This window comes from Rhinoderma darwinii, chromosome 2, assembly GCF_050947455.1.
Source record: "Rhinoderma darwinii isolate aRhiDar2 chromosome 2, aRhiDar2.hap1, whole genome shotgun sequence".
Taxonomy (NCBI): Eukaryota; Metazoa; Chordata; class Amphibia; order Anura; family Rhinodermatidae; genus Rhinoderma; species Rhinoderma darwinii.
In genome coordinates, this window is record NC_134688.1 from 99,261,633 (window position 1) to 99,549,990 (window position 288,358).

At 43.2% G+C, this 288,358-nt stretch overlaps 3 protein-coding genes across 8 annotated transcripts in view; 1 reads left to right on the forward strand and 2 right to left on the reverse strand.

Annotated features, from left to right (window-relative positions):
• Nucleotides 1–54,626, forward strand: part of AGAP2 (ArfGAP with GTPase domain, ankyrin repeat and PH domain 2) — a 198,049-nt gene extending 143,423 nt beyond the window's left edge. The window contains exons 10-18 of one of the 2 annotated variants that reach the window (XM_075851961.1): nucleotides 867–971; nucleotides 15,129–15,312; nucleotides 32,109–32,252; nucleotides 33,533–33,592; nucleotides 37,661–37,809; nucleotides 46,087–46,177; nucleotides 46,889–47,111; nucleotides 49,233–49,488; nucleotides 49,783–54,626. In XM_075851961.1, the coding sequence (XP_075708076.1) occupies nucleotides 867–971; nucleotides 15,129–15,312; nucleotides 32,109–32,252; nucleotides 33,533–33,592; nucleotides 37,661–37,809; nucleotides 46,087–46,177; nucleotides 46,889–47,111; nucleotides 49,233–49,488; nucleotides 49,783–49,989 (1,419 nt within the window). In that variant the 3' untranslated portion in view covers nucleotides 49,990–54,626. The remainder of the gene's footprint in view (nucleotides 1–866; nucleotides 972–15,128; nucleotides 15,313–32,108; nucleotides 32,253–33,532; nucleotides 33,593–37,660; nucleotides 37,810–46,086; nucleotides 46,178–46,888; nucleotides 47,112–49,232; nucleotides 49,489–49,782) is intronic. The other variant, XM_075851962.1, reaches the window with a different exon arrangement.
• An 11,743-nt stretch (nucleotides 54,627–66,369) lies between these two features.
• On the reverse strand, nucleotides 66,370–190,979 carry LOC142741737 (glycoprotein-N-acetylgalactosamine 3-beta-galactosyltransferase 1-like). The gene is made up of 7 exons (XM_075851076.1): nucleotides 190,825–190,979; nucleotides 128,930–128,940; nucleotides 113,416–114,071; nucleotides 100,780–101,036; nucleotides 100,175–100,230; nucleotides 78,412–78,517; nucleotides 66,370–66,553 (listed from the first exon to the last, which is right to left on the reverse strand). Exons 1-7 carry the CDS (start codon nucleotides 190,977–190,979, stop codon nucleotides 66,370–66,372), a joined length of 1,425 nt encoding a protein of 474 aa, XP_075707191.1.
• Nucleotides 190,980–280,579: 89,600 nt separating this feature from the next.
• The window catches only part of LOC142740735 (glycoprotein-N-acetylgalactosamine 3-beta-galactosyltransferase 1-like), a 37,128-nt gene continuing 29,349 nt past the window's right edge, over nucleotides 280,580–288,358 (reverse strand). For 3 of the 5 annotated variants that reach the window (XM_075850155.1, XM_075850157.1, XM_075850158.1), the window contains 4 exons: nucleotides 287,888–287,956; nucleotides 286,797–286,991; nucleotides 283,085–283,746; nucleotides 280,580–281,820 (listed from right to left, as the gene is read on the reverse strand). In XM_075850155.1, the coding sequence (XP_075706270.1) occupies nucleotides 281,602–281,820; nucleotides 283,085–283,746; nucleotides 286,797–286,989 (1,074 nt within the window). In that variant the 5' untranslated portion in view covers nucleotides 286,990–286,991; nucleotides 287,888–287,956 and the 3' untranslated portion in view covers nucleotides 280,580–281,601. Of the gene's footprint in view, nucleotides 281,821–283,084; nucleotides 283,747–286,796; nucleotides 287,019–287,887; nucleotides 287,957–288,358 lie in introns of all 5 variants that reach the window. The other 2 variants (XM_075850156.1, XM_075850159.1) reach the window with 1 other exon arrangement.

Genomic DNA, 288,358 nt, shown 5'->3' on the forward strand with positions numbered 1-288,358 from the left:
GAATGCATTGGAGATGTGTTCACGTATGAAAAACCAATAAAGATATAGGGAAAATTTTAATAAGAGGACACACAGAAAGTCAGGCCATGACGGTTAATTGGAACATCACAACCTGTAAGCTGATCTTCTACTATTTATGGTGTTCTGTAGTCAACGGATCTGAAGGGCAATAATAGGTCGTAAAGATTTGTACATTTATTTATCTTGTCAAAGAAAATGTCATTATATTTAATAGAGGAAAAAACACTGCACTTTTCTATCCGTTTCAATGCTTTGCACTTTACCATATTTATTGAGCGGTATATTTATGTGTTGTGTAGTTAAAACTATTTGCAGAGTTGTTTCATTTGTTTATTATAGACGTAATGGAACAGTAAAAGGATTTCAAAAGTATACATAGACTTTATATAAAAACAGATACGAGGAGATTCACCCCCAATTCATTGTCTGACATGTCATCTGCATATATACAAAACCTTAAAGCCTCCAAACCCCTACAATGCCGTACAAAGATTTCCAGTCCTGATACAACAGCTTTTTACTGCTCTGCTTCTTTATAGTCCTACTTCTATACAAAGAGCCAAGTAAATACAATAGTATGGACAATTCTAAATCTCATTATAGTGGAATATATTTTCCAATTCCTTCATCTGTTTCTTCTCCGTGGTGCTCCTATAATAGTGAAATGTATATAGAAAGAACATAAAAGGACTATACAGTTCTTATGCCTTTTTGCGATAAAGCATATACAGGCAGCTGTGTCTAATGCTAAACCTAGGTCAAAGAGTATAACAAATGTTTCATCGGGTAGTGAATGTGTTCTCTTCTTATGTCTTATGTAGTTATTGTTATCCTTTACTTCTCAGAGCTTCCTACTGAAACGTAGCGGCAATTCTCTGAATAAAGAGTGGAAGAAGAAGTACGTAACTCTGACAAGCAATGGAATGCTGCTCTACCATCCTAGCATTAATGTAAGTACTTTCAGCCTCAATGCCCATGGGTGGTATCATTCTGTCATATTTATTGTCTAAGTGCTGGGCATTTAAACACTGGGTAAGCATGTTTAATGTAGGCCCGGGTTGAGTAAGGCCAATGTTTGCAGGGCAGTCATGGCAAGAAGACCAGGAGATAATGGCGGAAACAAAGTCTCTTTAGTTCGGTCGGTGTTACACTCACACATGGCCACAAGCAGACAGCAACACAACACTTCTCAGAATACACGAGAGGTACTGTCTCTTTAAACACATTTCAACTGAACTTGGTTTATCTTGGTTCAGGCAATGATAGCTGGTTCACCGCTCAGTTGTAATACAGAGTCTAGGTCACTCCTCCCTGATACAGGGGTGTCACGAAGGGTCTGTGGACCCACTGGGCCGTACCGCCTTGGAGGGAAAGGCAGCTGGCCAACAGGGAGCAGGTGACTGTCTATAGTTCTATAGGTACCTGTGGTTGCTCAGACAGCAGCATGGCAGGCTTGGCTGGGACTTAGGTAGCAGGCGGACGTCAGGCGAGGTGAAGCAGGTCAGACGTGGATGCAGCACGGCACGACTTTGGCACAGCACAGTGCTAGACCAGGAAGGTATGGATTGCTAGGAACAGGCACTGGAAACAAGTATAGGTACAGGGACAGGAACTGGAAACACACTAGGAGGCCATCACATAGACAAACTATAGAGAACACAACAACGCTCAGGCATAGAACTAGGGGGCTGGACCCCTCTTATAGTCCAGGGTACTCACGGGTCAAAGTTCGTCCATGAGGTCCCTAAGGGATCCGACAGAGGTTAGTGGAAGCGAGCGCTGGCGTCTCCTGAGGAGGATGCTGGGGCCAGCGCTTGCCGACTTGTGGCTGCGACTGTCAGTGGGAGGTTGGAGCTTACAGCCCGCAGCCACGGACATTACAAGGGGTATGTCCTCTTTAAATGCAGGTCCTTGCTTGACCTTCTGGCTTGTGGCCTATCCAAATTTGCTTGCTTGCTCGTGGGGGTACTTAGTTCACCCTCCTTACATAGTGACGACTTTCTGTTTCCTATCTTCTCCTTTGTGCAGAAGAGCTGATGTGTGCTGTTGCTTGCTACTAATAGAGATAAGTGAATTTTTCGAGTTTCCCGTTGTTTTCCATAGACTGGCAAATGTGTAAACTGGTGACTCAATTTCCTCACCTTTACATGACCTGCCTAAGTAGAGTCGTGTGTTAATGAACCTTCCCCTACCCATCCTATCCCTCCACCCCCACCTTTAGGAAAGACACGTGACACCGAGGTTGGATGTGAAATGGCCACAGCAGCCGTTTATTAATTTCACAGTTTTATAAAAACAATTTAAATCCGAAACCTTCGGATAACTAGTTACGAATCCACCAGAGAATTCATTCTAATAATTCACATGACCCAACATGGGTCAGAATCGTAAATAACAATTTAACGTTAACATTAACCCGAGCAGAGGAAGTCCTTGAAGCCCTTTCAGATATTCCTTTTTTAAGAACACACCGAGTTAGCCATCTGCAAACCACCAATTACCTCCAGCCGTAAACCAGCTCGGAAGCACCGTTCACCTCTGCAGATGGCTCCAACCACTAGAAGTCCACTTCAAGGGGATAACACCCGATGAAGCCCTCAAGTGATATACCGACCACTAGAAGTCCACTTCAAAGGGATAACACCCGATGAAGCCTTCAAGTGATATACCTTCCACCAGAAGACCACTTCAAAGGGATAACACCCGATGAAGTCTTCAACCATGTACCTTTTTTGGGGGACGCATACCCCCGATGCGACCCCCCCACCATTTTGTACTGACTGGCCTCAAGGACTCCCCCCGCCACAGCGAAACAGGCCTTGACCACCTTAAGCCTGTGAGTTCCGCCACACCACCACCGCCCTTTCTATTCCTTCTGCTATCGCCAAGCTCCAAAGATCAATGCCAACCTCGGTCAGATGAACCCCATCACTCCTCCAGAAGTTCCCCCCTCCTGACTCCAAATCCCTGTGCCTCACGCAAATGCCCCCGTTTTTTGCCACAAAACGGGACACCGCCCGATTAACTTTAATGCGAGCCTTATTGACTCTCTCCACAGACCTAGCCAACCGCCAATGTTTCCTTGGGACTATGTCCGACCACACTATTACCAACTTGGGATAAGAAACCCACAAACACAACATATCGTGTTTGATATCCCGCACCAACTCACGAAAGGGGCGGACTCCTAAGTCATTCCCACCCACGTGCAACACTAAGACCTCCGGAACCCTATCAAGCCGGGCATATGTCTGGAATTCCGCCAACACCCTGCTCCAAGACATACCTCTAAATCCCAGCCAATGCACAACCGCATCCTGTCGCGGAATGCGCAACTGGCGACCGTCCGGGCGGACGTCCGCCCTCAAAGCCCCCCAGTGCACGTAAGAATGACCCAGCAACCACACCAAACACGGAGGCGAATCTGAAACGGAAAAAACAATTAGACACCACCATATAACATTTCTTAAGCGTTAACAACAAACCTCATAACAAATGGGGGCGGACATAGAACTTAAATCTGTTGGACTCCCAACGACCAATACGCCGCACCCCTTCATCATCCAACCCCCAGCGCCCCGCTTCAGTTGCTGCGCCAATCCTGAAGGAATAAGATGAATATGAGCCCGCCGCGACACCAACCGCCGTCAAACATTTTTTAAATACAGCTCCAAACTGAAACCTGGACAAAAACGACCCGTCCGCATGACGTAACAAAGGCAAATCTGGAGACCCCCCTTGCGGCTTAAAACCCTGCATGCACTCTACTGGGCACATAACCGACCCCGGGAGGGCGAACAAAACTATCAGCTTACCCTTCCCTAATTGGTCAGTTTTTGACCGACGCAACCATACCTCCAGCCGATCTGCGAATAGGCTCACCTCCCCAGATCTCAGCCCCCCTGCCTGTTTGGTACTTGGCGACACCAACTCACCTATTCTAAATGCCCCAAAGAACGCTAACGAAAAAGCTAACCGAAACAAATCCATTTCGTCTGAAGAACGACAGACCGATGCTAATGAACCGCCCAACGAGCTAAGCAAAGCAAACGACACAGGCCTTCTACTATCCGCCTCCACTCTACCTCGGCGCAACCCCTTCAAAGCCTGTAACACCAGAAATTCCTTCGATACATCCTGAAAGCCTCGCAACTTAAAACCAAACGCCACCGCAGATATGAACCGGTTCACCTTTGCCAATGAAAACCCCGCCTCCCAGGCGTCCCCTAACCAGTACAAAAGTGCCACCAACCTGTCTCTATCCGTATTGACGTCACCCAACGCTCTTACCCACTCCTCCCACTGCCTCCAACAAGCAGAATAAGCACTCCACGTCGTGCGCGCCAAAGACCTTTGTACCAGTTGTTCTACGGGACCGAGACCAGATCCCAAAGATGCTCCGGACAAGCCAAACCGAGACGTTCCGCTCCCGGTGCCAATTGCCGAAACCGGTCCCACTGCGAGCGAGAAAGAGCATCAGCGATACAATTCCGTACTCCCGGCACATGCACCGCCACCACCCATGCGTTCAACGACAAACACACCAACACTAAATGTCGCAACAATTGAACTACCGGAGGAGAGGACGCCGTGATGTTATTAATGGCCAGCACCACCCCCATGTTGTCGCAGTAAAAACGAACCTTCTTATCCCTGAGCCTGTCCCCCCAAATGGTCGCCGCCACCACGATGGGGAACAGCTCGAGCAGGGCCAGATTCCGCGTGAGTCCACTGGACACCCAACTAGCCGGCCATTGACCTGCGCATCACGGACCTCCCCCGTAAGCTCCAAAACCGCCCGCCCCAGCCGCATCCGTAAAAATATTCAAATCACTCGTATCCTGCGCTGGGGCCATCCATAGCGAGCGACCATTGTACTGGCCCAAGAAGTCATCCCAAACCCGAAGATCAGCTCGATGCTCCTCCTTGAGCCGCACAAAATGATGCGGCGCACGCACTCCCGCCGTTGCCGCCGCCAACCGTCTACCAAACACCCTCCCCATTGGCATAATCCGGCAGGCGAAATTCAACTTCCCCAGCAGCGACTGAAGCTCCCGCAGCGTCATTTTCTTCAGTCTACAAGCCCGCCGTACCTCCAGCCTCAAAGCACCCAACTTATCCGCAGGGAGACGACACTCCATTGCCACCGAATCTATTTCAATTCCCAAAAAACAAATCGTCGCTACAGGGCCCTCCGTTTTTTCTGGCGCCAAAGGGATCCCAAAATCCCTCGCCACCTTCTGTAATGCATAAAGCAAATTACCGCAAACCGGCGAACCCCCCGGGCCAACGCACAAAAAATCATCTAAGTAATGGATCAACGAGTCGACCCCGGATACTCCCCTCGTTACCCACTCCACGAAGCTACTAAACACCTCGAAGTATGCGCAAGAAAGAGAACACCCCATCGGAAGGCACCGATCCACGTAAAAAGCCCCATTCCAAAAACAACCCAACAGCCGTTGGCTTTCTGGATGAACTGGCAAGAACCTGAATGCCGCCTCGATGTCGGTTTTTGCTAGCAGCGCGCCTGGACCCGCAGCCCGCACTAAACCCACCGCCTTATCGAATGAGGTATAGACTACGGAGCACAACTCGTGATCAATCCCGTCATTTACCGATGAACCCTTGGGATACGATAAGTGTTGAATCAAACGAAATTTTCCGGGCTCGCGCTTAGGAACAATACCCAACGGGGACACAACTAAATCTTTTACAGGCGAATCAACAAAAGGCCCCGACATGCGACCCAACGAAACTTCTTTTAACAATTTTTCCGACACGACCTTGGCATGCAAGTAAGCCGATTTTAAATTCCTCCGCGTAACCGGAACCTCATAAGGAGGCGGAGGAATAACAAAACCAACACAAAACCCTTCGTAAAGCAACTTAGCCGCCGCCCTATCCGGATACTCATTTAGATAAGGGGCCATCTTTTCCACCCTCACTGGTGACACCCCCTTGACCAGCCGCGGAGGACTGGTTCCCTGACCTCTTTTTTCGCAGACATTTTGCCGCCCCGTGCGATGCACCATTACACTCGGAACACACATGCTTGAACTTGCACGTGGCCCCGAACTTACACTGGCCTTCATTAAATTGCCAGCAAAAACCCGCCTTTCCCCCGCCGCCTTGTCCAACCTGACTAGACTGGCCTCCTTGGCCGGCGCTCCCGGGAAAGGACTGCCTAACCGGAGCCGTGACCCGTAACCAGAGAGCAATATCCTTCTGGTCCCACCGAATCGCCGGCCGAACCGCTTTCCGCTGACGGAATTGCTCATCGTATCGCAGCCACGCCTGACCCCCATACGCCCTATGAGCCTCCCCAATGGCATCAAAATAACAAAACAACGCCGAACAATTTTCCGGTGCCTTTTCCCCTATCACACTAGCTAATATGGCGAACGCCTGCGACCAATTAACGAACGTCTGCGGGATAAGCCTATACCGCCGCCGTTCCTCCTCGTCCTTTTTACTCTCGTCCCGCTTGCTCTTATCCAAATTAAATTTAGCGAGCGGCAAGAGAGAAAAAATCTCAACATATTCGTCCTTCCAGATCCGCTCACGCACCTCCTGCTTTAAATGCGCCCCCAACGGACCTTCGAAACAAACATACACCTCCCCGCGAGCACGATCATCAATACGCACCCGATCGCCATCTTTTTGTGCCTCGGTCTGTACCGACACCGCCTCTCTAACCGCCGGCACGGGCCGCGCCTGTAACAATCCCACGTCCCTGGGGCCCTCCCACACTACCGCCGGGGACACTTCCGTGACTACCGGCGCCGCCGCCCTATCTAGGCGCCCGACCAGCTCCCTCAAGCAACCCACTAAATCTGCCAGACCCGCGCCATCGCGCCCGCCCGCGCCACTACCGGCCACCGATGCGACGCTAGCAGCCCCCCCGCCGACACCCGACATAAAAATCGCTGGATATGACAATGATGGAGTTACACACTCACCGGGCCACACAGGCGCTGTGTTCCCGTCAGCCGGACCATCCTGACCTCGACGATACGCGTCCAGTTCACCTTCCTCCAGCTCTTCTCTCGCAGACGACTGGCCATCCCACCGACATCTTCGGATCGGAGATGATGAAGCGCTGACCGATGGGCCGGCAACCTGCCGCCCGACCGTTGGAACCCAGACTTCCGACCGGACCTGTTGCCTCAACGTCGCTGCAGATTTAGGCGTCCGTCTTGATGATCCTGAAGAAGCCTGCCCCCTGGCCGGAACATCACCAGGTGGGGCGGCCGTACCTTGTCCTCCAAATCTTCCATCCGATGGGGGAGGGGTGACAGGGAGCCCGGCCTGCGACTCCCTGCTTACCGCCGGACCCCGTCGCGGCTTGGGATTCCTGCCAGGACGCAGGGCCTGGGAAGGGGCGGTCCTCCCAGCTGCCTGGCCTGCAGCGTCCGTGATCGGGCTCCCTCTGCGACGCCGTGTCCGCGGGACTGCCTCAGGACTGAGGCGCTCTGGAGGTCGGGACCGCCGGGAGGGACGGGTCGACCCGGCCTGAGTCGCCGTCACCCCCGGCAACGCTCTCTGCCTGCTCCGAGCAGGAGCGGTTGTTGCAGACTCCCCCCCCGCCGCCATAGTCATGCTAGGAAGGGGGCCGGGGGAGGGGAGCCTGTCCCCTGCAACAGACCCCGAACGCCGGGCCTGACGTGGCGAAACGGCGTCCGGGATCCTCGCTAATGCAGCCACGGTCTCCTCCAGCCATCCGGGACCGTGGTGCACAGCAGCGGCACGCAGCTGCTCCAATAAAACTGCCTCCGACATGGTTAATAGCGCGGGCAACGGGGAGCTTGTCTTTCCCTGTGCTACTCCTCCCGCTGCTTCCGGCTCAATGCCGAAAACAGCGGGAAGCGCAGCAACGGCCCCCTGACTCCTCCTTGTTCCCCCCTCCAACTCCCTCCAACTCTCCCTTTCTTATTAACCCTTTTCCTACCAGGGAGGTCATGGAGGCTTCCCCTTAAGCCCTGCAGGCTGCGTCCAGCCCCTTCTTTACTACAGTTCAGTTTACTAGAAATAATTCATGACTTTGCTACGGTGCCCTGTGCATTGTAGTTATGCCCCTGCATCTCTATGCCACTGAAAAGTTCTTGGACTTCAGAAAAAAATAATTTTGTTTTAAAACTGCAAGTAGTGAAAAAACGTAGTTCAGATTAAAGTACAGTAAAATGATTCCAAACTTTAATGGAAAACATATCCAGCTTTTCTTTTTATTAATATTGTAAATCAATACAGTTTGCTTCCTTCGCTAAGGGCCAAACTATGGGTAAGGAAATTACATGTTCTGAATTAATGGTTAAGAAAACATTCCCTAAGATTTCTCCATTTTGTTTTAGTCACAAAACAGTACTTTAAAAAAAAATATTTGGGCACATGCCGTTCATAAATAGTGTTGTTTTGCTGTCCCCAATAACGGCACAAAAGCTACTAGACATGCAGCAAACGCACAAAGTCATTAATTGATGTATGAGACTGTATTACAAGTTCTGTATCTTGGAGAAGGCTCAGTAATACCTGAAATACGGCAGAAATACCCAGAATATAGCATCTGCAATATTTTGCGCCTTTTGGTCAAACTTAGCATAGGGTTTCACCATATCAGCTAGGGTAGCTACTTAAAAATTTACTTTTAATCATTACACTTAAAAAAAAGTATAAATAGACCAACAGGACAGACAACACACACAATTATAGCTTGTCAGATATTATCACAACCTAAAAAAGGCCAATCCAACCCACTGACCAAATATCGCAGAAATGATGCAAAAGGGTAAGGGATAAGTGTCTATTCAGTGACCACCACCACAAAAAAACTCAATAATTGCAGCAAACAACAATTAAACCATATAAATAGTAGGGAAATGTCCTCAGTGGTCCTGATATGAGTCCCATGAGGTGCGCCACTGTATCTTTTCTTTCCATGTACTTTTCCATCTGTTGATGACAATTTTGCTTCAGTCTGGCACACATGTGACCCATCTAGTGGCCCTGGTGTGAGTCACGTAAAGTGTGCCCGTGTACCTGGGCATCCTTCACTAATTCCAGGATTATCCCCCGGTTTATGTGATATCTTACCTTTTTGCAACATTTCTGCGATATTTGGTCAGTGGGTTGGATTGGCCTTTTTTAGGTTGTGATAATATCTGACAACCTATAATTGTGTGTGTTGTCTGTCCTGTTGGCCTATTTATACTTTTTTTTTTAAGAGTAATTATTAAAAATAATTTTTTAAGTAGCTACCCTAGTTGATATGGTTATTTTGATTTTTTTGGAGGTGACAATCCATGCGCATAGACATTTAGTGCTTGTTGTTTGGACGTGCTTGTCATAGGGTTTCCAACAAATTAAAAAGACTCAAAATAAGAACCATTGGACATGAGGAAAACAAACAAAGAAAGTCGACCAAATGTTTTATTAATATGGACCCTATATTTGCACCATTTCCAACTCTATATCCACTCTAAATACCAGTTTTACAAATGTGCCCCATAGTGTATGTTGCAATTTTCCAGACATTACAACAACAATAATAATATTAAAAATAATAACAGTAAGAAGCCAATTGTAAATTCTGGTCTCACCTCCATCATCATTTTCTTCCATTTAGATGCTTAAATCGCCTTTCAACTACTTAGAGATTCCATCTTCCCCGTAGACTTCATACCCTAGGAATTTGACAGCACTGCCACCTACTGTCTGTCTGTAGAAATGCACTACCATTGCTGAAAACTGTAAGGTCACCTTCATACAGACAAGTCCCACATTGCAGTGAAAACAAAGAAAGAGGCGGCAGCTCTACACATTGAGTGATCTATTGTAGCTGCCCATATGCTGTTTAATTGACCCCAAGTCCCCAACCCGCAGTGTAAAATTGTTTATTATGAGGAAATTATAGACATTTCTTTTTAGTTCTGCATGCAGTGGCGTAACTATCGCTATAGCAGCCGTAGCGGCTGCTACGGGGCCCGCGGCATGAGGGCGCCCGTGTCGCCCGCCGGCACGGGCCCCCACCATGGCCGGAGGCTCCGCTAGCAGCCGCTATGGCTGCTACAGCGAAACGCCACTGAACACTACGGCAGAGCAGGGAGGTATCTCCCCGCTCTGCCATTAAACAAAAGACATGAATCCCCTATCCACAGGATATCCACAGGATAGGGGATACATGTGTGATCGCTGGCATTGATAGGGAGAACGGGGGACTGAAAGTCCCCTGAAGTTCTCTGTTAAGGATCTGCCAGGCACAGCTTTTGTATCTACGCCCATAGGTAATCAGTCTGCACCTGCTTCTATGTCTGTGAGACTGACTCCATCTTCCACCACTCAGGATGGCAGGCTTAGGAGTGGGAGAGCCTATCACAGCCTGGCTAGACGGAGCTAGCTCCCGCCCTCTGTCTATTTATACCTGCCTTTCCTGTTCCTCCTTGCTTGTGATTCTTCTCGTTTGGTTTCCTGGCCCTGCTGCAGCTTCTTGAACTATTTGACCCTGCTTCATATTGACCCTGGCTTACTGACTACTCTCCTGCTCTGCGTTTGGTACCTCGTACACTCCTGGTTTGACTCGGCTTGTTCACTACTCTCCTGCTCTGCGTTTGGTACCTCGTACACTCCTGGTTTGACTCGGCTCGTTCACCACTCTTGTTGCTCACGGTGTTGCCGTGGGCAACTACCCCTTTTCCCTTGCTTCTGTGTACCCTTGTCTGTTTGTCTGTCGTGCACTTATTGAGCTTAGGGACCGTCGCCCAGTTGTACCCCGTCGCCTAGGGCGGGTCGTTGCAAGTAGGCAGGGACTGAGTGGCGGGTAGATTAGGGCTCACTTGTCTGTTTCCTTACCCCCATCATTACATTCTCCATCACAAACCTCGGACTTCCGGGGTCTGTGTCGGCAGCTCCGTAGAAATGAATGGAGCGCCGGTCGCGCTTCTGCGCATGCGTGGCCAGTGCTCCTTTCATTTTTATTGAGCTGCGCAGACCCCGGAAGTCAGAGGTTAGTCATGGAGAACTTCGGGGGACTTTCAGTCCCCCGTTCTCCCTATCGCTGCCAGCGATCACACATGTATCCCCTATCCTGTGGGACAGAAAACACTTCCCTTTACAGATATTAATGCAAATTTACTTAACCCATTAGTGACCGCCCCATAGTGTTTTTACAGCGGCCACTAATGGGCTTTATTTCAATGCAATAGTCTTTTTACGGCGCTGCATCGGAATAAATAAACAGAGCAGGGAGCTGTTAAATCTCCCTGCTCTCAGCTACCAGATCTTTCACAAAACATACCATAAGTGACCGTCTCCAACCATCTTAAAAGTTGAGAGGTATGGGTTAGACTGGTGTTAACCCTGATCTCCCATTCCACATAGTGGGAAACTGTAATCTACATTGCTGTTCTGCAAGTTCCTCATACTTGAGCTGCTTTAGCTGTCCCTTTGTTTGCAGAATTGACATGAAGGGATTATGGTGGTCAATAATGAAGCTTGTCTCCTGGCAAAAGAATGGCTTTGCAGTTGTACATAATTTTTTTTACAATGCAAAGTCACTATTTTGTTAGGTAAGAAACAAGATTAACGGGTCACCACCTCCATGTCTTCATGTTCTACAGGCCCATGGACATTTATAGAAGCAGAATGTTCAGATGTGTGTGGAGTTGTCCTCTAAAGTATCTTATTTACAGTTTATCATTTTTCCCCGGAGAAGGAACACATTATGTACCGTATATACACCTTTTTTTCTCTACATTGAAAAATATGGCATTTGAGCCAAACACTTTCCGTGCTACACATTCCGATATACCCATATGTGGGAGGAGTTTCAGAGTTTTTCTGCATTTAGGTCTGGCCTGGCATTATTTTTAGTCTGTGCCAGATTTATCAACAATTCTGTTGTTAATAGAGACGAGTGATTTTTTTTAGAAATTTGTTTCAGGTCCGATCTGATGGAATCATTTGTCCCATTCAATTCAGTCCAAATATATTAGTCGCAGATCGCAAGTGCCCCGATTGCCGTGAAAACTTTTGTCTGACTCGCTGAGCATTAGTAGTATCGTCCACCTATACCCCTCAAGATTTGTTGAGCTAGAATGAATTTTGGGAAGGCTGTATGCTAGATATTATCGGGAAGCAAGGGCATGAGATCCTTTTTCTAATATATAAAAGGAAGGCAGGTGGCCACAATTTTCGCTTGATTTGTGTGCTGCGAACCCCAAAAGTTTCGGATTTAGTTGAATCTGAAAAGTTTAGTAAATTCGGACCAAATTCGAAATGTGTTGAATTGATTCGCTCGTCTCTGGTTGTTTACACCTGTACTAACTACCTGTAAGTTGTCATATAAGCCTCGTAAATTCGAGTTGTGCAAGCATTCTATGTGCTTTAATATACAGGGTGGGCCATTTATATGGATACACCTAAATAAAATGGGAATGGTTGGTGATATTAACTTCCTGTTTGTGGCACATTAGTATATGGGAGGGGGGAAACTTTTCAAGCTGGGTGTTGACTATGACGGCCATTTTGAAGTCGGCCATTTTGTATCCAACTTTAGTTTTTTCAATGGGAAGAGGGTCATGTGACACAAACTTATCGAGAATTTCACAAGAAAAACAATGGTGTGCTTGGTTTTAACATTACTTTATTCTTTCATGAGTTATTTACAAGTTTCTGACCACTTATAAAATGTGTTCAAAGTGCTGCCCATTGTGTTGGATTGTCAATGCAACCTTCTTCTCCCACTCTTCACACACTGATAGCAACACCGCAGAAGAAATGCCTCCCGATCTGACCCCCTTAGACTTTTATCTTTGGGGTCATCTGAAGGCAATTGTCTATGCTGTGAAGATACGAGATGTGCAGCAACTGAAACTACAGATACTGGAAGCCTGTGCTAGCATTTCTTCTGCGGTGTTGCTATCAGTGTGTGAAGAGTTGGAGAAGAGGGTTGCATTGACAATCCAACACAATAGGCAGCACTTTGAACACATTTTATAAGTGGTCAGAAACTTGTAAATAACTCATGAAAGAATAAAGTAACGTTAAAACCAAGCACACCATTGTTTTTCTTGTGAAATTCTCGATAAGTTTGATGTGTCACATGACCCTCTTCCCATTGAAAAAACTAAAGTTGGATACAAAATGGCCAACTTCAAAATGGCCGCCATGGTCAACACCCAGCTTGAAAAGTTTCCCCCCTCCCATATACTAATGTGCCACAAACAGGAAGTTAATATCACCAACCATTCCCATTTTATTTAGGTGTATCCATATAAATGGCCCACCCTGTACAACTACGCTACTTTACCTTTGCATGCTATAGGAAGTTATATTCCTTGTACGTATACATGTATTCTTTTTTTTTTACTATTATACAAAATTCCAAAACTATTCAATACATATGCTTCTTGGCACAAATGCCACTTTTAAACCCCTCTCCTGCTAACCAACTTTCCCATAGATACCGAGATGCGGGTGCACGAGGGAAATACTTGTATTCTTTATAAGTGTTATAAAACCCATTTTATAAGATTTAAAAAATATAAAGAAAAAAATATACAAACGATAGGGATGAAAATAGAGCCTTTCAAATGTGCCAATAGATATCTACAAAGCTCATAAATATTTCAGATGTGCTATAGTTTATTTGTCTATGAATGCCTATAAGTCTATAGCTGGAGAATAAAGCAGCATCCTGGAGTCTGGGCCTGATAACCTGTGTCATATACTACAGCTGTTTAAGACGTAAACTCAAGCACTCCTTAGGTCAATATGCAAAAATAGATTTATTTGAATAAGGCAATATGCAGAGATAACTGTAACGTTTCGGCCACAATCCGGCCTTTGTCAAACTCTATTGCCGCTGGTCAATAGAAAAATTGTTACTCGGGAATAACGTTTTCGGTATAGGGTACCTAGTACCATGGGTATGTGTCCTCATACCCATGGTACTAGTTACCCTATACCGAAAGCGTTATTCCTGAGTAACAATTGACCAGCGGCAATAGAGTTTGACAAAGGCCGGATTGTGGCTGAAACGTTACAGTTATCTCTCCATATTGCCTTATTCAAATAAATCAATTTTTTCATATTGACCTAAGGAGTGCTTGAGCTTACCTCTTAAATATTGATGGGGTTGGAACCTTAACCATAGCACCCAGACAACGTGCGGAGTGTCACAGATTTTGATATTGATACACTACAGCTGGGAAGCTTAATGTCGGGTGCTTGGCAGTCAGACGCTGCCAGGGACCCTGGAGAGAAGACCAAAGCGGTTTTCACAGCACCTGTCTTCTCTGTACTGTCCTCAATGAGCACTGTGTATAGAATAGAGGCCGCTGCCTCTATTGGTCTAGGTGATCATTTGACTGGTCACATGATTATTGAGATGCCGGTAGTAGTAGGCTGCTGCTGGGTATAACTAGTCCCTATACAGCCCTTATAGTGATAAAAATTAGACATAAAATACCTCCCGGAAGGTCCTCCCCCACCAATCAATGTTGTAATGCTAACCCTGACCAAATTACCCTAAAACAGACATGTAATATATCAACATTTATGGTAGACAATGACGATCACAAATAAAAAGTCTTTTTTTTTTTGTGTAGTACTAGCTTATTACCAAAAAAGAATAGCTAAAAAGTAAAAAAGCATATTTTTTTTACTATTTATTTCAAACTATAAGCATAAAAATGCGAAAAAAAAACAACAGCATTTGTATAGAAATGATAAGAAAACTAACAAAAAAAAAACGGTGCAAAAATCATGTTGTTAGCCCAACAAATAAAAACATTATAGCAGTTTAACGCTTGCTAAAAATGGCTAAATGGTGCCAGGTCTTGAACTGTTAAACCAACATTATGAGTAAGCCTAGAGAACCACATACAGCAGCTACTTTACATCAATGGAAGTACAAGCTGAAAAGGCAACCTGAAGAAAGTCTATAGTTCTCCTATACAAGGTGTAAATGTAAACTAGTCTAGATTTGTATTTTCTTTCTTATATGTTTTTCAGTTGTTAATTTTTTTTTTTTTCATTTTTATTATACAAAGTTTGTATGAATGAGATGACGATCATAATTCATATATTTTTTATCCCATCTTTACTCAAAGGACTATTTGCATAGCACACATGGGAAGGAGATGGATCTGCTGAGAACAACCGTAAAGGTGCCAGGGAAGAGACCACCAAGAGCTATTTCTGCATGTGGCCAATCCGCCAGCGTCAATGGCTTATTAAAAGATGTGAGCAGCCCACCAGTGGTAGATGTACCCAGTACCAGGCCTCCAGCAACAAGTGAGTGATGGAGATGAACACATTACTGTATGCTGTGTGATGTAGGGTTCTATATAAAATTAGGACCCCAAAACGATGATCTCAGGGACTCTGCCCACGAAAAGTAGGATTGTTTATTTACACGTTGTCAATGCTGGTGGCTTCATGGATGGACTATGTACATAGCTCAAATAGCTTGAATAATATTATGGAGAAAATGTAAATTAAGATTATAAGTGTAATTACGTCATTCTGTGTAATCTGAGCTATTTCTCTATCTATCTGTCTGTCTATTTATACACCGATCAGCCAGTACATTAAAACCACTGACAGGTGAAGTAAATAACATTGATTATTTCGTTACAATGGCACCTGTCAAGGTGTGGGATATATAAGGTGGCAAGTGAACAGTCCGTTCTTGAAGTTGATGTGTTGGAAGCAAGAAAAATGGGCCATCATAAGAATCTGAGATACTTTGACAAGGGCCAAATTGTGATCGCTAGATGACTGGGTCAGAGCATCTCCAAAATGGCAAGTCTTGTGGGGTGTTCCCGGAGAGCAGTAGTTAGTACCTACCAAAAATGGTGCAAGGAAGGACAACTGGTGCACCAACAAAAGGATCTTTGGGGCCCAAGACTCATTGATGCGGGTGGGGAGCAAAGGCTAGCCCTTCTGGATCGATCCTTTAAACTTTGGGTTCTGGCATTGATGTGGATGTTAATTTGAGACGTACCACCTACCTAAACACTGCACCAGACTAGACCTTTAAATTAATTTCAAACTCCAGACCCCCAAATTATCTTCAGATCCTAGACCAGACCCCAAAATATGTTTAGAGGCCAGACTACCAACTTAACTCAGACCCCCAAATTAATTTCAGATCCCAGACCAGGCCCCTACGTTAAGGCTGGTTTTACACAAGCAGATTTCGGCCCATAACTAACAGGTCGATCGGCGCCCGTTTAAAGGCCCCTTACATAGGTCAATGTAAACTGCATGGGGATAAACAATGATTAATATGATCGTTCGGTCTCCATACAGCTTACACATAGTCAGCAGCACATCCCCTGTTTAAAAGGGGGATGTGCTTCCGACAACAATGATTTTTAGGGCTGCATAAAAGATGCGATCAGCCGACAAACGAGCATTTGCTTGTTCGTCGGCTGATCTCTGACCTGTTTACACAGGGCAATGCAATGATCGCTAATGATAGGCCTTTAATTCAGACACCGGATCAGACCAAATGAATGTCAGAAACCAAGACCAGACTATATACTTACCTTCCTTACTCCTGGTTGGTCTTTAGCTTCTGGTGCTGCTGCACTGACTTCTGATGCTGTCCAGCTCCAGGACGTTGTGTGCGCCATCCCACACTATGTCCTGACATTAGACGACATTAGGCCCCAGTGCAGGGTCGCTCGGAGCTGAAAAGGAGCAAGGAGGGTAAGTATACCAGCTGTTATCTATTGATTTAATTCAATAGGCAAAAATTTGGGGAAGTCATGCTGCACCCCCACTTTTTATGCCCAGGGCAAATATGTTTGCATAATAAAAGAATCATATAATCATCTCCACCTTGCTCCCGTGGCTCACACTTGCCAGGAAGTTTTTTGTAAGGAGCCTTTTATCATATTTGGTGTTTCTCCTTTAATTCTTAAAACACAAATTATTCTGATTAGCTTTATTCCCTGATCTACTGAATTGATTCTTCAGTGACAATACATATTCACAACTTTATAAATTCTTAAAATCTTTAATTTCTAATTTTAATATTTAAGGTTAACCAATATAGGTATAATTTCTGTCTCTGTCTTAACACATTAATATCCAACATCTTGCATTTTTACTAACAGATCTCAAAATATTCATTGCTGAAAATTTGGCAGAAGTTGGAAAGCAATGGTCTAGCACCTCGGCTCTCAACCTGTTGTACGTTTACCCCCGGGGCTACATGCCATGTCTCTAGGGGATACTTTCATGTAATTATTTTGAGTAGCGGTACTTGGCTTAGAAATGTTGAGAAATACTGGTCTAGCATCTGCTTTCACTGTACTGTATCATGATTACACAGTGCCACCTAGTGGCCAAAAATATGCACCCATGTGGTTTCAACAGTTGCTCAGTGTATCTACACATTAGATAGAATTTTCCAGAGAATACAATTGTCAGCTGCCATCTGAATATCAAATGGAAGTGTCTCTTAAAGTATGTTATTGCTTGAATGCAGTTTAGCATCTACAATAATTTATGGGTAAATTGCTTCTGAAATGACTGCTTTATCTTACATAGCCTCTTTAGCAAGGTTGCCCCATCTGGATTATAAGCGTATGAAAGGTTATCATCTCCGCTGGAATGCATGTTTTAATTATCTCTTTTCACAACAGTCACAGTAATTGCATTTTATAGCTGAGTTTAATTGTTATGTTCCGTCTCAGCTGAGTAATTTCTTTGTATTCTCTTGTTCCAACTATAATCTTATCGTGTTTTGTTTTTTTTGTGTTTCTTTTTTGTTTATTGGGCTTGCATAAAATCTTTTTTCAAAAAAAGGAGGATAAACAGGGGGGAAGGCAACTGTTGCTTTAAGAGTTAATCCCATCGCAGACATATATAGCATATCCACAGGATATGCTATAAATGTCTGATAGATGCAGGTCCCAGCTCTGGTACCACCACCTATATTACCCAACAACCATCCCCATCTGGTGAGGTGGTCACAGATTCCAGGAGGGGCTGAGTAGAGCGGTGGCTACGCAGGTGCGTGGCTCTCTCCATTTTGTTCTATGGCAGTTGCAGGGACAGCCGAGCAAGGCCCTCTATAAAGTGAGGGGACAATCATGCCAGTCCCAACCAACCTGGATCCAGTGGGACAGTCCTGAAATCCGGGAGATGTCCCGCTGTCCTGAGAGGCCGGCGGCATGTACCAGTTTCAACGGTATCTGGGTCCTCAGGATGCAGATACAGTTGAATACAATGGTGAAGCAAAGAGCCGTCCGCTCCCTGCTCCACAATTCAATAAGTAATGCCTGCCGTGAGTGGATTGGCGCAGACAGGGGCGATGTGAATGACGCCTGCCTGCACCAAACCACACACAGCACAGCCTGGAGGAATCCTGCAGAGGGATCTCCTCCATTCATCATGGTTATGGGGCTAGGTGAGTATTTATTTTATTATTTTTAGGAGGCACTATGGGGCAATATACTGTGTGTGGGGGCATTATAGGGGCATTGTACTGTGTGGGGGAGCACTACGGGGGCATTATGCTGTGTGTGTGGGCGCACTATGGATGCATTATACTATGTGTGTGAGGGGGCACTATGGGGGAATTATACTGTGGGTGTGGCACTAAGGGTGCATTCTACTGTGTGTGGGGCACTATGGAGCATTATACTGTGTGTGGGGCACTATGGGGGAATTATACTGTGTGTGTGTGTGTGTGTGTGTGGGACACTATGGGGGTATTATACTGTGTAGGGACCAGTGGCGGATTAAGTAAACCATGGGCCCTGGGCTGTTCCACAAGCTTGGGCCCCCTTCTCCACCACCGCCCTGCCACGTCATGTCTATATTAAACACCACCTTTCTGTGTGAGCATTGACAAATGAGTGCTACGATTCCCCTTGTCAAAGGGCTGTGTCCCTACACACTGACAGTCTCCAACCATCGCTGACAGTATCACACTGTGTAGGGACACTTCCTCCTGACAAGGGGAATGGTAACATGCATTTGTCTATTAGTCCTGGGTACACAAAGACTTTATGTGGAATACAAGGATTTCCGATAACAGACATGTCAGGAGAGGTGACAGATCTATAAATGCAATGACTCACAGGTGATGTCTTCACTGATGGGTCGTTCTCTTTTCTTCTCCATCTGACACAGACCGCTATGGTGACTTCTCCTGATGACTGCAGAGTTTCCTGATGATACATCTTTTCCCCTTGATTCTGTAGCCATTTTCAGCATCTATAGCAACATAAAAATTCAGAAATAAACACCATAAATTGTCTTATACCCCAGACCCCTAAGCAAATTAAGACCCAGGCCCATACATTAACTCAAACCAATAAATTCAGTCCCCAAGAGGTAACTAAACTTTTAAAAAACATTTGGCGTGTCATAGTGAGAGTGATATGTCAGAAGTTTTGATTGATGGGGGTCCCAGCATTGAGACCACCACCGATCACTAAAACAAAGCAGCGGGAGTGCCCGGGTGAGCGCTGTTCCACTTAATTTCTGACTGTCTTTTCTCGGCGCGGTGTACGGACTCATAGACTTTCTGTTGTGCCCATACACCGCATGCTCGGCTATCAGAGGAAAGACGATCAGAAACAAAGTGGTAAAGCACTCACCTGAGCGCTTCTGCCACTTTGTTTCAGCGATTGGTGGGGTCTCAGTGCCCGGACCCCCACCAATTAGAACATTTGACATGTCACTATGACATGTAATTTTTTAAAATGTTTTCGTTAGTTACCCTTTAAGCAGTCAGACACCCCTCCCCAGTGCATTTGACTGACTGCTGAGTGCCCTATGGGAGGGTCTAAGTGTCTGACACTTAGGGCGGATTTACATGAGCGTGTGCGCTTTGCGCACGCAAAAAATGTGGCGTTTTGCGCGCGCAAAAGGCACTTAACAGCTCCGTGTGTCATCACCATATGATGCGCGGCTGCGTTCCTTTCGCGCAGCCGCCATCATTATGACACTCTGTTTGTATGTTTGTAGCACGTGGTGCTTTTCTGTTTGCAATCATAGTTATACTGCTGTTGAGCAAATCACGCACATCCCACGGAGGTGCCTCCGTGTGGCATGCGTGATTTTCACGCACCCATTAACTTCAATGGGTGCGTGATGCGCAAAAAACGCAGAAATATAGGACATGTCGTCAGTTTTACACAGCGGACTCACGCTGCGCAAAAATCACTGACAGTCTGCACTGCCCCATATACTTGCATAGGTCCGTGCGACGCGCGTGAAAAGCACGCGCGTTGCACGGACGTATTACACGTTCGTGTAAATCCGCCCTTATGGCTCTTGGGGGGGCAGGAGTTATTCCCCTATAGAACCCTGAACAGTCAATCAAACGCTCTGACCCCCCCCCCCCCTGCAGTGTAATAACTACTGAGGGCTCCATGGGGGAGATTATACTGCAGGGGGGGGGGGGGTTCTGAGCATCTGACTATGGGTGGGAAATTATTTTGCACACAAAAAATGTTACATTAAACACCCTATATACAATTCACACTAACACCAAACACTATATATTCAAACCACACACACTATATAGACTTACATTATAGACACTATAAACACAGCACACACTATATACACAGCACACACTATATAGACTTACATTATGACACACACACACAAACACACACTACATAGACTTACATTATAGACACTATATACACAGCACACACTATATAGACTTACATTATGACACACACACACACACACACTACATAGACTTACATTATAGACACTATATACACAGCACACACTATATAGACTTACATTAACACACACACACACACACACACACACACTTACTTACCAGCCTCTTCCTCTGCGGTGCTTGTCTCTGGCAGCCTCCAGGACCTTAATCATGTGACTGTGACGTCACCACAGGTCCTTCACCCTCTAGTTTCAGTTTTGCCGTTATCAGGCAGCTGCTGGAGGTTTAGACAGGAGGGAGAGTGCACAGCAGCACAGAGGAGCAGACTGTCAGGGAGACTCCAGCACCTGCCCATCACAATCTCTGACAGTCTGCTCTCTACAGCTGATGTGCTGTGCCCCTGTTCCCTGGCCGCAATTGACTCCCCCTGCACATTCCCCCCGCCGCAGCAGCAGCCCTGGAGAGTTTTGGTTCACTTGTGTGCGGTGTGGGAAGCTATGGGCCCCCTGCAAGCCTTGGGCCCCGGGCGACCGCCCGAAACGCCCATATGGGGATCCGCTACTGGTAGGGACGCTCTATGGGGACATGAAACTGTTTGGGGTGCCACTATTGGGGCATTATAGTGTGTGTGGACACTGTCGGGACAAAATACTGCGATAGGGGTATGATATTGTGTGAGGGCACTATAAGGCATAATGGTGCTCGAGGGCGCTATGGGGCATAATACTGTGTGGGGGCGCTATGGGTGTGCTTGGAAAAGGATTGGGCGGTGTATGGACAGGGATTGGCACCACATGAGTTGTCTTTCTTTCAATTCCTTTAAAGTTGGGAAGTATGGACAATGGTCAGATTGGTTTCACTCAGGTTCCTCCTCTTCACAAGAAACGCAACATTAGCCAAAGAGGGAGTGAGTAACTGGCATTAGAGCTGCACTAACCTTCTGCTGGGGTGAACAAACACTTGATTTCCCTTTCCTGGAATGGGGGTTGTGGTGGTGTCACTCAGCACTATAAGGGGCCCTGCAAGAAGCCTAATTACGTGATATCCAAAAAAAGTATAAGGGGCAAATTTATCAAGACTGGCATTTCATACGCTGGTCTTACCTTTCCGCTCCGTTGGAGCCTCTTAATAAATCTGTTTCATGTTTCTGCTGGCCGTGCACCACAATTGTGGACTAACAACCGCAGCCGTGTGTCCACCATTTCCCCCTGCATCGGACATAAAATAAAAAAAATGTATACTCACCTCACCCCTTGTCTGCACTTTACTTCTCCGGGTCCCATCATCCTCCTTTAGCATTCTGTGGCTCATACAATGTCCTGATGCTGAGCAGCGTCAGGGCCCTATATGCGATGTGTAAGTACAGCAAAAACGTAAGGGGATGGCGGCGCTCCTCCGAGACTCTGCTGTGTTCACACAGAGTTTTTTGCAGGAGGAAAATTCCTCCTGCAAAACTGCTCCAGTAGGTTTTTGCACAGTGGTTTGACAAAAACTCGTCAAAACACTCGTCGAGGGTTTTTTTTCCTCTTTCTGACTCATTGAAATGGGGTTTTGGAGGAGGAAACCGCCTCAAGATGGGTCATGTTGCTTCTTTTTACCACGACGAGTTTTTTTTACTCGTGGAAAAAAAACTCGTCTGCCTCCCATTGAAATCAATGGGAGGCATTTTCGAGGAGTTTTTTGGTGTGGTTTCTGCCCCAAAAAACTCGTCAAAAAACTCAGTGTGAACAGGGGTGGTGAAGTGTAGATAGCCGGCTGCCACCCACTGCAGTCCCTTGGTGCTAAACCCTTAGTACCTGGGACAAGGTGAGTCAGAGGGTGAAGAGAAAAAAAAATGCAGTGTAATTACGGGTATCGGCGCCAGGCTGAAGTGGATCAGGAACGGAGTCAAGTGCCTAGGATCTAGGAGATCTTTTATTGAGAAGACAACTCGTTTCTGGACCGGACTGGTCCCTTCGTCAGGTCAGTATACAATAGTTGCACGTGTAGTGTGCACATATATATGCAGTAAAAAGACCGAGAACACACCGGTGCGCAACACTTCAATTAACATACAAATTACCAAGAGCCGTTACAGGATGACAGATCCTTCGTGGCTTCAAAGTTTAAAACATCATGGTTTATACAGATAATATATGTTATTCACACATATTCATATGTGTTCTTATACATTTATGCATGATTGTGTACATTCTGTTCTAGCATCATGTTTTTCACATAGATTCTCATGTACCTTTATCTCAAAGCCGTTTTTGAGCTGTTATACAAGTGTTGCCATAGTATCATGATGTTTGTATTCATTCACATATGTGAGCAAAAAGTATTTTAACAAATAAAGACATTTTGTTTATTTGTACGTGATCTGCAGTTTGCAACCTGCTGTTTAGTTGCGGTGCATCTGTGTCTTTCCATAGTGATCCTCTTTTCACCAAGTTATCCCTTGATAGGGGAACATTTTGGGACAGGGATTAAAATTTTCATTATTTGTGATTAGATGGCATAAAAAGATGTCTGTAATACTTTTGAAAAAATGCCTATGTCAAAAGCCGTTTTTTTGGATTACTTGAAGCACTGGTTTTTTGATCAAATCAGAAAAAATGTATAAAAACCTTTGAATTTCTCCATACAAAAAACTCATAAAAAATGGTTGCTATAAGATAAGTTTTAAAATTTCAATAAAAAACTATTAGTTTCATTATATTCGTTTTGTATAGAATTATGAGAATATAAGATTGCACACGGTCAGGTTTTTTATCATGTTTCTACTACATGCACTCCCTGAGTTAATTGTACTCAGATATTTGGGGCTAAAAAGTATAAAAAATATGTATGTAAAGGGGATTTAAATGTAGGATAAATTGTTTAAAAGACCTATATGGGTGATGTCTAGATCAAAAGCTTGTCAAGTGGAGTGTATACCATACGAACTGTTTACATTGAATATTAATATTAATCATAGTACTATATTCATACTTTCCCTACTTACCTATACAGTAAAACCTATGTGTTGTGTTTGAAGGACGCATGTTTCAATGTAGATTTTTAAAAGTCATTAATATTCTCTATAGTTTCATTCAATCCTTCCGGATTTAAACTGTGATATTTATAGATCCAGTATGCCTCCCGGTTTTTTAGGGAGGAGAACCTATTATTGGAGGTATTGGGTATGTGTTCTAGTGGTGTTACTTTTACTGAAAAAACTCCCTCATGTTCTACCTATGTACTGAAGCCCACAGCTGCATTCCAAAAGGTATATTACATAACTAGTGGAACAGTTCATGAAACATTACAAAAGAAATCTTTCCAATTAAAGATTTTATGAACTGTTCCACTAGTTATGTAATATACCTTTTGGAATGCAGCTATGCCCTACAGAGTGAAATCTACGCCAGCTGGGAACTGGCGTAAATGTCCGTTACAATTTAATGCCAGTTTTCTGGCGTAAATTATAATATATTTGTGGGGTTGGAGTGGCCCCACCCCTTTTGATAAAACTACACCTCCTCTTCACAAAAGTGGCGAGAGCGCCCTTTGGCGAGTTTTCTACCCCAGGAAACTGGTGTAGAAAGTTTGATAAATTCCCCCATTAGGGCCAGTTCACACGTTCAGGATTTGATGCTGATTTGTGTTGTAGAATATGCATAGCAAATCCACATCATTTTACTGTACAATGCAAGTAGATGGGTTGTTACAATCCCAAACCACATGCAGCATCCAAACCACATGCAGCATATGTTTACATCGCGGACTTATAGCTACGGATAGAAATTTGAAATCCACAGCATGTCTATTCCCCGCTGGATTCAATGCGTATTAATTGTGGCTATTCATCATAGAAATCAATTGGATTCTGAAATCTGCAATGAAATCTGCACCATAAGGGCATGACCACACGTGGCGGATTTCCTCCGCAACTGTCCGCATCAATGCCGCACCTAATCCGGGTTGCGGATTACGGCTGCGGATCTGCCCAAAATGTGCAGTAAATTGATGCGGACTAGCTGCTGCGGACTGCGGGAAAAGTGCTTCCCTTCTCTCTATCAGTGCAGGATAGAGAGAAGGGACAGCACTTTCGCTAGTGAAAATAAACGAATTTCATACTTACCGGCCGTTGTCTTGGTGAGGCATCCCTCTTTCGGCATCCAGCCCGACCTCCCTGGATGACGCGGCAGTCCATGTGACCGCTGCAGCCTGTGATTGGCTGCAGCCGTCACTTAGACAGAAACGTCATCCTGGGAAGCCGGACTGGAGACAGAAGCAGGGAGTTCTCGGTAAGTATGAACTTCTATTTTTTTTACAGGTAGCTGTATATTGGGATCGGTAGTCACTGTCCAGGGGGCAGAAACAGTTACTGCCAATCGCATAACTCTTTCAGCACCCTGGACAGTGACTATTTACTGACGTCACCTAGCAACGCTCCCGTAATTCCGGGAGCCCCATTGACTTCCTCAGTCTGGCTGTAGACCTAGAAATACATAGGTCCAGCCAGAATGAAGAAATGTCATGGCAAAAAAGCAAGACGCATCCGCAGCACACATAACATGTGCATGACAGCTGCGGACTTCATTGCGGAACTTAGAATCTCCATTGAAGTCAATGGAGAAATTCCGCCATGAGTCCGCAACCAGTCCGCCACTGCTCCGCAACAGACAGAGCATGCTGCGGACACCAAATTCCGCTCCGCAGCCTATGCTCCGCAGCGGAATTTTACGCATCGTCTAAACGAACACTTCTAAATAGAAGTGGAAGTCAATGGAGAAACGGCTCCGCTGCGGATTAACGCTGCGGAGTGTCCGCAGCGGAATTCAAGTGAAATTCCGCCACGTGTGAACCCAGCCTTAGAAATACGCACTTGCGGTTTTCTAAATGCGGATTAATATGCGGATTTGATGTGGATTTCATCTGCATCAAATCCTGAACGTTTGAACTGACCCTTATAGAGGATTGCATTTGCACATTTCACCTATAGTGTCCCCTTTTCACCACAACTTTGGTTAGGGTCTAAGTACTCTGCTGGCCATAGGACTTAAGTGCACGTTGGTCATCTAGTAATTAATCCATTGGTCAACTTAGGTAGAATTTGGTGTATTTAAACCCTTAAGGACCGGCCTATTTTGGACATTCAGGACCGTCTTTTGTAAATTGTAATTTTTTTTGCTACTTTCAAAGGACCATAATTTTTTCATATTTCCGTCTACATAGCTGTACAATGGCTCGTTTTTTGGGACGCGTTGTAGTTTGTTTGTTTTTTAAGGTGGGATTGGAAAGCAAAACAGCAATTCTGCCATTGTTTTTCTAGATTCTTGCATTCTGTTTATCATGTAGTATGAATAACATGTTAACTTTATTCTACGGGTCGTTACAATTCCGGTGATAGTAAATATGTACAGTTGTTTGTTTTTTTTATAGGTTTTAACACTTTTGCACAATAAAAGTATGTGTTATGGGGGAAAAAAACATTTTTTGTAATACTTTTTATTTTTCTGTCGGTTTAGCCGTATGAGGGATTTTTTTTTGCAGGACGATTTGTACTTTTTATTGACCCCTTTTGGGGTTCATAAAATGTATTAAATAACTTTTATTATTTATTTCGGGGGAGATCGGGAAAAAAACAGCAAATCCTCCACAATTTTTGGGGATTTTTATTTACTAAGAAGTTAACTTTATGCTATTCAATTGTTATGCTTGTGGTGATACCATGGATCTATTTTTATACAATAAATTGAGTTTTTTGTTTAGATAAATTTAATACTGTTCTATAATACCTAATCTCCAGTTATATGGTTTCTGTTGGAGAAGGTCCATAATGGTACAACCAGGAAGGTGGGTAACTTATAGGCATCTTGCCACATGTGACCAATTTGTATACTGTTTCCTACTAATAGTAGTTGATGTGTCTGTCCACTAACTTTCAGTATTGTGTTTTATTATGTGCCCAACTCTAGAATCTCAATCTTATTGTTAAAATCAAATAGCCTTTCCATTAGAGTATAATGAATATTACAGTATAATGTTGAGCATGCAAGGATCTTGGACGTGTTCAAGCCAAGAAAGACAGATTTTTGTATATTTACTTGGGTTCGTTTGGTCTAAGTAGCACAATTCCTCTCTAAGGCCCTGTTCACACTGAGTTTTTTGACGTGGAAACCGCGTCAGAAAATGCGCCAAAAAACGTCCAAAAAAGCCTCCCATTGATTTCATTGGGAGGCGGGACGCATTTTTTTACCGCGACAGAAGCGACATGCCCTATCTTTGGGCGTTTACGCCTCTGACCTTCCATTGACATCAATGGGAGGCAGAGAGAGTATTTTGCGGCGTTTTTGCCTGTGGCAGTCAATGGGCGCGAGCGAAAAATGCAGCAGAAAACGCCACGAAAAACGTGGCAAACGGCGTGCAGGCAGATGAAAAATAATTTTCTGCCTGCAAAAAACTCAGTGTGAACTCAGCCTAAAGATTTGGGAGACTTTTTCACCCAGTAAGAGACCGATGGCAGTTCCGTGTTGCGCTAATATAGGTGAATTGTTGCTTTAGCAGCTAGTGCTAATTGTGACCCTAGTACTCTATTAACTTATTAGGACTTGAAGGAAATATATTGGAGTTATAAAAGGGACTCATGGACATATGGAGTCAATGAAATCTTTGACTTTGAACTAAAATAGTTTTATTAATTCACAATCCCACCAAATATGAGTATAGGATTCCTTTTGCTAGAGACATCTCCAGCAAGTTGGAGGTAAAGAACAGTCAATTTTGTTCAATAGGACAGGCTTTTTATACCATTGGATGGTCAGTTTGTAACTAGTTTCTTGAAAAGTTATAGATCTAAAGTGGCCGCAACAATATTTATAAATTTGCATTATTTTTGCATTGGTAAATTCAGTATTCAGATCTTTTTCCCAGGATTTTATATATGGAAATATACTTTCCGAATCTTGCATGACTTGCTTCTTATAAATATGTGACGTAAGTTTTGGGGTTGGGTTTGAGGAGACCATTAGCCGTTCACACCAGTAATGTAGATGGTTGAGAGGAGCTTGCGGACACAGATCACACATTTGTGCGAATGTTGGCAGTGTCCTATCTTCAAGAATATTGCATTTGGCATTTCCTCTCAAATTGGTCTAAAGGGAATTTCCTGGGTGTGTATGAGGATCTCCAAGACTCAACTCTCGTTAGTAGAGAAGGACTAAGGCTGGTATCTTTATTATTTGATATGACTTGCCATACCTCTAAAGGGGTTATAGTTAAGACATTGGCCCCAGTCTAAAAGGTCTTTGGTTGTATTAGAGCCTTGGTTAGAGGTGACCAAAAATGTTCTTCTTCGATGGATATATATAATTTTTTGCTAGGATTCCTATACCAATCAATAATTCTTGCTAGTTGTATGGATTGGTAATATACTCTGTAGTCAGTAAAAATTAATTAATTTCCCCAATACATTTTAGTCTAGTAAAAGTGGAAAAAGCTATTCTATGTCTGACTGACAGATTTTTCACTATCTATGCTCAGTCCTCCTAAACTGAACTGATTATAAGGACATATTATGTTAAGTTTGCAGGGGAAGGGAACTGATGCACAGATCACAGGAGGTGATGTCTTGGGTGAAAGGAATAAAATCATCCACGAAAGAGCTCAGAGATGATGTTGCGGTGCAGGGCCATTACCTTAGATGGAGTTCTACCTGAGTAAGGTGAAGAAAGAACAGATAAGAGTGTGAAAGATGAGTTGTTCTCATTCTCGTCCTCAGAGCAGTGAGATCTAAGAGTCAAGACCATCCCGGCACCAAGAAGATTCATGCCTGGCCAGAAAGGCCTGGGGTCTTTAAAAAGGACCTGCCCACCTCTCCTGACATGTCTATTTTAGTAAATACTTGTATTCCCCATGAAATAACAATTCTGGAACATATTTTCTTAGAACTCTGCATTGTGCCGTTCCTCTGTTATAACTCCTAGAATTTTATGAATAAATTGACAATTGGGTGTTACCATTCCTCTTGTCAAAGGGGCGTGCCCCTACACAGTCTGAGACTGTCAGCAGTGATTGGACATGGTAAGTCTGTTTAGGGACCCCCCCCCCCCAACGGGTAACCCCCATTTGTCAATTTAGTAATACATTTCTAGGAGGAATAACAGAAGAAACACAGAACATAGAGTTCTAAGAAAAAATACTCCAGAATTGTTATTTCATGGGGAATATAATTATTTACTAAAACAGACATGTCAGGAGAGATGACAGGTCCCCTTTAAACCTTTGAACTCTTTGATAATCAGGGAATAAAACGTTTAAGCTTCAGTATCTGATTAATAAAAAAAACATTTGGAAAAGTGGTATACTCCACCCTATGTAGATGTGGCCATTGCCAAATTATCCAGATGTACAGTGGAGCCGTCCGAGATGGTGCTGGTATCAGAGTATTAGATTTTAGATCTTTTTCCCTGGCATCAGACTTGGCATGTTTTAGGTATATCTCTCTGCCATTTTTATGATGTGGCTAAACAGAATGTCAAGCTGGCAGCAAGGTTGATGGAATATGTCTATGATAGTATAATGATTTTCATACTTAAGAGAATCCAGAGACAGAACCAACCGTACAGCACAATTTTACCTATCGGACCCCCCTCTCCCATGACTTTTGTTAGGGTCGAGCTTAGGTACACAGCTGGCCTAAGGACTTGGGTGCCTCTAGCTAGTCCAGTGGTTAATTCTCTGGATAACATTGGCCAAAAATAAAAGGGATAGGATATATAGTTGCTATGAGCAATGGTAAACAATGTCTAATTAAAAGCATTTGGAAAGATATAACATGGGGTATAATGAAGTGAGTTTAGGCAGTTAAGAAGTTGGCAATGGAAGTCAGACAGAGACAGATGCGATACCAGGGATGAGACGTCCAGCAGTAAGTAATGGTGATATAGCAGAGTCATGTATGTTGTACAGATGTGGTAGTTATATATGTCAAGGTCCAGTAATAGTGATATAGCAGACCCAGGTGTGCAATACAGAGGGGTGAAGTTAAATGAGCCGAGTCAAATTGGAGTCCTATTACTATATAGAGAAACACAGTAGAATAGCGCCTATCTACGGATTAAACCTTATAACTGGTACTGAGGCCAGAGTAGCAGGAATTTAAATATAGCGCCCTGCCTCCCTATTATCTGGACGACCACGTGCTCAGCGCTTTCACTATCTGGCATCCCTGCTTGCTTCACAACAAAACTCAATGCGGTGACAGCTGTATGGAAGAAGAGGTCACTGGAGCACGGATGGGTAAGTACATGACGATAGAGGAGGTCCCAACCATAGAAAATGTTGGTTTGTTGTGGAGACAGAAAAGAACAATACAGAGATTTACAAATGTAGCCCAAAAAGATGTGTGAATTGCTTGAGCTCTTACAGATGTGATGTCCCTTTCTAGAAAGTGGTATTCCTTGTAGCCATTATGAAAACCCAAAGCGTCGGTAACATTCAGGCCATAACAATCTTCTAGACCAGGGGTAGGCAACATTTTTTGCATAGCATGCCATAAAAAAAATTAAAAAGCAATGATTAAGTACTTAAGTGCCACGCAAACATGAAAGTCATATAAGATACGTAACATAATCCAATTAATCAGTTAATTCATTCAAAATTTCAATGTGACCCTTGACCCTGACTTTCTTTGCAAAGATGATCCATCTGTGGTGCATATGAGGCTACTGAACACCAGCTGGGGGGGGGGGTGCAAACAGCAGAGACTGTGGCTACTGAACACCAGCTTGGGGGGTGCACTTAAGACAGACCACGGCTACTGAACACCAGCTTTGGGGGGAGGGGGTGCACCTAGGAGAGAGAGCTGTTAACTCACTTGATGATTATTGCCGCCAAGTGCATAATGAAGAGCGTCTCTCTCTCCCTGTGTTTAGTACTGCCAAGCGCACAACGGCGCTGGACACCGGGAGAGGGAAGTGTGCCAGCAAAATACGCCCCCCATGCTGGCTGTGGCACCGGTGCCACAGGTTGCTGACCCCTGTTCTAGACAATGTCAATGTCAGGACATTTTCTCCTAAGATTCCGAGTTTTGACAAGCTGAACCAGTAGATTGTTTTCTCCCTTTTGTTCTATTACTGCCTCAGAAGAGGACAGAAGATTGCATACTTTATACATAGGCAGCTCTTTTCTTAACAAATGTAGGCCAAACAAATAGTCTAAGGCCTCTAAGCATTTGAAAGCTGTGTTGCTCATTGATCACTTATTTGTTATGTGTTGGTAGCTCTCCATTCTGACAAGACACTTCATGCTCAATCCCCAAGGACTATGGAGGCATCATGGGCAGAGAGAGTCCCGATTCATTTGGAAAGACCTGCAGAGCATCCTCTTGGAAGTCTCCACTTATCTTCACTTGGCATTTGACTTGGCTTTGGGGCTTCAGAAGAAGCTGCTTTTCCTACTTAACAACTACAGTCAGTGCTGTCCCATCCGTCATCAGCCATGCTTCAAATGTGTTTGCTGCTCCAAAGACATAGAGACAAATGTTAATTTACTTATAGAGATGTAGCAAACTTTAACTTGCACTGATAACTTGCTGCAGTGTGATAACTTATCACTTAACACATCAAAAGCAATTGAAAAAGTCAAGTGAAAGTTATTTATGCCATGGTGTATGTAATGCGTTAAGTATCAAGTTGAAGATTGCTACATCTGCACAATTCTTCTTTCCTTAAGTCTGAGCTGCAGCATAGGTCGCTCCCATATTGGATGAATGTTTTTAAATGTACGGAAAATAATTATGATTTTCTGGTATCCTGACACTTAAAGGAATGGCGTGGAGTTCAAGATCAAACATAATGTGTCCATTAAAGTGCCTTTCACAGTGCTCCATATCAGTGCTAGCAACAGTGGTCTCATAAAAGTGATATCCACAGTGCTGCCCTCTTGTGCACGCCCATGGAACTAAATGTTCAATATGCAGGTGGGCATATGGGACAACATCAATCTGTTTGGCAATCACAAAATGCGACTTTGGTTTCAATATACGTGTGTCCTTTCTTGCCTTTCCTCCTATCTCAACATATCCTGAGTTGTGTGGTGCCAGATCACCGGCTTTGGAAAAAAACATGATTTTTTGGCAATGTGTGGCCACCCTAGTGGTTGTGATGTGAATTGCAGGTTTTGCCAGCATGTATTAATGAGAAATTGTAGTTCTTAACCAAATTCACACAAAGGTAAATGTGGACACATCTGTAATGGAACACATAGGGTAATAGAGGCTGTTGGCAGTATTAATTATACTATATTGATGCACACAGCTGATATGATTTCTATTACTGTATAAATATATTACAGACACTTTTTGGGTAATTATTAGTTAATGTGTACACTGGTTTTGTCCATTATTAATTAACCTAACCCTGTGTGTTAAATGAAAATCTTATTTTTCTCAAAATAGAGAGCAGTTCTACAGGAGATGTGATTTCATTCCCATCCAGCACCAAGGAGCCCCCACCCTCTCCAATGAGTGATAAAAAGAAGAATAGGAAGAAGAAGAATATTACCCCCTCAAAAACAGAGGGCTCAGCAGGCCAGGCAGATGGTGAGTTCTCTGCAGCCACATGCAACAGTATATTAATAGGTTACAGTCCACAGAAACACATTAAGATTATATTATTGTTTCTTGGAAATATTTAAGGGGTTGTGCCAAGATTAACATTTATCACTTATCCACAGAATAGGCAAAAAATGTCTAATCGCTAGGGGCCCCACCACTAGTACCCCATTGATCACTAGAACTGGGGTCCTGAACCGCCGTTCCTCCTCACTGCAGTGAGAAGGCGCTTGAATGGAGTAGAGGACGAGTTTGTGCCCTGCCGCTCCATTTAAAGTCTATAGGACTGATGGAGACAGCCAAGTACCGCTCGGCTAGGCGATAAAAGTTAATCTTGTGACAACCCCTTTAAGAGTTGACCTTATTACTTATTTCACTTACCTCACACAGTATATATTGTATAATTATTGTATTCAGCTCACAAAGACTAAGCTAAATCCATCCCCCCATTGCCTACAATGTCTGCAATTATCAATTTCCTTTTCTAAAAAATCCTCATTTATCATACACAGTGCTTTGAAAAATCAATTATGTTTCCATATATTCCTTATTATTGCATATTTGACAAAAATAGCCGTTTTTGAACGATTAATATAATATTCCTTATAATAGAACTTTTTTTGTAAAGAGTTAGTTGGTGTTTCCTGTCCACCATTAAAAGATTTTAAATGTCCTCGTCCTACACCTCTTCTTAATGAAAGTAGGAGCACTTCATGTCAGTCAATCGGTGGTTGACACACGAGAAGGAACGTCCTACGAAAATTATTTGTGACAGACACTACTCCTCTCTTCCTGCTGGGGCAGCCAATGTAGCACCACTAATCTCTTTATAATCATCCGATTCTGACATCAGAATGTGATGCATATGCAGATATTAATTACAGACATGTTAATGGACTATTCCCATTGATGTGTATTATATAATTAATACTTAAATTCTAACCAGCTTTGACCTCTCTATTGAGGCATTTTAGACCAGTCTTCCTTGCAGAGCTTTCATTCAGACAAATTGGTAGGTTTACTCAGGACTTTCCTAAGAAAAAAAAAAAGCAGAAAACCAGATGTTCGTATGTCATTTACATCTTTGTGATCATGCATGAGCAGTCATTGTGTTTTTCTATGTCTCATTTTATACTAGCTTCTCTTTATAAGAACTCTGCACCTAGTGTCTAACTTCTTGCTTTCCTGTATGCTTTAATTCTGTCATTTTCTTCTCTTTCCTTCTGCCCTTTGTCCCACCTGCTTCGCTCTCCGGGACCACCCACCAGCCAAGCGCAAAATGTGGAAATTAAAAACATTTGGTAGTTTAAGAAATATTTATAAAACAGGTAAAAGAATGCATAATAGCTATGTCTGTTTCATCCTAAATTATTTGGTGTGATGAGAATATAGTACTATTTAAAAGGGAAATACAGTGAATAAGGTACATGTGAGAATATAATATTGGTGATGTCTGAGATCTCGGACCACCACTGATTGCCAGAATTAAATGGCTCTTTGGAAGTTTAAAGCATACATGTAGCCGTCTTGATCTTGACTTTTAACGCATTAAATACACAGTGGCAAGATCCTTTATCTTGAATTTTTCAATGACTTGTGTGATATCACGCTGCAGCAAGTTATCAGAGTCAAAATAAAGCTAGCTACATCTGTACCTCCATTAAAAAATAAAAAAAACTCTGAGATCCTCATGTACATTACCTCTATGAAGACTTTTCCTTCAAGCTTTGCAGTGTGTTCTGCAGACCTCTTCCTAATTTACTAACAGGAAGTTGTCGTCATTGTCGTCCATGTTACAGATAGAGGAGAGCTGCAGCCCGGTCATGGTCACTCTGTCTACAAGCCTGATAGCTCAAATTACACTTGCCATCCCTCCCCTCATACTGCAGAGAGAGAGAAAGAGAGACTGTCTCCTTGAATCAGTGCTGCGGATGCTACTGTGCTAACAGGACCTTATTAGCCAGCAAGTTCCATCTACAGACAGACAGCTTGTCGTTCCCTGTTTGGGAAAAATATTCACGTTATTTTAGCTGTATCTATCTTTTTTTCAGCAGGGAGGAAGTAAAGGACCGCAGTTTATTAAAGTCTCCTCCTACTGAAATGAATTGAGTGTGCAGCCTGCACGTGAATGAAGCTAATAAACAGCGTTAAGCACTCCGTTTTTAAATCTAGATTAGAATCTTTAATTTATAGATTGACGTTCATATCCTAAGATATTTTTAAGTAGATCACGGTAGTTATGCTTTAAACCTCTTTGCCATTGCTCAGGAATTTCTTGTAATGAATGGCCCTTTGCTTAAAATGTTGTTTCGGATTCGCAATAACAGATATCGCTGAGCTGTGACAAAAGGGTGTAAGCATCCTACTATCATACTGGAAATCAGTGGTGGCCCAAGATCACAGACTGTGATGTATCAGAAGATCGTGTTGATTGGATTTCCCATTGAAGAAATAAAATAATTGTCCAAACTGAAATAAGAAAAAAAAATACTTGCGCATAAAGAGATTTAAATTGTTTCCTGAGCCATTGAAATTCCTATATCATTTATCTGGATATGAGAGGTATTTGTGTTCTTGTCCTGCTTGATCTAACTTGGACATTAGGGGAAGCTAAAATCTGGAGCCCATGTTTTTATTAAAATGTAATTACATCATCCACTGCAATAAGTTGTTAGTAAATTTTGTACATTTTTGTGCCTTGAATATAAAGGAATTTTATCACAATGAAATATTCATTTTTGCTGTTAGGCTCTTTTCGCACTGCGTTTAGTGGTCCCTGTTTGACAGATATATCGGGTAAAGCTTCCAACGTATACGTTAAACGGAAGCTGTGATGGATGCCTAAAAGTGGCATCCCTCACCCCTAGACTATAATGGTATCCATTAAACGAATAGGTCATGAACTTTCCTGACCCTTTTCATGATGTACCCGTTAAAGTCATTCCATTTTAGCCTACGGGTGACGAATTCCACTGTTCGTCATCCGTTTAAAGCATCTGTCACCCGTAGACTATAATGGCATGTGTTTAAGGCTAGCTTCACACTGCGTTTTTGTCCTCTGTTTAACGTAAATTCAGGGAAAAGCTCCCGACGTATACATTAAACGGAGACTGTGACAGATGCCAAACAGTGGCATCCATCACCCATAGTCTAATATGGGATCTGTTTAACAGATAGATTGTGAGCTTTTTCATAACGTATCTGTCAAGCTATTGTTTTTATGCCACAATGTTGGTGCACGTCAGTGTATTTTAAGCCACGTTCCCCTTTTCTGCTTAGTCATGCCCCCTTTTCTAGACTCTTTTGAAAAGTGCCTAGTGAGATGCAAACATATGTTCATATTGGCGCAAATCTATAATAAATGTGTTTAAATTGAATTGCACCAAAAAAGTTGCAACTTAAAGAGGCTCTGTCACCAGATTTTGCAACCCCTATCTGCTATTGCAGCAGATAGGCGCTGCAATGTAGATTACAGTAACGTTTTTATTTTTAAAAAACGAGCATTTTTGGCCAAGTTATGACCATTTTCGTATTTATGCAAATGAGGCTTGCAAAAGTACAACTGGGCGTGTTGAAAAGTAAAAGTACAAGTGGGCGTGTATTATGTGCGTACATCGGGGCGTGTTTACTACTTTTACGAGCTGGGCGTTGTGTATAGAAGTATCATCCACTTCTCTTCACAACGCCCAGCTTCTGGCAGTGCAGATCTGTGACGTCACTCACAGGTCCTGCATCGTGTCGGCCACATCGGCACCAGAGGCTACAGTTGATTCTGCAGCAGCATCAGCGTTTGCAGGTAAGTAGCTACATCGACTTACCTGCAAACGTGGATGCTGCTGCAGAATCAACTGTAGCCTCTGGTGCCGATGTGGCCGACACGATGCAGGACCTGTGAGTGACGTCACAGATCTGCACTGCCAGAAGCTGGGCGTTCTGAAGAGAAGTGGATGATACTTCTCATCAGAACGGCCAGCTAGTAAACGTAGTAAACACGCCCCGATGTACGCACATAATACACGCCCAGTTGTACTTTTACTTTTCAACACGCCCAGTTGTACTTTTGCAAGCCTCATTTGCATAAATACGAAAATGGTCATAACTTGGCCAAAAATGCTCGTTTTTTAAAAAGAAAAACGTTACTGTAATCTACATTGCAGCGCCGATCTGCTGCAATAGCAGATAGGGGTTGCAAAATCTGGTGACAGAGCCTCTTTAAGTCAGAATTCTGGAAAAACAACAATAGTAAATCTGCCCCATTGTGTGTGGATCCTTTCCTTGTTTTAAGGAGACAAAGGGAAAATAGCTCATAAAGTTCAAAGCACAGGCACCATCACAGCACATGAAAAAACTTCCATTAGGTTGCAGCCACACGTGGCGTATTTGTCATATATTTTTGCAGCGGCAAAATAAACTTCAGGACACTTTACAATGTATGCTATGAGAAAAATATTCCGCAATGCAAGAAATTGAGAAATCTGAGTTGCAGAATTTTTTTTCTATTGGACATTGTACGCTGCAAAAATAACAAGACAAATACACCACATGTGACTGCACACTTATGGATTCATGCGAATGCCGGCATCAAAATACATTCCTTAAAGGGTAACTTAACTTTCAGAAAACTCCTGACATGTCATAATGACATGTCAGAAGTTTTGCTTGGTGGGAGTCTGAGCACTGAGACCCCCACCGATAGCTAAAACAAAGCTGCAGAAGCGCTCTGGTGAGTTTGGAGCCACTTTGTTTCTGATCGGCTTTTCTCGGAAGGCTGAGCAGTTGGTGTACGGGCTCATAGACTTTCTATTGAGCCCTTACACCAACTGCTCGGCTATCCGAGAGAAGCCGATCAGAAACCAAGCGGCTACGCGCTCACCGGAGCGCCTTTGCATCTTCATTTTAGCAATCGGTGTGGGTCTCAGTGCTCAGACTCCCACCAATCAAAACTTCTGACATGTCATTATAACATGTTAGAAGTTTTCTGAAAGTTTAGTTACCCTTTAAAGATGTGCAGAATGCACCAATTGAGCTCCATATTACTTGTTGTATTGGTCCCCCATAGACTCTCTGCTGCATATCCCTTCCCCTTGCTGTCCGTATGCATTCTGAAGCCTTCTGTTTTTTCTTTTTTTACACACTGCATATATAAAGAATGCATTATATATTTATGTCAGTATACAAGAGCCTATAGACATTAGATGCACATCGGGACCTTTTCTATAAGGAAACCCATATGAATCTAATATATCCCATTATTGTGCACAACAAAAACTAATTTGTTGTACTGATTTATCTGTGGTTTGAAGGCAAATAGTTAATGTATTATTTATTAATTAAGTACAGTAATAGTGGATTTGTTGTACTGGCTAGCGCCTAATCATTTCCATTTCATCCAGCAGAAGAGAACTTTGAATTCATCATTGTATCTAGTAGCGGTCAAACATGGCACTTCGAGACCAGCAGTTTTGAGGAAAGGGATTCTTGGGTTCAGGCTATAGAAAGCCAGATACTAGCAAGTCTTCAGTGCTGTGAGAGCAGCAAGAATAAGGTAAGCCTTTAGTATTGTAACATGTAGAAACTACTTATCAACTTTACATCAACATATATTTAAAGATGACATCATTTCCAGACAAATCCACTTTTTCAAATCTGACGTGTCATTTTATGTGGCAATAACTGTGGAATGCTTTTGCCTATCAAAGCTATTCAGAGATTGTTTTCTCGGGACATATTGTACTTTATGTTAGTGGAAAAATTTGGTCAATAAATTCATAGCTTATTTGTGAAAAACACCAAAATGTAAAGAAAATGTGCAAAAATTATAATTTTTCTAATTTTAAATGCAATCTACTTGTAAAACAGATAGTAATACCACACAAAATTGTTGCTAATTAACATCCCCCATATGTCTACTTTTATATTTGCATTGTTTTTTGAACATTATTTTATTTTTCTGGGACGTTACAAGGCTTAGAACTTTAGCAGCAATTTCTCACATTTTCACGAAAATGTCAAAAGGCTATTTTGTCAAGGACCAGTTCACTTCTGAAGTGGCTTTGAGGGCCTTATGTACTAGATAGACCACATAAATCACCCCATTTTGAAAACTGCACCCCTCAAAGTATTCAAAACAGTATTGAGAAAGTTTATTAACCCTTTATGCGTTTCACAGGAATTACAGCAAAGTAGAGGTGAAATTTACAAATGTTATTTTTTTTGCCGAAATCCATTTGTAAAAAAAAATCTGTAACACAGAAGGTTTTACCAGAGAAACGCAACTCAATATTTATTGCCCAGATTCTGCAGTTTTTAGAAATATCCCACATGTGGCTCTAGTGTGCTAATGCACTGAAACACAGGCCTCAGAAGCAAAGGAGCACCTAGAGGATTTTGGGGTCTCCTTTTTTTAGAATATATTTTAGGCACCATATCCGGTTTGAAGAGGTCTTGTGGTGCCAAAACAGTGGAATCTCCCCAAAAGTGGTTTTGGAAACTACACACCTCAAGGAATGTATCTAGGGGTATAGTTAGAATCTTGACCCGACAGGCCTTTTGCTATATTTATTGGAATATGTCTGTGAAAATGAAAATCGACTTTTTTTCTGAAAAAATATTAAAAAATTGAATTTTTACAAAGAATAAAAAGCACCACAAAACTTGTAAAGCTATTTCTCAGGATTACGGCAATACCCCATATGTGGTAATAAACTGCTGTTTGGACCCACGGCAGGGCTCAGAAGGGAGGGAGCACCATTTGGCTTTTGGAGCGCAGATTTTGCTTGGTAGTAGTTCTGTTTGGGGTTTTGCTGGTATTTTAGTTTATAATGTGGGGGTACATGTAAGCTGGGCAGAGTACATCAGGGCATAATGAGAGGGTATAATAAGGGGGTAAATAAATAATCCATAGATGTGTGGCCGGTGTCGCACTGATAAATGGCGCCCAATCTTATCCGCTTTTGGACACTCTGCACAATTTCTGTCGCTATATTCAGCACCAGAACTTTTTTAACATTTTTTCCTCCACCGGAGCCGTGCGATGGCTTATTTGTTATGTTACAATCTGTAGTTTTCATTGGTACCGTTTTAGGGTTTATGTGATTATTTTGATCACTTTTTATTTAGTTTTTGGACAAGCAAAGTGACAAAAAAACATACATTTCGACAATGTTTTTTGTCCTTCTTTTTTTTAAAGTAATCACTGTGCGCTATAAATGACATTTTACTTTATTCTGCAGGTCGGTACGATTACGGCAATACCATATGTATATTGTTTTTTTATATTTTCTGGCGTTTGCACAATAAAATCGCTTTTCTATACAATTATTTATTTTTTGTGTTTTTGAGAGTCATAATTTTTTTTTTTTCAGTCAAAAAAGCTGTGTAAGGGCTTGTATTTTTTTGGGGTACATGCAAAATTTTGATCACTTTTTATTCTATATTTTGGGAGGGGTGGTGACTAAAAAAATACTGATGATAGTATTGTTTTTTTAATTATTTTTTGCGGTGTTCACGGTGCGGGAAAAATAATAGTATATTTTTATAGTTGGGGTCGTTACGAATGTGGTGATACCAAATATGTGTACTTTTTTTAAAAAAAAAAAAATTTCCTACAGTAAAAGAATTATAGGAAAAAAAGCATTTTTTGTTTTTGTAACTTATAACTTGTTTTTACACTTTTATAAAACATTTTTATGACCTTTTTTTTTTTTTACTTGTTTTACTTGAAGACTGTCAGCACTGATTTCTGCTATAATACATTACACTACCTAGGTAGTGTAACGTATTATAAACTGTCAGTGTGATGTTGACAGTCACACTGACAGGAAGCCTATGAGGACCAGTTGGTCCTCATAGGCTTCCATGAATGGCAGACCCGGAGGCCGTTGTATGGCCTCCGGTTTTGCCATGCAACCGACGGCAGCACCCGCAATCGGTCCTCGGAAGGTTTGTTGTAGCAACAAACTTTCCAGTTTGTTGTTACAATAAACTTTCCCTGCAATCACATGATCGGGACCTGAACCAATCAGGTCCCGGTCATGTCTCCGGGATCAGAGGCAGGGGATAATAGCACGATCTGGGTGTTAGCACTACTCTAAGACACCCGGATCGCGCTTTTAACACCCACTGTGAATTCACGTGAATTTACTGTGGGCGGTCAGGAAGCAGTTAATAACGGTGATCATATTCTCTGTAGCCGGCTGTCAGAGAACAGGTTGCTGGGGAGCCGCGGACACTGACACAGCCAGCGTCCGGGCGCTTTTCACAGCACTATGCCGGCTGGAACAGAGATCTGTGTATACACGTTCTATCAGCACGGGGTATGTGCGAAAAGGACGTGTATCTACAGATTGTCGGCATGAAAGGGTTAAATTGCTGCAACGCATTTACATTTGAAAATGAAGAAACTTTGCAAACAGTCTTAATTAAAAAAAATCTCCTAATGTTCTTGTCTACAGCTCCTAAGCAGACCTACAGTATATGTTTCCATGGTAACAGACTACATACAGTGGAGGAAATAAGTATTTGATCACTTGCTGATTTTGTAAGTTTGCCCACTGTCAAAGTCATGAACAGTCTAGAATTTTTAGGCTAGGTTAATTTTACCAGTGAGAGATAGATTATATAGAAAAAAAAAACGAAAATCACATAGTCAAAATTATATATATTTATTTGCATTGTGCACAGAGAAATAAGTATTTGATCCCCTACCAACCATTAAGAGTTCAGCCTCCTCCAGACCAGTTACACGCTCCAAATCAACTTGGTGCCTGCATTAAAGACAGCTGTCTTACATGGTCACCTGTATAAAAGACTCCTGTCCACAGACTCAATTAATCAGTCTGACTCTAACGTCTACAACATGGGCAAGACCAAAGAACTTTCAGGGACAAGATCATAGACCTGCACAAGGCTGGAATGGGCTACAAAACCATAAGTAAGACGCTGGGTGAGAAGGAGACAACTGTTGGTGCAATAGTAAGAAAATGGAAGACCTACAAAATGACTGTCAATCGACATCGATCTGGGGCTCCATGCAAAATCTCACCTCGTGGGGTATCCTTGATCCTGAGGAAGGTGAGAGCTCAGCCGAAAACTACACGGGGGGAACTTGTTAATGATCTCAAGGCAGCTGGGACCAGTCACCAAGAAAACCATTGGTAACACATTACGCCGTAATGGATTAAAATCCTGCAGTGCCCGCAAGGTCCCCCTGCTCAAGAAGGCACATGTACAGGCCCGTCTGAAGATTGCAAATGAACATCTGGATGATTCTGAGAGTGATTGGGAGAAGGTGCTGGGGTCAGATGAGACTAAAATTGAGCTCTTTGGCATTAACTCAACTCGCCGTTTTTGGAGGAAGAGAAATGCTGCCTATGACCCAAAGAACACCGTCCCCACTGTCAAGCATGGAGGTGGAAACATTATGTTTTGGGGGTGTTTCTCTGCTAAGGGCACAGGACTACTTCACCGCATCAATGGGAGAATGGATGGAGCCATGTACCGTCAAATCCTGAGTGACAACCTCCTTCCCTCCACCAGGACATTAAAAATGGCTCGTGGCTGGGTCTGCCAGCACGACAATGACCCGAAACATACAGCCAAGGCAACAAAGGAGTGGCTCAAAAAGAAGCACATTAAGGTCATGGAGTGGCCTAGCCAGTCTCCAGACCTTAATCCCATCGAAAACTTATGGAGGGAGCTGAAGATCCGAGTTGCCAAGCGACAGCCTCGAAATCTTAATGATTTACAGATCTGCAAAGAGGAGTGGGCCAAAATTCCATCTAACATGTGTGCAAACCTCATCAACTACTAAAAATGTCTGACTGCTGTGCGTGCCAACAAGGGTTTTGCCACCAAGTATTAAGTCTTGTTTGCCAAAGGGATCAAATACTTATTTCTCTGTGCACAATGCTAATAAATATATATAATTTTGACAATGTAATTTTTTTAATTTTTTTTTATATAATCTATCTCTCACTGGTAAAATTAACCTAGCCTAAAAATTCTAGACTGTTCATTACTTTGACAGTGGGCAAACTAACAAAATCAGCAAGGGATCAAATACTTATTTCCTTCAATGTATGTACCCTTTTTAGTCTGATTCTGCAATCTAATTGCTGTCCATCTGTCCCTTACTTCCTTTTTACCTACAAAATGTATCTCAGTAAGAATAAGGGGATGATTGGAGGGGAGCATGATTGCAGAATCAGACTACACAGATTGTAGTCTGTAACTATGGAAACACATAGTAGATGTACACACAAAATAATAAGATATTTTTAATTAAGACTACTTGCAAATTTACGTCATTTTTCACTTTGGAGACTTTGGAACAATAAAATAATATTGGTTGGGAAGGTGTGCATAGCCTTTAAATGGTATGTGTAGACCTGAGGAAATGCTTTGAATATAAAATGCATTTGTATGATAAAAAGAATAGGAAAACTATTATTTGTAATACAAACTAATATTCCAGAAACATCTGCATTTTGTATGTAATATACTATATATTCAGCAAGTGAACAGTCAGTCCTCGAAGTTGAATTGTTGTGAGCAGGAAAAATGGGCAAGAGTAAGGATCTGAGCAAATTTGACAAAGGCCAAATTGTGATGGCTAGATGACTTCTACAAAATGGCAGATCTTGTGGTGTGTTCCCGATATGCAGTGTTAGTTCCTACCAAAAGTGGGCACCAAAGGATTATTTTTTCTGAATGTGGGGAGCCCATCTGATTCAATCTCACAGAAGAGCTACTGTAGAACAAATTTAAAAAAAAAAGTTATTGCTGGCTATGAGAGAAAGAAGTCCAAACACTCAGTGCATCACATCTTTCTGGGTTTGGGGCTGCGTAGCTGCGGTCTGGTCAGAGTGCCTATGCTGACCCCTGTCCGCCGCCAAAAACACCCACAATGGGCACCTGAGCATCAGAGCTGGACCATGGAGCAATGGAAGAAGGTGGTCTGGTCTGATGAATCACGTTTTCTTTTACATCTGGGTGCGTGTGCGTCAGTAACCTGGGTAAGAAATGGCACCAGGATGCACTATGGGAAGAAGTCAAGCTGGCAGTCAGTGTGATTCTCTAGACAATGTTCTGCTGGGAAACCTTGGGTCCTGGCATCCATGTGGATGTTATTTTGACACGTACCACCTACCTAAACATTGTTAAAGACCAAGTTTACCCATTCATGGCAACAGTATTTTATCATGGCAGTTACCTCTATCAGCAGGATAATGCGACCGGCCACATTACATAGTTACATAGTTCGTACGGTTGAAAAAAGACACATGTCCATCAAGTTCAACCAAGGGATGGGAAAAGGGAAGTAAAAAATTACTACACATAGGAGCTAATATTTTTTTGTTCTAGGAAATTATCTAACCCTTTTTTAAAGCCATCTACTGTCCCTGCTGCGACCGGCTCCTGCGGTGACTATTCCACAGATTCACAGTTCTCACAGTAAAGAAGGCTTGTCGCCTCTGCAGGTTGAACCTTTTTTTTCCAGACGGAGGGAGTGCCCCCTTGTTTTTTGAGGGGGTTTTACATGGAACAGGATTTCACCATATTTTTTGTATGTGCTATTAATATATTTATATAAGTTAATCATGTCCCCCCTTAGTCATATTTTTTCAAGGCTAAATAGGTTTAATTCTTTTAATCTTTCCTCATAACTTAGATTCTCCATGCCCTTTATTAGCTTCTTTGCTCTTCTTTGTATTTTTTCCAACTCCAGGGCATCCTTTCTGTGAACTGGAACCCAGAACTTAACTGCATATTCTAGATGAGGCCTCACTAATACACCACTTATAACCAGGGACCATTCAGAGTAGGAATCATTGACCACAACTCCAGACACGGTCCTTGAGCCAATTCTCAATACAATTGAGAAAAAACTATACTTTCGAAACCTATAGTCCTTAATTTCCCCATTAGACTTCTATGAGGGACAGTGTCAAATGCCTTTGCAAAGTCCAAAAACACCATATCCACAGCGGCCCCTCTGTGTAGGCTTCTGCTCACCTCTTGAGAAAAACAAATTAGGTTGGTTTGACAACTTCTGTCCTTAGTAAAATCGTGCTGGCTATCACTTATAATACTATTATTTGTCACATAATTCTGAATATAGTCCCTCAATAGCCCCTCGAACATTGAAGAAATTGCTTAGGAATGGTTTGAGGAACATGAGACAGAGTTCAAGGTGTTGACATGGCCTCCAAATTCACCAAATCTTAATCCAATCAAGCATCTGTGGGATATGTTGGAAATTAAGTCTGATCCATGGAGGCCCCAATTGCAATTTACAGGATTTACACAATCTGCTAATATGTTCTTCATGCCAGATACCACAGGACACCTTCAGAGGTCTTGTGGAGTCCATGCCTCAATGGGTCAGATCTTGGTTAGCGTTCAGTGGCAGCATGCTTTAAACCATGGCATCAGACACTTGACATTGTGCTTGGTTTTGTAAGGCTTGCATGCAGTTGCTCGGCTATAGAAACCCATACCATGAAGCTCCTGGCTGACAGTTTTTGTGCGGATGTTAATGCCCGGGGAGGTTTGGAACTCTGCAGTTATGGAGTCAGCAGAGCGTTGGCGACTTTTATGCACTATGCGCTTCAGCTTGCGGCGACCCTGCTCTTTAACTTTGTGTGGTCTTCCACTTCATGGCAGAGTTGCTGGGTTTCTTAAACACTTCCACTTTGCAATAATATCACTCACATTTGATCATGGAATACCTAGGAGGGAAGAAATTTTACTAGCTGACTTGTAACGGTGGCGTCCTATTACAGTACCACTCCAATTCCAAAAATATTTGTAAAGGCAGACTGCATGGCTAGTGGCTTAATTTTATACACCTGTGGCAATGGGACTGAATGAAAAATCTGAATTCAAAGAGATGGGTCCCAAAACTATTGTCCATATATCGTACACATCTGAACTAAGCAATTCTTTTTTTATGTTCTGTCATAAGAGCAGGAAAATGGAATTTAATGTTGGTATGTTCACACGCAGTGAGCAAAAACGTCTGAAAATACGGAGTTGTTTTCAGGCAAAAACAGCTCCTGATTTTCAGAAGTTTTTTTAACAACTCGCGTTTTTCGCTGTGTTTTTTATGGCCGTTTTTGGAGTTGTTTTTCAATGGAGTCAATGAAAAACGCCTCCAAAAACATCCCAAGAAGTGTCCTGCACTTCATTTTACGTGCTGTATTTTGACAGCGACGCGTAAAATAAAGGCTCGTGGGAACAGAACATCGTAATTCCCATTGAAAGCAATGGGCAGATGTTTGTAGGCGTAATGGAGACGTTTTTTCAGGCGTAATTCGAGGCGTAAAATGCCCGAATTACGCCTGAAAACACTGCGTGTGAACATACCCTAATACTTTCATTTTGCCTGACAAAATAGCGATTCATGCTGCCCTATTTTGTACGGGATTTTTAATGGAATCTGAAATGGAGGCTGTTAACGGAACCTATGACGCAGATGTGAACAGAGCCTAAGCTGTAAATTGTATTATATATTACCCAGATGTTTGTAAGCAACTGATATCCATTGAATGTGAAAATATGGAATACATTATGTTCCTCTCTTCCCTTTTGCTTCCCGTGGCATCCTATTTTGTTTGTTTTTTTCTTCTTTATTTAAACATTTTGAAAAACAAATAGTTGATAAAAAAAAAAATAGGGTCTCATGGGCTTCCAGTATTTTTAATGGCGTTGCACATTGCCCTATTCTTGCCATCAAAAATACCATTAAGCATGACAGAAACCTTCAAACAACTTGAAATTAAAAATTTCTAACTAACGTATTACTCGTGTGTTATTTCAGGCCCGTATGGACAGCCAAAGTGAAGCTGTAGCTATCCAAGCTATCAGGACTGCTAAAGGGAATAACTTCTGTGTAGATTGTAATGTCCCAAGTAAGTGGCTTTTTTTTTTTTTCCGGTAAAAAGACTACCCAATTTTTGACAACCGTTTTTTCAGAATACAAGGCATGCAAAGAGATGGTGACCCGGTAATCGGCTATTATCACAATGGGAGACACTGTAATTTCTCCATGGTTGACCCCATGAATTTAGCTAATAGTAGGTGACATGTGCTTAACATGCTCTAAAAGATCAAAAATATCATGGGAATTATGATTTTTTGCAATATCTTTGCTTGGAAAGCCCCCAGGAAGGGTACGTTTACAAACAGCAGATTTTTTTTCTGAAATTTCTACGATTTAATCCATTCCATACATCTGAATGGGGTTGTTCTTGCAACATGTGCGAAGACTTCTGCAAGCCCTATTCATGAGATTTCTGGAACAAAGCTGCTGTGTTTTTAGTGTTGCCATCAATAGAAATTTCTCACGGCATGCCAGCGTTAGAAGTACAAGATCATCCGCACCGAGCCTCCCAATCCATATTCACCGTAAACATGACAAATGGCGTCAAAATAGAACATTTTCCTTCTTTAATTTGTTGCATACTATAAGTAAATTAGAAATAAAACAAATATGAATGATAACGATATTGAGATAAAATAATGCCATTAATTTATACGGTTACTAGTAAATGCATGAACACTATTATTGCAATACACAACTATATGACGTATCTTATATTGTACATTTTTGTATCCCCTAGATCCCACCTGGGCTAGCTTGAACCTAGGAGCCCTGATCTGCATTGAATGCTCAGGAATTCATCGGAACCTTGGTACACATTTGTCTCGTGTGCGCTCCCTGGATCTGGATGATTGGCCACTTGAGCTGACACTCGTCCTAACTTCTATTGGCAATGAAATGGCCAACAGCATCTGGGAGATGACAACTCAAGGTCGGACTAAGCCAAACCATGACTCCTCAAGGTAGAATGCTTCTTCTACTAATCAGTGATGTACTGGTATATATTGTTATGTCTCATAGTATAATGAAGATTTCCTTCCCTACTAGATTGTCACACATGTTGGATTATCAAATGGATAAAGGAGTTAGTTGGAGGTATATGCTCCAAGTTTATTAAAAGGAGCACAGCTCTTAATAAATTTGCCGCATTTTAACATGTCAAATTGTCATAAAGTCACATCTATGCCTGCTATTGGCAGGAGTAGATTTGCGTTATTCACATAATAATTTCAACTTACACTACATCTTCTTGGAGATCACTAGCACTTTTCTCCTCAAATTTAAAATTTGTTGAGCAACGAAGAAAGTTGCAAATTTTACTACAAATTTGTCGTACGTCCCATTGGCGTAAACTGCATAGTAAATGTAGGCCAATGTGTATTCCATATTTTAATCAACATCAACAATAAAATATGCTACTATGGCTTTTGTTTCATTATCTTCTATTTGATTATCACAGATCACAGCTGAGAAAATAAATTGGTTTAATGTGGAGCGATTACGCACTAGAGAGCATAGCTTCCCTGGGTACATTACACACTAGAGAGCATAGCTTCCCTGGGTACATTACACACTAGAGAGCATAGCTTCCCTGGGTACATTACACACTAGAGAGCATAGCTTCCCTGGGTACATTACACACTAGAGAGCATAGCTTCCCTGGGTACATTACACACTAGAGAGCATAGCTTCCCTGGGTACATTACACACTAGAGAGCATTGCTTCCCTGGGTACATTACACACTAGAGAGCATAGCTTCCCTGGGTAGGGAATATTTTATGACCAGACTACATTAGGGTGTATTCACACAAGCAGGTTTTGTGGCATGTCTTTGCCTGTTTATCGCAAAATAACAGCAAAAACTTTTATTTTTTATCAAAACCACATAGTTTTTTATTTAGTGTTGTGCCATTTTGCCTTTTTTTGCTGCTAATTTGCAATTATCGTGGCAAAAAGTCACCACATGTAAATATAAACTCAAGACTCATTCATATGGCAGTATTTTGATTAGTATTTTGCATCAGTGTTTGAAAGCCAAAACCAAGAGGGGAACATAAAGAGAGAAAAAATATAATGGAAAGATTTGTACCTCTTCCGTGATTTGAACCCACTCCTGGTTTTGGTTTACAAATTCTGATTCATAATACTGACCAATATACTGCTATGTGAATGTAGGCCAAGGGTTCCCGTACATGATTGAGGCCGAGCCACAGTACAGTTTTGCAATGCGTTTTTTGGACACATGTCTCGTACAGCTGAAAATTGAGTCAAAAGGAGTCAAGAACCTTAGAAGCATCCAATCCAGTTATAGAACAATGGGCCCATATCCCTGCAGATCAATTTCAACACCTAGCTGAGTCTTTCCCACAAGAAATTGCTACGGTTCTGAAGGCCAGGGAGATACAACGTACTACTAGATGGGTGTCTTGAATAAAGTGGCCATTGTATGTATATAATATATATATATATATATATATATATATATATATATATATTCACAGTATATATATTTATGTATGTACGTATGTATATACATCGCTCTTTTTGCTTCTGTAGCCTGTTGTTAAGGAAAGAAAGTACTATGCACACCAAATGGGAGATTTTCCAAATAAATGATTTCTCTTTAGCCAGTAACAGTGCGTGCGACGTTTCGGTCAATACCATGACCTTCCTCTGGCACTATAAAGTTAATAAATGTGTGTGTATATATATATATATATATATATATATATATATATATATATATATTTTTAGATTCCATAACCAATAGTATACAATATAATGTCATTATTTATTGATGACATTATATTGCATAGTGTGTGTGTGTGTGTGTGTGTGTGTGTGTGTGTGTTTTGGAAAATCTCCCTTTTGGTGTGTGTAGTACTTTCTTTCCATTGGATCGGGATGGGCCCCTACGCATGCACCCACGGTTTACCTAGTGCTATCCGAATCTTGCTACAGTAATTTTATGTTAAGTTATGCGAAGCATAAAATACCATAAGCTACATCTTTCTGAAAAAGTGGGCAGTTATACTGTTTACATGTCTTAAATCCTATCTCTATGGTTCTACTTATTATTCAGGGAGGAAAGAGAGTCCTGGATACGAGCAAAGTATGAGCAGCGGTTGTTTTTGGCTCCATTAAAAAGCCCTGGGATTTCATTGGTGAAGCAACTATTCAAAGCAGTTCAAGACAAAAACCTTGCCGGTGTCTTACTCCTACTCGCCCACAGTAACAAGGAGCAGATCAATAGTGCCACCGGAGACCGAGAGAAACGTACTACTCTTCATTTGGCCTGTGAGCTCCCCCATGTGGTCATCACACAACTGCTTGTCTGGGTGAGGCATTATGTTACAGTGGTCATTTCGGGTTCCAAGGGTTTTTAATGCATACAAACAAAGGGGCAGATTGTTTGATATTGCTGCTCAGCCCTATTCACTCCAATGGACCTGAGCTGCAATACCAGACACAACCTATGAAAAGGTGTGGCGCTGTTTTTGGAAGAAAGCAGCCATGTTTTTCTAATCCTGAACAACCGCTTTATGGCTTAATATTTTCATACTACACAAAGATTGTGTTATTGAGTTAGCCACAGAAACATTCAATTCACTAACTGTTTCTTATTCTTACAGTACGGTGTTGACGTGAAGGCCAAAGACATTAATGGCCACACTGCCCTCTTCTATGCTAGAAGAGCTGGAAGTCAAGAGTGTGTGGACATCCTTCTTCAACATGGATGTCCCAATGAGCCCACAAGTTCTATGAGTACCCCTATCCTGAGGAGAAAAAGCAGTTGTACCAGCATTATAAGAACTGATTCCCGGACTGCCCTTGTATAGCCAGCTGTACCATTCGCTGGCATGAGAAGGCTGGCATTAGATCAATGACTGTTGCCAGTGGAAGCTTGTCTGGTTGCTCATCCGTGCTAATGTGTAATTTGTCATATAAAAGAAAAAAAAAAAAAGAGTCCGATGTATATACTGATGGTGTATGTATATTTTGAAAGATGCATTTGGATTAATGCCGTCCATCTTAATATTCTTTCTTGTAATGCTTTCAGCTTACTTCCCCTTGTTGCTGTGATCCAGCATAGTAGTATTTAATGCCTTAATTCTTTCATTACTGAAAGAACAGTAAAACTGAAGAGTCCCCTTCCGTCAGCCCGGGACATACTGTATCCCAATTCTTAAGGTTTGAGCTTTTATAGGAAACAAACAGAAAAAAAAAAATTCAATGGATCTTATAGTGTGAATAGTTATTGAAGTCGTTCATCAAGACCAAACTCAATAATATTGCTCGCTTTTAAGAGGAACTGATCTAGTTCGTAGTAATGGGACAGTTGTACAATAAGGCCCTGTTCACACAGTTTTTTGCAGGCAGAAAATTCTGCCTGCACGCCGTTTGCCGCTTTTTTTGCGGCGTCTTTCACTCGCGGCCATTGAGCGCCACGGGCAAAAATGCCACGAAATACGCTTTCTCTGCCTCCCAGTGATGTCAATGGGAGGTCATTTTCTGACTTTTTTGGCGCGTCTTCCGACGCGGTGTCCTCGTCAAACGTGCCAAAAAACTCTGTGTGAACTGAGCCTAAGGGGGAGTTCACACTGAGTTTTTTTGACGAGTTTTTTTACGCGGAAACCGATCCGTAGAACGCGCCAAAAGACGTCCAAAAATGCCTTCCATTGATTTCAATGGGAGGCGGAGGCGTTTTTTTCCCTCGAGCGGAAAAAAACGCTCGCGGGGAAAAAGAGGCGACATGCCCTATCTTCGGGCGTTTACGTCTCTGACCTCCCATTGACATCAATGGGATGCAGAGAAAGCATATTTCGCAGCGGTTTATGCCCTTAATGGCGTTTAATGGCAGCGGGCAAAAAACGTGCAGGCAGAGGAAAATCTGCCTCAACATTCCAAACAGAATTTTGAGGCAGATTTTCCTCCTGCAAAAAACTTTGTGTGAACCCATCCTTAGGCTATGTTCACACGGAGTATTTTGACAAGTTTTTTGACTCGGAAACCGCGTCGCAAAACTCGGCAATAACGGCCCGAAAATGCCTCCCATTGATTTCAATGGGAGGCGTCGGCGTCTTTTTCCCGCGAGCAGTAAAACTGCCTCGTGGGAAAAAGAAGCGACATGCCCTATCTTCTGGCGTTTCCGCCTCTGACCTCCCATTGACTTCAATGGGAGGCAGAGAAAGCGTATTTCGCAGTGTTTTATGCCCGCGGCGCTCAATGGCCGCAGGTGAAAAACCCCGCAAAAAACTCCGCGAAAATCGGCGTGCAGGGAGAGGAAAATCTGCCTCAAACTTCCAAACGGAATTTTGAGGAAGATTTTCCTCCTACAAAAAACTCTGTGTGAACCCAGCCTTATTAGGAGGGATTCACACGAGCGTGATTTTCGTGCGTGCAGGCCACGTATTTTTCGCGCGCTACGCACAGCCCTATAGAAGTCAATGGGGCAGTTCAAACAATGCGTGATTTGTACGCAGCGTTTGTTCGCTGCGTACAAAACGCGACAGGTTCAATATCTCCGCGTATTTCGCGCATCACGCACCCATTGAAGTCAATGGGTGCGTGAAAACCACGCAGGTCGCACGGAAGCACTTCCGTACGAACCGACTGAAACAGCGCACCAGCTGTCAAAAGGATGAATGTAACCAGAAAAGCACCACGTGCTTTTCTGTTTCCAAACATCCAAATTGAGTGTCTTTGAGATGAGCGAACCCGGACAATCGAACCGAACTTCACCGGGTACGGCCGAACTCGTTTTGGCCGAACCCGGCAAAAAAAATTCCGGTACGCGACGTCAGGAGATAGTCACTGTCCAGGGTGCTGAAAGAGTTAAACTGTTTCAGCACCATGGACAGTGACTACCGATCCCAATAAACATGAACCTGTAAAAAAAACGAAGTTCTGACTTACCGATAACTCCCGGCTTCTTCCTCCAGTCTGACCTCCCGGGATGACAATTCAGTCCAAGTGACAGCTCCAGCCAATCACAGGCCAAGCACAGGCTGCAGCGGTCACATGGACTGCCGTGTCATCCAGGGAGGTGGGGCCCGATATCAAGAGAGGCGCGTCACCAAGGACGCGTCACCAAGCAACGGCCGGGAAGTTCTCGGTAAGTACGAACTTTTTCTTTTTTTTTAACAGGTTGCTGTATATTGTGTTCGGCATTCACTGTCGAGGGTGCTGAAAGAATTACTGCCGATCAGTTAGCTCTTTCAGCACCTTGTACAGTGACGGGCGTCGACTAGCCTCATCTCTATGATGGCGGCTGCGCGAAAATCACGCAGCCGCGCATCATACACGGATGACACACGCAGCTGTCAAATGGTTTTTGCGCGCGCAAAACGCAGCGTTGTTTGCGCGCGCAAAAACGCAACGTTCGTCTGAATCTGCCCTTAATGTGACAGAATGCTACACTCTTTTTCTGTAGTAATGACCCTGTAGATTTCCACTATGTGAATGTCATTTTTATTCCCATGTGCTAGAACAATGTTTGCCCTAAAAGTTTGTAGTACTTGTTATATTTGAAAATTGCAGTGCTAATAGTAATTGCATTGTTTATGAACGTCAAGCACGTTTTGTAGGAGGGCAGCGAGCAAACGTGGTAATTTACAGTAGCAGCAGTGATCACATGTGATGCAATGTCATGAGAGGAGACCGCTCGGACACAGAGCAGCCGGAAGAGCGGGGGCGCGTTGCTATGGAAGGAGAGTTTTTTTTTTCTGGTGGCCATTTTCCACAGGGGACAATCTGGCAGAATATATGCATCACTATTTGGTGCAAATTTTTATCCGGATTTCCCTACGTGTTCTGAGTCTTTTCTGCTGCAGACTTTTCTGCAGCATATACGCCCTGTGTGAACATACCCTAAATGTATTATCCTGCCATGCCGGACACTGAATAGTCCAATGGCACTGCTGAAAGTACACATGTCCAATTTACTAGTATACTACACAAATCAGCTCATCCTTTTTTATGAAATGCACTTGAATCAGTATGGGATCAATCACATGGCAAAGGCGCATACACAAAGTCTGTATTGTGGTACACAGAGTCCCTATGGGTTCGTATTATGGAGCAGAAGGTACTCTGTGTGCCGCCATATTGGGCCACTACACATATGACATGTGATGGAGCATGCCATAGAGGTTTTTCCTCAAGAATTCTTATGGAATCTATTAGAAAAAAAAATGGTGCGCCTCCATATAAAATCAGAGGCACGCGGAGGTAGAGTCAGAACGTGAAAGCTCCTGGGCCCAATATCAAAATCTTCCAAGGGGCCGTTTATATTACTGGTGCCTTCTTAGCCTATTTCACATGTTGTAGATTCTGTCAGGATTTTGGCGTTCATTCCGTGCATAAATCTGAGCAGAACCCGCAACTATTCAGCCGGCAATGAAAGGGAATGGAGTATTTTATGTGCCATTCACCTCCTCCAGAATAATAACCATGGCACAGATTTTATAATACACTGCATGCTCATTGAACTTCAATCATCTGTGTTAGTATTCAGAGTTGTAACTTAAAGCTTCTTGGCCCCAATGCAAAATCTGTCACGAGCCTCTACCTACCATGTGCCATTTATAATACTGGTTCAAAATGTGGCAGAGGGGCCTTTGTGCTACTTCTGCATCCCATATGGCCAAACCTGGGGATACAGTATGAGTCCATAGCAGGCTAAACCCATTTTTAAATTGAAGCCGTCTTTTTTAAGCCCACTGATAAAATGTAGTCACCAGGGGAAGCCGTGTCTTGCGGTACAATGTACACTATACAAGTATTACTTGGCAGCCGTTCAAATGACTGGAAGGGCCGGGTGTACCAGAGCAGGAGCCGCTTTTACAAAGGGCGTATGGACAGGGGATGTCTTGGCGAGACAACCCCTTTAAAACAATTTAACTGTAGCTATTAATTTTGTTAAATTGACTACCGTTAGATCTTTAGTTATGTCCTTTAAGTTGTATTTTTTTTTTATAAAAGTGCCACTACCAAAATTGACATAATTATTTAAATAGGGATATGAATAAGAACTATTTCAATTCAGAGAAAATGAACATATATTTTTAAATCAACCCTCAAGCCTTCATAGCTGTGGGTGCTTTGCACTCGAATGTATGAGTAAAGAGTGTTGTTTTTTTTTTTAATGCAAACCTGTTTCTATGTAAGATTTTTGAAAAAAAAAAAAGTTATATAGTATTTAAAAATAGACAGCTGACACCCAGAAACAGTTGTGAACTTGTTTTTGCCGTGCACATGGTTAACGGTATCTTTTGTGATCTTCTGGCAAGGCTGTTTAATTTATTGGTTTATTAGAACTATAGGGCATTGGTTGGGTGTTTTTACATTTTGCGTACAGTATGGCAGCTTAACAATGCAATCTTTACAAATCGTATATATTGTTCTGTGTAAGGCAGTTATATGTGTTTGAGAAGTGGAGATGACGAATATATTAAACATTGCTATTGTGTTTTTACTTTTTTTTTGTCATTTACCTGTGATAGTCACTATTCATTATGATGTTGTTGTTTAATTTACAATTTTACATTTTTCCTCCCTTTCAGTGACTACATTTCAACATTAATGTGGTCATTTGGTAGATGAAAGAGTAAATGAAACCAGCAAATTCCCCCTATTTAAAGAGAACTCCCCTATATAACAAGGAAGTGAAATTTCACATATCCAATGAGGCATTACAACATTTTTTGGTTAGGTTGTAGCTTATTTTTATTCAAGGTTTTCTAATTTGTTAATACATAATTCTAAAATCTAGAATCTAAAAATGGAACCTTACTGAACCTATTAGAATGTCTTTTATCTTGACCTATAGGCAAGAATCACTCATCTGAACATGGTAGAAGATATTAACCAGCAGTAGATGAAAGCGTAATATTTAATGGTTTGTAATAAATCATTATAATAGTGTGTTTATAAGAAAATTACAAAACCTTAAAGTGAATCTCCACCTTTTATCATTATGGTGTCTTTAGGTCCAAATTTCCGTGCTGATTAATTTCTTAATATATCCTTATAGCAGTTGAATCCTGTAGATTTTTCTCTACAGACGACCAAGCCCCACTGCATAGAAATAGACTTAAAAGATAATATTCTGATTACCTCTAGCTGCCACCAGAGGGAGCGGAGTTCAATTTGTTTAATTCATAACAGTATGCAGCTCCAAAACTTCATCTAGTGGTGGCTGCAGGTAGCTAGACTATATCTTTGTCTATGCAGTGGATTTGGAGCTCTGTTTCAGAAAAAAAGGAGCTCTGACCGCTACAAAGATATATTAAAAAAAAATAATCAGCACAGAATTTGAACCTATATAAAAATAAAAAAAATAAAAAAATTGTACTTAAGGGTGGACTTACTGACATTGTCACAAGGGACTTGTAAAGTGCAGGTGCCATGCTAGTATACTATGTGAACAAGGCCTAAAACTGCAATTCACAATATAAAAGCCACACAGTTCCAGGTTTCCTGATCTGTCTTATACATTCATTCATATTTATTTATAAGAAATGAAAAAATAATTTTTTAAAAAAGTTGTGGATGATATTTTATGTCTACTTACCCCATGTCCACCACCCAAACATGAATTACTGCCTGTTTATGCCATCAAAATGTATAATAATAATTAAAAAAAATATGAAAAAGGAAAGCAAAGACAAAAAACATAAAAACGTACTGAAGAGTCATCATTATTGTACAGTTATCTATAGGTTTGCTGTTCTGGCTTCTTCACTTTCCAGTAGTACCTGTGACATTTGGCTGTGATTGTGACTGAATTCTGACTTCTTGAAATCCATCCCTCAGTGCTGAACATGTACCATAGAAACGTAAACTGCCTGCAGAATAAACCAACACTGCTTGTTGAGAATCACTGGAAGGAATAGGGTGTATAATAAAAGAAAAAGGCATATAATAGCAATACACAGACGGCATATAATATTAAACCTGGAAAAAATGCAGATTATATGCATATTTGTGTCCACTAACAACTGTATGTTCCACTCCTGGTTTTGGTTTACAAATAATGATGCAAAATATTGACCAAAATTTGCCTGTGTGAAAGTGGCCTAAGAGTGAGTTTGTTTCGGTCTTTCTGTGCTTTTCAGGGGAAAATAAATGGTGCAGAAAAGACATGGTTTAACAAAATCGCTTCGTTTTTTTACGTGATTTTCTGAAAGACGACTAGCCTCACTCTAAGGCTGGATTCACACGAGCATGTTCGGTCCGTAAAGGACGGAACGTATTTCGGCCGCAAGTCCCGGACCGAACACACTGCAAGGAGCCGGGAAAACATGATTACAGTACGGGACAGTAGTTCCACGGAGAGGCAGGGACTTCTAGCATCGTACATCACTATGATGCTAGGAGCCCGGCTCCCTGTTGTGTGTTCGGTCCGGGACTTGCGGCCGAAATACGTTCTGTCCTTTACGGACGTAACATGGTCGTGTGAACCCAGCCTAACTCTCACATGCTTTACATAATAGTCTGCATCAAACCGATGCATCTGTTTTCACACTTTCTATCCCTCACAGGCAATTATTATTATTATATATATTATACCATTATTACATATAAACTATACTAACTCTTACACTAGCATTACTTAGTAGTATGTTCCTGAGGACCTTATAATGTATGTACTGTACATGATGATTTCACACAAAACATTTCTATACATGTAGACTTCTTCAACAAAGCTTCAGAAAAGCAGATATAAGCGATAAAAAAAATTGATTGCAAAGGTGGACCTTCCCTTTAAGAATCTGTGCTGTAAGGAACACACGAGCTTTTTATTTACAAAAATATTTTCAAAGATAATTTTACATTTTATTTTAACAATAGCATTGCTGCTATTCTGACCCCCGTGATGGTTAATATATATATATATATATATATATATATATATATATATATATATATATATATATATATATATATATATATAGTAAAACAGTTACATTACCAGGGAGAGGCCATCAAAAAGCAAGTACTGAAGAATTTAAATAATATATAATTACAGTAGAAGGTGGAATAGTAATACAAACAGTGGAGCATATTCAGGGTGACCAGAAAAGTTTTGGTAGAAGAAAACATCTGTGGCCATTGACTTTATCTTCTCACACAAATAAGTATGTTCATGGTATGGTGAAAAGTGACATATGACTGCAAATAGAAGAAACAGCTCGTGTAGCACTGCTCCATGTAAGCATATGCCCTTGTGTATAAAAATCAAAGTATTCACCCTTACTTAATGTAAAGGAAGAAAATAATAAAAAAAACTATAATATACTATGGGCCTCACGTAGAAAAGTGTAGCAGTTACCTATAAGGCCATGTTCACACAGGGTGGATACGCTGCATAAAAGTTCTCCACATATCCGTCCTGGAACCCACAGGGTTGTCATAGCGATGCTTTCTTCTGTTCTCGTCCAGGCCGGCCTCCTGGGATGACGCCAAAGCCCATGTTTCCACTGTAGCCCATGTGACCGCTGCAGCAGTCACATGGGATGAATCATCATCCCAGGAGGTCGGCCTGGAAGGATAACAGAAGAAAGTGTCGCTATGACAACACCCAGGTGGTAAGTATAAACATTTATATTAATTTTAAACCAAAAAAAGCCAACCAAATTTGCTATTTTCTTTTGCGGGTTTTACCTCCCCGTAGAATTCAATGGGGGAAAACCCACAACACAAAAAGCAGCGATTCCGAAGCATAAATTGACATGCTGTGGATTAAAAAAACGCACTGCAGTTCAATTTATGAAAGTTTTTTTTGGCATTGAAAGCCATTGCGGAAAATCTAATGTTTATGCTACATGTGAACATACGGTACCCTAGCAAGATATCAAATCCACGCATTCATTTGGCCAGTGCAAGTTATGAAATAAAAGAAGTGATCTGATCTTGTTATGGGAAACCCCAACTTTTGATCTTTGTTAGTATTCAAAGGTGTAACTTGAAGCTCCAAGGCCCCAATGCAAAATCTGTCAAGGGGCTCCTACCTACCATGGGCCATTTATTATACTGGTGTCTTCTTAGACTATGTTCCCATGTTGTGCATTCTGTAAGGATTTAGGTGCACATTTCATGCCTAACCTGGGCAGACCCCTCAACAATTCAGCCAGCAATGCATGTGAATGGGGTATTTTATACCTCATTCACATGCTCCAGAAAATAATCAGCGCAAAATAATTAACACGGCACATATTTTATAAGCTGCAGAATCTTCTTTGGACTTTAATGGAGCTAATCCGCATACAGATCCACATGCCAATGCGCAGCAGAACTGAGTTTTGAGACCCTTGAGCCCAGATGCAACTGCCACCTCTGCAGCCCCAATAGCTGCGTCCCGTGGGTGTACTGTATATACATAAGTTCTTACTTGGCTTGTATTGCTCTTATATAGATTGTAATACTCTCCAGACAAATACACTCTATTCCTTTAGTAAAAGGTTAACTAGCAGTGTTGGCTTGATGAATTTGCTAGCACAAATCTCCATGAAGTAAACAGAAAAAAAAAATACTAAAAAGTTGTGTCTGTGTTTTATTGCCAGGTTTATTTTGCAAATACAAAAATTATGTAATATAAGATTTTTAAAATAAAGTGTCAAACTGTTTATTGCACTTTCCTAGTTTGAGTTTATTTTATATCCTTGTGAATGATCGAAATCTACTGAAGACTGCAGCCCTAACCTGTGCAGGATTTTACCCTTTGAGACTGAATGATCAGTTCAATTTCCATTAATATAGATGTCAGGATTGGTTTATGGCAAAAGGTGGGAGAACCCACAAAACAGTGTCCTTCTGAATCTGTAATGTTATCCGTACTCTGGCCATCCAATCTGTCACCAGAATAGGTATAGATTTTGCCGTGTTATGAAGAAATACCCTTTAAAGTTTATTTACTTATTATTTAGCCAGAATTAAGAACCAGATGAAAACGGTGTAAGGCCTGATTCAGACGAATGTGTCCGTTTTACGTCCATAAAAAACAGCCTATTTCATTCATTTCAGTTCCGTGTGGTATCACTGTGATTTCTGCGTGGCATCAGTGTTCATGTTTTTTTTTTCTGATCATTTCTTGACGTATAATATGCTTGTCTGAATAAGGCCTATAGCAAATAAAATTGTTTTGGGTCAGTGGCGTAACTGTAGGGGTCGCAGTGGTGGCAATTGCGGCCAGGCCCCGAAGCCAGGGGTGCCCGCGGCCCCCAGAACCTCATCAATTAAAAGTTACTATAGTAATTGAAGCCTATGTAATAAACTAAACGGGCCCCTGTTACTATAGTAACTGACAGTACTTACGCTCCTTCCGGTGCGCAGCGGAGTTCCTGACGTCACAACGCTGTGTGCAGCGCATGACGTCACGACGCTGTGCACTGCGCACATCATCCCGACCCCGGATGGAGTCAGGACCTCAGCTGCGGCCGAAGAGGACGGTAATTTTAATTTCAATGTCTGCTGGAGCTGATAGGTCGGGGTTGGACTCACGGGACCCCCGCCAATCAGCTGTTTTGAAGGGGCCGCAGCGCTCGTACGAGCAATATTTCCCCTTCATTCCAGTCACTTGCTCACACTGTGAGCCACCGACACGGACGTGTCAGTGATTCACAGTGTGAGCAAGTATGGAAATTAAGGGGAAGCCGCGCTTGTACGAGCGATGCACCGCCTTCGAAACAGCTGATTGGCAGGGGTCCCGGTTGTCGGACCCCGAGCCATCAGCTATTGATGCCCTATCCTAAGGATAGGCCATTAATGTTTAGGGACTGGACAACCCCTTTAAGCCTACCATGTGGTAGGCTTAGATAGAGGGCCCATCAGACAGGATCACACATGGGCCAGGTATCTAAGCCATGTATCTAAGTCTCCAGCAGACAGTAATCTTATACTGTATAAGATTACGGTCTGCTGAACCCTGTATCAAAGTCTACCTTGTGGTAGGCTGAGATACAGGGTCCAACAGACAGTATCACACATGCACATGGGCCCTGGATCTAAGCTTATCGCATGTGTTACTAATGCTTTTTTTGTGGTTGTGTTTTCTTACAGGTTGGGTTGTTGGACTACGTCGGATTCGAGGACTACTTCAATGACGGCGTTTTTTTGATTATCAATAAAAGGGTTAATGAGGGTTGTGTGTGGGTTTTTTATTTCAATAAAATATTTCTTCCATGTCTTTGTATTTTCTTTTAAACTTTTTTACTACAGCCTTAGTAATTGCCGTTGGCCGATTGACAGCATCCATTACTAAGGCGGGGCTTAATGTTAGCCGGTGCAGAGGCTAACACTAACCCCAATTATTACCCCGATACTCAGCGCGACCAGGGGAGCCTGGTACGATCCAATACACGACCATCTGTAGTGATGGTCGGGCACTGGGGCGGCCGCAGGTTAGCATTACCAGGATGGGAAGGGCCATGGTTTTTGGCCTATCCCGGTCTAATAACACCAGCCTGCGGCCGCCCCAGTGTCCATCCATCACTACAGATGGTCGGGTACTGGATCTTACCCGGCCCTTCCCGGTACCCCTGGTGGCAGTGGGTACAGGGGTAATAATGGGGGGTTATTGCTAGCCTTTTCACCAGCTAACATTAAGTCCCACCTTAGTAATGCATGCTGTCAATCAGCCAGCCAGCTGCCGTTACTAAGGCGGTAGTAATAAAGTTTTAAAATATACAAGAAAAAATATTTTATTGAAATAAAAAATCCACACACAATCCTCGTTAACCATTTTATTGAGAATAAAAAAACAGCTGTCATCGAAGTAGTCCTTGAAACCGAAACCGAAGTAGTCCAACAACTCAACCTGTAAAAAAACACAAACACACAAAAAAAATTGATAACACCTAAAAAACTATTATTATACTTACCTTTCCTGGTCCAGCGCTGGAGACGCAATGTCGACGAGCTGGCCCTATATCATATGTGATACTGTCTGCTGAGCCACTGTATCTAATCCTATCCATAGCTATAGGGTCGTAGTGCTATAGATATGCTATCTCACATATATATATACACACACACACACACACACACACACACACACACACACACACACACACGTGTGTGTGTATGTATATATATATATATATATATATATATATATATATACAGTCCAGAAATAGATGAACACAGCACTCCAATAATTCCAGAAAATCAGGCCATGTGCTCGTTACCTGGGGGTGAATCAATTCCCCAAAACACAATAGAGAGAAGCATAGAACACAGTAACGGCACCAGGACTTCAGGGCAGATGAAAGCAGGGTTCTCTCTCTCTCTCTCTTTCTCTTTCTCTTTCTCTTTCTCTTTCTCTTTCTCTTTCTCTTTCTCTTTCTCTTTCTCTTTCTCTCAAACCATGCGACTGCTATGGTGCCCTTGGAGAGAGGAGGCCAATTCTGGTTGGTTCTATAGCATTTCTTACTGGGTGGAAAAAACCTGTGCAGGAGTCCTCTGTTCAGACGGGGTAGGGAATTGGCCCAAGGGTCATGAAAAGGGCTTAGAGGCCCTTCTGTCCTGGATGGAAAAAATTGGAACCTAAAAGGCAGGAGGATTTTAATCTTTGCTATGGGGCCCCCACTTTTCTATGTACGCCACGGCCTCAACATTATGCAGTATGGATTAAACATCTTACCTCTTCTCATCTTGTGTTATGTTTTACTAGGTTCTTACTTGTCCAGAAGTAATGGCCTGGGTTGTTGTATTCTTCACCTATAGGATTTAACCTTCTCGATATTAGATTATATTATAGGTACAAATTTGGTCCAAGTAATTTAAACCGAAATGTATTATATCTCATAAAAAAAAAACCTGACAAGCATATGTTATAGATAAATCTGGCACAAAAATATCAAGTTAGACCATGTTAGGCAGAGATATTCTTCAATCCATTTACCCATCATTTAGGCAAAGTAGCAGAAGGAAACAGTGTAAAGCACCTCAATTTAGCCTTTGGTGTCCCCAATATTATGCAGTATGGATTAAACATCTTACCTCTGCTTATGCTATATTAGCGTTTACTAGGTTCTTGATTGTCCAGAAGTAATGGCCTGGATTGTTGTGGTGTTCAACTCTAGGACTCAACCTTCTCTATATAGTTTTACATTACACGTACAAATCTGGTCCAAGAAATATAAACACAAACTATTTAATTTTCATAAAATAAACTTTAGCAACATATTTTATAGAATAATCTGCTACAGAAAAATCAGGCTGTAGCATAGTTGAAATTCAATATGAAACTGGAGACACTTGGCCGGGCAGTTCTCATAAGCGATAACACTTTAATAAACTGACTATGACTATGGCTGTGTTTACACCTGCGTCTGAGGCTCCGTTAAGAGCCCTTGTTGCAGATTCCTAATTACTTATAATTTAGTCAAAGTAGTAGAAAGTGATATTCTAAAGCTTCTTTAACCTATTCTCAACATCTGCCTTATATATACGGTGGAGCCCGGGGGGGAAGTATAGAGCAGGCTCACGGGCAGAGCCCACTCCATAAGTCGAGCGTGTCAGCTGTATCACTTCAGTACAACGCGAATGGGATCCCTTAGATGCTGGTGTCAATAGCAACCGCGGCATCTAAGCCGTATAGAAACAGGATTCCGGCCACCTCTGATGTCCCTTTGCCCCCCCGGGACGTGATCGCATGGTGCCGATGGTTGTTATGGCAGCCTGTGGGCCTAGTAAAGGCTCCGAGGTCTGCTATAATTGTGCTCCTACTAAAGCCCTGCCAGAGAAGGTCTGTAATAGAAGTCGATAAAAATCACGATATACTGCAAAACATTAGTATTGCAGTATATCGTGCAAGCAGTCCAACGATTGCTGGATCAAGTACACTAGGGGGACTAATAAACAAAGTAAAATAGAGTAAAAAAAAAGAATAATTAAAACACCAGAATCGTGGTTTGTTGATCAAAAAAAGTGATAAAAAAATTAGCATGTACCCCAAAATGGTATCAATAAAAACTACAGCTCATGTAAGTAAATAATAGTACACCCCACTGACTTCTGATCCTGCTAAAATAATTAAGAAGGATCTACATTATATTGCTAACACGGCCTTTCAAAAATCACTAGTCAACAAAAATGAAAAAAACTACCTACTCCTACGAAACACCAGCACTTCATTTTTTTATCATTTACTCTAAATCCATAAAACCTTATTAAACCCACCAGGCAGACAGATCATTTCGGCCAATCACTCTCCTACTTGCCGTCTGTCTCACTATTTTGATGTCTTACTACAAGATTACGTACACGATCTACCCAGTTACCTAAAAAAGTCCACCAAACTAATCCCAAAACTTAAAAAAATATCATGGTCCAATGGCATTCTCCTAGCTACCTTGGATGCTGCGGCCCTCTACAGTAACTAAACAGCTTAGCTACAATCCTGGAAAGAGACCCGGCAAAAAGGCAAGAACAAGTCATCCTTCAGGTCATGGATTTCATTGTATTCAGGGTGTGTTCACCTCAACGCCCTATACCTACCTGGTAAAAGGGTGAAGGATTATTGTATTGCACAGAAGCGTTAATGTGCATGGAGTCTTTAGAAATCTGTCGTAGGTGTCTTTGGTCTAGTCCCTGATTATTAGAGAGCTCCAGTTTTATTGTATCAGCATTGTTACGCTCAATGCTTCCCTATACTACTCCCCGGAAAGATAGTATTCATTTGGCTTACTTGGAGTCAGTACCCGTACAGCTCCTGTGCACCCACCGCTATTATCTGCCAACAGCCTGGGTCCTTGGACATGGGGAAAGTAAGATCACTTTCTGTAATTAGTAATCATTGTAAAGAATGTTATGTACTATTGAAGTGATGAAGGAATTAATGGCCTTGGAGCAGGTAGGTTAAGTGAGGGCAGAGTGATTGAAATAGCATTGAACTTGTGTATGTACAAATAGTAATTATACACTTCACCTGCTGCCATGGTTGGTTGTGTTCTAGGCGTGCCTGACTATCATTGCCTGCCGGTGAGAGGGTAACGGAGAAAGGTAGAGGTTAGCGCCGCAAGGACCCGCGGTGGTGCCAGAAGGTTCGGTTAGTCCACTGACTCCCACGACTCAACCAGGGGCCAAGAGCGTGACTCTTACCCTTAGGCAGTAGTGGGTAGCTCCCAGAGACAATGACAAATGGAGGCGTGTCATTGCCCAAAGCCTTGGGCAACATGGAGTCAGGCACAACCTCTCTCAGAGGGATTCCAGCAGGATCGACGTCCCCAACCTCAGTGTGTCATGCCTGCTCCCAGAGAATGTACAGCCCTTATATGTTGTAATCTCAGTAAGAAGTAGCTGTGTCCATTCTTCTACATTTGTAACGGCAACCTACCTATATAATTTGGCATAGTTGGCAGGATTGAAACTCCTCACGGAAGAAATGGACCTGTCCAGCAGCAGTGGCCCACCTGCACCAGCCACAGTCATGATTCCCATGAGGGCTGCATTGATGAGCATATCCAAGTTGGATAGACAGAGTGTCCCTCTTACGAAATGAGTTTGCACTGATGCCCAGTTATTCAAAGTACCAGCGACACATCAAGTGGACTTAGCCCTTAATTCCCTCAAAGGGAATGCAAGGAGAGCTGTGTTAGACTTACCAGCGGTTCAGCGCAACATGTTAGAGTCTATCATCACCCAACTGGACTCACTATATGGGGATGTTACTTCAGCAAATCTGCCCAAGAAGTTCTACACAAATGACCTGGAGTCGTGTACCAAGATTTCGCACAGGATGTCTGGAAAGCTATATGAGAGTTGAAAACAGAAGTAGCCCAACTGGGAATTAGGTTAGCACAGCAACCTCGACTGTCCCGGCCACCACAAGTTGGCCCACGGCGCTTTGATAAACCGGGTCACTTTGCAAGAGAATGCAGAGCGGAATGTTTCCCAAGGCGCGAGCAGCCATCTTTAAGCTAGAGACACCCACTGCTTAGGGCCAAGCGGGCAATTCACCATTATGCCCTCGCGGGAATGTGAAACTCTTGACTGGTAGATGTCTAGTAGTTCCAACTACTATTGGAGGGATAACAGTTACTTTCCTAATTGACACTGGTTCAGAAGAAATTACCACGACCTACCAATTGTCTCATGAAAAGTTCCAGAACAAACAGAGCTTAGAAGTATGCTGGATAGAGCTAAGACCCGCCAATAGCCTACCAATTCCCATCGCAGGATTTACCAGGTTAGAATTGGAAGTATTTGGGTGCTAGTTCCCATGGGCTGGCATAGTGGTGGTGCATAATTGTGCCCGACCAGGCGTGCCTGTAGTCTTCGGTAGGAATGTCCTACAAGAGATGCATGGACTGATGTTTAACAAGGTCGTGATGGTTATTGGGAGCAACTGGCTTCCGACTAGAAAGTGCAAAAGACCATGTTCCATGTCCACCAAGTTTTTCAGCGCCAAGAGAACTGGAAGACTCTAGTTGGCCAAGTAGGAATGGTGAGAGATCCAAGTAGTACAGGGTTGTGAGTTTAGCCCCCTCAAGATGTTGCCATTCTCTCGCCAACATCTTTCCCATCCAAACAGGACCGGAGTGCCCGGCTGTGGCACCAGCTACAGTTAGATGGAGTGGCGCCAAGCGTAGAGTTGGAACAACTGAAACTGTTCATGCGACAATTCGGCTATTTGCTCAACATGAAGAAGATTACGGGTGTACTGCCACCATAGAGCATGAAATACACACTGGGATTACACCCCCTATTAGAGAACATTACCGTAACATACCGACCTTATATCGTGAGCTTAAAGACCTTTTACAGAAGATATTAGATGGTCAAGTGACCCGAGGGAGTCAAAGTCCGTGGGCAGCCCAAATTGTTCTTGTTCACAAGAAAGATGGCTCTCTTAGGTCCTGTGTCGATTACAGGAAATTCAATGCCTGTACCCACCGGGATGCATGCCCACTTCCCCGAGTGGAGGAGTCCCTGACTGCTATGCAGGAAGCACAATATTATACTACTCTGCACCTAGCCAGTGGATACTGGCAGGACCCCATGATGGAGGAAGATAAAGAGAAATCGACATTCATTAGTCCCGCTTGGGTTTAACAGGATACCCGTTCAAACTGACTAATGCCCTTAGTACCTTCCAGTGATTGATGGAGCATTGTCTAGGGAATTTGAATTGCGGGTCTGTTTTGATTTATCTCGACATTGACAAATGACATTGTCGTTTTTAAAAAAACCTTTACAGTACTTTTACAGAACTTTTACAGCACCTGCAAGTCGTACTGGAACGGTTGGACAAATATGGCCTCAAGTTGAAACCCAGCAATTGTCGGCTGGCCCGTCAGCAGATTAAATATCTCGGCCATCTCGTGAATACAGCGGGAATTGCCCCAAACCCAAGCAAATTCAAAGCGGTACAAGAGTGGCCCATTCCAGAAAACACAACTGAAATAAAAGCATATCTGGGATTATTTGGATATTACCAGAGGTATATTTTGCCAAGAGAGCGGGCCCCCTAAACCAACTTCTTTGTGGACAACTCACCCAGAAGAAAGGAACCCACAGCCGTAGCGTCACAGAACAGTGGCAGGAACAACAACAACTTGCATTAGAGGAACTAAAAATTAGACTGGTGACCGCCCCTATCCTGACCTTTGCCAATTTCCACTAGCCATTTCGGCTCTACACAGATGGTAGCCTAAAAGGACTTGGAGCCATGCTGGCTCAACAACAAGGGGGAGTTGAGCGGGTCATTGCGCGCAGCCTACAACCATCAGAACATAACCCCTTGAACTATAGTTCTTTCAGATTGGAACTTCTGGCTATTGTGTGTGCAGTCACCGAACGCTTTGCAGAATATTTGTTTGAGAGCAGGGTGGAGATCTATACAGATAACAACCCCCTGGCCTACCTCAGCACCGTGAAATTAGGGGCAATGGAACAGCGGTGGGTGGTCCTATTGGCCCAATTCGACTACACCATGCGCCTATAAACCTGGCAATATCACATGAACACTGATGCACTTTCACAACAACCTTGTGAAACACCCAGTGGAGAGGTGGACAATGAACAGGAAGAAGTAGAGATTCCCCCACTGCAAGTGGCCCACCCGAAGTCAAGAGAAAAGAAGGTGACCGCAGTATTTCAAGTGACCAGCAGAATGACCGAGATATATGACCGAAACAAATGGGAAAAACTTCAACGATTAGACGGAGTTATCCAAAGGGCTGTGGAATGGGTACTACAAAGGAAGAGACCTATGCCAGCCAACAGTTGGAGCGATTAGAGTTCCGAGATGGAATACTGCATCACTGGGTGTGGGCCTGCGTAAGAATATTCAATGAATGGAAAAAAACGGGGAAATCCAAGGGCGCAGCCGTGTCCAGATAAAATAGATTTTATTTGTACATATAACAACAACAAAAAAAGATTGTGTTTCGAAGCCGTACCGGCCTCTTCGTCAGGTCAAAGTACAAGTGGTTATCCTACGAAAACACACAGTTTATATAATCCAGAGAACATATATGACTACCGGGTTAAATGAGAGGTCAAATTAAAAGGCGGGTTCAAACAGATCATTATAAACGAAATAAACCCATAAGGACTTGTACATATATATATTTATATACATATATATACATTGATAATATATCTGTCAAACTAACATAGAATTCGTTAACATTAAAAATATATATTAAAAATATAATAAAAATCACGTTAAAAAATATATGTTAAAATATTTTAAAAACAGTTCTATTTAAAGGCCATATCTAAAAGAATTGAAAAATATATATATATATATATGCGCACCCCTATCTTGGAAATATGAGATAAGACCATCCCAAAGGATGTAAATGCATATATGCGCTAATTGAAAGATATATAGATAAATAAATGAATAAATAAATATCTAAACATAAAACAGATTCGTGCAGAAGAAAAAGAAAAAGAAAAAATGGCATTAAAAGTTATCACATCGTATATCTATATCCACTATATATGGATCCGACAAAACCTATTAATAGTGGTCTTATTAGATTCATTCGGACCTGTTGGTTTTAGTATTTTTAGTTTGTAGATGGTTTTATTGGATTCATTCAGACCTGTCGGTTTTAATATTTTTAGCCTGTAGGTAAAAATATATTACAATCTATTACAACAATCTAGATGACTGATTAGAGTCTAATCGATTGGAATATTAATTAAAAACTTTCTTAGAAACACGAAAAAAGACCATCCAAAAGGATGTGGATAAGATACTCCATATACATGCTAAGTGAGAACATATCAGTACCTAAATATATACATATCTAGACATAGAAGAGAATATTATCGGAATTAATAATCACATTTAGAGTGATCACATTGCCTATCTGCATACATTCTATTTGAATCCAAGAAACCGCATTAAATAATGGTCTCATTGAGTTCATTCAGACCTGCCGGTTTCAGTGTTTTTAGTTTGTAGATCCAAAATATTTCTTTTTTACAAAGAACGTTAAAACGATCAGGATGACTCACTGAGATTTGGTCAATTGGGGTGATAGTAAAACATGCAAAATTACCCTCATGTGCTATAGTGCAGTGTCTAGAAACACTATGAAGCAAAAATTTATTCTTACAATTAAACCTATGTTTATTCAGTCTACAATGTAGGGGTTGAATTGTCCTTCCTACGTATTGAATACCACATATACAATTTATAAGATAGATCACAAAACTAGATCGGCAATTTAAATTCGTTTCAATATTAAATGATTTTTCTGTCTGATGTGATCTAAAAATGTACGTTTTGTCTGTGATTGATTTACAACAAAGACATCTATTTTGTCCACATTTAAAACTCCCCTTTTCTAATAGTGGGTCATGTAGTTGTATTTTTTGTGACGAGTCTTTTAAAAAGGACAGATTCACCCGACTTGGAGCCAGAATATTTTTTATTGTTCTAGCTCTTTTAAACGTTACATGTGGTTTTGAAGGTAGAGTTTTTTGTAAAAACGGGTCATTCTGTAATACATGCCAATGTCTTTTTAATATCTCTCCTATTTTCTTATTTGCTGTATTATATTGTGTAATAAAATTGAGACCAAAACTATCTCGATTCTTCTCATCATTTTGTTCTTTAGAGACACTACCAGTATATTTTATTAGGCAGTCTTCTTGGGACAGTGCAGATGTTTTCTTATATGCTACAGTTTTTCCTAATTCTTTTATATTGGCTATATGGGATATTTTTAAGCCACTTGGAGTAGTGGCCACTATAAAAATTTAAGTAACTGTTAATGTCTACTTTCTTAAAAAAATTGCATGTTAAAAACCTATCCCCTGAATAAGTAATTGTCAAATCCAGATAATCAATTTCTTTTTCTTGGATATTATAGGTGAAATTGATGCCCCATTGATTTTCATTTAGTGAATTACAAAAATTGGTCGCACTTCTCAAGTCGCCATTCCATATAAAAATCAAATCGTCTATATATCTTTTGTATAAAAGGATATGTTCCCTAGCCCATGGGTGATTCCATATAAATTGCTCTTCAAACGCCCCCATAAAAATATTAGCATAGCTCGGTGCTACTCTAGTGCCCATCGCTGTGCCCTTAACTTGATGGTATATATTATTATTGAACGAAAAAATATTATTCTTTAGAATGAATTCCATACTCTCCAGATAAAATTTAATTTGAATTGGTTGGAGATCTTTATCTTTTTCAAACAAATTTTTCAGGGTACTCATGCCCAAAGAGTGCTCAATATTGCTATATAATGCACTCACATCCAAAGTAATCAGGAGTGGATAATTTTTTGGTGAAACTAAGCACAGTTCATTGATGAGCTGTGTTGAATCTTTTAAAAAACTGGGCAGGTTTACTACATATTTTTGCAAAATCAGATCTAGATAATGGGACAAATGACAGGTGGGTGACTGAATACCGGAAATAATAGGTCTCCCAGGTGGATTAATGGGGTCCTTATGTATTTTCGGTAAGTGGTAATAGAATGGTAAATTAGAGTTTTGTGGAGTAAGATATTTCCTTTCATTCTTATTAAGAACCCTATCTAAAAAGGCTTGATCTATCAGAGATCTAAGGTTTTTATTAATGTTCTCGATGGGATTGTAATCAAGGCAGACATAATAATTTGTGTCTGATAGAATTTTTGAAGCTTCATTAAAATAATCCACAGTATTCTGAATTACTGTACCACCACCTTTGTCCGCAGATCTTATTACAATTGATGTATTATCTTTAAGATTCTTCAAAGCTTGTTTCTCACTATAAGATAAATTATTTTTATGTGGAAGATATTGCGATTCTATGTCTTCCAAGTCTCTACCTACTAGATGATAAAAAGTATTGATAAAGTTACCCTGATGGGCTACAGGGTAGAACTTTGAGGGTGCTTTCAGAGCAGTATGTTTAAAGATTGGGGGTGATTCATTTTGGTGGATATTATCTACACCAGATTGGTCTTTGTCAACTATTGATTTATAAGATGTTAATTGGAAATATCTTTTTAATGTTAGTTTCCTAATGAACCGATGTAAATCAATAAATACATCAAACCCATTTATACCAGAAGTAGGGCAAAAAGCAAGACCCTTTTCCAGGAGCGAAATTTCAGATTTATTTAAAATATAATCGGACAGGTTAAAAATGGATACAAGTGGTAAGACAGGAGGGGGGGCCGAAGTGCCTATTATTCTCTTTTTCTTTTTGCCTCCCCTGGTTCCTCTATAAGATTTTTTCTTTTTTTCGGGCGAAAGAATTCGCTTATAGCCAACTGTTGGGAATTTCGGCAAGGTGGTATCTCTAAAAAAGATGACGAGGAGGGAGAGGGGGAGGAGGGAGACAGTATATTCTCTACAGGTCTAAGACTTCTCTCTCCTACAGGTGTGACACATAGTGCCGGGGTAAGAAATGGAACTGACATGGTGGAACCTTTTTTAGTGTTATCAATAGTAGTCATAACTTTGGACAAATCAGGACTATCCAGAAAAATTATTTCCCTATTATAGTCTTCAGTATTAATTACAGTATTAGATAGTTGGTCATCAGAGATGTCATGTGTTGTTAATATCGATAAATCCATATCTCCATCCGATATAGAACTCTTGGCCCGCTCATTGGTTCTTTCAAAAGCATGAATAGGGGTAGAGTTCACATCTTTATTAGATATATCTTTCTTATTTAGTATATCCCCATGGGGACTTCTAGAAAGCTCATTCATAGGTTGTCGCATTTTTTTATTGTTGTTAGATCTACTATATTTGCTGTTCAAAAAAAGTCTATTGGATTTAATATAAGCTATTCTTAGTTCCTCATTTTTGTTTCTATTATAATTTGTACTTGGTGTTAAAGTAGGCATTACGCGCTGCTGAATACTTTTCAAGGTATCTGCTTTTTGAGGTTGTAATATGGGTACATTCCAGGTTCTAATTTGATTGGAGAGATAGTCCAATCTATCTCTTGCCAATTTATTAGCCTTTCTTTCAATGAGGTCTTGTTCTAATCTAAATATGCGATTAGTAATCCTATGATTTATAGTATGAAAGTCATGATGTAGAGAATATAGTTTTAATGATTCCATTAGGCTTTCTATTTTAATAGTTAATGTCTCACATAGAGTTTGTCTTTTAGTCAATAAACGGTTCATCATCCCCTTTGTACATTCCTCCATAAAAGACTCCCAATCTGAGGTAAAGATTGGGTCGTCCTTAAAGGTGGATGAAAAAGGCATACGTAAACCCCTTGGGGATATTTTTTCAGACAAATAAATCGTAAGAAAGATTACATCAATGTGGTGTTGTAATTCCACCTTGGAAGAATCTTCAAATTCTTTAAATAGATCAACCATAATTTCCGAAGAGGCCGGTACGGCTTCGAAACACAATCTTTTTTTGTTGTTGTTATATGTACAAATAAAATCTATTTTATCTGGACACGGCTGCGCCCTTGGATTTCCCCGGTTTTTTCCATTCATTGGATTTCTTCAGCGGATATTGTACCTTCAAACCTCCGGATTGGGAACTGTGGCGGCAACCGACTTTGACAGAGTTACCTCTGAATGCAAGTGTGGGTTGTTATGCTCCTAGCATAACATCACCAGGTCAGTACCTTTGACCCTATTTTCTTTTTTCGTTATATATATAAATTCAGGCACGATGTGCGCTTTGTTTTTATTTTTTTCTCTGTAGCGTGATACATCTCTGAGGTGGATATTCATACGTTTGTTATCCACGATTAGACCTTAAAAGGTCTGCAAATAGAGCAGCAATTTCATCTGCCTGATCTGCTTGGTCTACACCTGAGAGACATTGATAATCCCGTTTTCGTTACCACTCTAAGAACGACAAGCTATGGATCATTTTCGGCATAGAAAGGAATCCAGAGATCAACTAGTCCAGAAACTCACAGCAAGTACGGTACACAATCATCATGAGACTATACCGGCATCTGTATTCACTAATGAAGACACGGAAATTATGGTTGATCTATTTAAAGAATTTGAAGATTCTTCCAAGGTGGAATTACAACACCACATTGATGTAATCTTTCTTACGATTTATTTGTCTGAAAAAATATCCCCAAGGGGTTTACGTATGCCTTTTTCATCCACCTTTAAGGACGACCCAATCTTTACCTCAGATTGGGAGTCTTTTATGGAGGAATGTACAAAGGGGATGATGAACCGTTTATTGACTAAAAGACAAACTCTATGTGAGACATTAACTATTAAAATAGAAAGCCTAATGGAATCATTAAAACTATATTCTCTACATCATGACTTTCATACTATAAATCATAGGATTACTAATCGCATATTTAGATTAGAACAAGACCTCATTGAAAGAAAGGCTAATAAATTGGCAAGAGATAGATTGGACTATCTCTTCAATCAAATTAGAACCTGGAATGTACCCATATTACAACCTCAAAAAGCAGATACCTTGAAAAGTATTCAGCAGCGCGTAATGCCTACTTTAACACCAAGTACAAATTATAATAGAAACAAAAATGAGGAACTAAGAATAGCTTATATTAAATCCAATAGACTTTTTTTGAACAGCAAATATAGTAGATCTAACAACAATAAAAAAATGCGACAACCTATGAATGAGCTTTCTAGAAGTCCCCATGGGGATATACTAAATAAGAAAGATATATCTAATAAAGATGTGAACTCTACCCCTATTCATGCTTTTGAAAGAACCAATGAGCGGGCCAAGAGTTCTATATCGGATGGAGATATGGATTTATCGATATTAACAACACATGACATCTCTGATGACCAACTATCTAATACTGTAATTAATACTGAAGACTATAATAGGGAAATAATTTTTCTGGATAGTCCTGATTTGTCCAAAGTTATGACTACTATTGATAACACTAAAAAAGGTTCCACCATGTCAGTTCCATTTCTTACCCCGGCACTATGTGTCACACCTGTAGGAGAGAGAAGTCTTAGACCTGTAGAGAATATACTGTCTCCCTCCTCCCCCTCTCCCTCCTCGTCATCTTTTTTAGAGATACCACCTTGCCGAAATTCCCAACAGTTGGCTATAAGCGAATTCTTTCGCCCGAAAAAAAGAAAAAATCTTATAGAGGAACCAGGGGAGGCAAAAAGAAAAAGAGAATAATAGGCACTTCGGCCCCCCCTCCTGTCTTACCACTTGTATCCATTTTTAACCTGTCCGATTATATTTTAAATAAATCTGAAATTTCGCTCCTGGAAAAGGGTCTTGCTTTTTGCCCTACTTCTGGTATAAATGGGTTTGATGTATTTATTGATTTACATCGGTTCATTAGGAAACTAACATTAAAAAGATATTTCCAATTAACATCTTATAAATCAATAGTTGACAAAGACTAATCTGGTGTAGATAATATCCACCAAAATGAATCACCCCCAATCTTTAAACATACTGCTCTGAAAGCACCCTCAAAGTTCTACCCTGTAGCCCATCAGGGTAACTTTATCAATACTTTTTATCATCTAGTAGGTAGAGACTTGGAAGACATAGAATCGCAATATCTTCCACATAAAAATAATTTATCTTATAGTGAGAAACAAGCTTTGAAGAATCTTAAAGATAACACATCAATTGTAATAAGATCTGCGGACAAAGGTGGTGGTACAGTAATTCAGAATACTGTGGATTATTTTAATGAAGCTTCAAAAATTCTATCAGACACAAATTATTATGTCTGCCTTGATTACAATCCCATCGAGAACATTAATAAAAACCTTAGATCTCTGATAGATCAAGCCTTTTTAGATAGGGTTCTTAATAAGAATGAAAGGAAATATCTTACTCCACAAAACTCTAATTTACCATTCTATTACCACTTACCGAAAATACATAAGGACCCCATTAATCCACCTGGGAGACCTATTATTTCCGGTATTCAGTCACCCACCTGTCATTTGTCCCATTATCTAGATCTGATTTTGCAAAAATATGTAGTAAACCTGCCCAGTTTTTTAAAAGATTCAACACAGCTCATCAATGAACTGTGCTTAGTTTCACCAAAAAATTATCCACTCCTGATTACTTTGGATGTGAGTGCATTATATAGCAATATTGAGCACTCTTTGGGCATGAGTACCCTGAAAAATTTGTTTGAAAAAGATAAAGATCTCCAACCAATTCAAATTAAATTTTATCTGGAGAGTATGGAATTCATTCTAAAGAATAATATTTTTTCGTTCAATAATAATATATACCATCAAGTTAAGGGCACAGCGATGGGCACTAGAGTAGCACCGAGCTATGCTAATATTTTTATGGGGGCGTTTGAAGAGCAATTTATATGGAATCACCCATGGGCTAGGGAACATATCCTTTTATACAAAAGATATATAGACGATTTGATTTTTATATGGAATGGCGACTTGAGAAGTGCGACCAATTTTTGTAATTCACTAAATGAAAATCAATGGGGCATCAATTTCACCTATAATATCCAAGAAAAAGAAATTGATTATCTGGATTTGACAATTACTTATTCAGGGGATAGGTTTTTAACATGCAATTTTTTTAAGAAAGTAGACATTAACAGTTACTTAAATTTTTATAGTGGCCACTACTCCAAGTGGCTTAAAAATATCCCATATAGCCAATATAAAAGAATTAGGAAAAACTGTACCCTTAGGTGTGATTTTAAAAAACAAAGTAAAATTTTATACAAACGTTTTAAAGACAAAGGTTATCCAGATACACTATTAACGGATGCATATAAGAAAACATCTGCACTGTCCCAAGAAGACTGCCTAATAAAATATACTGGTAGTGTCTCTAAAGAACGAAATGATGAGAAGAATCGAGATAGTTTTGGTCTCAATTTTATTACACAATATAATACAGCAAATAAGAAAATAGGAGAGATATTAAAAAGACATTGGCATGTATTACAGAATGACCCGTTTTTACAAAAAACTCTACCTTCAAAACCACATGTAACGTTTAAAAGAGCTAGAACAATAAAAAATATTCTGGCTCCAAGTCGGGTGAATCTGTCCTTTTTAAAAGACTCGTCACAAAAAATACAACTACATGACCCACTATTAGAAAAGGGGAGTTTTAAATGTGGACAAAATAGATGTCTTTGTTGTAAATCAATCACAGACAAAACGTACATTTTTAGATCACATCAGACAGAAAAATCATTTAATATTGAAACGAATTTAAATTGCCGATCTAGTTTTGTGATCTATCTTATAAATTGTATATGTGGTATTCAATACGTAGGAAGGACAATTCAACCCCTACATTGTAGACTGAATAAACATAGGTTTAATTGTAAGAATAAATTTTTGCTTCATAGTGTTTCTAGACACTGCACTATAGCACATGAGGGTAATTTTGCATGTTTTACTATCACCCCAATTGACCAAATCTCAGTGAGTCATCCTGATCGTTTTAACGTTCTTTGTAAAAAAGAAATATTTTGGATCTACAAACTAAAAACACTGAAACCGGCAGGTCTGAATGAACTCAATGAGACCATTATTTAATGCGGTTTCTTGGATTCAAATAGAATGTATGCAGATAGGCAATGTGATCACTCTAAATGTGATTATTAATTCCGATAATATTCTCTTCTATGTCTAGATATGTATATATTTAGGTACTGATATGTTCTCACTTAGCATGTATATGGAGTATCTTATCCACATCCTTTTGGATGGTCTTTTTTCGTGTTTCTAAGAAAGTTTTTAATTAATATTCCAATCGATTAGACTCTAATCAGTCATCTAGATTGTTGTAATAGATTGTAATATATTTTTACCTACAGACTAAAAATATTAAAACCGACAGGTCTGAATGAATCCAATAAAACCATCTACAAACTAAAAATACTAAAACCAACAGGTCCGAATGAATCTAATAAGACCACTATTAATAGGTTTTGTCGGATCCATATATAGTGGATATAGATATACGATGTGATAACTTTTAATGCCATTTTTTCTTTTTCTTTTTCTTCTGCACGAATCTGTTTTATGTTTAGATATTTATTTATTCATTTATTTATCTATATATCTTTCAATTAGCGCATATATGCATTTACATCCTTTGGGATGGTCTTATCTCATATTTCCAAGATAGGGGTGCGCATATATATATATATATATATTTCAATTCTTTTAGATATGGCCTTTAAATAGAACTGTTTTTAAAATATTTTAACATATATTTTTTAACGTGATTTTTATTATATTTTTAATATATATTTTTAATGTTAACGAATTCTATGTTAGTTTGACAGATATATTATCAATGTATATATATGTATATAAATATATATATGTACAAGTCCTTATGGGTTTATTTCGTTTATAATGATCTGTTTGAACCCGCCTTTTAATTTGACCTCTCATTTAACCCGGTAGTCATATATGTTCTCTGGATTATATAAACTGTGTGTTTTCGTAGGATAACCACTTGTACTTTGACCTGTTGTTGTTATATGTACAAATAAAATCTATTTTATCTGGACACGGCTGCGCCCTTGGATTTCCCCGGTTTTTTCCATTCATTGGATTTCTTCAGCGGATATTGTACCTTCAAACCTCCGGATTGGGAACTGTGGCGGCAACCGACTTTGACAGAGTTACCTCTGAATGCAAGTGTGGGTTGTTATGCTCCTAGCATAACATCACCAGGTCAGTACCTTTGACCCTATTTTCTTTTTTCGTTATATATACAAATTCAGGCACGATGTGCGCTTTGTTTTTATTTTTTTCTCTGTAGCGTGATGCGTAAGAATATTGGGAATTGGGGCAATTGGTGTTGCCAAAAACAGACATGAAACCGCCAATGGATACATGAAAAGAGAGGCCACTTCTCAGCAGATAAGACGGTCCAGTTGCTCCATAACGATTTATATTCCCCGGGTTTGGGGGAGGTAATCAGAAGCGCGTATGAAGAATGCGCAACCTGGAGTAGTATATAAGATGACAGAGCAATTAAAAGAGCTGATGATCATCAAGACGGGAGAACAATTAGAACTACTGACAGTTTACTTTTTGACCATACAGGAAGTGTTACATCTGGTCACAAGTATGCACTGGTGTGCATTGACCATTTTCTGAAGTTTGCAGTGGTAATCCCTACCCGAGATCAGAGAGCACAAACGACAGCTACTGAATTTGTGGAAATATGTAATGCATCTTTACGGTTGCCTAAAATAACTGCTATCAGATCAAGGGCTGAATTTTGAATCAGAACTCTTTCGGAAACTGTGTATGCTGCATGGATTAACGAAGTCAAGGACAATGCCCTATCACCCGCAAGGCAACGGGGCATGTGATAGATGCAATCACACATTGCTCTGCCTTCCTAGAACCCTCGGGGACTTCAAGCAAGAACCATGGCCCGACTATATGGACGATCTGGTGTGGGCATATAATCACCCAGTGCACCTGACTGGATACAATCCATATACAGTTAGTGTTTGGCCATCCAAGTCGGTTACCATTAGCACTTCTTTTGGAGAACCCAGAACCAGAAGTGGACAGGTCTGAGGCTCAGTGGGTACAAGATCACCAGAGACATCTAAACATTGTGAATGGTGGGCTAGAGAAGATTATTTTGGAAGAGTGGTCACCGAATCGAACCCGGCGACACCAAGTTTTTCATCCTGGAGATTGGATGTTGGTCTACAATTGGAGAGCAGCATGAGAGGGTAAGCTGGAGCATATCGATCCCGAACTAATGTGTAAGAGGTACAACCAGAGGACAATCGTGGGCCAAGTAAGAATTTACACCGGAATCTTTTTCACGACATGTGTACCTTCCCAATGCCAGACTCTGTTGCTTTGCCAAGACAGGAGGAGAGGGGAGATCCTCCACCGACAGATACCGAGATGGACTGTTGTATATTGCTAAGACCAAGCGAACTGCCCGAAAAAGAGTTGTCAAGACCAACAGAATCCTTGGAATCAACTACACCCGATGTGGATCCCAGGCTATGTTATCCACAGAGATGTAATCGTAACCGACACCCGGCTTATCTGCAAGACTATGAAGTATCGTGCCGAAGACTGCACTTAATAATGATGGGGGAGGTGAAAGGGGGAATAACAACCCCTCCTTGTTTGTCTAGCATCCCGTGCAGGATACTGTCGGCAGATTGTGTACCTCCGGATCATTGACGTCGTCATTCCAACGACGTTCATGACATCCTGCTTCATGACGCGCACGCTCCTACACAGAGCGACGGAGTGAAGTCTCCGTCGGCTCTGTGACAGGGAAGGTGGGCAGAATGACGAGGAACATCATGACATCATGCCAGGAGGGGAGGGGAGGTGCAGGGGAGAGAGGGGCGGGAATGGTTTGGCGCGAAAGAGAGAGAGAAAAGCGGAAGGAAAGCAGAAGGATTGTGAGGGAGAGGAGAAAGAACAGAAGGAGCATGTTCCCTTCATACCATGAACAATATGGTTGATTTTTTGGTATCAAAAGAGTGCTATAAACCCACATATTGTAGTTTAGTGTGTCAAATACTCTGAAATCAGTCCTGCGATGGCTTATTAAAGGGTTAATTGGTTGGAAAAAAAATGTCTGGAAAGCCATTCCAGATTATGAATCAAGTAGAAGGTTTGCAATTTATTGGAAATTACCTTAAATTATACTCATATTTCTAAAAAAATAGTATCATATTTGACATAATATGAATGTAATCATTGAACCAAAAAAAAAAAGTTGTGAAAATATACAGATTGCGATGGGCTTCTGCGAGACCAAGACAGGGTGATGGTTATCAATAGAGAGAGGAGGGAGCATGGAAACCTAATAAAAAGGTAAACATAAACTTTCTTTCAGTGCTCAACTTAGGCTTCGTTCACATCTGCGTCGGGACTCCGTTCATGGGTTCCGTCAGAGCTTTCTGTCAAGGGAACTAATGAACAGTATCCAAATTGATTTCAATGCTGACGGATCCGGTGCAAATGGTTTCCGTTTGTCACTGTTTTGACAGAATCAATACTATAGTTGAATGCGCTATCCATTCCGTTTCCGTTAAAATTACAGAACCCATTTGCACCGGATCCGTCACCATTGAAACCTATGGTGATGTAAACGGAAACCTATTGTTAGGAAAACACCTGTTCCCTTAAGGTCACTATGACAACCTTTCTAGCTTCTGGGTGGTTCTTCTTTTACCTTGAACCTATATTACTTCTCTGTCCTTCTCTCAATCAGCTGTGGTGTTGTATTTATACCTGTTTTTGCTTGTGAATTTTCCTATCTCCTGGTTTGTGATCAAGCTCCTGACTGCTCCTGCACCCCTGTTTTCTGGACCTCGTGTATACTGACCTCGGCTTGTCTCTTGTTAACCTTCTGCTTACCGATTTTGATTATCCGCTCCCAGCTGGTTTTGACCGTGACTTGTCTGATTACCTCTACTCCATTTCTGGACTTTCAGTTAACTTATTGGCTGTCTGGTTTCCAGTTCAGGTTTGCCTGAATTGCACCTCTTATCCAAAACTACACTCTGTTAGGACAACCTGGGTTCTAAGCAGCAAAGTCCATCCCACCTTGCGGTCGGCTCTGGTGAACACCTTAGAGTCGCCATAGATACTGTCGATCAGAGTGGTTACGGATTTGAGGTTGCGGGTTTACGTGCACACTCTCTCCCGGCAGACTCCAGCAGCCTTGAGGTATCGCTCCACTTGCATTTCCATAACACCTATGGTTTCTGTTTGTTTCAGTTTGAATTCCGTTCAACGGAGTTGCGGCACAGATGTGAATGAAGCCTTAGATATACAAAAATTTCCACTTTGGCATTTAGGCATCTTGGTACCAATAATATTACTTTGCATATCATAAAATGTTTATCTTCTGGACATTTTGACATCTGCTAGTCAATCGCTCTGTAACATTGCAATCCACACCTTTTTTATCCATTACCTTTTTACTTTTTCATGCATTGGGTTTCCCTGCTCCTTTCCCCTTTACTGATGAACATCTTCTATTTTACTTTTTCCACCTTTAATGTGACCCATAATCTGTATAATTCCATTGAAATCAAACTGAAGTCATTTAGAGGGGAAAAATAAAAATATCAAAACTACAATAATGTGGTTGCATAAGTGTGAACATACTCTTATAATTGGGGATGTGTTCAGAATTAGCCAATCACATTTAAACAGCTGACATAATTTAAAGTGATTCTGAGTAACCCCATATAAGGTTCAGCTGATCTATTAGGATTTTCCTGACATTTTCTTTGTTGCATGTGATAGCAAAAGCCATGGTCCATAAAGAGCTTACAACACATCAAAGAGATCTGATTGTTGAAAGGCATCAGTCAGGAGAAGGGTACCAAAGAATTTCAAAGGCATTAGATATACCATGGAACACAGTGAAGACGGTCATCAAGAAGTGGGTTACTTTTGGCACAACAGTGACATTACCAAGAACTGGACGTCCCTCAAAACTTGATGAAAATACAAGACAAAAATTGGTCTGGGAGGCTACCAAGAGGCCTACAGCAATATTAAAGGAACTGCAGGGCTTTCTGGCAACTACTGGTTGTGTAGCGCATGTGACAACAATCTCCCCTATTCTTCATATGTCTGGGCTGTGGGGTAGGATGGCAAGACAGAACCTTTTCTAACAAAGAAAAACATCCAAGCCTGGCTATGTTTTACAAAGACCTACATCAAGTCTGCCAAAAGCATGTGGGAAAACATGTTTTTGTCTGATGAGACCAAGATTGAACTTTTTGGCCATAATTCCAAAAGGTATGTTTGGCGCAAAGCCAACACTGTACATCGCCAAAAGAACACCATACCCACAGTGAAGCATGGTTAAGGCAGCATTATGCTTTGGGGTTGTTTTTTCTGCAGCTGGAACTGGGGCTTTAGTCAAGGTGGAGGGAATTATATACAGTTCCAAATATCAGTCAATATTGGCACAAAACCTTCAGGCCTCTGCTAAAAACTGAAGAGATAGAGGAATTTCATCTTTCAGCACGACAACGACGCAAAGCATACCTCCAAATCCACAAAAGAATGGCTTCACCAGAAGAAGATCAAAGCTTTGGAATGGCCCAGCCAGGGCCCATAGAAAATCAGTGGGGTGACCTGAAGAGGTGTCACGTAGGGTTCGTGGACCCACTGGGCCGTACCGTCTTGGCGGTAAGGCAGCTGGCCAACAGGACGCAGCTAAAAGTCTATAGTTTGTATAGGGTACCTGTGGCAGCTCAGACAGTAGCAAGGCAGGCTTGGTAGGAACTTGGCAGCAGTTTGACGTCAGGCGTGGAGAAGCAGGACAGGCGTGGTATACAGCCCAGCACGACTACAGCTCAGCACGGCACTAGATCAGGATACAAGTATAGGATACAGGAACAGGAAGACTGGGAGCAGGAAACACTAGGAGGCCATATGCAAGACAGACTAGGAATACACAACAATGCTCAGGCGTGGGAGGATGGGCTGGAACCTTCTTATAGCCCAGGGTACTCTGGACCAATTAGCTCAATCACAAATATGCTTGCGCTCTGGCTTCTCAAGTCTGGACTGAGCTCATGACCGCACCCTGGTGGTCACTGTGGAGCAGGACGGCCGTATGTGCAAACATCTCTTGATAGAAGGGCGTTGACTGGATGGAAGGAGTTTGTTGTCAGCGACCACAGACGTTACAAGAGGGCTGTACACAGGAGATGCCCTCGCAATCTGACAGATTTGGAGCGCTTTTACAAGAGTGGGCAACAATTGCCAAGTCAAGATGTGTCATGCTGATAGACTTCTACCCAAAAAGACAATGCTGTCAAAAGGGTAATTCAACAAATTATTAGTTTAAGGGTGAGCATATTTATGCAACCACATTATTTTTGTTCTTTATTTTTATTTTTCCACCCTAAAAGATTTCAGTTTGTTTTTCCAATACAATTGTACAGATTATAGGTGACATTAAAGGTGGAAAAAGTTCTGAAATTATTCAATTTGGACTGATTTTGTAACATGACAAAAACCTGGCATTTTAACAGGGGTTTGTAGACTTTTTATATCCACTGGATATATTTTATAGAAAAGGTACATACATTAATGTAAGAAATATAATCAAGATGTCTGACATGCAGCTGTGGTGTTGGTGAAAGAACTTACTTTTAAATCCTCTGTTGCTAGATTTTATTGAGATATCCCATTTTATTGAGAAATTGTAACACTGCCCCTTAGCTTAAAATGTACACTACCGTTCAAAAGTTTGGGTTTACCCAGACAATTTTGTGTTTTCCATGAAAACTCACACTTATATTTATCAAATGAGTTGCAAAATGACTAGAAAATATAGTCAAGACATTGACAAGGTTAGAAATAATGATTTTTATTTCAAATAATAATTTTCTCCTTCAAACTTTGCTTTCGTCATAGAATGCTCCATTTGCAGCAATTACAGCATTTCAGACCTTTGGCATTCTAGCTGTTAATTTACCGAGGTAATCGGGAGAAATTTCCCCCCATGCTTCCAGAAGGCCCTCCCACAAGTTGGATTGGCTTGATGGGCACCTCTTGCGTACCATACGGTCAAGCTGCTCCCGCAACAGCTCTATGGGGTTGAGATCTGATGACTGCGCTGGCCACTCCATTACAGATAGAATGCCAGCTGCCTGCTTCTTCCCTAAATAGTTCTTGCATAATTTGGAGTTGTGCTTTGGGTCATTGTCCTGTTGTAGGATGAAATTGGCTCCAATCAAGTGCTGTCCACAGGGTATGGCATGGCGATGCAAAATGGAGTGATAGCCTTCCTTATTCAAAATCCCTTTTACCTTGTACAAATCTCCCATTTTACCAGCACCAAAGCAACCCCAGACCATCACATTACCTCCACCATGCTTGACAGATGGCGTCAGGCACTCTTCCAGCATCTTTTCAGTGGTTCTGCGTCTCACAAATGTTCTTCTGTGTGATCCAAACACCTCAAACTTCGATTTGTCTGTCCATAACACTTTTTTCCAATCTTTCTCTGTCCAATGTCTGTGTGCTTTTGCCCATATTAATCTTTTCCTTTTATTAGCCAGTCTCAGATATGTTTTTTTCTTTGCCACTTTGCCCTGAAGGCCAGCATCCTGGAGTCGCCTCTTCACTGTAGACGTTGACACTGGCGTTTTGCGGGTACTATTTAATGAAGCTGCCAGTTGAGGACCTGTGTGGCGTCTATTTCTCAAACTAGAGACTCTAATGTACTTGTCTTGTTGCTCAGTTGTGCAGCGGGGCCTCCCACTTCTCTTTCTACACTGGTTAGAGCCTGTTTGTGCTGTCCTCTGAAGGGAGTAGTACACACCGTTGTAGGAAATGTTAAGTTTCTGGGCAATTTCTCGCATGGAATAGCCTTCATTTCTAAGAACAAGAATAGACTGTCGAGTTTCACATGAAAGCTCTCTTTTTCTAGCCATTTTGAGAGTTTAATCGAACCCACAAATGTAATGCTCCAGATTCTCAACTAGCTCAAAGGAAGGTCAGTTTTATAGCTCCTCTAAACAGCAAAACTGTTTACAGCGGTGCTAACATAATTGCACAAGGGTTTTCAAGTGTTTTCTAATCATCCATTAGCCTTCTAACACAGTTAGCAAACACAATGTACCATTAGAACACTAGAGTGATGGTTGCTGGATATTGCATTAAAAACCAGATGTTTGCAGCTAGAATAGTCATTTAGCACATTAACAATGTATAGAGTGTATTTCTGATTAATTTAAAGTTATCTTCATTGAAAAAAACTGTGCTTTTCTTGCAAAAATAAGGAAATGTCTAAGTGACCCTAAACTTTTGAACGGTAGTGTACGTAACTTTTTAGATGACTTTTCAGAATAAGCGGTCACGTGTGTACATGAGGAATAACACTATGTCTGGTCATTATATGACTTGTATTGTGCATTTTTTAACAGTCTTCTGAAGGCTCTATCTCTAATTATCAGTTTTTAATCTAGCGTGTGGAGCCTTACTGCTATCATGTCTGCGATACACAGCACACAGAGAAGAGAAGAATCTTGATTTGCAGTCTGACTTTACAAACATTTGTGAAAGAATGGGTGGTTGTAAAGAGATCACTGAATTTGAGCGTGATACTGTAATAGGGTGCCACCGTTGAAACAAGTCAGTTTGTGAAATTTCTTCTCTCCTAGATATTCCACGATCAACTCTGAATGCTATTATTGCAAAGTGGAAGTGTTTAGGAACCACAGCAACTCAGCCAGGAAGTGGCAGACCACGTAAAGTTGCATAGCCAGGCCGCCAAGTGCTGAGGCGCATAGTGCATAATAGTCACCAACGTTCCTCTAACTCAATAACTGAAGAGTTTGAAACCTCCTCTGGCATTAACATCAGCACGAAAACTGTGTGCCGGGAGCTTAATGACATGGGTTTTCATGGCTGAAAAGCTGCATGGAAGTTCTACTTTACCAAGCACAATGACCTCAACCCCATCATATACCTTTGGAATAAACTAGAACGGAGATTCCGAGCCAGGCCCTTTCGTCCAACATCAGTGTCTGACCTCACAAATGTTTTTCTGGATGAATAGCAAAAATTCCCACAGATACACTCAAAATCTTGAGAAAGCAAAGGGGGTACCAACACCATGTTAATGCCTATGGCTTTAGTATGGGATGTCATAAAACATCCTGTAGGTGTAATGTGTACTTTTGTCCATTTAGTGTTAATATATAAAAGCTGCAGCAGCATGCTGGACATTGTACAGCAGTAATGAGCAGTGTAGCTGTGAATCCAACACGGGGATGACATGTAACTCCTTACAAAAGCTTCAGTCCATCTGTGTCTCCTATCTCTCGCTCTGCTGTTGCACCACCTCCCTTCGCAGTAGACTTCAATGGGCAGCATGTCTGTGTCTCTCTCTGCTCGCCAATTTTCCAGGGACAATTAGTGGCAGTAAATTAACGCAGAATTTGCATGAATTTTAACAGTAAGGTTAGATTAGCATATATTTTTTTTTAACAGTTAGTGTCCATTTAATAAGTTGTTGCACCATCATTCATATATACAGGTCCTTCTGAATGAATTAGAATATCATCAAAAAGTTAATTTATTTGAGTAATTCACTTCAAAAAGTGAAACTCATATATTATATAGATTAATTACATACACAGTGATGTATTTCCAGCATTTTTTTCTTTTAATGTTGAAGATTATGGCTAACTGTTAATGAAAACCCAACATTTTATGAAAATTAGAATATTATTTTTAGCCCAATTTCAAAAATGATTTTTAATACCGAAATGCACGCCTACTGAAAAGTATGTACAGTATATGCACTTAATACTTGGTCCGGGTTCCTTTTGCATGAGTTACTGCATCAATGCCACTTGGCATGGAGGTGATCAGTCTGTGGCACTGCTGAGGTGTTATATAAGCCCAGGTTGCTTTGATAGCAGCCTACAGCTCGTCTGCATTGTTGGGTCTGGTGTCCCTCATCTTCCTCTTGACAATACCCCTTAGATTCTCTATGGGGTTTAGGTCAGGCGAGTTTGCTGGCCAATCAAGCACAGTGATACTGTGGTTATTAAACCAGGTATAGGTACTTGTGTCAGTGTGGGCAAATGCCAAGTCCTGCTGGAAAATGAAATCAGCATCTCCATAATGATTGTCAGCAGAGGGAAGAATGAAGTGCTCGAAAATTTCCTGGTAGACGACTGCGTTGACTCTTGACTTGATATAACACAGTGGACCAACACCAGCAGATGACATAATTCCCCAAACCATCACTGACTGTGGAAACTTCACACTGGACCACAAGCAACTTGGCTTGAGTGCCTCTCCACTCTTTCTCCAGACTCTGGGACCTTGATTTCCAAATGAAATGCAAAATTTACTTTCCTCTGAAAACTGGACTTTGGACCACTGAGCAACAGACCAGTCCTTTTTCTCCTTAGCCCAGGTAAGATGCTTCTGATGTTGTCTCTGGGCCATGGCTTGACACAAGGAATGCGACAGTTGTAGCCCATGTCCTGGATACATCTGTGTGTGGTGGCTCTTGAAGCACTGACTCCAGCCGCAGTCCACTCCTTGTGAATTTCCCCCAGATTCATGAATGTCCTTTTCTTGACAATCCTTTCAAGGCTGCGGTTATCCCTGTTGCTTGTGCACCTTTTTCTACCACACTTTTTCCTTCCTCTCAACTTTCCATAAATATGCCTGGATACAGCACTCTGTGAACAGCCAGCTTCTTTAGCAATGTAATTTTGTAGCTTATCCTCCTTGTGGAAGGTGTCAATGACTGTCTTATGGACAACTGTCAAGTCAGCAGTCTTCGCCATGATTGTGTAGCCTACTGAAGCAGACTGTTGGACCATTTAAAGGCTTAGGAGACCTTTGCAGGTGTTTTGTGTTGATTAGCTGATTAGAGTGTGACACCATGAGTCTACAATCTTTAACTTTTACCCAATATTCAAATTTTCTGAGAGACTAAATTTGGAGTTTTCATTAACTGTTAGCCATAATCTTCAACATTAAAAGAAAAAAATGCTGGAAATGGATCACTCTGTGAGTAATGAATCTATATAATACATGAGTTTCACTTTTTGAATTGAATTACTGAAATAAATTAACTTTTTGATGATATTCTAATTCATTGAGAAGGACCTGCATATATTTCATGTGAATCCAGCCTTAAAATGAAAAGTTATTGGGCTAAGTAGCAAGATAGTCGTCTAAAATTGTTCTATTTCTATTACATATTATTCAATCTAGAACTGAAAAGTGAAAATAGTTTTTTCTCATAATTGAGAAAATTTTATTTAACAGTGCTGATTGGCTATGTGCAGTGATATTATAGCACTAGAGTATGAGGAGAATTGTAAGACAAAACAATCTACAACCACCTTCTCTGTCCATTTACTAGTATTATTACCTCCTAAAAAGGTGCCATTGACTATGGCTAACTTCTGTCTTTACCTGGGCCTGTTTCTTAACCCCTTAAGGACGCAACCTTGTTTTGGCCTTAAGGCTCAGAGCCCATTTTTTTAAATCTGAGATATTTCACTTTATGTGATAATAACTCTGGAATGCTTAAACTTATCCAAGCGATTCTGAGATTGTTTTCTCGTGACACATTGGGCTTTATGTTAGTGGTACAATTTGTTCGATATATTTAGTGTTTATTTGTGAAAAACTGCAAAATTTAGAGAAAATGCATCTGCTTGTAAAACAGATGATTATATCACCCAAAATAGTTACTAGTTCACATTTCCCATATGTCTACTTTATGTTGCCATCATTTTTTGAACATTCCTTTCTTTTTCTTGGACGTTACAAGGCTTAGAACATAAACAGCAATTTCTCATATTTTCAAGAAAATTTCAAAAGCCTTTTTTTTAAGGTACCTGTTCAGTTCCGAAGTGGCTTTGAGGGGCCTATGTATTAGAAACCCACATAAACACCCCATTTTAAAAACTAGACCCCTCAAAGTATTAAAAACAGAATTTACAAAGTTTTTTAACCCTTTAGTCATTTCACAGGAATTAAAGCAAAGTGGAGGTGAAATTTGCAAATTTCATTTTTCTTGCTGAATTTAAATTTTATTCGATTTTTTTCTGTAACACAGAAGGTTTTACCAGAGAAACACTACTAAATATGTATTGTCCAGATTCTGCAGTTTTTAGAAATGTCCCATATGTGGCTCTATTGTGCTTGTGGACTGAAACATAGGCCCCAGAAGCAAAGAAGCACCTAGTGCATTTTGGGGCCTCTTTTTTATTAGAATATATTTTAGGCAGCATGCTAAGTTTGAAGAGGTGTTGAGGTGCCAAAACAGTAGGAATACCCAAAAAGTGACCCCATTTTGAAAACGACACCCCTCAAGGAATGTATGGTTGTTGTTACCATTTTGACCACACAGTTTTTTCACAGCACGTATTTGAATTCGGCTGTGAAATTTAAAAAATGAAATTTTTTCCAATAAGATGTCATTTTTAAACAAAATTTCTTATTTTCACAAGAAATAAAATATCCCATTTTGTTGCCCAATTTGTCCTGAGTGCAGCAATACCCAATTTGTGGTAATAAACTGCCTTTTGGGCCCATGGGAGGTCTCAGAAGGAAAGGAGCGCTATGTGTTCTTTGGAGTCCAGATTTTGCTGGATTGGTTTTCGGGTGCCATGTCGCATTTGCAGAGCCCCAAAGGTATCAAAGCAATGGAAACCCACCAGAAGTGACCCCATTTTGGAAACTACACCCCTTAAGGCATTCACCTAGAGGTGTAGTGAGCATTTTGATCCCACAGGTGTTGTCTAAAAGGTAATGCGCAGCAGATGGTGCAGTGTGAGATTTGCAATTTTCTATATATGTATGCCATTTCAGTGTCCAATATATTGTGCCCAGCATGCGCCACCAGAGATATTCACCCTATAAATTGTAATGTGGGTTCTCCTGGATACAGCACTACCCTACATGTGGCTGTTATCTGCTGCCTGAGCACACGGCAGGGCTTAGAAGGGAAGGACCACCATTTGGCCTACTGGAGGTTTTCTGGTGGTAAGTCGTGAATGAAGAAGCCCCTGAGGTACCAGTAAAGTTGGAACCCCCAAGAAGTGACCCCATTTTAAAATCTACACCCCTTAAGGCATTCATCTAGAGGTGTAGTGAGCATTTTGATCCCACAGGTATTGTGTAAAAGATAATACGCAGCAGATGGTGCAGAGTGAGATTTGCAATTTTCTAGACATATATGCTTTTTCAGTGTCCAATATATTGCGCCCAGAATGCTCCACCGGAGACATACACCCGATAAACTGTAATTTGGGTTCTCCTGGGTACGGCAATACCCTACAAGTGGCTGTTATCAGATGCCTGGGCACGCAGCAGGGCCCAGAGGGGAAAGATGAGGAGGATAAACTGTGCGGAGTGCGTCAGGGTAGATTAAAAATCTAAGGGATGTATGATAAATTTTAAAACACTCTTTTATACAGAGCCCTGGTTTTTCGGGACACGTGTCACAATGATATATTGTGTCCTTCCTTATCCCCCTCTTGTAGCAGACTTTGCACCTCTTTTGACTTTTTCCCTTCTTGCCAGTTTGGGGAACTTTTCCTGGAAAGTGTTGCCCTGGTACGATGCGTGTGGCCTCGCTTCCAGAAGTACTGGGTGCCCCCCTTCTTGGTCCCTAAAGATTAGGTTCTTGATAACCACCTCTTGAAATTCCAGGAAAGTTCCCCTCTGGCCTGCACATCAATGTAGCACGTACGCATTTGTACAATGCCATCTGTACGGCCAGCTTCTTATACCAAACCCTCGTTTTCCGCATGGTGCTGTAGGACTTCAGGACTTGATCTGACAAGTCCACCCCTCCCATGTACCTATTGTAGTCCAGGATGCCGTCTGGTTTGGGGGTCTCTGTACTGGTACCTCGTACAGGTACATGTGTACTGGTGTGACATCTCTCTTGTCCTTGTACTTGACGCACAATATGTTGCTGCTAGATTGTGCCCAGCTCTCACCCCTTCTGAGTGTTTGCCCAAGCAGAGTCTTAGGGAGGCCTCTCAGATTTCTTCTAGCAGTGCCGCATGCCGCAGTACTTCTGGAAGTGAGGCACTTGAAAAGTGGCACGCTGGTATAAAAATTATCCAGGTAGAGGTGGTAACCCTGGTCCAGCAGTGCGTGCACCAAATCCCACACAATTTTTGCATTAACTCCCAGTAAGGGGGGCCATTCTGGAGGCTGAATACTGGTGTCCTTCCCATCATATATCCTACATTTGTAGGTATACCCTGATGCACTGTCGCACAGCTTATACATCTTCACACCATACCTTGCCATCTTACTCGGCAGGTACTGGCAGAATTGAAGCCTTCCTTTAAAATGTACCAAGGACTCATCAATAGAAATATAATAGAAATATAATTCTCGGGGGTGAATGCTTGGGCAAACCGGGCACTGAAATGGCCTAATAGGGGTCTCCGTTTATATAAACGGTCAAAACTGGGGTCATCTCGGGGTGGGCAATGCTCATTGTCAGTATAATATAAGAAGCGTAGTATTGCCTAATTTTTTTTTTTTAAGTCCAGTTCAGTTCTAAAGTTGCTTTGAGGGGCCTATATATTAGACACCCCCATCAAACAACCCATTTTAGAAACTAGACCCCTCAAAGTATTCATAACAGCATTTAGAAAGTTTATTAACCCTTTAGGTGTTTCACAGGAATTTAGAGCAAAGTAGAGGTCAAATTTACATATTTTATTTTTTTTGACAGAAAATCCTTTTTATTCCATTTCTTCTGTAAAACAGAAGTTTTTACCAGAGAAACGCACCTCAATATTTATTGCCCAGATTCTGCAGTTTTGAGAAATATCCCACATGTGGCCCTAGTGCGGTATTAGACTGAAGCACCGGTCTCCGAAGCAAAGGAGCACCTAGAGGATTTTGTGGCATCCTTTTTATTAGGCACCATGTCCGGTTTGAGGAGGTCTTGTGGTGCCAAAACAGTGGAAACCCCCAAAAAGTGACACGGTTTTGGAAACTAGACTCCTTGAGGAATTCATTGTAGTTTTCATGGGGTGCATGCGACTTTTTGATCAGTTTTTATTCTATTTTTAAGTGGCGTGGTGACTAAAAAACAGCAACTCTACTATTGTTTTTTATTCTATTTTTTTTACAGCGTTCACCGCTGCGGGGCGATACGATTACAGCGATACCATATGTTTATAATTTTTTTTATGTCTTATGGCGTTTGCACAATAAAATACTTTTTGTAAAAAATTATTTACTTTTTGTGTTACCTTATTCTAAGAGCCAGAACTTTTTTATTTTTCCATCAAGAAAGCCGGACGAGGACTTGTTTTTTGCGTAACGAACTGTAGTTTTGATCAGAGCCATTTTTAGGTACATGCGACTTTTTGATCTCTTTTTATTCCATTTTTTGGGAGGTGAAGTTTCAAAAAAATTGTGATTCCGGTATGGTTTATTGTTATTTTCTTTTATGGCGTTCACCGCGCAGGATAAATAACAAAATAATTTTGTAGATCAGGCCGTTACGGACGCGGCGATAATTATGTATAGTTTATTTGTTTATTTACCTATTTTTATTAATAATAAAGGACTGATAAGAGAAAAAGGGGAATTTTTACTTTTGTTACTTTTAAAACTTTTATTTTCTAACTTTTTTGAACTTTTTTTAAACTTTTTTACTTTGTCCCACTAGGGGACTTGAGGGCAGGAGGCGTTGATCGCTATTCTAATGCACTGCACTATGCGTAGTGCAGTGTATTAGAGCTGTCAGCTACTCACTGATAGCAAGCATAGTGGGTCCTGACTTTGTCAGGACCCACTAGGCTTCCATAGATGGCATAGCCGGACGCCATTGTTAGGCATCCGGTTGCCATAGCCACCATCGCCGGACGCTATCGTGTAGCAGGCCGCGATGGTAGGTTAACCCCTAAAAAGCCGCGATCGCTATTGAAAGCGGCTTTTGAGGGGTTAATCAGCAGGGACACAGCGATCGGTCCCTGCTGTAGGAGCTGCGGCAACTGCTGTTGTACGAGACAGCAGCTGTCACAGCTCCTGCATGTGTCGGGAAGACGGCCGAAATGGCCGTTACTCCTGTGACGTACTATTTGGTCATGGAGCGCGAACGATACAGCTACCATGACCTAATAGTACGTCCAGGGGCGGGAAGGGGTTAAAGAAGACCTCCAGTGGAAACACAACTTTCCATGTCTGGATACCCACCGAATTGTATCCCACTCTCTACACTTCTTTTATTTATACTGTACTTACTTTTTGAACTGCTGCCTTGTCTGTGCTTTGAAAAAGCCTCTGCCTTGATTCTTATAATTCTCCAGCTTTCTCTTCCTCTCTGCTTTGCTATCAATCTCATGATGCTACAGCACATCATCACATGACCAGCTAAAGACCATACCATTTCTGCATGCTGGGGGACACTGTGATTATTATTCTCTCTATATTCTCCTAAATAATCTGAGAAACCATAAGTATACAGACAAGGAGACTGCACTATATTCTTCTACATTATACCTGTGTGACAGGAAACCTGTTTAAGTATCAATAGTAGCTGATGATAGAACTTTCTGTCCCCCCCCAGTGCAAAACTAGTGTGGTACAGGAACTGCTGAAGCCTGTGATGGATGACACATAGATCTCCATAGACTCAAGTAGGGAAAGCGTGTCACCGAGCCTGATTCACACTGCTGATAAGCAAGCATCCAAGTCTGATATATATATATAGAGATAGAAGTAGCAAGAAAAATAACAGGTGAAAAACTGACACATGGAATACCATAATGGTACACATGGGAAAGTTACGTTTTGGCCGTAGTGTCCCTTTAAAACAGAATAAAGACTGCTGTAAATGACACTGCATTCTGCTGACAGTCATCTATTATTTAATTGCTTCTGTTTAAGATGTCGGGAGATCAAGTACCACACAAGTGCCCTGAAAATCCATCAGCTGAATGCTATAAATGAAAAAGTCTGATTTCTGCCTATAGGGCAGCAGAAACAGACTATAATAAAATAGTCTGTATCGTCTAACAAGCCAACAGGGCTTAAGGGGATTATCTCATTCTCTATTGCCTTATTTGGTCATATGGATAGCAAAGAGGGTGCCCCCACTACTGCAGGGCCGGTTTTAGACAAAGTGTGGCCCTTGGCAAAGTTAAAAGCTGGGCCCCAAATGCTGAATTAGGGCCTGTTCACATCTGCATCAGTGTTCCATATATGGCATCTGTCAGACTTTTCCATCAGGGGAACCCATGAATGCAAACCAAACGGAAACGACTGCGCTATTGATTAAGTCCAAAAAAAAACAAAACCTTACGGAATGGAGACAAACGGAAACCATTTGAGATGGAAACATTGCCATTCAATGGTAATGCCAACAGAAGCTATGGTTTCCATCCATGGGTTCCCCTGACGGAAAGGTTTGACGGAAGCCATCAATGGAACCCGGACACAGATGTGAACACACCCTTACTGTATAAAAAATACAGCCAATTCAGAAGGCGATGTGCAGAGAACTGCATCACTGGTTTCTACCACGTCCAGGAGTGTTGCAAGAGCCAAAGCAAATGTCCCCCCTCTCACACAAAAAAACTGGTCTATATACATGTACAGTTATTAAATCATACCACTATACCAGATTAAATAATACCCCCATACAGTTACTGAATAATACCTCCACAACATAACCACATAGTGACTGAATCATGCCCCCCATACTGTTACTGAATAATACCCCCACACCATAACCAAAGTGACTGAATAATATCCCCATACTGTTACTGAATAATACCGCCACACAATAAGCAAATAGTGACTGACTAGTACCCCCATACTGTTACTGAATAATACCTCCACACCATAACCACATAGTGACTGAATAATACCCCCATACTGTTACTGAATAATACCACCACACCATAACCACATAGTGACTGAATAATACCACCATACTGTTACTGAATAATACTGCCACACCATAACCACATAGTGACTGAATAATACCCCCATACAGTTATTGAATAATACCGCCACACCATAACCACATAGTGACTGACTAGTACCCCCATACTGTTACTGAATAATACCGCGACACCATAACCACATAGTGACTGAATAATACCCCATAATGTTACTGAATAAAAATCACTATACAAAGACCAACATTACCATCATGTAGTGACCATATACTGGAAGATTCCAGTTATACACAGGAGCTCTGCAGACAATATAAGTGATTACAGCACATTTATATCTCTTGACACACAGGTGATGTTTTCTCTGATTAGAGTCGTTCACTTTGCCTTTTTTTTTCTCCATCCGGCCCAGACCAATGTGACTGTAATGGATTTGCCTGACACAGCTTCTTTGTCGACGCCTGTGGTTAATCAGCCTGCATCTGTGCCTAGATCTGTTAGAGTGACTTGATCTGCTACCACTCAGGCTGGGAGGCTGAGGAGTGGGAGAACGTATCACAGCCTGGCCAGACGGAGTTAGCTCCCGCCCTCTGTCTATTTATACCCTCATTTCCTGCTCCTCCTTTGCCTGTGATTCTGTCTGTTTCCTGGCTCTGCTGCTGCTTGTACTATTGTCCTCTGCTTCAAATTGACCCTGGCTTTACTGACTACGTCTCAGGGACCGACGTCTCAGGGAACGACGACTCGAACGTTTTTGTGCCTTTTCCTCTGACTCCCCTATGGTGGCTACAGAGGTTTATCGTCCGATTTGGTTTTAGGCCTTCCTTGGTTGCAGATGCATAATCCCACATTTAACTGGAATACCGGGGATCTTACTAAATGGGCATTTGAAGAGTGGCACCACTTCCTGGAGGGGGCTAGGCACCAGGTAACGGTCCTTACCGACCACAAGAATCTGGTTTTCCTAGAATCTGCCCGGAGGCTAAACCTGAGACAAGCTCGATGGGCGTTGTTTTTTACTAGATTCAACTTTGTGGTCACCTATAGGGCTGGGTCTAAAATATTAAAGCTGATGCACTGTCGCGTAGCTTCATGGCCAGCCCTCCTCCTGAGGAGGATCCTGCTTGTGTTTTGCCCCCAGGTATAATCATATCCTCTGTTGATTCTGACTTCGAAATTGCGGCTGATCAAGGTTCAGCTCCCGAGAACCTTCCTGAGAACAAGCTGTTTGTTCCCCTGCAATTCCGGCTAAGGGTACTCAGGGAGAATCATGACTCTGCACTATCTGGCCATCCAGGCATCCTGGGTACCAAACACCTCATTTCTAGAACTATATTGGTGGCCTGGGTTGCTTAAAGACATTAAGGCCTACGTCGCTGATTGTGAAACTTGTGCTAGGTCCAAGACTCCCAGGTCCCGACCAGCGGGCTTACTATGTTCTTTGCCCATTCCCCAAAGACCTTGGACCCATATCTCCATGGATTTTATCACCGATCTGCCTCCATCCCAAGGCAAGTCGGTGGTGTGGGTTGTAGAAGACCGCTTCAGCAAGATGTCCCACTTTGTACCTCTCAATAAACTACCCAATGCCAAGACGTTAGCTACCTTGTTTGTCAAACACATCCTGGGTCTCCATGGGGTTCCTGACAATATTGTTTCTGACAGAGGGGTACAATTTGTTTCATTGTTTTGGAGAGCCTTCTGTAAGAAGTTGGAGATTGATCTGTCCTTCTCCTCGGCCTTCCATCCTGAAACTAATGGTCAAACTGAGAGGGCTAATCAGTCTCTAGAACAATATTTAAGGTGTTTTATCTCTGACTGTCAAGATGATTGGGTCTCCTTCATTCCCCTCGCCAAATTTTCCCTTAATAACCGGGTCATTAACTCGTCGGGGGTCTCCCCTTTTTCTGTAATTTTGGGTTTAATCCACAGTTCTCCTCCGTTTCAGCTGGTGGTTCCAACAATCCCGAGGTAGATGTCGTTCATCGGGAACTGTGCACAGTCTGGGCCCAGGTTCAGAAGAACCTTGAGGCATCCCAGAGCATCCAAAAGACTCAGGCAGATAAGAGACGTTCCACTAACCCCTTGTTTGTGGTCGGGGATCTGGTGTGGCTGTGCTCAAAAAATTTGCGCCTTAAAGTCCCGTCCAAAAAATTTGCTCCCCGGTATATAGGGCCGTACAAGATCATTGAGGTCCTTAACCCTGTCTCCTTCCGGCTGGAGTTACCTCCGTCCTTTCAGATACACAAAGTGTTCCATGCCTCCCTCCTGAAAAGATGCTCCCCGTCCTTGGCTACCTCGAGGAAACCTCCGGTCCCTGTTCTCACTCCTGAAGGGGTAGAATTCGAGGCGGCCAAGATTGTGGACAGCAGGATGGTCCAGGACTCCCTCCAGTACCTGGTCCATTGGAGAGGTTACGGGCCTGAGGAGAGGACTTGGGTACCCGCCCGGGATGTTCACGCCGGGTTATTGCTCAGGAAGTTCCATCTTCGGTTCCCCAACAAGCCAGGTCCACCTAGGAAGGGTCCAGTGGCCCCTCATAAAAGGGGGGGCACTGTAATGGATTTGCCTGACACAGCTTCTTTGTCGACGCCCGTGGTTAATCAGCCTGCATCTGTGCCTAGATCTGTTAGAGTGACTCGATCTCCTACCACTCAGGCTGGGAGGCTGAGCAGTGGGAGAACCTATCACAACCTGGCCAGACGGAGCTAGCTCCCGCCCTCTGTCTATTTATACCCTCATTTCCTGCTCCTCCTTTGCCTGTGATTCTGTCTGTTTCCTGGCTCTGCTGCTGCTGCTTGTACTATTGTCCTCTGCTTCAAATTGACCCTGGCTTTACTGACTACTCTTCTGCTCTGCATTTGGTACCTCGTACACTCCTGGTTTGACTCGGCTCGTTCACTACTCTTGTTGCTCACGGTGTTGCCGTAGGCAACTGCCCCATTTCCCTTAGCTTCTGTGTACCCTTGTCTGTTGGTCTGTTGTGCACTTATTGAGCGTAGGCTGTCGCCTAGGACGGGCCGTGCAAGTAGGCAGGGACTGAGTGGCGGGTAGATTAGGGCTCACCTGTCTTCTCCCTACCCCATCATTTCAGTGACGACTTATTCCAGCCATGATTTGTCTCTGCAGAATTTGACACACGGACATGTTGGTTTCTCGCTTTTCAAGCATCCACCACACCTATACCCCATCCTCTAAACAAACTCTAAACAAACTCGCAATCTACAGTGCCCCAGATGATAATAATGATCCCTCAGTGCTCGACATAATAAAAGTGCCACATCAGTAACCGTGCCCCCTTTGTGCCCACACAGCAGTAATACCCTCTTTGTGCCCCCTGTAGGTAGCAAACAAAGCCCCTATAGATAGCGCCACAACCCCCCCCCTTATATATAGTGCCACACAGCCTCTCTTGTATATAGTGCCACACAGCCCCCCCCTTCTATATAGTGCCACACAGTGCCCCCCCCCTTGTATATAGTGACACACAGCCCTTTTATTATATAGTGCCACTCCCACCTCCTTGTATAAAGTGCTAATCACCAGTCTCCCGTGTATATTGCCACACAGCCCCCTCCCTTGTATATAGTGCCGCACAGCCCCCCTTGTATATAGTGCCACACCCCCTTGTATATAATGCCAGAATCCCCTCCCGTCGTGTATAGTGCCACACAGCCTCGTCCCTTTTATATAGTGCTACACAGCCCCCATCACTTGTATTCAGTGCTACACAACCCCCTCCCTTGTACATAGTGCTACACAACCCCCCCTTGTATATAGTGCTACACAGACACCCCCTGTATATAGTGCTACACAGCACCCCCTTGTATATAATGCTACACAGACATCGCCCTTGTATATAGTGCTACACAGCCCCCGCTTGTATATAGTGCTACACAGCACACCCCCTTGTATATAGTGCTACACAGACATCCCCTTGTATATAGTGCTACACATAGCTCTATACAGGCCCCCTTGTATATAGTGCTACACATCCCCCTGTTGTATATAGTGCTACCCAGACCCCTCCTGTATATAGTGCTACATAGCGCTCCCCCCTTGTACATAGTGCTACACAGCCCCCTCCCTTTAATATAGTGCTACACAGCCCCCCTCCCTTGCATATAGTGCTACACAGCCCCCTCACAGCACCCTTTCTATATAGTGCTACACAGACATCCCCCTCCTTGTATATAGTGCTACACAGGCATCCCCTTTGTATATAGTGCTACACAGCCCCCCTTGTATATAGTGCTAACAGCGTGTCCCCCTTGTATATAGTGCTACAAAGACCCCGCCTCCCTTGTATACAGTGCTACACACCGTGTGCCGCCCTTTGTATATAGTGCTACACAGCCCCCCCTTGTATATAGTGCTACACAGACATCCCTTGTATACAGTGCAACACACTGTGTGCCTCCTTGTATATACTGCTACACAGTGTGTGTGTGTGTCCTTGTATATAGTGCTACACAGCGTGTGTCCCTCCTTGTATATAGTGCTACACAACCCCTCCTTGTATATAGTGACATCACAAAAAAATAAAAAGATTTGTACTTACCTTGTCCCGATGCCGCGACAGATGAAGCGCTGAACATCCTACGGGCGGGACGCATGCGCAGACCAGCGTGATGCAGTGACATCATCACGCTGTCTTGCGCAGGGATTCATCCCAGCGACTTATAATATTCATTTGTATTTGAGGACGCAGATACAGGTGAATGTGGCTGTCGCTAGCATCGATGGGTCCCCTCCGGTGTTAGCAACGCCACCGGGCATGAGAGGGCCCGTGCTGCCCAGCCCATAAATGTTATGGGCCGGACGGCCTGGCATCTGCGGGCGGGCCCGGGGCCCTAAGAGTAGGGGGGGCCCTGGGCAATTGCCCAGTTTGCCCCCCTCTTACGCCGGCCCTGCCCACTAGGATATTTTATGAGTCAGAGCTGAAAGACACCAACAATGGCCTCCATCTATTAATACATTGTCTGGCTGGCCAGTTTCCCCTTGCAAAATTCCGATAATGCATTACCTTACCTCCAATTACCTAATATCTTGCCAAAAATAGTGCTAGAGGTTTACCCTCCCCAAAAAAGAAACAATTTATATACAAAACACATTCTTATCAGTTTTTTTTTTAATAACGTTACATGTTCACAAGGAAAAAGGTCTATATAGAAACAAGAAATGGGGTAACATTCAAAACCTTTAATTCCGTTAAAATGTTTAGAATTATACAAATAGACTAAAACTTATTTTAGACGACCATAAAATTAAAGAATAGCTGTGAATTACAATTTAATAGAATAAAATAAGTTTTATACAAAATATATATTATTTTCTAATATAATATTGCACATATGAACTAATAAAAATATATATTTTAAAACAAAAGAGGTAGTTTTTGCCTTTTAACATCTTAAATTAATTCAGAAATGCATAGAGAGCAAGGCTGGATTTACATATAGGAACAACAGGCCTATGCTTGGGGTAGGGCCTATGCCTTGGGGTAGGGTGAATGCTGAAGGTAAAATTAATATATGACTACACTGATAATCATATGTAAATATTGAGTATTCATATGTTAATTAGGTGTTTTGGGACAAAGGGAAAGCTGCAGATGTTAAATGTTAAAGAAGTGCCCCGCAATGTTCTGCTTTATTTTAGAGCAAGCATTTTAAAGCCTTACATCATTTGATGGGTAGAGTCTAAGGAGGCAGGCAATCTGTGCCTACAGGTTCCTGTGATATAGATATGGTACGGAAGATGGGCAAATGCCTTACCAACCAACCGTTGGTGTCTTTAAAATATCTACCCATGTTTACTTGGCTTAAAAATCATCAGCAGAATATTAGAAGGAGTACTAGAAAAACACACAGTGGAGCAGAACTGAAAACATGGTCTAGAAGTAGATATGAGCAAATCGATTTCACACTAATCGAATTTAGTCAGAATTTCCCAAAAGCTTCGGATTCAGCAAATCCCAATAGTGTAGATGTTCGTGGTATTCACGAATTGTGACTAAATGGCGGCCGTCAGCCAGCGTCAACAGCCAATTTATAGATTAGAAGAAGGATCCCATGACCTTGGGTGGGCTTGCAGACAGACTTCCCAAAATGCACTGCGGTTATCCACCCTTCTATTCATATATGTTGTTGTCACTTTGATATTACTGTACCTGCTGGCTTAACATTAAAGAAATGTAAAGGGTTTGGACTTAACTTGGATACAGTCCTAAAAGACATCAGAGAGTCAGACATGAGTTTCAGGGCAATCGGGGGACTTACGAATGGCTGCAAATTTATTGGGACTGAATTGAATCGGAAGGTCAATATGACCGAATCGGACCTGAAACTAATTTTGGAAAATTTGCTTATCTCTATATAGAAGTCTAGGGAAGTGTTGATACCTATGATAAATTATTACTTTCCAACAATTTTTTTTGTAAGAAATCTACACTTGCTCAAATGTATCCACAAGGTAGAAAGGTAGTCCAAAGATGGAAAAGATTTTAAAGCCTCCATGGGGATCAATGCTCGGTGCGTGAGCATCAATATTTAATGATGAGACTCCGTTTTCTTGTAAGTGATTATGTGAGTCATGTGATCCCTGATCTGTATGTGTTTAATTTTTATGTAGACAATCAGTTTAGTTTATAAGGTCAATACTAGGAAGACCAGATCCCCCTCGCCGGTTGACAGTTATTAAAAAAAATAATTACACAAAAATACTGGGTTGGAAAAACAAGCAAATAGTGTTAGTAAATAGAACGGAGCCTGTGACTTTTGAGTGTTTTGAACTTCAGGCCAAACTCCTTGTACAGAAGATGATACATTTATACTAGGTTTCCTTGTTGTTTGTTGACTTTTTCTATTGATACTTTGAAACAGCAAGTGGTTGGTAAGATTTGACAATTGTGGCTGATACCTATATTGGTATCCATATGCTCTTAGATGGTAAGTAAAGTACTCCAATGTGTGCATGAGTACTGCATCAACATAGTGGAAGGATATAGCCAGGTCCGAGCAGCACTGGGAACCCTGAGGAACACAAGAAAACAAAATGATTTGTTTCCCATCACTGAAATTCTCATGTCATAGCTCTACTAATGAGTGAGCGGAGAAACTAAAAAGTCACAATGGCCTCATCTGGAAAGTTACGTTGTATATTACATAAACTACTCACTTACAAACAGAACATAACTGAACCATTCATGGACATGACCGACAAACTCTAAAGTAGAACTACAGTTGTGAGTTTTATGAAAATCATCTACGAAAAGAGACCTCTTAAAGAGGCTCTGTCACCACATTATAAGTGCCCTATCTCCTACATAAGGAGATGGACGCTATAATGTAGGTGACAGCAGTGCTATTTATTTAGAAAAACTATCTATTTTCACCACGTTAGGAGCGATTTTAGATTTATGCTAATTACTTTCTTAAAACCCAACAGGGCGTGCTTTTACTTTAGACCAAGTGGGCATTGTACAGAGAAGTGTATGACGCTGACAAATCAGTGACCAACCAGCGTCATACACTGCTCTCCATTCATTTACTCAGCGCATAGGGATCCTGCTAGATCAGTATGTGCTGTCTTATACTGACACATTAACGTTACTGAAGTGTTCAGACAGTGAATAGACATTCCTTCCAGCCAGGACGGGATGTCTGTTCACAATCCCGACACTTCGGTAACGTTTATGTGGTACTTACAGCAGAACAAGCGTAATCTCGCTGTAACCTGTCATTTACAGCGTGATCTCGCGAGATTACGCTTGCTCTGCTGTAAGTACCACAGAAATGTTACCGAAGTGTCGGGATTGAGAATAGACATCCTGTCCTGGCTGGAAGGAATGTCTATTTACTGTCAAGACACTTCAGTAATGTTAATGTGTCAGTATTAGGGTATGTGCACACGATAACGTCAATTACGGCTGAAATTACGGCGCTGTTTTCAGGAGAAAACAGCTCCTGCATTTGAGACATAATTGCTCGTACTCGCGTTATGCGAGGCGTCAATTACGGACGTAATTTGGAGCTGTTCTTCATTGGATTCAATGAAAAACGACTCCAATTACGTCCCAAGAACTGTCCTGCACTTCTTTGACGAGGCTGTTATTTTACGCGCCGTCTTTTGACAGCGACGCGTAAAATGACAGGTCGTCGGCACAGTACATCGCCAAACCCATTGAAATGAATGGGCAGATGTTTGCGACGTATTCGAGGCTTGTTTTCAGATGTATTTCGAGGTGTAAAACGCCTCCAATACGTCTGAAAATAGGTCGTGTGAACCCAGCCTTAGACAGCACATACTGACCTAGCAGGATCATTATGCGCTGAGTAAATGAATGGAGAGAAGTGTATGATGCTGATTGGTCACTGATTGGTCAGCGTCATACACTTCTTTACAACGCCCACTTGGTCTAAAGTAAAAACATGCCCAGTTGGGCATTAAGAAACGAATTAGCATAAAGCTAAAATAGCTCCTAACGTGGTGAAAATAGATAGTTTTTCTAAATAAAAAACTCATGTAGGAGATAGGGCACTTATAATGTGGTGACAGAGCCTCTTTAAATTACAGCATCTATTAGATGCCTATTAAACTTAATAAGTGTGTTCTACTGCATCTACTGAAACATCCCTAAAAGTTCCAAATTGGGGGGTCGTTAGAGAGGGCATGTTGTATATTTTTTAATGTGAGGGAGGGATCACGTGAAAAAAACCGAGTTATTAAGAAGGCGATGTGATCCCAATTTACCACTCAGCCAATAGTGACACATTGACTACAATACAGTGCAATCCCACTTTGCCCTCCTTATGTTCAAAGGCACTTTAAAATTTGAATTGCCATTTTTATGCCTATTAAATTACTTATAGGATGTAGCACATTGCTTGTTGAACAGAAACATATTCTAATCTGTTTTTATTTTCTGAATGTTCTTAGCCATAAACAGCAGTTGCAGTAAGAAACCTCAGTTTCAAAACGACTAACTGAGGCTTCGTTCACATCTGCACTAGGGCTCTGTTCCGACGTTCTGTTTGAGCTCTCCGTCGGAACGGAGCCCTGACAGACATAAACGGAAATTTCAATGGTGACGGATCCTGTACCAATGGTTTCCGTTTGTCTCCGTTGCGCAAGGGTTCCGTCATTTTGACGTATATCAATACCGTAGTCGACTGTGCTATTGATTCCGAAGCCTGACTTCTATGGCAGAGTGTTGTGAGCATGCTCTGTGACATGTGCAAAGGACACTATGCAGAGAGTGGGAGACAAAGGTGAGATGTCTCTACCACCTATTGTAATTAATGTGATTCTGTGTTATCTGCCTTCAACTTTAAAATGTAACGATAAGATGACTTATGTAAGGAGTCAGCAGCCTGTGTGAAAGGTTCAATATTAAAAAAAAATTAAAAATACGGATTGTGACATGAGACATAAAAAAAAACATGTGCCATTACAATATGGGCAGGCAGGAAGGGGTTAAATACGGATGTTTAAGGCCTCATTTACACGAGCGTATTATACGCGCGTGCGACGCGCGTGCTTTTCACGCGTGTCGTACGCACCTATAATAGTCTATGGGGCTGTTTAGACGATGCGTGAATTTTGCGCTGCGTGAGTGCGTTGCGTAAAACTCACGACATGTTCTATATTCTTGCGTTTTTCACGCAACACGCACCCATTGACTTCAATGGGTGCGTGAAAACAACGCATGCCACACGGACGGTCCTGCGTTGCATGCGCGAAAATCACGCAAGAGCTGTCAAAAGGATGAATGTAAACAGAAAAGCACCACGTGCTTTTCTGGTTACAAACATCCAAACGGAGTGTCAAATTAGAGATGAGCGCACCGAACTTCACCGGGTTCGGCCGAACTCGTTTTGACCGAACCCGGCAAAAAATGTTCGGGTACGCGACGTCAGGAGAAAGTCACTGCCCACGGTGCTCAAAGACTTAAACTGTTTCAGCACCATGGACAGTGACTTTTGATCACAATATACATATACGTGTAAAAAAAAACAGAAGTTCGGACTTACCGATAAGTCCCGGCTCATTCCTCCAGTCCGACCTCCCGGGATGACAATTCAGGCCAAGTGACAGCTGCAGCCAATCACAGGCCAAGCACAGGCTGCAGCCAATCACAGGCTGCAGCGGTCTCATGGCCTGCCGCGTCATCCTGGGAGGTGGGGCCGGATGACAAGAGAGGGACGCGTCACCAAGGCAACGGCCGGGAGACCGGACTGGAGGAAGCAGGCAGTTCATGGTAAGTTTGAACGTCTTTTTTTATTCACAGGTTGGTGTATATTGTGATCGGCATTCACTGTCGAAGGTGCTGAAAGAGTTACTGCCGATCAGTTAGCTCTTTCAGCACCTTGGACAGTGACGGGCGTCGACTACCTCATCTCTATGATGGCGGCTGCGCGAAAATCACGCAGCCGCGCATCATACACGGATGACACACGGAGCTGTCAATTGCCTTTTGCGCACGCAAAACGCAGCGTTTTTTTGCGCGCGCAAAACGCACACGCTCGTGTAAATTCGGCCTAAAACAGGAAGTTTATTAAATGTAAGAACTAAATTGTGCATGAATATGCCTGTACCCAGTGAAAAATGTTAGGCTCATGATTTTTTTTTGTCTATTGTCTAGATTTATAGATTTTTTTAACTAATTGTTCAGATTATTATTTGTATTATCATCATCATCATCATCATCATCATCATCATCATTATACTATTGATTAGTGTTTAGGATCTGAGGGGAATGCTTATTTTTCTTTTTTTTAATAAATCAAGTTAAATGTGTGCTGTGTTATACAGTATATTATATTATTTTCTTTATTTTTCCCTTCTTTTTAGATTCATTTCTATTTATCCTTTAATCTAACTACATTAATACCGTTTAAGATCCATTTACCACTTGCTTTCTGTTGACGGAATATCTTCCTTTCCCTCACTCCAAAGAAAGTTTAAAGCGTACCTAACTTTTCAGGTAGCTTTTCAGAATATATAAAGAAAACAGCGATCTCCACGCTACAGGAACAATATTCAGGAGGAAAAGATCAGCACTACTTGTGGAATTTGAAAATAAATCTCCTTTATAGTGCCCTACCTACACAGGAATGCCTGTAGGTATGTAGAATGCATCTAGAGGGGACGGACGCTTTATGTACACTTCAAGCCGTTCAGTTTTTCTGCTGGCTATTTAAATAAATAAAGGAGATTAATTTTCAAATTCCAGGAAAAATGCTGGGCTTTTCAGAATAAGCTGTCATACTTGTGTACATGATAAATGACAGTATTTCTGGTCATTATATGGCTTGTATTCTGCATTATTTAGCAGTTTTCCCATCTGCAGGCTCTATCTCTAATTCTCATTTGTCTCTGAGCTAGTGGGCGGAGCCTGACGGCTATCATGTTTATATAAACTGCACACATAGATGAGGAGAATCCGGCTCGCCTATCTCTATCACTGGGGTGACATAGAAATCTTACTGTCAGGGATCATTACTATGTATATTGTTTGCAAAAACATTATTACTTTATATAAACTAAAAATCAGTATATTACACAAAGATTTGTAAATGAAACAAGATGGAGTCTGTATGAGAAACACGCCTATGGAGACACCGCCCCTGGAATGCAAGAGGAGTGTACAGATGGACTTACAGCTGAGGAGCCAATGGGGCTTAAGCACGTCCCACATCTCTAGGGAGGGAACATGTGTTTATTTTCTTTGTTCAATAAAAAGTTCAGTTCACTTCCTACTTGACTGAGGGAAAGATGTCTACCAACATCTGTCTGTCTGGTGTACTTTTTTCCATGCATGCTTTCAGTTTTCAATTTACAGAGGTGGTTATTCGGTGTGAGATAACAGGGAAAAAAGGAAGTTTAGCCCTGACATTACCAGCAACTGCAGCACATCTGTGTGTTTCTCACTCTGCTTCCTCGCCCTGCTCACCCCACTTCTTAGACTTTTATGCAGCGAGTCTGTTGCTGACTCACTCTCTCTCTGCTCCCTCCTTCTCCTCCCCCCTGCCTTCTCTAGAGACTGTTATAGCCAGGTAGTGAAGACACACACCCACACCTCTGTCTGTAACCAGAGACCGGCTTTGGACTCCGGGGTGCCCAGAAACCGAGATGCATCTCTCCAACCGCGGAGCAGAGAGCCTTTGGCTCCCTGCCCTGGCACTTACTCTTGTAAGCTACAGGCTGTTTAAGAACTGTGGCCTACTAGAGGTCGGGAGGATGTCGGCGCCCCGGCGCAGGTGACGCAATTATGTGACTCACGGCGGGTCACGGACAGCAGAAGCAGGTGGTAGATCCATACGCTCATCGTGGAAGCGGGAATAGGTGATATTTTCTTTATTCGCATTGGCAAAAATACTACTATAACTGCTATATGGAGGGCACAAGGGGGCCTAACTACTATATGGAGGGCAGAAGGGGCCCAACTACTATATGGGTGGCAAAAAGGGGACCTAACTACTATATGGAGGGCACAAGCGGGCCTAACTACTAAATGGGAGGCACAAAGGGGCCTAACTAATATATAGGGGCACAGAGGGGGCCTAACTACTACATAGGGGCAAAAGGGGGGTTTAACTATAATCTAGAGGCACGAGGGGACGTAACTAATATATAGGGGCATAAGGGGGCCTAACTACTATATTGGGGCACATAGGAGGACCTAACTACTATATGGGGACACAAAAGGGACTACTAGGGAGGCATTCCTGTGTAGGTAGGGCATTATTACTGTGTGGGGCCTAAATGGGGCACTATTACTGTGTAGAGCACAAAAGGGGGGTACTATTACAGTGTGGGGCACCAAGAGGGGGAATTATTTTCATCTGGGGCACTATAAATGGTGAGTTTTTGTAGAGGGTGGGTGATAGGTGGGGAGGGTGCAGGAAAAGCCAGGAGCCAAAGATGTTTGTGTTGCAAATTCTGCAGAGTCGAGTTGTGGCTGGAAGAAGTCATCATGGCGGTCTGGGCCAGATGAAGAAGAAAAGGCAATGAACGTCTCTATTCTGAGAAGACGTCACCTGTGAGTCTTCATTTCGCTGTACTGTATTCACTTATATGGTCTGCAGCGTGCCTGTCTAGTACCGGTATCTACCATTATATGGTCACCATATGTTGGCAATATTGGTGTTAGTTTTACTACACACATTTTACTACATAATTAAGAGTGTTCGCATTATTTCTATAAAACTGAAGGGTATGCCCAAGTTACTCCAGTCTGACACTGCGAGGGATGGAATCAGCTTGACAACAGGTGGTGCACAGCATATTGCAGGAAGGGAGACACCCAGTGGCAGTAAGTTTACACAGAATTTGCATGGATAAAACTACTGAATTTTAACAGTAAGTAAATTACAAATTTGATGTATATCAGGTATAATCTTAGATCAGCATAAGTTGTTTGAAAAGTTATTGTCCATTCAAGTCCCCTTCACACACACTTTTTTAATTTGATCAATGAGCTGAGGCAAGGACATCTTGGTAGGCAATATGACCCCTCTTCACATTCCTTCCTCTCACTTATCAACTCTTTTTTTTTTCATTTTTGTCTTATTTTTCTCTCTCTACTCCACCTTCTTTACTTTTTGTTCTAGGACTGTTGCCCAACTTGTTTCTCTGCTATATTCTCCCCAATAACAGAAATCCGATCTCTGTGCATATCTGAGTCGCTGACTTACCTCTCCTTGTCTCACCGTCACCCTCTCCATACTGGCAAGTGTGAGCACTGCTACAAGAGGGACAGGCCTATGTCAGCTGGTTGGTGTTTTGCATTTGACCCCGACTGTTTCCTGGCCCTGCCTTTGGATTTTTGCCTTATCGTGTTGCATTAACTCTACCGGCCCCGACCTTGGATTTATACGACCTCACTTATTTTTATTGATTCCGGTACCTTGTTCCAAAAATATCATCTGTAAGTCCTAATCGGTGGGGGAGTGGAAAGGTGAAAATTTCAAAATCGATTAAATTCCGACTCCCGATTTAGCCTAGCCAAATCCAATAGTGACATAGTGGATACTTTATCCTGTCCTGAGACCTGACCGTGACATTCCTATTTGTTATGGAAATTCTATAATTTTTTTTATTGTCAGCCGTAATTATCAATTTATTTTTAGCATATACCTCTTAGGCCTTATTCACACGACCATTTTCAGAACAATGATGTTCTATGGGTGTATTCACACGGCCCGTGAATAATGGCCGTCAAAAAATAGGACATTAAGTCAATGGATCCGTTTTTAACGGCTGTCAATACATGTAGCAACCGTTAAAAACGGATCTTTGACATAGGGATTTGCAAAGGAACGACTAGTTCCCTTGCTGGCTATCAGCGGCGCGACGACACATACTCACTGATTCACCGATGCAGTGCCGACTTCTCCTGGTCTGGTCGCTAGTCTCGCGGGTTCTGCGAAGGCGGTGCAATAACGTTATTGCCTTCGCAGATCCTGTGAGACTAGCGACCAGAACAGGAGAAGTCGGCGCTGCATCAGTGAGTATGTGTCATCGCATCGCCGCAGATCCCGTGAAGACGAGAGGCTTTACCGAGCTGCATCGGTGAGTATGTAGGGCATTCATGTCGGCCTGTGTGGCATCATATGCATCAGGGCTGTGTGGCATCATATACAGGAGGGCTGTGTGGCATCCACAGGTGGGCTGTGTGGCATCTACAGGGAGGCTGTGTGGCATCTACAGGTGGCATATGTGGCATCTACAGAGGGCTGTGTGGCATCTACAGGGGGGCTGTGTGGCATCTACAGTGAAGCTGTGTGGCATCATATACCGGGGGTCTGTGTGGCATATACAGGGAGGCTGTCTGGCATCATATACAGGGAGGCTGTAAATAGTGTCTAGGTGAATATATGACCTTCCTTTGGGTGTTTTCAGGGGGCTGGGACAAAAAAGCCTGACCAATGAAATTCATAATTTTTTTCAACAGCCATGAAAAACTGATACAAAACGGATGTCAAACGGCCATTAAAAACGGACAGACGGACTGGAAATGGGTGAAAATTTAGAGACACACTGATGCAAAATAGCCATGAAAAACTGACAGTTGATCAGTTTTTAATGGACATTTTTTTTCACTGTTGTGTGAATATAGCCTTATAAATGGCAACATTTAACATTTTAATAAAATCAAAGTACAAAAAATAAAATAAAAAATGAAATTCTATTAGATTTTGATACATTATCTCTCAGTCTATGTCATGGCAGTTTCTGAACCAGTATTTTTCCTTACATATCTGTATCACAGTCTCTCAATCAAACATCCTCATCGAGAAATTAATGCCAACACCTTCAGCTATCCAATCTAATCCCCACTAAGCGTTATAGCACGACAGGGTTTCCCGGCCGTGTTACGGCCGTTCAAAAAAACGGCCGTCACACGGCTGCAGTAAGAATAATAGACTCCAAATGGGACAATTCACACGACCGATTTTTTGACGGCCCGGGAATCCCGGCTGTCAAAAAATGGGACATGCCATATTTTCGGTCGTTCTCCCGGCCGTCCAGCTCCCATACAAGTCTATGGGGCCAGGTAACACACGGCCATCACTTGAATGTGTTCCAAGTGACGGCCGTGTCTTCCGTCGCTCGCTCTCTCTCCTTTTCACAGTGCGAAGTGCATGTGAGGAGGGTATTTTTTTGCTCCCTGTAGGAGCGGAATCCCCAATCCCCGGCCACAGCTTCGGCAACGCTGTGGCCGGGCATTGGGGATTCTGCTCCAGCAGAAGTCCCTGACTTCACTGTGTCCATATATGGACACAGTGACGTCAGGGACTTCTGAAACGTAATCCACACCACTGTGGCTGGGGATTCCGATCCAGGAGAAGTCCCTCACTTCACTGTCCATATATGGACAGTGAAGTGGGGGACTTCTCCTAGAGAGGTCCCCTACAGGAATGTAGGGGGGGTGGTGCCATCAATGGGGGGTTACTATGTACAAGGGGTCTGTGTAGCACTACGTACAGGGGGGCTGTGTGGCATTTACCTACAGGGGGCTGTGTGGCATTGCTCACAGGGTGGCTGTGTGGCAATACCTACAGGGGGCTGTGTGGCAATACCTACAGGGGGCTGTGGGGCATTACCTACAGGGGGGCTGTGTGGCATTACCTACAAGGGGGTCTGTGTGGCACTACCTACAAGGGGGGCTGTGTGGCACTACCTAGAGTGGGGCTGTGGCATTATCTACAGAGGGAAGTGTGTGGCAAAAAATGTACAAATGAAATTCATCCGATTTTAAAACGGACAGGGAAAAAAAAGGATGCAAAACGGGTCAAAATCGGCTGTTAAAAATGGCAACACGGCCCGGGAAACCCGGCCGTCAAAAAATGGGACATGCCCTATTTTCGGCCGTTATCCTGGCCGCCCGGCTCCAATAGAAGTCTATGGGGCCGGGTAATACACGGCCATCACTGGGATGTGTCCCGAGTGATGGCCGTGTCTTCCGTCACTCGCTCTCTCTCCTTCTGAGGAGGAGGAGGAGTGTATTTTTTTGCTCCCTGTAGCAGCGGAATCCCCAATCCCCGGCCACAGCTTCGGCAATGCTGTGGCCGGGGATTGGGGATTCCGCTTCAGAAGTGCCTGGTGTCACTGTGTTCATATATGGACACAGTGAAGTCAGGGGCTTCTCCTGGAGCCGAAACACCGGCTACAGGGTCGGGGATTCCGCTTCAGAAGTGCCTGACGTCAATGGACACCCTGTGGCCGGTGTTTCCGCTCCAGGAGAAGTCCCTGACTTCACTGTGTCCATATATGGACACAGTGACGTCAGGCCCTTCTGAAGCGGAATCCCCGACCCTGTGGCCAGTGTTTTCGGTCCAAGAGAAGTCCCTGACTTCACTGTGTCCCTATATGGACACAGTGACGTCAGGCACTTCTGAAGCAGAATTCCCGACCCTGTGGCCGGTGTCTCCGCTCCAGGAGAAGTCCCTGACTTCAGTGTCCATATATGGACATTGAAGTCAGGGACTTCTCCTGGAACGGTGGCGCTATCTACAGACAGGTAGGCCGGTGTTTCCGCTCCAGGAGAAGTCCCTGACTTCACTATGTCCATATATGGACACAGTGACGTCAGGCACTTCTGAAGCGGAATCCCCGACCCTGTGGCTGGTGTTTCCGCTCAAGGAGAAGTCCCTGACTTCACTGTGTCCATATATGGACACAGTGACATCAGGCACTTCTGAAGTGGAATCCCCGACCCTGTGGCCGGTGTTTCCACTCCAGGAGAAGTCCCTGACTTCACTGTGTCCATATATGGACACAGTGACGTCAGGCACTTCTGAAGCGGAATCCCTGACCCTGTGGCCGGTGTTTCCGCTCCGGGAGAAGTCTCTGACTTCACTGTGTCCATATATGGACACAGTGACGTCAGGCAATTCTCAAGCGGAATCCCCGAACCTGTGGCCGGTGTTTTTCTGCTCCAGGAGATGTCCCTGACTTCACTATGTCCATATATGGACACAGTGACGTCAGCCACTTCTGAAGCGGAATCCCCGACCCTGTGGCCGGTGTCTCCGCTCCAGGAGAAGTCCCTGACTTCAGTGTCCATATATGGACATTGAAGTCAGGGACTTCTCCTGGAACGGTGATGCTATCTACAGACAGGTAGGGGGGTGCCATCTATGGGGGGGGGTGCTGTGTAAAACTACCTACAGGGGGCTGTGTGGCATTACCTATGGGGGGGCTGTGTGGCATTACCTATGGGGGGTTGTGTGGCATTACATGCTGGGGGCTGTGTGGCATTACTTACAGGGGGCTATGTGCCACTACCTAAAGGGGGCTGTGTGGCACTACCCACAGGGGGCTGTGTGGCACTACCTACAGGGGGCTGTGTGGCATTACATGGGGCTGTGTGGCATTACAGGGGGCTGTGTGGCACTACCTACAGGGTGCTGTTTGGCATCACAGGGGGCTGTGTGGCATTACAGGGGGCTGTGTGGCATTACAGGGGGCTGCGTGGCATTACCTACAGGGGGTTGTGTGGCACTACCTACAGGGGGTTGTGTGGCACTACCTACAGGGGGGCTGTGGCGGTATCTACAGAGGGTGGTGTGTGGCATTATCTACAGAGGGAAGTGTGTGTCAAAAAATGTACAAATGAAATTCATCCGATTTTAAAACAGGCAGGGAAAAAAATGGAAAAGCGGAAGGCCAAACGGGTCAAAATCGGACGTTAAAAATGGCAACATGGCACGGAACGGAATAGGAACAGATGCAAAACGGCCGGGAAAAACGGTCCAAAATGGCAGTTTTTATCGGCCGACACTCGGACCCTGTCGTGTGAATAGAGCCTAACTCCATAGCTTGCAGTATCATTTGCTCCACACCTCCTACATATTAACCCTCTAAACATCTTGCCCTTATCCTTTACAATCATGTTGTAGGAGGGTCACATTTTTCCCTTTAAATTGTAGTTTTATGGAACATGGTTTCTCAAAGGTTGGGTCTACAGCACTAAAGGTTGTTTTCCGGTTTTATGTAAATAATTCTTAGTCACTGTATAAATTAACAGTTCTATAATTTTCTATTATACTTTGTGTTTCTAATCCTCACCATTTTCAATATATGTGTTTCCTGTCACTGAATGAAAACACTCGTTTATATTCAGAGGTAACAAATCCATACAGATCTAGTCCTGTTCTCAGTTAAGAAATGGAGACAATTGTATCAGTCTAGGCAATGCTCTGTGAGCTAAATACATCAGTAGCACCTGCACAGATCTCACTGATAGTTTGCTAAAATGGATCAGTCTGGAGTCTAGTTTCTACAGCTCAAAGAGAATTACCTAGACTTGATATTATCCCATCCACTTCTTAGCAGAGAGCAGGAGTATTTATGTAGTGGCTAGCAGCCTATGAATGTAAACAATAATGTTCTCATTCACTGACAGCAAACAAATATCTTTGGTGAGAAAGTATACTAGAAATATGTATAATTTTGACTTAAATTATCCAGTGATTAAGCTTTAATTACTGTACATAAATCAGAAATCCCCTTAACTCTATCTACAGTTGTTACACCTAGTCTAGGTATAAAGATTACCTCACAGATAATGGCCATGACTTGCGTATAATATGTAACAAACAACTAACACACAAACTAAAGCTCTGTTCACATTCGTGTCGGTAGCCGCTAGGAGGCGCCATTGTAGATTCCGTCATATTTGCTGCACAGAACACCGCAAGCTGCAACATTATTTTGTCCAGCAAAATGATGGAAACTATGACAAAATAATCATTGGGTTCCGTCGGGCACCTTTGGTTCCAGTCATGCGACGGATCAGTTTTTCTAATTTCTCTGTTCCTATGATGGAACAGAAAAATGGAACTGCGAGCGCAGATGTAAACAGTGCCTAATTTAATGTTTTTGCAGCATTTCATAACTTACCTCAACAACTGGATAGAAACAATAATCGAAATATATTGCTGAAAAATGACTAGTTAAATGATATTCCGGAGTAAATGGATGAAAGGTTTCTCTGTCTTTATGGTCTCGAGTGTCACCAGGCACAACTCCCATTGTTTCCATACATTGTCCGAGCTCTAGGTCCTCCACCGCAGACCTGTGAGTGCAGTTACCTGAAAGGAAACCTTCCACAAATCGATTAAGGGACTCTTTACTCAGTACATAACCAGCTCCACCACTCATGTATCCCTGCTTGACAAAAGGCTTGAAGCGTTTGCCAAAATAGATAGGCAGGTCAGAGGAATATTCAGAAAGCATAAAACGCAGGTTCTCCATCACAACGTAGGTATCGTCATCTGCTTTTAAAAACCAGTCAGCCTGATCCAAGTAATGCTCATGTATATACTGGAAAGCTTGAATGGTCTTCCAGTAGAGCTGATCTCGGCCTTCTTTGGTGCCCAGTCCAATAGTAGGAAACTCTTCGCTGGTGATGGAGCTCATGAACAATGTTACATTGCAGTGACGTGTCCAGGAGTATTTTACGTGAAGTGCTTTAGCATTCAGGTTATTTGGTGCTGTCATTATCCAGCATAGCACTCTGACTTTGCGTTCCAGCTCCTCGCTTATACTACTGTCACCTACAACATTCAAAGACAACAAAAATTACTTACAATGAAGAGTTTACAGCTAGACAACAGGTAATATTTTAGGTCATTCTCTTCTCAGACTGCAACAACAAGGGCATACTGTACCTTCCGTAGTCTATGGTCATTTTAACTACATGAGCAATAACATGTATAGGTCTGTGGAGGTCACACGTCTACCTAATCACTTCAGTAACATCACACACTCAACATATTCATTTTTCATACATGTTCAATATTCAATTTTGTTGACAAACTATAGCCATCAACTCTAATTGAATAGTGTATATCTGTCCATACACCTAAGTGACTAGTGTACCTCTGTCCATACACCTATAGAAGTAGATAGGAAAGTTCTAACTAGGTGATCCAGGTAGGTGGTGGTGCAGGTCCTATCAAGCTGCCTCAAAAAGACCTGTACATGTAATATAGGTTATCTTCAAACCTAAATATTACTACTTTGCTTTGAAGGGGGGAACTTATCAAAGGCTTTACACAACATTTATGGCATACAAAAGGTGCAAATTGCTGGGCATGCCATATTTACGTTATAATTTGCACCTCTTCACACTTCTCTGCCATTTTGAAAAGTGTCGAAAATTGGGCGGGGTTTAGCAGGAGAGGGAGGGGCTGCTCAATTTCTGCCGCAAAGACAGCCAAGGATGCCCTAAGTTTATTAGAAGGCGTGCGTCTCTTAATAAATTTGGCACATTGTACTGAAAAAGTAATCCTCCCTCAAAGTTCCTCATTAAAGGGATTTCATTTACTGTCGTGGTTGGATTTCACATTATGCACAAGAGGCTCAGGCTTAGGGTATGTTCACACGGCAACGCCAATTACGTCTGAAATTACGGAGCTGTTTTCAGGCGAAAACTGCTCTTGAATTTTAGACGTTTTGACAAGTGCACGCGTTTTTCGCGGCGTCTTTTACAGACGTAATTGGAGCTGGTTTTCATTGGAGTCAATGAAAAACAGCTCCAATTACGTCCTAAGAAGTGACATGCACTTCTTTGAGGCGGGCGTCTTTTTACGCGCCGTCTTTTGACAGTGGCACGTAAAAAAAAAGAGCCGCTTTTTCGGGCGTAATTCGAGGCACCTGAATTACGTCCGTAAATAGGGCATGTGAACATACCCTTAAAGTGAAATTCGGCATATAAACAACAGTTTGCTTTCTCAATTTAAACCTATTAAAAATTCTGCGCTGACTAATACATCTTTATAGCGGTCAGAGTTGTTATAGAGCTCCGAGACATAGAATTAAAGGGGTTATCCAGGAATTTATTTGCTTTGGTGCCAAGCCTATTTTTCTTTTTACGTTTTTTCATCCCCACCGTCCATGAGCCATAATTTTTTATTTTACCATAAACATAGAGTTGTAGTTTATAATTGCATTATTTAATGTACTATTTAATGTTCAGGGAAACTTTTAAAAATAATTTTTGAGACGGAATGGAAAAAAACAGCAGTTCCTCCATTGTTTTTTGGGTTTCATTTTTACGGCATTCACGTGCGGTTAAAGTAACATACCTTTATTCTTCGGGTCAATGCAATTATGGTAATATCAAATTTATAGAGTTTTAAAGATGTTTTACTATTTTTACAAAATAAGAAACAATTTGTTTATAAAAAAAAATTGTGTCGCTATAGTCTGAGACTTCTTGCTGTGCGGCTTGTTTTTGCGGTGCGAGCTGTAGTTTTTATTGGTATCATTTTGGGGTACATACCACTTCTTGATCACTTTTATTCTATTTTGTTTGGGAGGTGAGCGGACCAAAAAACAGCAGGTCTGGCATTTTTTTTTTTTTGTTCAGACGTTCACCATGTGGCATAAATTAATAATTTGTTTTAGTCCCACTAGTGGAGCTAAACATGCGATCACTTGATCTCTGATACAGTACACTGTAATACTTATGTATTGCATTGTGTGGTAGCTTTAACGGTCTCCTATTGAAGGGGTTGGCCACGATTAGAATAAAGGGTATGCTTTTTATTTTTTTCAGAGAAACAGCACCACTCTTGATTTGTATCTGGTATTGCCGTTTAACTGCTTTCGGAAGTAACGCTAAAGTACAGACACAGCCCATGTACAAGAGTGGTGCTGTTTCTTTGGAAAAAAGCAAACTCTTTTTCCTATTTATGGACAACCACTTTAAGCCAGGGCTTAATAGGAGGAGAAACATAGCAGACCTGGAGGTCTTCATTAGGGCCATGACTACCCATTGGTACCCTACGATCACGTCGTGTTCGGGGGGGGCTCTTTCTAACGGCTGTAATATACAGCTGACAGCTGACATGTACGTCATGATGGGTTAAAGGGTTAAAAAAAATCTGGCAGCAGCATATGTGATAAAATAACAAACAAGGCAATACTCACCAGTTAAATCCTCTACTGCTCCAGTGTCAATGCTCTCGTGGTCCTGCACGGTCTTTGTTTACATGGCAGCAGCAATGACATGCCCTACTGGCATGTGACCGCTGCAGCCACCACTAGAGTGAGCATTAGAGGGATTGCATAAGATTAGAATAGGGGGAAGTTGCAATACCAGACAGAGCTCATGGACAAGAGGGGTGCTGATCAGTGGCGTAACTACCGCAGTAGCAGCAGTAGCGGCTGCTACGGGGCCCGCGGTATGAGGGGGCTCGTGTCGCCCGCCGGCACGGGCCCCCACCATGGCCGGAGGCTCCGCTAGCAGCCGCTATGGCTGCTACAGCGGGACGCCACTGAACACTACGGCAGAGCAGGGAGGTATCTCCCCGCTCTGCCATTAACTGGTTCCCGACCGCTGGCTGTATTTTTACGGCCAGCGGTCAGGGTCCTTAAAACCCGAGCCTTAGAATTTCTACGGCTCGGGTTTTAACTTGCTGCCCGTGCGATCGGGCAGCTGAATGTCGGGTCTCCGGCTGTCAGTGACTGCCGGGGACCCTGAGGAGAGGATAGAAGCAGCTTTCGCTGCTTCTGTCTTCTCTGATCACTTGTACACAGCGCTGAGTGCGCGCTGTGTACAGGAATAGAGACAGCAGCAGATCCTCCCGGTGATCATGTGACGTCACATGATCGCCGGGTGCCGTTACTGACAGACTGTGCTGGGTCTTACTAGACCCAGCACAGCCCTATTAGTGACAATCGTCACTATGAGAGGGCTGATTTCCCCTGTAACTGGGGCTGCTGTGCAGCTCCAGTTACAGTGGAAAAACATGGTGTAAAAGAAAGAAAAAAAATATATAAAGTTCCCCAAAGGTCTTTTTTGACCTTTGAGGGACAGACCATAGTAATAAAAAAATAATAAAGTAAAGTGCAAAAAAAATTAAAATAATAAATACACATAAAATACCCACCCCAAAAAAAAAACATTCCCCCCCCCCGCCAATCATTGTTGTAACGCTAGCGCTGACCCAATTACCCTAATATAGACATGTAATATATTAAAATTTACGCTAGACAATGACGATCACAAATAAAAGGTCTATTTTAGGGTAAAACTATGTTATTACCAAAAAAAAATACCTGAAATGTGAAAAAGCTTATTTTTTTACTATTATTTTCAAACTTTATGAATAAAAATTCTAAAATAGCAAAAAAGGTGTGCATAAAAACGATAAAAAATGAAACCTGCATTGTCTACGGAAAAAAGTCGCAAAAATCACGTCGTTAGCCCAACAAATAAAAAACGTATAGCCATTTAACTAACATGTGCTAAAAATGGCTAAACGGTGTCTGGTCCTTAAGGCGCAAAATAGAGCAAAAGACATGTATCCCCCCTTCTCCACAGGACATGTATCCCCTCTCCACAGGATTAGAGATGAGCGAACCGGGACAACCGAACCCGGTTTCGGTCCGAACTTCAGGAAAAGTTCGGTTCGCAGCGAATCCGAACTTTACCGGGTTCGGCCGAACCCGTTTTGACCGAACCCGGCTACATTTTGGCGCCTGCCACATGTTACATCTAAAATGGAGGATTACAGAAGATCACCTGACATCAGGCTACCCCATAATGCCTTGCAAACGGCTCTCCCAGCCTATCGGGAGGCAGCATAGGGGCGGGCTCAAGCCTGCAATAAAAGTCTATGCACGGAGCTCAGCGGCCATTTTACAGACAGGAGCTGTAGGAATAGCATCTCTGTGCAGTAAGGGAAAGCTTTAGGAATCTAAAAGGCAGGAATTCAGAAATCGAAGGGGCTCATCCACTACTCACTACTCAGCCAGTGTGTGAATACGCTTTTATAAGGGGCTCATCCCCGTTGCATCCAACTTGCAATACAGGCAGCCTAGTAGTACTATAAGGCCCAGCATTCCCTGAGTGCACTGCAGCGAGGCTGATTGAAATTCTCATTCATTGCCATTTGCCAAGCCAGTGTCCGTGTGTGAATACGCTTTTAAAAGGGGCTCATCCCTGGAATAACAATCCAACTTGCCATACAGGCAGCCTAGAAGTACTACAACGCCCAGCATTCCCTGAGTGCACTGCAGCGAGGCTGATTGAAATTCTCATTCATTGCCATTTGCCAAGCCAGTGTCCGTGTGTGAATACGCTTTTAGAAGGGGCTCATCCCCATTGCATCCAACTTGCAATACAGGCAGCCTTTGTAGTAGTGGTAGTAGTAGTACTACAAGGCCCAGCATTCCCTGAGTGCACTGCAGCGAGGCTGATTGAAATTCTCATTCATTGCCATTTGCCAAGCCAGTGTCCGTGTGTGAATACGCTTTTAAAAGGGGCTCATCCCTGGCCGTTATTAACAGGATAACAATCCAACTTGCCATACAGGCAGCCTAGAAGTACTACAACGCCCAGCATTCCCTGAGTGCACTGCAGCGAGGCTGATTGAAATTCTCATTCATTGCCATTTGCCAAGCCAGTGTCCGTGTGTGAATACGCTTTTAAAAGGGGCTCATCCCTGGAATAACAATCCAACTTGCCATACAGGCAGCCTAGAAGTACTACAACGCCCAGCATTCCCTGAGTGCACTGCAGCGAGGCTGATTGAAATTCTCATTCATTGCCATTTGCCAAGCCAGTGTCCGTGTGTGAATACGCTTTTAAAAGGGGCTCATCCCTGGAATAACAATCCAACTTGCCATACAGGCAGCCTAGTAGTACTACAAGGCCCAGCATTCCCTGAGTGCACTGCAGCGAGGCTGATTGAAATTCTCATTCATTGCCATTTGCCAAGCCAGTGTCCGTGTGTGAATACGCTTTTAGAAGGGGCTCATCCCCATTGCATCCAACTTGCAATACAGGCAGCCTTTGTAGTAGTGGTAGTAGTAGTACTACAAGGCCCAGCATTCCCTGAGTGCACTGCAGCGAGGCTGATTGAAATTCTCATTCATTGCCATTTGCCAAGCCAGTGTCCGTGTGTGAATACGCTTTTAAAAGGGGCTCATCCCTGGCCGTTATTAACAGGATAACAATCCAACTTGCCATACAGGCAGCCTAGAAGTACTACAACGCCCAGCATTCCCTGAGTGCACTGCAGCGAGGCTGATTGAAATTCTCATTCATTGCCATTTGCCAAGCCAGTGTCCGTGTGTGAATACGCTTTTAGAAGGGGCTCATCCCCATTGCATCCAACTTGCAATACAGGCAGCCTTTGTAGTAGTGGTAGTAGTAGTACTACAAGGCCCAGCATTCCCTGAGTGCACTGCAGCGAGGCTGATTGAAATTCTCATTCATTGCCATTTGCCAAGCCAGTGTCCGTGTGTGAATACGCTTTTAAAAGGGGCTCATCCCTGGAATAACAATCCAACTTGCCATACAGGCAGCCTAGTAGTACTACAAGGCCCAGCATTCCCTGAGTGCACTGCAGCGAGGCTGATTGAAATTCTCATTCATTGCCATTTGCCAAGCCAGTGTCCGTGTGTGAATACGCTTTTAAAAGGGGCTCATCCCTGGAATAACAATCCAACTTGCCATACAGGCAGCCTAGTAGTACTACAAGGCCCAGCATTCCCTGAGTGCACTGCAGCGAGGCTGATTGAAATTCTCATTCATTGCCATTTGCCAAGCCAGTGTCCGTGTGTGAATACGCTTTTAGAAGGGGCTCATCCCCATTGCATCCAACTTGCAATACAGGCAGCCTTTGTAGTAGTGGTAGTAGTACTACAAGGCCCAGCATTCCCTGAGTGCACTGCAGCGAGGCTGATTGAAATTCTCATTCATTGCCATTTGCCAAGCCAGTGTCCGTGTGTGAATACGCTTTTAGAAGGGGCTCATCCCCATTGCATCCAACTTGCAATACAGGCAGCCTTTGTAGTAGTGGTAGTAGTAGTACTACAAGGCCCAGCATTCCCTGAGTGCACTGCAGCGAGGCTGATTGAAATTCTCATTCATTGCCATTTGCCAAGCCAGTGTCCGTGTGTGAATACGCTTTTAAAAGGGGCTCATCCCTGGAATAACAATCCAACTTGCCATACAGGCAGCCTAGTAGTACTACAAGGCCCAGCATTCCCTGAGTGCACTGCAGCGAGGCTGATTGAAATTCTCATTCATTGCCATTTGCCAAGCCAGTGTCCGTGTGTGAATACGCTTTTAGAAGGGGCTCATCCCCATTGCATCCAACTTGCAATACAGGCAGCCTTTGTAGTAGTGGTAGTAGTAGTACTACAAGGCCCAGCATTCCCTGAGTGCACTGCAGCGAGGCTGATTGAAATTCTCATTCATTGCCATTTGCCAAGCCAGTGTCCGTGTGTGAATACGCTTTTAAAAGGGGCTCATCCCTGGCCGTTATTAACAGGATAACAATCCAACTTGCCATACAGGCAGCCTAGAAGTACTACAACGCCCAGCATTCCCTGAGTGCACTGCAGCGAGGCTGATTGAAATTCTCATTCATTGCCATTTGCCAAGCCAGTGTCCGTGTGTGAATACGCTTTTAAAAGGGGCTCATCCCTGGAATAACAATCCAACTTGCCATACAGGCAGCCTAGTAGTACTACAAGGCCCAGCATTCCCTGAGTGCACTGCAGCGAGGCTGATTGAAATTCTCATTCATTGCCATTTGCCAAGCCAGTGTCCGTGTGTGAATACGCTTTTAAAAGGGGCTCATCCCTGGAATAACAATCCAACTTGCCATACAGGCAGCCTAGTAGTACTACAAGGCCCAGCATTCCCTGAGTGCACTGCAGCGAGGCTGATTGAAATTCTCATTCATTGCCATTTGCCAAGCCAGTGTCCGTGTGTGAATACGCTTTTAGAAGGGGCTCATCCCCATTGCATCCAACTTGCAATACAGGCAGCCTTTGTAGTAGTGGTAGTAGTAGTACTACAAGGCCCAGCATTCCCTGAGTGCACTGCAGCGAGGCTGATTGAAATTCTCATTCATTGCCATTTGCCAAGCCAGTGTCCGTGTGTGAATACGCTTTTAGAAGGGGCTCATCCCCATTGCATCCAACTTGCAATACAGGCAGCCTTTGTAGTAGTGGTAGTAGTAGTACTACAAGGCCCAGCATTCCCTGAGTGCACTGCAGCGAGGCTGATTGAAATTCTCATTCATTGCCATTTGCCAAGCCAGTGTCCGTGTGTGAATACGCTTTTAAAAGGGGCTCATCCCTGGCCGTTATTAACAGGATAACAATCCAACTTGCCATACAGGCAGCCTAGAAGTACTACAACGCCCAGCATTCCCTGAGTGCACTGCAGCGAGGCTGATTGAAATTCTCATTCATTGCCATTTGCCAAGCCAGTGTCCGTGTGTGAATACGCTTTTAAAAGGGGCTCATCCCTGGAATAACAATCCAACTTGCCATACAGGCAGCCTAGTAGTACTACAAGGCCCAGCATTCCCTGAGTGCACTGCAGCGAGGCTGATTGAAATTCTCATTCATTGCCATTTGCCAAGCCAGTGTCCGTGTGTGAATACGCTTTTAAAAGGGGCTCTGAAATGTCTGGGAAAAAAAAGGTTGTGAAAGGACGGGGTAGAGGAAGAAACACCCATGCCGTCTCCTCTTCCAGTCCAAATGTTGGATCTGTTGGTGCCAGACCCAGTAGCAGCATTTGTGGCACAAGACATGTGCCCAGTTCCACTAGTAGCAGCTGCCATGTGCCTGCTAGTAGTAGTATCAGCAAGCCAGACTTGTCCATCTCCTCCGGTGGGCGGGTTACTTTAGACAATACGGCCATTGTGGACTGGTTGGCTGGCTCGCGGTCATCTCAGCAGGAAGACTCTGACGATCTGGCTTCAAGCCAGGTTTCGTTGGATTCCAGATCCTCTACAGTTCCTTGGCACGGTGACAGTAGTAATATAGGTATTTCTAGCGTTTCCATTCCATCATCTATGTCTTCGCTCCCCCTTCCTAGCGGGAAGCCATCTTTCCTGAGAGTCCTAAGAGACATCTCCTCGGGTGCGAAGGAAGATACTGAACAACATAGTGATGATGATGATTTGTTTTCCGCGAGTCAGCCAACGGAGTGTGTTGCGGCGGTGGTGGAGGTGGAAGCGGTGACCGAGACGCATAGCTGCGGTAGTGGGGGTGTTGGTGGTGGTAGCCGTGGTGGCAGACGCAGTAATGAGGGGGGGCATGGAGCCCGCCATGATGTCACATCACATTCACAACACAGTGACAGAAGTGGCGGGGATGATGAGGAAGGCTATGATGATGATGTTGTTTTAGACAGGACGTGGGAACCAGGTGACGAGGTGATGACGGCGTCAGAGGAGGAGGGTAGTAGTGGCGGCACTGGATGTGATAAACAGCCAAGCCGAGGTAGGGGCAGAAGTCAATCTGCAAAACGTTGCAGCGGTAGGGTCAGCTCAGGAGCCGGTGACGGCGACACAGATGCTGGTGTAGGTTCCCGAAAAAAGCCTGCCAGACAAGGGGCAAGCTCGGGTGGTTGTGGTGGTGGTGGTGGTGGTGGACGTGGTACTACCTCTTTACGGTACTCTGCCGTGTGGCAATTTTTCTGTACCTTCCCAGAGGAGGAAAACATGGCACAGTGCCGTATCTGCAAGCAGAAAGTAAGGCGTGGGCAGGGCAGCAATGTAGGAACTACTGCTCTACGTAAACACATGGAACGGCATCACAAGGCCATGTGGGACAATCAACATGCCCCACCATCATGTACATCTAATGAAGACCCCTCTTCCGCTGCTGCTGCTGCTCCGAGTCCCTGTCATCTAAGTAGTAGCCAGGCCTTATCCACCATGTCGTTGTCATCATCATCATCACTGTCATCTAGTGCTCCTCCTATGTCCCGTCAGTTATCCATTACGGAATCGTTGTCCAATAAGCAACAATATATACCCAGTCATCCACTTGTCGTGCGGCTTAATTCACACCTGGCAAAGTTGTTGGTGGTGCAGTCGCTGCCATACCACCTGGTCGACTCCGCCGGCTTCAAGCAATTGATGGCGTGCGCTCAGCCTAGGTGGCGAATACCTAGCCGACATTACTTCTCCAAAACAGCTGTCCCTGCCTTGCACAAGCATGTGGAGGAAAAGGTGTCCAAGTCCTTGCAATTATCCGTGTGCAGCAGGGTACATGCCACCGTCGACACGTGGAGCAGCAACTATGGGCAGGGACAGTACATGTCTTTCACGGCCCACTGGGTCAATATTTTGCAGTCCGATGCACCACCGCAGCAATGCCAGGCATTACCACCTCCACGCTTGTATGTTTCTAGTTCAACTCCGGACACCAGGCGCCTACCATCCTTCTCCTCCTACTCCTCCTCCTCCTCCTTGCCTTCCTCCTTGGAGGTCTTCCCGTCCCCGACAGGACACAGCGTATCTTCCACTCCTCCTCCCTCCTCTTTTCATAGGTGCAAGGTGAAGCGCCACAACGCTGTCTTACACCTGCTGAGCCTGGGCGAGAAAAGCCACACAGGGCAGGAGCTGCTGCTGTGCATCAAGGAGGAAATCGCACGCTGGCTGTCTCCTCTGAAACTCACACTGGGCAATGTTGTCTCTGATAACGGCAAGAACGTTGTGGCTGCACTGCGTCTAGGTCACCTGACACACGCTCCTTGCATGGCACATGTGATCAATCTGGTCATAACACGCTTCTTAAAGTCATATGTTGGTTTGAAGGGTGTGCTGGCCATGTCCAGGAGGGTTTGCGTTCGCTTTAGACGTTCGTATGCATTTAAGCACGCCCTCCTTGATCAGGGGACTGTAGAGTGCGTACACTCCTACCGGGGGGAAGTGGCTTCACCTACTCACCTTCCCCATTAATGGCCATACCTTTTTCCAAACCCCCTGTCCCTCTAATAAGACTCAGACACTTGGGTTGGATAAATTTGGCCACAGCAGCCATTTTATTTACAAACAAACATCAAGAACACCAATTTACAAATAATAATAACAATGGAAGGGGAGTCCTTGGAGCTACAAAAGTCTGTCACGAAACAGCCCACCTGCATAGTATTTTTCTCCCAGCCGTCACCCTACTGGCTCAGGGGCACCGTTATACCTGCAGTTGGCTGACCTCAACCGCAACCACTCCCCGGGACACCACCCAGCGGGAGCCCAAATTGACCACTCCTCGGGACACCACCCAGCAGGAGCCCAAATTGACCACTCCTCGGGACACCACCCAGCAGGAGCCCAAATTGAGCAGACTACCAACCATAATAAATTGGGGAGGGACCATACCCCCTATGAATCCCCCCCCCCCCACAGTAATTTACCACCAACTCCAAGGACCCCCAATCCGCCATACAACTGCTGCGACATTGCAAAACTGTTCCACAGCATCCTCCGGTACCTGCGGAAAAACAAAAACAACGAGCAACAAAGCGAAATACCAAAATAGTCACACAGATGAACACATCATTTTGGGAGGGAGGGTGGGACAAGCTTCCCTGAGCTGTTACTAAAGATGGCGACGCCTTTCCCTCTCCTACCCTTAAGTAAACTGACCTCGCCCCCCCTCACATCCGCCCCCTCCTAAACACACCCCTAACTCCTTAACTCCTTCCCTTCCTAACATCCCTGATCATGGTGGCCTCCCCCTATGGCATTCTGCCGGGTCCAGCCTGTACTTGATCAGGGGACTGTAGAGTGCGTACACTCCTACCGGGGGGAAGTGGCTTCACCTACTCACCTTCCCCATTAATGGCCATACCTTTTTCCAAACCCCCTGTCCCTCTAATAAGACTCAGACACTTGGGTTGGATAAATTTGGCCACAGCAGCCATTTTATTTACAAACAAACATCAAGAACACCAATTTACAAATAATAATAACAATGGAAGGGGAGTCCTTGGAGCTACAAAAGTCTGTCACGAAACAGCCCACCTGCATAGTATTTTTCTCCCAGCCGTCACCCTACTGGCTCAGGGGCACCGTTATACCTGCAGTTGGCTGACCTCAACCGCAACCACTCCCCGGGACACCACCCAGCGGGAGCCCAAATTGACCACTCCTCGGGACACCACCCAGCAGGAGCCCAAATTGACCACTCCTCGGGACACCACCCAGCAGGAGCCCAAATTGAGCAGACTACCAACCATAATAAATTGGGGAGGGACCATACCCCCTATGAATCCCCCCCCCCCCACAGTAATTTACCACCAACTCCAAGGACCCCCAATCCGCCACACGAACATACTTAGACACCTTTAAGTATGCGAGCCCCCACCCAACGAGAGGGCCCTTTCGATACCTTCCTGCAGGCGCAGAGTCCACAGGTCGATCCCCACGGCCATCAGGTACACACCATCACCTAGCCAATAATTACCCTGGCCATCCTCGAAGTCATAATGACGCACGAAGACCCCCCCGTTTCTCACCACGAAACCCGAAACTGCCCGATTAACCTTAACCCTGGCTTTATTCAACCGCTGCACCGATCTAGCATGCCGCCAAACCTTCCGCGGGACAATCTCTGACCACACCACCTTAATAGCCGGACCATAACCTGAGTAGATCGTATTTTATATCCCTGATCAATTCCCGAAAAGGACGACTACCCAAATCGTTACCCCCGACATGCAACACCAAGACATCCGGGGCCCTGTCCATCAGCGCAAACCGATGCACGTCCGGCAACACCCGACTCCACAGCATCCCCCTACTCCCCAGCCACCGCACGACTACATCCTGCCGCCGAAAACCCAACTGCCGCCCGTCTGGACGAACATCCGCCCGCTCCGCCCCCCAATGAACGTAGGAATGCCCGACGATCCACACCAATCGCCCCGCTGGTCCTGAAAAATAAAACCACTGATTAACAAAACGAGTAAGGATGCAAGCGAAACATGGAGGAGGAGAGAAAAACGATGAGGGGACCTGGAGGGAGTGTAGAGAAGGAGGGATTACGACTGGACTATCATATAAACTGAGGGCGCACATACAGCTGGAAGCGGCGGGAATCCCATCGACCTATCTGCTTTACCACTTCCTCACCCAACCCCCATGCCACCGCCTCCGTCGCTGCCCCAATCCGAACAGAATGGGGGGAAAACAACGCCTCCTCCAGTCCCAACTTCCGCAGACACCTACGAAAAACCCACGTAAACTGATACCGGGACATAAAGGACCCATCCTCATGACACAACAACTGTCCCCTACGCACCGTTGAGACCTCTCTGAACCCCGCAAAGCAGGCGACTGGGCACATCCTGACCCCCTTGGCCACCCCCAACACCACTCTCTTACCCCGACCCCCTTGATCCGTCTTAGACCGCCGGATCCAGAATTCCACACTCCGATCCGTTACCAACACATCTTCCATTCTCAACCCCCCAGGTCTCCTTGTGCTGGGAGCCACCAGCTCCCCGACCCTCAGGGCCCCAAAATATGCCCACGAGAATGCCAACCTATACAGGGTCACCTCGTAGCTGGAAAAACAAATGTCACACAACACCCCCCACAACTGTTCCAACAACATAAACGAGACAGGGCGCCGCCGATCCGGCAACATCCTCCCTCTCCTGTACCCCCTCAGGGCCTGGCCAACCAAAAAACTTTTTGTAACATCTGTGTACCCCCGGACCTTAAAACCAAAAGCCAGGGCTGCCACAAAACGATTTACCTTGGACACTGACCAGCCCGCGATAGAGACTTGCCCCAGAAAGACTAACAACGCCACCACCCGATCATCATCCGTCACTACACCCTCCAGAACTGCCAACCAACTCTCCCACTCCCGCCACGCCGAATCATAAGCAGCCCAAGTACCCTGCGCAAGCGAAGCCTGAATCAAACCTCCTGCGGCTCGTAACCCAGCCCCCACAACCATTCCGGGCAAGCGATCCCGTCCTCCTCCGCGTCCGGAGCCACCATCCTGAACCGCTCCCACTGCAAGCGAGAAAGAGAATCTGCGATGTCATTTTTGATCCCTGGCACATGAACCGACACAACCCAAGCGTTCAAAGACAAGCAACGTAAAACCAGGTGCCTCAACAGCCGGACGACCGGGGGGGATGACGCGGACACGTTGTTAATAGCCCCCACCACGCCCAAGTTGTCACAATGGAACCGTACCTTGCTGTCCCGAAACCTCTCACTCCAAATTTCCACCGCCACTACTATGGGAAACAGCTCTAGGAATGCCAGGTTCTTCACCAAACCCAACTCCGCCCATTCCTCAGGCCACCGCGCCGCGCACCACTGACCCTTGCAGTAAGCCCCAAATCCCACGCCCCCCGCAGCATCTGTAAACAGCTCCCAATCTACGCTGTCAACCACCGGGGCCATGATCAAGGACCTCCCATTATAACGATGCAAAAACTCAAACCAAACTGCCAAATCTGCCCTCAGCGCCTGTGTCAGACGAATGAAATGATGAGGGGCTGTCACCCCAGCCGTCGCTCCCGACAGCCGCCTGCTGAAAATCCGGCCCATGGGCATAATCCTGCAAGCAAAGTTAAGCTTACCCAATAATGACTGTAATGCACGTAACGTGATCTTACGCAAATGTCTAGCCCGGTCCACCTCCGCCCGTAACGCTACCAATTTATCTTGCGGGAGCCGACACTCCATCCTCAAAGAATCAATGGTGATTCCTAAAAAGACCAGACAGGAGCTAGGTCCTTCCGTTTTGTCCTGGGCCAAAGGCACACCGAACCTCTTTGCCACCCACTCTATCATGTTCAACAACGTAGCACCAACCGAAGACCCGCCTGGACCAACACACAGGAAATCATCCAAGTAATGTATGACCGACGAGACCCCCGCAACATCGCAAACCACCCACTCCAGGAAAGAACTAAAAGCCTCAAAATAGGCACAGGAAATAGAACACCCCATAGGGAGGCAGCGATCCACAAAATAAGCCCCGTCCCAATAACATCCTAACAGCCGTATGCTGTCAGGATGCACAGGGAGGAGGCGAAAGGCCGACTCAATATCCGTTTTTGCCATTAATGCACCCACACCATAGCGGCGCACCCACGCAACTGCCGCATCAAACGACGTGTAAGCCACCGAGCAAAGTTCTGGAGAAATCCCATCATTAACCGATCGCCCCCTCGGGTAAGATAAATGATGTATGAGCCTAAACTTATTCGGCTCCTTCTTAGGCACCACCCCCAGTGGTGACACCACCAGCTCCGGTAAAGGGCAACTCTCAAACGGACCTGCCATGCGCCCCAACTCCACCTCCTTCCGCAACTTATCCCCTACTACCCCTGGATACTGCAACGCTGAACGCAAACTACGCAAGGTAAACGGCACCTTGTGAGCAGGGGCAGGGTTCCGGAAACCAACCCGAAAACCATCCAACAACAAACTTGCCCTGGACCTATCAGGGTACCTATTTAGAAAGGGCTCCATGTCTTCCCACCTCACCGGTGTCCGGCCCTTGACTAGCGCCCCCGGCCCCTCGTCCTTTTCCCTTCCGAAAACATTTAACCGCTCCGTGAGAGATCCCCCCGCAGGAGGAGCAGCTATGTTTGAACTTACAACCCGATCCAAACTTACACTGGCCCTCATTAAACTGCCAGCAGAACCCGGATTTTCCTCCTGTCCCCCCTGCTCCCCCCCCCCGAAGGCAATGAGGGGCCGGCCACCCCGGCCCCACCCCCTTGAAAGGACTGGCCAAAACGCACTGGAGCCATGACCCGCAACCATAACCCTATGTCTTTGTTATCCCACCTAATGTCAGGTCTCACTGCCTTCCGCTGCCGGAACTGCTCATCATAGCGCAGCCACGTCTGCCCGCCGTAAACTCGATGAGCCTCTCCGATAGCATCCATATAACAGAAGAGGCCGGAACAATGCTCCGGCGTCTTCTGTCCAATTACGCTTGCCAAAATAGCAAACGCCTGCAACCAATTAACAAAAGTTTGGGGAATCAATCGATACCGACGTTTTTCCTCCTTCTCCTTCTTGCTTTCCAACCACTTCCCTTTATCTAAATTGAACTTCTCCAACGGCAACAATGAAAAAATTTCCACATATTCATCCCTCCATATCTTTTCCCTTACTTCCGGTTTCAGATGCGCCCCCAATGGGCCCTCAAAACAAACATAGACCTCGCCCTTCGCCTTATCATCCAACCGCACCTCATCCACTGCCACATCCTTTTCTGTCTGCACCGACACTGCCACGCCCGATTCCCTAGACACCACCCCAGCTCCCCATAGCGTGCTATCCACCACTGCAGGCCCCGACGGCCCCACCCAAGCTGCAACCGGGGACGGGGAACCTATCGCCCCCCCTCCGCATCGCGCCAAAAGGTCACGCACACAACACAACAATTCCTGAATCTCACCCCCACCACCCGTACTTCCTGTAATCCCCCCGCTACACCCCGGCAATCCCGTAGGCAAAAGTGAACCCCCACCCCCTACCCCTGGGGACCGAAATACAGCAGGCAATGAAAAAGTAGGAGACAGCGACTCACCGGGCTGCGCAGGTGCTGTGTCCCCACCAGCCGGGGCGAAGGATCCATCCAGACGTCCCTCTTGGTCACCGAACTCACGGTCGTCCACTTCATCCTGCCCAGACGGGCCAGGACAAGCGCCGCACGCATGACATCCCCGACCTTCTGATGGAGCGCTCCTTAACTGCGCCAATGAACTGGGCCTCTCCGCCCGTCTGTTGGGGAGGCTCGACCACCCCGCGGCCCGCAGGTAGCCACCCTCCTGCCCGCCGTGTCACCACCGACCGTGGCACACGCCTGGAATTGGTTGCACCATCCTGGGTACAGGTGGGCCGCCCGACTGGAGCATCGCCAGCACGGCCCACCGCAAGTCCTGGGTCCCGTCGTCTGGAGGCAGAGGGAGGTCCCGGATGCATGGGTGCCTGCCCTACCACCTCCGCTGAGCCAGGCCGGCTTCCAGGATTCCTCTCAGACCAGGCCGTCCTGCTCACGGCAGCCGAGCGAGGGGCCCGGCCTGGAGGGTCCCTCGTGGGGCTCCTTACCCTGCGCCTGGCTCGTGGCATCACTTCCGGGCTCAACCTCTCCGGAGGCCTCGTGCGACGTGACCGCCGCCGGGGAGGAGAGGACGGCACCGCCTGCGCCCCAGATCCAAACACGGAGCTGGGTAAGTAGTGCATCCATTATAAAGTACTGGACAAACTTCCCTGTGCTGCTGCAATCTTCCCTGTGCTGTTAACTAAAGATCACCAGCTTCCCTGTGCTGCTGCAAGCTTCCCTGAGCTGTTACTAAAGATGGCGACGCCTTTCCCTCTCCTACCCTTAAGTAAACTGACCTCGCCCCCCCTCACATCCGCCCCCTCCTAAACACACCCCTAACTCCTTAACTCCTTCCCTTCCTAACATCCCTGATCATGGTGGCCTCCCCCTATGGCATTCTGCCGGGTCCAGCCTGTACTGGACTTGCAGCGTCAAAACAATCTCCCAGAACACAGCCTGATTTGCGACGTTCCAACACGATGGAATTCCACCCTGCACATGTTGGACCGTCTGTACGAACAGCGGAAAGCCGTGAATGATTTCCTGATGCAGCAGACGGGCAGCGTTTGGAGCCAGTGTAATTTCGAGCTCAGGCACTGGCAGCTGGTTAGAGACGCATGTCGCGTTTTGAGGCCCTTTGAAGAGGCCACACGATTTGTGAGCCGTGACGCTAGCGGAATGAACGATGTTATGCCGCTGATATTCATTATGGAGCAAACGCTCACAGCGATGATTCAGCAAAGGATGGAGGAAGGATCACATCTGGCTATGGATGTTGAGGAGGAGGAGGAGGATGAGGAAACAGGACCTGAAGAGGAGCTGGATTTGGAGATGGAATCACAGGAAGGGATAGGGGACGAGGCAGCCGCACAACATGACAGTGATGGTGGTGATGACGAGTCTGACGACGACCTTGATGATGGACAACCATGGCAGTATGGGGCGGAGATGGAACCAACCGGGCCCTCTGAAACGCTGGCCAGGATGGCGAGCTGTATGCTTCGTTACTTGCGCGCTGACTGTCGTATTGTTAGCATGAAGCAAAGAGATGACTACTGGATAGCCACACTTTTAGACCCTCGGTATAAAGCCAGAATGGGGGAGTTTTTTGCGCCTTCCGAGAGGGAGGCAAAATTGGCTTATTATAGAGAGAAGCTATGCAGCCAGCTTGTCATGGCTTTCAAACGGCAGACACCCGCTGCAAGCATGTCTGACCGGGGGGCCACTCTCCGCTCCCCACTGTCTCATCGTTCCACCGCCTCTGGCAGAGCTACCTCTGCAATAGGCGGCAGCCGTGGCAGCAGCGGCAGCAGCAGCAGCAGCAGCAGCCAATTCAGTTTGGAAAATATGATGACAACATTTTTACATCCAATACCCCGACCTGACACACATCGTAGCACTAGTCACCAAAGGGATGTTCACCATCTCCAGGTGCAGCACCTAAACAACCAGGTTCACTCGTACTTGGACTGTGCCCTTTCTCCGTCAGAAATGCTGATCCCAGACCCCATGGACTTCTGGGTCAGCAGATTGGATCATTGGCAAGAACTGGCCCAGTTTGCCATGGGTGTACTGTCTTGTCCACCCTCCAGTGTAGCGTCAGAGAGGGTATTCAGCGCAGCAGGGGGCTTCGTCACCCCTAAGCGAACAAGATTGTCCGCCAACAGCTTGGAAAATCTCACGTTTCTGAAAATGAATCAAGCGTGGATCGGTGAGGATTTTAAAACCCCTGTGCCTGATGCCACTGATTAGATCTTACATTGCTGCTGCTGCTGCCGCCTGCTACTGCCGCCTGCTACTATGGGATTCTGTCCTGTCCACTCTTTTTTTAATGTGCCGCTGTTGGTGCTGCAGCTGCTACTACTTCTACCACCAATCCACCCCAGTGCCGTCTGCTACAAGCAGGCCTGCCCCACCAGAGGGCTTTGTCCTGTGACTCTCCAGTCTCTTTTTTTAATGTGCTGCTACTACTGCTACTACTGCTTGCACCCTTGCTGTCTGTGTTGGCTAGTACCTCTACTACCACCAATACACCTACACTGCCATCTGCTACAAGCAGGCCTGAGGCCTGCCCCACTACAGGGCTTTGTCCTCCTGTGACTGTCCAGTCTCTTTTTTTAATGTGCTGCTACTACTGCTACTACTGCTTGCACCCTTGCTGTCTGTGTTGGCTACCTCGACTACTACCACCAATACACCTCCACTGCCGCCCGTCTGCTACAAGCAGGCCTGAGGCCTGCCCCACCACAGGGCTTTGTCCTCCTGTGACTGTCCAGTCTCTCTTTTTTTTAATGTGCTGCTACTACTGCTACTACTGCTTGCACCCTTGCTGTCTGTGTTGGCTACCTCTAATACCACCAATACACCTACACTGCCGCCCGTCTGCTACAAGCAGGCCTACCCCACCACAGGGCTATGTCCTGTGACTGTCGTCCAGTCTCTTTTTTTAATGTGCTGCTGCTACTACCAGTCCTACCACCCTTGCTGTCTGTGTTGGCTAGTCTACCTCTACTACCACCAATACACCTCCACTGCCGTCTGCTACAAGCAGGCCTGAGGCCTGCCCCACCACAGGGCTTTGCCCTCCTCTGACTGTCCAGTCTCTTTTTTTAATGTGCTGCTACTACTGCTACTACTGCTTGCACCCTTGCTGTCTGTGTTGGCTACCTCGACTACTACCACCAATACACCTCCACTGCCGCCCGTCTGCTACAAGCAGGCCTGAGGCCTGCCCCACCACAGGGCTTTGTCCTCCTCTGACTGTCCAGTCTCTTTTTTTAATGTGCTGCTACTACTGCTACTACTGCTTGCACCCTTGCTGTCTGTGTTGGCTACCTCGACTACTACCACCAATACACCTCCACTGCCGCCCGTCTGCTACAAGCAGGCCTGAGGCCTGCCCCACCACAGGGCTTTGCCCTCCTCTGACTGTCCAGTCTCTTTTTTTAATGTGCTGCTACTACTGCTACTACTGCTTGCACCCTTGCTGTCTGTGTTGGCTACCTCGACTACTACCACCAATACACCTCCACTGCCGCCCGTCTGCTACAAGCAGGCCTGAGGCCTGCCCCACCACAGGGCTTTGCCCTCCTCTGACTGTCCAGTCTCTTTTTTTAATGTGCTGCTACTACTGCTACTACTGCTTGCACCCTTGCTGTCTGTGTTGGCTACCTCGACTACTACCACCAATACACCTCCACTGCCGCCCGTCTGCTACAAGCAGGCCTGAGGCCTGCCCCACCACAGGGCTTTGCCCTCCTCTGACTGTCCAGTCTCTTTTTTTAATGTGCTGCTACTACTGCTACTACTGCTTGCACCCTTGCTGTCTGTGTTGGCTACCTCGGCTACTACCAGTCTACCACCAATACACCTCCACTGCCGCCCGTCTGCTACAAGCAGGCCTGAGGCCTGCCCCACCACAGGGCTTTGTCCTCCTGTGACTGTCCAGTCTCTCTTTTTTTTAATGTGCTGCTACTACTGCTACTACTGCTTGCACCCTTGCTGTCTGTGTTGGCTACCTCTAATACCACCAATACACCTACACTGCCGCCCGTCTGCTACAAGCAGGCCTACCCCACCACAGGGCTATGTCCTGTGACTGTCGTCCAGTCTCTTTTTTTAATGTGCTGCTGCTACTACCAGTCCTACCACCCTTGCTGTCTGTGTTGGCTAGTCTACCTCTACTACCACCAATACACCTCCACTGCCGTCTGCTACAAGCAGGCCTGAGGCCTGCCCCACCACAGGGCTTTGCCCTCCTCTGACTGTCCAGTCTCTTTTTTTAATGTGCTGCTACTACTGCTACTACTGCTTGCACCCTTGCTGTCTGTGTTGGCTACCTCGACTACTACCACCAATACACCTCCACTGCCGCCCGTCTGCTACAAGCAGGCCTGAGGCCTGCCCCACCACAGGGCTTTGTCCTCCTCTGACTGTCCAGTCTCTTTTTTTAATGTGCTGCTACTACTGCTACTACTGCTTGCACCCTTGCTGTCTGTGTTGGCTACCTCGACTACTACCACCAATAAACCTCCACTGCCGCCCGTCTGCTACAAGCAGGCCTGCCCCACCACAGGGCTTTGTCCTGTGACTGTCGTCCAGTGTCTTTTAATGTGCTGCTACTACTCACCCTTGCCAATAAAAAGGGTCAATTTTTGGAGGGCTTGTGAAAAGCCATTGCTTGTTGCTTTTACATCCATGTATGGAAGAACCCCGGCAGGCATCTGCCAATAAAAAGGGTCAATTTTTGGAGGGCTTGTGAAAAGCCATTGCTTGTTGCTTTAATGCTTTTACATCCATGTATGGAAGAACCCCGGCAGGCATCTGCCAATAAAAAGGGTCAATTTTTGGAGGGCTTGTGAAAAGCCATTGCTTGTTGCTTTAATGCTTTTACATCAATGTATGGAAGAACCCCGGCAGGCATCTGCCAATAAAAAGGGTCAATTTTTGGAGGGCTTGTGAAAAGCCATTGCTTGTTGCTTTAATGCTTTTACATCCATGTATGGAAGAACCCCGGCAGGCATCTGCCAATAAAAAGGGTCAATTTTTGGAGGGCTTGTGAAAAGCCATTGCTTGTTGCTTTAATGCTTTTACATCCATGTATGGAAGAACCCCGGCAGGCATCTGCCAATAAAAAGGGTCAATTTTTGGAGGGCTTGTGAAAAGCCATTGCTTGTTGCTTTAATGCTATTACATCCATGTATGGAAGAACCCCGGCAGGCATCTGCCAATAAAAAGGGTCAATTTTTGGAGGGCTTGTGAAAAGCCATTGCTTGTTGCTTTAATGCTTTTACATCCATGTATGGAAGAACCCCGGCAGGCATCTGCCAATAAAAAGGGTCAATTTTTGGAGGGCTTGTCAAAAGCCATTGCTTGTTGCTTTTACATCAATGTATGGAAGAACCCCGGCAGGCATCTGCCAATAAAAAGGGTCAATTTTTGGAGGGCTTGTGAAAAGCCATTGCTTGTTGCTTTTACATCCATGTATGGAAGAACCTCGGCAGGCATCTGCCAATAAAAAGGGTCAATTTTTGGAGGGCTTGTGAAAAGCCATTGCTTGTTGCTTTTACATCCATGTATGGATGAACCCCGGCAGGCATCTGCCAATAAAAAGGGTCAATTTTTGGAGGGCTTGTCAAAAGCCATTGCTTCTTCTTTTACCACCTTATATGTATGAACCCTGGCAGGCATCAGCCGCCTAAAATGGTAAATTTTTGTACCTTTTTTAACAATGCATTAAGCATACAACATGCACAAGTGCAGTGGTTTCTGTTAGTTATCTCCGTGTCCCATCCGTTTTCCTAGAGCCATACATGTTGGCGTAACTTTGACACCAACTTTGCATTAAAGACAGCTCAAAAGTACTTGGATACACTCATGGGTGACCTAAGAGTGTTATACAGGGCTTCTAGGGCTTTAAAACAGTGTTATACACGATTTTTAGGGGCTTTCTTGTATTACAGGTTCGGTCAGAACTAGTTCGGTCCGAATCGAACTTTTGCACGAAATTCGGCGAACTTGCCGAACCGAACTTTTCATAAGTTCGCTCATCTCTACACAGGATATCCACAGGACAGGGGATACATGTGTGATCACTGGCATTGATAGGGAGAACGGGGGACTGAAAGTCCCCTGAAGTTCTCCATCACAAACCTCGGACTTCCGGGGTCTGTGTCGGCAGCTCCGTAGAAATGAATGGAGCGTTGGTCGTGCTTGTGCGCATGCGTGACCAGCGCTCCTTTCATTGTTATTGAGCTGCGCAGACGCCGGAAGTCAGAGGTTTGTCATGGAGAAGTTCAGGGGACTTTCAGTCCCCCGTTCTCCCTATCCCTGCCAGCGATCACTCATGTATCCCCTATCCTGTGGATATTCAGTGGAGAGGGGATACATGTATTTTGTAGGACACACTGTAGGTCGCATTTTTTGGGAGGGGGGACGCTGTATGGCGTTCACTACAGGGAGGGAGCGCTGTATAGCGTTCCCTACAGGGGGGGGGGTGGCTGTATGGCATTCCCTACAGGGGGGGGGCTGTATGGCGTTCCCTACAGGGGGGGGGGCTGTATAGCGTTCCCTACCGGGGGGGAGCTGTATGGCGTTCCCTACAGGGGGGGCTGTATGGCGTTCCCTACAGGGGGGCTGTATGGCGTTCTCTACAGGGGGGAGCTCTATGGCTTTCCCTACAGGGGGCGGCTGTATGGCGTTCTCTGCAAGGGGGCTGTATGGCGTTATCTACAGGGGGGCTGTATGGCGTTCTCTACAGGGGGGCTGTATGGCGTTCTCTACAGGGGGGCTGTATGGCGTTCTCTACAGAGGGGGGGGGCTGCATGGCGTTATCTACAGGGGGGGGGCTATAAAAAAGGCACTATCTACAAGGGGGGGGTTGTGTGACACCCAGGGGAGGGGGGGCCCCAGTCAAAAGTTTGCTATGGGGCCCAGTCTTTCCTAGTTACGCCCCTGGTGCTGATTCTGTTTCTAACCTGGGGGAGCTCACAGCATATGGACTTATACACCTCCAATTGAACTTATTGAAAACTGTGTAAAACTACAGTGTCTCATGAGCTCCCCCTAATGGCGACAGCTAGTAAACAAAATGTTGTAATTTTACTCAATGATGAAATGTTTACTAGTTTGAGTATGAATGGAAGGCTTTTACCTGGTTTGGGCTTTTGATCAAAGTTTTTCCATATCCTGATCGGTGGCTGTGTCTTTTCAATTTCCACCATATTTTTGAAAAGGAAGAATGTGGCAAGGAATCCAGTGATGAATCCAAAGGTGAATTTCTTTAAGCTTATCCGTGAACAACTTAATGCCATGGTGAACTGGATTTCTGAAGCAAACAGAATAATAAAATGAACACTTATTTTGCAATGAAACATCATAAATATGTAGATAATAACTACCATATAATGAGAACATTCAACCAATATGACATTAGTATCCGGCTCCGTTAGTGACTTCTGTCCCAGATTGTGTTGATTTTGCCATCAAAACAGTGTAGTTTGCTGTCATATTATGTCTGGCAAAATGATGGAAACCATGACAGAAAGCCGACAGAATCCATTAATGTCAGTGAGTTCTGTCGGGCACCATTTATTTCCGCCATGCAACAGTTCCCGAGCTTCTGGTATTCTTGTTGTTCTGCTCCTATGAAGGAGCAAAATATCGGTACCGGGAACGCAGATGTGTCAACAAGTCCTTAGCAACTGTTAAGTGGAAAACGGACTGTAAAGGGAAGTGCTTTATATATTTATATCTATGTACATGTGAGTGTAGATATATATATTTGTCCCTCCAGAAAGGTTTATATTCCTCCCCTCACTCGGTAATGAGACACCCTGGGGGATGGAAGCCATAAGCAGTGAACAAATCCAGGAAGCAGGAAGTTCTAACTGCCCTTCCATCCCACTACCAGGTAATGGTATTCCATGAGGTAGCCATAAGCCAATACCCTCCACCCCCTTGCATGTGCAAAAGCATGTGATGTCACACAGATGTGCACGGAGGGGGGGGGGGAATTAAAAGGAAAAACGGTTCCAAAGTTCTCTCTCTTATCTCCTGCTCCCAATGGACTCCCCTTCCCCCCATGTCTGCTCTTGCCACATGGCCCTTCCTGAGAGACCACACCAACTTGGACCACATGAATCGTAAGTATCTTCTCCCCTATACACCCTAAGTAACCCTTTCTCTCCAGCTCCTCACCTGCACATTCCCATACCCTGTTAACCCTTGTAGCCCTAAGTCCCTGTTAACCCTTGGTGCCCCTGTGTCCCTGTTTACCCTTGCTGCCCTGAGTTAACCCTTGCCGTCCCTGAAGTTAACCCTTGCAGTCCCTGAAGTTAACCCTTGCAGTCCTATGTTAACCCTTGCTGTCCCTGTTACCCGATTAACCCTTAGTGTACAGGGATAGTCATTATTAGGTGGGAGTGGGACAGAAATAGTGAGTGTGTATTGTATTGTAACGTAACTGTATTCATATGTATGTTTAGGTAAGTGGGTGGAGGTATAACGAAGGTTTGTGATACTGTGGTTATACTGTACTACGTATAGTGTGAGTATACTCAGTATATATTAACTTGTTATATGTATTGGGGTATACTGATACTATACTGTGATCTGTTACTGTGTTCTGTGTTTAGTAACTGTATTTTATATATGAGAGTGATTACTGTATGTTAATAAATATTACCTTTATTTACTATAGAATTGTATTTACTCATTAGAGTATACACTTATGTAGCAGCAAAAGAAAGTACATTAACGTTAGTATAAAGAAAAGGTAGGGGAACTAGGCATAACCCAGACCTTGAAATTTGGACGAGTAACACAATTTTAGTTATGGCTTGATACAGGTTACAATTGATATCAGCGAACCTATTGTTTTTTTGTTTTCTTTCCTGAGGTATTAACGTCTTTTATTTTTTTTGCAGTGTGCTGTTCTGCGGCGACTAATCGTCGGGCGATCGATTAACACAAGAGTTTCAGAGGTATAGCCGTCGGTGTCCTTCAGGTGCACTCCAGCTGGTCGGGAAAAGGCGTTCCGGAGAAAAGGACCTTTTACATGCAGCAAGGGACAAGGAAGACAACGCAGACTGAGATGACTTCTGATAGATAAATATCGATGTCGGTGTCCTTCAGGTGAAGTCCAGATGGTCGGGAATAGGCGTTCCAGAGAAAAGGATGTTTGTCATGCAGCAGGGGGCAAGGAGGACAACACAGACTGAGATGACTTCTGATAGATAGCAAAGCAAGGAAGTATCGATGTCGGTGTCCTTCGGGTGAAGTCCAGCTGGTTGGGAAAAGGGGTTAAGGAGTAAAGGACCTTTTTTCATGCAGCAGGGGACAAGGAGGACATTGCAGACTGAGGACTTCTGATAGAGTGAGTATGCCAGGGACCCCCATAGCAATCGCCTGGGGGACACATGGTATCACAGCCCCACATAATTTTTATGATTTAAAGGTTGGTGGTTTCTGGTTTGGTTTCTTCCTCCCCACCCCTCTTTTATTATTACAGTTGGTATTTACCTGCATGGGTCAGGTTCAGGTCAGCTGTACAGGAATGTACGAGCAGGTTCTGGAATTTTCCACCTTGCGCTCGTGAAGCCCGCTCTTTTTACTAATTGGATAATGAGCAGCAACGGCGGGAAGATTTCCTGTTTAAATTTTGGTGTCCGGCAGTGTTCCGGGCCGTTTGAAGAAGATTCAAGACAAGCCATGGAGGACCTTATGCAACAGCTACTACAGAGAGCGGAGTCAGCGGGAGGTGAGGAATGGCTAAGAAAATGCCTTAATGTAGCAGAGCTGCCACCAGAACAAGGAGGAAGACTACCACAGGATGTAACGGAGCGGAGTGAGGCGGTACTTACAGAGGAGGAGCCGGGCCTTACAGAGACTGACAGGAGGCCGACCAAGAGGACAAGGAGGAGCCGGGTAATTTACTCACCGCCTCCTCATGGCAGCAGGAGCAGAAGCAGTGGTCGTTCAGACGGCCAAAGGGCGGAGTTTTGCCTGTCAGCAGAGGGGAGACAGCGTCAGCGGTCGGTGTCATCAGAACGGCGTGGGACAGTGACGAGGCAGAGTTTCCAGGGTCCTGCAGAGTCAGAAGGGCGGGAAAGCGCCTCACAGCAGCAGCGCAGTACAGCTTCCTCAGGACGAGCTGCACAGCCTAGAGAGGGATTTCGTCAGGACCAGCAGGGCTTAGCTCCGCCTGCCGGTTCAAGGTCGGGAGAAAATCAGCCTGCAATGGACCCAGCGAGTGGTGAGATGAATGCTAACCAAAATGTCTATCTTTTTAATTTTATGACGGTTTTATCAGATTTTATTACTAAAGCTGCAGCTCCTAGTACAGCAGCTGGAGTATGGAGTGAACAGAACAGCTCTAATGATAAAGTGACGGAGAGTAATGGTAATACTTCTGTCATTTTGCCACAGGTTTCTGAGTCTGTTAGTGTTGTTCCTTTGTTAGACCGAGGTGCAGGAGTTGTAGAGACTTGTGTTAAGGAGGCAATTTAGTGTGAAGTGTCACCTTTAGGTTTTCATTTGTTGAAGAATATTAAGGAGCGCATTTGGCGTAATGAATTTATTGAAGTCTTAACACTATTGCCCTCAGCTAAGGAACATATTGTTCGTAGTGATAAGAAAGATGAAAAGTACAAGGATGATAGGAAGCGTAGTTTGCCAAGATCTTTTAATAATTGGTTACAGGCGTTTTGTATTTATTCTGCAGTTTTAGGTGAGAAATATCCGGATAAGTGTTGTGGTTTATTTCAGCATATTGACATTATTCTTGAGGCTTATCGCAATTTTGGCGGTATGGCATGGTATAACTATGACAAAATGTTTAGACAGAAGTTAGCAGTTTACCCGTCCATTAATTGGGGGGTTAAAGATGTGGGTCTTTGGCTCAATCTAATGTTACCACAAAGAGCTGCGCCGGTTAAACAGCAAAATGCTGCTCAAGGTAACCTTAGGAAAGGGGTATGTTTCGCTTTTAATGAAACAACTTGCAAATGGTTTAGTAGTTGTAGATATAAACACGAGTGTTCCTTTTATGGGGGCGCTCACCCCATGTGTAGATGTTTCAAGAAAGCGAGTCAGTCAGCGCAGCAACAGCCAAGTACCAAGGAGTTGTTATAAAAAAAGCATGGACGCCAGTGATGCTAATAAGAATGCGCCCATGGCTCGAGCGTTACCCAGACAGGGAGAAAGCTGAGCTCATTTTTAAGGGTTTCAATGAAGGTTTTGAAATTCCAATGTTTATTGGTCATGGCTGCTGCTGGGTGGAGAATTTGAAATCAGTAGATATGCATAAAGCTATTGTTAGGGAAAAGTTGTGTAAAGAATTAGAGTCAGGTAGGATCGCTGGCCCATTTAGTGCTCCTCCATTTAGTAATTTCAGGTTATCACCTTTAGGTTTAGTTCCTAAAAAAGGAGGCCGGGTCTTTTAGACTAATTTAGGTTTTCAGTTTGATAATGCATTTTATTTTGACAAATGCCTCCCGATGGGATTCTCAGTATCCTGTCATTATTTTGAAGCTTTTTCTACTTTTTTGCATTGGGTAGTTCAGGAACAGATGCCTAATGGAGGTATATTACATTATTTGGATGATTTCTTGTTTGTTGGTTACGCTGATTCGTTTTCATGTTTAGAGTTATTAGATAAATTTATTGAAGTTGCTAGTTATTTTGGAGTTCCACTTGCTAAAGAAAAAACGGTTTTGCCCTGTTATTGTTTAGAGTTTTTAGGTATTGTTATAGATTCGGTTAATATGGAATTTAGATTACCAGTAGATAAGTTGTTAAAAATCTGAGTTTTGTTGGTTGAGCTGTTAGCAAAAAAGAAAACTACGCTACAGGAACTACAATCTTTACTTGGTTTACTAAATTTTGCTACCAGAGTTATTCCAATGGGACGCGTTTTTTCTAAGAGACTTTATTTTGCTACGCGGGGTTTGAAGTCGCCTAGGGCTCATATCAGATTATCGAGATACTTGAAAGACGATCTGGGAATTTGGCTTGAATTTTTGAGCAAATTCAATGGTCACAGTTGCTGGCAGCAAGATTTTGAAGATTCAGACTCACTTTGTTTATTCACGGATGCAGCAGGTAGTAGTGGCTATGGAGCATACTGGTGTGGTAGATGGTCGGCAGAGACTTGGCCGAATTCTTGGATATTGAATAAAGTTAACAAGAATATAGTGTTACTCAAACTTTTTCCTGTGCTAGTTGCTATTGTAATTTGGGGTTTTGAATTTAACCCCTTAATGACCGCCGATACGCCTTTTTACGGCGGTCATTAGTGGGCTTTATTCTAGAGCGCCGCTATTCTACGTCGCTGCTGTAGAATAAAGTAAACAGAGCAGGGAGCCGTGAAATCTCCCTGCTCTCAGCTACCAGAGGCAGCTGAGGGCTGGGGGCGTCCCTGCTCTGCCGGGTGAGATCGATATTAGTATCGATCTCACCCGTTTAACCCTTCAGATGCGGTGCACAATAGCGAGCACCGCATCTGAATGGTTTTGGAGAGAGGGAGGGAGCTCCCTCTCATCTCACTGACACCGGCGATAAAATCGCCGAGTGTCTGTGTCTTCTATGGCAGCCGGGGGTCTAATAAAGACCCCCAGGTCTGCCTGGAGCGAATGCCTGCTAGATCATGCCGCAGGCATGACCTAGCAGATGCCTGTCCGTTTTAAACGGACAGGCAGTAATACACTGCAATACAAAAGTATTGCAGTGTATTATAATAGCGATCGGAGGATAGTGAAGTCCCCTAGTGGGACTAGTAAAAAAGTAAAAAAAGTTTAATAAAGTTAATTTAAAAAAAAAGTGAAAAAAAAAAAATGAAAAACCCAGCTTTTCCCCTTACAAAATGCTTTACTATTAAAAAAAACTACAATAAAGCAAAAAAGTTACACATATTTGGTATCGCCGCGTCCGTAACGACCCCGACTATAAAGCTGTTACATTATTTAACCCGCACTGTGAACGCTGTAAAAAATAAAATAAAAAACAATGGAAAAATTGCTGTTTTCTGTTAATCCGGACTTTAAAAAAATGTGATAAAAAGTGATCAAAAAGTCGCATCTACTCTCAAATGGTACCAATAAAAACTACAAGTCGTCCCGCAAAAAACAAGACCTTATACAGCTATGCCGACGCAAAAATAAAAAAGTTACAGCTCTTTGAATGTGACAATGTAAAAATGTAAAAAATGGCTTGGACATTAGGGCCCAGAATGCAAGCAGGGGGAAGGGGTTAAAGATAGAAGAATTTGTTTGTTTACAGACAACAAAGGAGTTGTATTTGCTATAAATACGTTGTCATCAAAATGTGATCTTACCACTAAGCTGTTAAGACATTTGGTACTGTGTTGTCTATCTTTTAATATATGGTTGAAAGCGAGTTATATTGAAGGAAGAAGTAATAATTTAGCAGATTCTCTGTCTCGTTGTCAGTGGCAGAAGTTTCGAGAGCTGGCTCCGGAGACAGAGGAAGAAGGGATCCCATGCCCAATTCATTTGTGGGACTTGATCTGGGATTGATTTCTTCTAATATTAGAAATTCATTAGCACCTAGAACATGGGCTGAGTATTCAGCTGCATGGAATGATTGGCTTTCCTTTTGTGCAAATTTAGAGGTCGATTATTTACATGATGATGTTGGTCTATTTTTATTATTTATCTGTGATTTAATTTAGAATGAATTTTCTGCGTCTTACATTTCAAAAATCCTGGCAGGAATCTCATTTTTTAGGAAATTATTGGGTTCACAACCAATCAATTATTTTCCAGTCAGGCAATTACTGAAGGGTTATCGGAGGAATTTTTCTTGATCAGATGGTAGGAGACCTATTTCTGTTGATCTTTTGAGTAAATTGTGGTCTGCTTTGGAGCAGATTTGTTTTGACAGTTTTGAAGTTTGTTTATTTCGCACAGCGTTTGTAGTCGCCTTCTTTGCAGCATTAAGAATAGGTGAATTAGTATCGATTAATAAAAAAGTTAGTTCTGGTTTAGATTGTAAAGACGTTCAGTTGGGAAGTTCGTTTGCATCTATTTTCTTGAGAAAATCAAAAACGGATCAGTCTGGTCGTGGTTTCTGGATTCGTCTAAATAAGTTTGAAGGCTCTGAAATTTGTCCGGTACTAAATATTCAGGAATGGTTTAAAATTAGACCTGCAGTTACAGGCCCCTTTTTGTTACACCAGGATATGTCTCCATTAACTAGGTTCCAATTTACTTCCATTTTTAAGAAATGTTTAGTTTCATTAGACTTGGGTGATTTTAAATTTTCATCCCATTCTTTTAGAATTGGGGCTGCTACGGAAGCAGCCAGATTAGGTTTGGATGAATCAATAATTAAGCGTATAGGTAGATGGGAATCAAACAGATTTAGACTATATATTAGACCTGACTTGTTGATTATGAATTAATGATTATTTCCTTTAGGTAAAAAATTTGTGGTCTGGATAGTTGGCCACTCTTTTTATCTATTGGGCTCAGAAGAGAGCAAGCGAGCGGAGTTATTAAGAGAATTTATCTTTTGATCCGAATGTTTTTAATATTTTTTGGTTTTAGCTGTAATACAATGTATGTTTCTCAGTTCTGTTTTAATTTTTTCGGAAATTGTTCCTCGATTATTATGGACAGGTAAGGTATGTTCATATTTAGAGAAAATAAGAAAGAGAGTTAATCAAGCAATGGAGAAGTATTTACCCTCTTTAGGGCTTTTTTCATACAGACATATTGATCTGGAGGGTTTTACATCAGGCCTTTATAGGTCAGATGATATTCATCTTTCTGAAGTGGGGATTGATATTTTTAATTTAGGTCTGCAAAATGTTATTGAAAAATGGCTGCGATGTTTGGGGGGGGGGGGGCATGTATCGATGATTCATGGCTTGTGGGGTTTAGTCTCCCAGCTAATGCTGGGGGGACTTGGTTCAATAATTTGATGATGATTGATTCATGAATTTTCAATAATTTTATGGTTATGTTGGATTGAATTATTTATTCTTGGGTAACCCTTAATAAACATCGCGGCCTATATTTCCAATTATAAAGTTGTGGTTGTCATTTATTTGTATGTTTATATGTTGGGGTTTGTGTTACCATGCCAGGGCCCCCCATAGCAATCGCTTGGGGGACACATGGTATCACAGCCCCACATAATTTTTATGATTTAAAGGTTGGTGGTTTCTGGTTTGGTTTCTTCCTCCCCACCCCTCTTTTATTATTAAAGTTGGTATTTACCTGCATGGGTCAGGTTCAGGTCAGCTGTACAGGAATGTACGAGCAGGTTCTGGAATTTTCCACCTTGCGCTCGTGAAGCCCGCTCTTTTTACTGATTGGATAATGAGCAGCAACGGCGGGAAGATTTCCTGTTTAAATTCTGGTGTCCGGCAGTGTTCCGGGCCGTTTGAAGAAGATTCAAGACAAGCCCCGCCCAGCCCTCCCCTTTTTTAAAAGGGCTTCCCTGTCGCGATGTTTACTAGAGGGGTTTAGTCTCCCAGCTAATGCTGGGGGGACTTGGTTCAATAATTTGATGATGATTGATTAATTAATTTTCAATAATTTTATGGTTATGTTGGATTGAATTATTTATTCTTGGGTAACCCATAATAAACATCGCGGCCTATATTTCCAATTATAAAGTTGTGGTTGTCATTTATTTGTATGTTTATATGTTGGGGTTTGTGTTACCATGGATTTCTCCATACTCAAACACCTTGCTAAACACAGTTCATTCAATCCAGTACCCCCCACTACATACAAGTCAGCAGGAACGCTGTCGTCCACACTGCTGGACGAGGCTTATGCGCATGATAAGATGTGCATCAGCAAGAGGAGTGTTTTTAACAAAAACTCCAAAAGGCTACACATGCTGGCTAAACTGATATATGTTTATGAGGAGACGTGGAAGCCTGAAAACACAGCAATGAAGAGTGATTCCCCAAATCTTCACTGCCAGTGTTGTGTCAACAATGTGAAGCAGGTTTGTGCTTTGCAGACACAACTGGCAGAGAATGCCTAATGTAGAGATAAGCAAATTTGCATGCTGGAATCGCAGGTGATAGATTTGAGAAATCATGGTGATGATATCGATGCACAGCTGACTGGGTCTTATGCTGTGATCAATGCGTTTAAGAATAAGGCGGCAACTACAGATGAGATCATTGCCAAGTTGAATGATGAGCTTGCTACTAGGTCACAAATGGTTGCCAGTATGCAAAACATCATAAAAGATTTCTCAAAAAGTTTACCGGCCTTGTCTTGTTCACTTGTTCAAGGAATACTTGTGTAGAAAGAGTGATGGATCAGATGTCCCAAATCGTGATCCCATCCAGAAACCTGAAGGTAACATTGTTATGAAAGTGTTACGCAAATGTAAGCGTACGATAATCAGAAGTGCATCCCTAGTCATGCAGAATTTTAAGAGATCATGCACTGGTGACTGCCCTAAGTCTAGCAGAGCATGTACTGTTAAATGTTTTGCATGTGCCGGTTCAGGTCATATTGCGATGTACTGTGAGTCTTTGGGTACTAAGCAATGTGGTCCTGTTAAATGTTTTAATTGTGGTCAGATGGGACATATTGCTAGAAACTGCCATGGTATGAGCAACCGTGGAAAGCCTAGTAATGAAGCAATAGAAAATGGCCACATTACATCAAATTGTGGATTTAAGAAAGAACAAAATGGCTACATGAGAATCTCCACCACACATTTGCTAAACCATGTGTTCAAATATCTGAATAACGAACCACAACTGGTTTGGAATTCAGCTATGAATTATAAGTAGGTCATAATTTACATGTTCACAATTAGGTGTTATCTCTTGGATGTCTGTACTGTGTGTTTATGGTCTGTTGTGTTTGTTCCCAGTTCTTTTGTTGTCATTGTGTTTTCTTTTGTGGTTCCTTCACAGATTCTATTGTGGTGTATTCCTGGTTATCAGTTGTTATGTAGTTATACTATATGGGTGTTGCCTGTATTTATAATACATAAGAAAGCCACTCCAGGAAAACAACTGGAGAATCAGCCAATGAATAGTGATGTTGTAAAGGATCTGCCAGACACAGCTTCTGTGTCAACGCCCGTGGTTAGTCAGTCTGCACCTGCTCCTAAGTCTGATCGAGTGACCCCTCCTTCTACCAATCAGGCTGGGAGGCTGAGGAGTGGGAGAGCCTATCACAGTCTGGCCAGACGGAGCTAGATCCTGCCCTCTGTCTATTAATACCTTCACTTCCTGCTCCTCCTTTGCCTGTGATTCTGTCTGTTTCCTGGCTCTGCTGCTGCTGCTTGTACTTTGTCCTCTGCTCCATATAGATCCTGGCTTACTGACTACTCTCCTGCTCTGCGTTTGGTACCTCCTGGTTTGACTCGGCTTGTTCACTACTCTCCTGCTCTGCGTTTGATACCTCGTACACTCCTGTTTTGACTCGACTCGTTCACTACTCTTGTGGCTCACGGTGTTGCCGTGGGCAACTGCCCCGTTCCCCTAGCTTCTGTGTACCCTTGTCTGTTTGTCTGTCGTGCACATAGTGAGCGTAGGGACCGTCGCCCAGTTGTACGCCGTTGCCTAGGATGGGCCGCTGCAAGTAGGCAGGGACTGAGTGGCGGGTAGATTAGGGCTCACCTGTCTGTCTCCCTACCCAGGCATTAGAGATGTATTTGCTTGTTCTGTGAACTTATATTAGGTATAGAGGTGCGGACAGGTAACATAAGTTCACCTATATTGTTATGTTATACTGTGCACCTAAACCATGAAATTCAAGCTGATACTACATTTACATCTATAATCGCAAAATGTTTTAATTGCTCTCTATTTGGGATAATAACGTTGGAATTGTTATTTAACACAATTTCATCTGAGGCCTTCTGCGAGTGAAATTAAAAACAGCGAATAAAAGTATGGCTGATTTTTTTGTGTTTAACTGGAGTGGTCCTTTAGGAAAGGCTGACAGGGGGAGGTAACCCTGGCATTACACCCATATCTTGATTTTAAGATAATTGGTTTGGTAAGATGGGGATATAGTTCCACAAACATGAGAAATGTGAAGAACCACAAAATGGTACTTCATCTACAGCTCCCCTCAGATACATTGTTACAAACATATATTTATCATAATGACTCAGTGTTTTTTGTTTAATACGTTTTTAAATTTTCACGGTGGGGCTTACTTCACAGTGGTGTGTTACCCCTGTTTTTAAAACGAGTTACTATTAAAAGGTATATTTTACTCAGTTGTCACTTCAGTGAACCTTCTAATTTTCTTATATTGTGGGAGCACAATTATATTTATATCAATTTATACAGTGAATTTATTTTTTTTATTTTTTTTTATTTTTTTTTCCCCTCAGATATCCTAACCTATAAGGGAAGCCATCCATATCTGTCTGTACAGATGGATGTTGGAAGAAGGAGGATGCAATCCTCTGCCAAGGTAGTTAGGACCAGGTGCTTAGACACCAGTGTTGAGATACCAAGGGGACCTGTGAGATGAAGGTCAACCCAATACCCTCTTCAAGCTTAAGATACATGGGTCAAGGGTATTGGAGTTGGTACCGAGTGCAATATGTTTACTACACCATCTGTGCGACTAATTGCACCGGAAGAGGAATACTCCTCTAAGGAGCATTTTTACCTTTTTGTATTATCACAGGTATCGATGTAGCAGAATGGAAGAACTCCAGTCACCCCTGAGTAGTGGCTCGATATCCGCTCAGATGCTCCTGTAAGACTCCAGATGATCCTGAGCTCAGTGAGGAAGAGGACATTGTGAAGGAGCTTAAAGAGTCTGAGAATCGAGGCTCCATCCCATTCCCTAAAAAGAGTCTCAGAGGTGTTTTGATGGGAGAGCCTGTTTGGGTACAACCCCAAAGCAATTTTCTTCTTCAACCTGCTCATCCACCCTGTGATAGTACTGATGGGTGAAAGGACTTGCCGACCAAGTAAACTAGGTCCGGCGTAAAAGCATGAACTTGGACTAAGGACATAACACAAATACTGTCCTGCGACCCGTAATCGTCAAGTTTATGTATATATATATATATATATATATATATATATATATATATATATATATATGTATATATATATATATATATATATATATATATATATATTTATTTGTGTAATATAATATGAATCAATGTGTCGTACAAAAACTTTCAAGGTGTACATATAGACATTCTAGGTGTAGACATGTGTCCGCAACATAGGCATACTCAGTGAGGACGTGCCCGTCCCACAGCGAGTGAGTATTACGTGGAGGCGAGTATATATTTACAGCCTGTATTCACCCCATTTACATGTGTACCTTTCACCTTTTTATGGAAGAGTAGTGAGAGACGCTGTTTGAGCATGAATCTCTATATATATATGTACCTATGGTTTGGGGGGAATATTTTTGTATGTTTGATTATTTTACATTTACTTACAAACACACACACACACACACACCCTTGTACATAATTGCCACCTCTACCTTAGAACTGGTATGTTTCATAAGATGATGGATTGAATGTTCGGTTGAGGGGAAATGGAAGGATGTTCCGCCCCACAATTAGATATCAAGGTACCAAGACATCACCTCCTCCTCAGGGATGTTAACCTGCCATGATAGAGACCTGGATATCGGCCCACAAATATTGTTTAGTCTTCAATCAAGATACTGAAAAGATTTGGAAAGATAACGGATTTCGTACAAACGTTGTCGAAAGACGGGCTAAGCCATTACAAGGCTGACTGTGTGAGGGCACAAGTAGCCTTACATGGGTCGGCATGCTAAAATGGGATCGGCTGCTAAAAAGACCTGTTGACGCCTCTAAAGAGGAAAAGATTCATAAGAAAGATCAAGATCCAAAAAAGAAGATCAAGGATAGACTTTGAGTTTCTATGAACTTTCAGCTTCGTTCTATGGACTTTGAATTATAGACTTTGAGTTTCTATGGACTTTCAGCTTCGTTTTATGGACTTTGAGTTTTGTTATAGACTTTGAGTTTCTATGGACTTTTTGAGGTTCTGTCTATGGACATTGAGGTTAGTTCGATGGGCTTTGCGTTTATATGGACTTTTGAGTTTGAGGACTGGCAGGAAGGTGTCCTTGAGGCGATAAGTGATGTCCGGAGTACCTATATCCAAAATTACACTTCATTCCATCTACGACCATTACCAGTAACAAGGTTGAGGGGGTAATACAGAATAAACACTTCCACAAATTTCATTGTCGTGTTCCCGACAACAGGGGGATTGTAAAGGGAAGTGTTTTATATATTTATATCTATGTACATGTGAGTGTAGATATATATATATTTGTCCCTCCAAAAAGGTGTATATTCCTCCCCTCACCCTAATGAGACACCCTGGGGGATGGAAGCCATAAGCAGTGAACAAATCCAGGAAGCAGGAAGTTCCAACTGCCCTTCCATCCCCCTACCAGGTAATGGTATTCCATGAGGTAGCCATAAGCCAATGCCCTCCACTCCCTTGCACGTGCATGAGCATGTGATGTCACACAGATGTGCATGGGGTAGTTTAAAAGGACAAACGGTCCCAAAGTTCTCTCTCTTATTTCCTGCTCCCAACGGACTCCCCTTCCCTCCTGGTCTACTCTTGCCTCATGGCCCTTCCTCAGAGACCACACCAACTTGGACCACATGAAGCGCTAAGTATCTTCTCCCCTATAAACCCTAAGTAACCCTTTCTCTCCAGCTTCTCACCTGCACATTACCATACCCTGTTAACCCTTGTAGTCCTGAGTCCCTGTTAACCCTTGGTGCCCCTGTGTTCATGTTTACCCTTGCTGCCCTGAGTTAACCCTTGCAGTCTCTGAAGTTAACCCTTGCAGTCCCTGAAGTTAACCCTTGCAGTACCTGTTACCTGATTAACCCTTAGTGTACAGGGATAGTCATTGCTAGGTGGGAGTGGGACAGAAATAGTGAGCGTGTATTGTATTGTAACGTAACTGTATTCATATGTATGTTTAGGTAAGTGGGTGGAGGTATAACGAAGGTTTGTGATACCGTGGTTATACTGTACTACGTATAGTGTGAGTATACTCAGTATATATATTAACTTGTTATATGTATTGGGGTATACTGATACTATACTGTGATCAGTTACTGTGTTCTGTGTTTAGTTACTGTATTTTATATATGAGAGTGATTACTGTATGTTAATAAATATTACCTTTATTTACTATACAATTGTATTTACTCAGTCGTATACACTTGAGTAGCAGCAAAGCAGGTAGATTAACGTTAGTATAAGGAAAAGGAAGGGGAACTAGGCATAACCCTAGTGACCCTGAATATAAAGGAGGTAGCAATGGTGGGTGACACAAGTAGGTGAAATCCACCATTTTACCAGCCCTTTTACACACGTGTGTATATATTAATTATATATATATATATATATATATATATATATATATATATATATATATATATATATATATGAGCCCTTTTTCACGGACAGCACACGGATGTTGTCCTTGTGCTGTCCGTTTATTTTCACGCACCCATAGACTTCATGGTGCAGAAAAACAGATCAGAATAGGTCATGCTGTGAGTTTATCGCAACAGACACACAGTCACTGAAAAATGTGAATAGCCCCATTGAATTGCATGGTTCAGTGTGCCGTCTGTTGACAGACAGCACACGGTTTAGAAATACGTTTGTGTGAATAAGGCCTAAGTGTCAGATATGCCACCCTTCCATGTAAATGTGTAGCAGAGAGATAAATACACACATACACACAAATTTATACAGGGGCATACATGCGTGCACAGACACACACAGCTGCACATATAGTATGCATAAACACATGCAAATCTAAACATATATAAACAGATACCTAACTACTGTACATACACTAAAATCGCCATTGGTAGCCTAGCCAATCCAGTTGGCTGTTACAGCAGGGCAGCAGCAGGCACAGTTTTCATTTATTCAATGCTTTTTAAAGCTAGATTCACACATTAAGTTTTAATAGAGTTTTTGATGCATTTTTTAATGCCAAAGCCAGGAGTGGATACAAAAGAGAGAAGATATATCAGTCTTTCCTCTATAAAACTGCACCAAAAACTGTATCAAAACTGCACGTGTGAATCCAGCCTAAGGTAAGTGCTCATTGAAGGATAGAAGGGGCGACTTTAGTATTGGCAACCTATATAGACATATATATTGCAATGATAGAGATTAATGTAAGTACTGTACACTACGTGCTGGAGAAATGGATTTTCATTTCATATAATACGAACACATTTCAAAAAGCAAACCCTATCCCTTGAAAAATAAGTGGCAGCACTATAAGATGATAGCCCCATATAAGATGATGTAGCGTGAATGTTTCTACAAAGAGAATCCATAAAAATATAGAATTGTTCTAGGAATGAGAGGTGCGTTATAGCGTATTACTTTTTGTTTGGCTCCTGACCAAACCATAACAAACCAGTGTCCAATGAAACATCTCCAGCTTCTAGAATAGGACATATCTGACTGTAGAGATTGGCATATCTGTGTTAGAGAACAGTGCAGGACCATGGAGGAGATGAATATGTTGAAATGTTTTATGCTATAGCAGTGACTACGGTGGGCACTGCACAATTGTATGGGTATATCTCTGAGGGGGGCACATAGTCATGTTAATTTCTGTGTGAGAGTTATTATTGTGCTGGTACTACTATTATTTGAGCCACAATTTTGTTTGGGAACTGCAGTGTTGAATATCTGCAAAGTGGCATCATTGTGTAGTCTAGATGTAGCCCTTTTGCAGAGAAATTCTGCTGTGCTCACTACAATTTGAGAAAAATCAGGGCCATTATTGGCATCACCAGGGCTGTATTATAGCATAGACAATAGGGTCAAGTGCCTTCAGTTTTTAGGGGCATCCTTCACTCCATCCCAACCATGACTGGTCTACTCTAAACCTCCTGCATAATGCAAATTTTGTCCTTGTCTGATGCCTGTTCTATCATGATGCCTGAATCTATCTACTTTCCTCTGAGACATATGCCTGGCACAGCTGCCCTTCTTGCTGTGCTTAACCCTCCATAACCCTCCTATCCTGCTATCCAGATGCCCCAGTGCCCGCAAAGAGTGTTACTACATCTTATATGAAAGAATACTATGCAGAACAGATTCTGCTGGCACTCCTTCACCCAGGGCCACCATCAGAGCAGCACCGCTGGTACTCCCGTCAGGGACCCAGCCAAAATAAGAAAGAACATGGGCACGCCCGCCCGTCAGCAGTGTCTGCTACCGCTGCCCGATGTTAATTTGGAGAAAGGAACGGGACCCATTATATGGCAGGGCCCGCTCCCTTCTTCGTAGTAACTAACATGGGTCTATTTTTTGTCTGGGCTTGTAAAGCACGGCCCCAGCGCCCAAGGAGAAGAGGTGACCGGGAAGAACAGGCGTCTGAAGAGAAGAGGAGGCACCCAGATGGAGTGTGGATGAAAAGAGGACCCGGGAATGGTGAATTGTTTTGGGGGGTCTGGTCTGAGGGGAGTAAATTAATTTAGGGGTCTAATTGGGGTGTGAATTAAATTAGGAGTCTAAATTTATGGGTCAAGTTCGGAATTAATTTAGGGCTCTGGTCTGGGGTCTGAATTAATGTAGGGGACTAATTGGGGGTGTAAATTAATTTAGGGGTCTGGTAGGGGATCTGAATTAATTTAGGGGACTAGTCAGGGGTTTGAATTAATCTAGGGTTCTGGTCGGGAGACTGAATTAATATGGCGGTTTGATTGGGTGTGTAAATTAACTTAGGGGTCTGAATCAGTTTAGGAATCTAGCTGGGAGTCTGAACTAATTTTGTGTCTGGTGTCTATGCAGGTGACATGTGTGTGACGTGTGAGGAGAAGGCGAAGACTTTGTCTAGACGTGCTGCGGCGGTGGAAGATCGTAGGGTCTGCAGGATCCAGAAGCAGCAACCTGCACTGCAACCTGGTGAGTGACTCTGCTGTATAAAAGCAGCAGTTTCAGTGCAATGATTTTATTTAGGTTGCCCCCTCTGTCTCACCCTTGGCCTCCCACAAAGCCCTTGACCACGGAGCCAGAGCTACTTTCAGGATGCATACCCCCCGCCCCACTCCCGCCCTTTTCTGCTCTCTTAGCCATCTCCTCGGCCCACAGAGCCCCTGCCACCTAGTCTCTCCCCTTGTTCCCTGATAGAGCCCCTGCCCACCTACTGTCTCGCCCGACGCTGATAGTTTGCGTCTCACCCCAGTCCCTCTCCCGCCCAGAAATTTCTGATGGCGGCCCTGCCTTCACCCCCTGATGCCTTTGAATTTAGACACCTGGTGCTCCAAGGGTCAGCAAGGACTCCATGTGCCACTGTTCAAGGTCGGTGTGCGTGGTTTCTCTTTGTGCTTGAGCTCTAAATGTGTTTTTTTTTGCTTAGCTACAGTCACAGTTGTAGCTTTTTGTCTTAGGGTATGTTCACACGCAGTGGTTTCAAACGTATTTCAGGCCGTTTACGCCTTGAATTACGCCTGAAAAAACGGCACCATTACGCCTTCAAACATCTGCCCATTGCTTGCAATGGGATTTACAGTGTACTGTTCCCACGAGGCGTAATTTTACGCGTCGTTTTCAAAATACGGTGCGTAAAAAGACGCCACGTCAAAAGAAGTGCAGGTCATTTCTTGGGATATTTTTGGAGCCGTTTTTCATTGACTCCATTGAAAAACAGCTCCAAAAACGGCCGTAAAATATGCAGCGAAAAACGTGAGATGCTACAAAAACGTCTGAAAATCAGGAGCTGCTTTCTCTTGAAAACAGCTCCGTATTTTCAGACGTTTTTGAGTTTGTGTGTGAACATACCCTTATAGTATCCCACTAACTGCACTAATGCTACAGTTTACCACATTGGAGCAGATTTATTGACAAAGTCCAAAAGATAGGATAAAACTAGACCAGACAGGCTAAAACTGTGCCAAATTTATCACAGTGGGTATGCTGTATAATATATCTGGTGCAACCAGGGGCGTTGCTAGGGTCTGAAAAGATCAGGGGCACAAGCCCCGAGACATATATTTACCCCCCCACAAATATTTTTTTATTTACAAATATATTGGAGATAGCATATCTATAAGGGTATGTGCACACGTAGTGTTCTCAGGCATATTTCGGGCGTTTATGCCTCAAAAAACGCCGGAAAAAACGAAAGCAGAAAGCCCACAAACATCTGCCCATTGATTTCAATAGGAAATACGGCGTTCTGTTCCAACGGGGCATTTTTTTACGCCTCATTTTTTTAAAACAGCGCGTAAAAAGACGCCAGCAAAAAAGAAGTGCATGTCACTTCTTGAGTTGTTTTTGGAGCTGTTTTTCATTGACTCTTTAGAAAAACAGCTCCAAAAACTGTCGTAAAATACGCCTCGAAAAACGCAAGTTGCTAAAAAAACATCTGAAAATCAGTTTTCCCTTGAAAACAGCTCCGTATTTTCAGACGTTTTTTAGTAAGTGTGTGCACATAGCCTAAGACTAAGGCTCCTATAGCTACACCGCTGAAAAGAATTGGATGAATTGTCCCAGCAGACAGTATCATACATGATAGTCTTAGATACATGGCCCCATCAGACAGTATCACACATTATAGGCTTAGATACATGGCCCCAGCAGACAGTATCACACATCATAGACTTAGATACAGCACCCCAGTAGACAGTATCACACATGATAGATTTGGGGCTCATTCAGACGAGCGTGAATCTCGTCCGTGTGCTGTGCGTTGAAATAACGCACAGCACACAAATCCATTGATATCAATGGGGCTATTCACACATGCGTGAGTTTTCAGGCAGCGAGTGTCCGTTGCGTGAAACTCACTGCAGGTCCTATATTAGTGTGTTTTCACGTACCTAGTCGCCCATTGAAGTCAATGGGTGCGTGAAAACCAAAGACAGCACGCGGACGACATCCGTGTGCTGACCGTGTTTCACTCATCAATTATATTAAAAAAAAGTGCTTGCAAGTCGGTGAAAAACACATGCCACATGCAAAGCACACTTATGCAAAACGCAATGCACACGACCAGGTTTATGCATGTTTTTTACGCACGTAAATCTGTCACACTCGTTTGAATGTAGCCTTAGATACAGGGCCCCAGCAGTAAGAATCCTTGTATTAACCCTCAGGGGCAAATTTGGCATTTCTGGGGCCCCAAGCAAAGTTATGTCTCGGGGCTCTAATCAAAGACACCTGTAGAGTGTTCCCCACACAATGTCCCCTGTATATAGTGTCATAAACGCCACACACAGTCCCCCTGCCATACATCCATCTTGTAGACCAGGGCCGGACTGGCCATCGGGCAGTTCTGGCAAATGCCAGATGGGCCGCTGAACAGTGGGCCGCCTGCTGGCCGTCCAAACAATCAATGTCGGCTCAGGCAGCAGGGTACTGCATTTGTAAGGGGGCGGCCGGCACAGCAGTTAAGAACTGCCGTCCGACTGTAATAGCAGCTGTGGTCTGTGCTGCTATTACTAAATCTCCCTGTGCTGCTTTAAAATCTCCCCCTCCAGCCCCCCTTCCCGCCTCTTCACACCTCTCCTCATCCTGCTGTTACCAGTCGGGATGTGAGGGAGGGGGAGGGGAGACTGTCTGGCTGTGAGCAGGACAGAGCAGCATTACTTTTTGAGATACAGTTGCTCTGTATCCTGTATACAGAGCAGCTGTATCTTACGCTGAATCCTGAACATGTCAGGTGTGTAGGATTGACGGGTTCAGTGTCAGCATGTCCTGTGTGTCTCTGACATGCAGGATCAACCTATAATAGATCACATCTAAGTTACTTAAATGTGCTAGATTACAGGTGGATAACGTCGACTACTCTGTTGATTCCGCCAAAAAAACGGAAACCTTGCGAAACGGAGACAAACGGAAACAAGCAATTAGCAATGGAAGCGTTACCATTGAAATCAATGGTAATGGTAACGGTAACGAAAAGCTATGGTTTCTGTTTGGTTTCCGTTCGTGGGTTCCCCTGAAGGAAAGGTCTGACGGAACCCATGCACAGAACCCAGACGCAGGTGAGAAAGAAGCCTAATTATTACTGTATGATCTGTACAGATGGTGGAGGGTACTATTTTTTTGGGGTATAAGCAACTCCCAGTATATGATTACCATTGTTCAGGTCATACTGGAAGCTGCTAAACTGACTTTGCAAATGATCTCTGTACTGAAATGTATTTGTACTGAGCTTTGTTCTGGTGCTGTATATATGTACTGAGCTTGGATTTTGTGCTGTATATATGTACTGAAGTTGGGTCTGGTGCTGTATATATGTACTGAGCTTTGTTTTGGTGCTGTCTAAATGTACTGAGCTTTGTTCCGGTGTTGTATATATGTACTGAGTTTTGTTCTGGTGCTGTATTTATGTACTGAGCTTTGTTCTGGAGCTGTATATATGTACTGAGCTTGGTTCTGGTACTGTATACATATACTGAGCTTTGTTCTGGTGCTGTATATATGTATTGAGCTTTGTTCTGGTGTTGTATATATGTACTGAGCTTGGTTCTGATGTAGAGCAGATGGCATTGTTGCAATTCATTGTATATTTAATCAGAACCTGCCTGGTAGTTTTAACCCCTTGAACCTCCAGCATGCAGTAATACATGACCTGACAATATTTCCAAACATTCCCCTGTATGTTTGTTTCAGATGCAAATCTTTAAAATCAACTTTTAAAATAGTGCACACTATATGCTAATTACTCTATTAAGGGTCATGGGTCGGTGCCACTATCCTGTAGAGTCACACAGTCCTAACTGCAAACCCACTTTTCCATGCTTGGTTGATATCTCCCTGACTGTTATACATCACTACCAGTCTCCTCCAACTTTCTTGGATGTACCATTGCCTTGTACTCCATGAACACGCACCGTTCAGCGAGTTGTACTCTGCCCGGCTTCATCACTGCACCGCACATGCCAGGGGAGTACAAGGCAAAGGAGAAGGCATGTAGTAATGTAGAACAGTCAGGGGGTGACAATCAAGATCTGGGTGGCGCCATTTAAATTTTCGCCTCAGGCAGCAGAAAAGCTAGAATTGGCCCTGGGCGGTGGCGCCACTGAAACCAGCTGCCGCCACCCCTTCATGCACTAATTGTATCTGCCTGCTTATTAGCAAATTTGTAGCACTCTGACCCTTTAGCTATGGATAGGATTAGATACAGTGGCTCAGCAGACAGTATCACACATGATAGGCTTAGATACAGGGCCCAGCTCACTGACATTGCAGCTCCAGTGCTGGACCCAGGAAAGGTAAGTATAATAATTGTTTTTCTTTTTTATGTGTTACAAATTTTTTTTGTGTTTGTGTTTTTCCACAGGTTCTGTTGTTGGACTACGTCGGATTTGAGGACTACTTCGATGATTTTTTTTTTATTCTCAATAAAATGATTAATGAGGGTTGTGTGTTTTTTTTTATTTCAATAAAAAAAACATTTTTATGTCCTTATATTTTTTTAAAACGTTTTAACTACTGCCTTATTAATAGCTGCTGGCTGATTGACAGCGTCCATTACTAAAGCGGGGCATAGTCTTAGCCAGTGCAGAGGCTAACACTAACCCCCATTATTATCCCCGGTACCCACCGCGACCAGGGGTGTCGGGAAGGCCTGGTTATGATCCAGTACCCGATCATCTGTAGTGATGGTTTGGCAATGGGGCGGCCGCAGGCTGGTGCTATTAGGCTGGGAAAGGCCAAAAACAGTGGGCCTTCCCACCCTGGTAATGCTAGGCTGCCTCTGCTGTTGTGTTGCATCTGGCTGGTTCTGAAAAATGGGCAGGTGGGCCATGTTATTTTTTCCAACTATTTATTTAAAAAATAAATAAATAAAAAAATGACGTGGAGTCCCCCCCAATTTTCATAACCAGCCAGATACAACACAGCAACAGCAGCCTAGCATTACCAGGGTGGGATGGGCTGTTCCTTTCCCAGCCTGATAATGCCAGCCTGCGGCCGCCCAGTGCCCGGCCCTCGCTACGGATGGTCAGGTACTGGATCTTACCCGGCTCTTCCCAGTACTTCTGGTGGCGGTGGGTACCAGGGTAAATACTGGGGGTTAGTGTTCACTTCTGCATCGGCTAACACTAAGCCCCGCCTTAGTAATGGACGCTGGCAATCAGCCAGCGGCCATTACTAAAGCGGTAGTAATAAAGTTTAAATGAAAAGACATAGATAAAATATTTTATTGCAATAAACCCCCCCTCACTCAACCCTGATTAACCATTTTTGTAAATAAAAAAAGCTGTCATCGAAGTAGTCCCTGAATCCGACGTAGTCCAACGACCGAACCTGTAAAAAAACACAAACACAAATAAAACCCCATTAGTAACACATGTGGTAGGCTTAGATACAGGGCCCATATGTAATACTGTCTGTTAGACCATGTATCTAAGCCTACCACAAGGTAGGCGTAGATACACGGCCCCAGCAGACAGTAATCTTATACTGTATAAGATTACTGTCTGCTGGGGCCCTGTATCTAAGCCTAACATGTGGTAGGCTTAGATACAGGGTCCATGTGTGATACGGTCTGTTAGACCCTGTATCTAATCCTACCACAAGGTAGGCTTAGATACAGGATCCCAGCAGACTGTAACGTTACACTTACCCTACTCTTCGGCTCCGGATGTCCTGACACCATCAAGCCTCGTGACGTCATCCGCAGTGCACATCTTCATGACGTCATGACGCGAGAAGACGTCAGGAATTTCACTGCGCTCCGGAAGGAAGATGGGTAAGCATGTGTCGTTACTATACCAGTGTATTTTATTACATAGGCCCCAGTTACTACAGATATTTATCATGAGTCATGTGACATTTGAATGCAAATGTCAACGCCATTGCAAATAAACTTATTGCACTTTCTACTTAGTACTTGAACTTGCCATAAAATAGTATTGATAAGTCCACTTCAGCATACAGGGTAGAGGCTAAAATCCAGGTTTCAAAATCCAGGTTTTTAAAATTGATAACCTATCCTTAGAATAGGTCATTAATATTAGATTGATGGGGGTCCGACTATTGGCACCCCTGCCGATCAGCTGTCTGAAGGGGCTGTGGCGCTAATACAAGCACCGCAGCCCCTTTATTGTTTACATGGTTTTCCTTTCTGTTTGTACTTGCACGCAGCTGTGCAAGGTATTGCACCACTGTCCTATTCAAAATAGTGAAGGACGTAATGTTGGGGAGCCCAGTGGGTCCAGACACTTTGGCTGTATAGTGGCAAAAAAATTTGATGGTGGCCCTGCGTGCAAATAACACATCTGTTGCTGATTTCTGTTTACGGATATCAGGGAGCAGCAACTTATAGGCCACTAAAATGTCACTTTCTGGTTAAGGGTATGTTCACACGGCTTATTTACGGACGTAAATCGTGCATTTTACGCCTCGATTTACGTCCGAAAATGCGGATCGATAGCGTTGGCAAACATCTGCCCATTCATTAGAATGGGTCTTATGATGTTCTGTGCACACGGTCATTTTTTTTACGCCCCGCTGTGAAAAGGCAGGGCGTAAAAAAGACGCCCGCGTCAAAGAAGTGGCTGTCACTTCTTCAGGCGTAAATGGAGACGTTTTCAATGGACTCCATGGAAAACCAGCTCCATTTAACGTCCGTAATGGACGCAGCAAAAAGCGCCTCAACATGCCATTACGGCTGAAATTACGGTGCTGTTTTCTCCTGAAAACAGCCTCGTAATTTCAGCCGTTATGGACGCTGCCGTGTGAACATACCCTAAGAGTGATATTGTAGGAGTGAGCAGTGGCTTTTCTGTCAGAACTACACGAATAAGTTTATACATTGGCAGCTAAATGTCAGTTGCTGCAAGAAACTATACAACATTGAGTGGTCTGCAACTTGTGTATGCCAGCACTGCAACTCCCAGCATGACTGAATTTCACATCCACCCTATACTATAACCTATAATAGATACATACATGTACCAATAGTGCCCCCTGTGATGTAAAATGCAGACTACCCCACAGTCCACAGAGCACATCTGTGGTAGAATCGTCCTTAAAGAGATGGCAGCTGCAGTGCCAGTCAAGGTAGTTCCTAAAAGATGGTATAAAAAACCTGAATGCCTACCTTATGTTCGTGAGAAGACTCTGACTGGTTGTGTTCATTCAGGTCATCCTACGAGATGCAGACGGTGTGTTCTCACCTGCTATTCTGAAGGAAAGGGAGGGAGCTGCAGGCTACAGCACACCACACACTGAGCAAATATATGCATGCTATAATAGACACCTCTTGTCAGGCGAGGGTTATTGTCTACAGCCAGCGCGAATATGGGTCTAGCCACGAGCTAACATGACAGTAGTAATGACCATGTATTAGCTTTAGTGCTGATGAATGACTATTTTGCAGCTGTTACTGAGGAGATGGTTGTTTTACACAATCGGGGGACCTATTTTTGATATAGGTGCAGGTCCCCGAGCTGGGACCCGCATCTATTCGATATTTATGGTAAATTCTGTGGATATGCTATGAATGTCTAAGTTGTGAATACCCCAAAAATTCAAACTCCAGAATCTCTGTTTTTTGGTCACTTTATTGGCCACAAAATTTTTTAATAAAAAGTGATCAAAAAGTCTCACGTACCCCAATAGAAACCAATAGAAACTACAGCTTGCCCTGCAAAAAACAAGCTCTCACACCATTCAGTCGACAAAAAAAAAGTTATGGCTCTCAGAATATGGTAACAAAACACAAATTTTATTTTTAGCAATCAGTTTTTTCCTTGTAAAAGTAGTAAAACATAAGAAAAACAATATCAATTTTATATTGCCGTAATTGTATTGCACCGCAGAATAAAGTTAACATTCCATTTTTACCGTACGATGAACACTGTAAAAATAAAACCCCCCAAATTATGGAGGAATCACTGTTTTTTTCATTACACACCACAAAGGTTTTTTTTTTTTTTTTACCCTACAGTATATGGTACAGTAAATAGTGCCGTGAAAATCAACAACTCGTCCTGCAAAAAACAAACCCTCATATGGTTATATCGACTGAAAAATAAAAAAAGTTATGACATTTGGAAGGTGGGGAAGAAGAAACAAAAGTGAAAATCCGAGAAATAGCTGCGGCAGGAAGGGGTTAATGTTTCTTAAATATTAGGATATGTTATGTAGAATATATGACATTATAAATATCTATCCCAAAAGGAGCACAATCAGGGTTGCTAACCTGATTTTTTTCTTTGTTCAGGACAACTTATCCAAAAATCACAGACAGCAAACTTTTTTTACAGACAATTTAGGAAACCCAACCTGTATAGCTTAGAATAGTGATATGAACACATTAGCAGCATGGACTGTGACCTCTAAAACAATGATAATTACAATCCCAATAATTGGCACAAAATCATACAACTAAAAACAAAAATACGGACGCATCCATTTTTTTTTTACGGACACTGGAAAAAAGTCCCTTATTTTTACAGATCGTGAAAATACGGACGGTTTGAACCCAGAGCCCAATGTGCATTATTAGCCATCTGATCATACCGTCATGTCCTAACTAACTTTATCCAGCTCGTGAAAACTCCACCACAACAATTCAGCATGCAATCAAAACAATCTGGTGCAGTTTATCGGATGGAGTTTGGGTTCTAGGAAAAGGGGTGAAACAAAATGTAAAAACTGCTTGTTCAGTACAATGGTACAGCCATTTTTTTTTATAAATAAAGCGTAGTACATAAAATAATAAGCCATTCACCCAGTCAGTATGTTTGTGTGACAGATATGAAGTGCTGAATGAAGGGGTCAGGTTCTGATGACTAATTTAATAGGGGGGCAAAGGAATTGGAGTAAGATTAGGGAATGTTATAGGCCTGTCTAAAAAGATGTGTTTTCAGTACTCGCTTAAAACTGTGGATGTTGGGAATGAATCTGATTGTCGGGGTAGCGCATTTCAGAGAACTGTTGCAGCACGAGAGAAATCTTGGAAATAGGAGTAGGAGGTTCAGATTATGGAGGATGTTAGTATAAGGTCTTGAGCAGAACGTAGAGCACAGGAAAGGTGGTAGAAAGAGATGTGGGAGGAGATGCCTCATGGAGAGTTTTGTGGGTGAGACTAATAAGTTTAAATGAAATTCTAAAGTTAAAGGATGACTGGCACAGTGCAATGACTGGAACAGGGTGGATAATAAGTAATAATAATAATAAGTACATAAAAGTACCAGTCTACGTGTATAATGGGATTAATATAAAAAGAAAAAAAGATAAACGCGTATAAGGGACTGCACCTCTTAATTCAAGAATATTTATTACAATATGAAATGGTACAAAACAGGAAAAAACTGACCAAAGTTAAAACCACTTAAAATTGCACAAACATATGCGGAACCCAAGTCCTGACCTCTGCTGGTTGGGCTAGAAAAACAAACCCTGCCTCACCGCATATAACCGCCTAAAGCTTTACAATAAGTTTCATTACCTGGCAAAAATTTGGATATCTTAGACCACATGGAATTATGGATATGTCACAGGGAACAGGACCCGTAATTACATTCCCTATTTCCCAGTGCATTTCTACCTTGAGCAGATCTTATTTTTAATCCACCTATTGTCACCCTTCCAACTTTCATTGATTTCACAGGTTGAATAACCCATTTCCCATTTACTTCTTTGAAATCAAACCAATTTCCAACTTTTTTTTGTCAAATTAACTTGCCACCATGGGCCTTGCACCTATCCTGCTACAGGCAGTGCCACTAAAGTGTTACTGTAGTTTCCCTTCAAATGTAATCAGTTTATTACCTAATGCTTCTGGAGTCGTACTTTTGGTGTGAGCCTGTACTTTTATCACCGCTACTTGTTTGGGCAGCAATAAAGCTGACATTAAAGACACTACTTATTCATCATTTGCTATGGGTTTGCCCTGTGAATTTAAGAAGTGTCAACTCCTCCAAATGGGGCCGTAATCATGGGTTATCCCAAAGGCATACCTGCAATCAGTTTAAATATTAACAGTCTTACCTTCTGCCAGCCTACATGCTTCTGCGAGTGCCATCAGTTCAGCCTCCTGTGCAGATTTGCTGGAGGGGAGTGGTTTGCTACACAATACCTCATGTTGGGTGACTACAGCATACCTAGTGCGATATTTGCCGTTCTGGAAGGATCCGTATAGAACTATATCGCTTGTAAAATGTAAAAATGCTTTTATGCTCGAGTTACATTAAAAAAATGCATCTAGGCAGTCATGTTCTGACTCTCAGGCCAGAGGTAGGTCATCAACATACTGCAACAGCTGGGTTCGTGCAACGGGCGAGGCCCAGTTTTGCAGCACTGCAGCAAAGAGCGTTCTGAATTGGGTGGGGCTGTAAGCCACGCTCTGGGGTAGCACTAACCAATAGTATGGCTTGCCTGCATGTGTAAAAGCAAATAGCAACTGTAATTCTTCACCTAGTGAAATAGAGAAGAAAGTGTCTAATAAGTGAATTACTGTAAAGCAACAAACTGTGTATTGGATCTGACTAAGCAAAGTGTGGGGGTTGGGAATAGTAGGTGTCTGTACCTCAGTGACTGCATTAGGAATTGGTTCTGTACATACGTTTTCAAGACCCTGTGTCTCACTCTTTATGATCTTTAAGCAATCATGGGGATGGGCAGAATTTTCAATATCTGTATTTTAATGCTCTTCCTCCAATACTTTTGGACCCGGCAAAAGCAATGTAGTTGGGTTCAAGACACTATAATGTTAGATAATAAAATGTGAGAATGCAAGGAGTGAGACTTCATACTAAGTGATTCTAGTATAGGCAACTTGTTCCGGAGAAATGCAAGGGAAATGTCTAGGAAGCAAGATATTTCTTCAGCAAGGAGTTGATCGGTGCTGTTGTCATATTTGAGGTTATTAAAGGGAGCCTGTCACCAATTCCACTCCTTCATCCCCAGCTGCTTACACCGCTTGTCTGGTATTGTGAAAAGCATTGCCCACATACATGTCTTGGTTCTTGCAAAACGGAAAAAAAATCAACTTTAATTCCTCCATGTGATGCATGCTTATTAGTGGCCGAGTCCTTCGTACCAGCTAGTGTTCTGCACTTTTCTTTCTAACGCCAATGACAACTACTATTACCATCACATAGTAACTGAATTATACCACCATACAGTTACTGAATAACACCTCCACACCATAACAACACATTTCCACCATATAGTGACTGAATAATACCACCATACTGAATAATACCGCCACACCATGAACTCATATTACTACTACATAGTAACTGAACAATACCAAAATACAGTTGCTGAATAATACTTCCACACCATGACTACATATTACCACCACATAGTGACTAAATAATACCACCATAATGTTAATAAATAATACCTCCTCACCAGGTCCACATATTACCACCACAGTAACTGATTAATACCAATATATTGTTACTGAATAATATCTCCACATCATGACCACACATTACCACCACATAGTGACTGAATAATACCACATACTGTTACAGAATTACACAGCCACACAATGACCATATATTACTACTATATAGTGACTGCATAATACCACCATACTATTACTGAAAAATACCTTCATACAATAACCACATATTACCACCACATAGTGACTGAATATTACCTGCATACATTAATCATATAGTTGTAGATACCAGTTCTACAAAGGCGCTTTACACGTGATTACAATACAGGTACATCCAGTGACCTACAGGTGATTTGAGACATTTACTTTACCTTTTCTTCTTCATTCGTCCCATACCTCCATAACAACTTCTTTCAACCATGACGCGTCTCTGCAAAATATAGTGCAGAGACGTTTTGATTCTTCACTTTTCCAGCACTTTCCCTACCAATTCCCCACCTCTACACAAACTCCCCATTTATAGTGCCCAAGATGTAATAGTGCACCACACGATAAAAATGCCCCCTTTGGTGGCTGAAAAACTAATAGTATCCCCTTATTTTCTGACCCACACGGTGGTAATCCCCAAGACTGTAATAATTCCCTCTTTGTGCCTTCACACATAGTAATATCACCCCCTTTGTGCCCCCACACAGTAATAGTGCCCCCTTTGTGCCCCACCCTGGTAAGAAAGCACCCTTTGTGCCCACACAATAATAATAATAATTCCCCCCACACAGTAATAGTGCCCCCTTGCAGGGCCAATTCTAGCTTTTCTGCTGCCTGAGGCAAAAATTGAAATGGCGCCCCCACAGATTTTGATTGACATCCCCTGGCTGTTCTAGATCACTATCAGCCACCTCCAACTCATTCGGATGGGGAATGTTTGGCAATATTGTCAGATCATGTATTCCCGCATGGTGGAGGTTCAAGGGGTTAAAACTACCTGTCGGGTTCTCATTAAATATACAATGAACTGAAAACAACTCCATCTGCCCTGCAATTTTGTTATTATAAATATATCCTATATAATTACAGCTCCAGAACTAAGCTCATAAATATATAAACAGTACCACAACCAAACTCAGTACATACATACAAAACCAGAACCAAGCTCATACATATATACAGTACCAGAACCAAACTCAATACATATTTACAATACTAGAACAAACCTCAGTACATATATACAGCACCAGAACCAAGCCCAGTACAGATATACAGCTCCAGAACCAAGCTTAGTACATATATACAGCACAGGAACCAAGCTCACTACATATATACAGACCAGAACCATGCTCAATGAACTGAAAACAGCTCCATCTGCCCTGCAATTTTGTTATTATAAATATATCCTATATAATTACAGCTCTAGAACCAAGCTCATAAATATATAAACAGTACCACAACCAAGCTCAGTACATATATACAAAACCAGAACCAAGCTCATACATATATACAGCACAGGCACCAAGCTCACTACATATATACAGACCAGAACCAAGCTCATACATATATACGGCATGAGAACCAAGCTTAGTACATATATACATCCCCAGAACCAAGCTCAGTACATATATACAGCACCAGAACAAAGCTATATATATATATATATATATATATATATATTCTTATAAACAATGTAAATAGTTGGAGCAGCACTGTGAAGCAAACCTTGCGGTGGGTGCAGAGCCTTCCAGAGGAGAGACCTCTCCCCAAGATCAAAGTACAAAAAATAGACAAGGAAGCTGCACTCCAAAAAATATCAAAGGGGTTTATTCACCACTACATCCTAGTGCATTTTCAATGCTTCCCACTTTTCGGCCGTTTTTCCCTTAGGGTATGTGCACACGGCTTATTTTCGTCCGTTTTTCGGGCCATTAATGGCCAAAAAATCGGAAGCAGAACGCCTCCAAACATCTGCCCATTGATTTCAATGGGAAAAACAGCGTTCTGTTCTGACGGGGCGTTTTTTTTACGTGGCCGTTTCGAAAAACGTCCGCCTATAAAATGCCCGCGAAAAAGAAGTGCATGTCACTTTTTGAGCCATTTTTTATTGACTCTGTAGAAAAACAGCTCCAAAAACGGCCGTAAAAAACGCAGCGAAAAACGCGAGTTTGAATAAAAAACGTCTGGAAATCAAGAGCTCCGTATTTTCAGCCGTTTTTTGCTAAGCCATGTGAACATACCCTTAGTGTCAATAGAAAGTCAGCTCCAAAAACGCCTCAAGAAGTGACATGCTTCTTCTTTTCACGAGGCTTCTTTTTACGAGGAGTTTTTTTTCAATTCAGCAGCGTAAAAATACACCTCATGTGAACAGCACTGTGTATTTCCCATTGTAATAAATCGTAAACTGTTTGCAGGCTTATTTAAAGTGTATTTTGGATTGTAAAACTAGGCTTTTACACTCCAAAATCAGCCTGATAAGCCGTGTGACATACCCTTAGGGTATGTTCACACACTTACTAAAAACATCTGAAAATACGGAGCTGTTTTCGAGGGAAAACAGCTCCTGATTTTCAGTTGTTTTTTAAGCACCTAGCGTTTTTCAAATATAATGGTGGTTTCTCTTGGCTCAAATACCCACAAAATCTCTCTCAGACCGGAGCAGGCAAAACTAAATTGGGTATGATCCAACAAATACCCTAAATAGCATATATAAAGTACAGTGAAGTTTACAGCTCAGACGGCACTGGTAACAGTCCAATATCATTCAGTATGGGCTCTCTCCCAGAAAAATGCAGTGGACAGTCCGCAATCCAATGAGGGTGTGGATGGTAATTCTTATCCTTGTAGTTCCACCAAGCTCCTTATCGTCTCTCTCCACATTCAAAGAACTCCTGGTAGGAAAAGGATCTTATGTCTAGAAGTAACAAGAAATAAAAGCATCAAGGTAAGTAAAAATCTTTAAAATTTCTAGGCGGCACGCCAAACACTCTCGCCCGACCCTGGGTTTCGCCCTTCCGGCTTCCTCTGGGGCATCGTTTTTCGCTGCGTTTTTTACGGCTCCAAAAACGGAGTGACATGCACTTCTTTTTCGCGGGCGTTTTTTTACGTGGTCGTTTTTCAAAACAGCCGCGTAAAAAATGCCATGTTGGAACAGAACACAGTTTTTCCCATTGAAAAATGCCCCATAATAAGCGGTGTGAACATACCCTAAGTATTCTTATTTCAGTTCACCAGGTTCTGCAAATTGGTCCTTTGGGCAGAGGAAATGGGAAGATTGCCCAGAACCTCTGTGGGGCATATTATGGGGATGATTCTCGGTTAATTGGAACAGTCAGCTGCGAAGGCAACTTGGACTGAATAGGCATGGCAGAAATTGTGTGAGGTTATTTGTTTGCATAAGTTTTCTGTATTTAACCTCTTAATAACCAGCCTATTGTAGGCCTCAATGACCAAGCAGTTTTTCCATCCTCGCATTCAAAGAGATATAATGTTTTTATTTTTGCATCAATGTAGCTGTATAAGGACTTCTTTTTTGCAGCACAAGTGGTAGTTTTTAATGGCACCATATTGGCGTACCGTACATATGTTTTTTTTAATTAACTTTTTTCAACTTTTTTGGGGGGAATTTAAACAGAAATTTCACTATACTCTTTTGCATCTCAAATTTATGCCATTTACTCTGTGGTATAAGTCACATAAGAACTTTATTCTGCGGGTCATTACGATTACGGCAATACCAAATTTATATCGTTTATGTTTTACTATTTTTGTACAATGAAATAAAAACTCCCTCATGCAACCCTCTCTCACCATATTATTTAAAAAAAAATGTATATCATTGAAGTAGTCCAACGAATCTACCTACGACTAAGTCCAAACGGTGCAACGGAACCTCCCCAAAAAAATAAAAGTTAGCAGTATGAACATTTTTTTTCTTACACAGTTTGAATTTTTTTGTTTCAATTTACAAGTGTGAATGATACATTATAGGTTGGCTACTTGGTTTTCTTATTATTTTTTGCGGATGGGGGGGGGGGGGGGGGGGTGCCATTTCAATTTCCACCTCAGGCAGCAGAAAAGCTAGAATTAGCCCTGCTTATACTTTTTATTGGTACCATATTGGTGTGTATATGACTTTTTGATCGCTGTTTATCAAATTTTTTGGAAGGCAGGATGAACAGAAAACAGCAAATCTGGCATTGTATTTTATTTTTTGCAGCGTTCAGCGTGCAGGTTGAATAACAGAAGAGTTTTATAGTTCGGGTCGTTACGGATGTGCCAACACCAATTATGTGTAGCTTTTTTTTGTTTTTTCATAATAAAACTATTTGTAGGGTTTTTCATTTTTTTGCACTTTGGATTGTTCATGTATTTATTATGAACTTTATTAAACCTTTTTTTTTTTTTACTTTTTTTTTAGTCCCACTATGGGACTTCACTATGTGAATGTATGATCACTTTTGTATTGCAGTGTATTATGCGGTCAGTGTAAAACTGACAGACATTCTATTAGGACATTCTAATAGGCATTCACTGAAGTCAGTGAACCGACCGCCTCCTCTTGTATGTATGCTGGGGATCGTGTAGCATCTATAACAAACGTTTCGCAAAATTATCAGTCATCAATGAATAGGTTTTGTTAGCAAACCACATTGTTGGGAATTATCAGCTGTTAATGGTAACAAAGGCTGGTATATACATAAGAGAAATACATGGTTATACCAATGGAATAATTCCCCCTTTCTTCTATACATTGATGAATAGGAGTAATTGTGTTAAGAAAATATGGCTTAAAGGGTTATTCCCAAGTTGACTTACATTTTTTTTTTTTAGACATTCTAAGCAGGAAATGAATTTGAAAACATTTGCTGTTAAAAAATGTTAAAAATTAATTCCCTAAGTGCCTTTTTTTTACACTTGATAACTCAGCAAGTGCTGGTTATCTTTTTAAAAAAGGAGCGTGAGCGGCTCGATGTCAATCAAGCCTCTCCGCTCTGCAGTGTGCGCGCTCCCGACGTTGCTAGATACTGTAGTTCTAGCAACATCGGGAGAATGTTCGTCTCAAGCAGGCATGTTAAGCCCGATTGAGACGAACTTACCGTGAATGTCAACTACACTACACTACACTACATTCACCCCGTTTCGGCAACCAACTTTTCCCTCCCCCACCCTCTCACTACATGTAATATCTGTAGTCGCCGCACCGGTGCTGCATCAGCACCCGGCGAACAACTAAAAGTATATAAAAAAAATAAACTCACCTAAGACGTCCCTACGGAGCTCTGAAAGGTCCCGTCACTTGCCATCTTCCTTCTTCTTGGCGCCGCTCGCATTCATAGTAACAATGCGTTGTGGCGCAGATGACGTAATCATATCAGGCACACGTGATTACGTCATCTGCACCCACCGCTCTGTTATTGTGAATGGGATCAGTAAGAAGAAAAGTGACGGGACCATTCAGATCTTCGTGGGAACGTCTTAGGTGAGTTTATTTTTGTATGTATGTGTATATGTGTATGTATGTATGTATGTTGCCATGTATGTGTATATGTGCATGTATGTATGTATGTATGTATGTGCATGTATGTTTGCATGTATGTATGTATGTATGTATGTTGTCATGTATGCATGTTGCCATGTATGTATGCATGTATGTATGTATGTATGTGTATATGTGCATGTATGTATGTATGTTGGCATGTATGTATGTTGGCATGTATGTATATATGTGCATGTTAGTATATATGTGCATGTTAGTATGTATGTTTACATGTATGTATGTTTGCATGTATGTATGTATGTATGTATGTTGTCATGTATGTATGTGTATATGTGCATGCATGTATGTATGTTGTCATGTATGTATGTGTGTTGTCATGTATGTGTATATGTGCATGTATGTATGTATGTATATATGTATGTATGTTGTCATGTATGTATGTGTATATGTGCATGTATGTTTGCATGTATGCTTGCATGTATGTTGGCATGTATGTATGTGTGCATGTATGTTTGTATGTATGGTTGCTTGTATGTATGTTTGCATGTATGTATGTTTGCATCTATGTATATATGTGCATGTTAGTATGTATGTTTGCATGTATGTATGTATGTATGTTGTCATGTATGTGTATATGTGCATGTTTGTATGTTTGCATGTATGTATGTGTATATGTGCATGCATGTATGCTTGCATGCATGTGTGCATGTATGTTTTTATGTATGGTTGCTTGTATGTATGTTTGCATGTATGTATGGTTGCATGTATGTATGCTGTCATGTATGTTGTCATGTATGTATATATGTGCATGCATGTGTGTGTGTTTGCATGTATGTATGTATGTATGTATGTATGTTGTCATGTATGTATGTTGTCATGTATGTATGTATGTATGTATGTTGTCATGTATGTATGTATATATGTGCATGTTAGTATGTATGTTTGCATGTATGTATGTTTTCATGTATGTATGTATGTTGTCATGTATGTATGTTGTCATGTATGTATATATGTGCATGTTAGTATGTATGTTTTCATGTATGTATGTATGTATGTATGTTGTCATGTATGTATGTATGTATGTTGTCATGAATGTATATATGTGCATGTTAGTATGTATGTTTGCATGCATGTATGTTTGCATGTATATATGTGCATGCTTGTATATATGTATGTATGTATGTTTGTATGTATGTTTGTTTGTATATATGTCTGTATGGCCATGTATTGTACTGTCTGCTGGCGCCCTGTATCTAAGTCAACTTGGCGGCAGGCTTCTATACATGGTATAACAGTCAGTATCACACATGAAACTGAAACTAAGCCTACGACATGTTTTATTTCTTTTTTTATATATATATATATATATATATATATTTTTTTTTTTTTACAGGTTTGGTGTTTTGACTACGTCGGTTTCGAGGACTACGTAGATGACGTTTTTTTTTTCTACAATAAAATGGTTAATGAGGGTTGTGTTGGGGGTGCTTTATTTCAATAAAATATTTTATCTATATCTTTGCCTTTTCTTTTCAAGTGTTATTACTACCACTTTAGTAATGGCCGCGGTCTGAGTGACAACGTCCATTACTAAGGGGAGGCTTAGTGTTAGCCGGTGCAGAGGCTAACACTAACCACCATTATTACCCCGAAACCCACCACCACCAGGGGTGCCGGGAAGAGCCAGGTACGATCCAGTACCCGACCATCTGTTGAGATGGTCGGGCTCTGGGGCGGCCGCAGGCTGGTATTATGAGGCTGGGAAGGGCCAAAAACAGTGGACCTTCCCACCCTTGTAATGCTAGGCTGCTGCTGCTGTGTTGTATCTGGCTGGTTATAAAAGTGGGGGGGACCCCACGTCATTTTTTTAAATTATTTATTTATTATTTTTATTAAAAGACATGGGGTTCCACCCAATTTATCATAACCAGCCACAAACAACACAGTGTTATTAGCCTGGGAATGTACTAAACCAGTGGCCCCTCCCACCCGTGTAATGCCAGGCTGCTGCGGCCTTGTATATGGCTGGTTATTAAAAATGTGGGGGACCTAACGTCTATTGTTAAATTTAAAAAAAAAACGACGTGGGGGTCCCCCCCTTTTTTATAACCAGCCCGATACAACACAGCAGCAGCAGCCTAGCATTACAAGGGTGGGAAGGTCCACTGTTTTTGGCCCTTTCCAGCCTCATAATACCAGCCTGCGGCCGCCCCAGTGCCCTACCATCACAACAGATGGTCGGGTACTGGATCGTACCAAGCTCTTCCCGGCACCCCTGGTGGTGGTGGGTACCGGGGTAATAATGGGTGGTTAGTGCTAGCCTCTGCACCGGCTAACACTAAGTACCGCCTTAATAATGGACGCTGTCAATCAGACAACTGCCATTATCTAGGCACTAATAAAGTTTGAAAAAAAAACACAAATACTATTTTTTTTTATTGAAATAAGAAATCCCCAACAAAACCCTCGTTAACCATTTTATTAAAATTTGCAAAAAACGTAGATCTACGCAGTAGTCCAAAGAATCGAAGACGTAGTCCAATCGGTACATCAAAATCTGCAACAACATAAAAAAAAGTTATCAATGTGAACAATACTTATACTCCCCTACACACACACAAACAACCACACACAAACATATACACAAACACATATAAACACACACCCATATATTACACAAACACACACACATAAACACACATATACACACAAACATATACACAAACACACCCATATATACACAAACACACACACACATAAACACACATACACAAACACACACATATACTAAAACACACACACAAACATATACACACAAACATATACACAAACACACCCATATATACACAAACACACCCACATATACACAAACACCCACATATACAAAAACACACAAACATATACACACAAACATATAGACATATGCACAAACACACCCATATATACACAAACACATACAAACACACACACATATACACACAAACATATACACAAACACATGTACACAAACACACCCATATATACACAAACACACACACACACACACACACATATGCAAAAACACACACACAAACATATACACACAAACATATACACAAACACACCGATATATACACAAACACACCCATATATACACAAACACACCCATATATACACAAACACACACACATAAACACACACACATATACACAAACACACAGATATACACCAACACACACACACACACAAATATACACACAAACATATACACATACACACAAATACACCCATATATATATATATATATATATTTATATATATATACACACACACACACGCACACACATAAACACACACACACACACACACAAACACACACACAAACACACCCATATATACACAAACACACACACATATACACAAACACACAGATATACACAAACACACAGATATACACAAACATATACTTACCTTTACTGGAGCGCAGACTTCTCCACGCGACGGTTGTCTTCCTCGGCATCTCCTGCGCATGCGCCGAGATGCGCGTTCACGAGTAAATGACATCCTCTGCTCAGGACGCAGAGGATGTCATTACGCATGCGCGGCCACCGCTAAAGGTAAATAGCGGTGGCCGGGAACCTAGGCAACGAGCAGGATACAAAGAGGGACCGACGTGAACTTCAATCAAGAATCCCAAGAAAGCGACATCGCTGGACGATGGACAGGTAATTAGAAAACTTATTAACTTTTCATGGGGAAGCTTCCTAGCTACATTTATCAACTTGGGAATAACCCTTTAATGTGCAATAAAGCTAATACTCTAATGTGGTGAGGCTGGTGTATATAATGAGAACATAGAGTGGGGACTGCCAGCATCTGTCCTGTGGAATAGCAAACAACCCACCTAACCTACTATCATTATTCATTTTTAACAATACAAAAAGTATAAAGTAAATAAGAAATACAAGCATGTAGATGCATACGTTTTTTTTATTACATCGCTATTCTCTATATACCTTTCCCTTTCCCCTTTATTTAAATTCACTGAAGGCAGACCTGGGGGCCTTTGTTAGGTCCCCAGCTGCCATAAAAAAGCATCGGCACCCTGAAATCGCGTCGTGGATGTCCAGATGGGGTGTAAGAGGGAGCCACCTCCATCTAAAACTATACAATAACAATATTGACTGAGGCATCTAAGGGGTTAAATGGGTGGGATCAATTCTAATTTCGATCCCGCTGACTAGAGCAGGTTCCCAGCTGTCTTTAGCCGGCAGAGGACACTTGTGCCGGGCTTATGTCACAGCACCACCTTTTCACGAGAAGAGCTTGCTTATGCAACTATTTGATAGACTGTATCAGGTGTATTATTTTTTCGGAAATGGCTGGGACAATCTATAATTAATTGTTATTTTTTAATAAAACAGCTCCTCAACAGTTACAAGAAAGATAATTATTTACCTGTTTGTAGCTGTCCAGTGTCTCCTAATCTTTCACTAAGGCTGTATGTAATATGTCATCAGTGTTATTTTTTCCGTATGAAGCTTTTTTTTTTTCTCAGCTTTTTCTTTCATGTTTTTCTGGATCATTGCAGATTAGCGAGCTCATTCCATGTAGTAAGAGGTTTTTAGCCTACATGCTAGCCATGTTAACATTTTTAAAAGTAATTTACTCATCTTTATAGCTAGATCAAGAAAAGACCAGATAGGTGTAGGGACATGGTTGCACCTTTGTGGTATCACTCATTCTACAATTGGCATTTTGTTTTTAGTTAACAGGTATCGGGCAACTAGGCCTACTGATGGTAAGCTAATTTTCAATCATCAGAATGAAACGAGTGTCTCAGTCTTAATTTTGTCCAGTTATACAGAAATGCCTTTTGGAATTAGGTTTGCATGGGCAGCATTTCTCTACCCTTTTAGAATAGGTGCAGCCATGGAAGCCTGCAGATCAGGTCTGGGTACACAGGTAATAAAGAAAACTGTGTAGATGGGATTCTATATGTTTCAAATCAATTGTCTTACATTGTTACATGTTTATTGCCTATTTTGGATTTTACAGGTCACAATGTGTGGATCGGTGGCCATTCCTTTATGCACTTGACTGATCGGAGAGCAGCTGAGCATTGTTATAGCAGGAACTTATCCATGATCCCCTAATCCTTAATTGCTCTGAAACTACTAGATGGGAGAAGGCGAATGGCCACATAGAGCAGATTTTACTAATAGATGTTCATTATTCTGGTCCCGAAACTATTTGTAAAGGATCTGCCAGGCACAGCTTCGGGGTTAACTCCCAGAACTAATCAGTCAGCACCTGAGAATACATCCCTGAGACTGACTCCTGCTTCCACCATTCAGGCTGGCAGGCTTAGGAGTGGGAGAGCCTATCGTAACCTGGCCAGACTCAGCTAGCTCCCGCCCTCGGTCTATTTAAGCCTGCACTTCCTGTCCCTCGGTTTTCCTTGTGGTTTCCTGGCCCAGCTACAGCTCCTGCTATTTTTGATCCTGCTCCATACAGACCCTGGCTTACCGACTACTCTTCTGCTTTTCGTTTTGTACCTCGCAGACTCCTGGCTTGACTCGGCTCGTTCACCACTCTGGTTGCTCACGGTGTTGCCGTGGGCAACGGCCCCTTTTCCTTGCTTGTGTTCCTTTGTATGTTTGTCGTGTTTGTCGTGCACTTACTGAGCGCAGGGACCGCCGCCCAGTTGTACCCCGTCGCCTAGGGCGGGTCGTTGCAAGTAGGCAGGGACAGAGTGGCGGGTAGATTAGGGCTCACTTGTCCGTCTCCCTACCCCCTGCCATTACATAATCACAAGCCCATACCTAGTCTACCCCTGGTCCCTGACACCACTATGGATCCCCGTGAAACCCTGGCTCAGCAAATGCAGGGTCTCTCCCCACAGGTCCAGGCCCTGGCTCAGAGGGTCAACCAGCCTGATGCTAGCCTGGTAGTTCCCCTCACCGCACCTCTTGAACCCCACCTCGAGTTGCCCGACCGGTTCTCAGGGGACCAGAGGGCTTTTCTCTCCTTTCGGGAGAGTTGTAGGCTTTACTTTCATTTAAAGCCTCATTCCTCAGGTTCTGAGAGCCAGCGGGTGGGTATAATTATGTCCCGGCTCCAGGAAGGGCCCCAAGAGTGGGCCTTCTCCTTGGCTCCTGACACCACTGAACTTTCCTCCGTTGATTGTTTCTTTTCTGCTCTCGGACTTATTTATGACGAGACTGACAGGACTGCCTTTGCCGAGAGTCAGCTGGTGACCTTAAGTCAGGGTAAGAGACCTGTTGAGGAGTATTGCTCTGACTTTCGGAAGTGGTGCGTAGCTTCTCGGTGGAATGACCCTGCCTTAAGGTGCCAGTTTAGGTTGGGTCTGTCGAATGCCCTGAAAGACCTGCTAGTTAGCTATCCCTCTTCTGACTCCCTAGACCAGGTTATGGCTTTAGCGGTACGACTTGACCGACGTCTCAGGGAACGACAACGTGAACGTTTATGTGTTTTCTCCTCCGACTCCCCCATGATGCCTCCCGAAGCTCCGTTGCTTCGTTCCTCCCCGAAAGATTCAGAGATACCTATGCAACTCGGGGCCTCCGTGTCCCCCCAACAACGTAGAGAATTCCGCAGGAAGAATGGTCTCTGCTTCTACTGTGGGGACGACAAGCATCAAGTGAACAACTGTCCTAAGCGTAAGATTGCAGCCAGAGAACTTCCGCGTCTAAGTGATCATCGGGGAGGTCACTTGGGCGCACAGGTATTTCCCGTAAATATGAAACGTACTAAGATCTTGCTTCCCTTTCAGGTCTCTTTTGGTGGTAGGTCTGTTACCGGCAGTGCCTTCGTGGATTCAGGGTCCTCTACTAATATCATGTCTGTGGAATTTGCTATGTCCCTTGCTATGCCTCTGATTGATTTGCCCAAACCTGTCCCGGTAGTGGGTATCGACTCCACTCCTCTTGCTAATGGTTATTTTACACAGCATACCCCTGTTTTTGAACTCCTTGTTGGCTCCATGCATTTGGAGCAATGCTCTGTACTGTTGATGCAGGGATTATCGTACGATTTGGTTCTACGTCTTCCCTGGTTGCAGTTGCATAATCCCACGTTTGACTGGAATACTGGGGAGCTAACCAAATGGGGTAATGAATGTTGTATGTCATGTTTTTCTGTTAATTCTATTTCTCCCCCTAAGGAGGCGAATACGCTACCCGAGTTTGTTCAGGACTTCGCTGATGTTTTCTCTAGGGAGGCCTCCAAAGTGTTACCTCCTCATAGAGAATACGATTGCGCTATCGAATTGGTACCAGGAGCTAAGCTTCCTAAGGGTAGGATATTTAATCTTTCTTGTCCCGAACGTGAAGCTATGAGAGTGTATATCCAGGAATCCCTGGCCAAGGGTTACATTCGTCCCTCTTCTTCTCCGGTAGGTGCTGGCTTCTTCTTCGTGGGGAAGAAGGATGGTGGTCTTAGGCCATGCATTGACTACCGTAGCCTGAATAAGGTCACGGTAAGGAACCAGTATCCCCTTCCTTTGATTCCTGATCTCTTTAATCAGGTTCAGGGGGCCCAATGGTTTTCTAAATTGGATCTACGGGGGGCGTATAACCTTATTCGCATCAAAGAGGGGGATGAGTGGAAGACTGCGTTTAACACGCCAGAAGGCCATTTCGAATACCTCGTCATGCCCTTTGGGTTGTGTAATGCCCCTGCGGTCTTCCAGAATTTCATAAATGAGATTTTGAGAAATTACCTGGGGATTTTTCTGGTAGTGTACCTTGATGACATACTGGTGTTTTCCAAGGACTGGTCCTCCCACATTGAGCATGTCAGGAAGGTGCTCCAGGTCCTTCGGGAAAACAAACTGTTTGCCAAAACCGAAAAATGTGTGTTTGGGGTACAGGAGATTCCATTTTTGGGTCAAATCCTAACTCCTCATGAATTCCGCATGGACCCCGCCAAGGTTCAGGCTGTGGCGGAATGGGTCCAACCTGCCTCCCTGAAGGCGTTACAGTGTTTTTTGGGGTTCGCTAATTATTACAGGAGATTTATTGCTAACTTCTCGGTCATCGCTAAGCCCCTTACGGACCTCACTCGCAAAGGTGCTGATCTCCTCCACTGGCCTCCTGAGGCTGTCCAGGCTTTTGAGGTCCTTAAGAAGTGCTTTGTCTCGGCCCCGGTGCTGGTTCAGCCCAACCAAATGGAGCCATTTATCGTGGAAGTTGACGCATCTGAGGTGGGAGTGGGGGCTGTCTTGTCCCAGGGTACCAGGTCCCTCACCCATCTCCGCCCCTGTGCCTACTTCTCCAGGAAGTTTTCGCCAACTGAAAGTAACTATGATATTGGCAACCGCGAACTCTTAGCCATTAAATGGGCATTTGAAGAGTGGCGCCACTTCCTGGAGGGGGCTAGGCACCAGGTAACGGTCCTTACCGACCACAAGAATCTAGTTTTCCTAGAATCTGCCCGGAGGCTAAACCCGAGACAAGCTCGATGGGCGTTATTTTTTACCAGATTCAATTTTTTGGTTACCTATAGGGCTGGGTCTAAAAATATTAAGGCTGATGCACTGTCGCGTAGCTTCATGGCCAGCCCTCCTTCGTAGGAAGATCCTGCTTGTATTTTGCCTCCAGGTATAATCATTTCCTCTATCGATTCTGATTTAGTCTCTGATATTGCTGCTGATCAAGGTGCAGCTCCCGGGAACCTTCCTGAGAACAAGCTGTTTGTTCCCCTGCAATTCCGGCTAAGGGTACTTAGGGAAAATCATGACTCCGCACTATCTGGCCATCCAGGCATCCTGGGTACCAAACACCTCATTACCAGAAATTATTGGTGGCCTGGGTTGCCTAAAGACGTTAAGGCCTACGTCGCCGCTTGTGAGGTTTGTGCTAGGTCCAAGACTCCCAGGTCCCGACCAGCGGGCTTACTGCGTTCGTTGCCCATTCCCCAGAGACCTTGGACACATATCTCCATGGATTTTATCACCGATTTGCCTCCATCCCAAGGCAAGTCGGTGGTGTGGGTGGTGGTGGACCGCTTCAGTAAGATGTGCCACTTTGTGCCCCTCAAGAAACTACCCAACGCCAAAACGTTGGCTACCTTGTTTGTCAAACACATCCTGCGTCTCCATGGGGTCCCGGTCAATATTGTTTCGGACAGAGGGGTACAATTTGTTTCATTGTTTTGGAGAGCCTTCTGTATGAATTTGGGGATTGATCTGTCCTTCTCCTCTGCCTTCCATCCTGAAACTAATGGCCAAACGGAGAGGACTAATCAATCTCTAGAACAATACTTAAGGTGTTTTGTCTCTGACTGTCAATTTGATTGGGTCTCTTTCATTCCCCTCGCCGAATTTTCCCTTAATAACCGGGTCAGTAACTCGTCAGGGGTCTCTCCTTTTTTTTGTAATTTTGGGTTTAATCCACGGTTCTCCTCCGTTTCACCTGGTAGTTCCAACAATCCCGAGGTAGGGGTCGTTCATCGGGAACTGTGCACAGTCTGGGCCCAGGTTCAGAAAAACCTAGAGGTTTCCCAGAGCGTACAAAAAACTCAGGCTGATAAAAAACGTTCTGCTAACCCCCTGTTTATGGTCGGGGATCTGGTGTGGTTGTCGTCTAGGAACTTGCGTCTCAAGGTTCCGTCCAAGAAGTTTGCTCCCCGGTTTATTGGGCCGTATAAGGTCATTGAGGTCCTCAATCCTGTCTCCTTCCGGCTGGAGTTACCCCCGTCTTTTCGGATACACGACGTGTTTCATGCCTCCCTCCTCAAACGCTGCTCCCCGTCCTTGGCTCCCTCGAGGAGACCTCCTGTTCCCATCCTCACCCCTGAGGGGGTGGAATTCGAGGTGGCCAGGATTGTGGACAGCAAGATGGTCCAAGGCTCCCTCCAGTACCTGGTCCATTGGAGAGGATACGGGCCCGAGGAGAGGACTTGGGTACCCGCCCGGGATGTTCACGCTGGGGTATTGGTCAGGAGGTTCCACCTGCGTTTCCCCAGTAAGCCAGGTCCACTTAGAAAGGGTCCGGTGGCCCCTCATAAAAGGGGGGGTACTGTAAAGGATCTGCCAGGCACAGCTTCGGGGTTAACTCCCAGAACTAATCAGTCAGCACCTGAGAATACATCCCTGAGACTGACTCCTGCACTCCACCATTCAGGCTGGCAGGCTTAGGAGTGGGAGAGCCTATCGTAACCTGGCCAGACTCAGCTAGCTCCCGCCCTCGGTCTATTTAAGCCTGCACTTCCTGTCCCTCGGTGCTTGTGATTCTTTCCTTGTGGTTTCCTGGCCCAGCTACAGCTCCTGCTATTTTTGATCCTGCTCCATACAGACTCTGGCTTACCGACTACTCTTCTGCTTTTCGTTTTGTACCTCGCACACTCCTGGCTTGACTCGGCTCGTTCACCACTCTGGTTGCTCACGGTGTTGCCGTGGGCAACGGCCCCTTTTCCTTGCTTGTGTTCCTTTGTATGTTTGTCGTGTTTGTCGTGCACTTACTGACCACAGGGACCGCCGCCCAGTTGTACCCCGTCGCCTAGGGCGGGTCGTTGCAAGTAGGCAGGGACAGAGTGGCGGGTAGATTAGGGCTCACTTGTCCGTCTCCCTACCCCCTGCCATTACACTATTATTGTACACCTGGAAGGGAATGATATAGGAAAGGCTAGCGCCATAGATTAATTGTTTCACATGAAAAAGTCGCTCTTTAAGATTAGACAACTTTTTCCAGAAGTCAGATTAATATTCTCTGAAATTGAATGTCGATTGGTGTGGTTGCCTGCAGTAGATCTCATGTTTTGCAAAACGATTAGTAGAAAAGAGTTAATCTTATGTGCAGTTGTGGGAAGTTTTTCATACAGACATGTGAATCTAAGGGGAGATGTGCCAGGCCTCTACAGGTGGGATGCTGTACACCTGTTGGATATCATGTTAGATATTTTTAACTTGAATGTGCAGGCTATGGTTGAGATAATAGTTTAAAGCTCAGAACAGAGTGGATATTTAGTAGCCACCACGGGGATTACTGTCTCCTTGTTTGGCACAGTAAATAATATCGAAAATGTAAAATAAGATTGTCCCAGAGCTTATGAACAGTGTCCAGGGGCGTAACTAGGAAAGACTGGGACCCATAGCAAACTTTTGACTGGGGCCCCCCCCCCCCTCTGCTGGGTATCACACAACCCCCCCCCCCCTTGTAGATAGTGCCTCCCTATAGATTCCACCACACAGCGCCCCCTATAGATAGCACCATACACAGCCCCCTGTAGATAACGCCATACAGCCCCCTCTGTAGATAACGCCATACAGCCCCCTCTGTAGATTACGCCATACAGACCCCCCCCAAAAAAAAACGGCCTATAGTTTGTCCTACAAAAGACATGCATCCCCTATCCACAGGATAGGGGATACATGTGTGATCGCTGGCAGCGATAAGGAGAACGGGGGACCTAAAGTCCCCCGAAGTTCTCCATGACTAACCTCGGACTTCCGGCGTCTGCGCAGTTCAATAAAAATTAAAGGAGCGCTGGTCACGCATGCACACAAGCACGACCGGTGCGCAAGTCATTTCCATGGAGCTGCAGACAGACTACGGAAGTCCGAGGCGTGTCATGGAGAACTTAAGGGGGACTTTCGGTCCCCCGTTCTCCTCATCGCTGGGCGTCCCAGCGATCCCACATGTATCCCCTATCCTGTGGTTAGGGGATGCATGTCTTTTGTAGGAACAACCCCTTCAGTGGCGTCGCGCTGTAGCAGCCATAGCGGCTGCTAGCGAACCTGCGGCCATGGGAGGGGCCGTGCCGGCGGGTGGCACGGGCCACCTCATGCTGCAGGCCCCGTAGAAGTCGCTACGGCTGATATAGCGGTAGTTACGCCACTGCGCATAGGTTTGTACGGCGTAAAACTACAGCTCCCAGCATGGCCGAAACAATGATAAGCATATGCTGGGAGATGCGGTTTGACAAAAAAAAAATCATACCACCATCATCTCGCTGCAGATCATACAGTGACTACAATACTGATTAGAGGCAGAATAAAAATTTACATTAAGTGACTCACCGGTGACGTCTCAGATTCTAGTTCTTTTCTTCTCCCTCCGGTTCAGACATCTATGATGGATTTCTCCCGGCCATGACCCATTTCTGCAGTTTTCCGTTTAGATGTCTTTAGCTTCTCACTTTTAAAACATTTCTGCACCTGTAAACAAAGTTAAAATTCTCAACACATCTAAATATAACTGTCACACACACACACACACACACACACACACACACACACCGTGCCCCCTGTAGATAGTGCCCCCTGTAGATAGTGACCTACATAGAAGCCCCTGTAGATAGTGCCCACATATGGACTCCAGAGCTGCAAGGCAAAAGTGCTAACCACTGAGCCACCGTGCTGCCCTACATATAGCTTCCCCTATAGTTAGTGCTACACGTATAGCCCACCACTGTAGATATTGTCCCACATATAGCCCACCCCTGTAGACTGTGCACTACATATAGCCACCCTGTTGCTAGTGCCCCACAGGTAACCCACCCCTGTATATAGTGTCCCACACATAGCCCACCCCTATAGAAAGTACCCTAAAAAATAGCTCCCCTATAGATAGTGCTCTACATATAGCCCACCCCTGTATAGTGTCTCACATATACTGCCCCACATATAGACCCCCCTGTAGATAGTGGCCCACATACAGACCTCCCCTTTAGCTAGTGCCCCACATATAGACCCCCCCTGTATATAGTGGCCCACATATAGACCCCCCTGTATATAGTGGGCCACACCCCCACATATAGACCCCCCTGTAGCTACTGCCCCACATATAGACCCCCCTGTAGCTACTGCACCACATATAGACCCCCCTATATATAATAGCCCACATAAAGATGACCCCCCCCCTCCTGTAGATAGATCCCCCCACTATAGATAATGCCATTCACATTTTTATGAGGAAAAAAATATATAAAGTTGACATACTCACATTCTCCGGTTCCCACGCTGTTCACTGGCGATGCAGACATGCTCTCTTCTGAGCATGTCTGCAGGAGCTGAATGACGCTGATTGGCAGGGCAGAATGACTTGCCCCGCCAATCAGCACCCTCCAAGCATGGAAGCGGCGCGATGATGTCATCGCGCCGCTAGCCAATCAGTGTCATTGTAAGGCACTGGATGGTCAGGCACAGAACATGCCCGGCCATTCAGTGCTAATACATGTATTTGGCTGCCTCTAGCACCGGGGCCCCCTCCGGTGCTAGCGACACCTACAGGCATGAGAGTGCCTGTGTAAGGCTCGGTGGCGCGGGCCCCACAGTAGCGGTGCTACCCCTGTAGCAGCCATAATGGGCATTTGGGAGGGCGTGTAGGCTGGCGGCACGGGCCCCCTCAAGCCCCGGGCCTGCTGCTACCGCGGTAGTTACGCCACTGACAGTGTCTCTATTTCGGTGAGTAAGTAATGTCAGTCCTAGTTTCCTTTGAATTATCAATCGCTCTATTCAGTTCAGTATCCTTAGCATTTCTCTGAACTTATTTCCTGGGTCTCTTTCTCAGCGATCGATTGTATCCTCTGCCTTGGCGCTACGGTAGCCTGAGAGAGTTCAGCCTTACCTATGGTTGAGATTGCTGTTGGTATGGTGGGGCCAGTGGTGGATCCTCATAAGGGTGGTTCGGGAGGCCCAGGGCTCAAGTCTCCCATGGGGTCCATGGCCCGCTCATGCCCAGTGGCGTCGCTTGCACCGTAGGGGGCCCTGGTGCTAGCGATAGCCACATTCACTTGTATCTGCATCCTCAGAACGCAGATACAAATAAATACTATAGGCTGCAGGCCACGTTAGGCCTGCAGCCTATAAGGCACTGGGAAGACTCCCTGCGCAGTCTGGCGTGATGACGTCACTGCATCATGCTGGTCTGCGCAAGCGTCCCGCCCAGAGGTGCAGCGCTCCATCCGCCGCGGGAACGGGGCAAGGTAAGTACAATATTTTTTTTTCGGGGGCTATGTTTCAATATACAGGGTGGGATTTCTATTTAACACTATATACAAGGGGGGAGCTGTGCAGCTCTATATAAAAGGGAGGGGGCTGTATGGCACTATATACAAGGAGGGAGCTGTGTGGCACTGTATACAAGGGAGGGAAGCTGTGTGGCACTGTATACAAGGGGGCTGTGTAGCACTATATACAAGGAAGGGGGCTGAGTGGCACTATATGCAAGGGGAGTGCTGTGTAGCACTATCTACAAGGGGCTGTGTGGCACTATATACAAGGGAGCAGGGCTGTGTGGCACTATTTACAAGGGGGGCTCTGTGGCACTATATACAAGGGGGGGCTGTGTGGCACTATATACAGTGAAGGAAATAAGTATTTGATCCCTTGCTGATTTTGTACGTTTGCCCACTGTCAAAGACATGAACAGTCTAGAATTTTTAGGCTAGGTTAATTTTACCAGTGAGAGATAGATTATCTAAAAAAAATAACAGAAAATCACATTGTCAAAATGATATATATTTATTTGCATTTTGCACAGAGAAATAAGTATTTGATCCCCTACCAACCATTAAGAGTGCAGCCTCCTCCAGACCAGTTACACGCTCCAAATCAACTTGGTGCCTGCATTAAAGACAGCGGTCGTAAATGGTCACCTGTATAAAAGACTCCTGTCCACAGACTCAATTAATCAGTCTGACTCTAACCTCTACAACATGGGCAAGACCAAAGAGCTTTCTAAGGATGTCAGGGACAAGATCATAGACCTGCACAAGGCTGGAATGGGCTACAAAACCATAAGTAAGACGCTGGGTGAGAAGGAGACAACTGTTGGTGCAATAGTAAGAAAATGGAAGACATACAAAATGACTGTCAATCGACATCGATCTGGGGCTCCATGCAAAATCTCACCTCGTGGGGTATCCTTGATCCTGAGGAAGGTGAGTGCTCAGCCGAAAACTACATGGGGGGAATTTGTTAATGATCTCAAGGCAGCTGGGACCACAGTCACCAAGAAAACAATTGGTAACACATTACGCCGTAATGGATTAAAATCCTGCAGTGCCCGCAAGGTCCCCCTGCTCAAGAAGGGACATGTACAGGCCCGTCTGAAGTTTGCAAATGAACATCTGGATGATTCTGAGAGTGATTGGGAGAAGGTGCTGTGGTCGGATGAGACTAAAATTGAGCTCTTTGGCATTAACTCAACTCGCCGTGTTTGGAGGAAGAGAAATGCTGCCTATGACCCAAAGAACACCGTCCCCACTGTCAAGCATGGAGGTGGAAACATTATGTTTTGGGGGTGTTTCTCTGCTAAGGGCACAGGACTACTTCACCGTATCAATGGGAGAATGGATGGAGCCATGTACCGTCAAATCCTGAGTGACAACCTCCTTCCCTCCACCAGGACATTAAAAATGGCTCGTGGCTGGGTCTTCCAGCACGACAATGACCCGAAATATATAGCCAAGGCAACAAAGGAGTGGCTCAAAAAGAAGCACATTAAGGTCATGGAGTGGCCTAGCCAGTCTCCAGACCTTAATCCCATCGAAAACTTATGGAGGGAGCTGAAGATCCGAGTTGCCAAGTGACAGCCTCGAAATCTTAATGATTTACAGATGATCTGCAAAGAGGAGTGGGCCAAAATTCCATCTAACATGTGTGCAAACCTCATCATCAACTACAAAAAACCGTCTGACTGCTGTGCTTGCCAACAAGGGTTTTGCCACCAAGTATTAAGTCTTGTTTGCCAAAGGGATCAAATACTTATTTCTCTGTGCACAATGCAAATAAATACAGTGAAGGAAATAAGTATTTGATCCCTTGCTGATTTTGTAAGTTTGCCCACTGTCAAAGTCATGAACAGTCTAGAATTTTTAGGCTAGGTTAATTTTACCAGTGAGAGATAGATTATATTGAAAAAAAAACCGAAAATCACATAGTCAAAATTATATATATTTATTTGCATTGTGCACAGAGAAATAAGTATTTGATCCCCTACCCACCATTAAGAGTTCAGCCTCCTCCAGACCAGTTACGCGCTCCAAATCAACTTGGTGCCTGCATTAAAGACAGCTGTCTTAAATGGTCACCTGTATAAAAGACTCCTGTCCACAGACTCAATTAATCAGTCTGACTCTAACCTCTACAACATGGGCAAGACCAAAGAGCTTTCTAAGGATGTCAGGGACAAGATCATAGACCTGCACCAGGCTGGAATGGGCTACAAAACCATAAGTAAGACGCTGGGTGAGAAGGAGACAACTGTTGGTGCAATAGTAAGAAAATGGAAGACATACAAAATGACTGTCAATCGACATCGATCTGGGGCTCCATGCAAAATCTCACCTCGTGGGGTATCCTTGATCCTGAGGAAGGTGAGAGCTCAGCCGATAACTACACGGGGGGAACTTGTTAATGATCTCAAGGCAGCTGGGACTACAGTCACCAAGAAAACCATTGGTAACACATTACGCCGTAATGGATTAAAATCCTGCAGTGCCCGCAAGGTCCCCCTGCTCAAGAAGGCACATGTACAGGCCCGTCTGAAGTTTGCAAATGAACATCTGGATGATTCTGAGAGTGATTGGGAGAAGGTGCTGTGGTCAGATGAGACTAAAATTTAGCTCTTTGGCATTAACTCAACTCGCCCTGTTTGGAGGAATAGAAATGCTGCCTATGACCCAAAGAACACCGTCCCCACTGTCAAGCATGGAGGTGGAAACATTATGTTTTGGGGGTGTTTCTCTGCTAAGGGCACAGGACTACCTCACCGCATCAATGGGAGAATGGAAGGAGCCATCTACCGTCAAATCCTGAGTGACAACCTCCTTACCTCCACCAGGACATTAAAAATGGCTCGTGGCTGGGTCTTCCAGCACGACAATGACCCGAAATATATAGCCAAGGCAACAAAGGAGTGGCTCAAAAAGAAGCACATTAAGGTCATGGAGTGGCCTAGCCAGTCTCTAGACCTTAATCCCATCAAAAACTTATGGAGGGAGCTGAAGATCCGAGTTGCCAAGCGACAGCCTCGAAATCTTAATGATTTACAGATGATCTGCAAAGAGGAGTGGGCCAAAATTCCATCTAACATGTGTGCAAACCTCATCATCAACTACAAAAAACCGTCTGAATGCTGTGCTTGCCAACAAGGGTTTTGCCACCAAGTATTAAGTCTTGTTTGCCAAAGGGATCAAATACTTATTTCTCTGTGCACAATGCAAATAAATATATATAATTTTGACTATGTGATTTTCTGTTTTTTTTTTTTTTATATAATCTATCTCTCACTGGTAAAATTAACCTAGCCTAAAAATTCTAGACTGTTCATGTCTTTGACAGTGGGCAAACTTACAAAATCAGCAAGGGATCAAATACTTATTTCCTTCACTGTATATAGAAGCAGCAGCATGGAGGACATTATACAGCAGTAACAAGCAATGTAGCTGAGAATCTAGCACTGGGGTAATATAGTACACTTACGAGGAAGCTGCAGCATGTCTGTCTGTGTCTTTCTTGCTCTGCTCCTGCTCCCCCCTCCTTAGACTTCTCTGGGCAGCGTGTCTGTGTCTCTCACTCTGCTCCCTGATCCTGCTCCATCCTACCCTATTCTTAAACTTGTATGGGCAGCGTGTCTGTGTCTCTGTCTGTTCCCTATTCCTGCCGCCCCTCTTCATAGACTTATATTGGCAGGCTGTGAAGAGCCCCTCCGACTTACTGCAGTCCATCTCCTCGGCTCTGTAACGAGAGACGTATTTTGCTTGACAACAGGGGGTGGACAGCAGATTACAAGAAGGGAGACACCTAGTGGCAGTAACTTCACACAGAATTTGCATGGATAAAACAATCACATTTTAAGACTAACTATTCAAACAACTTAGGCGAATCTAATAGTATACCTGATGTAGACCCTTTACTTATTGTTAAAATTTAGTTGTTTTATCTAGGCAAATTCTGTGTGATGTTACTGCCACTAGGTGTCGACCTTCCTGTAAAATGCTGTTCACCCCCTGTTGTCAAGCAAAATCCATCCCTGGGATAGATAGAGACTGAGGCTGCTGGTAAGATTTTTATGTCAACCCAGTGCTGCATTTTCAGCTACACTACTTAGTACCAGTGTCAGACTGTCTCACTGGAGGACCGTAGGATCCTGTGGTGGGCCCAGGCATGGAGTTGCATCTCTTCGGCTACTGACTGATGGGGAGCAGAGAGCCATTGGCTCTTTAATCCGCCACTTACTCTAGTGGGCCACATGCTATTTAAGGCCTGTAGCCTACTAGAGGTCGAGAGGATGTAGACTATGTCCTGGCGCAGGTGACACAATGACGTCCCTGCACCGGGCCACGGACAGCAAAAGCAGGTAGAGAATTCATAGGCTCATTGTAGGAACGGGGTTAGCTGAGGTTTTTCTCTCTTTGGCACCATAGGGACCTTACTACTATGTAGGGGCACAAAGAGGGGACCTAACTACTATATAAGTGCACAAATGGGGCCTAACTAATATACAGGGGCACAAAGGGGGATCTAACTACTGTATGGGGGCTAAATGGAGAGCTGACTATTATCTAGGGGCACCTAACTACAACAGTATAGAGGAACAAAAGGGGAGCTTAACTGCTATAGAGAGGGGGACCTTTCTACTATATAGGGGCACCAAAGGGACCTAACTACTACAGTATATAGGGACACAAAGGGGGACCTAACACTATATGTGGGCATAAAAGAAGATAACCACTACATGGGAGCACAAAAGAAGGCTGCTATTGCGTGGTGGCACAAAGCGGACCTAACTACTGTATGAGGGCAAAAAGGGGGACTTAGCTACTGTGTAAGAGCACATAGGGAGTTATAACTGAGTAGGGAATATAAAGGGGGCCTTAATATTGTGTGGGGCACCAAGAGGGAGTATTATTTTCATTTTGGGTACTATAAATGGTTAGCTTTTGTAAAGGGTGGGAAATAGGTGGGGACAGTGCTGGATAAATGAGGAGCCAGTGATGTTTGTGTTCAAAATTCTGCAGAGGCGAGTCGTGGCTAAAAGAAGTCATCATTACGTTCTGGGCTGGATGAAGGAGAAAACTCTGAACGACTCTGATCTGAGAAGACGTCACCAGTGAGTCACCGGATTTCACTGTACTGTATTAACTTATATGGTCTGAAAAGTATCTGTGTAGAACTGGACACTATATGGTGGTAATATTAGTCTTTGTTTTACTATACAATTAAGAGTGGTCTTGCAAAATTTTCTATAAAGATGAAGGGTGGGCCCCAAAAATTGTTTCCTCTGGTGGGCCCAAGGTACTTTAGTCCGACGTTGCTTAGTACTGCTGTATAATGTCATCAATGCTGCTGCAGCTTCTATATATATGTGATAGATAGAGATAGTACAGCTGGGTTGTGTGCTGTGTATAGAAGACAAGACAGCCATTATGGCTCCATCTACTTTTTTTTAAACTAATCTTTTAAACCCCATTAAACCCTATGGCAGACCTGGGGTCATAGTTAGGCCCCTGTGTGTCATAGCAACCCATCGGCACCCCTCGATCGCGTCGCGGGACGCCAATGGGATAATAGAGAAAGTTCTCCCCCCTTTTTGTTTAACCACTTAGATGCCATAGTCAACAATGACTGTAGCATCTAAGGGGTTAAACGACCAGGAATGGAGTTATCTCCGATCCTGACAATTACATTGTGATGTCTGCTGTATAATACAGCTGGCACCCGCAAGTCATGGCGCAGGCATACCTCTTGTACCCGCACCATGATTGCGCCATAATAGTATGTCGGTTTAAACGGGTTAAAATAGGAGTTGCAGAAAGAGAGCTTGACTATAGACTTCGTGAAGAGAGTCAGCGGCAAGTAATCTGCAAATTGGGGTAATAAAAACCTCGTTCTCCAGATAGGCGAGGGTTCTAGGAGGTGGGCCCCACACCTTTGCGGCATTTATGACCTATCCTGGGGAAGCCATAAATGCTTAAGATGGTAATACTCCTTAATTCATGGGCAAAAATGACAAGATAGTCATAGTAAATAATATACTCTATTGTTCAATATGCTGCCCCCTTCATACATACGTAGTCAAAATCATTTACTAGTTGGTAAATTTATACAAGGATCAGAATGAAGAATACTGAGGAAATACTGCACCTTGAGTTGAGAACACATCTATATTCCATTTCCAGGGGCTTTCATAGGACATTTTTAGAAAGTGATTAAACTGCAGTTTATCTCCATTCCAGAAGGAAGATATGAAAACGACCATAACAAAACCAAAACTGAATGGCAGCCACGAAACCAGTCCACTGGAAAATATCATAGTTCCGTTCTGCAAGAAAGATTTTAAAGAACACCATTTACTACATGAGTGTAGTGTACACAAGGTTTAAAGGGGTTGTGTCACCACAAACATGTACAGCATATCCACAGAATATGCCATTAAAAGTCTGATAGATATGTTCCCACCTGTCTCCAGAATAGAGAGGCGGAGCATAGATGCATGACGGCGTGGGAATACGGAAACAGCGTACTCACTGAACTACGCTGTTTCGGTAACTCCAATTGGTGTTACAGAAACAATGTAGCTCAGTGAGCTACGCAGTTTCCGGATTCCCATCCTGTTGTACATCTATGCTCCGCCTGCCTCACCAGGTAGGACAGGGGACGGGGGACGCCTGTTCAGGAGATAGGTGGAGGTCCCAGAGGTGGGACAAACATCTATCAGACATTTATAGCATATCCTGTGGATATGCCATAAATCTGTGTGGTGATACAACACCTTTATCAGTGAAATTGTCAGGTGATCGATCTAAAAGAAAACTTCTAACCATGTTTAGCAATAGTAATAGTTAGGGTATGTTCACACAGGGCGGATAAGCTGCGTTAAAGCACACAGCGTATCTGCGCTGGTCGCCACAGGAAATTCTGCCTGAAAAACTGCACCAAAATGTGTTGCAGTTTTTCGGCCGAAATGTCCGCTGCAAAAAAACACACGTGAAAAATAAAAATTAAAGTTTCATACTTACCCATAGCCATGGCGACGCGTCCCTCTGCGGTCCTGCAGCCTGGCCTGGGATGATGTTTCATCCCATGTGACTACTGCAGAAGCATCAACCCAGGAGGCTGGCCTGGGCAAAGAAGCACAGAATTCTGGGTAAGTATGATTTTTTTTTTCTGTGATCCAATTTTTGCAGCGGAATCGCAGCTTTTCCACCACAAAAATCGCAAAATTTGTTGCAGATTTTATCTGCCGATTGAATTCAATATGGAAAACCTGCAACAAAAAAGCAACGATTACGCAAATACAATTGACATGCTGCGGATTAAGGTCAATTTCTGAGCGGTTATTCCGTTTATCATTAACACAGCGTGTGGATGAGATTTGTTCAAACGTCATCCACTCTGCTTCTACTGTATCATGCTGCGGACTTTCTGCAAATGAAATCCGTTGCGGAAAATCTGCAATATTTACGCTAGGTGTTAACCCGGCCTTAGGTTGCGTTCACGTGTGACGCTTTGATGTAGTTTTTATATGCAGATTTTGAAGCCATTGACAGATGAGGGAGAGGAATTATATAAGAAAGATTCTACATCTCTTTTTTTTAATCCACTCCTGGTGGTGGTTTTCAATAACTGCATCAAAATGGCACACGTGAAAGTACCCGAGACAGTTAAGACAATTGTTTGCTTATTTGTGCTGAATACTAGAATTAGAGTGCCAGTAGACATTGCGGCCAAGAACCGATCAGCACACTACCGCCGCCCGCTCGAAAACTGCATTCCAAAACTGCAGCAATTTCCTCTAAAACGGCAACATGACCGCTGCACATACAGACATTCTTAGGAAACCCATATTTATTATTTTATTGATAAGAATAAAACATCTGTATTTTGCCAGCACACCCTGGTAGAAACCAGATTTAATTGTAAATGTACTGGTTGAAATAATATAAAAATTCAAATTCACTACTAGGGAGCTAATAGAGGATAGTCTCTTGTCTGGCATAGTCTGTCCCTCATCCATTGGACAGAGAAGAATAAAAGTGTGCGAGGAAGTGTATTATATAGACACCCATTGATTTCAGTGGCAACTGTGAGCAGGGCACTCGCTGCCAGGTTCCTCCTTTTACAGCTGATTCCTAGGGGCCCCAGCTGTGAAATTCCATAATCAGTTAAAGGGAATGTGTTGCCAGAAAAACATGTTTTTTTTTTTTAATTAAACATTTAGTGTGTAGGTGATTAAACATTGTTCAAATTTTTTTTATTTTTTTCACGAGTCAGGAAATATTATAAATTAGATTCTAATTTATAATATTTCCCATTGCTGGTCATTAGATGGAGCTATTCCCAAAATTGCAGCATTGCAAAATTGGGTAAAAAGCCCTCGCTCTAGTGAGCTCTCAGCATCCCCCCCTCCTTTATCCTGGCTAGTGCCGGGATAAACGAGGTATTTGAACGGTCTATCCTCCTACACTGTGTGTCGCCATTTTTTGAGCTAACACACAGTGTAGTAGGTTTTTATATACAGTAGTAAACGTACACAAACACGAACATACATTGAAATCTCTTACCTGCTCCTGCCGCCGCGGCTCCCTCCGGCCCGTCCGCTCCGTCTGCTGCCGCTGGTCCAAGTGCACAAGTCCGGAAGCCGCGACCGGAAGTAGTAATCTTACTGTCCGGCCGCGACTTCCGGTCCACAGGAAAATGGCGCCGGACGGCGCCAATTTCAAATTGGACTGTGTGGGAGCGGCGCATGCGCAGTTCCCACACAGACGGCGTACACAGAAGTGGATGGGACGGGAGCCGTTCGCAGTCCCTATGGGACTGTGGCTGCCGTATTCCATGTCTGTATGTGTCGTTAATCGACACATACAGAAATGGAACAAAAAATGGCAGCCCCCATAGGGAAGAAAAAGTGTAAAAATAAGAAAAAGTAAAACACAAACACACAAATAAATATAAACGTTTTTAATAAAGCACTAACATCTTTAACATATGAAAAATAAAATTGTGATGACACTGTTCCTTTAATTATCAGAGGACCCTTCTAGAAGAATGAAATTGCCCAAAAAGTGGCACATGCATATTACACAACTAGATTGTAAAATCCAGTACCTTTGTAGGATATTTTTACTGTTATGTTAATTGAACAGTTCTTTTTACTGTGACTTCTATAGGGCCCATGTTCTAAACTTCCCTTGCTTGCTGTGACACATTCATTTCAGCTAATCGGCATTAAGGGGAGTTATAGCGATAACTATATAAATTTATCAAGCCAGAAAAACAAAGCACCTCTATACAGATACATTCGGGACCTAAAAACAAAATGGTAAGCATTAACAGGCATTAGTGGGGAGTAGCGGCGCATTCTGAGGTTTGCTATGCGGCACTATAATTTATGTGAACAAATCTTTGGGCTTTGTTAATAGCTTTTACTGTTGGACACATGAATACCTGTTGCTCAGCTTAAAAACGTCCAAATAGTTTGAGTAACATATTCATCGATCAGCCATAATATTAAAACCACCTTTACTGTGTAGGTCCTCCTCGTGTTGCCAAATCAGCTCTGACCCGTCAAGGCATGAATGCCACAAGACCTCTGAAGGTGTCCTGTAGTAACTGGCACAATGTTTAGGTAGGTGCACGGCCAATTCTAGCTTTTCTGCTGCCTGAGGCGTCCCCTCCCAGGCTGTTCTACATCACTAGCATCCTCCTCAAACTCATTCGGATGCACCGTTGCCTTATACTTCCCTGGCATGCGCGGTGCAGCAATGAAGTCGGGCAAAAAACACCTCGCTGCACAGTGCGTGCCCCTGCAATGGTGCATCTGAGAAAGTTGGAGGAGACTGGTAGTTATGTAGAACAGCCAGGGGGATCTTAATCAAACATGGAAAGGTGGGTTTGGAGGCAGGACTATGTGACTCTTCAGGATTGCAGCACCGCCCCATTAGCTTTGAAAAAAAAAACATACAATATTGGAAATATTGTCAAATCATGTATTCCTGCATGGTGGCGGTTCAAGGGGTTAAAACTACCTGCCAGTTTCCCATTAAATATACAATGAATTGAAAACAATTCAATATGCCCTGCAATTTTGTTATTAGAAATATATCCTATAGAAATACAGCACCAGAACCAAGCTCATATATATATATATATATATATATATATATATATATATATATATATATATATACACAAACGAAGAAATAGACGCAGCACTCCAGGAGTAGTTGCAGAAACGAATTGTGGTTAACCCATGTACAAAAATTGCTACATCTCAGTCCTCTCAGCAGGACCTTTCTTGTAGAAAAGTATGAATTTTTGTACATGGGTTAATAAACCACAATTCGTTTTTGCAACTACTCCTGGAGTGCTGCGTCTATTTCTTCGTTTGTGTATCTAAAAAGGACCGTGTGGATGACGGTCAAGGACGCATAGCACCTTACTACTTTATTTCTTTGAAGTGCTGCTTTCTTCTACCATATACCAGAACTAAGCTCAATACATATGTGCAACACAAGAATCAAGCTCAGTACATAAAAACAGCACCAGAACTAAGCTCAGTACATATATACAACAAGAGAACAAAGCTCAGTACATGTATACAGTACCAGAACCAAGCTCAGTACATAAATACAGCACCAGAACCAAGCTCAGTACATAAGTACAGCACTAGAACCAAGCTCAGTGTCACGGTTTGTGGGTATGTGGACCCACTAGGCCACATCGCTGTAGCGGAGAGGCAGCTGGCCAAACAACAGAGTGCCCCAGTAATACAAAGTCCCACACTAGGGTACCTGGATAGTCCAGACAGCGGGCGCAGCTCTGGCATGAATGGAGGTGTGTGCAGCAGGTTATGCCAGATGTGGCGGATGACAGCAGGTGCCATAGGTTGCGCCAGACGTGGCGAATCACACTGGACGTGGAAGATGACATGACGTGGCAGATGACACAGGACGTGCTGGATGACACAGGACGTGTCAAACGACAGCAGGTGCAGTAGACAAGACTCAAACACAGTAGGTACAGGAACAAGAACACAGCTCGGGATACAGGAACAGGTAACAGGGCACGGGTAACAGGTAACAACTGGAACGGGAAAACAATAAAGAACCATTTGCAAGACAGACTTGGGAAACACTAACAATGCTCAGGCAAGGAAAAGAAGGGCAGGGACCTTCTTATAGTCCAGGAAATCATGTGAGTTGATGATGATGGTTGTTTTCATGTGCGCGTGCTGGCCCTTTAAGACCGGCCACGAGCGTGTGCGCGCACCCTACGGGACACAGCGTACTGGAGTGGAAGTGAGCGCTGGCATCTCATAGGAAGGAGATGGGTATCAGCGCTCACTGATCCATGGCTGCGGGCGTCGAGAGGTGAGTAAAGCCGATAGCCCGTGGCCATGGACGCTACACTCGATACATAAATACAACACTAGAACCAAGCTCAGTACATATAACCTAGCCAATGGAGACAAACGGAAGGCAACTGAAACAAAAGAATTACCATTGACATCAATGGTAATTCTAACGGAGCCGTTGCTTTCCGTTTAATGTTTTGATCCCCTCTTACTCTGTGGGGAGTGTAGGGTTTGACCCATATTGTAAGGGTGCGCATCATGGAATGGGTCACACTTGGATTGGTGCAGAACCTTGCTCTTTTGGAACTTGGAACTTTGGCGGTTGAGATTTGGAGTGCAAGGTTTCGAAATAGCAAGGTGCATTTTCATTGTGACAATATCGGGGTGGTGGAGGCCATTAACAACGTGTCGGCATCTTCCCCTCCTGTGGTTCAGCTTTTACGACAGTTAGTTTTTCTCTGCCTTTCCCTTAACACATGGATAATTGTGGTTCATGTACCTAGGGTGAAGAGTTCAATTGCAGATTCTCTTCTTTGATTACAGTGGGATCAGTTTTATATGTTGGCTCTAGAGGCGGAATCGGAGGGGATCGAATGCCGGGATCGGCTATGGGGCTTGGTTTACGAGCAGCGGGAGGATTGATCCGGTCTTCTCTAGCGCCTGGTACTTGGTCGACTTATTATGCGGCGTGGAGGGACTGGGAGGTATGGTGGCAGGTTTGAAAGATGTTCAACTGGACAATGATCGAATAGTGGCTTTGCTAGGCTTCCTGGGCCAAGTTTCTGTGGCGGGCTGGTCCGTTTCGAAGGTAAATTGGTTTGCGGCAGCTCTAGCTTTCGGTTTTAAGATCCGGGGATTTTTGAGATGTCACAAAAGATTTCCTGAGGGGTTACCGTAGAGGTAGGGTCTTGCCAGACGGACGTCGCCCTGTGTCCTTCTCATTGTTGGAGCATTTGTGGAAGTGTTGGTTGGTGTTTGTTTATCTGCGTTTGAGGTGAGCTTGTATTGGTTGGCCTTTTCGTGGGTGTTTTTTGGGGTACTTCGGTTGGGGGAATTGGTGGCGCCCAGCACTAAGATATATATATTAGGATATATTGCCACCTATAGGTCACTAGTAAGACCTCACCTTGGGTACTGTGTACAGTTCTGGAGACCCTCTCTTAACCCCTTGCGTACCTTCGCCGTAATAGTACGTCGCTGGCCGCTTATGCCAGCGTACCTTCGACGTACTATTACGGCGCAGGAATAAACTGTCACTATGTGAAATCACATAGTGACAGAACAGCGGCGGCAGCTGTCATTGACAGCTAATCGTCTCTGCTACCGGCCTGGGGACCAATTAGCAGTCCCCAATGCCGGCGATTGCTGTGATTGGTAAGTCTCTGAAGACTGACCAATCACAGCCGTCTGTGACGTCGTCTGCAGGAGAAAGCTCCTGTCACTTTCTCTGATCTCCTCACTTCTGTGAGATACGTGAGGAGATCAGAGAAAGCGGTGTAAAAAAACAAAACACTATTTTTATTAACCCCTTCCCGAAAATGGGCGTATAGTAACGCCCTGAGGATGAAGCGGGCACAGGAGCTGTGCTCGCTCCATCTTCATCGGATGTCGGCTGTAATATACAGCCGACATCCCACTGCAACTACAGTGATCACTGTCCTCTCCGATCGCTGTAGTTTAACCCCTTAAATGCCGCTGTCAATAGCGACAGCGGCATTTAAGTGATTGATACAGAGGGAGGGGGCTCCCTCTGCACCCCATTGCCCCCCCCCCCCGCGAAAAATCGCGGTGTTCTGATGGTTGCAGTGGCAACCAGGAAGCCTAGCAACGGCTTCCTGGTTGCCAGGTACGGGAGCCTATTAGGTCCTGCCCAAGGCAGGACGTAATAGGCTCAACTGTCAGTTGTAAAGTGACAGTTACAATACACTGCACTACACAAGTACATACAGAAGTAGTGCAGTGTATTGTACAGGGGATCAGAAGATCAGATCTTCGAGTCCCCTAGTATGTGTAAAATAAAAAGTGAAAAAAAAGTAAAAAAAAAGTTTAGATAAATAAATAAATACAAGTTTTACGTAATAAAAACAATAATCTCCTTGTTTCCCTGATCAAGCCCTTTATAATTAGAAAAAAAATGAAAAAAAAGACAAAAACTAGACATAATAGGTATCGCCGCGTTCGTATTGGCCTGACCTAAAAAAATATCATATTATTTATCCCGCACGGTGAACACCGTAAAAAAAATACCATAAAAAACAATGGCAGAATTTCCTTTTTTGGTCACGTTGTTTCCAAAAAAATGGAATAAAAAGTGATCAAAAAGTTGCGCGTAGCCAAACATGGTACCAATAAAAACTACAGTGTGTCACGCAAAAAACAAGCCCTCACAAAGCTCCGTCGACAAAAAAATAAAAAAGTTATGGCTCTCAGGACATGGTGACACTAAAACATTTTATTTAGAACAAAGTGTTTTTCTTTTGTAAAAGTAGTAAAACATATAAAAACTATATAAATTTGGTATTGCCATAATCGTATCAAACCGTAGAATAAAGTAAACATGTTGTTTATACGGCACAGAGAACGCCGGTAAAAAATTATAAAAAAAATAGTGAAAGAATTTCTGGTATTTGGTCTCCCATGAAAATCAAGCACTCACATAGCTCGTCAACGGAAAAATAAAAAGTTCTGACTCTTGGAACACAATAATGTAAAACAACGGCCCAGACTAATTTATGTGTGCAGCAGTTCTTCACCTAAAACCCCACGTCATCATTTGCAGCCCCCATTGGTAGACCCTGTAAATGCAGCGAAAACGATGACGTTTTGGGGTCTGTGCTACATATGGGGCTAGTGAAGAAGTCAAAGATTAGGCAATACTGGAGTGCGGATTTTTTTTACAACACCACAGACACCCTTTAGAAGTGCGACTCCTGCACCCAATTATCCGGCCTGTGCATGAAGGATTGGTTCAAAGCGTACGTCACTATCCAGGGATAATTAATTTTATTATTCATTCTCCCCATTATTACATCATCCTATTATGACCTGTTGCACTCCGCCCAGCTTACATATACCCTGATGTACTCCGCCCAGCTTACATATACCCTGATGTACTCCGCCCAGCTTACATATACCCTGATGTACTCCGCACAGTTTACATATACCCTGATACACTCCGCCCAGCAAACATATATCCTGATGAACTCCGCCCAGCTTACATATACCCTGATGTACTTCGCCCAGCTTACATATACCCTGATGTACTCCGCCCAGCTTACATATGCCCTGATGTACTCCGCCCACCTTACATATACCCTGATGTACTCTGCACAGCTTACATATACCCTGATGTACTCCACCCAGCTTACATATACCCTGATGTACTCCGCACAGCTTACATATACCCTGATGTACTCCTCACATATTACATATATCCTGATGTACTCTGCCCAACTTACATATACCCTGATGTACTCCGCACAGATTACATATGCCCCCACATTATAAACTGAAACACCAGTAAAACACTAAACAAAACTACTACCAAGCAAAATCTGCGCTCCAAAAGCCAAATGGCGCTCCTTCTGGGCCTGGCAGTGTGCCCAAACAGCGGTTTATGACCACATATGTGGTATTACCGTACTCTGGAGAACCGCTTAACAATTTATGGGGCGTATGTCTCCTGTGGTACAAGCTGGGCCCAACGCATTGGGCACTGAAATAGCATATATGTGGAAAATGTCAATTTTCAATCTGCAACATCTATTGTGCACTAATTTCTGCAAAACCTTTGGGGGTCAAAATGCTCACTACACTTCTAGATGAATTCCTTGAGGGGTGTAGTTTCCTAAATGGGGTCACTTCTCGGGAGTTTTCACTGTACTGGTACCTCAGCGCAATGCAACATGGCGTCAAAAACAAATTTTGTAAAATCTCCACTCCAAAAACTTTTTCCGTTTAGACCCTTGCCGTATGTCCAAATAGCCGTTTACAACCACATATGGGGTATTTCCGTAATCAGGAGAAATTGTGTAACACATTTTGGGGTGTCTTTTCTCCTGTATTCCTTGTGGAAATGAAAAATTCTGAGCTAAATCTACAGGTTATTGGAAAAAAAAAATGTTTTCATTTAAACGGACCAATTCTAATAAAATCTATAAAACACCTGAGGGCTCAAAATTCTCACTACACCTCTAATTTAATTCTTTCAGGGGTATAGTCTCCAAATTGGGATCACATCTGGGGAATTTCTACTGTACTGGTACTTCAGGGACTCTGCAAATGCGACATGGCCCCCAGAAACCAATTCAGCAAAATCTGAGCTGCAAAATCCAAATGGTGCTCCGTCCCTTCTGAGCCCTGCCATGGGTCCAAACAGCAGTTTATTATCACATAATGGGGTATTTCCGTAATCAGGAGAAATTGCTTTATAAATGTTGAGGTGCTTTTTCTCCTTTATTCCTTATAAAAATTAGAAAATTCTGTGTTTTTTTCCAAAAAAAAGTCTCTTTTCATCTTCACAGACTAATTCCAATAAATTCAGCAAAAAACCTGTGGGGTCAAAATGCTAACTATACCACTAGAAAAATTCCTTGAGGGGTATAGTTTCCAAAATGGGGTCACTTTTGGGGGGATTCCACTGTTTAGGTCCCTCCAGGGCGTTGCAAACGTGACACGGCACTGAAAACCATTCCAGTAAAATCAGAGCTCCAAAATCTAAATGGGGGTCCTTCCCTTCTGAGCCCTGCTGTGGGTCCAAACAGCAGTTTATTACCACATATGGGGTATTTCCGTAATCGCGAGAAATTGCTTTACAAATGTTGGGGTGCTTTCTCTCCTTTATTTCTTGCAAAAATTAGAAATTTTTAAGTTTTTCCAGAAAAAAAGTAGATTTTCATTTTCACAGACTAACTCCAGAAAATATAGCAAAATACCTGTGGGGTCAAAATGCTAACTATACCCCTAGATAAATTCCCTGAGGGGTGTAGTTTAAAAAATGGGGGTCACTTTTGGGGGTTTCCACTGTTTTGGCACCACAAGACCTCTTCAAACCTGACATGGTGCCTAAAATATATTCTGAAAAAAGGAGGCCCCAAAATCCAAGAGGTGCTTCTTTGCTTCTGAGGCCGGTGTTTCAGTCCATTAGCGCACTAGGGCCACATGTGGGATATTTCTAAAAACGGCAGAATCTGGGCAATAAATATTGAGTTGCGTTTCTCAGGTAAAACGTTCTGTGGTACAGAAGAAAATGTATTACATATGAATTTTGTAAAAAAAAAATGAAATTTGAACATTTCAGCTCTACTTTCCTTCAATTCCTGTAAAACGCCTAAAGGGTTGAAACACTTTCTGAATGCTGTTTTGGATACTTTGAGGGGTGCAGTTTTCAAAATGGGGTGTTTTATGGGGGTTTCTAATATATAGGGCACTCAAAACCACTTCAGAACTGAACTCGTCCCTGAAAAAAATAGCTTTTTGAAATTTTCTTAAAAATATGAGAAATTGCTGCTAAAGTTCTAAGCCTTGTGAGGTCATAGAAAAATAAAAGGATGTTCAAAAAACGATGCAAACATAAAGTAGACATATGGGAGATGTTAATTGGTAACTATTTTGTGTGGTATTAGCATCTGTTTTACAAGCAGATACATTTAAAATTGGAAAAATCATAATTTCTTCATATTTTCGCTAAATGTTGGTGTTTTTCACAAATAAGCAATGAATTTATCGACCAAATTTTTGCACTAACCTAAAGTACAATATGTCACGAGAAAACATTCTCAGAATCAATTGGATAGGTAAAAGCATTCCGGAGTTATTACCACATAAAGTGATACATGTCAGATTTTAAAAAATTGGTCTGGTCCTCAAGGCCAAAATAAGCTGGGTACTCAAGGGGTTAAGAAATAAAAAAAAAATTGAAAAATATAGTTGATGGGCTGTGTAACAAAACATATCAGGAAAGAGTAGAGAATTAAAAATGTACAGCTTAGAGGAGTGTATGGACAAAGGTGATAGAAACATTTAAAGGGGTTTTCCTGCCACTAAAAATGTATGGCCTATCCTCAGGATAGGCCATCAATAGCTGATGGGTCGGGGTCCCGATTCCCGGGACCCCGACTGATCAGCTGTTTTGAAGGGGCCGCAGCGCTCATACAAGTGCTGATTCCCGTTCATTTCCTCTTGCTCACTGTGAATGTTCGACACACATTTAGTGGTGATTCACAGGTATTGCAGCCTTTTCTCCCATTGAAGTGAATTTAATTTTTACCCTTTAATGCTTAATTGCACACACCTGATAGGAAAATAACGGGCTTGTACTGATGAAGTGGGAGCCCACCCTTCTCTACTTACTCCAGCAAACAGACCCCAGTTCCACGTTTTCCAGAAGGCCAACACTGGGGCAATAACCGGTTCCCTGTCATAAACACATTCTGGTTGGTGTAAAAGGAAAAACATTAAATTTTCTCCTCCATCCAGCAGTGACCATGTCACAATAATTGAACCCAACTTAAAAAGTTTAGAAACTTCCATGCGTGACTATGGGTAAGACCTCATTGGAAGTCATTGACATAATTTAAAGATGCACTGACACGCTGTTTGGCATGGTTGTCATATTGCTGGAGGGTGGCCTCGCATTGTTGCGGGTAAAACTGCTGTTTACCTGCAAAGTCGTGCGACTATTAATGCGCATTTTGATAAGTGTGACGAATATCTGAGACCATCTACAATTTCTGAAAATCATTCATAAAATAGGGAATACAAGAAATAAAGGCTTTTCAATCACATCAAATACATTTGTTTAAAGTATTTCCACTTGGTAAAAGTACTGTAGATGAAACTGTGAAAATAATTTCCTTTCCTCTAATTCTGTATAGAAATGAATTGGGGGAAAAAAACACATTTGTCATTTTTTCCCTTGAACAAAATATACAATTTAGGACAATAAAAGTTTTTTCCCAAGTTCTCAGATCGCTGAACCCACAGCATAGACAGTACTTACACACTCTCTCCTGTGTGATTCCGGTGTGATCTATATAAATCAGAAAACAGTCCCTTCTTTTAGAAGTTTCTTCTTGCTGCGTTCACCCTTTTCTCTGGTTGGATCCAGATCTTTCCTCACAGACTACAGGGATGATTTTTCAGTCAGCTTGCCTAGAGAATTACTATGTCATTCATTGCGGAAAACACACCCAGTGTGGAGCTCAGGTGCGGAGACGTACAGTCACGACACAGAAAGGTCTTGTAGTCAGAGAATTACAGCTGACTGTGTGTCTGAGTTTTTGCGGAGCAGAAGCTTATATGATATTCAAGCAAGAACTGTACAAATGAAGATGTAATGTTAGATAGGAATGTGTCTGTTAAAAGAATAAGGGTGTATTCACACATGCAGATTTTGTTCACTTTTTCTTTTTAGACCTCCTTCACACACAATTCTTTACAGTCAAAAAACACCACACTACAAAATATTATATGAAATCTAAGATTGATCTTACTGTAGATTTAGTTCTTCTCAATATACGGTAGACACCTTACATAAAATTATGAATTGAAATTCTATCATTCCATCTTTACTGAATGCAGCGAAAGCCATCGTAGCTAGGAATTGGAAGGAGAGAGATACACCTTCTATTTCAGAATGGAAGAAAGAAATTAACTTAATTCGCTCTTTTGAAAAAATTAAATGGTCAATAGAACAAAATATTGATAGATATCGTAAAACCTGGGACATTTGGCTAAATCTACAAGATCTTCCAGGTTTAGACACCAATTGAGAATTGGCTCATATAAATCCCCTCTTCTTCAGATTCTCTAACTCAATGATGGCCCTTAGTCTGTTTCCTTTTGACGTACTTGATTCATCCTTTTATGCATGTTATATTATACGACCCAAATTGTAACCATCAGCAGAGGCTAATTATTATGTTTTTTATAATATATTTTTTGATGTAATGTCTTACCACCACCCTTTACTCCCTCCCTTCCTTTCTGTATCCCTCCTACCACCCACCCCCTTCCCAACTAATTTTAGTAAGAATCAAAATAAAGAATTTACAAAAAAAGAAAAGACGAAAAAAAACCACCACACAAAAAACCTTGAGGCTTTTTTGCTTTTTTTTTCAGGTTTCACTTTTTACATTGCAAATGATGTTTCATGTTATTCAAAGATCATGTGATGCAAGAATTCCTCTTAATAACATATGCTTTTTTTCTGAGAACAAACACAATATACATTGACACATTTTAAAGTGCAAATAAAAAACTTATGGAGGTTCATGGAAGAAAAATGCCACTAAATGCTGGAAAATAATGCCAAAGCCGGCCTTGCTGTAAATTTTAAAAAATGCCACAGACCGAAAAAACTATTTAAAATAAAAAAAAAGCTGTCTAAAAAACGCTATTCGTGTACGGCGTTTTATATCTCCCCATTGCTGATTTTCTAAGCTTAGTTCTGATCAAGTCAAAGTGAATCGCTCAGAAGCACACATACAGCTCCATGAAGGATTCGGCTCAGAAAAGCTATCTGTAGCTTCTTTGTACTGTGATCCTTAGAAGATGCAGAAGTGGAACAGTGAGATTTTTTTTTATAAAAGTCAATTGCAAAATATTTTTTTTTAGTATTAAATAAATGCATTTAAATAAAAAAAAACAAAAAAAAGACCTAAAGGTGTCCATAGCCTTTAAGGCATGTCCAATTCTTGTTTCCCCTGACAGCAGTCTTTGCGGCACATTGAGGCACATTGAGATTGTCCTCAAACACATTAGATTGTTGGCAAATCCAAAGAATTATCTAATGTGTAGCCATCTTTATTTATCTCTGTTGCTTACATAGTGCCATCATGCAGCAGTGCTGTACAGAGATTATCATCATTCTCTGACCCCAGTGGTCTCACAATCTAAATTCCTTATCTGTATGTTTTTGGAGTGTGGGAGGAAACCAGAGCACCCAAAGGAAACACACGCAAACATGGGAAGAACATGCAATCCCCATTCAGATGTTTCCCTTAGTAAGATTCAAACCCAAGAACCCAGTGCTTGAAGGTGACAGCGCTAACCACTGAGCCACCATGCTGCCCATCTTTAGTTTGCACAGTATTTCCCTGTATTACCATTTTTTATATTCGCTAGTTTTTATTTGCGTTTATTATTATCAGCTTGCTGACTGTGGTTTTCTGAAAATAGTGATTTCTATAATTTATCTATTTCTCATTTTTGAGAAACAAAGTAGAATTTATTATACAATACCCAGCCCATATTACTACTTTCACCAAGGAAATTGCCTGACAGTAAAGCATTATCTATCACCTGGGTAATCTCGAGAGAAACACAAGTGCTCCTAGGTGGCTTTTTGAAAACTGTCACAATTACGGGGTGGCCGTATAATTATCTTTCCGATCTACTGGTCATGAAACTTAATAAGTGTTACATACTGGTGAGTTTTATTTATTCACAGCATGAGTTTTCCAATAGGGAGAGACACATTAAATCACAGGAATGAGCTAAAACACACGTTTAAAGAAGTTGTTTATGTTTTTTTACATGGTGTCCATTAAAATAAAAGAGAGTTATGGTCTTTGTACTTGCTCTGTGCACTGGCTAAAACATGAGGGTCAAAATAGGAGATCTATTTTTCTTAACATAGACTTCCCTCATAGTGTATTTTAAATTGTTTTTCTAAACCAAATAACCTCTTAAAACTCTTGGGGCCCAGTAGGTAACCGGGCCCACTGTCACCTTAAAGCAGCATTTTTCTGGGGGATTTAACGGCGAGATATTGCAGAGCAAGTGGTCCATTAACTGTTCTTAAACAGGGTCCCTTACCTGTCTGTGTCCGCCGCTGGGTTACAGTGGGCCCCCTTACCTACTGGGCCCCTAGTTGCACCAATGGTACGGTATGTCCAGCCCTGGACAGGGCTGTCATCAGTGCTATGCAGCCAGCACTGCTAAATGGGGTCTGTTAATTTAGAAGCCATATTCCTGAGAAGGACTTCTTCCAAGTTGCTAGTGTCTTTAATGTAGTACATGCCTTTTAAACTGTGGGTATTGTCACGGTCCATAAATGTGGATAAAAGCTATATCGTATACACCCACAGCACAGTATAATTCGTAAACACTGGCGGCAGCTGCTATGGGCCCCGCACTCTCGGGGGGGGGGGGGGTCCAGGCTGCCCGGCCTAGCACACAAAACTGCGACCACTCAATGTGGCAGAGAAGAGAGCCATTGGCTCTCTGGCCCAACAACTACTCTGGTAAGCCACAGGCTGATTTAGAGGTCTGGAAGAGGCTGAGGACATCAGCCTGACTTTAGCGCGGGTGGCGCGATAACCTCACTGCATCGCTTCGCCTGCACCTGGCAGTAGGCACAAGATCCAGCAGCTCATCGTGTGAATGGCGTAGGCGCCAAACCACTATATAAGGACCTAACTACTATATGGGGTAGTTAACCATTATATGGGGGTCTTACTACTATTTAGGGTGCTTAACTACTATATTAGGAGCCTAACTACTATATGGGGCACATAACCATTATATTGGGAAGCCCAACTTCTATATGGGGGCCTAATTACTATATGGGGGCGTCTAATTACTTAGTAGGGGCCTAACTACTATTTGAGGGCCTAACTAATATATGGGGGTCACAAAAGAGGACTACTACTGTTTGGGGGCACATAGAGGGACATTACTACTGTGTGGGGCCTAAAGAGGGCACTATTACTGTGTGGCTCACAAAAGAGGGGCACTATTACTGTGCAGGACCTATATGTGACATTATTACTTTCTGGAGAACTATGGATTAAGAGTTTGTGATGAGGATTGGGAATAGGTCGGGAGTGTGCTGGAAAATTGAGGAGTCGAAGATGTCTGTGTGTCAAATTCTCAAAAAGTCACATGTACCCCAAAATGGTACAATAAAAACCTACAGCCCGCCCGCAAAACAAATAAGCCCTCATGGCACTCAATCGATGAAAAAATAAAAACATTTATGGCTCTCAGAATATGGCAACACAAAACAAATTTTATTTTTAACAATTAATTTTTCCTTGTGAAAGTAGTAAAACATAAACAAATATATAAAAATCGACATAACCATTGATTTGCAGAATAAAGTTGACATGTTGTTTTTATCGCACAGTGAATGCCGTATAAGCGAAACCCAGAAAACAATGGAACAGAGGAATCACAGTTTTTTCCCATTCCACCCCACAAAGAATTTATTTTCCAGTTTCTCAGTACATTATATGGAACAATAAATGATGCTGTGAACATCTTCAAATTGCTGTACTGACTCCTACAGCGATTACATAGAGTGCAGAGGGGCCGGTCACATGAGGAAGAGCTGTGTCGTCATGAAGGAAGATTGTGCCACTTGACTTTCGGTCCTCCGCCAGAGCTATAAATATCTATTAAAATCTCATAATCAGTGCGACCGGAATGTATATTAGCGAGTGTATTAGTGAGTACACTGCTAACATTTTACGGTCCCCACATGGCCCTTTTAAGACTATTGTGCCTCTTAAAGAGATAGTAACCATAATGTTTTGTGGTCCAGTTGTGTTCAGTAAAGTGGAACTGTTTAAGCATTATTTGGTCTGCAATTATCTTCTCTTAATATTGGAACTTCTTCAGTAACCACACTTTAGGGTAAGGCCACATGGAACGGCCCTGACACGGTCGTAACGCGGCCAACAACCGCGCTGGCACTATGTAGGTGTGGCTGTCAAATACTTCAAGTATATAAATGCAAAAAAAACCAAGGTCTGAACATGTAGGACCCCTAAACAGTGGTAATTGATCACTGTTTTGATTTGGTCACAGGGGATCAAGGGAAGACAGAGTTACTAAATGGGTTCTTCCGCTCTGTATATACAATAGAAGAAAGAGCAGCTGATGTAGCGGGTGCCAGTGTTGTTAATACATCAATGAATATACTGAATTGGCTGAATGTGAATGTGGTTATGGTCCAAGCTAAGTTAAATAAAATAAATGTGCACAAGTCCCCGGGACCAGATGGGTTACACCCTAGAGTTCTTAACCCCTTAAGGACGCAGCCTAGTTTGGGCCTTAAGGCTCAGAGCCCATTTTTCAAATCTGACATATTTCACTTTATGTGGTAATAACGTCGGGATGCTTAAATCTATCCAAGCGATTCTGAGATTGTTTTCTCGTGACACATTGGGCTTCATGTTCGTGGTAAAATTTGGTCGATATATTCAGTGTTTATTGGTGAAAAATTGCAACATTTAGAGAAAATTTTGAAAAAATAGCATTTTTATGAATTTAAATGCATCTGCTTGTAAAACAGACGGTTATACCACCCAAAATAGTTACTAGTTCACATTTCCCATATGTCTACTTTAGATTGGCATTGTTTTTTGAACATTCTTTTATTTTTCTTGGACGTTACAAGGCTTAGAACATAAACAGCAATTTCTCATATTTTTAAGAAAATTTCAAAAGCCTTTTTTTTAAGGTACCTCTTGAGTTCTGAAGTGGCTTTGAGGGGCCTATGTATTAGAAACCCTGATAAAACACCCCATTTTAAAAACTAGACCCCTCAAAGTATTCAAAACAGCATTTAGAAAGTTTTTTAACTCTTCAGGCATTTCACAGGAATTAAAGCAAAGTGGAGGTGAAATTTGCAAATTTAATTTTTCTTGCTGAATTTCAATTTTATTAAATTTTTTTTGTGTAACACAGAAGCTTTTACCAGAGAAATACTACTAAATATGTATTGTCCAGATTCTGCAGTTTTTAGAAATGTCCCACATGTGGCTCTAGTGCGCTCGTGGAATAAAACACAAGCCCTAGAAGCAAAGAAGCACCTAGTGCATTTTGAGGCCTCTTTTTTATTAGAATATATTTTAGGCAGCATGCCAGGTTTGAAAAGGTGTTGAGGTGCCAAAACAGTAAGAATCCCCCAATAGTGACCGCATTTTGGAAACTACACCCCTCAAGGAATTAATTTATGGTTGTTGTTACCATTTTGACCACACATTTTTTTCACAGCACGTATTTGAATTGGGCTGTGAAATGAAAAAAATTTCATTTTTTCCAATAAAATGCCATTTGTGATCAAAATTTCTTATTTTCACAGGGAACAAAATACCCCCTTTTGTTGCCCAATTTGTCCTTAGTGTGGCAATGCCCCATTTGTGGTGATAAACTGCCATTTGGGCCCATGGGAGGGCTCAGAAGGAAAGGAGCGCTATGTGTTTGTTGGAGTCCAGATTTTGCTGGATTGGTTTTCGGGTGCCATGTCGCATTTGCAGAGCCCCAGAGGTATCAAAGCAATGGAAACCCACCAGAAGTGACCCCATTTTGGAAACTACACCCCTCAAGGAATACATTTATGGTTGTTGTTAGCATTTTGACCGCACAGTTTTTTCACAGCACCTATTTCAATTGGGCTGTGACATTAAAAAAATGAAATTTTTTCCAATAAGATGTAATTTTTTATCAAAATTTCTTATTTTCACAGGGAACAAAATACTCCATTTTGTTGCCCAATTTCTCCTGAGTGCAGCAATACCCCATTTGTGGCGAAAAACTGCCATTTGGGCCCATGGGAGGCCTCAGAAGGGAAGGAGCGCTGTGTGTTCTTTGGAGTATAGATTTTGCTGGTTTGGTTTTCGGGTGCCATGTTACATAGTCTGTACGGTTGAAAAAAGACACATGTCCATCAAGTTCAACCAAGGGATGGGAAAGGGGAAGTAAAAAATTTCTACACATAGCAGTTAATATTTTTTTGTTCTAGGAAATTATCTAAGCCTTTTTTAAAGCCATCTACTGTCCCTGCTGCGACCAGCTCCTGCGGTAGGCTATTCCATAGATTCACAGTTCTCACAGTAAAGAAGCCTTGTCGCCTCTGCAGGTTGAACCTTTTTTTCTCCAGACGGAGGGAGTGCCCCCTTGTTTTTTGAGGGGGTTTTACATGGAACAGGATTTCACCATATTTTTTGTATGCGCCATTCATATATTTATATAAGTTAATCATGTCCCCCCTTAGTCGTCTTTTCTCAAGGCTAAATAGGTTTAGTTCTTTTAATCTTTCCTCATAACTTAGATTCTCCATGCCCCTTATTAGCTTCGTTGCTCTTCTTTGTATTTTTTCCAACTCCAGGGCATCCTTTCTATGAACTGGAGCCCAGAACTGGACTGCATATTCTAGATGAGGCCTCACTAATGCTTTGTAAAGTGGTAATATTACATCCCTGTCCCGCGAGTCCATGCCTCTTTTTATACACGACAATATTTTGCTGGCCTTTGAAGCAGCTGATTGACACTGCATGCTGAAATTTAGTTTATGATTTACAAGTACACCCAGATCCTTCTCAACAATTGACTCCCCCAGTGTAGCTCCCCCTAGGACATATGATGCTTGCAGGTTTTTCGTACCCAGATGCATAACTTTACATTTATCTACATTAAACTTCATTTGCCAAGTGGACGCCCAAACACTTAGTTTGTTTAAATCTGCCTGCAATTCACAAACATCTTCCATAGTCTGAACTATATTGCATAGCTTGGTGTCATCTGCAAAAATAGAAATAGTGCTATTAATCCCATCCTCTATATCATTAATAAATAAGTTGAATAATAGTGGTCCCAGCACTGAACCCTGGGGTACACCACTTATAACTGGGGACCATTCAGAGTAGGAATCATTGACCACAACTCTCTGGATACGGTCCTTGAGCCAATTCTCAATCCAATTACAAACTATACTTTCTAAACCTATAGTCCTTAATTTACCCATTAGATGTCTATGAGGGACAGTGTCAAATGCCTTTGCAAAGTCCAAAAACACTATATCCACAGCGGCCCCTCTGTCTAGGCTTCTGCTTACCTCTTCATAAAAACAAATCAGGTTGGTTTGACAGCTTCTGTCCTTTGTAAAACCATGCTGGCTGTCACTTATAATACTATTTATTGTCACATAATTCTGTATATAGTCCCTCAATAGCCCCTCAAACATTTTCCCCACAATTGATGTTAAGCTTACTGGTCTATAATTACCCGGCGAAGACCTAGAGCCCTTTTTGAAAATAGGCACCACATTTGCCCTGCGCCAGTCCCTTGGCACTATACCACTCATGAGAGACTCTCTAAATATTATGAAGAGGGGGACAGAAATAACTGAACTAAGCTCTTTAAGAACTCTAGGGTGTAACCCATCTGGTCCCGGGGCCTTGTGTACATTTATTTTATTTAATTTAGCTTGGACCATATCTACATTCATCCAATTCAGTATATCAACTGATATATTAACAGCATCGGCAGCGGCTACATCAGCTGCTCCTTCTTCTGTTGTATATACAGAGCGGAAGAACCCATTTAGTAACTCTGCCTTCTCTTGATCCCCTGTGACCAACTCCCCATTACCACTATCTAAGGGTCCTACATGTTCAGACCTGGACTTTTTTGCATTTATATGCTTGAAGAATTTTTTAGGATTTGTTTTACTATCCTTGGCCACCTGCCTTTCATTTTGTATTTTTGCTGATTTTATTACATTTTTACAGATTTTATTAAGCTCTTTATATTTTACAAAGGCTGCAGATGTACCCTCAGATTTGTATTTTTTAAATGCCCTTTTTTTGTCATGTATTGCCCCTTTCACAGAAGGTGTAAGCCATGTGGGGTTTAATTTTAGTCGTTTATACTTGTTACCTGTAGGAATACATTTTGCACTATAATTACCCAAAGTAGATTTGAAAATCTCCCATTTATCATTTGTCCCATTATTTGACATTAGTTCTTCCCAGTCTATATCCTGAATTGCCGCCCTCATCCTGGGGAAATTGTCTTTCTTAAAATTAAATGTTTTTGCCCTCCCAGCCTGCGTTTGTTTTTTACAGTATAGGTAAAATATAACTATATTATGATCACTGTTACCAAGGTTTTCACGAACATTGACATTCCCAACAAGCTCTGCATTATTAGAAATGACCAGATCCAACAGAGCTTCACCTCTAGTCGGGTCTTCCACAAACTGGCACATAAAGTTTTCCTGCAACAGGTTGAGGAAATGTCTCCCCTTTGCAGTTGAAGCCGAACCATGACACCAATTAATATCCCGATACAGTACCCGCCTGTGCAGCCCGCTCCATTTGTTTATATATTTGACCTTCTATCTCTTCAGTTATATTGGGGGGTCTATAGATTACACCAAAAGTAATTTTTTCAGTGTTTACTTCCCTTTGTAATTCCACCCACAAGGTTTCAACCTCCTCACAGTCTTCACCCTCTAATGTCTCATTTACACTCACCTTCATATCGCTTCTCACATACAGACATACACCACCACCTTTCCTATTTGCCCTGTCTTTCCGAAACAGTGTAAAACCCTGTAGATTTACAGCCCAGTCATGTGAAGGGTCCAGCCATGTTTCAGCAACACCAACTATATCTATATCTTCTTCCAGTATTAAGGCCTCCAGCTCCCCCATTTTGCTTGCTAGACTTCTGGCATTTGTGAACATACACTTTAACTTGCCTTTAAATGTTTCACTTTCACTATCAGAAATGTGATTATTTGACATTTGGGCCTTTTTATTTTCACTGCTGTTTTGTAACGAAAGGATCTCCTTATCTTGTTGCCTAGTCCTCTCCCCACCGTCTGTTTCTCCCCCCACCAATATAGTCTGACCCCTCTCTAACCTAACTACCCCTTTATTTCCTACATTGGCCTCCCTCCTCAGCCCTAGTTTAAACACTCCGCCACCCCAGCTAGAATTCTCTCCCCCAGCACAGCGGACCCCCTTCCATTTAGGTGCAAATCATCTGCAGAATACAGTTTGTACCCCAATGAAAAGTCAGCCCAGTGCTCTAGGAACCCAAATCCTTCTCCTCTACACCAAGACTTAAGCCATGCATTTAACTCCCTGAGCTCCCGCTGTCTTTCCTGTGATACGCATGGCACAGGCAGTATTCCTGAGAATACAACCTTGGAGGTCCTTCCCTTCAGCTTGTAGCCTAGTTCTTTAAAATTATTCTTAAGGCTCCTCCACCTACCATTTATTCTGTCGTTGGTATCCACTAGGGCTGCCTTTTCTGAGACTGACACCCTCGCATCATCACCCAACCTGGCAATTTTGCTTGGAATGCCAGAAACCGGATCGGCCTTCCTTGTCTTTGACCCCTTTCTACTGCCCCTAACTACATTAACCCAGCTACTTACCTGATCCTGCTCACCCATGTCTTCACCCTCCAGTTCTAACCCACTAACTGCATGCTCCGTGAGCAGCAAGCTCAGCTCAAGATTGTCTATCCTCCTCAGTGTTGCATTCTGCTCCTCCAGATCTCTAATACGAGCTTCCAGGTGACCAACATGCTCACATCTGCCACAGAGATATTCACCCTGGAACTCCGGCTCCAGTCGTGTATACATATGGCAAACTGTGCACTGAAGAAAACCTCCAATCTTGCTATCCATTATCCAAGTTACACCAAAACAGCGAACAATTGTCAAAGTAAAAGAAAAGAAGAGTACTTACTGGGGCTTCAACTCCTCTTTTCAACTCCGGTTTTAGAACTCCACTTAGTTCACAAGCCACTTAAACCACCAAGCTCAGAAAGAGCCTCAGAGGTATCAAAGCAATGGAAACCCACCAGAAGTGACCCCATTTTGGAAACTAAACCCCTCAAGGAATTCATTTATGGGTAATGTGACCATTTAGACCCCATAGTTTCTTCACAGAACTTATTTGAATTGGGCTGGGAATTTAAAAAAAATAATATATTTTTTCCAATAATATGTCATTTTAGCGCAAAAATTCTTATTTTCACAAGAAATAAAATACTCCATTTTGTTGCCCAATTTGTCCTGAGTGCGGCAATACCCCATTTGTGGTGATAAACTGCCGTTTGGGCCCATGGGAGGGCTCAGAAGGAAAGGAGCGCTATTTGTTCTTTGGAGTCCAGATTTTGCTTGATTGGTTTTCGGGTGCCATGTCGCATTTGCAGAGCCCCAAAGGTATCAAAGCAATAGAAACCAACCACAAATGACCCCATTTTGGAAACTACACCCCTCAAGGAATTCATTTATGGGTGTTGTGACCATTTTGACCACATAGTTTTTTCACAGAACTTATTTGAATTGGGCTGGGAATGAAACAAAAATTTTTTTTTTCAAATAATATGTCGTTTTGGCTGAAAATTTCTTATTTTCACAAGAAACAAAATACCCCATTCTGTTGCGCAATTTGTTCTGAGTGCCGGAATACCCCATTTGTGGTGAAAAACTGCCGTTTGGGCCCATGGGAGGGCTCAGAAGGAAAGGACAACCATTTGGCCTACTGGGGATTTTCTATTGCGAAGTCATGTATGCAGAAGCACCTGAGGTACCAGTACAGTTGAAACCCGCAAGAAGTGACCCCGTTTTAAAAACTACACCCTTAAGGCATTCATCTAGAGGTGTAGTGAGCATTTTGACCGGAGACCTACACCCCATAAACTGTAATGTGGGTACTCCTGGGTACGGCAATACCCTACATGTGGCTGTTATCAGCTGCCTGGACACACAGCAGGGCTCAGAGGGGAAAGACGAGGGGGGATAAGCTGTGCGGAGTGCATCAGGGTAAGTAAAACTGGGGTAGATTAAAAATCAAGGACTGTATGATACATCTTAAAACACTCTTTCATACAGAGCTCTGGTTATTCGGGACACGTGTCACATTGATATATTGTGTCAGCCCTTATCGCCCTCTTATAGCAGACTTTGCACCTCTTTTGACTTTTTCCCTTCTTGCCAGTTTGGGGAACTTCTCCTGGAAAGTGTTGCCCTGGTATGATGCGTGTGGCTCCGCTTCCAGAAGTACTGGGTGCCCCCCCTTCTTGGTCCCTAAAGATTAGGTTCTTGATAATCACCTCTTGAAATTCCAGGAAAGTTCCCGTCTGGCCTGCACATCGACGTATCACGTACATATTGTACAATGTCATCTGTATGATGTGCCCGGCCAGCTTCTTATACCACACCGCATGGCGCTGTAGGGCTTCAGGACTTGATCTGACAAGTCCATCCCTCCCATGTACCTATTGTAGTCCAGGATGCAGTCTGGTTTGGGGGTGGCCTTTCCTTCATATATCCTAAACCTGTAGGTATACCCTGATGCACTCTCGCACAGCTTATACATCTTCACGCCATACCTTGCCCTCTTACCCGGCAGGTACTCGCGGAATTGAACCCTCCCTTTAAAATGTACCAGGGACTCATCAATAGAAATACACTTCTCGGGGGTGTATGCTTGGGAAAACCGGGCACTGAAACGGTCTAATAGGGGTCTCCGTTTATACAAACGGTCACAACTGGGGTCATCTCGGGGTGGGCACGGCTCATTATCAGTATAATGTAAGAAGCGAAGTATTGCCTCATTTATTTATTTTTTTAGGTTACAGTTCAGTTCTGAAGTTGCTTTGAGGGGCCCATATATTAGAAACCCCTATCAAACACCCCATTTTAGAAACTAGACCCCTCAAAGTATTCACAACAGCATTTAGAAAGTTTATGAACCCTTTAGGTGTTTCACAGAAATTTAGAGCAAAGTAGAGGTGAAATGTACATTTTTTTTTTGTCAGAAAATCCTCTTTATACCATTTTTTTTATAACACAAAAGGATTTATCAGAGAAACGCAACTCAATACGTATTGCCCAGATTCTGCAGTTTAGAGAAATATCCCACATGTGGCCCTCGGGCGGTAATGGACTGAAGCACCGGCCTCCGAAGCAAAGGAGCACCTAGTGGATTTTGAGCCCTCCTTTTTATTAGGCACCATTTCCGGTTTGAAGAGGTCTTGTGGTGCCAAAACATTGGAAACCCCCCAAAAGTGACCCCAATTTGGAAACTAGACCCCTTGAGGAATCCATTGTAGTTTTCTTGGGGTGCATGCGGCTTTTTGATCAGTTTTTATTCTATTTTTAGGTGGCGTGGTGACTAAAAAACAGCAATTCTACTATTGTTTTTTTATTCTATTTTTTTTACAGCGTTCACCGTGCGCTATAAATGACATATTCACTTTATTCTGCGGGGCGATACGATTACGGCGATACCAGATGTTTATAGTTTTTTTTATGTCTTATGGCGTTTGCACAATAAAATAAGTTTTGTAAAAAATCATTAACTTTTTGTGTTACCTTACTCTAAGAGCCATAACGTTTTATTTTTCAATCAATAAAGCCTTGCGAGGACTTATTTTTTGCGTAACGAACTGTAGTTTCGATCAGTACCATTTTTAGGTACATGCGACTTTTTGATCTCTTTTTATTCCATTTTTTGGGAGGTGAAGTGACCAAACAATTGTGATTGTGGTACGGTTTATTATTATTTATTTTTTTACGGCGTTCACCGTGCGGGATAAATAACAAAATTATTTTGTAGTTCAGGCCGTTACGGACGCGGCGATACCAATTATGTATAGTTTATTTGTTTGTTTATATATTTTTATTAATAATAAATGACTGATAAGGTAAAAAGTGGGACTTTTACTTTTATTACTTTTAAAACTTTTATTTTCTTATTTTTACACATCTTTTTTGAACTTTTTTTTTACTGTATTACTTTGTCCCACTAAGGGACTTGAGGGCAGGAGGCCCTGATCGCTATTCTAATACACTGCACTACATGCGTAGTGCAGTGTATTAGAACTGTCAGCTACTCACTGACAGCAAGCATAGTGGGTCCTGACGTTGTCAGGACCCACTAGGCTTCCGTCTATGGCATAGCCGGACGCCATTGTTTGGTGTCCGGTTGCCATAGTCACCATCGCCGGCCGCTATCGTGTAGCAGGCCGGCGATGGCAGCTTAACCCCTAAAAAGCCGCGATCTCTGTAGAACGCGGTTTTTAAGGGGTTAATCAGCGGGGACACAGCGATCGGTCCCCGCTGTAGGAGCTGTGACAGCTGCTGTATGAGACAGCAGCTGTCACAGCTCCTGTATGTGTCGGGAGGACGGCCGAAACGGCCGTTACTCCCGAGACGTACTATTAGGTCATGGAGCGTGAACGATACAGCTGCCATGACCTAATAGTACGTCCAGGAGCGGGAAGGGGTTAAAGAGCTTAGTTCTGTCCCGCTCTTCATAATATTCAGAGATTCTCTAGTGACTGGTATAGTGCCAACCCTAACATTACTACAGTGTCCTGATAATGAATACACATGAAATACAGCCTGGACGTCATGTGTACTCAGAATCCTGACACTTCTGACTCTTTTTTCGTGAGATTCCGGCAAGTGAAACCAAATCTCGCGAGATCACGGAGCTAAACGAGATTTGGTTTCACTTGCCGGAATCTCACAAAAAAAGAGTCAGAAGTGTCAGGATTCTGAGTACACATGACGTCCAGGCTGGATTTCAAGAAGAGGCTGGACGCAGCTGCAGGCTTAAGGGAAGCCGACATGACCGTCCTGGTAGGGAAAGGGTTAATGTTACGAGGTCAGGGAAAGTTGAAGGAGCTGAAGGAGGGACGGGGAGGAGTTAAGGGGGGCGGGGGGGGCCGTTGCTGTGCTTCCCGCTGTTTCTCGGCATTGAGCCGGAAGCAGCGGGAGGAGTAACACACAGTAAGCAAAGCTCCCCGTTGCCCGGTTTTTTAGCAATGGCAGAGGCCCTGATTTTAGAGCGGCTGCGCGCCGCTGCTGTGCACCACGGTCCCGGATGGCTGGAGGAGACCGTGGCTGCATTAACGCGGATCCCGGACGCCGTTTCGCCACGTCGGGCACGGCGTTCGGGGTCTGTTGTAAGGGACAGGCTCCCCTCCCCCGGCCCCCCTACGAGCATGGCTATGGCGGCGGGGGGGGAGTCGGCAACAACCGCTCCTGCGCTGGGCAGGCAGAGAGCGGTGGCAGGGGTGACGGCGATGCAGGCTGTGTCGACCCGTCCCTCTCGGCGGTCCCGACCTCCAGAGCGCCTTAGTCCGGAGGTAGTCCCGCGGACACGGCGTCGCAGAGGGAGCCCGATCCCGGACGCTGCAGGCCAGGCAGCTGGGAGGACCGCCCCTTCCCAGGCCCTGCGTCCTGGCAGGAATCCCAGGCCGCGACGGGGTCCGGCGGTAAGCAGGGAGTCGCAGGCTGGGCTCCCTGTCACCCCTCCCCCATCAGATGGAAGATGTCGAGAGCAAGGTACGGCCGCCCCGCATGGTGATGTTCCGGCCAGGGGGCAGGCTTCGTCAGGATCGTCTAGACGGACGACTAGATCTGCAGCGACGTCGAGGCAACAGGTCCGGTCGGAAGTCTGGGTCCCGGCGGTCGGGCGGCAGGTTGCCGGCCCATCGGTCAGCGCGTCCTCATCCCCTTTCCGAAGATGTCGTTGGGAGGGACAGTCGTCGGCGAGAGAAGAACTGGAGGAAGGTGAACTGGACGTCTATCGTCGAGGTCAGGATGGTCCGGCTGACGGGAACACAGCGCCTGTGCAGCCCGGTGAGTGTATAACTCCATTATTGTCTTATCCAGCGATTTTTATGTCGGGTGTCGGCGGGGGGGCTGCTAGCATAGCATCGGGGGCCGGTAGTGGCGCGGGCGGACGCGACGGAGCGGGTTTGGCAGATTTAGTGGGTTGCTTACGGGAGCTGGTGGGGCGCCTTGATAGGGCCGCGGCGCCGGTAGTAACGGAAGTGTCCCCTGCGGTAGTTTGGGAAGGCCCCAGGGACGTGGGATCGTTGCAGGCCCGTCCTGTGGTGGCGGTTAGAGAGGCGGTCGCGGTGTCGGTGCAGACTGAGGCACAGAAGGACGGCGATCGAGTGCGCATGGACGATCGTGCTCGGGGGGAGGTGTATGTTTGTTTTGAGGGTCCGTTGGGGGCGCATTTAAAGCAGGAGGTGCGTGATCGGATCTGGAAAGATGAATACGTTGAAATTTTTTCTCTCTTGCCGCTGGCTAAATTCAATTTGGATAAGAGCAAGCGGGATGAGAGTAAAAAGGACGAGGAGGAACGGCGGCGGTATAGGCTTATCCCGCAGACGTTCGTTAATTGGTCGCAGGCGTTCGCCATATTGGCTAGTGTGATAGGGGGAAAAGGCGCCGGAAAATTGTTCGGCGTTATTTTGTTATTTTGATGCTATTGGGGAGGCTCATAGGGCGTATGGGGGTCAGGCGTGGCTGCGATATGATGAGCAATTCCGTCAGCGGAAGGCGGTTCGGCCGGCGATTCGGTGGGACCAGAAGGATATTGCTCTCTGGTTGCGGGTTACGGCTCCGGTTAGGCAGCCCTTTCCCGGGAGCGGCGGCCAGGGAGGCCAGTCTAGTCAGAGTGGACCAAGCGGCGGGGGAAAGGCGGGGTTTTGCTGGCAATTCAATGAAGGCCAGTGCAAGTTTGGGGCCACGTGCAAGTTCAAGCACGTGTGCTCCGAGTGTAATGGTGCATCACACGGGGCGGCAAAATGTCTGCGAAAAAAGAGGTCCGGGAACCAGCACGGGGCTGGTCAAGGGGGTGTCGCCGGTGAGGGTGGAAAGGATGGCCCTTTATCTAAATGAGTATCCGGATAGGGCGGCAGCTAGGTTGCTTTATGAAGGGTTTAGTGTTGGTTTTGTTATTCCTCCGCCTCCTTATGAGGTTCCGGTTACGGGGAGAAATTTAAAATCGGCTTACTTGCATGCGGAAGTCGTGTCGGAAAAGTTGTTAAAAGAAGTTTCGTTGGGGCGCATGTCGGGGCCATTTGTGGAGTCGCCGGTGAAAGATTTAGTTGTGTCCCCTTTGGGTATTGTCCCTAAACGCGAGCCCGGAAAGTTTCGTTTGATTCAACATTTATCGTATCCCAAAGGTTCGTCGGTAAATGACGGGATTGATCACGAGTTGTGCTCCGTAGTTTATACCTCATTCGATAAGGCGGTGGGGTTAGTGCGGGCTGCGGGTCCTGGGGCGCTGCTAGCAAAAACTGACATCGAGGCGGCGTTCAGGTTGTTGCCGGTCCATACAGAAAGCCAACGGCTGTTGGGTTGTTTTTGGAATGGGGCCTTTTACGTGGATCAGTGCCTTCCGATGGGGTGTTCCCTTTCTTGTGCATACTTCGAGGCGTTTAGTAGCTTCGTGGAGTGGGTAAAGAGGGGAGTATCCGGGGTCGACTCGTTGATCCATTACTTAGATGATTTGTTATGCGTTGGCCCGGGGGGTTCGCCGGTTTGCGGTAATTTGCTTCATGCTCTACAGAAGGTGGCGAGGGATTTTGGGATTCCTTTGGCGCCGAAAAAAAAAAAAAAAAAAAAAAAAAAAAAAACGGAGGGCCCGGTAGCGACGATTTGTTTTTTGGGAATCGAAATAGACTCGGTGGCAATGGAGTGTCGTCTCCCGGCGGATAAGTTGGGTGCTTTGAGGCTGGAGGTTCAACGGGCTTGTAGAATGAAGAAAATGACGCTGAGGGAGCTTCAGTCGCTGCTGGGGAAGTTGAATTTCGCCTGCCGGATTATGCCGATGGGGAGGGTGTTTGGTAGGAGGTTGGCGGCGGCAACGGTGGGAGTGCGTGCGCCGCATCATTTTGTGCGGCTCAAGGAGGAGTACCGTGCTGATCTTCAGGTTTGGAATGACTTCTTGGGCCAGTTCAATGGTCGCTCGCTATGGATGGCCCCAGCGCAGGATACGAGTGTTTTGAATATTTTCACGGATGCGGCTGGGGCGGGTGGTTTTGGAGCTTACGGGGGAGGTCCGTGGTGCGCAGGTCAATGGCCGGCTAGCTGGGTGTCCAGTGGACTCACGCGGAATCTGGCCCTGCTCGAGCTGTTTCCCATCGTGGTGGCGGCTACCATTTGGGGGGACAGGCTCAGGGATAAGAAGGTCCGTTTTTTACTGCGACAACATGGGGGTGGTGCTTGCCATTAATAACATCACGGCGTCCTTTCCTCCGGTAGTTCAATTGTTGCGACATTTAGTGTTGGTATGTTTGTCGTTGAACGCGTGGGTGGTGGCGGTGCATGTCCCGGGTGTACGGAATTGTATCGCTGATGCTCTTTCTCGCTCGCAGTGGGACCGGTTTCGGCAATTGGCACCGGGAGCGGAACGTCTCGGTTTGGCTTGTCCGCAGCATCTTTGGGATCTGGTCTCGGTCCCGTAGAACAATTGGTACAAAGGTCTTTGGCGCGCACGACGTGGAGTGCTTATGCTGCTTGTTGGAGGCAGTGGGAGGAGTGGGTAAGAGAGTTGGGTGACGTCAATACGGATAGAGACAGGTTGGTGGCACTTTTGTACTGGTTAGGGGACGCCTGGGAGGCGGGGTTTTCAGTGGCAAAGGTGAACCGGTTCATATCTGCGGTGGCGTTTGGGTTTAAGTTGCGGGGCTTTCAGGATGTATCGAAGGAATTTCTGGTATCGCAGGCTTTGAAGGGGTTGCGCCCCGGGGTCGGTTATGTGCCCAGTAGAGTGCATGCGGGGTTTTACGCCAAACAGGGGGTCTCCAGATTTGCCTTTGTTACGTCATGTGGACGGGTCGTTTTTGTCCAGGTTTCAGTTTGGAGCTGTATTTAAAAAATGTTTGACGGCGGTTGGTGTCGCGGCAGGCTCATATTCATCTCATTCCTTCAGGATTGGCGCAGCAACAGAAGCGGGGCGCTGGGGGTTGGATGATGAGGGGGTGAGGCGTATTGGTCGTTGGGAGTCCAACAGGTTTAAGTCCTATGTCCGCCCCCATATGTTATGAATTTTGCTGTTAACGCTTTACAAATGTTATATGGTGGTGCCTAATTGTTTTTTCAGTTTCAGATTCGCCTCCGTGTTTGGTGTGGTTGATGGGTCATTCTTACGTGCACTGGGGGGCTTTGAGGGCGGACGTCCGCCCGAATGGTCGCCAGTTGCGCATTCCGCGACAGGATGCGGTTGTGCATTGGCTGGGTTTTAGAGGTATGTCGTGGAGCAGGGTGTTGGCGGAATTCCAGACATATGCTCGGCTTGATAGGGTTCCGGAGGTCTTAGTGTTGCACGTGGGTGGGAATGACTTAGGAGTCCGCCCCTTTCGTGAGTTGGTGCGGGATATCAAACGTGATATGTTGTGTTTGTGGGTATCTTATCCCAAGTTGGTGATAATGTGGTCGGACATAGTCCCAAGAAAGCATTGGCGGTTAGCTAGATCTGTGGAGAGAGTCAATAAGGCTCGCATTAAAGTTAATCGGGCGGTGTCCCGTTTTGTGGCAAAAAACGGGGGCATTTGCGTGAGGCATAGGGATTTGGAGTCAGGAGTGGGGAATTTCTGGAGGAGTGACGGGGTTCATCTGACCGAGGTTGGCATTGATCTTTGGAGCTTGGCGATAGCAGAAGGAATAGAAAGGGCGGTGGTGGTGTGGAGGAACTCACAGGCTTAAGGTGGTCAAGGCCTGTTTCGCTGTGGCGGGGGGAGTCCTTGAGGCCAGTCAGTACAAAATGGTGGGGGGGTCGCATCGGGGGTATGCGTCCCCCAAAAAAGGTACATGGTTGAAGACTTCATCGGGTGGTATCCCTTTGAAGTGGTCTTCTGGTAGAAGGTATATCACTTGAAGGCTTCATCGGGTGTTATCCCTTTGAAGTGGACTTCTAGTGGTCGGTATATCACTTGAGGGCTTCATCGGGTGTTATCCCCTTGAAGTGGACTTCTAGTGGTCGGTATATCACTGGAGGGCTTCATCGGGTGTTATCCCCTTGAAGTGGACTTCTAGTGGTTGGAGCCATCTGCAGAGGTGAACGGTGCTTCCGAGCTGGTTTACGGCTGGAGGTAATTGGTGGTTTGCAGATGGCTAATTCGGTGTGTTCTTTAAAAAGGACTATCTGAGGGGGCTTCAGGGACTTCCTCTGCTCGGGTTAATGTTATGACCCATGTTGGGTCATGTGAATTATTAGGAGGAATTCTCTGGTGGATTCCTAACTAGTTATCCGAATGTTTCGGATTTAAATTGTTTTTATAAAACTGTGAAATTAATAAACGGCTGCTGTGGCCATTTCACATCCAACCTCGGTGTCATGTGTCGTTACTAAATGGGGATGGGGGATAGTATGGTTTAAGGTTAACACACGACTCTACCTAGGCAGGTCAAGAAGAGGCTGGACGCAGCTGCAGGCTTAAGGGAAGCCGACATGACCGTCCTGGTAGGGAAAGGGTTAATGTTACGAGGTCAGGGAAAGTTGAAGGAGCTGAAGGAGGGACGGGGAGGAGTTAAGGGGGGCGGGGGGGGCCGTTGCTGTGCTTCCCGCTGTTTCTCGGCATTGAGCCGGAAGCAGCGGGAGGAGTAACACACAGTAAGCAAAGCTCCCACCCTCCCACCCTTGTTTTGTTACTCTTTAGGTCTTATGTACGTCTGGCTATGAGCGTTGTGTTTTTATTTTGTGTGCTTATTTAACATGTTTTTCTTTTTTCCGGAGTAGGTTCTGTTGTCATGGCAGCTGGCGGGGGGAGTCCTTGAGGCCAGTCAGTACAAAATGGTGGGGGGGTCGCATCGGGGGTATGCGTCCCCCAAAAAAGGTACATGGTTGAAGACTTCATCGGGTGGTATCCCTTTGAAGTGGTCTTCTGGTAGAAGGTATATCACTTGAAGGCTTCATCGGGTGTTATCCCTTTGAAGTGGACTTCTAGTGGTCGGTATATCACTTGAGGGCTTCATCGGGTGTTATCCCCTTGAAGTGGACTTCTAGTGGTCGGTATATCACTGGAGGGCTTCATCGGGTGTTATCCCCTTGAAGTGGACTTCTAGTGGTTGGAGCCATCTGCAGAGGTGAACGGTGCTTCCGAGCTGGTTTACGGCTGGAGGTAATTGGTGGTTTGCAGATGGCTAATTCGGTGTGTTCTTTAAAAAGGACTATCTGAGGGGGCTTCAGGGACTTCCTCTGCTCGGGTTAATGTTATGACCCATGTTGGGTCATGTGAATTATTAGGAGGAATTCTCTGGTGGATTCCTAACTAGTTATCCGAATGTTTCGGATTTAAATTGTTTTTATAAAACTGTGAAATTAATAAACGGCTGCTGTGGCCATTTCACATCCAACCTCGGTGTCATGTGTCGTTACTAAATGGGGATGGGGGATAGTATGGTTTAAGGTTAACACACGACTCTACCTAGGCAGGTCATGTGTATTCATTATCAGGACACTGTAGTAATGTTAGGGTTTGTGTATGAGGCTGCACATAGCGATATATCTATATCGCTAGTGCAGTGTAAATGAATGGAGAGGAGTCCATGATGCCGATTGGTCAGCATCATACACTCCTCTGTACAACGCCCACTTGGTCGAAAGTAAAAGTATGCCCACTTGGGCATTAAGAAAGCTCATTAGCATAAACCAAAATCGCTCCTAACGTTGTGAAAAAAGATCATTTTTTAAAATAAAAAGCATTACTGTCACCTACATTACAGCGCCGATCTCCTTATATAGGAGATAGGGCACTTATAATGTGGTGACAGAGTCTCTTTAAAGGCAACCTGTCACCAGCATTTCACCTATTAAACCGACTATAAGTGGTGGTAGTGGGTGAAAAATTATTTCTATATAACCTATAATTATCTTCTTAGTCGGCTCTGTAGCTTTAGTATTTAGCTTTTTAGTGTTCCCACATCAAATGCTAATGAGCAGAAAAGAGTCAGATCTTCATATGAAAAGAGTCAAATCTTCGTTTGGAAAGAGTCATATCTTCATTCCTCAAGTCTTTCCGAGTTTACTCCGCCTCCTTACTTTTGATTGACAGCTCCTCACCTTCCCCCAGCACACAAAATCCTGCGCTTGTGCATTGATGTCCTCTTTTGGTGTGTGCGCACAAAGGGACACCGCATAATTACGATAAAAGGCGCAAAACGTTTGCAGGCCGACATTTACAGTCGGAAGAGGAGTTTAGGAGTGGGGATAACGGCAATGAACTTTTTATAGCAGCGGCCAGTGAGGGAGAAGTAAAGTTCAATAGGTGAAATGCTGGTGACAGGTTCCCTTTAAGGCTGGATTTAGCTCACGAGCACACCCTGGTGGTCACTGTGGAACAGGAAGTCCGCATGTGCAGACATCTGGAGAGAAGGGCATCGACCAGATGGAAGGAGTTCGTGGTTAGCAACCACGGACGTTACAAATACCCACACTATTTTCCTAGTAAATCCTAGGAGGGGGGATTTCTGGGGGTTAAATCCGAGAGTCCTTCCATTTGTAAACCCTAAATCTGTGGATATACCCTGATAAACTCTCACACAGCTTATACATTTTAATTCCATACCTTGTCATCTAAGGCCTCATGCACACGACCGTGCATTTGCGGCCGCACATCTCCCTGTGTACAGGGAGACACGCTGCTGACATGATAATAAAGTATGGGGACGAGCGATCGGAGTAACGACCACTCATCCCCATACATAACTCTGTGTGACAGGAGCAAACTAGCGCCAATCAACGATGTCTCGTTGCTCAGTGCTCGGTGTCAGCGGTCGGATATTGGCAGGCGTAAAAGGCCCTTTAGACCACTTTCACATGGCAGGATTTTGCATTAGTATTTGTAAATCAAAATAAGGAGTAAGTCCAAAACCTAGCAGAGGCCCAAAAATTTCCATCACACTTTTCCTCTGTTTAGGTGCCATTCCTGGTTTTAAATGATACTCATACTGACGCACAAGGGTGATGGGGGGAGGGGGCAATTAAATAATAAAGGTTTAGTATATTGTTAAATAAAAAGTTTTTATAAATAATCCAAACGTAATTTAATAATTATGCAGGAACATCTAACATACAGTGGCGGATCATCATTATGTGGCGTCATGCTAACCGGTGCCAGGGCCGCACCTGTCATGAGGCGAGGTGAGCTTCTGTCCTACTTAGCAGCTGTGGTCTGTGCTGAAACTCCCCCTCCAGCCCCCCTTCCCTGCTCTAAACATCTCTTCTCCTGCTGCTAGCAGTCGGGACATGGTGAGGGGAGACTGTCTGCGGGCTCTGTGTCGGGCTGTGAGCAGGAGAAACGCTGTGTTAAGACTCCCACCACACCAACCTGCTGAACGCCCTTCACAAATATCCTACATAAAAGGTAAGTGCATGTGTGTTTACAATGTGTACTTTATATGTGTATATTGTGCATACTCATGTGTGTCTGTGATGTGTATGTATGTATGTATGTATATATGTATATATAGTGTGTGCATGTATGTATATATGTATATATATATATATAGTTTGTGTGTGTATATATATGTATATTTCTGCGGCAATTTGCAGAAACTAGCAGAAATTCCTCTGCAGAAAAAAAGCACCATTTTCTGCATTTTTGCTGCAGAAAATGGTGCGTATTTTGCTGCGTTTTTCTCAATGTTGGAAGATGGTGACATCTCTAAAAAACGCAGCAATTCTGTCCACTTTCCGCAGCAGGAATTGACATGCTGCAGTACGAGAAATACGCAAAAAATGTCTGGTCGGAAATTTTACGCAGCATCTTAATGAGATTTGGTAAATCTCACTCACTTTGCCGCCACTGTATTCTGCGTATTTTCCGGGCGGAAAATACGCAGCAATTCCGTTAAGTGTGGACAAGCCCTAATACAGTAGCAGCAGAGTAGATTAGATGTGAACAATTCTCATCCACACGCTGCGTAGATGATAAGTGAGGGAAAAAAGCTCAGAAATTGACCTGCGGTGTGTTTTTTTTATTCCGCAACATGTCAATTGTATTTGCGTAAAAACGCTGCTCATTTGTTTCGGGTTTTCCCCATTTAATTCAATGGGGAGGTAAAACCCGCAACAGATAGCAGATGTTATGTAAAAAAGCAATTTCGAAAAAATAAAAATCTTATACTTGCCCAGAATTCTGTTTCTTGGTCCGGGCCGGCCTCCTGGGATAACGTTTCACCCCATGTGACCGCTGCAGCCAATCACAGACTGCAGCAGTTATATGGGATAAAATGTCATCCCAGGGCTACACTATAGCGACACTGTGTAGCACTATATACAAGGGGGGGGGGAGCGCTGTGTGGCACTATATATAAGGAAGGGAGCGCTCTGTGGCACTATATAAAAGGGGGGAGTGCTGTGTGGCGCTATCTATAGGGGGCTGTGTGATGCTATCTACAGGGGGGTGTGTGTGGCGCTATCTACAGGGGGTTGCGTGTGTGGCGCTACCTACAGATGTGTGTGTGTGTGTGTGTGTGTGTGTGTGTGGCGCTATCTACAGGGGGTGTGTGTGGCGCTATCTACAGGGGGTGTGTGTGTGGCGCTGTCTACATGGGGGGTTGGCGCTATCTAGAGGGGGCACTGTGTATGTGGTGCTTAACTTTACAGTGTGTGACACAATTATATTCAGGGGCGCAGTGCATGGTGATATTATATTTAAGGGCTGCAGAAATGGGTCATGGCCAGGAGAAGTCCTCATGAGCTCTGGACCGAATGGAGAAGAAAAGAGGAAAAAAAACACTACTAGCATCTGAGACGTCGTCACCTGTGAGTCACTGGATTTGTAGAGAATCTGTCCACTTTCCTGACATGTTTATTATAGGAAATCCTTGTATTCCACATAACGACTTTGTGCAGTCCAGGACTGATAGAAAAATTGGTGTTACCAATCCCCTTGTCAGGAGGATGTGTCCCTACACAGTGTGATACTGTCAGTGTGTAGGGACACAGCCCTGTGAAAGGGGAATCGTAACACCCATTTGTTAATGCTTGTGCAAAAAGGTAGTGTTAGCAATAGTTATGGCGCGGCAGGGTGGCGGTGGAGTAGAGGGGCCCAAGTTTGGGTAACAGCCCAGGGCCCAGGGTCTTCTTAATCCGCCACTGCTAAGATACATATCCTTGGTATAAAAAAGTTATATTGTGGTTTGCCATCGTGGATAATTAAAGAATTTGGGAAAGATCAGATTTCCTTCATTCATGACTTGTCATCAAGCAGCAAAGTTTTCCATATATTCAGCAATAGGAAATGGAATTGTATCTACTAGTCCATCTCAATGAATTAGAATATCATCAAAAAGTTAATTTATTTCACTAACTGAATTCAAAAAGTGAAACTCCTATATTATATAGATTCATTACACACAGAGTGATCTATTTCCAGCATTTTTTTCTTTTAATGTTGCTGATTATGGTAACAGTTAATGAAAAACCCAAATTTAGTCTCTCAGAATATTAGAATATTAAATAAGCCCAATTTCAAAAATGATTTTTAATACCGAAATGTTTTCTTACTGAAAAGTATGTACAGTATATGCCCTCAATACTTGGTCAGGACTCCGACTCTGCATGAATTACTGCATCAATGCAGCATGGCATGGAGGCGATCAGCCTGTGGCACTGCTGAGGTGTTATGCAAGCCCAGGTTGCTTTGATGGTGGCCTTCAGCTCATCTGCATTGTTGGGTCTGGTGTCTCATCTTCCTCTTGACAATACACGGTAGATTCTCTATGGGGTTTAGGTCAGGCAAGTTTGCTGGCCAATCAATCACAGTGATACTGTGGTTATTACACCAGGTATTGGTACTTATGTCAGGTCCGTATTTCAGGGTAGCTTCCTTCTCCCTGTTATTTCACACCGAATAACTACCTCTGTAAATTGGAACCTGAATGCATGCCTGGAAAGAAGTAAAAGAGCCAGAGAGATGTTGGTACACAGCTTTCCTCAGGTAGGACAGGAAGTCAACTAACTTTATTCAGAACAAAGAAACACAGAAAAAGACACATGCCCCCTCCCTAGAGATGTGGGACGTGCTTAAGCCCCATCGGCTCCTCAGCTGTAAGTTCTTCTGTACACTCCTCTTGCATTCCATAGGCGTGTCCGACATGAACAAAGAGCTTGTTATTTTATTTTAATATTTTTGCAAACAATATACATGGTAATGATCCCTGACACTTATGGCAGTGTGGGCAGTGTGGGCAGGTGCCAAGTCCTGCTGGAAAATGAAATCAGCATCTCCATAAAGCTTGTCAGCACAGGGAAGCATGAAGTGCTCTAAAATATCCTGGTAGACGGATGCGTTGACTCTGTGCAGCATCCCAGAAGATACCCTTCTGGTTCCCTGTTATTTGTATGTCATGCATTGTATGTGTTTTACATGTCTTTATTATTTTTCACACAGTGTGCTGTTCACCAGCTGAAGAGAAGGATGAAGGTATCAGTGGGGAGCCACTAGAGGGTGCATTGTACATCTAGCATTGTTTGAAAAGGGGGTGGAGCCTGGCTACAGCCCTAGAGCCTCACTCTGACTCTGTCTCACAGTCTACACAGAGGAGTCGGGTCATGTCTGTGAGGAGACAGACATGTCTGCTAGCTGCTCTGACACAGCAGATTAATACAATCCTTTCAACTGGCAACAGGTCTCAGCACCTGCAGCCCAATGCAAGAGGAGGAACAGTAAGGAGATTGTAACCAGCATATCATCTCTATCATCACCACAGCAAGTATTATTTAGCTGAAAAGCTGTCTGTCTGTTTCTGAGGAGAAGTCTATATAATATTGGGCCTCAGAACTCCTGCTGGCGCTGTTACCGGTTCTGCCGCACGCCACAATTAATATAAGAAGTGTCTATCAAGTCACTCAACTACAACCCTCATCACTGAGAAAAGTGAGTTCATTTATTACACACGCTGCTGGAAAAGTGAATGATTTCTAGATATAGCTGGACAATTGAAACCCTCATTGGTCACCCACTGGTCCCTTCTTCCCCTCAACTGCTGAAGTGGACAGAAGATAACGTGCCTCCATTTTGGAAGACTGTATAAAGTTCTTCAGTAAACATGAGTTATTCAAATCCCCTGTGTCGTCTGGTCCCTGCACTGCATAACATCAAGAGCACCCCACATACCACCTTGCCAGGCGCACACATACTACTACCACCATCACGGGAGTTGCTACGGGGGAAAAGACTATCACCACCATCATCCATAGTGCAGCCCCCCTGTCACTGTGCCAGCCCGAGAAGGAGCGAGGGAGGAGAGGTAGAGATTCCTACAGATACCTCAGGCCATACACCGTGCACTTCACTACTGCTCCCATCCTCCTGGGAAGCTCTTCCTCGTGGTTGCTGCATCTGGACTTGATATAACACAGTGGTCCAAAGTCCTGTGTACAGATGAAAGTAAATTTAGCATTTCATTGGGAAATCAAGGTCCCAGAGTCTGGAGGAAGAGTGGAGTGGCATCAATCCAAGTTGCTTGCAGTCCGATGGTTTTGGGAGCCATGTCATCTGCTGGTGTTGGTCCATTTTGTTATTTTTCTTTTTTTTTTCGTTTTTCCCTCCCCGCTTTCCAAGAGCCATAACTTTTTTTATTTTTCCATTAATAGAGCGATGTGAGGGCTTATTTTTTGCGGGACGAGCTGTAATTTTTATTGGTACCATTTTTTGGTACATACAACTTTTTGAGCACTTTTTATTACATTTTTTGTTAGAGCCAAGGTGACCAAAAAAATAGCGATTTTGCCGGTTTAAATTCTTTATTTTTCACGCCAATCACCGTGCGAGTTAAATAATGGTATATTGTAATAGTTCTGACTTTTACGGACGCGATACCAATTTTGTGTATTTTTGTTCATTCAGAGAAAAAAATGTGAAAAGTTTTTTTTTGGGACTTTAAATACTTATTACATTTTTTTCACTAATAATAACTATTTACTTTTGTTTTTACACATTTTATTAGTCCCCCTAGGAGACTTGAACCACCAATCAGTAGATAGCTGGTACAATACAATGCAATACTAATGTAGATATATTTTTACAGGCTCCTGTAAAAGCGTGATCGCTGTTCCTGTCCGTTAGTCCTGATGGTCAGCTCTAATATACAGCTGACACCCGCAGCATACATGCTATGTCGTGGTGCGCGAAGGGGTTAATGCGCAGAGGATGGTGCAGAGTGAAAATTAAAATTTCCCACTGATATGCCATCTTTGTGCCACTGAAGAAAAATACCTCATAAAATATTAACCGGGTTCTCCCGGGTATGGCGATGCCAGATCTGTGGGCGTAAACTGCTGTTTGGGCACGCTGTAGGGTTCGGAAGGGAGGGAGCGCCATTTGGCTTTTGTAGCATAGATTTTGCTTGGTAGTAGTTCGGTTTGGTGTTTTGCTGGTATTTCAGTTTATAATGTGGGGGTATATGTAATCTGTGCGGGGTACATCAGGGCATAATAAGAGGGTATAATAATGGGGTAAATAAATAATAATCCGCAGATGTGGCCAGTGTCGCACTGATAAATGGCACCCAATCTTATCCGCTTTTAGAACACTACACATTTTGCATCGCCATATTCTGAGAGCCAGAACTTCTTTATTTTTTCTTCAGCAGAGCTGTATGAGGGCTTATTTGTTGCGGGACAATCTGTAGTTTTCATTGGTATCATTTTGGGGTACGTGCGATTTTTTTTTAATCACTTTTTATTCCATTTTTTGGCAAGCAAGGTGACCAAAAACCATCAATTCTGCCGTTTTTTTTTATTTTTATTTTTTTATGCGGTTCACCCTGGGCTATAAATGACCATTTTACGTTAATCCGCTGGTCGGTACAATTACGGCGATACTATACTATATCGTCTTTTTATGTTTTGCAGCGTTTGCGCAGTTATTTATAAAGTAATTTATTTCTTGTGTCACCATATTCTGAGAGCCGTAACTTTTTAGTCAAAAAATCTGTGTAAGGGCTTGTTTTTTGCGGGATGGGTTGTAGATTTAATGGTACAATTTTGGCGTACATGCGACTTTTTGATCACTTTTTATTGTATATTTTGGGAGGAGTTGTGACCAAAAAGTAGTGATTCTAGCGTTGTTTTTTTTCTTATTTTTTTGCGGCGTTCACCGTGCAGGAAAAATAATATTATAGTTTGGGTCGTTACAAACGCAGTGATACCAAATTTGTGTACTATTTTTTTCCTATAATAAAATACTTATTATAGGGAAAAAAGCAGTGTTTGTTTATGTAACTTATAACTCTTATTTTTACACTTTTTTTTAAAACATTTTTATTATAATTTTTTTACTTTTTACACTTGTCCCACTAGGGGACATTTAGACTTGCAGCTCTGATCGCTGCTAGAACACATTACACTACCTACGTAGGCTTCCGCCCAAGGCAGCACGTAGGCCATTGTCTGGCCTCCGGTTGCCGTGACAAGGATCGCCAGCCCCCGCAAATGCATGTGGGGGGCTGCCAATCTGCTCTAAACCTCTTCAATGTGGCGATCGCAATCGACCATCGCATCGAAGGGCTTAATTGCCTATTTCAGCGGCGACGGGCTGCTGATCGGCAACGGGGAGAGCAGGGCAGATACTCTGCACAGTTAACCGCCGCTGCGGTGTAGCGCTGCACAGCGGTTAACTGTTAAAGCACGGACGTAACTGCACGCCCAGGGGAGCAAAGTTACTGCTCACCTGGACGTGCATTTACGCCAAGGTGCGGGAAGGGGTTAAAAGAAAAAAATGCTCTAAATAGATCACTCTGTGTGTAATGAATCTATATAATATATGAGTTTCACTTTTTTAATTGAGTTACTGAAATAAATTAACATTTTGATGATATTCTAATTTATTGAGATGGACTAGTTTAAATATCAAGCAAATTACATTTCATAGACTGTGATACATCCACAAACCTGAATTATTAATTTCATGTACAATTGGTGTAAGGGCTTGTTTACACGAGCGTGATATACGTCCGTGCAACGCGCGTGATTTTCACGCGTGTCGTACGGGCCTACAGTATGTTAGTCTATGTGGCAGTGCAGACAGTCCGTGAATTTTACGCAGCGTGAGTCCGCTGCGAAAAACTCACGACATGTCTTATATTTGTGTGTTGTTCGTGCATCACGCACCCATTGAAGTCAATGGGTGCGTGAAAATAACGCATGACACACGGAAGCAATTCCGTGGGACGCGCGTGATTCGCGCAACAGCTGTCAAACTCTGAATGAAAACAGAAAAGCACCACGTGTTTTTCTGTTTACAAACATCCAAACGGAGTATCACAATGATGGCGGCTGCGCGAAAATCACGCAGCCGCGCATCATACGGGGGTGACACACGGAGCTGTTAAGTGCCTTTTGCGCACACAAAACGCTGCGTTTTTTGCGTGCGCAAAACGCACACGCTCGTGTAAACGAGCCCTTATACTGACATCACACTGGCCTTAACACCTGCACTGTTCTGGTTTTTCACATTCAGTTTTGTCTTTTCTACACTTGAATGGTAACTTTATAAGAGACAATAAGTTAAAAGGTTAGTTCGGGAAAGAAAATATCTTTATTCATAAAACTAGATGTTAATTTTAAACAAACTAAAATACTTTAACATGCCTTTGAAGCAAAAGCTGCTTGTTCACATACGTACAGATGTAGCCATCTTTATTTTGACTTTTAACGCACAAATACACAGTGTCAAGAAACTTTAACTTGACGTTTTCCATGGCTGTTCATTGGCTTTTGTTGTGTGATATCACGCTGCAGCAAGTTATCAGTCATGATAAACTTGGCTACATCTGTAGCAATCCTTATTATGACTGTTAGGGCAGATACAGACGGACGTTGCGTTTTTGCGCGCGCAAACAACGCTGCGTTTTGCGCGCGCAAAAAACATTTGACAGCTGCGTGTGTCATCCGTGTCTGATGCGCGGCTGCGTGATTTTCGCGCAGCCGCCATCATAGAGAGGAGGCTAGTTGACGGCCGTCACTGTCCAAGGTGCTGAAAGAGCTAACTCTTTCAGCACCCTCGACAGTGAATGCCGAACACATCCTATCGAAAAACCTGTTGAAAAAAAAGAAAAAGTTCGTACTAACCGAGATCTTCCCGGCCGTTGCCTTGGTGACGCGTCCTTGGTGACGCCTCCTTGGTGACGCGCCTCTCGACATCGGGCCCCACCTCCCTGGATGACGCGCCAGTCCATGTGACCGCTGCAGCCTGTGCTTGGCCTGTGATTGGCTGGAGCTGTCACTTGGACTGAATTGTCATCCCGGGAGGTCAGACTGGAGGAAGTAGCCGGGAGTTAGCGGTAAGTCAGAACTTCGTTTTTTTTTCTACAGGTTCATGTATATTGGGATCGGAAGTCACTGTCCATGGTGCTGAAACAGTTTAACTCTTTCAGCACCATGGACAGTGACTATCTCCTGACATCGCCTACCGATAATTTTTTCCCCGCTTTCGGACAAAACGAGTTCGGCCGAACCCGGTGAAGTTCGGTTCGCTTGTCCGGCTTCGCTCATCGCAAAGACACTCCGTTTGGATGGTCGGAAACAGAAAAGCACGTGGTGCTTTTCTGTTTACATTCATCCTTTTGACAGCTGGTGTGCTGTTTCAGTCGGTTCGCACGGAAGTGCTTCCGTGCAACCTGCGTGGTTTTCACGCACCCATTGACTTCAATGGGTGCGTGATGCGCGAAATACGCAGAGTTATTGAACCTGTCGCGATTTTTTGCGCAGCAGACAAACGCTGCGCAAAAAGCACGAACTGTCTGTACTGCCCCATAGACTTGTATTGGTCCATGCGTGCCGCGTGAAAACCACGCGGCCCGCACGGACCGAATACACGCTCGTGTGAATCCCCCCTTAGCTTGCAGTGGCGTGATTACTTATCACTTAAAGAGTCTCTGTCACCACATTATAAGTGCATTATCTTCTACATAATGTAATCGGCGCTGTAATGTAGATTACAGCAGTGTTTTTTATTTAGAAAAACCATCATTTTTGAGTTATGACCTATATTAGCTTTATGCTAATGAGTTTTTTAATGAACAACTGGGCGTGTTTTACTTTTTGGCCAAGTGGGCGTTGTGGAGAGAAATGTATGACGATGACCAATCAGCGTCATACTTCTCTCCATTCATTTACAGAGCACATAGCGATATAGATATATCGCTATGTGCAGCCACATAAATACACTATAACGTTACTGCAGTGTCCTAACAATGAATACACATTACCTCCAGCCAAGATGTGATGTGTATTCAAAATTCTGACACTTCCCTAACACAGTCCCGACACTACAGCACAGGAAGCGTAATCTCGTTTGAAATGACAGTTTACAACATAATCTCACGAGATTATGCTTCCTGTGCTGTAGCGTCGGGATTGTGTTATCGAAGTGTCAGAATTCTGAATACACATCATGTCCTGGCTGGAGGTAATGTATATTCATTGTCAGGACACTGCAGTAATGTTATAGTGTGTTTATGTGGCTGCACATAGCGATATAGCTATATCGCTATGTGCTGTGTAAATGAATGGGGAGAAGTGTATGATGCTGATTGGTCACTGATTGGTCAGCGCCATAAACTCCTCTGTACAACGCCCACTTGGTCATATAGTAAAACACGCCCAGTTGTTCATTAAGAAACTCATTAGCATAAAGCTAATATAGGTCATAACTCCGTCAAAAATGATCGTTTTTCTAAATAAAAAACAATGCTGTAATCTACATTACAGCGCCAATCACATCATGTACAAGATAGGCCACTTATTATCTGGTGACAGAGACTCTTTAAGCCATTGAAAAAGTCAAGATAAGTTTCTTGTCACGGTGTATTTGTTGCGTTAAAAGTCAATTTAAAGATGGCTACATCTGTATGACTATAAGAGCAGGGATAATACAAGGTATTTTGGTGATAAAGAGAAGGATGTGAAACCAGTCCCATCTATGTAGCAAATTCTAAGGTGCCCGCCACAGGAGCCTGGCTAGAGTCCCATGTCAATATGTCCAAAAAAGATGTAGCCCTCCAAAAGAGAAATAAAGCCACTTATTATGTAAAAAATATTTTTATTTTATTTTTACTGTGAACACTTATTTTTTTTCCTTATAAACTTTATTAATCTGTAATTAATTCTTTTTTTAGTCTCAGCAGGGAACTTCAAAATGCGATCTACTGATCGCTTATATGATGCTTTGGTATACTCAGTACAACAATGCATTCTTGCCTGTCAGTGGAAAACTGACAGGTAATCTATAAGGCCATGCCTTATGCCTTATTTACACGAACGTGTGCGTTTTGCGCGCTTTGCAGTTCCGTGTGTCATCAGTGTTTGGTGCGTTGCTGTGTGATTTTCACGCATATGCCCTCCTTATGACACGCGGTTTTGATGTTTAGAAAAATAAATGAAGGAAGTGCTTTTTTTTGTTCCCCTCATTTCTTTATCTACTGTTGCGCAAATCACTCGCGACACACGGAAGTGTTTCCGTGTGCTGCGCGTGATTTTCACGCACCCATTGACTTCAATGGGTGCGTGATGCGCAAAAAACGGCCAAGTATAGGACACGTCGTGAGTTTTACGCAGCGGACACACGCTGCGTGAAAATCACGGAATGTGTGAACGGCCCCGTTGACGAACATAGGTCCGTGCGACGTGCGTGATTTTCACGCGCGTATCACGGACGTTAAACACGTTCGTGTAAATAAGGCCTTATAGCCATGGTAAGCCTGGAGGCCTTTGTTAGGCCCTCAGTTGCCATGACAATTCATCGGCGCCCCATGATCGCGTCGTGGGGGCACCGATGGGGTGACAGAGGGATCCCTTTTTATTGTAGTCATGTGGATGCCGCGGTCACCATTGACTGTGGCATCTAAGGGGTTAAACGAATAACCTCCTTTTCTGGCCGTTGCAGCAGGATGTCGGCTGTATGTTATAGCCGGCACCCGCTGTGGATGAGGCAGGCACAGCTTCTGTGCTCGTGCCTTCCACTAGGCTAATCATTACATCCTATTGCGGTCAATAGACCACAATTAGAACGTAATGGTATACTCATTTGAGCAAACGTGTTAAAGTGTAGACTCACATTTGGTGACCCTACGGTTATATATAAGAGAATTGCTTTGTGCATTTAACCAGTAGGAAATTACTGCAAGTAGGCTGTAGATGGCATCTATAGTGCCTGTATTCTTTGCATGGAGAGAGCACAGGAGCTGTCACAACACATTGATGGGCATCACAACAGAATTTGACTCCCATGCCGCTAAATATAATGTAGAGAGCATCACATCATCATTATCCATTGTCTCGGCATTCATTGCTGGGGTGTTACACTTACTTCTCAAGCCGCACCTCAGAAAAAGGTTTAAAAACGAAAAATGTTATGAAGCAGAAATACCAGTTCTGTGCTTTATCACTACAAAACAAACACAAAGAATATTATATTGATTTTCCTTTACCTATGTGTCCAAAATAGATCTGAGGAGGAGTTTCATCCAGAACTAACTAACCTCGACATCTCCTTGGGCAACATACATTGGACATGTAAAATAAAAAGTTCTGACCTTGGTGGCCGTGGCCGTGGCCTAGGATGGTGCCATGTAGGAGTATTGGATTGTAAGTTCTTGTGGTAGCAGGGACCATATATAAAATCTATGAATTCTATACTGTTGGGCATCTAATGACAGATCAGGCCTGGTGTACAATGTAAAAGATGGAAAGCATATGGTGGCATTATAAGAGGCACATTTCACTTATTACGCTCCAATTAAGTATACTAGGTGTCTTTTGTTCTTATAGGTACAGTATGTGTGAGGGACTCAGATTTTGGTCTGGGACCACCACTAATTTCCAGAATGAAAAATCTATAAAGAGGTATCAAACTCCTGTGGCGCAGCTGAGATTTCTAAAACTGAGAATCTGACACAACGTTCTAAGCGCTTTACATGTAGGCAATAGGCAAGAACATCTAAAGCCACAGCCTGGCATACCACTGAAAAGCATACAATACCCAACTATGACTGTCCTTTAAGCCCGTAGTCAATGGCCCTTCAGCTATTAATTCCTGCATAGCTGAACTGCAAGAATGGGTAAATGTTATCTGGCTAAAACTGAACCTGGACAAAACTGAAGTTCTCCTTGTCGGAGGTCAGCAACTATCAGCAAAATGGTATGTTGCATTTCCACTACCTCTATACCTGAGAAACAAAATCCTCCAAAGCTCAGACCATGTACGAATTTGGGTGTAGTTATAAATGGGAAATTTTCTCTCAGGAACTGCATATCCTCCATTATTAAATTGTCATACTTCCACCTGAGGAACAGTGCAAGAATTAAACACCTCATTTCACCAGGAGGCCTATCAACACTGGTGCACGCTTTTGTAATGTATATGGCATGACTACTGTAATGCAATATACTTAAGCCAAACAAAGCAATATAAGCCTTCAGTTAGTTCAAAATACTGCAGCTAGATTAACCCCTTTCCTGAAATTTGATGTATCCATACGTCATAGCCGGGTAGGGGGGAAGTATGGAACGGGCTCACGGAGTGAACCCGCTCCATACGATGCAGGTACTTAGCCGACACTTCACAGTAACGTGCGGGATCGTGCTCGAGCGCAATCCCGCTCGTTTAATCCATTAAATGCCATGACAAAGGTAGCGAAACGCACGTCGGGGTGTTTCCTCAGATCAGAGACTGTCATCCATCAGTATGTCCACCATAGGTAAAACATCTTAACATTGTTTGTCGTTATTATGATAATTTTTGATGATCCTATGGTGAAGTTTGAGAGACCATATTCTAGATATCTGGTCTCCTGTACAAACATCTACTTTGTGATTGGTCTATTCTACTTTTCTACTTTATTATTGACTAATATTTTCAAAATGTTATAGTGAAGTCCTGTCCGAGCTTGTCTTTTATTATATGTTTTTTAACCATTGTATGTAATTTTGGGTAAATAGTGGGGTGTTCCCGTAATGGGATAATAAAGATTCGTATTTTTTTAATACATTGTTGTTATTTCGGTTTGGACATTTTTTGGTCTTTTCTGATGTTTTTTATGTCTTGACTAATTACTGAAAGCTTTGAATACATTTTTGGTGGATACATTTTGGGAATTAGCCTCTTCCCTCTTTAGCCACTTTTGACCTTCCTGACAGAGCCTCATATTTCAAATCTGACATGTTTCCCTTTATGTGGTAATAACTTCGGAATGCTTTCACTTATCCAAGCAATTGTGAGACTGTTCTCTCGTGACACATTCGACTTTATGTTACTGCCAAAATTTGCTCAATGCATTCAATATTTAAATGTGAAAAACACCAAAATTTAGCGAAAAATTGCAAAAATTAGCATTTTTCTGAATTTAAATGTATCTGCTTGTAAGACAGGCAGTTATACCACACATAATAGTCGCTAATTAACATCCCCCACATGTCTACTTTAGATTGGCATCATTTTTTGAACATCCTTTTATTTTTCTAGGGCGTTACGAGGCTTCGAATTTTAGCAGCAATTTCTCACATTTTCAAGAAAATTTCAAAAGGCTATTTTTACAGGGGCCAGTTTAGTTGTGAAGTGGCTTTTAGGATCTTCTATATTAGAAACCTCCAAAAAGTCACCCCATTTTAAAAACTCCACCCCTCAAATTATACATAGTTACATAGTTAATACGGCTGAAAAAAGACACATGTCCATCAAGTTCAACCAAGGGAAGGGAAAAGGGAAGGAAAAATTTCTACACATAGGAGCTAATATTTTTTTGTTCTAGGAAATTATCTAACCCTTTTTTAAAGCCATCTACTGTCCCTGCTGTGACCAGCTCCTGCGGTAGGCTATTCCATAGATTCACAGTTCTCACTGTAAAGAAGCCTTGTCGCCCCTGAAGCTTGAACCTTTTTTTCTCCAGACGGAGGGAGTGCCCCCTTGTTTTTTGAGGGGGTTTTACAAGGAACAGGATTTCACCATATTTTTTGTATGTGCCATTAATATATTTATATAAGTTAATCATGTCCCCCCTTAGTCGTCTTTTTTCAAGGCTAAATAGGTTTAATTCTTTCAATCTTTCCTCATAACTTAAATTCTCCATGCCCCTAATTAGCTTCGTTGCTCTTCTTTGTATTTTTTCCAACTCCAGGGCATCCTTTCTATGAACTGGAGCCCAGAACTGAACTGCATATTCTAGATGAGGCCTCACTAATGCTTTGTAAAGTGGTAATATTACATCCCTGTCCCGCGAGTCCATGCCTCTTTTAATACACCACAATATCCTGCTGGCCTTTGAAGCAGCTGATTGACACTGCATGCTGTTATTGAGTTTATGATTTACAAGTACACCCAGATCCTTCTCAACAAGTGAATCCGCCAGTGTAGCTCCCCCTAGGACATATGATGCATGCAGGTTGTTGGTACCCAGATGCATAACTTTACATTTATCTACATTAAACTTCATCTGCCAAGTGGACGCCCAAACACTTAGTTTGTTTAAATCTGCCTGTAATTCATGAACATCTTCCATAGTCTGAACTATATTACATAGCTTGGTGTCATCTGCAAAAATAGAAATAGTGCTATTAATCCCTTCCTCTATATCATTAATAAATAAGTTGAATAATAGTGGTCCCAACACTGAAACCTGGGGTACACCACTTATTACCGGGGACCATTCAGAGTAGGAATCATTGACCACAACTCTCTGGATACGGTCCTTGAGCCAATTCTCAATCCAATTACAAACTATATTTTCTAAACCTATAGTCCTTAATTTACCCATTAGGCGTCTATGGGGGACAGTGTCAAATGCCTTTGCAAAGTCCAAAAACACTAAATCCACAGCGGCCCCTCTGTCTAGACTTCTGCTCACCTCTTCATAAAAACAGATTAGGTTAGTTTGACAACTTCTGTCCTTAGTAAAACCGTGCTGGCTGTCACTTATAATACTATTTATTGTCACATAATCCTGTATATAGTCCCTCAATAGCCCCTCAAACATTTTCCCCACGATGGATGTTAAGCTTACTGGTCTATAATTACCTGGGGAAGACCTAGAGCCCTTTTTGAAAATAGGCACCACATTTGCCCTGCGCCAGTCCCTTGGCACTATACCAGTCACTAGAGATTCTCTGAATATTATGAAAAGGGGGACAGAAATAACTGAACTAAGCTCTTTAAGAATTCTAGGGTGTAACCCATCTGGTCCCGGGGCCTTGTGCACATTTATTTTATTTAATATAGCTTGGACCATCTCTACATTCATCCAATTCAGTATATCAACTGATATATTAACAGCACTGGCACCGGCTACATCAGCTGCTCCTTCTTCAGTTGTATATACAGAGCTAAAGAATCCATTTAGTAACTCTGCCTTCTCTTGATCCCCTGTGATCAACTCCCCATTACCATTATCTAGGGGTCCTACATGTTCAGACCTGGGCTTTTTTGCATTTATATGCTTGAAGAATTTTTTAGGATTTGTTTTACTATCCTTGGCCACCTGCCTTTCATTTTGTATTTTTGCTAATTTTATTACATTTTTACAGATTTTATTAAGCTCTTTATATTTTACAAAGGCTACAGCTGTACCCTCAGATTTGTATTTTTTAAATGCCCCTTTTTTGTCATGTATTGCCCCTTTCACAGAAGGTGTAAGCCATGTGGGGTTTAATTTGAGTCGTTTATACTTGTTACCTATAGGAATACATTTTGCACTATAATAACTCAAAGTAGATTTGAAAATCTCCCATTTATCATTTGTTCCATTATTTGACATTAGTTCTTCCCAGTCTATATCCTGAATTGCCGCCCTCATCCTGGGGAAATTGGCTTTCTTAAAATTAAATGTTTTTGCCCTCCCAGCCTGCGTTTGTTTTTTACAGTATAGGTAAAATGTAACTATATTGTGATCACTGTTACCGAAACAGTGATCACAAAACAGCATTTAGAAAGTTTCTTAACCCTTAAGACGTTTTACAGGAATTAAACCAAACTAGAGGTTAAATTTACAAATTTCATTTTTTGTTGTTGCAGAAATTCATTTTTAATAAAAAAAATTTGTAACACAAAGTTTTACCAGAGAAACGCAACTCAATATCTATTGCCCAGGTTCTGCAGTTTTAGAAAATATTCCACATGTGGCTCTAGTGTGCTTATGGACTGAAACAGTCCTCAAAAGTAAAGGAGCACCTAGTGAATTTTGGGCATTCCTTTCTATTAGAATATATTTTAGGCACCATGTCCGTTTGAAGAGGTCTTGTGGTACCAAAACAGTGGAAACCCCCCAAAAGTGACCCCATTTGGGAAATTAAACCCCTCAAGGAATTTATTTAGGGGCATAGTAAGCATTTTGACCGGACAGTTTTTTTTGCAGAAATTTTTGGAAGTAGGCTATGAAAATGAAAATCTGCATTCTTTCAAATAAAATGTAGGTTTAGCTAATTTTTTTTAGTTTCCAAAAGGACTAAAGGAGAAAAAGCACCACAACATTTGTAGAGCAATTTATCCCGAGTAAAACAATACCCCACATGTGGTCATAAACGGCTGTTAGGACACACGGCAGGGCTGAGAAGGGAAAGAGTGCCATTTGGCTTTTGGAGCTCAAATTTTGCAGGAATGGTTTTCGGAGGCCATGTCGCATTTGCAAAGCCCCTGTGGGACCAAAACAGTGGAAACCCCCCACAAGTGGCCCCATTTTGGAATTTGCACCCCTTGAGGAAATTATCTAGGGGTGTAGTGAGCATTTTGACGCCGCAGGTTTTTTGCAGAAATTATTGGAAGTAGGCCGTGAAAATGAAAATCTACATTCTTTCAAAGAAAATGTAGGTTTAGCTAATTTTTTCTCATTTCCACAAGGACTAAAGGAGAAAAAGCACCCCAAAATTTGTAAAGCAATTTCTCCCGAGTAAAATAGTACCACACATGTGGTAATAAACGGCTGTTTGGACACACGGCAGGGCTGAGAAGGGAAAGAGTGCCATTTGGCTTTTGGAGCTCAAATTTAGCAGGAATGGTTTGCGGAGGCCATGTCACATTTACAGAGCCCATGAGGGACCAAAACAGTGAAAACACCCAAAAAGTGACCCCATTTTAGAAATTACACCCCTTGAAGAATTCATCTACGGGTGTAGTGATCATTTTTACCCCACAGGTGTTTCATAGAATTTATTAGAATTGGGCAGTGAAAATAAAAACAATCCTTTTTCTTCAATAAGATGTAGCTTTAGCTGAAAATATTTCATTTTCTCAACAAAGGAAAAAAAGAACCCCAGCATTTGTAAAGCAACTCCTCCCGAGTACGGCAATACCCCATATGTGGTCATAAACTGCTTTTTGGGCACATGGCAGGGAACAGAAGAGAAGGAGCGCCATTTGGCTTTTGGAGCACAGATTTTGCTGGTTTGGTTTCTTGCAACCATGTCACTTTTGCAAAGCCCCTAAGGTACCAGTACAGTGGAAACTACCCAAAAGAGACTTCATTTGTGATACTATACCCCTTGAGGAATTAATCTAGGGGTGTAGTGAGCATTTTAACCCCACAGCTGTTTGACATAGCTTAAGCACAACATTTTTCATTTTCTCAAAAAATAAAGCAGAAAAAGAACCCCAACGTTTGTTAAGCAATTTCTCCCGAGTATGGCAATACCCCATATGTGGTTATAACCTAATTCTTGGGCACCCGGCAGGGCTCAGAAGGGAAGGAGCGCCATTTGGCTTTCGTACTACAGATTTGGCTGGATTGGTTTCTGGTCGCTATGTAGCATTTGCAAAACCCCTGTGGGACCAAAACAGTGGAAACCCCCCAAAAGTGACCCCCATTTTGGAAACTACACCCCTCAAGGTATTCACCTAGGTGTGTAGTGAGCATGTTAACCCCGCAGGTGTTTGGCATAAATTAGTGTGCACTCGATATTGCATAGTAAAAATCGGATTTTTCAATAGATATGCCAATATGTGGTGCCCACTTTGTGCCACCATAACAAGACAGCTCTCTAATTAATCTGTGTTTCCCGGTTTTAGAATCACCCTACATGGGGCCCTAATCTTTTGCCTGGACATTTGACAGGGCTCAGGAGTGAAAGAGTACCATGCGAAATTGAGGCCTAATTTGGCGATTTACACAGAATTGGTTCACAATTGCAGAGGCTCAGGGGGGAAATAATAAAATAAACCCCCCAGAAGTGACCCCATTTTATAAACTACACCCCTCAAGGCATTTATTAAGGGGTGTAGTGAGCATTTTCACCCCACAGGTCTTTTCCATAAATAAATGTGCTGCGTATGGTGCAAAGTAAAAATTAAAATTTTTCCCCAGAATTGCCAATTCAGTGGCAAGTATGTCGTGCCCAGCTTATGCCACTGGAGACACACAACCCAAAAATTGTTAAAAGGGTTCTCCCAGGTATGGCGGTACCTTATATGTGGAAGTAAACTGCTGTTTGGGCACACTGTAGGGCTCAGAAGGGTGGGAGCGCCATTTGGCTTTTGAAGCGTAAATTTTGCTTCGTAGCAGTTTTGTGTGGAGTTTTAGTGGTGTTTCAGTTTATACTGTGGGGCATATGTAAGCTGGGCAGAGTACATCAGGGGCATAGTCAGGGGGTATAATAATGGGGTAAACAATAAAATAATACATAGATGTGTGTTACGCTGTGAAGCAATCCTTTCTGCACAGGCCGGTGTCGCACTGATAAACGGTGTCTTTACTTATCCCCCTTTTGGTCCACACTCCGCACCTTTGCAGTTTGGGGAATTTTGCTAGGAAGTGTTGTCCTGGTATAATACGGGCGCCCTCGCTTCCAGCAGATATGTTTGGGCCCCCCTTCCTGGTTCCCTAATTTAAGGGCCCTGATAAATCACCTCTTGAAACAGACAAAATGTTCCCCTCTGATCTGCACAACTGCATATTTTTTATTTCCTGACTTATGGAAGCCTTAACCAGGGCCGGCCCTAGGATAGATGGCGCCCTGTGCGAAATGATCTTTCGGCGCCCCACCCCATCATTAAAAAAAAATTTCCTCAGGGCCCCCCTACCAAAAATGGTTTTGAGAAAGACAGAAAACGGCTAAGGACAAGTACTCCACTCGTAGGGTCTGTTCACACACGTTTTTTGTAAGGCAAAAAAAATCTGCCTCAAAATTCCTTCAGCAACTGACAGCGTTGTGTGACCTTTTTTTTGTGTTTTTTCTTAAGCTGTTGAAGCGAATGCAAAAGACGCAGGAAAAAAAGCTCCAAACGAGCGCCGCACTTATCTTCTGCCTCCTATTAATTTCAATTAATGGAAACCACTTGAAGACCATCAGCCCCCCACTCACAGCAAAATGACTATCAGCCCACCACTCAGTAAAATCACCATCAGACCCCCACTCACAGATTCCCCCTGTAGGTAGCACCACACAGCCCCTTGTGGGTAGCGCCAGACAGCCCCCTTGTAGGTAGCGCCACACTGCCACACTGCCCCTTGTGGGTAGCACCACACAGCCCCCTTGTGGGTAGCGCCAGACAGCCCCCTTGTAGGTAGCGCCACACAGCCCCCTTGTAGGTAGCGCCACACAGCCCCCTTGTAGGTAGCACCACACAGCCCCCTTGTAGATAGCGCCGCACAGTCCCCTGTAGGGAGGGCCGCACAGCCCCCTGTAGGGAGTGCCGCACAGCCCCCTGTAGGGAGTGCCGCACAGCCCCCTGTAGGGAGTGCCACAAAGACCCCTGTAGGGAGTGCCACAAAGACCCCTGGCAGTAAGTGCCGCAAAGACCCCTGGTAGGGAGTGCCACACAGCCCACAGCACCGTGGTAGGGAGTGCCACACAGCCCCCTGGTTGGTAGTGCCCCACAGCCCCCTGGTTGGTAGTGCCCCACAGCCCTCTGGTAGGTAGTGCCCCACAGCCCCCTGGTAGGTAGTGCAACACAGCCCCCTAGTAGGTAGTGCCACACAGCCCCCTTGTAGATAGCGCCACACAGCCCCCTGTAGAGTGTGCCACACAGCCCCCTGTAGGGAGGGCCGCACAGCCCCCTGTAGGGAGGGCCGCACAGCCCCCTGTAGGGAGGGCCGCACAGCCCCCTGTAGAGAGTGCCGCAAAGACCCCTGGTAGGGAGTGCCACACAGCCCCGTGGTAGGGAGTGCCACACAGCCCCCTGGTTTGTAATGCCCCACAGCCCCCTGGTTGGTAGTGCCCCACAGCCCCCTGGTTGGTAGTGCCATACAGCCCACAGACCCCTGGTTGGTAGTGCCACACAGCCCACAGCCCCCTGGTAGGTAGTGCCACACTGCCCACAGCCCCCTTGTAGGTAGTGCAAGGACTATGAAATGACCGATAGCTGGCGGGCAATAGACATTCAAAAAAGGACAACAGTGCAGGAGCACACAAAATACCCAGCTTTCCCAGCTATCAAATAAATGTGTGGAAATAAACGAAGTTATAACTTTTATTTGGTCTGAGTAAAGGATTAATCCTTTTAGCTAGATTAAATAAAAGTTATATCTTAGTTTATTTCCACACTTTTTTTTTTTATACCCGGGAAAGCTGGGTATTTTGTGTGCTCCTGCACAGTTGTCCTTTGTAGGTAGTGTCACACAGCCCACAGCCCCCCTGTAGATATCAACCCCCCCCTCCTTCCAGTAAAGATAGCGCCACCGTAGCTCCCTGAAGGAGCGGAATCCCCGTGTGGGCGGGGATTCCGGTCCTGGAGCGCTGCTTGATGCCTCTGTCCATATATGGACAGTGACATCAGGGAAAACTCCTGAGGCGGAATCCCCGTCCACAGCGTTGCAGACGCTATGACCGTCGATTCCACTCCAGGAGAAGCTCCTGTCGTCTATGTCCATGACGTCATTGGCTTCTCCTGGAGTGGAATCCCCGGTCATAGAGTCTGCAATGCTGTGACCGGGGATTCCGCTTCAGCAGTTTTCCCTGATGTCACTGTCCATATATGGACAGAAACATCAAGCAGCGCTCCAGGAGCAGTATCCCCGGCCACACGGGGGTTCCGCTCCTTCAGGGAGCTACTGTGGCGCTATCCTGGATGGGGGGGGTTTGATATCTACAGGGGGGCACTATAGCAGAGCAAGGGAGGTATCTCCCTGCTCTGCTGTCTACTAGCGCCGCTGTAGCTGAAGCGAGCTACAGTGGCGCTAGTAGACAGCAGAGCAGGGAGATACCTCCCTGCTCTGCTATAGTGGCGTCGCTACCGCTATAGCAGCCACAGCAGCTGCTAGCGGCGCCACCACCCTCATGGCCGGTGTCACCGATAGCAGCCGCTATGGCTGCTACAGCTGTAGCCACTAAGTGAAGAAGCGCCAGGGTGCGACTGCAGTTAGTGTGTGTATCCCGCTGGTAGTTGCAACGGCGCGGGGATACACACACCCGCTGGCGCCCCTCTTGCTGTGTGGCGGCTGGCGCCCTGTGCGACCACACTGGTCGAACATAGCTAGGGCCGGCCATGGCCCTAACTAATTTTTTCATAGACGTATTGGTAGGAGAGCTGTTTTTTTTGCGGGACGAGCTGTAATTATTATTGGTACCATTTTGGGGTACATGCGACTTTTTGATCACTTTTTATCCTATTTTTTGAGAGGCAAGGTGACCAAAAAACTGCAATTCTGGCATAGTTTGTTTTAGGGTTTTTTTTACACAGCATTCACCATGCGTTATAAGTTACATGTTAATTATTCTGCGGTGCCGTACGATTCCGGCGATACCTAATTTATAGAACTTTTTTATTTTTTACAACTTTTTGCACAATAAAATTACTTTTGTATAAAGAATGTATGTTTTCTGTTGCCATGTTGTGAGAACAATAACTTTTTTCGTAGACGGAGCTGTATGAGGGCTTGTTTTTTGCCAGATGAGCTATAGTTTTTATAGGCACCATTTTCAGATAAATGCGACTTTTTGATCACTTTTTATTTCAATTTGTGTAGGGCAAAGTGACCAAAAAATAGAAAATCTGGCAATATTTTTTACGCCGTTCAACACGTGGAATTAATTTTCATAATATTTTTATAGTTTATGCCGTTACGGTCGCGGCGATACCAAATATGTATTGGTTTCTTTTTTTCAATAATAAAGGACTTGATAAGGGAAAAAGGGCGATTGTGTTTTATTTTATTACTTAAAATTTTAATTATATTTTTTTACAACTTTTTTTTCACTTTACTTGACTTGAAGGTTCAACTGTCAGATTTTTTTTTCGAATACATCTGCTACCAATCACAAAGATGCAGCGATCGCATCCAACCACAAAGATGCAGCGATAGCATCCATTCGCTGCATCAGGGGTTAATGGCAGGGATCGGAGCTAGCTCCGGTTCTGCCGTTACAGGTGGATGTCAGCTGTAACATTACAGCTGATATCCACCGCTTATAATGCCGGCTTATCTCCTGAGCCGGCGCCATCTTGCTACGGAAGCCTTTCAGGCCCCGCCTCCGGGTGGGGCCTGGAAGTTTTCCGTGCTAGGCACACTGGGAGGCCAGTATTTGGCCTCGGATTGCCAATGCAGCCACCGACACCCCGCGATTTCATTGCTGGGGTGTCGATGAGCTGCAAGCACCTTAAATGTAGCCATCGCTTTTGACGGCTGCATTTAAGGGGTTAATGGCGGGGATATCAAAGCTAAATTCAGTCCCCGCCGTTACAGCAGGATGTCAGCTGTCAGATACAGCTGACATCCGTGGATGATGGCACCGACTCAGCTTCTGAGCCGGTGCCATACATTTGTCGTAAGTATACGACATTTTGCGGGAAGCACTTGCTTTCCATGTCGTATACTTACGACAAATGTCGGGAAGGGGTTAATGACCAGGAATTATTTTTTGTTTTTTCACTGTTACATTCTAAGGGTATATGCACGTGGCTTATTTTTGGCCATTTTTCGTGCCGTAAACGGCCCAAAAGCAGCCAAATAAATCGGAAGCGGACTGGCCATTTTTTTACCCGGCCGCTTCAAAAAACAACCATGTTAAAAAAAACGGCCGCTAAAAAGAAGTGCATGTCACTTCTTGAGCCGTTTTTGGAGCCGTTTTTCATTGACTCTATAGAAAAAAAGCTCCAAAAACGGCCGTAAAAAACGCAGCGAAAAACGTGAGTTTGCTTAAAAAACCATCTGAAAATCAGGAACGGTTTTCCCTTGAAAAGAGCTCCGTATTTTCAAACGTTTTTTTAGTAAGCGTGTTCACATACCCTAAGATAAGGGTTTGTTTTTTGCGGGACGAGTTGTATTTTTCAATTGCATCATTTTTGGGTGCATATAATATATTGATTAACTTATTAACTTTATTTTAGGCTATTCCAGCATAGTATTTCACGTTATAAATTTACGCCGTTCACTATGCGGCATAAATAACAGGTTAGCTTTATTCTATGTGTCGCCATGATTATGGGGATACCAAATATGTAGAAGTTTTATGTTTTCCTACGTTTGCAAAACAAAAACCCTTTTTTTTTTAAAATAAAATAAAAATTACCTGTTTTTGCAATGCCACATTTCTGTTTCAATATGTCTTTATTAACCCCTTCCCTCTTTGGCCGCTTTTGACCTTCCTGACAGAGCCTCATTTTTAAAATCTGACATGTTTCACTTTATGTGGTAATAACTCCGGAATGCTTTTACACATTGGACTTTATGTTACTGGCAAAATTTGCCCGATACATTCAGTATTTAATTGTGAAAAACACCAAAATTTAGCGAAAAATTGCAAAAATTAGCATTTTTCTCAATTTAAATATATCTGCTTGTAAGACAGATAGTAATACCACACAAAAATGTTGCTAACTAACATCCCCCATATGTCTACTTTAGATTGGCATCGTTTTTTGAACATCATTTTATTTTTCTAGGATGTTACAAGGCTTAGAACTTTAGCAGCAATTTCTCACATTTTCAAGAAAATTTAAAAATGCTATTTTTACAGGGGCCAGTTCAGTTGTGAAGGGGCTTTGAGGTCCTTAGATATTAGAAACCCCCAATAAGTCACCCCATTTTAAAAAACTGCACCCCTCAAAGTATTCAAAACAGCATTTAGAAAGTTTCTTAACCCTTTAGACATTGTGCAGGAATTAAGGCAAAGTAGAGGTGAAATTTACAAAGTTCATTATTTTTTTCCAGAAATTCATTTTGAATCCATTTTTTTTGTACCACAGAATGTTTTACCCAAGAAATGCAACTCAATATTTATTGCCCAGGTTCTGCAGTTTTAGGAAATATCCCACATGGGGGCTCTAGTGTGCTACTGGACTGAAGCACCGGCCTCAGAAGCAAAGGAGCACCTGGTGGATTTTGGGTCTCCTTTTTATTAGAATATATTTTAGGCACCATGTCAGGTTTGAACAGGTCTTGTGGAACTAAAACAGTGGAAACCCCCCAAAAGTGACCCCATTTGGGAAACTACACCCCTCGAGGAATTTATCTAGGGGTGTAGCAAGCATTTTGACCGGCCAGTTTTATTGCAAAAATTTTTGGAACTAGGCCATGAAAATGAAAATCTACATTTTTTCAAATAAAATGTAGGTTTAGCTAATTTTTTTTCATTTCCAAAAGAACTAAAGTAGAAAAAGCACCACAAAATTTGTAGACCAATTTCTCCCGAGTGAAACAATACCCCACATGTGGTAATAAACGGTTGTTTGGACACACGGCGGGGCTTAGAAGGGAAAGAACGCCATTTGGCTTTTGGAACTCAAATTTAGCAGGAATGGTTTGCGGAGGCCATGTCGCATTTACAAAGCCCCTGAGGGGACAAAACAGTGGAAACCCCCACAAGTGACCCCAATTTGGAAACTACACCCCATGAGGAAATTATCTAGGGGTACAGTGAGCAGTTTGACCCCACAGGTGTTTTACAGAACTTATTGGAAGTAGGCCGTAAAAATGAAAATCTACATTTTTTCAAATAAAATGTAGGTTTAGGTATTTTTTTTTCATTTCCACAAGGACTGAAGGAGAAAAAGCACCATAAAATTAGTAAAGCAACTTCTCCCGAGTAAAACAATACCCCACATGTGGTCACAAACATCTGTTTGGACACACGGTAGGGCTCAGAATGGAACTAGCACCATTTGGATTTTGGATAGTGTCTGGGCGCCATGTCGCATTTGCTGAGCCCCTGTAGTACTAGTACAGTGGAAACACCCCAAAATTGACTCCATTTGGGAAACTGCACCCCCTGATGAATCATCTAGGGGTATAGTGAAAATTTTGATCCCAAAAGGTTTTTTGCTGAATTAATTAGAATTAAGCCATGAAAATGAAAAATATTTTTTTTTTCCAACAAGATGTAGTTTTAGATCAACATTTTTCATTTTTACAAGGAATAGAGAAGAAAAAGCACCCCAAAGTAATTTCTCCCGAGTACGGTAACACCCCATATGTGGTTATAATAGGCTGTTTATGTATATGGGAGCATTCAGAAGAAAAGGAGCGGTATTTATCTTTTGGAGCGATTTTGCTGGAATGGTCTGCGGACGCCATGTTGCATTTGCAAAACCACTGATGTACCAAACAAAAGTGACCCCGTTTTAGAAACTACACCCCTAAAGGCATTTATCAAGGGGTGTAGTGAGAATTTAGACTCCACAGGTGTTTTTCAGAAATGAATACGCAGTGGATGGTGCAAAGTGAAAATTGCAATATGCCCATTCACCGCACAATATGTTGTGCCACTGGAGAATCTTACCCCATAAATTGTTAAGCGGGTTCTCCCGGGTATGGTAATTCCTTACTTGTGGCCATAAATTGTTGTTTGGGCACACTGTAGGGCTAAGAAGGGAAAGACCGCCATTTTGAGCATGGATTTTGCTTGGTAGTTTTGTTTGAGTTTTGCTGGTATTTCCGTTTATAATGTGGTGGCATATGTAATCTGTGTGAAGTACATCAGGGTATATGTAATCTGTGCGAAGTACATCAGGGTGTAATAAGAGGGTATAATAATGCAGTAAATAATACAATTATCCATAGGTGTGTGTTAAGCTGTGAAGCGATCCGTTATGCACAGGCCGGTGTCACACTGATAAACGGTATTCTTTCTTATCCCCCTTTTGTAACGCTCTGCACCTTTTGGGGACTTTTTCTCCTTCGCAGTTTGGGAAATATTACAGGGAAAGTCTTGCGCTGGTATAATACGGGCGCCCTCGCTTCCAGCAGATGTGCTATGTCCCTTCCTTTCCTAGTTCCTAAATACTAGGGCCCTGAAACTGAAGGAATGTTCCCCTCCGGCCTGCGCATTGAGATGTTTTTTCATCACTACATTACTAGTGCCATAACTTTTTTGTTTTTCAGTTGATTGAGCGGTGTGCGGGCTTGTTTTTTGCGAGACGGGCTGTAGATTTTATTGGTACCATTTTAGAACACATACGACTTTTTGATCACTTTTTATTTCATTTTTTGGTAAAGGAAATTACCAAAAACAAGCAATTCTGGAATAGTTTTTTATTGGTTTTTTTATCGGCATCCACAGTGCGCCCTAAATTACATGTTAGCTTTATTCTGCGGGTCGATTCGATTACAGCGATACAAAATTTATATAGTTTTTTTATGTATTGCAGCTTTTGCACAATAAAATCACTTTTTTCTTAAAATAATTTGTTTTTTGTGTCGACATATTGTTGACATATTACAAATTATTGACATATTGTTGACATATTACAAATATTCTGGAGTGGTTTTTCATGTTTTTTTTTTTACAGTGTTCACCGTGCGGGATAAATTACATAATTGTTTTGTAGTTTGGGTCGTTACGTACGCGGCGATACCAATTATGTATAGTTTTTTTTTATGTATTGCGGCTTTTGCACAATAAAATCACTTTTTTTATAAAATCATTTGTTTTCTGTGTCGCCATATTCTAAGACCCATAACTTTTTTATTTTTGCGTACACAAAGCGGTGTCAGGGATTATTTTTTGCGGGACGGATTGTCGTTTTTATTAGTACCATTTTGGAGTAAATATGACTTTTTGATCACTTTTTATAGCATTTTTTGGAAGGAGATGTGACCTAAAAACAAAGATTCTGGCGTTGTTTTTCATGGTTTTTTTTTACGCCGTTCACTGTGCAGGATAAATGACATAATAGTTTTGTAGTTTGGGTCGTTACGGACGCGGCAATACCAATTATGTATAGTTTTTTTTAATTTTTACGGTTTTTCCCATAATAAAAGACTTACTATGGGAAAAAAAGTCAGTTTAGCTTTATTTTTATTTGAAATGTGTGTGTTTTTATTGTTTTACCACATTTTTATTATCTTTTTTTTACTTTTCTGACTTGTCTCACTAGGGGACATGAGGGCCTGATGCCCCGATCGCTACTCTAATACACTGCACTACATACGTAGTGCAGTGTATTAGCGCTGTCAGTTATTCACTGACAGCAAGCCTATGAGGACACGCCGCAGGCGGGTCCTCATCGGCTCCCGTACAAGGCAGACTCGGACGCCATTTTCTGGCGTCCGATTGCCACAGCAACCCAGCGATTGCATCACTGGGTTGCCGGTAGGGTGAAAACCTATCAGATGCTGCACTCTATTGAGCGCAGCATCTGAGGGGTTAATCTGCCGGATCGGAGAGTAGCTCCGGTCCTGGCAGTTAGAGGAGGGTGCCAGCTGTATAATACAGCTGTCACCCCGCGATGATGGTGCCGGCTCTGCTTCTGAGCCCGCACTATCACTGTGCCGTACATATACGGCGCTTTGCGGGAAGCACCTCCCGACAGCGCCGTACATGTACGGCGCATGTCGGGAAGGGGTTAAACAGTTGAGACATCAGAAAATATATGTGTATAACAGTTCTACTCGCAGGTAGAAGTAAATAGTTAGTCTCAAATAATAATTAAATCGTTAATTCCTATAAGTTTTAACATTTTGAGAAAATGGGATTCAAAATAATATGGATAATAAAAGAAAGGTAAATAAAATAAGTGTTGTGCAGAACGTATACAGGTCATAAAGAAAAAATAAAGAGTATACAACAGACAACGTATGAGCTCCCACTAGAAAGGGAGAGGTACGGCATATACAGAATTATTCCAGCACATCAAATCTTTACAGAACCGGTCATGTCTTTAAACTTTCCAGAATATATAGTGATGCATCGCCCCAATGTTGGAGAGGTTGTAACCATTTGGGATCCATACTTCACATATTTTGGGAATGTCCTTTATTATTAACCTTTTGGCAATCTATTAGCGCACTACTAAATGAGATTACAACTCAAAATATCAACCTCACGCCGAAACTTGGGTTACTACGGCTTGGAATTGATGTTATTCCCAAACAATTCCAAATTGTAATATGTCATATTTTAATATCTGCCACATCAGCTGTAGCGTTCAGATGGAAAACATGTAACGTCCCGACCATCACAGACATCATTAAAAAAGTCAATACTAACTATCAATATGAATATATTTATGCCTGTAGCATTGCCACATTTCAAGAGCCAAAACTTTTTCTGTCGATTTGACCGTATGTGGGCATGTTTTTTGTGGGACAAAGTGTAGATTTCATTAGTAGTATTTTGGGGTACATGGGACTTATTGATTAACTTTTATTTTATTTTTTATGGTGGGAATGGGAGAAAATTTTTGTCATTGTTTTTTGGTTTTTTTTTGGATGCCGTTCACCCGGCAGTTTAGTTAATGCATTAACTTTATTGTTTGAGTCGTTACGATCGTGGGGACACCATATATGTGTATGTGTTATATGTTTTTTACACTTTTACTAAATAAAACTACTTTTTGGGCAAAATGTAATCTTTTTTTTTTTTTTCATAAACTTTATTTAACTGTTTTACTTTTTTTTTTTTGTCCCACTAGGGGACTTCACCATGCGATCTGCTGATCGCTTATATAGTGCTTTGGTATACTTAGTATACCAAAGCATTATTGCCTGTCAGTGTATGTTCACACGGCCAAATTACGGACGTAATTCGGGCATTTTACGCCTGGAATTATGGGCTGACGTTTGTCTGTTCACACGAGGCGTATATTTACGCGTCGCTGTCAAAAGACGGCGCGTAAATAGACGCCCGCTCCAAAGTAGTGTCATGTCACTTCTTCAGACGTAAATGGAGCCGTTTTCCATGGACTCCATGGAAAACAGCTCCAGTTACGTCCGTAATGGACGCGGCGTTCAAGCGCCTGCACATGCCGTTACGGCTGAAATGACGGGGCTGTGTTCTCATGAAAACAGCCCCATAATTTCGGCCGTTACGGACGCTGCCGTGTGAACATACAGTGCAGAACGTTGCGACCCCTATAGCTACGCCACTGCGTGCCACAGAGGATGAACTTTAAGAGGTCACCAGCACACGAGCCCGCACCTGATGGGAGCAGTACATGCCGGCATCCCCGGGAAGGAGGAGCAGGACACCGGCACAAAGGTAATAGATGCTGGCAGCTGCTGGGAGAAGCCGGACAGCGGCGAACGAACCTCTTGATGAGCACAGGAGCATCAATGTTCTCTTCAGTTTCCCATGATCTCTGCTCAGGACCAAACCCCTTTCAGTCAACCAGGTAGAAGATTTTTCTTCCTACCCTCTTATAGTCCAGAATCTCCTTGACTTCGAAGATGTCAGAAGCACCACTGGGAGAAATTACAGGGCTAGGGGATTTGCCGACTGGTAGTTTTAGAGGTTTAGTGATGGACAGAATAGGATCAGTAAGTGGTTGCCCATTCACAGAGGTGACTGCCAGAGGTCTCTCCGAAGAAACCGTGGCCAGATGGAGACGATCTACTAGGTGCTGCTGAATAAAATTTGCAGCAGCTCCGGAGTCCAGATAAGCTGAGACGGAGTGTGATTCCTCACCAGAGCAAATAGTTACAGGAATGGATAATTTGGGAGAGGATTTGATATTTGGCGTCGTTCCACCTAGGGTTGTCTCTCCAATCAACCCTAGGCGCTGGAGTTTCCAGGCTTCTGTGGACAGTGACGCACAAAATGACCTTTGTGGTCACAATACGGACACGTCTGTGCTGTTTCTCCTGGTTGATCAATTTTTTTTCTGTCCACCTGCATGGTCTCTTCAAGTGGAACAACTGAAGAAGGCAGTAGGGGTCTCTGGAAGTTGGGTGACAGTCGATAGGCCCTTCTCTCCCGGCGGACCTCCTGGACACGTTCCTGGATCCTCTGTAAAGGATCTGCCAGGCACAGCTTCGGGGTTAACGCCCATAGATATCAGTCTGCACATGCTTCTATGTCTGTGAGACTGAATCAATCTTCCACCACTCAGGGTGGCAGGCTTAGGAGTGGGAGAACCTATCACAGCCTGGCCAGACGGAGCTAGCTCCCGCCCTCTGTCTATTTATACCTGCCTTTCCTGTTCCTCCTTTGCTTGTGATTCTTCTCGTTTGGTTTCCTGGCCCTGCTGCAGCTTCTTGTACCATTGTCCTTGCTTCTTATTGACCCCGGCTTGCTGACTACTCTCCTGCTCTGCGTTTGGTACCTCGTACACTCCTGGTTTGACTCGGCTTGTTTACTACTCTTCTGCTCTGTGTTTGACACCTCGTACTCTCCTGGTTTGACTCAGCTTGTTCACTTCTCTTGTTGCTCACGGTGTTGCCGTAGGCAACTGCCCTTTCTCCCCCTAGCTCTGTGTACCTAGTCTATCCTGGTCCCTCTCACTACTATGGACCCCCTTGAGACCTTGGCTCAGCAAATGCAGGGTCTCTCCCTACAGGTCCAGGCCCTGGCTCAGAGGGTCAATCAGCCTGATGCTACCATGGTAGTCCCCCTCACCTCACCTCACCAATTGAACCCCACCTCAAGTTGCCCGACCGGTTCTCAGGGGACCGGAAGACTTTTCTCTCCTTTCGGGAGAGTTGTAGGCTCTATTTTCGTTTAAAGCCCCACTCCTCAGGTTCTGAGAGCCAGCGGGTGTGTATAATTATATCCCGGCTCCAGGAAGGGCCCCAAGAATGGGCCCTCTCCTTGGCTCCTGACGCCCCTGAACTTTCCTCCGTTGATCTTTTCTTTTCTGCTCTCGGACTCATCTATGACGAGACTGACAAGACTGCTTTTGCCGAGAGTCAGCTGGTGACCTTACGTCAGGGTAAGAGACCTGTTGAGGAGTATTGCTCTGACTTTAGGAAGTGGTGCGTATCTTCTCGGTGGAATGACCCTGCCTTAAGGTGCCAGTTTAGGTTGGGTCTGTCGAACGCCCTGAAAGATCTGCTAGTTAGTTATCCCTTTTCTGACTCCCTAGACCAGGTTATGGCTTTAGTGGTACGACTTGACCGACGTCTCAGGGAACGACGACTTGAACGTCTTGATGTTTTCTCCTCTCACTCCCCCATGATGCCTCCCGAGGTTCCGTTGCTTCGTTCCTCCCCGGAAGACTCGGAGGTACCTATGCAACTCGGGGCCTCCGCGTCCCCCCAACAACGTAGAGAGTTCCGCAGGAAGAATGGTCTCTGCTTCTACTGTGGAGATGACAAGCATCAAGTGAACAACTGTCCTAAGCGTAAGAATGCAGCCGAAGAACTTCCGCGCCTATGTGATCATCGGGGAGGTCACTTGGGCGCACAGGTATTTCCCGTAAATATGAAACATAATAAAATCTTGCTTCCCTTTCAGGTCTCTTTTGGTGGTAGGTCTGCTACCGGCAGTGCCTTCGTGGATTCAGGGTCTTCTGCTAATATCATGTCTGTGGAATTTGCTATGTCTCTAGCTATGCCTTTGATTGATTTGCCTAAACCTGTCCCGGTAGTGGGTATCGACTCCACTCCTCTTGCTAATGGTTATTTTACACAGCATACCCCTGTTTTTGAACTCCTTGTTGGCTCCATGCATTTGGAGCAGTGCTCTGTACTGTTAATGCAGGGATTATCGTCCGATTTGGTTTTAGGCCTTCCCTGGTTGCAGTTGCATAATCCCACGTTTGACTGGAATTCTGGGGACCTTACCAAGTGGGGTAATGAATGCTTGACGTCATGTTTTTCTGTTAATTCTATTTATCCCCCTGAGGTGGTGAACACGCTACCTGAGTTTGTTCAGGACTTTGCCGATGTTTTCTCTAATGAGGCCTCCGAAGTGTTACCTCCTCATAGAGAATATGATTGCGCAATCAATTTGGTACCAGGAGCTAAGCTCCCTAAGGGTAGGATATTTAATCTCTCTTGTCCCGAACGAGAAGCCATGAGAGAGTATATCCAGGAATGCCTGGCCAAGGGTTACATTCGCCCCTCTACTTCTCCGGTAGGTGCTGGCTTTTTCTTCGTAGGGAAGAAGGATGTGGTCTTAGGCCATGCATTGACTACCGAAGCTTGAATAAGGTCACTGTAAGGAACCAGTATCCCCTTCCTCTGATTCCTGATCTCTTTAATCAGGTTCAGGGGGCCCAATGGTTCTCTAAGTTTGATCTACGGGGGCGTATAACCTTATCCGCATCAAAGAGGGGGATGAGTGGAAGACTGCGTTTAACACGCCCGAAGGTCATTTCGAATACCTCGTTATGCCCTTTGGGTTGTGTAATGCTCCCGCGGTCTTCCAGAATTTCATAAATGAGATTTTAAGAGACTACTTGGGGTTATTTCTTGTAGTGTAGCTTGATGACATACTTGTGTTTTCCAAGGACTGGTCCTCCCACATTGAGCATGTCAGGAAGGTGCTCCAGGTCCTTCGAGAAAACAAACTGTTTGCAAAGACCGAAAAATGTGTGTTTGGGGTGCAGGAGATACCATTTTTGGGCCAAATCCTCACTCCTCATGAATTCCGCATGGACCCCGCCAAGGTCCAGGCTGTGGCAGAATGGGTCCTACCTGCCTCCCTGAAGGCGTTACAGTGCTTCCTGGGGTTCGCTAATTATTACAGGAGGTTTATTGCTAACTTCTCGGTCATCGCTAAGCCTCTTACGGATCTCACTCGCAAAGGTGCTGATCTCTTCCACTGGCCTCCTGAGGCTGTCCAGGCTTTTGAGGTCCTTAAGAAGTGCTTTATCTCAGCCCAACCAAATGGAGCCATTTATCGTGGAGGTTGACGCATCCTAGGTGGGAGTGGGGGCTGTCTTGCCCCAGGGTACCAGGTCCCTCACCCATCTCCGTCCCTGTGCCTACTTCTCCAGGAAGTTTTCACCCACTGAGAGTAACTATGATATTGGCAACCGCAAACTCTTAGCCATTAAATGGGCATTTGAAGAGTGGCGCCACTTCCTGGAGGGGGCTAGGCACCAGGTAACGGTCCTTACCGACCACAAGAATCTGGTTTTCCTAGAATCTGCCCGGAGGCTAAACCCGAGACAAGCTCGTTGGGCGTTATTTTTTACCAGATTCAACTTTGTGGTTACCTATATGGCTGGGTCTAAAAATGTTAAGGCTGATGCACTGTCACGTAGCTTCATGGCCAGCCCTCCTTCGGAGGAAGATCCTGCTTGTATTTTGCCTCCAGGTATAATCATTTCCGCTATTGATTCTGATTTAGTCTCTGAAATTGCGGCTGATCAAGGTTCAGCTCCCGGGAGCCTTCCTGAGAACAAGCTGTTTGTTCCCCTGCAATTCCGGCTAAGGGTACTTAGGGAAAATCATGACTCTGCACTATCTGGCCATCCAGGCATCCTGGGTACCAAGCACCTCATTGCCAGAAACTATTGGTGGCCTGGGTTGCCTAAAGACGTTAAGGCCTACGTCGCCGCTTGTGAAGTTTGTGCTAGGTCCAAGACTCCCAGGTCCCGACCAGCGGGCTTACTATGTTCTTTGCCCATTCCCCAGAGACCTTGGACCCATATCTCCATGGATTTTATCACCGATTTGCCTCCATCTCAAGGTAAGTCGGTGGTGTGGGTTGTAGTAGACCGCTTCAGTAAGATGTGCCACTTTGTGCCCCTCAAAAAACTACCCAATGCTAAGACGTTAGCTACCTTGTTTGTCAAACACATCCTGCGTCTCCATTTGGTCCCTGTCAATATTGTTTCTGATAGAGGGGTACAATTTGTTTCATTGTTTTGGAAAGCCTTCTGTAAAAAGTTGGAGATTGATCTGTCCTCCTCTGCCTTCCATCCTGAAACTAATGGCCAAACTGAGAGGACTAATCAGTCACTAGAACAATATTTAAGGTGTTTTATCTCTGACTGTCAATATGATTGGGTCTCATTCATTCACCTCGCCAAATTTTCCCTTAATAACCGGGTCAGTAACTCGTCAGGGGTCTCCCCCTTTTTCTGTAATTTTGGGTTTAATCTACGGTTCTCTTCCGTTTCACCTGGTAGTTCCAACAATCCCGAGGTAGAGGTCGTTCATCGAGAACTGTGCACATACTGTGCTCAGGTTCAGAATAACCTAGAGGCGTCCCAGAGCATACAAAAAACTCAGGCAGATAGAAAACGTTCTGCCAACCCCTTGTTTATGGTCGGGGATCTGGTGTGGCTATCATCTAAAAATTTGCGTCTTAAGGTCCCGTCCAAGAAGTTTGCTCCCCGGTTTATAGGGCCGTACAAGGTCATTGAAGTCCTCAATCCTGTCTCCTTCCGACTGGAGTTGCCCCCATCCTTTCGAGTACACGACGTGTTCCATGCCTCCCTCCTTAAACGCTGCTCCCCGTCCTTGGCTCCCTCGAGGAAACCTCCGGTCCCTGTTTTCACCCCTTAGGGGGCAGAATTCGAGGTGGCCAAGATTGTGGACAGCAGGATGGTCCAAGGCTCCCTCCAGTACCTGGTCCATTGGAGAGGATACGGGCCTGAGGAGAGGACTTGAGTACCCGCTCGGGATGTTCACGCTGGGATATTGGTCAGGAGGTTTCACCTTCGTTTCCCCAGTAAACCAGGTCCACTTAGAAAGGGTCCGGTGGCCCCTCATAAAAGGGGGGTACTGTAAAGGATCTGCCAGGCACAGCTTCGGGGTTAACGCCCATAGATATCAGTCTGCACCTGCTTCTATGTCTGTGAGACTGACTCCATCTTCCACCACTCAGGGTGGCAGGTTTAGGAGTGGGAGAACCTATCACAGCCTAGCCAAACGGAGCTAGCTCCCGCCCTCTGTCTATTTATACCTGCCTTTCCTGTTCCTCCTTTGCTTGTGATTCTTCTCGTTTGGTTTCCTGGCCCTGCTGTAGCTTCTTGTACCATTGTCCTTGCTTCTTATTGACCCCGGCTTGCTGACTACTCTCCTGCTCTGCGTTTGGTACCTCGTACACTCCTGGTTTGACTCGGCTTGTTTACTACTCTTCTGTTCTGCGTTTGGCACCTCGTACTCTCCTGGTTTGACTGAGCTTGTTCACTTCTCTTGTTGCTCACGGTGTTGCCGTGGGCAACTGCCCTTTCTCCCCCTAGCTCTGTGTACCCTTGTCTGTTTGTCTGTCGTGCACTTATTGAGCGTAGGGACCGTCACCCAGTTGTACCCCGTCGCCTAGGGCGGGTCATTGCAAGTAGGCAGGGACTGAGTGGTGGGTAGATTAGGGCTCACTTGTCTGTCTCCCCACCCCCGTCATTACATCCTCATGTCGATGCGAGTTGCCAACAGAATAAAGGCATCCAGGGTGTATGAGAGGTCATCAGCTGCCAGCTCATCCTTGATTTCAGGAGACTGTCCTTGCCAGAAAGTAGCTACCAAGGCCTCTTTATTCCAGGCAAGTTCCGCTACCATGGTACGGAACTGGATAGTATATTCTCCAACCGTCTATTCCCCTTGATGAAGGGTCAGAAGAGAGGCAGCTGCGGAAGATGACTGACCTGGTTCCTCAAAAACAGTTCGGAAATTCTCTAGGAGCAACTGTAAATTAGAGAACTACAGACCCTCGCGTTTCCAGATGGAGTTAGCCCATGCCAGGGCTTTGCCTGAAGGGATGGAGACTGAAGTGAATCTGACATTGGTTGATAAAGCCTGTACAGGTCTTAGCAGCTACATCGTAGTGAGGTGGTAGAGGCAGAGAGATTCCAGGTCCAGTATGAATAGGAGGAGCAGCAGGAGGTGGTATAGTGGAAGCAACTGCAGAAGGAAGATCCAAGCAATTGATTATGGAGTTTACCGCCTGTAGTTGATCCTGGCGTGCCCGGAGGTCACGCATGTCTGCTTGCATCAATTTGACTGCGGTCTCGGGTCGACCAGCGGGATCCATGGCCTGAGCATACTGTCATGGCTGTGGGGTATGTGAACCCACCAGGCCACTCCACCGTAGCGGAGTAGCAGCTGGCTAAACTAAAGTCAATGAACATTATTACAACTAGTGTACCTGCATAGAAGTTCTGGCAGACACGTGACGTAGCAGACACCTTGGCACAGATGACACTTGGTATGGCAGATGACACGTGGTACAGAGGATGAACTCAACTCCAACACTAGGACCTAAATACCATATAGGAACACTATATGGAAGGCACAAAGGAGGCCTAACTACTATACAGGGGGCACATAGGGGGCCTAACTACTATTGGGGCACAAAGGGGTTATTACTATATGGGGGCACAAAGGGGGCGTAACTTCTACATGGGGCACAAAGCGAACCTAGCTATTATATGGGGAGACATATTAGAACCGAATTACTATATGGGGGCACAAAGGGGACCTAACTACTGTATGAGGAAAAGAGGGGGACATTGCTTCTGTGTGGGAGCACACATTCCTTTGTAGAGGATGCAAAGGGGTACTATTACTTTGTGAAGTCTAAAAGTGGCACTATTAGTCTTTGGGGGGCACTATTACTGTGTGGGGTACTAAGAGGAGCACTACTACTGTGTGGGGCCTAACAGGGGGTACTATCATAGCGTGTGGCACCAAGAGGAGCATTATTTCCATTTGGGGCACTATAAATGGTGAGTTTTTGCAGAGTGTGGGGAATAGGTGTGGAGTGTGCTGGGTCGGATGAAGAAGAAAAGGGAAAGAGAGCAACTCCAATCTGTGAAGACGTTACAGATGAGTCAGTGGATTTCACTGTACTCTATGTATTACAGGGGTTTCGCCAGAAAAATAAAATATATGGCATATCCACAGGAAATGTCAAAAATGTCTGATAGATGTGGGTCCCAGCTCATGGACCAGCACCTATATCGTGAACTGGCCGCAGAATCTAGGCGGAGACTAGTGGAGAGAGGGTTGCTCCCTCCATTCTATTGTTTGGTTGTTACGGAAACAGCTGACCAGCTGACAAGCGCTTGTTCGGCTGTTTCCGGAACTCCCATTGAACCCAATGGAGAGAGCCGCGACCTAAGCTGCGGACCCGCATCCATCAGACTTTTATGGCACATCCTGTAGATATGCAATAAATGTCTAAGATGGGAAAACCTCTTTAACTTACACGGTCTACAGAACGCCTGTGTAGGACTTGGATCTACCCTATATGGTCATTTTATCGTGGTAATACTGGACTTCGGTTTACTACGCACGTTTTCTACACAATCAAGAGTGGTCGCATTATTTCTATATAGCCCCAATAATTATTTCCCCTGTATTTAACTACATTTCGTTTTTATAAATGGTTCTGAAACTAAAGATATATTTTTCAGGTGTTGTAGAAAGAACATTTTTCTATGCGCTATATAGGCATTGTATGAATACCAACTATTAATATACCTTATGAACTTTACATTTTTGGTTCATAAAGAAAAGCTTCGACTGTTAGAAGAATAAGGCTGAGTTTTTTGCAGGAGGCAAATTCTGCCTCAAAATTCCGTTTGGAATTTTGAGGCAGATTTTGACCTTCCTGCATGCCGTTTTCCGTGATTTTCGCCGCGTTATTAGTTTTTTTGTGTGTTACGGGTAAAAAAAAAAACTCTGTGAAATACGCTTCTCTGCCTCCCATTGATGTCAATGGGAGGTCAGAGGCGTAACGGCGCGAAGATAAGGCATGTCCCTTCTTTCTCTCGTGAGGCAGTTTTACCGCTCGCAGGAGAAAACCGCCCCCGCCTTCCATTGAAATCAATGGGAGGCATTTTCGGACGTTTTTTTTGACGAGTTTTGCGGAGCGGTTTCCGCTCCAAAAAGTTTGTCAAAATACTCAGTGTGAACAGGGCCTTAATCCAACAATTATACAGGCGCATGAATTAGGTGAACTAATGTTATTTAATAAGAACGCTAGTATATTTTTGGCAAACTTATGTTTTTTGTTCACTGATGATATTATAAAAATATATTTAACTATGGTTCGTTTGAAAAAATTGTTCTTAAAAGAAAAATATATTATTTAAATGTTATATAAACAATTTTGTGTTTGCACATGTATTTTATAATGTGAATGGATACCTACTAATGAAAAAAACGTGTATGTCTTTCAAGCTTATGTGGAGTTGTACTAGATTAGCTGCCAGAATTGGTTAATTATGGTTTTAAAACACATGCACTGAATTTGTGACGTATGCTTTGAGTAAGAACAGTGTTGTTCGAAAAGCGTAGGCACTTGCATGCCTAACCTGTGCTCTTCCTGGATTTTAATCTAATACACGAATAAAGCCTTGTATACATTTTGATGGATGTGCATAAGAATTGTGTTCTCGTTCTTTCTTCCATGGCATTTTTTTGCCAGCCTGCAAATCCCCTCTTCATTGCACTCCGGTGAGGAACTACTGTTATTAAAAAACACATTTGGTGAGCACACTGCGGCTTAAGGCCGCTTTTCCTCTTTTTTTTTTTCATTTAACCAAAATGATTATCCTCCCTAAAATCCTCCCTACAAAATTACAGCAACATTCCAATCTATATTCTTATATCATATTTGAAACAAGGTGGACATACTGTATCTCTCTTGGCACAGGTGGTCTCAACTATCCATCTATTTTACAATATTATTGAGCGACCATTCTAGAACAATAGATCTAATTATTAATAACAAACCTCTCCAAATGTTGAGTACACATCGAAAACCCCTCCTTAAAATCCTTCAAGATCAGATATTATCTATTATCTTCCTCATATTTTAATTTTTTATTCCCCCCTCCACTAGCCACTATCGAAGCCATAGTTTGGCAAGTAGTAGCTAACAAAACACAACCACTCTAGATCTTTCAGTGCCAGTGCAGCAAAAAAAAAAAATGTATTACCCTTCTCCAGATCTGAGCCTCCACACAATCCTGTCTCTGAGCTCTACAGGCAGTTCTTTCCTCCTCATGGCTTGGTTTTTACTCTGATATGCATTGTCAACTGTGAGACCTTATATGGACAGGGGTGTGTCTTTACAAATCATGTCCAATCAAATTAATTTACCACAAGTGGACTCCAATCAAGGTGTGGAAACATCTCAAAGATGATCTAGAGAAATGGGAGGCCCCCAAATCTAAATGGCAAGTGCCATAGCAAAGGGTCTGAATACTTATGTGCATGTGAAATTTGAGTTTTTCATCTTTAACAAATTTGCTACATTTTCTAAAATTTTGTTTTCACTTTGTCATCAAGGGGTATTGAGTGAATGATGGGGAAAAACTAGATTTTTTTTTTAATATAGCACAAGGCCTCAACATAACAAAATGTGAAAAAAGTGAAAGGGTCTGAAGACTTTACGAATGCACTGTGTATACAGCTGCATCTGTTTTGCTATATCACCATGTTAATTTACTGTCATGACTTTTTGTAATACCATTTTACTGGCATTTATTCAATGTATTTTTATATGTTCATAATGCATTGCCTACAGTGCATTTTGGGATTAGTCATGTTGGAAAAACTCTTTTCTAATGTCCATCCAATGTTTTAAAAAAATTAAATAAATAAATAATAAAAGTTTAAAACCTTACTGGACCATCAAAAATAAACATGCACTGTTATGATAACAGTTATCTGAAAAAAGCTGACAAACTAGCATATTTGGAAACTTTAAAAGTAAGTCCCTGTTCACATCTCGTTCGTCCTTCTGTCGCGGTACATGTTGTGAGAAGTCCTGACATATATCTCCGATAAAGGGTAGGCATGCAGTGGGATATGTCGCCCAAACTCCCCTGGCAGATCGCTGCTTGAAACGCTGTGCCTGGGGAAACACCTGATGTCAATGTCATATATGGGCTTTCAACTATGTAGTCCCCGGCCAATGCATCGCAAGCACTTGGGGCAGGGACTTCTGTCTTGGGAAAGCCCTTGACATCACTGTCCATACATGGACAGTGACTTTGGGTACTTTAAAAACCCTGGCCAAAGCGTCAAAAACGCTCTGCCGGGGATTCAGCTTCTGGAGGAGCCCCTGATGCCACTTATCATTTATGGACAGTGAGGTTAGGAACTTAACCCCTTCCCGCTCCTTGACGTACTATTACGTCATGGCAGCTGTATCGTTCGCGCTCCATGCCGTAATAGGGGTGCTACTATTTTCTTTTTGTTACGGGGATCACGTGGATCGCAGGCGCAACATTGCAGTTATGGGTAAGTTTTGAACTAGGGGCTCCCACTGGTACTTGCCGGTCGGGCCCTTTTGCTCACTATCGGACACATAGACGGTATACTCCCTGCCCCTCCCGCTTCTGTGGGACTAACTTCTTTATAAGTTACTAAGGGGGTTGGACATGATATGTTGGGATATCTTCAGTGCTATTGCTTTAACAGGCTGGTCGGCAGACTGTGTGTAACCTACACCTGGGCAACATATGCATTGATTATATGACTTTTTCATTTATTACTTATGCCCATCATATACATGTCCCCGCTTATTAGGTGGAAGATTTATCCCGTCATTTTTTGACTAAGTGCTGATATGTATACCCTTCCTGCGATTTGACCACCTTACCATTTGATCCGGTTATTATCTGTCGTCTTTGAGATACCTCGTTCTGTGTTTTTATCATTATATATGTTATATGTTATGTGTTTATGTATTTATTTGCAATAAAATTGTACTTTTTTACATTATATGTAGCCTTGTGACTCTTGGTTCTTCATTTGTTTTCGAATAGTACGTCTCGGGAGTAACGGCCGTTTCGGCCGTCCTCCCGACACATACAGGAGCTGTGACGCTGCTGTCTTGTTCAGCAGCTGTCACAGCTCCTACAGCGGGGACCGATCGCTGTGTCCCCGCTGATTAACCCCTTAAAAGCCGCGTTCTATAGAGATCGCGGCTTTTTAGGGGTTAAGCTGCCATCGCCGGCCTGCTACGCGATAGCGGCCGGCGATGGTGACTATGGCAACCGGACACCAAACAATGGCGTCCGGCTATGCCATAGACGGAAGCCTAGTGGGTCCTTACAACGTCAGGACCCACTATGCTTGCTGTCAGTGAGTAGCTGACAGTTCTAATACACTGCACTACGCATGTAGTGCAGTGTATTAGAATTGCGATCAGGGCCTCCTGCCCTCATGTCCCCTAGTGGGACAAAGTAATAAAGTTAAAAAAAAGTTAAAAAAAGATGTGTAAAAATAAGAAAATAAAAGATTTAAAAGTAAAAATACCCCTTTTTCCCTTATCAGTCCTTTATTATTAATAAAAATATATAAACAAACAAATAAACTATACATAATTGGTATCGCCGCGTCCGTAACGGCCTGAACTACAAAATTATTTCATTATTTATCCCGCACGGTGAACGCCGTAAAATAAAATAATAATAAACCGAACCACAATCACAATTCTTTGGTCACTTCACCTCCCAAAAAATGGAATAAAAAGAGATCAAAAAGTCGCATGTACCGAAAAATGGTACTGATCGAAACTGCAGTTCGTTACGCAAAAAATAAGTCCTCGCACGGCTTTATTGATTGAAAAATAAAAACGTTATGGCTCTTAGAATAAGGTAACACAAAAAGTGAATGATTTTTTACAAAACTTATTTTATTGTGCAAACGCCATAAGACATAAAAAAAAACTATAAACATCTGGTATCGCCGTAATCGTATCGCCCCGCAGAATAAAGTGAATATGTCATTTATAGCGCACGGTGAACGCTGTAAAAAAAAAAGAAAAAAAAAACAATCGTACAATTGCTGTTTTTTAGTCACCATGCCACCTAAAAATAGAATAAAAACTGATCAAAAAGCCGCATGCACCCCAAGAAAACTACAATGGATTCCTCAAGGGGTCTAGTTTCCAAATTGGGGTCACTTTTGGGGGGTTCCCAATGTTTTGGCACCACAAGACCTCTTCAAACCGGACATGGTGCCTAATAAAAAAGAGGCCTCAAAATCCACTAGGTGCTCCTTTGCTTCTGAGGCCGGTGCTTCAGTCCATTACCGCACTAGGGCCACATGTGGGATATTTCTCAAAACTGCAGAATCTGGGCAATAAGTATTGAGTTGCGTTTCTCTGATAAATCCTTTTGTGTTATAAAAAAAATGGTATAAAGAGGATTTTCTGACAAAAAAAAAATGTAAATTTCACCTCTACTTTGCGCTAAATTTTTGTGAAACACCTAAAGGGTTCATAAACTTTCTAAATGCTGTTGTGAATACTTTGAGGGGTCTAGTTTCTAAAATGGGGTTTTTGATAGGGGTTTCTAATATATGGGCCCCTCAAAGCAACTTCAGAACTGAACTGGAACCTAAAAAAATAAATAAATGAGGCAATACTTCGCTTCTTACATTATACTGATAATGAGCCGTGCCCACCCCGAGATGACCCCAGTTTTGACCGTTTGTATAAACGGAGACCCCTATTAGACCGTTCCAGTGCCCAGTTTTCCCAAGCATACACCCCCGAGAAGTGTATTTCTATTGATGAGTCCCTGGTACATTTTAAAGGGAGGGTTCAATTCCGCCAGTACCTGCCGGGTAAGAGGGCAAGGTATGGCGTGAAGATGTATAAGCTGTGAGAGAGTGCATCAGGGTATACCTACAGGTTTAGGATATATGAAGGGAAGGCCACCCCCAAACCAGACTGCATCCTGGACTACAATAGGTACATGGGGAGGGGTGGACTTGTAAGATCAAGCCCTGAAGCCCTACAGCGCCATGCGGTGTGGTATAAGAAGCTGGCCGGGCACATCATACAGATGGCTTTGTACAATGCGTACATGCTACGTCGATGTGCAGGCCAGACGGGAACTTTCCTGGAATTTCAAGAGGTGATGATCAAGAACCTAATCTTTAGGGACCAAGAAGGGGGGGCACCCAGTACTTCTGGAAGCGAGCCCACACGCATCGTACCAGGGCAAAACTTTCCAGGAGAAGTTCCCCAAACTGGCAAGAAGGGAAAAAGTCAAAAGAGGTGCAAAGTCTGCTATAAGAGGGCGATAATGGATGACACAATATATCAATGTGACACGTGTCCCGAATAACCAGAGCTCTGTATGAAAGTGTTTTAAAATTTATCATACATCCCTTGGTTTATAGATACATAGACTCCAAGCGTATATTGGTTACAGGCTAGGTAAAGTTTAAGAGACCAACTTCCCCCCATAATGTATCAGATAGACTGCTCCATGATTATTGAACCATACCGAAGAAAGAAGCTAGAGCATAACGTCTGAGTATACAAGAATATATCAATTTTTATTTTTAGAAAATAACATACAATTAAAAACACTTCATAAGAAGACTCTAGTACCAATACCGTGATACATCAAACAGCACAGGACAGTATTACGTATTAGAATGGTATAGAGGGCAAGAACATAAATGCTACCCACACAGTTAGATATATAAAGTATCTCATCCAAATGGATTGTGTACTGATAAACCACAGTGTCCTCTCAGTTATATGTAAATACAGTAGATATTACCAGGTCACAAGTGGATCACATAGGGTGAATCAGTAAATAAACGGTGAGCAGTTATAAAATGCAGTCTTACCCATTCAAAACGAGAATATCAAAATACGTCCGTGCTGGATGGTCCACAGAAAAACCCCAACGCGCGTTTCGCTGTTTTCAGTCGCTTCCTCAGGGGGTACATCAAGCCCATAATGTGTATGGTCCTTTTATAGTGTGTGTGTATGTGTGGAATGATGTGAATCCACATTAGCGCCGAGACGGGAATCGGCGCTCGTCCGATGACGCGACTGGAAGCGAGGCATGCCCCACATCCAGCCCCGCATGCTGGAGCGCACATCCGGATTCCCGACGCGTTACGGGAGTTCCGGACATGCGCAGTGCATGTATCGAGGCTGAAGGGGGCAGGCGTCGCCGCAGGCCGCATCACCGAGCAAGCGCACGTCATCGCGGAGGTAAGTGGGTTCAAAAGATGAGGAAATTTAGATCCCAAGATTAGAGCATAAGATATTCATCATATTTTGGAAATTCTATTAACGTAATGATGTAATTATAGGGTCATTTAAAAATAGGCATCGATGGCATATGTGAATATACACAGTAAAACAGGACAACTGATACATGAATAAAAAGTATACGTGATACACAAGTGTATTTGTACAATAAAGCAAGCATTAAGTGAACACAAAAAATAGATAATAAATAATAAATAAATAAATAAAAAGTGAAAAATAATATGTGTATGATATGCTAACGCACATACTAAGTATTGCGTTGGACATAAATTAGGGATAAACCGTTAAGGTACACAAAAATGTGTACATATGGTGGTATCATAAAGAACACAAGCAAATAATAATATTATAAATAAGCCCTGATTCGATATCAAGGTCATAAACAAAAATATAGTACTCTCTATCAAGAAACCTACTATAATATGGAAAGGTACGGGATACTCTACCCCCAAGTGATAATGTATAAATACTAAAATAGATAATTAAATATACATCCAGAGATGCACTAGGTCGGCATTGTTCCCAAATACATTAGTCGGGGAATATGCTACATCCTCGCCCTACTATGTTAAGGGAAGTTGTCATAGTAACCCACTCAGAGGAGGGCTATATTATACCGAAGTATTACGGCACAATAGCGCCATCTGCATATAATATCACATCATTACATAGCAATACTTAAAAACAGAGAAATCAAAAGACATCCTCGTTTTCTTAATCTTGTCTTCTCCTGGAAGTTCAGATGAATCGCGTCATATTTGCACCACACACGAGAACCAGACATATGGGACAAGTAGAAGGATATCTAAAACATCATATCTATAATACAAGAAACATAATTAATAACAAATAAACAGACTCAGCAGTAAATTTTACAGGAACGGGGCAAAACTTAATGTTTCGTTCAGTCCCTCGGGTTTCATTGACCCCAGTAGGACGATCCACTTGCACTCTTTCTGTGCAAGTGTCTTCTTCATGTTGCCCCCTCTGATGCCACAATGGACCTTTAATGACAGCAAGAAGATCAAGAAACCTCAAGGATCTTCTTGTTTCTAGCCACTATATACCCCAACAATCTAGTCCATTTGGGTCGCGAGGACCTAGGAAAGGGTGCTTCCCATGTGGAGACTGCAAATCCTGTGCTAACATTTGCCGTGCAACTCATTTCTCTACGGTTGACGGAAAAAGGCAGTTTCAAATTAGGGAATATATCTCGTGCAGCACCACTTATGTGGTGTACTACGCGACGTGCGGATGTCCCAAAGTCTATGTGGGACTTACCTCCAGAGAACTGCGGGTTCGCACGAGGGAACACGTACGTGACATCATGGGGGCAAGAGAAATTGTTGACATCACACAATTAAAAACACTGCCGAGACACTTTAAAACATACCACGATTGTAACCCCAGAACATTATCAATACGGGGAATTGAGAAGGTCCATTGTGGCATCAGATGGGGCAACATGAAGAAGACACTTGCACAGAAAGAGTGCAAGTGGATCGTCCTACTGGGGTCAATGAAACCCGAGGGACTGAACGAAACATTAAGTTTTGCCCCGTTCCTGTAAAATTTACTGCTGAGTCTGTTTATTTGTTATTAATTATGTTTCTTGTATTATAGATATGATGTTTTAGATATCCTTCTACTTGTCCCATATGTCTGGTTCTCGTGTGTGGTGCAAATATGACGCGATTCATCTGAACTTCCAGGAGAAGACAAGATTAAGAAAACGAGGATGTCTTTTGATTTCTCTGTTTTTAAGTATTGCTATGTAATGATGTGATATTATATGCAGATGGCGCTATTGTGCCGTAATACTTCGGTATAATATAGCCCTCCTCTGAGTGGGTTACTATGACAACTTCCCTTAACATAGTAGGGCGAGGATGTAGCATATTCCCCGACTAATGTATTCGGGAACAATGCCGACCTAGTGCATCTCTGGATGTATATTTAATTATCTATTTTAGTATTTATACATTATCACTTGGGGGTAGAGTATCCCGTACCTTTCCATATTATAGTAGGTTTCTTGATAGAGAGTACTATATTTTTGTTTATGACCTTGATATCGAATCAGGGCTTATTTATAATATTATTATTTGCTTGTGTTCTTTATGATACCACCATATGTACACATTTTTGTGTACCTTAACGGTTTATCCCTAATTTATGTCCAACGCAATACTTAGTATGTGCGTTAGCATATCATACACATATTATTTTTCACTTTTTATTTATTTATTTATTATTTATTATCTATATTTTGTGTTCACTTAATGCTTGCTTTATTGTACAAATACACTTGTGTATCACGTATACTTTTTATTCATGTATCAGTTGTCCTGTTTTACTGTGTATATTCACATATGCCATCGATGCCTATTTTTAAATGACCCTATAATTACATCATTACGTTAATAGAATTTCCAAAATATGATGAATATCTTATGCTCTAATCTTGGGATCTAAATTTCCTCATCTTTTGAACCCACTTACCTCCGCGATGACGTGTGCTTGCTCGGCGATGCGGCCTGCGGCGACGCCTGCCCCCTTCAGCCTCGATACATGCACTGCGCATGTCCGGAACTCCCGTAACGCGTCGGGAATCCGGATGTGCGCTCCAGCATGCGGGGCTGGATGTGGGGCATGCCTCGCTTCCGGTCGCGTCATCGGACGAGCGCCGATTCCCGTCTCGGCGCTAATGTGGATTCACATCATTCCACACATACACACACACTATAAAAGGACCATACACATTATGGGCTTGATGTACCCCCTGAGGAAGCGACTGAAAACAGCGAAACGCGCGTTGGGGTTTTTCTGTGGACCATCCAGCACGGACGTATTTTGATATTCTCGTTTTGAATGGGTAAGACTGCATTTTATAACTGCTCACCGTTTATTTACTGATTCACCCTATGTGATCCACTTGTGACCTGGTAATATCTACTGTATTTACATATAACTGAGAGGACACTGTGGTTTATCAGTACACAATCCATTTGGATGAGATACTTTATATATCTAACTGTGTGGGTAGCATTTATGTTCTTGCCCTCTATACCATTCTAATACGTAATACTGTCCTGTGCTGTTTGATGTATCACGGTATTGGTACTAGAGTCTTCTTATGAAGTGTTTTTAATTGTATGTTATTTTCTAAAAATAAAAATTGATATATTCTTGTATACTCAGACGTTATGCTCTAGCTTCTTTCTTCGGTATGGTTCAATAATCATGGAGCAGTCTATCTGATACATTATGGGGGGAAGTTGGTCTCTTAAACTTTACCTAGCCTGTAACCAATATACGCTTGGAGTCTATGTATCTATAATCATTATCTCTGTGTTTTTCACAGCTGTTGACTCTCAGCATCCTATGGATTTCAGAGTCCGTGACCAGTCATGGCTCACACAATTAGATGAAATGTGTAAAGAAGACTCTAGTTTGCTTTTAAATACTAGTGGGAGGGATTGTAGGGAACTCAGCAGTAGATTAAGGAATCTGTTTCACCAGAGAACCAAAATCTGGTGGAACAAGGCATTCCTAGAGAAATACCTCTCTAGGAAACTTATCCCCCGTGGCCTGAGAGTTCAGGTATTCCCATCATTCGATATAGAGAACGAAGACTTTAGAAAAAGATGGGAGGAACTATCCGATCACTGTTCTAAGGGATATATGGAGTTACTAGTATCATCCAATAAGTCCACCCTAAATGAGATCGAGAAAAACATTGAGGAGCTTCAAGCCACACTTAAAACAGAACTCCCTAGTGCAGCTTTAGACAAAATATCCGAGGATCTGAATCAAGATCTAGAGAAGTGGGAAAAGGATATCTGCACAGCTAAAGCTGGAAAATTCCAGCGGGATGTCCTAGATTACAAACAACAAAGGGTATACAAATGGCGCATGGGCAGAGGCTGGTCTAGATCCAAAACACGATCTCGATCATCCTCTATGTCATCTCATACATCGGCGGACGAACCCTCTAGATTAAGAGAGAGCGGTACTACCTTGGAAGTAGCTAGTGCTCCCAGACCTCAAACCTCACGAAGATTCTTTGATAGACAAGTGAAACGGAAACAACCATCTAACGATCAGTGGGACAAGAAACCCAGGCACAATCTTGAGGTAACAAACCTTTCTTCATATGCCCTCTCTGATGTCCAATGTGAGGTGCTAGGCAGAGGTCTAACCTTCTCACCGACAAATTCTTTTAATTTTTTCACAGCCCTAAAAGACCTACATTTATTTGCAAGGAAACTGGTGCTTAAAAAGCTACACAGTAAGGGAGATGTACCTGCGGAGTTTAATAGCCCGATGGAGAGAGAGGCACTGTTAGCCCTAGAAGATCTATTGCGGGAGCAAAGTACTGATATATCAGGTACGTTCCCAACAACTGTTGTGCCAAAATCTACCAGGTTTCCCCCTTTGTCCCTATGCCCTCAGGTGGAGATTTTTACTAAACTAGTCATTGACGACTTTAAAAAACTGTCTGTATATAGGACTAATGATAATCGAACCTTTCAACAAAGGACCGCACTGAGGGAATTACAAGCACTTGACGATATTATCATTAAACCTGCGGACAAAGGGGGAAATGTTGTAATTTGGCCAACAACTAAATATGAGAAGGAGGCATACAGGCATTTGCGAGACAAGCAGACATATATGAAATTATCATATAACCCATTAGGCTCCTTTTCACGGGAACTCCTGAAGATCCTTAATATAGCCTTTGAGAAGGGTGTTATTCCCAAGAAAATATACGATGGGCTGATGACTTCCGACCCAAAAATACCGACCCTGTATTTTTTGCCTAAAATACACAAAAATCCCACCGATCCTCCGGGACGTCCGATCGTCTCCGGCATTGACGGACTCTGTGACCCGATATGCAAGTTTATTGACTATTATTTGAAACCACTGGTCGCAGATTTACCGTCATATGTCAAGGACACGATGGATGTCCTTAGGAGGATCGATGGGATCCAAATTGAACTAGACACGTACCTCGTGACTGCTGACATAGAATCCCTATATACCAGCATTAAACATCATGACGGTCTGGGGGCGGTCCGCTTCTTCCTGGGGACCAGTAACTGGGATGGCCAACTATGTGACCTGATTATGGATTTGTTACAGTTTATTCTGAGCCACAACTTTTTTGTGTTTAAAGATCATTTTTATTTACAGAAACAGGGTACAGCGATGGGGGCGGCGTGTGCTCCGTCCTATGCGAACCTGTTTCTCGGATTTTGGGAGAGGCAGGTTTTTCATGGGGACGGAGCTTGCGCCGCTGACCATGTGCTCCTCTGGACACGTTACATCGACGACATTTTCTTTATTTGGCAAGGACTGGAGTCTGGGCTGGTGAATTTCATGCAGCATTTGAACGACAATCCGTTTAATATTAAGCTAACGTATAAGCATCATTCACATCGAGTGGAATTTCTAGACATACAAATATTCACCGACACTCTGGGCTTCCTACATACAGACGTGTTTCGTAAGACCACATCGGTTAATGCCCTGCTGCATGCTTCATCAGCCCACACTCCTTCCACCATTAAAGCCATCCCAGTCGGTCAGTTCCTCAGGATGAAGCGGATCTGTTCCTCAGATACTCTGTTTGAGCAACAGTCAATTGATCTCAGTAATAGATTTAGAGAAAGAGGATATAGCAATAGGAATATAAAACTAGGCTACAGGAGAGCAAGATCTACTCCCCGTATTGACCTCTTCAAATCAAAATCACGAGCTGCTGGCAATCCAAATGTACGGTTTATATCAACCTTTAATGGGCAATGGGATGCAATGAGGACCATCCTAACTAGACATTGGCCCATTTTAAAATCTGAACCACAGTTGGCACAGGGTTTATCAGCAAGACCTTTAATGACAGCAAGAAGATCAAGAAACCTCAAGGATCTTCTTGTTTCTAGCCACTATATACCCCAACAATCTAGTCCATTTGGGTCGCGAGGACCTAGGAAAGGGTGCTTCCCATGTGGAGACTGCAAATCCTGTGCTAACATTTGCCGTGCAACTCATTTCTCTACGGTTGACGGAAAAAGGCAGTTTCAAATTAGGGAATATATCTCGTGCAGCACCACTTATGTGGTGCACTACGCGACGTGCGGATGTCCCAAAGTCTATGTGGGACTTACCTCCAGAGAACTGCGGGTTCGCACGAGGGAACACGTACGTGACATCATGGGGGCAAGAGAAATTGTTGACATCACACAATTAAAAACACTGCCGAGACACTTTAAAACATACCACGATTGTAACCCCAGAACATTATCAATACGGGGAATTGAGAAGGTCCATTGTGGCATCAGAGGGGGCAACATGAAGAAGACACTTGCACAGAAAGAGTGCAAGTGGATCGTCCTACTGGGGTCAATGAAACCCGAGGGACTGAACGAAACATTAAGTTTTGCCCCGTTCCTGTAAAATTTACTGCTGAGTCTGTTTATTTGTTATTAATTATGTTTCTTGTATTATAGATATGATGTTTTAGATATCCTTCTACTTGTCCCATATGTCTGGTTCTCGTGTGTGGTGCAAATATGACGCGATTCATCTGAACTTCCAGGAGAAGACAAGATTAAGAAAACGAGGATGTCTTTTGATTTCTCTGTTTTTAAGTATTGCTATGTAATGATGTGATATTATATGCAGATGGCGCTATTGTGCCGTAATACTTCGGTATAATATAGCCCTCCTCTGAGTGGGTTACTATGACAACTTCCCTTAACATAGTAGGGCGAGGATGTAGCATATTCCCCGACTAATGTATTCGGGAACAATGCCGACCTAGTGCATCTCTGGATGTATATTTAATTATCTATTTTAGTATTTATACATTATCACTTGGGGGTAGAGTATCCCGTACCTTTCCATATTATAGTAGGTTTCTTGATAGAGAGTACTATATTTTTGTTTATGACCTTGATATCGAATCAGGGCTTATTTATAATATTATTATTTGCTTGTGTTCTTTATGATACCACCATATGTACACATTTTTGTGTACCTTAACGGTTTATCCCTAATTTATGTCCAACGCAATACTTAGTATGTGCGTTAGCATATCATACACATATTATTTTTCACTTTTTATTTATTTATTTATTATTTATTATCTATTTTTTGTGTTCACTTAATGCTTGCTTTATTGTACAAATACACTTGTGTATCACGTATACTTTTTATTAATGTATCAGTTGTCCTGTTTTACTGTGTATATTCACATATGCCATCGATGCCTATTTTTAAATGACCCTATAATTACATCATTATGTTAATAGAATTTCCAAAATATGATGAATATCTTATGCTCTAATCTTGGGATCTAAATTTCCTCATCTTTTGAACCCACTTACCTCCGCGATGACGTGCGCTTGCTCGGTGATGCGGCCTGCGGCGACGCCTGCCCCCTTCAGCCTCGATACATGCACTGCGCATGTCCGGAACTCCCGTAACGCGTCGGGAATCTGGATGTGCGCTCCAGCATGCGGGGCTGGATGTGGGGCATGCCTCGCTTCCGGTCGCGTCATCGGACGAGCGCCGATTCCCGTCTCGGCGCTAATGTGGATTCACATCATTCCACACATACACACACACTATAAATGGACCATACACATTATGGGCTTGATGTACCCCCTGAGGAAGCGACTGAAAACAGCGAAACGCGCGTTGGGGTTTTTCTGTGGACCATCCAGCACGGACGTATTTTGATATTCTCGTTTTGAATGGGTAAGACTGCATTTTATAACTGCTCACCGTTTATTTACTGATTCACCCTATGTGATCCACTTGTGACCTGGTAATATCTACTGTATTTACATATAACTGAGAGGACACTGTGGTTTATCAGTACACAATCCATTTGGATGAGATACTTTATATATCTAACTGTGTGGGTAGCATTTATGTTCTTGCCCTCTATACCATTCTAATACGTAATACTGTCCTGTGCTGTTTGATGTATCACGGTATTGGTACTAGAGTCTTCTTATGAAGTGTTTTTAATTGTATGTTATTTTCTAAAAATAAAAATTGATATATTCTTGTATACTCAGACGTTATGCTCTAGCTTCTTTCTTCGGTATGATCCCTTGGTTTATAATTTACCCCAATTTTACTTACCCTGATGCACTCCACACAGCTTATCCCCCTCGGCTTTCCCCTCTGGGCCCTGCTGTGTGTCCAGGCAGCTGATAACAGCCACATGTAGGGTATTGCCATACCCGGGAGAACCCACATTACAGTTTATGGGGTGTAGGTCTCCGGTCAAAATGCTCACTACACCTCTAGATGAATGCCTTAAGGGTGTAGTTTTTAAAACGGGGTCACTTCTTGCGGGTTTCAACTGTACTGGTACCTCAGGGGCTTCTGCATACATGACTTCGCACTAGAAAATCCCCAGTAGGCCAAATGGTGGTCCTTTCCTTCTGAGCCCTCCCTTTGGCCCAAACGGCAGTTTATCACCACAAATGGGGTATTGCCGCACTCAGGACAAATTGGGCAACAAAATGGAGTATTTTATTTCTTGTGAAAATAAGAATTTTTGAGCTAAAATGACATATTATTGGAAAAAATATATTTTTTCTTAATTCCCAGCCCAATTCAAATAAGTTCTGTGAAGAAACTATGGAGTCTAAATGGTCACATTACCCATAAATGAATTCCTTGAGGGGTGTAGTTTCCAAAATGGGGTCACTTCTGGTAGGTTCCCATTGCTTTGATACCTCTGGGGCTCTGCAAATGCGACATGGCACCCGAAAACCAAACCAGCAAAATCTGTACTCCAAAGAACACACAGCGCTCCTTCCCTTCTGAGGCTTCCCATTGGCCCAAACGGCAGTTTATTGCCACAAATGGGGTATTGATGCACTCAGGAGAAATTGGGCAACAAAATTTAGTTTTTTGTTCCCTGTGAAAATAAGAAATTTTGGTAAAAAATTACATCTTATTGGAAAAAATGTCATTTTTTTAATGTCACAGCCCAATTGAAATAGGTGCTGTGAAAAAACTGTGTGGTCAAAATGATAACAACAACCATAAATGAATTCCTTGAGGGGTGTAGTTTCCAAAATGGGGTCACTTTTGGTGGGTTTACATTGCTTTGATACCTCTGAGGCTCTGCAAATGCGACATGGCACCCGAAAACCAATCCATCAAAATCTGGACTCCAACAAACATATAGCGCTCCTTTCCTTCTGAGCCCTCCCATAGGCCCAAACGGCAGTTTATCACCACAAATGGGGTATTGCCACACTAAGGACAAATTGGGCAACAAAATGGGGTATTTTGTTCCCTGTGAAAATAAGAAATTTTGAGCACAAATGACATTTTATTTGAAAAAATGACATTTTTTTCATTTCAGAGCCCAATTCAAATACGTGCTGTGAAAAAACTGTGCGGTCAAAATGGTAACAACAACCCTAAATGAATTCCTTGAGGGGTGTAGTTTCCAAAATGGGGTCACTATTGGGGGATTCCTACTGTTTTGACACCTCAACACCTCTTCAAACCTGGCATGCTGCCTAAAATATATTCTAATAAAAAAGAGGACTCAAAATGCACTTGGTGCTTCTTTGCTTCTAGGGCTTGTGTTTTAGTCCACGAGCGCAGTAGGGCCACATGTGGGACATTTCTAAAAACTGCAGAATCTGGACAATACATATTTAGTAGTGTTTCTCTGGTAAAACCTTCTGTGTTACAGAAAAAAAAATGAATAAAATTGAAATTCAGCAAGAAAAATGAAATTTGCAAATTTCACCTCCACTTTGCTTTAATTCCTGTGAAATGCCTGAAGGGTTAAAAAACTTTCTAACTGCTGTTTTGAATACTTTGAGGGGTCTAGTTTTTAAAATGGGGTGTTTTATCAGGGTTTCTAATACATAGGCCCCACAAAGCCACTTCAGAACTCAAGAGGTACCTTAAAAAAAAGGCTTTTGAATTTTTCTTAAAAATATGAGAAATTGCTGTTTATGTTCTAAGCCTTGTAACGTCCAAGAAAAATAAAAGAATTTTCAAAAAACAATCTAAAGTAGACATATGGGAAATGTGAACTAGTAACTATTTTGGGTGGTATAACCGTCTGTTTTACAAGCAGATGCATTTAAATTCTGAAAAATGCAATTTTTTCAAAAATTTCTCTACATTTTGCAATTTTTCACCAATAAACACTGAATATATCGACCAAATTTTACCACGAACATGAAGCCCAATGTGTCACGAGAAAACAATCTCAGAATCGCTTGGGTAGGTTTAAGCATTCCGACGTTATTACCACATAAAGTGAAATATGTCAGATTTGAAAAATGGGCTCTGAGCCTTAAGGCCAAAACTAGGCTGCGTCCTTAAGGGGTTAAAGATGCCAGGATCCTCGGCCAGAGCATCAGCAATGTCAGGGGCTTCTCCAGGGCCGGAATACCCTGGCCAAGCGCTACCTGATGCCCTGGAAAAGCTCCTCGAGGTATACATTTAACGTCTGACGAATAGCATACAGTGGCATCCATCAAAAATAAGCTCCCATGTTAAAGAAAAGCATACCGCAAGTTTGTTTGTTTTTTTGCAGGATCCCTCGGGATGGAATAGCGTAGTCTACTACGTTATTCCATCCTCTAAAAAAAAAGTTCTAACAATGAATATCAGCCTGACGGAGGACATAAGGACACTTTTTTGGTCTCTCTTAGGCTAATGGAGTTCTATGAACACGTTTAGCATGTACGTTGGGAGCTTTCCCGACACACACGCTAAACGTAAGACAAAAACGAGATGTTAACAGGGCCTTAGAGTTGTCTGGAATAAGTATTCAAAAAATTTAAAGTAATTGAGACATGTGATTTGCATTGTCAGGTTAAACAAAAAGAATGTGCTAATAGCATTAAAAACTATGAAATGACCATACGACTGGAATACAAATTGTAGAAATTCACTGCATAGTGCAAAAGGTCACAGTCTTTTATTTTTCCAATGAAGTTAGGGAATATAAGCCATGTTCTGATTGGTTGCCGCGGAATTTGTTACAGGAGTCCCAAACTATTTATATATTCTGACTACCCTTTTCAAGCCCTATCATCACTAAAGTGTTTATATATCCTGAATTGTCTAAGATACTGAAGTTAATAACAAAATCTCTGGGGGGTCTATGGTATTAAAGGAATCATTCTTTTTTGTATGAAATTGGTTTACCCTTTTTGTTGTGAATTATACTTTACAATAACTTCAAGCAAGTCGTCGAGGTCCATGTAACGTTTGATGAACATACAATAAATGCAACACCCCATACTATGGTCGACACTAAGCGCTATCTGTACCATTGGTACAATGTTCATTTATGCAAAATGTAGCAACTGCTGGTCACATGGAATAAGTTGCATTTCCCATATATAATAAGGCACAGTTTGAGGTTTTATGTTTATTCGCCCCACATTTTCATTTGAAAACCTCAATTGTCATTATACAAACATCTTTTTATACCTTGTTGGAAAAAGGCAGTGTCCTCCAGTGAATATGTAAGGAGTGGGCCAATGTCAAGAAGTAAAAGGAAAATAAAGTCAATTAGGCCACAAAGAGCAGAAAAACACAGGGTACCCGTGGCTCCACGACACTGAGTAGTCATTTTGAGTTTCCAACGCAGGAATATGATGGTGTCACATTTCTATATTAAACGAAGTTCAGCAATCCAAGTTTTATTTTACGGTAGCTTTGAACGTTGTCCCTTCTGGATTAAAGTTGATATAATCTTCATCATAAATATTACAAGTAGAGTATACAGTTAATTTTTTGGATGCAAAAACCTCAATAATAATAATAAATTAAACTGCTGGGTTTTGCAAATTTCCCAGAAATACTTGACCTAAATTCTGCTCTACTTGGGTCACATATTTATGTCACATGTAACAAAAATGTCTTTGAGAGGTAAATGTCACTCGACTCTAAATCAATATATTACTTTTATGTCCATTCTATCATGTGCTGGTTTCATTTGTATTTATTGGACTTTCTTCAGTGGCAGGCTTCTCCTCATAATGCAGTGGCAGTCGTTCTGCAGCCTCCGGTAATGGTGGCTGGTAGCGATACTTATATCCAAACGCCCTCAAGTGGTACACAAAGTATTCCAGAATGTGCATCAATGTGGGGTCAACATAATGAAAGGATATAGCCAGATCTGAGCAGCACTGTGGACCCTGCAAAACAAAGAGGCACAAATATTTCAGATAGAAACTCACTACTAATATTTACGGTACTTCTTTGCAACTTTTGTGTGATCTACAATTTATAGTTATATCTGTGTTGGTGACTACTGTAATCTAATGCACAATGTCCACTACTTTAATTTTCATACCGTAAATCTAAATAGTTCTTAACTCCCCCACCCCTGTGACTGAGATCAGGGGGGCGACTTTTCACATATATACACCTTCATGGTTTACTAAACGTTCCTGGTGATATGACTGGATCTACGGGTTCAGGAGAATTCCCTGAACATAACAAATGTCTGGTCTAATGCCCTTGACTTTATGATAGGCCTAATGTCCATTCTAAATTATTAACAGAAGTTGATCTACACTGGTAGCCGGAGACACGCAATGATTGAATATGCTTCGGTCGATTTGGCATACTGCTAAGCAGGCTCAAATCACAATCCAAATCAATTAAATAGAAATTTATGCCAGGGATCCGACATTTATGACAGAGCCACTGACAAAAATCTATGGCCTACCTAGTACCATCATTGTCCCATCAAAGTGTCCATTATGCCAACACACCCATCCATAAGTTTTTATGAAACATCTACACAAGAGTTAGGCTTTGGCTTATGTCCTTCATTTACATAGAAAGTTTATGTCTTCAATAATATGCATTTGTGTTGAACAATGTTTTCAATAACATAATCCCCTGAAATGTAATGCTTTATAGTGTATTTTTATTTTATGCATATTACCTGTATATATTATAATACACATTGATGTTATGTTATCCACTGACAATAATTCAAATTATTTTTAGATGATATTTCTATTACAACTGTCCTTATTTCTAGAAATTTATTTTAGTCATGTAGACCCATCCTGGAGGCTAAGCCTTTATATATGTATTTTAAGATTGATTTCCCTACTAAGGTCATAATCTAAGATAACTTCCTAAGAAAATGTCTAATTACTGGGTTTTCCTGAGCCAGATCCCCGAGACAGCACTTTATCTGTAGTGCTACATCTATTATGTTATTCTTTCAAGTCAAAACATTGGGTTCAGATTCAATGATGATGTCACTAATAGAATATAGTTATAATGTAAGAAAACTATAGAACACTCTGTTAAGGCTGGAAGTTGGGACATGTGTTTTCTAAATGCACAATCAATCCAAAAATATACCATAGATATTTAAACCCCACCTAATGTCCTTTATTTTTTGGGGGGATTTTAGAAACAAAACTTTGATGCACTTACCTCCACAATGGGATACAAACAGTAGCTCCAATACCAATAGCTCTTATCAAAGTGTTCTGTAAGATGGGATTCAGGTGGAAATGGATGAAAGGTTTCCCTTTTTTCAGTGTCCCTAGAGTCTCCAGCTATAACTCCCATTTTCTCCATACACTGACCCAGTGCTAAATCCTCCACAGATGTTCTGTGTTGGCAGGCTCCAGTACGGAATCCTTCCACAAATCTGTTAAGAGCTTCCTTGCTAAGTACATAACCAGCTCCACCACTCATGTAGCCCTGCTTGGCAAATGGTTTGAAGCGCTTTCCAAAATAGACAGGCTCGTCGGAAGTATAATTTGAGAGCATCCAACGCAAATTTTCCACCACAACATATGTGTCATCATCCGCTTTAAAAAACCAGTCAGCTTGATCAAGGTAGTTCTTGTGTACATATTGAAAAGCTCGAATTGTTTTCCAGTAAAGCTGATCCCGTCCTTCTTTGGTATCTAATCCAATTGTAGGGAAGGTGTCATTGGTGGTGGAACTCATGAAAAGTGCAACATTGCAGTGACGGGTCCAAGAGTACTTTAGATGAATGGCTTTGGTATCCAGGTTACTTGGTCCAGTCATGATCCAGCAAAGTATTCTGACTTTGTGTGATAGATCATCACTTACTTTGCTGTTACCTACAACACCCAGATACAAAATAAAAAAAAGATAAATAAATTTATTATCTTCTGCCATGTCATGGAGACATGTTAGAAGCTATCATCTGTGGAGGTCTTTTACCTACAACCTTCATGGAAAATAAACGGTTCTTGTGGTGGGCAACTGTAGGCCCAGTGATCACATGCAGTCAAAAAAGGAGACCATTCTGCTGCCCCCTGATAAACTCTTTTGCCAAGTCCCTGGCAAGCTACAGAAGTAATGTCTCCTCTGGTTTAGAGGAGACATCATTAATTTGGCCAGCCATAGTGCTGCCTCATGCACATATTGTGAAGGAAAAAGGAGAGCCTGAAAGAACAATAGACTGGAAGTGAATTGGAAAATGGGGAGGTATGGTGCTGGCTTCACACTGTACGGTATATAAGAGGATAAGGCTGCACTGTATAACTGTATAGAGGAGGCATGTGGCTGGCCTATCACTGTATATAGGAGGCATGTGGCTGACCTGTATTTGGCTTGCAAATATAGCTGCATGTAGTATATAGTTGGCATGTGGTTGCACTCTATATGTGGGGCCCCCTGTAAGGCAAGTCACAAACATTTGCCTCAGTGTGCTGCAGGTTTTCAATTAGCAAGGGGAACAAGGGCAGATGTCGGGTGTAATAAAGGATCAAACTTGTTGAGATTCTACATGCCTGGTCCTTTTTCCCTCGACATCTGCCGAACTAATGTTGGCCCTGTTTGTAATACACATTAGATGGTCGGCAGGTCTCGCTGAAATTTTCAGCCAACTTAAGTCTAATGTGTATGTGTAAGACCACCTTTAGTCTATCATACTTAAGTGATATTTTTCATTAGCATACGCATGCTGAAGACCCCTGCAATGAAAGACATGGGGAGAACTCTCCAGTTTTTTCTATTATATATGAACTTTATTGTATTAAAAAAAAAGTTTACCCAATAGAGCACATATAATGCCCTCCTTTATAATATATGCCACAGAAAAAAGGGCTCCCCAAGGTTAAATGTAGGATTATTTACACCAGTGGCGGTCAACCCACCCCATCATAGGGGCCTCAGATATGGCCCTTGACTCCATCTGAGTGCCACACATTTAGTTAATATATCCATATTTCATAACAGACCTGTTAGTGGCATGTCAGCTATTTGTATCATGGTCTATATACAGTAAAGCTCTTTGAGCTGACCACCCAAAATTCCACAGAAAAATGCACAGGGCATGGTACCCTCTCATTCCTAGTCCCTATTAAGGCTTCCCCCCATTCAGCATGACTCCCCCTTTCATTCTTATACAGTGCAGTACACCAGCATGGCTCCCCTCATTCTTAGACCCCAGTCAGGCTCCACTATCCATATCTCCCCTCACTGCTAACCCTGACACCCCAGTGGTAGTCTGAAAGTTCTCTTGCTCAGCAGTCCCATGGGATGTTCAGTGCAGAATGGCGTTTGTTGCACCCTTCCCTTCTCTGACAGCCTCCCTCCTCCTCCTCCCTCTTATGCTGTGATCCCCCGTGGTGCTGGAAATGTTCCTCCTCCCGCATATAAGTCTACTTTGTGGTCTTTTCAAAAGGGTACACACTGAAAAATTCTTTGGTCATATTAAGGGGTGATCTGCTTATTGACTATTATGGTGGAGAAAATGGATCACAGAAAAATTCGGCCTGGATAGGTAGTCTTCTCAAAGGGGTGGTCTTCTGGAAAGGCTGCACTATAATTGACATTTTGACTTTTTTTTTTTATTATTGAAAATAAGCACTGCATGGTATACTCATACGTTTTAAAATGCACAAGTTTATTTCTGTATTATCTGCCTGCAGAATGAATAGGGACTACCGGAGACATCTGAAGTGTATATTCTACTGAAATATCTGCGTTGTTACTTGCGGGTGAGACAAAGTTGCCAGTTCAAGTGGGGCACGACTCAGTGTTATTCATATATACTCTACTCAGTGTTATTCATATATACTCTACTCAGTGTTATTCATATATACTCTACTCAGTGTTATTCATATATACTCTGCTCAGTGTAGTAATGTGATGATTAGATACAGAAGAGGGATGGAGAGTAATGTTATAGACGGTAACAAGGTTACCTTATACCATCATGTAACAGAATAGTAAGAATGGTATTAACAAGATGAGCTAATTTTAATTGCCCAACAGCAACCCTGGAGCTACAGTTCACTTTCCCATGGAATACACATGATAATGGTAGGGCTACAACAAAGACTTTCATTGAGGCAGGGGATTTCTAGCTGTTAATTACAATGGAACTCTGAACCTTATAAAGATCAATCATAAAAATTTATCATCACATAATGTTTCAGCAGAAGGAATGGTCTGTATACTCAAAACCTACTGCTTTGAGGTTATAGTAGGCTGAACTTTGGTACTCTATCTTCCTCTTAACAAGGTTCAAAACTGGTTCAATGGATACCACCTTCCTTTACCAAGTACACTTTATAGAGCAATTACACAAAATGCTTTCAAATAATAAATCAAATCAGCAGTAACTAACATGGCATCTCCTGTCAGAGTCATAACTCTTAGTTACATCTCAGTTATAACCATTTCTTGAAAAGCTACACTCACTTACCTTCTCTGATGGGTTTTTCTCACAGAGCACAGCAGGACAGGACTGTTCCCGCCAGCAGTGATGTGAAGTCATTAGAGCGCTCTCTTCCCCTTTCTCTTTGACGGGACTACTGTCTTTGTGTAATGCTGCCCGCCATCTGCTGTTGAAGGGTGAACATCTCCCATGTAATGTTCACATCAGATGACAAACAGCATTACATACCGACTGTCTAATGTACAACAGCCTGAGGAGGAAAGCTGTGGGGATGAGGAGGAGTGAGAGCCCAAGGGGAACGTTTTAACCCCATAACCTTACCCTTGTGTACGCCCCTGGAACTAAGGACAGAGACGGGCAGGATTAACCACACCGTTTTTTATCTCTTACTGTGAAATTATTTTGATCATTCTGTACTATAAAACTAGGTAAAGAACCTCTATAATTCAACAATGATAAATGCTAAATACTAATAATTACCTGTATGGTGAGTATGAGGGAGCTTCCCCAACCGAGACAAGTCCTCAGCTTTTTTCCAAGAGCGAATTGCTAAAGGTGCCTCAATTCTGAAACTGTTAATGATGCTGTGCAGCAGAAGAAATATGGTGGAGAAGCCCACAAGCATGCCAAGATTGAATGCCAGCCATGAAGTCTTGCCAAAAAGTAATGCCATTGCTGTAAAGAAACACGTGCATCTAAAAACTGATGGAAAAATGAACTGATTTTGGTTATTTCTTTTCTTCTTATTACTTTGCACTCATAAGAGGTTGGACTCCCTCCAAACAGGGATGATCCTAACCAAGATTTAGCCAGAAATGTAAAAATGTCAATGGGTCAACGCTTAGCAAAAAATAAAAAAATAATTAGGAAGTGTGAAAAGTATATCTATGTTAGGGCCTGTTCACATCTACGTTGGAGGCTCCGTTTGGGTGCTCCGTCGCAGATCCAGCCAAAAATACCAGAAACAATAGCACAGCAAGCTGCACTATTGTTTCCGGTAAAACCACAGACACCGAAGGAACCCATTAAAGTCAAGCGGTTCTGACGGCCACTGGTGGTGTCCGTCATACAACGGAACTCCTGCCTCCTGTATTTTCATTGGTTTACTCCTCTGACGGAGCAGTACAACGAAAATACCAACACAGGCATGAACCTGCCCTTATAGCCATTTCTTGAAAAGCTGAGTCATAATGAACAAGGTGGCCACTATTTTACAGTTTCAACAAGGATTGCCATCTAGATTTGAGTTACCTCATTATGCAGCAATATCGGTGCTTGTCACCGCCACTGAATAACTAGTCACATTTCACATTCAAAGCCCCATAAAAGCTAAAAGGCAAGCCATATGATCATGGGGTCAACTATTCAGTGCCACATGTCCATAAACTCAATATTGTCCAGTCCCATAGATCCACTAATAACTGCAATAATAATATAAAAATATTATCTACAGCACCAAAATACTCATATTCCAATTTCTGTAGATAAAACCTCTATAATTGTACATGAAACTCGATATTCATCAACATTTTGGAAATAAAAATACTCTTGTCAGCAATATCAATACTCACTGTGACCAATAGATGTCACTCAAATACAAAGCTGATAAAAATCAGTTGGCCGAGGTAAATGAAATAGCCCTAAAAGAAAAAGCTCTATATTAATAATAAAAAAAAAACCCCATTGCTTTCCCTGTTTAAAATGCTTTTCTGGCTTCCCAGATGCTTAAATGTGTAACTCTTATTTTACACAATTGTATAGAATCATATAAAATACTTTTATGGCTTCCCAAATGTATAAAGGTTGAACTCTTATTATAAACAATTTTGTAAATTTCACAAACCGCACAAAAGTTTTTATGGCCTCTGAACCCTTAATACCAAACTGATCACTGTCCCGTAAATCCTTCAATGTTGTGCCAAACACAACTACTGTAATACTGTCGTTTCAAAGAGGAACTCGATGATGATCACTTAGCTATTAATAGGAGGCAAAGGGTCTACATACTGTTTTTGCAAAGGCGCCCTCTTCTGTCTATGTTT

Bases quoted from the DNA above. Each gene is read 5' to 3' on its own strand.
- LOC142741737 (XM_075851076.1), bottom strand. From the start codon at position 190,979: ATGATATTTTCCAGTGGACTGGTTTCGTGGCTGCCATTCAGTTTTGGT. The intron at 101,037-113,415 runs GTAAGTTATGAA...TGTGTTCCTCAG, and splicing joins GTTTCTATCCAGTTGTTGAG to GGTTCCCAGTGCTGCTCGGA. The intron at 66,554-78,411 runs GTACACATGTCG...CTTTTATTTCAG, and splicing joins CAGAGTCTGGCATTGGGAAG to TTGTGTTTTCTGGAATGGGC.